Source organism: Macrobrachium rosenbergii, chromosome 37 (assembly GCF_040412425.1).
Source record: "Macrobrachium rosenbergii isolate ZJJX-2024 chromosome 37, ASM4041242v1, whole genome shotgun sequence".
Lineage (NCBI taxonomy): Eukaryota > Metazoa > Arthropoda > Malacostraca > Decapoda > Palaemonidae > Macrobrachium > Macrobrachium rosenbergii.
In genome coordinates this window covers 22,921,831-23,125,616 of record NC_089777.1, presented here as the reverse complement: position 1 = coordinate 23,125,616, position 203,786 = coordinate 22,921,831, and the positions used below count along the sequence as shown (strand labels likewise).

Sequence of the window (203,786 nt, the reverse complement as noted above, 5' to 3'; positions counted from 1 at the left end):
CATGTGTGAGGAATGTGTGGGCTATGAGTTCTTTCTTGAATTCAGGGAGGTCTACATCATTCCTCTTTGGAGCACTACCATATTTTTCTCCAAGGACAATGTCAACTTTGTCCAACAAAGCCTATTGGAAAGAGCAGGAGCGGAAGGTGTCATCCCTTAGCCATCAGTCAAGGCAGTAGAGGTTCTTGGGTCTGGAGCAGGGATAGCCATTGTATCACGAACTGTCAAGTCTGAATCACGTCCACGGCCGGCCAACTGAGTCACATCCCCTGTCGTCCAGATCACATCCCTGGCCGTCTGAATCATGCCTGTGGAATCATGTCCGCGGCTATGGAAATCACGGTCATGGCTCTCTGAGTCACGTCCATGGCTGTCTCATCCACAGGCTTTATGTGACGAAAACGAGTGGTGGTCTCGTTTTCTCCTAGGAGAATGCGAAACTGAATGATGGAGGGGCAAAGAATCCCTGTCATTACAGAAACGCTGATCCGAACTCGGTATGAATAAGTATCACGATCTCGGAACCTCTTTTGAAAGCGTGAATGAGAACGCTGAGGAGACAAGGGCTGACATTGGGTGCTTGAAGGAAGAAGGTCTGGATTTTCAGTGTGCATAGGACCAGAAGGGAGCACCGAGGAAGGCTTCTCTACTCAGGATTTCTTGATTGGAGCTTTATCATCTTTTCTTCGAACTTGCACTGGACGAACTGGAGATGAAGAACTATCGGGGAGGCTACCTCGTAACACAACTGGAACCCATCCATCGGCAGGCAAGTGACGGGTGTGGACGGAAGACTTTCTGTGTCTGTCGGCAGAGGAATGACGGCCATAGACATCAGGAAGTTTATGTTCATCTGCAGGAGAGCTATGTCTGTGGCCATGGACGGAAGGGCATTTACGTCCATCTGCAGGAGAATGATGTCTGCTATTGGAAGACAAAGAATCAGCAACGAAGTCCTTAATCCTCCAATGTTTAATGGGTGAGGGTCACACAGGAAAAAGAAGATGACAAGGACGGAACAGACGACGAGGATGAAGCAGAAAGTCAACTTTGTCCAGCAAAGTCTGAGCAATAGAGTCCGTGGAAAAAGTAGGAGTAGAAGGCATCATCTCATAGCCATCAGTTGGTGTAGCAGAGGTTCTTGGGTCGGAAGCAGGGAGAGCTGTTGTATAGCGAACTGTCAAGGAGGCTGAGATGGGAGTGCGAGAAGACAGCGTAACAGGGGTTGACCTGAGGTGATGTGTCAGAAGGTCTGATGAGAGGGGAGTTTCTTCTGGAACAGCAGCGCCCAACCCAGAAGATCAGTGGGCAGGCAGACTAATAACTGTCATGGCAGTCGACACTGGGATGTGAGAGAATACAAAATGGGATAGCAGACCGTCTAAGGTTGGTACCGCTGATAGGCCTAATAAGGCCCAAATGCCCAAAATCTGCGCATCTGATCCTGAAAGAGTAGAACAAGATGGCGCTGCCTCCACCCTCTCAGTGGGGAGAAACCTCCCCTCCCGAGAGAATGGGGCAGCATAAGGTGCAATAATTCCTGACCCCTCTCCCTAAAACTTCCAAGGGCGAAACCATGGAAGAATGAGAAGGGTAAAAACTTCAAATGAAGAAGCAGAGGGAGGATGAGTGTTCGAGGAAGACGAAGAACAGGGGGGATCTTGTGAAGCATCCATTGAAGGAAGAAAGAACCCTTCCCAAGATGGTGACAGCAACTTTCCCCTATTCCGCTTCTTGGCAAAGATCCTCCATTGCTCAGGAGACCAAGAACGATACTTGGAGCAAGGATTAGTAACATTACATACATTCGCTCTACATCTGTTGTAAGTAGAATGAGGATCGGTTTCATAGGAAGCAAGGAAATGATAACAAGGATAGTTGGCTACTCTGGGACATTTCCTCTGAGGCTTAAAGGTTTTGATGGGTTTTGGGTTTGCATCACGAAACCAAAGCACACACAATATTGTATATCACAAAACAGAAAATCAAATTAAAGGACACACGGGCAAACAAAGAACACCAACTTTGGAAGAGGGTGAAAGAGACGTCCTACCAGCAAGGCAGTAAGAAGAAAACTAAATACGTCATGGGGTTGAGATTAGGTCCTCCCTCATCCCTGTGACTGATACCAGATGCCACCAGTTCCTTGCATAAACAATTCCTATTGTTTTTCACTGGTTTCCAGGTGGCACTAGAAGATTTTATTAGTAATGTTAAGACCACAGGTTTGTTAGCTATGAAAAATACAATAAAAAAATATCTTTCTCATCTCTCTATCGAAGGGCTGGCACTTGGAACTTTCTTGGATATTTCCTTCTTATCTTCGCCCAGCAAAAAAACAATGGATTATTACAAAATGTTTCAGATGAACGCAAGGGCGGGTGATGATCACTCAACCAGAAATAGGCAGACTGGGTCACGAACGCTTGGGATGCTTTGTGAGGCACACGGTCTGGCAGACGGATCATTTTCAGCTGTATGATAACCGAGAGGATGTATGAAAACTGGGGCAAAATTTCAGCGAAAACCGAATCGTATGAAAACGAGGGCATACGAAAACCAAGGTTTGACTGCATTAAGATAAAGCTTCAGTGACAAATAGAGGGGAAATAGCTGTCCACTATCAATGGACAAGAAAAATGACAGCTAGGAACAGGCTAGAGGATCTACAGAGTTGTAATTGGTTGGGCACAGACTTTGATCTCCATTTCTAAATACATCTGTAGGCCTAGTAGTACCTCACTGAAGCAATAAAGTTGACCCCTTATGGAATTTATATAGATATCTTCAAACAATTTGAGAATTGCCCAGATACTCTTTGCAATTAACTTGTTGAGAGTCTCTGCCTCTTCCATGGAAAACTTGAGTGTTGAGGATTCTCAAAGTCTTGGGAATAGGTGGTGACATAATTGATGTGCACAACAAGCGCCTATGTTGAGATTTTAACCTAAATGTTACGCACAGCTTCCCAGTGCTTTAATCTTCAGTTGAATGCAATCCTTTTTATTGAGATTTCATGCTAATTAATGCAATCCTTTTTATCGAGTTTTCATACTAATTAATGCCCTGAAAGAATTTGGGTTACACTTCTCTTGAAGAATCTCAGTTAGTAGAAAAAGTTTGTAAACTTAGTTAATTCTTAGTTGTTTGTTTACAGAATTTTGTCAGCACTTTTAGGTAATGTTTTCAACTAAATTTTTTTTTTTCTTTTTTTACAAATTTTAGTTATGAAACAGTACAGTATAAAATTTAACAGAATACTTTGAGGTAATTTACTGAAAGGTAAATACAAGAAAGACTTGACTGGAGCAAGGATGAAGTGTAACGGTAAGTAGAGTCTTTTTTTTTTTTTTTTTTTTTTTTCATCTATAGCCTGGCCTACTGCCCAAATTTTTAAAGAAAAATATTAGCCACTTTAATTTGCACTTAATACCTATTGGGCAAAGGAATTTTTATTAATACATGCTTGATAAATTTCATTACTGTTTCAGGCATACTATTTGTTTGCTTTAATAACTTTTCCTGTTCTTTAGAGAGCAAGAAAAGTGACTTCTTGTTAGTATAGGTGCATTTGTATTGGGGTACAAATACTGTACCCTGATAGTAATGTTCTGAGTGACGGTTGTTTTTGGTGGGTACACGGTATGTTGCATTCAAGTATAACTTCTAGTGAATGAAGCTTGGTGATATTTTGTGGTGCTTTCATTTTTCTTCCCATTACAGATTGCTGCAGTAATAAGATATGTTTTTAATAATGGTTTTAAAAACAATAACAATGTTGTTACACTAGTGATACAATTGTTCACATAACAACAAGGCATAGTAAGGCATGGTCATAAAAATTGTAGGGGTTAGAGAAGTTACTGATGAGACCAGACTGAGATGACAGAATTTTTAAGGAGTTGTAGATGAATTTTCATTCCCATTGTTCAAACTTTACATGTAGTGTGTATAATAATCTTTTTGCTATCCTGTATTTTATAAAAGTTCCTTCCAGTGTACAGTCTTGCTTACAGTAAATTACAGTATTTTTTCTCAAAACAGTTACAGTATAATTTACAAATAAAAAAATTAAAGTTATAAGATTCTTATTTCTGTATATAATTTCTACAAAAACCTAGGCTCATACTTGATACTGACATTATGTACACTTCTTTTTACTTGTCTGCACCGAGTACACCAACAGCAAGGTAATAACTGATAACTTTTTTTTATTAATACATGCACAATAATAAACACTGCCTATCATGTCTGTTTTTATTGGTTTTTAATCCACAGGCTGTGAATACATAGTTATTAATGTTATCAGATATTGAATAAAGTCTTTTTAAGTACTTAAGAGAGTTTTTTCATTCTACCCTCATTTACTTTTTAAGAGGAGGCTACTTTAGAAATAAACTTGAAGGAATGATGAATTAAAGTAATTAGGTTTCAAGTCAAACAATCTTAGAAAAACATCATGTGAACCGTTCGACATTACAGTATTCTACAGTTTCTTGGGTAGAAGAGGACAGTCTATAACTATAATTATATACAAAAAATAGGATCGTTACATGTGTATTTTCCCTCTCCAAGTTACAGGTTTTTCTTTACTATTTACATACTTTTTAGAGCTGAAAAAATTATTTTGTTGTAGTCAAAGCATCCATCAACTTTATGCAGTTTCAATAAAGGCATTTGTTATAAGAAAGTGCTTCCATCAAAAAGGGAGAGTTTTCTTGGAAACTAATGTATTTTAATTAAAATGTGGACAACTTACCAAATTTCAGATGTTGAAAAACTGTAGAAGCAAATTTTGTCAAATGTTTTACTTGAAAATTAGTACACTTTAAGCATAAAGAAGGTGAAATGAAAGGCTGATAAGTACCGCGTACCAGACAACCTGGCTTGGTGTATGAGGGAAAATGACATTGAGAGGAGAATAATTTAAGTTCCTCTCATCTGCTGTATCAGGGTGTCTGCAATCTGTTCATATCAAACTAAGTTTTTAAGGTCGATATCCTATACTGTTGTTAAACTATTAAAAAAACAAAATTACTGGTTAGCAAAATATAAAAGAAAATATTATGGTTACCATTTCTACCACTGTTGAAACTGTTCTGACGTGCTGTATGCAATGAAGGTTGCCATGTGGATGTGCTACTTAGTGCCGAAAACTGCCTGCCACATAGGGCTAGCTTCCAACCCCTCTGACAACGGAAAGGTACATCATGACATGCAAGAACAATATTGCTGTAATACAACAAAGCCCATTCCTTCTCTACTCCAGTCAGCCATAACAATGGTTGGTCTTGTCTTATAATAATGCAGACCCTCAGATATTAATCTACACAAATAATTTTTAGCATATTCAAATTTAAACATCGAAAATTTCATCCCAGTACACTTGTTTACTGGCCCCCTTTTTCAATAATTCCCGAAATGGTGCCATAACAAAATTCATGACCCTAATAAAACTGGAATTTATGTCGGTTAACAGTTACACCATTCCTCTCACATGCTAACAATAAATCAGAAGTATGCCAGAAAGCTTCTCCTATGCTAAAATCATACAACAATATATCATCATTACATTTAAACTTCCTTGGGATATTAATATCACAATTACATCATCAAATCTTTTGGTGTGTGTCCGGGGCAGCGCGGTGCCCCATTGGTGTGCGACAATACTTTCTTCGTCCAACACTACCTGATGGAATGCCCAGTGTGCTTCAACCTTAGTTTTAAAAGTATGCACCGGGACACTTTACACCATATCAAACGGTGCAAACGTATGATGCGTTCCCCTTTTACAGCATGCATTGAGTTTTTTAAAATCTACGGTCCTCCTCGGATGCCTCGCACTTTGCCATGATTGCATTAACAGAATTGTACTTCTCAAAGTTTTCTAAAATATCCTGTTTTAACTTTTGATTCTGTATGCCGCTCACAATTTTACTTGCCAGCAAATATTCACATAAATCCTCTTTGCACTGAGGGCACGCAAACGCGCACTCAAGGGCCCCTCGCTGGCACCTGTAGATGTATTCCTTTGCCGTTTCTCCTCTCTGTCTTCCTGTGAAGAACTTATCCCACACAACCGCTCTGTTCGCAGTCTTCGTGGTTATTTTTCTCAGGGCATCAAAGGCGTCCTCTACCCCTAGGGCATTCCAAGTGGCTGAAGAGAATTGGGCGTCTATTGCACTTTGCAATTTGTCGTCGCATTGTAACCTGATATTCATTACTGCCTCATCACGGGAAAACCTGTTGATTTTTATCCAATCTTCCGTAGATCGCTTCCAGAGCCTAAAATCCTCCGCTGTCATGACATACATGCAATTTTTGGGGGAAATATGCGTGCTGTTCCCCCTGCCTAGTGCTGAATTATTCCCATCTGTTCGTATAGCCGTACGTAGTGCCTGAACTAATGTGTTTAGATCCACTGTTGCGCCATCGCCGATGCAGCTTCTGGCGTCCCTAGGGGTGCTTTTCAACGATCTTCTACGAAATCTCGACATTCTGCGCAGGTAATACTCCGTCACTGCGCCATATAGGATACTCTATGGGCAGGGTTAGTAAGAGGCACTATTCCCTTGGGTACAGGGCAACTGACGTTCGCGCCAAAATCTTGGCTGACCATAGACATAACAACATTCGATTCAGTAGTATTATTGAAATCAGTAACATGATACATACTTATCCTACACATATTAACCAAGATAATGTGCAGCTAAAATTGCATGTAACAACACTTAATATTTATAAATTCTACAAAATCGTAAGCTCACAGTGAAAGGTAACAACACGCGTGAAGTACTATGAGTGCTATTTAAACGTTAATACTTTTTATAAACGCATCATGAAAGGTGAGGTACATTTATAGTATGAGAGTATTTTCAGGTTTAAATGTCACTAATAAGCGGCAGAGGCAAGGGACAACCTTTTTTTCTGGGTTTTGTTAAGGACCTAAAATTAAATGAGGTTACAAAATAAATGAAAGTAAAGACAAGAAGAAGAAGACCACTGTGCCGAAGACTATGCAAGCCAGACAGTAGAGTGAGGTCAATTTATGTAACGGGAATTTGAAGTAGCGTTAATTGAATAGACTGTTAATAGATGGCTCTGCTACTCGCTGTCTTTGCCAAGACCTGGGAAATTTAGTTAAGGTTTATTACAACTGGAGTAACTGAAACATTGGATTTGTTTCGTATTTCACTTGTATTAGACTAATCTTTTAATAAACGAAAATTTATGATTTTATTCTATCTGCGTTTTTGTAAAAATATAGTTAGGTTAAATTATTTTACATAGTATGTAACCATAATAGATTATAACATGATTCTAAACAATCAATAGTTGGTAATATGACAGACGCTTTTTTTCTGGTTCCATGAGAGTAAGTACAACTAATATCACACTTTATAGTAGATTTTGTAACTGAATACACGTAAAAGAACTGAATACCAAAAGTAATTATTTTCAGTACTTCGTGTGAACTATTGTTCATTCATGTTTATTATAACTTCATCCGTTAGCGAAATCTCTAAATATCGGTGTCGGTGCTGCCCTGAACTACTAATATTTTTGCTGAGCAGTGTACTCTGCAAGTTGCGTATTTTAATTTTATTAGTTTATTTCTCAGACTTTAGTATTTTAATTTCTCTATTTCGAAAATTACTCTGTAGTCTTAAATGAGCATATCAAATGAATTTCCTGCGCTTGGAGATTTGGCGTGCTTGGTCGTATACTTTACAATGGATTCCGTGAAAGAAATATTCATATAATTTGAACAGGTTGGGGAAAGGGGAAATATATATTAAAGCAGTGAAGATGAAACAATAAAGTGTACATAGTATATGGAGATAAGTTCTATGGATGTATGAACCACAAAAAAGATACGATATTAGGAGGCGATATCATAGTTTTCTCGTTCTAGTTTCTCTTATCGGCCATAGATGGCGATACTGACTGATTACATTTTTAAGGCCCTAGAATAATAGTCTTTCCAATCTTGGATCTTCTATTGTTATTTGTAGTTCGCTGGTCATTCGTGAGAAGCGATTGCAAGAACAATTATAAAGTAACTGTATTAATGACGTGCTAATGCGACGTAACGTAACCCCAGTTGGAAAAGGAATTGTCACGTTTAACCAGTGATTGTGTCACACTAGTGTTTATGTACATATTGGAATCTTTTTAGCGTGAATTTGACGAGGCAAAATGGCGGCGCAGGTGTGCTCTTCTCATCTCAAGATGAATGCGAGAGGTCGGTGAATGTTGTCGTTGTATGTGATGTGTTTTAAACGAGTCTCTGTAATACATTCGAAGATAGAATTACTTTGTATTTTCGTTCTTGTCTAAATGGGCTACGGTAATGGCCACCAAACGTTCCTCCGCGACAGGCATCTACCTAGGTTTTTGTAAGCATAAAATATAGTGATATGACAAATTTATAATTCCTGTTATCTCGTGTTTTAACCGGTTTCGGTTATTTTTTAAAATTTTTTCCAGCATCATGCAATTAGGTGTAATATACAGGCCTAGACCCAGGCCTGCTTGGCTAGCTTAGGCATTATTATTGCAGTAAGAGGCAACACGCCATAATGACAAAGAAATATGTATTTCTGACTGATTTTGATGAGTTTCGCACGAGTTTCACCTTCGATTCCGTCGGAAATTAACGGTTTAGGAGCTAAGTCCATGTACATAAGTGAAATTCGTGCTTAACACATCAAAATCAATCAGAACAACATATTTCCTTATTAGTGAAACTCACACAACCTAACCTAACCTCTCACAGAAGTACCCAGGTCACAGCCCCTAACTTATGCATGACAAAAGGACGAAAAATTAGGGGTAGAACTATACAGTAGCTCCGCGGTGGCGACTGCCTTCTGACTTCACTCTTTCTACACTTTTTTGGCTGATAATTATGAATTTACCTTGAAGTTTTGGCGCTCGAGTGTAATTAACCTGTAATTAACCCTTGAAGTCCATCCAACAAGGGGTTTCCATACGCGATCTTCACAAGATAGAGCACGCGTATATATATCCCGTCCGGCAAGTGCAATAACTAGTTAATGTATGGGTACCCAACACCCCCAGGCCAGTACTAAACACGGCGAAGGGACATTCCATTTGGCCGACAACAAACACATGCTGACACCTCCGCCACAGTAGCCATGGCGAAACTAAAAACGGCGGCAGAATTCAAATGATTTCCTCAGGGTACACTGTCAAGTGTAATTGGTTATTTTTTTTTTGAAAACAGCTAATGGATTTGTAATAAATTGTCATGTGTTTACTTAAACTATCATTGTGTCATGAAAACTAGCATGTGGGAGGAGATACATTTGTAAACAAACACACGAACACACACAATCTCGGTGACAGCATACTGTGAGGATCTCAAGAGTACTGTGTTAAATGGGAGAAAATAATCCAGGTATTTCTAAGAAACTATCAATTTCCGATGAATTTTAATGTGAAATTTGTGCGAAACATCAAAATGACCTAGAAAAGTGTGTTTTCTTGCCATTTGGCTGTGTTGCCTTTTACTGCAATTTTACCGCTTCGGCCTAATATTTAGCCTGATCAGGGCGACCACCATAGTAAACCTGGGTTTTCATCTGGGGAGGGGGTGAATGTGATCAGCGTTTAGAGTAATGGTGGTAGGCTATAGGCTATTTACAGGGAAAATTGTATTTTCCTTTCGTTTAAGACTATGTTTAGGCCTATGTTGGTAAAACGGAAGACTACTACTGTGGTCTGGTTCCCAACAGTTGCCAAGTAGAATATATACCGCCCATTGTTTAGCCTATGCTTATGTTTTTGTTTGTCTTTTGGGGTTGTTTGCAGAGTAGGGAGATGGGGTAGCCTATATGTTGGCAATTTCACCCCCTAGCAAAAACTTCCATTGAGTAATAGTTACTTTGTGTTCTCTAAACCACCTGAAAAGTATCTTAACTGGTTAGGCTACTTTCCGTTTAAGCATATTTGCTGATCGACAAAAAGTAATTTTTTCAAAGTGAGGGTAAAGCGATGGGGCAGGAGACACGTGGGCGGCAGAATTTTCACTTTTCACTCGCTATTGAATTGGAGAAATAAAAGAATTAAACCTTTAAGAAAACCTTTCCGAAGATTGAAGCTTCATTAACAAAATGAGCTATAGAATACTGCCATACAAACTAAACTAAGCATGTGAAGTCTTCGCAAAATAGGCGTTGAAGGCAGTTTTGATTCCAATATGGTTTCCCCCAAATATTGAGACAGAATGAATGGCGGTTGGAAACTTCCTTTCCAGCACTCATTTAACTGTGTACTGAACACTAATTGCCTATATATGTAATCTTTATAGATATTACTCGAGATTTTAGTTGTAATCGGCTTGATAAAACAACATTTTGTTGCCTATACTAGTGAAAATGTGAGACATGGAATTCCCATCTGTCACGTGGTTGAACTGAAATGGATTTTTACCTTTAATCCGCAGTTTTATCCGTACTGACATCACAACTGAAGCTCCACAGTGCTTATTTGATTGTAATTATGCATATTTTGTCCTTAATTCACTCAAAATGCCACTTGAAATACGTGAGAATGTTTGTTTACAGTACTTTACTCCATGAAATTAGCAAATCTGTGGCGGGAATAATTTTCCAGCCTTACTGTACATCTGGCTGCCACAAACATCCGAGAGCCGACGATGCATTAGTGAACTGTAGTATTTTGTTGGTAGGACTGTTAATTTATTCAAGTCCATATTACCATGTATACTTCTGAGACATTCAATGTGTACATATGAGTGTTACCACTTTGGCAAAAATGCAAGAAAGTTGAGTATGACAATTTATCTAGAACTGGTACGAGAGTGAAGATGTCATGACGTTGAAATACAGGACTGAAATAAAGGTTTTAAATCCAAAATTATTACTTAAAACACCATAGGAAAATGCGAAAAATAGCTACATCGTAATATTCACAGCAAAAGCGTTGAAATTTGTCACAGGAATCTGGTTTGCCCCAACAACAAATATTTTCAAATGAATTATAATGAACACATAATACATGTACTCCATTTATAACCTTATTCTGGTGTTAAGCTACCTAGTTATTTAAATGTTATCTAGCGCTCTGGCGTCCTGAAAATTCGCTAGAGTTCCCTGTCCAAGCCCCACAGGCGCCAGCGTTTAGCACTGATGTCAAGGAAACAGTGTCAGCATATATGGGTATAAATATGTTTGTTTACACAAGTGACTCGGCAGATATCGAGATGGCGTCACTCGTCCACTTTTAAAAGAGTTTTAAGTAAAAGTTTCAAGAGTGTCATGGCTGGTAAGTTAGCAACGTGCACGGTTAAATCGTAATGAAACTGTTTGATTGGAAATATGTCATTTCGTAATTTAGGAGAAAACTGTTACTTTGATAGGAACGTAGAGGTCTCGGTGTGTTGTGTAGAGAGGGGGCGCAAGCCTCACTGATGCTGATGGGGGCACATTCAATGCTGGCAAATTTTTCTATTTCAAAGTCATTACCATGCTTTAATGTTTAGGAGTAGAATACTGTATGTCCATGTATCCTACCTCCATTGAGTGTGGGATTCAGGTATGTAATTACTTGGTAAGTTACTCATATGGAAATGACATTTTCATAATAAAATTAAGTTTTATATATGTAACTTACCAAGTAATCACATAGCTTATGTTTTTAACTCGTGCGGCAGCTAAATACTTGAAATTCTTGATAGCATTCGATTGTTTTAGTGTAGGTGACTAGGTCCCACCCACTATCGGGGCAGGAAAGGTACCACTGAAGTAGCATCAGCGTGTTTCTGCCGGTTAATGACGATAGTTTAGTTGTCACAGCAGCTGTTGTTTCGAGACTGGTCACTGGATGGTTGCTCTTTGTCTCTGTTTGGTGATGTATTCTAAACTTTTGGTAGCATTTAAGCTATTTTCAAATAGCTTCGGATTCACTAGACTCGGTATTAGTGAATTATTTCCCAAATCTGGCTTTTCTCGATGCTGCAAAACTAGACTTACGGAAGCGTCTTACGACTCCCACACAACTTTTACTAATTGTAGGGGACAAACTTGCTCTATTGACTTGACATGAATCAAGTATAGGGACTGGGATCAAGGTAGATGGAAAACTTTAAAATCTCACTTAGATAAGTTAGAGTGAGACAAGAAGAGGAAAGTGGCTCTTAGAGCCGAGGCTAGGAATGTAGCTAATGTAGGATGTTCTCCTAAATTGGCAGTTACCGATTTAACCTGTTCTGTCTCCCTCTACTACTCCTATTTCCCCTTTAACCAGTCCTCTACCTATCAAACCTATTCTTTCACCTGGCCCCCATGCTTCCGAGCCTAACACCATTGCTAGCCTAGAAGCCCTTGTTGATATGAAGTTTGGGCTCATTGTTTCGACTATGGAACAGTTGAATGTGTCGGTTGAAGTGCTTATGGATCAAGCCAGTGGTAAAAGTGCAAGTGTTAGTGGAGGAGGTGTCTACTCGTCCCACCGCTACCCCTAGACCAAGGTCATTGCTAGGCTCCCATGCACCAGGGAGAAGGTATACTGGTAGTCCAAGGGAGGTCTCTGGGGTTTGCCCATGGGTAGGCGCCCCTCAACTGAGCCTGTTGAATGGTCCCAGAACTCGGTGGACAGTTGCTGGAAAGGCGTCCGTAAGGAAGTGCACAACCTTTCTCCTAGTTCTTTGGACTCTGATTCGGACAAGAGGTGCTGAGGGCACTTTTACGAGATCTCTCGTTCTCTCAAGAGGCACGTAGTGGTTACCGACCGCGCTTCCCTGCCTCCTTGGAAGCGTGCAAAGGATATTGAGCTAAGCCCTCGGCCTTCGTGTAGTTTTTGGACCAGCCCTGAATGATCTTCAACCCTTCAGCAGTATTTGCCGCCCAAGCATCCGTCCTTCTCACGGGAGCACCCATCCTCATCTGATAAGCGCCCGACGGATTCAGAGTATTTAGCTGCTCTTGAGCGCCCAGCGCCCGTTGACTGTCCAGCACCAACCAACTGCTCAGAGCCCATGGAACACCTGGCACCAACTCCTGTCATCTGGTGCCAAACTCAAATCTTCCAGCATTGCTACCCCAGGCGCCCAACCAAGCGCCCGGCGTCCTCTCTACCATTGATTCCTTTGTCCACTATTGGTCCCATACAGTATACTTTGCCAATGAATCCTATTCAGTGCTTTTTGGGCGAAGTTATGAACCTCCAGCAGAAAAATCAAGCAGTAACAAAGGATCCTCCTGACTTGGCACCTTCACCGATTTCTTCAGAGGAAGAGGTATTATACCATCCTCCTCCTCCCACGCCCTTCTCCATCCTCCTTAGGTGGTTTTTGGTTGCCTTTCCATCCTTCTTCTCACCTGCAACTGCAGCTTCCCCTGCCTCCACCTTTTATATGAGGAACTAGCCTGTTGACCTCTCCAGGCTTCCCAAGATGGTCTTGTCTTCCTCATCCAGGAAAGCCTTGAGGGAAATGGACATTTGGCTCTTGGACAAGAGAGAGCAGGGCAAAGCGGCCTTCTCCACTCCACCTGCCTGTCTCGCTTCTAAGAGATACCAAGCGTACACTACAAGAGAAGCTCCCTCCTCGGGAGTCGCTGCCTCCTCCCAGGGGAACTTCACCTGTCTGATTGACTCTAATAGGTCAGCCTTAGCTTCGGCTAAAGTTATGTTTTCGACAACTGAGTTTGATCACATCATCAGGAGCATGTTTAAGGTTTTTGTGGTTCTAAGCTTTTGGACTGGACTGTGGGAGCACTGGCAAAGAAAATTGAAGACTGCGAGAGTATGTCGGAGGACTTGTCTACAGACTGGCTGGGGATGTATGCTGCGCAGATAAAGCTATCAGGGGACGTCTCGATGGAATTAGCTACTTTATTCACGACGGGTATCCTGAAGAAACGTGAAGTTTGGTGCTCTTTTACCACCAAAGGTGTGACTACATCTCAGAAGTCGGCACTTCTCTTGTCTCCTTTGAACGGCATGCACCTCTTCCCTCAAGCCACGGTCCAAGAAATAGCGTTGGAGCTACAGAAAAGGTCAACGCAGGATTTGTTAGCCAGTCAGCCAAACTCTCCAAGGACCTTCCTTCTTTCACTACGAAGTCTACCCCTCCTTTGCAGCAACAGCCCTTTCGGGGCAACAAGACAAGATTCTACACTAGACCGTGCTCCAATCTGTGTGCAGCACGCCCGGCCAAAAAGGCTCCCTCAAAGCCTTCCTCTCATAAAAGAGAATCCAGTCCTCCTTGTGCCAGTAGGCGCAAGACTCCTACACTTTTGGGAGAAATGGGAAGCCCAAGGAGTAGACCAGTGGGTCTCGATAGTACTTAAAGAGGGGTACTCTGACCCATTCAGGGAGAATCTTCCCTTAGTGTCAATGCCCATTGCATTGACAACCTACTTGGTAGGTTTCGAGAGGTTTTTCGGCGCTTGCAGAAGAGATGTCTGCTCTTTTCATGAAAAGAGCTGTAGAGCTGGTCGAAGCTGTCAACTCTCCAAGGTTCTACAACCGTCTTTTTGTGGTCCCAAGTCATCCGGAGGATGGAGGCCTGTCCTGGAAGTCAGCACCCTGAATGTCTTCATTCAGAAGATAAAATTCAAGTTGGAAACAAATCAGTCGGTTTTCTCGTCCATCCAACAGTGGGGTTGGATGGTGACCAATGACATGTAGGATGCCTACTTTCATATCCCAGTATAGCAGGAAATACCTCAGATTTGTGTTCCAGAACAGTCTTCCAATTTCGAGCTCTGTGTTTCGGCCTCTCTACAGCTCTCCAAGTATTCACTCGTTCTCGCCCCTCTTGCGAAGTGGCTTCACCTCATGGGGATTAGTACATCCCTCTGTCTAGACGACTGGCTCCTATGTTCTCCATTGAAGAAACAGTGCATGGAAGACCTTCAGAATACCCTTCTTCTGGCTCAAGATCTGGGATTACTCATCAACGAGAAGAAATTGCAATTGTCTCTGTCTCGTGTGATTCTTTATTTGGGGATGATGATAGACTCTGAATTTTCAGGTTTTTCCATCCCCCAAAAGAGTACAATTGTGTCTTCAAACAGTCAGTGACTTCCTCGCTCTCAAGTCCTGCTCGGCCAAGAGTTAGATGAGCCTTTTGGGAACCCTCGCATCCATTGAGAAGTTCGTAAGCCTGAGGAGGCTTCATATGAGGGTACTGCAGTTCTTTCTAAAGGCCACCAGGAACAGGACTCGTTTGTTTTTCTGATCACTCTGGAAATCAAAGAAGTCTTGAGATGGTGGCTTGCAGAAGTATGTCTCTTGGAAGGGAAGTCTCTCCATCCACTAAGCCCCAACCTTTCATTGTACTCAGACACTTTAGATCTGGGTTGGGGAGCTCTTTTGGGAGACATGGAAGTCTTGGGAGTCTGGTCTCCGAAAGAGGAGCTCCCACACATCATGAGAGAATTGAAGGCAGTACACCTGTGACCTGGCTCTTCAATCATTTGCAGAAGTGACCTTTGGCAAGACAGTAGCAGTGATGTCGGACAACACCTCAGCCTTGGCATACATGTAGAACCAAGGAGGCACCCACCCATTCTCCCTTTCTGAGGCCACCAAAGACCTTCTTTTGTGGGCGAAGAAGAACTTCACCGTTCTGGTGACAAGATTCATTCAAGGGAAGCTAAACGTAATAGTGGATGGACTGAGTCGGCGCAGACAGGTCCTTCCCATGGAATGGGCACTAGATCCACAGGTGTGGACTGGCCTTTGGAAGTTGTGGGGACAGCCGTCGATAGACCTGTTCGTAACATCAAAGAACTATCACCTCCCGCTGTTCTGCTCTCTGGCCCTGGACCCTCTGGCATGGGCGACAGATACCATGCTCCAGAGTTGGTCCTTCCTAGACCTGTACGCCTTTCCGCCATTCAACATGGTGAGGGAAGTCAAGAAATTCATATTCCATCAAATCACAGAGGTGACTGTGGTAGTCCCCTTTTGGCCTCGAAGAGAATGGTTCCCAGATCTCCTCAAGCCGCTAGGCGACTACCCCAGGCTCCTTCCACAGAAGCCAAAGCTTCTCAAACAACCACACTTCCACTGGTTTCATCGCAACCTATCAGCTCTTGCTCTGACAGGGTTCAGACTGTCAGGAGACTCTTCAGAGGGAAGGGATTTTCAAAACCAGCTGCAGAAGCAATGCTTAGTGTAGACGGCAGTCTTCCAGTCTACCAAACGAAGCAGGCAGTATTCTGCAGCTGGTGCAGAAGAAATAACATTTCTACAATGAACGTCTCAGACTTCCCTCTTTTCCTGAGCACTAACAAAGGTTTGTCTTCCTCGACGATGAAGGGGTACCAAGCAATGTTAGGCCCTGTGTTTCGGCACGAACCTCGATCTGGGATCCAATCATGACATCATTGACTTGATCAAGTCTTTCAACACTACCAAGGAGACCAAGACTAATGCAGTATCATGGAATTTGGACATCATCCTCAAATGTTTTCAGGCCCTCCTTTTGAACCTCTTTTGCACTATTTCCTTACGAGACATAACAAGGAAAACTCTTTTTCTGGTTGCCTTTGCCATGGCTAAGAGAGTCTGCAAGTTGCAAGTCATTGACAGAAGAGTAGGCTTTTCACAAGGAGATGCGGTCTGCTCTTTTATGCTAGACTTTTTGGCGAAGAATGAGACCCCCCTCTAAGCCAGGCCTTGTTCTTTCACCATCAAGAATTTGATGGAATTTCTTGGACCAGAAGAGGAAGAGAGACTCTTGTCCCATCAGGGCACTAAAGTACTACCTTAATACAACAGCGAAGATCAGAGGTCCCTTGAGTAAGCTCTGGTGCTCCGTGAAGGACCCTTCTAGACCCCTTTCCAAGAACGCAGTATCGTTCTTTTTGAGAGACGTCATCCTGGAATCGCATTCAAGAATTTGTGAGGACCTTCTACCAATCTTGAAAGTTAAAGCCCATGAGATTAAAGCTGTCACCACCTCGTTGGCTTTTAAACAACGTGTCCATGTCGGCGGTTCTCCAATCAGCATTCTGGAAATGCAAATCTGTTTGCAACACATTACAGTACTTATGTGAAATAGAGACTATTTTCGAAAACTGCAGTACCCTGGGTCTGTTGTCTGTGGCTGGCATGGTGTTAGGGGAGGAAGCATAGGAGTCTTCTCCTATCCTACCTCTTTTCGCCTTGATTAGGCTGTTCTTGCGGGCCTGGGGTACCCACCAGTCCTTGTTTACAGTTGGGTAATGGTTTTAATGAATACAGTGTGTAGGTGACAGAGTTTTCTGGTTGTATGTCTTTATGGTACTGTGCCCAAGGCAAGGGCACTCTTGTATGGTTATGTTAGCCATCGGACTACTGCATGAGCTGCTTAACCTCCATTGATGCTTTGTGGTATTCGGAATACTCCTTTGCTGCTGTGCTTCCCACTAACATAGAGGCGCTCCACAGCTTCACTGCTGCACCACAAGTTCAGTTAAGATAAGCGCCAACCAGAGACAGTATCAGTCTGCAGCAGCTCTCTTAACTGACAAGGGTACAACAACTTTTTTAAGCAATGCTTATAGAATTTTTGTCTCATATTCATTCTTCTACTGAAAGTTTTTGAAATTACATGTGTCCAAGCATCCCACCTCCTGTCAATATGGTAAGTTACATCTATAAAAATGACATTTTTATAATAAAATAAAGTTTCATATATACTTACCAGGTAATTACTAAATCAGAGCCCTCCCTCCCTCTTCTCCTCTCCTCTCTCAGACTTTGAGGGCGAAAATGGACTGACGCTATTGAGCGCTGTACCCTTCCTCCCCCGATGGTGGGCGGGACCTAATCACCTACACTAAAGCAGTCGAATGCTACTGTGAATTTCAAATTTTTGGCTGCTGCGCAAATTAGAAATATAGGGTGTGTAATTACTAGGTGAGTTTATATAAAACTTTTATTATAAATATGTCATTTGTATAAAATTGTCATTTTATGAACTTTAAGAGTACCTCATCTGGTGGTTAGACCTTTGTGATGGGATCTAACCTAGTTATATGGAGCCTTTGAAAGGGAACCTTGTTAACTTTGACTTACTCCTTAGTGAAAGATCTTTTTTAGTTTTCATGTTCATGATTCAGTCCACCAGGAAGACGGTGGATTACATGGGTTGTTGGCTAAAGAAATCATGTAAAGGGCCACCATTCATCACTGATTATATGGTAAGAAACAAAGTTGGCTGTGCACAAAGGAGGTTCAAGTAATTTTTGTACATAGTATGTTACTAATTTCATGAGTATGATCAGTAACGAATAAAAACTGAAGAGCTGTGGAGTTAATCACTTTGTTCCTCCTTTAACAGAAGTAAGCTGAAATTTTAAGTGGATAGGAAATTTGAAGTGATCGTTGTATACAAACCTCTTATGTTTGGCACAATACCTTGTAGCAGGAAAAGGTCTTACCTATGGTAAAGCTTGGGCAAATTGTATTTTATAAATAATTTTGTATTTTTGTGTAATTCATGAAGGTCTACAATTAAATATACAGTATATATTTACTCATAATTTGTTTTATGACCCTTACTATTTTAGTTACTTACCCAAGGTACTGCTAAGTAATCTTGTGGCGAGTGCAACACTTTTCCAGGGTGCTAAAGTTCCCAGCATCTCAAAGAATGATGTTACTTCATGGACTCGACTTGAAGAAGAAGGGAGTGTTTTCAGTTTTCTTTTTGTCTCTCTCTCTCTCTCTCCCCTTCTCCATCAACCTCTCTCATAAACGTGCATTATGTACAGCAGAGGTTCTAAACTCGGGAACTGCACATTCTGCATAGAGAATGGCCTCTAATTATTCTTTCTCTCATTTACAGATGCTGACAAGTGCCATCTCAAGTGACTACAGTTGTTTAGAAATTGGAGACCCTGTTTCAAGCTGCATCCTATCTTTAACCTTAAATGAACTTATGTATGGACAGATTTATGTGAACAGTAAATCTGGGACAGCCTTATATGAACATTGTGAATCTAGACAGACTTATGTGAAAATAGTGAATCAGGGACACTTTTGTTAACTTAGTGAACTTGCAGTCGGACTATTTATTTGTGCCTTTCCTGACAACTGTGATCATTTTGGATCACATGATCGTGAATCAAATGTATTTTTTTTTTTTTTTTTTTTAACATTAGTTTAACCAGACCACTGAGTTAATATTAACTCTCCTAGGGCTGGCCGTGAATCAAATGTAGCTGGTTTATGATGACAGTTATAACTAGTATTGTGCAACATTTTGTATTTTATTCATGTATGGAAAATAAAAGGTTATGAAAACTCTTTTAGTTTGTGGCATTGTAATTTTGAATGTAGCTAACCCAGCGGAATAATTCATCATGAGAGAAACAAGATCTAGCATGGGCAGAGGTGGCACAGCAAGAGGAGTGACGAAGACTGCGGCATTGGAGAAAAAAGCCAACAAAGAAGTTTTTGAAACTAACGATGAGAATTCATTAGGAGGAGATGAGAGAAATGCTTTTGATCTTCCAAACAAAAAATTGAATGATAAGAATTTAGATGGTGGTGATGAATGTTTTCCTTTAGGTGAAGACAGTGGACATTCACCTGTCATCTCAGGCAAGGCAGATGGGCAAAATAAACAACATGCAACATCTTCAAGAAGAGGTTTGGTGAAAAATCTGAAAGAGCATGAGGCCAAGAAGGACAATGCTGATGATATTGAAGATGAGGAGGTTTTGAGAATTATTGGAGAATTGGAGAAGGAAGTTGATGATGCTTTCCCTGAGCTGAATGAGGCTAATGAGACAAAACAGTCAGATGTTGAGAAACCTTGTGTCGTTGAGCCAAAGTGTAATGGTGAGCCTAGCAAGGACAAAAAGAAGATTGTGGTAACCTCAGGCAAGGCAGATGGGCAGAATAAACAGCATGTAACATCTTCAAGAAGAGGTTTGGTAAAAAATCAGAAAGAGCATGAGGCCAAGAAAGACAATGCTGATATTATTGAAGATGAGGAGGTTTTGAGAATTATTGGAGAATTGGAGAAGGAAGTTGTTGACGCTTTCCCAGAGCTGAATGAAGCCAGTGAGGCAAAGCAGTCAGTTGTTGAGAAACTGTCTGTCATTGAGCCAAAATGTAATGGTGACCCTAGCAAGGACAAAAAGAAGATTGTGATAAGCTTAGAAAATGACAAAGAAGAAAAGAAACCTTTGCAAGCTAAAGAGGTAAGAGTTATGTGTAATCTTCTATGCTTGTGTTAATGTATGTAGCCTACATGAATACAACTGAAATGAAGTGTTTGAAACATGTATTGCTGTACAGTAGTAAGAAGTGAGTGCACCTTTATCGTTATGAGGCCATGTCTCATTCTAAAAGCTTTTACCAACTTGTTGCCAGACCATTTCTATTTGTTTCATCCTCATCTAGATTCTCATTACTGTATTTTAAGCAGTTGGTCAGTATTTGATATTGGCTTTTTTTATGGCCCACAGTTCTCACCCTGAAGGTTCCAAAACCATATCCACTTTTTTAAGTAAGACAGGTTTATTATGCTTTCAGACAGTTTAGGGACCTTTGTTTCATTGTGTGGATTATTGTATAGTATAGCATATTTGTTAGCATATATGTCTTCAAATAGATCACACTCGTTTGACTTGTTGATATTTGATAAATATGCCTTAGGACCCAGTCCCAGAATGCAGATCAACATTTGCATTAACAGGTTATGTGAGTGTCTAGTTTTCATCCAACAGTGCATAAAGTCCTCGAAAGAAATTTTTTGAGAATATATTACTGTATTCAAAATTTTCAGTTTATCCAATTGTAATATGTATGTAGTTGCTGTTTATTGAAGAATAAACTCTTTTGGCCAACCCAGTGAGAGTTGAGAATGTTAACCAACTTTCTTGTCAGCAGTAGTATGTGCATCTCCGCGAAATTCTCCAGATTTTTAGTTTTCGAGATGCATTTAAAAATGTTTATTTCAAATTCCACTTCACATTCAGTATTTTGTTTTTCTTTTGGCTGGTCTCCATTTTCACTAAAGTGACATTGAAGTAGCTAGAACTCTGCCAGGTAGATATCTTCACTGGCTATGGGATTTGTTGTGCCATTTTTTGGTGAATGTTGATAGGAACTATTGTGAGTACGTACTTGTTATAAATTTTTTGGGATATTGGTACCATGCTTCTGCTATTGATAGTTGCAAGTGTTTTTTTCATTGTGTTCTGATTTATACTCCTTTTATTTTGTATGCTAGCAGAGCTGTCTCCTGAATTGCAGTCTTACTCTGTTTTACCAAGTGGGGCAAGGACATTCCACAAGTCACACCAGGGATGGACCATTGCAGAACCACGTCATTAGGACAATAGGATCTCATTCAGTGCTGCTTCCCTTTATCTTCTGGAAGTGTTTCTGGTTCACTGAGCAATTGCAGTGGAACAGAGAGGACCGAAAGGCATTTGTTCTTGTTTTCTGCCATTGTCAGCACTTGTCCTTTACTGAACAGTACTGAATAGTAGGGCAGCATTATGTCCCAAAACATCTGAAGATCTGTGGGGGGCATCTTGGGATTTTGGATGACCAAGACGAAAGTTATCAACCATCTTAAACTCTGAATAATTTTCCTGGGTCTTCAAGCTTTTGCCAGTCACCTGAAATGAAGTGGGACAAAGCCCTTCCCACAAAATGGTCTTTTTTGGGTCTCTTTTGGACCTATTTGCAATCTATGTGAGTGCTCATCAGTGTGGCTTGTTAGACAGATAGTCTTAACTTAATAAGTACTGTACTTGTGATTTTGTTTTAACATTGGAGTTCTGAATGTACAAGTAAATAGTATTTGTTCCTGCACAAATACAAACCTTCCGTCTTTACTTAGGATTATGCTTGTGAACGCGAGCTGAAACAGCCATTAACTTTCAAACAAGGTACAATTGTTGATTACTGATGGTAAGGGGAAGCCCTGCCCACTCGTTGGTCTGCACTCGATTTTGCTTTCAGCTGCCGTCGAGTCATGACGCCTGTTACGATCTCTGCTCAGTTGCCGTTTGACTGTCTTTTTGTTATTTGTTTTTGTGATATGTGAGTGTGTTTATTTGTTTGCCTTATATCTATATGTAATGCAAACCCGTAACTTACACAACGGCACAACCCTTACCTAAACAATGAGAGAGAGAGAGAGAGAGAGAGAGAGAGAGAGAGAGAGAGAGAGAGAGAGAGAGTTCGCCTAGCTCCCTAACAAGAATATATCAAGATGATTGACAGTTCGGAGGCTTACATCCCTCTCCCACTTATCGTACCAGAAAAAGACTGGGAACGCCACAGAACTATGCTAAAATTTCACCTAATTTACTTTGTTTTACTATATTTTCCAAGTTACTGAAATGCAAAATGCAGTAATTGTAGCATGGAAAATATGAAAAAATGAATGACAGAGTAACGTCACATTTATCTTTAAAACTTTACAAAACAAAAAAACATACATGTTACATATATATAAAATCCTCTCTCTCTCTCCCTGTGAGAGAAAAAGAGAGAGTTATGTTAGCCTGGGGAAAGAAACGGGTTTTTAAGTGTTGCCCTGGTAATAAACTGCTTTTCTCGCCTCCTTATAGTGAACCCTCCTGTTGGCTATAGCTGCTTAAACTGATTTTCTCACCATTATAGTTCCTACAGCTATGCCACTCAGAAAGTAGTTCCAGCCTTTTGTCACTTACGGCGCCGTAAGACTGAAATGACAGAACTTTGGAATAACTGCCATGAATATGTGTGAAAAGTGCAGTAAGATCGGAATGACGTCAGTCGTGTCTGACGAAAGTCATGTCTGGCTTAACCTGGGGACTGCCTACTTTGTGTGCGTCATGCAGGAAGTATGATTGTAACCAATAATAGTCCGTGTAGTGAGTGTTGTTTCTGGCCTTGAGAATGGTGGGTGAAGTTTACCCGAGAGAAGAGAGAGAAGGAGGTTTCTCTGGTGTCATCAGGATGCAATACAGCACTCTGTTGATGACACCGAAGATTCTCTCTGATTCCTTCTCGCCCCCAGCAGACTTCCATCAGCTGTTGCTACTCCTAAGGTAGATGTTTCCTACTGCTTGTCAGTAGAGAGCCAACATAGGGGAATGGTTGACTGGTTCGACTAAGGCGCCAATGACCTTCAGTGCTACTGCCACCATAACTGTGACTACAGTACCTACAGTACACTGTAATGCAGTGTAAGGTTGCAGTGTCTACCGTTCGAGGGTCATCACTATGTCGGTGATATATTCAATCATGCCTCCAGTAGTGTGCCCACTAGTGTTACCCTCTACATCGTCTTCCCTTAGTGACGTCTGTCTGCACATCTTGCTGTCCAAAGGCCTGCCGTGGCCGGCAGAAGAAGATGAAGAGGAATTGAGAATCATCGTCGTCTTCATCTTCGTCATGTGCTGTCACCTCCTCCCCTTCTTCTTCCAAAGCTAGCAAGCAGAGGAAGAAGGCAGCTGCCTTTCTCAGCTGTAAGAAGTCCCGTAGGGCTTGTGATGGCTAACCTTCTTCCACAGAAAAGGCTACAGGATCTCTCACTTGTGGTACACCAGTACTGCAATTCCAGATCTGTCTACAGTACTGACACGGGAGCAACCACTGCCTGGGGTTCCACGGACCCCCAATGCACTGGTACAGGTCCCCAGTCTGTGGACCTGGGCCAGCCCAGCTAGAGAGTAAGTGAGTGGCGCAGTGTAATAAGGTGCCAAGCGCCGTTTTTTAAAAAATGATAAAAACACATTTAAAGTTTGCCAACTATGAAAACGCTTATAAAAGAAAAACCAGCCAAACGATTTCTATGAATCATACCTCATTTTAAAGGAAATTTATTCGCCTATTACATATGCAAAAATCATTATAGTATGTTTTGTCATTTACATCCACCCACGCACCTCCACTGGTTGCCGCTTGCCTCCTTTTTATGACGAGTCTTATGATGTAGCAGTGAGAACTCGCTAAGGGCGAAATTTCCCTTTGTTTTGCATGGATTTTCGAACCTTTTGCCAGTAACATAAGGGGACAAAAGTGTGTGTACAGGATAGTGCTGTACTTTAGCTGCTCGCTCACAATAAAAAAACCAGTTCGGCCGCGGTGGCGCTTGCCACCTTGTTACGCCGCGCCCCTCAAGTGAGTTCAGAGTGTGCAAACGCTCACTCACCCCCTGCCTGTTCCCGTTAAGGGAACAGTGCCAAAGTCCCGGAACAGTGACACCGGCCTACCAGTCTGGTCACCTGGGAAAGCCAAGAGGAGGTCCCCCTCCCAGCTTCTTCAGCTGTAGAGGCCCTCACTCGCCGCGGGAAATACATCATTGCCTTGGAGAGTCCTTTGCTGACCAAACAGGTTGACTCGGACCTGGTTCACCTGTGTGTGGGTCCTTCGCTGGACTGCCTCCGTGCAGAGGAGTTTCCCTTTTGCAGCAGGAGATAGCTGCAATGGAATCTACTGCCATGGCAGCATTTCAGATGGTCTCCTGGATAGATCTTTGGTCCCTTGCAGTGGTCAAGATCATTTCTTCCTCTTTGGGTTCTCGTAATTCTGAGGAGGAAGCCACATTCAGGAGGCTGATGTTGTTTGGAGGTAGAGCCATCTCCTTATGTAGCCCACCAGACAACTAACCGGTGGGTGAACGTGGTTCTCAAGGAAAGACGCTGTTTTGACGCAGGCCACCAGGTTTGTCGGTTCCAAGTTGGCATTGGCACTCAGGAACAGACTGGTACTGGGTTCCTCTTCCCTCTTCCGTAGAGGGAAAGTGGATGCTGCAGTGGACAAGTGAAGGATCGAAAATAACGATCTGCTTGTCCACCAGGCTATGGCCAAGACCTCTGGATCTGCTCGTGACATTGCAGCCCAACCTTCTGGTGTGGCTGGCCCTTCCTATTCGGATCTTAGGAAGTCCCAGGTTTCCAAAGGCCCCCACAAGAACACCCAGTCTTCTTTTGCCCTCTGCTAGGAAGGGTGCGCACCAGCGCTCCATTCAGCCCCTGCCCGGCCTGGGAAAGGGGGCAATGGTAAGAAGAAGGGCGCTAGGGGTGGCGTGCCTCCCCACCGTCTCGACGTTTTTGGGGCTACAGAGGGCATTCGAATATCCCATACGTTCAACTGTACTTGGCCAAGTCCTTCACTTGAAGGACATGAATCTCTCTTCCTTGTGGGAGATCTACATCGTGTTAAGAAGCTTTGAACAGTCTTGCCTTACGAGAGTCATTGGACAGAGAGCTGACCCTCAAGACTGTGTTCCTGCTTGACCTGGCATTAGCAGAGAGAGTTGGTGAGCTACATGACCTTCGGTGCTAGCACTCGAGGCGATGAGGACCTGCCACGCTCAAGTTTGTCCCAGAGTTTGTAGCGAAGACTGAATCTGGCAGTCCCTGATATTGTAGTACAGGCAGTCCCCGGTTATTGGGGGGTTCCTTTCTGACGGCGTGACGATAAGCGAAAATTGCCGATAACCGAAAATCGGTGACACCTCTGTTAGGTATATGTTGGCACCGATAAGCTGAAATCGGCAATTTTTGCCGCCGAAATTGCCGATTTTCATCGCTTGACAAGCCCAGTAAAACCAGATCGGTGATAACCAGGGACTGCTTGCACCAGACTCAAGTCCTTTTCGATCACCTCCATAGAGGACTGTTGGTAGTGATTGGAGGCCAGAGTGTCGACGAGACTTTGTTAGTACTATCTCTACCAAGAAAGAAGCGTGCAAGGGCACAATTTCTTTCTGGCTTCATGAGACAATCTGAGTAGGTCATGAAGTTGGGAACATTGTTCCGTCCCCCGCATTCCAGATGAACCTATGGGTTCTACAGGTATTAAGGGTGGAAGTGTGGTCTTTACAAACCACACATGTCCTTCTACCTTCGAGACATTACCCACAGGTCCTTAGACATGTTTTTCCTTGGGTCCTGTGGTGGTTGCTCACCAAGTTGTGTGGCTCACTTGGCTCCCCTAGAGGGACAGATCTATAGCATCTCGCCTAAAATGTACAGTAGCAAAAGAGAGAATGTGAGTGAGGGACTAGCCTCCTTTTTCTTTTCTACCATTCCTCTCATAAAAGAGAGACAAGTGGCGAACCATCACATGCTGGTCGGGCATGTCATGCAGGTCAGCCTGCAAAACTGAGCACCCTGTCTATGATATAGAGTAGATTATTAGATGCAAGTCCTCCCCCTTTCTCTAGCAAGGGGAGAGAGAGGCTGACAATAAAACAAACCTATTGCTTTTACTAGCCTTTTATTGTCTTGGACAGTAAGGGTTTGTCCAAGCCCTTTTTGAAAATAATGAAACACTCATTAATTCAAAAGGCCCAGAAGTCTGGCAGTTGAACATCCCTAGTTTTCAACAGATCAGAGGCATGGGACTCCTTCCTCAGCTCTTTGAGACCAGGAAGAGAGGCCCAGGTGAGCAGAAGTACCAGTTGGTTCAGAGATTTACCCAGAATCTGGTTACCAAAGGGAAATTCTCCTATGTAAAGACTGAAGGTTTGTATTTGTTTAGGAACAAACTACAAATTTTTAAAGTAATTTGTATTTTTCGTAACATACAAACCTGAAGATCTTTACATTTATGGCCCACCTCAGCCACCCCTCATTCTGATACCTGGGCCAAAAGGCAGAGTGGAATGCAGACTGACGAGTGGGTGGGGCTTCCCCCTACCTTCGATAACTAACTAGTACCTTGTTTGAAAGTTAATGGCCATTTCAGCTTGCGTTTGCAAGCATCATCCTATGTAAAGACCTTCGGGTTTGTATGTTAGGAAAAATACAAATTACTCTAAAAATTTGTAGTTTTACTCCCAGGTTCCCTACTCTCTCATGTCCCTCTCGTGGTAACTATTTTTTTCTGGAAGCTCCTTGTATGATCTCTGATAGCAGCAACAACGGGGATTCTTCCATCATAAATTGCTGTTCAGGCTGAGTTCAAGTAATGGATTTGAAGGTGAAACATTTAATTTTTATGAAAGTTTATCTTTTCTGTACAGTCTCATTAGTTTTATCCACACAGGTGCTATTGCTGTGTATTACTGTATTCTGTAGGTATCACTTAAAAGGGGGGGGGGGTTTACAGTATCCCATCGGGCTCTAGCTATGCTTATTTTTTGCTTTTTTGTTTACCTTCATTCCCACTTCTTTTCTTCAGTCTTGCTGTCCAACCACTCCAACTCCCTTTTTATCACTGTCTTAAGTGCTGAATGGCCAAAAATATCCTTGTGCTTGGCTTGACAGCCTAAATTTTATAAATTATTAGTTTTACCATCTCCTGCCCCTTGTTTCATCGCAGCTAGTTTAGGTCAGACAACAAGAGATTCTGGTCACTTTGAGACCTTAAGGAGACTGACTTGAGTGCCACGTATGTGCCACTTAGCATTAGCAGCAAGTCGTCTGTTTCACTTTTAAGTTTTTGTGGGTTTGAAATGTCTGGGTTTTGCAAAGGTGCATGCTGGGATGAGTAAAAGTAAGAGGTTTGTATCAAAATAAACAATTTAGTTTTAATAAAGAATTATACATTTTTAGTTTGCCTGAAACCTTCTGTTATTGAGCAATCACCTACCCATTCTTAAATGGAAGCTGATTTCACCCTCAGTGTTTTGGAGTATGTAATATAACAAGCTGGGAGATTGTTAAAAAGGTTTGTGACAGTACAAATCCTTTCTGCTTGTTAAAGTTGTAGCAAATTTTTCTGAATCTTTGCCATCATATGATATTTTGGTCCTTATACACTTATTCCTGGGATGACTTATTTATTGGAAATAGACATAAATTTTTATTTCCCTAACATTTTTTAGTTAATAATTTTGCATTGTCCGTTTAAAGTGTGGCGTAAAGTAACTTGGGAAATACAATATTTACTTAGCATGAGATAAAATTAAGAAGACTTAACCACCCGTGTAATTTTTCATATCATAACAGATGGACTGAGAAGTGATGTTATGAAAACATTTGTCTTTCAGTTATAACCCTCACAATCTCATTAGTAATACCCTTTGGTAATGTTTTGGAGTACTTTTCATTTCATGTTCCTAAGCTAAAAGATTCTAGGATGCTTGTTATGATATACCATGTGGAGGGTGGCATTTTATAGATATCTTCAAATTGACAGGATGAAAATATGGATGTGTTAGAGAACAGTGGATTACTGTAACCTTTTAAAATGAGATTGTAATTTAATGATAGATATACATTCATGTTTCCTGTAAAATTTTTTAAACATTCAAGTTGAGGCACTCAGATAGTTAGCTTTAGCACAAAGCTTTGGAGTGTACAGTATGCTTAAAAGTGGATGATAACTTAAACTCTTGTAACATCTGAACTTTGTGTTTTTAAGGTGACACTTTTGTGGTTTTAAGGTCACAGTATATTCAAGTATGAGGATCTTGATAAAAAACTTTTTATTTGATTTATTTGATGTATAAATATGTTTGATAATTTAAACAAACCAGCATGTTTTCTTTTGCTGCAAACCACCTGTGCAACATTTTGCATAAACCATCCAAGGTTTGGTTAATTGTTGAAGAGGCCTATGGCAATAACAGCAGATGTATTTAAACCTCCAGTTTCAAAATAGATTGTATTGCATTAAAATGTTTTCAAATGTATTGTTTAGACATGAGTTAAGATTGATTATATGATTATTCATTTTGACAAATTTTGTATATAAAAGTGGAATTTCCCCCCTTATAATCTTTTGCTTTCTATGTTTCCACTTTTTCAGGTTGGAGGGCTAATAAATCATGGACCTTACAGTCGTATTTTGTTTGTGGGAGATTCCCGCATGCAGTCACTTGAAGATTCTTGGCCGGAATATCCATTCATTAAACCCCAGTTTCTCATTGAGCCCCATTTAAAACTTGAAGAGCTTAAAGATTTCATCCTGTCACGTACTGAGCTTCCACACCTGGAAAATGGAACATTGTTGATATGTAGTGTGGGTCTTCATGATATCATCGAGTTGGTAGATTATAGTGAATGTGCTTCAGTCAAGAATCATCAACCTCTGAAGATCATGACTCTTTCAGTAAAAGCAGTCGAAGATATAATCAAGCTAGTATTACTTCGTCTCAATAAAATTTATAAGATACTAGAAGACATTTTAGATAGACGTTCAGTCATTTGCTTTTCAGCTATTATTCCCTGTGACCCTATAATGCATTTTGTTGTGCAGTCAGTAAATCATCTTCCAACAGGACATGTCAGCATGGGCTCTCGGCTTCAAGTAAGCTTAAATGAGTTGAAATCTAAGGTCAAGATTATTTGCACCAGGGTTAATAAGCATTTAGAAGGACTTAGCCCCATGCCATCTATATGGGATATTATGAAGTCGTACCACCTAGATCGTAACATTGTTGGTGAGGCTTTTGTTGATGGTATTAACATATCTTCAGAGACATCTCGTTTATTAACATCCAGACTGAACAGATTTCTTATAGAGTTGTTTTATGGAGTAGAGATAAATGCCAAATTTGTTGAGTACAACAGAGGTAAAAAAGTTATTGTGGTAGGGGATTCACGATTGATGCTGCTGCAAGAGATGTGGCTTGGCGATAAACCACAATTTTATTGTGAACCAAACCTGGGGTTTCACAATTTTAGTAAGTTTATAAATAGAAAACTAGTGGATCTAAAAGACAAGATTGTGATTGTATGTCTTGGACTAAATGACCTGATCCAGTTTGTTGACAATGAGTCTTGCCTAGAAAAACACCATGAACCATGCCAAGTTGCTTTGTCCGAATGTGATAAATACAGTAGTACAGAGGAGTACTTTAAAAAAATCCAAGAGAATTTCAAAAGCTCCTTCACTCTGTTTTGCACAAAGAATCCTGTCATGATGTTTTTTGCAACCATATATCCCATTCATATAGATAATTATATGAGTTCACAGGTGAGAATTCACAAGGAAAAGACAGGTCATGTCATCACCCCACCTCAAAAGAAACCCGAAATTAATGCAAAGTTGAATGAATTGGTGTACAAGTTAAATTCACTCATGAAAGAAGTGTGCCGTGAACATGGTTTGCCAATATGGGATATGTTTAATGTTGTATGTAGAGGATATGAAGCCTCAACTCTGAGCCCAGATGTTTTAAAAGATGGTATTTATCCAAGTGAAAGAACAGCCGAGGAACTTATTCGTTCCTTCTTTTCCTTTGCCAGAGGCAAGTTATTACAAGAATTTGCTGAAAATGTAGATGGGTACAAGTTTCCATATAGACCATTGCCAGCATGCAGTGATTACCCCACAAATCATTTATGGGCGAAAAAATTTGATACCAGGCTTTCCACTGAGAAAACACAAAGAGGAGTTGATCAATCTACCGTTAAGAAAATCGAAGCCTCCAAACCTACCATTAAGAAAATTAAAATGGGATATGCTTCTGAGAATAAAGAAACCCCCAAAATTGCAAGTCCCAGCCAATCTTCAGGAGCATATAAGTAAGTACATCGAGTTTTTGTAATATTTGTAATACATTTCTTTTGAGAATTAAATAGCACATACAGATAAGTAGGCAGTATGTCAAGTATTTTACAGTAATGTAGTGTATTGTATTTTTTTAGAATGTTAAATGTTGAGAGGATGTAGTGTGTATCACAAGTCATATCTGTGGTTTTTAAATAACCATTAATGAATGGGCATTGACCCTTAAATGTTGTCCCGTAGCGGGTTGCAGCTTGCAGTGTATCTTGGGTTATACACTCTCTTCCTTCCTTTAAATCTTGAGCTGAAAACCCTTACAAAATGAATCTTCAAAACTATAAACCCAAGAGGGCCCCAAAGGGAAATCAGCCTGATGGGGAGACACATGTTATGGGTAACGGTAATAGATAAATATGAGGGAATAGAAAATCAGACTGATACTCCTGAATTCAAGGACATCAGCAGAATGCAGGAATGGATTTGCTCCTTGCTTAAACATTGGGAGATCAGAAAATTCCACAACTGCTAGGACACTCACTAGTATTAAATCTATCAGCTCTATAAGGTCTTTTGAGCATGACATTGGTCTCCAGGTACATAGCCTTCTCTTATTCATTTGTTTCCTTGGTCACACTGTACATAACTGTCTGGCTGCTTGCATTCTACCTTGATCCAATTTACATGGTATGAGTGGAAGAGTTAAAGAATTGTGATATAAATGGTGAGAGAAAGAAGGAAGATGGTGATATATACTGATAAATTGTAAACAAAATTTTCATTTGAGAACATAAGAGAAAAATGTTCTGTCATTTGAGGTCAGTATATGTACTGGTAAAAGGTGCATTTAAATTGTTACCATCATCATTCTTGGACTGTAGAAATATAGTCAACTGAATTGAGTTTTCTTTCAGTCATGAAAAAAACATAACTTTGGAGGAAAAGAGAGGGCCAACCAAGGGAGACACAAATTTTGGCATATCTAAACATCCAGAGGGCCAGAAGCATGATGTTCACAGGCAAAGACAAATCCCTGAAACATCTTACCCACAAGAAAGGTAAGTCATAGTCTTATGAAAAGTGTTATTCGAAGCATAATAGTGTTTGGTAATACAGTGTTGATTTTTAGGAATCTCAGGAATATTAAAATGATGAAGTTGAACAATGGCTGAAATATAAGGTGACTTTCAACAACCAGCAATGTTCTTCTGTGAACTTTTGTACCTGAGGTATGTATAACTGCAAAAAGTTTTCTCTAAGAATGTTTGTTCTTTATGTAGCTTAGAGCTAGATTTAAATTTACATGCTCCATCGAGAAGAGATATGATTATATGGAGTCGCATAGCTAGAGGTGCCGTTGGAGTCAATACCATTAAAAAAATCTTGCAAAAGTTTTGGTCATTATCAAATCTGTTTCTGGTGCTTGGTCTTGAAGACCAAAATTTCATAATCAGTCAGTCAGTTATCAAATCTGTTCACAATAAGGCTGCTTGTGTAAATAAGTTCCCACCGTGGTTTGTGTTGAATCATTTTAGTTCATTTTCCATTTGCTTGATCTAAATTTTTTTTTTTTTTTTTTTTTTTTTAAGGTATAAGGTAAATAGATACATATGAGGCACCCAGCGAAGCAAGGGCGCTAGCGCAGTTTTTTACAAACAGAAAAACGCATTCACAGCTTTCAAATATAAGATGTCCTTGAAACCAGTATACGATTTTAATCTAGTTTTCACCATTTTAAATTAAATTTATCTATGTACCATATACTAAAAAATTATGGTATTTTTATGTTATACTTAAGCTATAGCATAAAATGTAAGGTAAAGTAGAGTGTGCCGGCTTGTTATTTTGCTTGATTATAATTATTTTTGTGGCTGAATATACTTTCTTTTGGCCATATCTTAATTGTAGATATTTTACAACACACAATAAATGTTATAAATAGTAAAAAAAGTAATGTTAAACACCAAAAACCAAGCAAGCTCAATGTAAAAAAAAAAGGTAAAAAAGCATTTAAAGTTTTCAGACATCAATATCTTTGAAACCAAGCGTATGATTTTAATCTAGTTTTCACCATTTTAAAGGAAATTTATCCTTGTACCGTATATCAAAAAATGATGGCATTATTATGTTATTCTTAAGCTATAGCATAAAATGTAAGGTGAAGTAGTGTGTGCTGGTTTGTTATTTTGCTTGACTATAATGATTTTTGCTGTTGAATTGACTTTCTTTGGCCATCTCTTAATTTTGACATTACAGTACACGGTAAACACAAAAAAAGCAAGCTCGGTATATACAGCAACAAAAGGTAAATAGCAATAAAAAACTGTGATTGTAATGTCTTATTTTTAATCAATAATTTGGGTGTTATAAAATTTTTTAGATTAATGGCAAATAAAAAAATGCTTTTCTTTACTATTAATTGAAAGTGATAACAAAAACATGTAGCAGACTCATCAATAACTTCACCTGTATTGATATTAACAGGTTCACCTTCACTAATAACAATCTCTTGGTGATCACTATTATCAACACTATCAGCCATAGTTACTATGAGTTAATATGAAAATACTCATAAAAACTAAAAGAATGATAGCATCCACAAGTGAGACAGCAGCGCGTTAGTGGGCATCACTGTGTCCATCATACAAGATGAGAGCTGCGTCAAACCAATAGAAATGCGAGCCCAGTCTGTGCGTGTTTTCATTGGCCACTGGGACCGAGCAGGAGATGGGTGGAGAGAGATGGCAATGCTTACTCTCCCATACACCCTGTGCATACTGAAACTTTCCCTAGCCTAACCCGTCCAAAAATGCTTCAGTTATGCGATCCACCCTCCTGTTCACCTTGTTCTTCTTTTATTATACAGTCCAGCTTACGACGACAAAAACCACCAAACAGACTTACAAACCAAAATGACCCATTTAACCATCAGACAGCTCTCTCTACCACACTACAATCTGTTCAACACTCCTGCCCCCGTTTGTTTACATTTTGCTCTCTCCTGCCATTTCTGTCCTATGACGTCACAACAAGAACAGATACTTTTTAAACATAAAGAATGCAACATAAAGAATGCTTTGCTATAAAAACATTTTATAAAATTAAACCTGTGCATTTTATACATTTTGTAACGCCCATGCCATTTCACAAACGCAGAAAATAAAAATAAAATAATGATGACTAACTTATAAAACTAACATATAATCACATACCACCCCGGGTTTAAAGGGACAGTGGAGAGGTGCCCTTGAGCAATGTTGGCCCATGTTTCTACATCCTATAAGGGTGAAAAAGTACTTGTGTTCAGTCGCGTACTAGACCATAATGTTTCAAGCCTAAGGTCACATAAGGAAGTACTAATGCATAGAGGAAAGCCAGGGGAAAAATGTATTGCTAACTCTATTTTGGCTGCGGTGGTGCTTACGTCCTTGCTCCACTGCGCACCTCATGTTCTGTTATTTTTACCCTTGAGTATCTTAATTTGTCTTATCAACCTACCTCTAATCTCTCTAAGGTAGGCAGATTTTGGTGCCAGACAGCACAGCTAGACCATGCTCCAGTAAATATAGTAGAAACAGACAAGTGAAACTGTGTGGCAAATTATTAAGTGTATGACATGTACAGTATTTGCAAATGATAGTTAACAATAGAAAGATTTAGTTTTTTAAACATTGAAAATTGTTTAGGGTAAGAGAGAGAAACTTTTGAACATTACCTGGCATGAGAAGGAAACTGCTCTATTAAAGGAATGGTTATGGTAGTATGTCAACACATACACAATTTAAAAATGTGAAGTGGTGTTCTGTACATTATTATGAAAAGATAGTATTCTTTCAGTGGAAAGAATGGTATAGTAACATAATGTACAAAAAGTTTCTGTCAAGTAGCTTCTGTCAAGTATTGTAGAAAGATTGGGTAACTTCTAATGCTGCTTAACATATAAAACAGGGTACTGTAAGCATATGTAACTACTGTATATATAATTTTACAGGAGGATCTACAGTTCACTACAGTAATATTATATGATTTTGTACCATGTTTTTGTACGTACTGATTGACATATGGCAATATAAATGATTGAAATGGTGTTGTTGGTGGGGTATGAGGCTGAACTCCAGTAAAACGAAAACACTATTTGTTATCACATCTCATACAAATTTCCCACCCCATCCTTCCCTTCAGGTGGATGGAACTTTGCTGAGTGAGTCTGAAGCTTTAACTATTCTAGGTGTAACTTTGTCTCAAATATAACTTTTAAGAAACATATAATGGAAGTTTCAGCAGATGCCACATGAAAGTTAGGTATTGTTCGTAAGGCCTCATATATTTATAACTGTGATAAAATCAGTGCAACCTGTTTCAAGTCTTTTTGTACTTCCTTTGCTGGAATATTATTTTCCTGTGTGGATGTCTGCTTCTGCCAGAGATTTATCTCTTTTAGATAGAGTGGTTTGTGGTGGTAGGTTTCTGTTTCCTAAAATAGTAGTAGCAGTTATGACTTGGACCATTGACAGATGGTCTTTTGTTTGTCACTTTTTCATGAGTGAGTTTCAACAGAGATCTTTAACATTCACAATTGATCCCTGATCCCCTCTATCTGCTGAGAGCAACCAGATTTGCTGAACAACAGCACCAGTGTGCAGTAAATGTGCTTCTCTGTCAAACTTTTCAGTTCCAAAGGTCCTCTATTCCTTTCACCGTTGGACTGTGGAACAGCCTCCCAGAGGATGTTGTGCAATTAGAACTTCAGAAGTTCAAGTGAAAATGTAATGCATTAGTACCCTAGTACTGTTTTCTTGCATTTTGATACATTGTTATCTAATCTATTATTTGTTTTTTTAATAAGTGGGATCTCTTCTTTCTGTATTTCCCTTTACCTCCTCTTACTTCTCTGTAATGAACACTCAAAAATAATATACAGTTGACATCCAGTATTCGCGTAGCTAAAATCCGCGAATGCTTGACAGCCTCTAAAAACGTTTATAACTGCATATTTTATATAAGTTACTTACCAAGCAATTACATAGCTATTGGTTCCCTGACTTACGGCAGCTTAAAAATTCAAAATTCGCCCGGTGGTGCTACTGTTGTTAGTGTGTAGGTGACAAGGTCCCACCCACCATCCGGGACTCAAGGAAACAACCTAGTGGAGAGCTCAGTTCGTTTTCTGCCGGCTTCCGGTTAACATTGGAAGTTTTCACGCAGCTGCTGCTTCGCTTGTCTACTTCTTCTTTGCGCGAACTTGGTGAAGTATTTAGAATTTGTTGCTTTGCGGCTTGCTACCATTGTTGAATTGTTCGGGTTAACTTTAGGTACTATTTAGTTAATGTCGGATTCCAGTTCTTCTAGTATTTGCTCTTGTTCTGAGGGTTGTAGAACTAGGCTAACTAAGCTTTCATACGATTCTCATACAAAATGCACTAAATGTAGGGGGCAAGAATGTAGTAAGGATAATACTTGCATAGAGTGCCAGGATTGGGAGGATAAGCAATGGAAAGCCTTGAAATCTTATCTAGAGAAATTATAAAGATATAAGAAGAGGAAAGCAGCCAATAGGGCTGAAAGTAGGGCCAATGCAGATTCCATTCCTTTGGATAATGTAGGGGATGACAGAACTACCACTCCTCCAATTTCTCCTCCTCCTATCCTAAGTTCTCCTGCTTTACCATCTACTCCAGTTCCAGGTTTCCATGATTCCACTCCTAGTGCCATTGCCTGCGTTTCCTCTCGGATAATTTCCCTGATTACTTCGTACCTGCTTCACCTACTTCTCCAGCTTCTACCTTCCTCGTGAAAAAGTATTCGTCAGAAGGGACCAGGTTACCCAAGCTAGTTCTTTCCTCCTCGAAGAAGGCTCTCGAAGTTCATGTCTGGCTGGCCGGTAAGAGAGAACAGGGCAAAGCGACATTCACTTTTCTGCCCAGCAAATTGTTGAAGATGAGGTACTCTTACTATGCCACCGCAGAAGCTCCTTCCTTGGGAGTTTCTGCCTCCTCCCAAGGGGACTTCTCTGGTCTGGTTGATTCAGCTTGTAGAACAGCCTTTTCGTCAGGCAAGATAATGTTTTCCTTAGCTGAACTGGATCACCTTATCAAGAATATTGTTAAGGTGTTGGAGATACAGGCAGTCCCTGGTTAACAGTGGTTCGGTTATACGCACTTTTCTAGCAACAAAAATCATCAATTTTGGCGTGCCAAAAACCGCTGATTTCTGCTTATCGGCGCTGATAATTAGGTATTGGCACCAATACATGCCTAATAGAGGCGCCGATAACTGGACAATGGTGCTGAAAAGCACAAAAAATTGCTGAAAAAGCACTAAAAATCACTGATTTTTGGTTAGCGGCGATATTTGGTTATCATCACACCCCCAGAACAGAACCCGCCTCCAATAGTCAGGGACTGTCTGTATTCATTTTCCTCGATTGGGCCATCAGGGTGCTAGCAGGGAAGATTGATGACTTCCCTGATCTAGCTGCAGATTTTGCTTCCGATTGGCTTGGAGTTTTTTCGTGCTCAGACAGAGCAATTACAGATTGCTCTTTAGAACTCGCCTCCCTATTTTCTATGGGCGTCCTCAAGAAGAGGGAACTATGATGTTCGTTCACCTCGAAAGGAGTCTTGCCGACTCAGAAGTCGGTTCTACTTTTCGCTCCTTTAGATAGGTCTCACATCTTTTCTCAAAACACAGTGAAGGAGAATCTTTCGGGCTTGCAGAGTAAGTCCACCACTGACTTGTTGGCACAGTCCACTAGACGTCTGAAGGAGCCTATGCCTTTCACATCAAGATCATTCTCCCCTCTTCAGTCTCAGCCCTTTCATGGAGGGAAAGCTAAGGCCCAGCCTCGACCTAGATCAAACTTGCGACCTCCTACGCAGTCCATTAAGGGGTCTTCCTTCAAATCCAACCCCAAGAAGTGAGAAGTTAGTCCTCCATGCCAAGGTAGGAGACAGACTTCTGCTTTATTGGAAAGAATGGGAGAGTAGAGGAGCAGATCCCTGGGTGATCAAGGTTCTCAAGGAGGGCTACTACATTCCTTTCGTAAAGACTCCTCCTTTAGTTACATCTCCAATCACCTTGACAGCATATTCAAAAGGTTCCATGAAGGTTTTGGCCCTCTCTCAAGAAGTCAAATCCCTTCTTTCCAAAGGAGCAGTGGAAGAAGTGCTAGATCCCCATTCAGAGGGTTTCTACAATTGCCTTTTCATGGTTCCAAAGGCCTCGGCGAGCTGGAGGCCTATTCTGGATGTCAGCGCCTTAAATATACTTGTAATGAAGATGAAATTTCATATGGAAACCATTCGCTCAGTCATGTCCTCAGTACAATAAGGGGACTGGATGGTCACCCTGGATATGCAGGATGCGTATTTTCACGTCCCTGTTCATCCAGACTCAAGAAAATTTCTACGCTTCGTTTTTCAAGACAGAATACTACAGTTCCGGGCCTTATGCTGACATTTACAAACAGGGGTCACTCATTCCTTCGCTCTGTATGAGATGGCGAGATCTTCTTCTGTGGGCGGAGGAGAACCAAGTCTCTCTTGTCACCCGGTTCATTCAAGGGAGAATCACATGATTGCGGACGAATTAAGTCGCCTCAGATAGGCCCTTCCAACCGAATGGACCTTAGACCTGATAGTCTGCGACAACCTGTGGAAACTACGGGGCAAAGCCACAGTGGATCTTTTAGCAACTTCGAGAAACCACCGTCTTCCCCTCTTTTACGCTCCGGTCCCGGATCCCCAAGCATGGAGCTTTTAGACTGGACAGACTTAGATGTGTATGCCTTCCCTCCCTTCGGAATGATCAGGGAAGTAATCAACAAGCTTTCGACGCATCAGAACACCTCCATAACCCTAGTAGCCCCATTTTGACTGAACAAGGAATGGTTTCCAGACTTAATTTGACTCTTGGTAGACTACCCAAGACTCCTTCCACAAAAATGGTTTCTGCTCAGACAACCCCACTTTCTCAGATTCCACCAAGGGTTATCCGCTCTGGCCCTGACAGGCTTCAGACTGTCAAGCGCCTTGTCAGAGCAAAAGGGTTTTTGAGACAGGCTGCAGAGGCAGTTGCAAGATGCAGACAAGCTTCTTCCACAAAGCTCTACCAATCAAAATGGGCAGTCTTCAGAAGGTGGTGCAGCTGCCATAACATCTCTTTTTTTGAGACATCTATAAGCCAGATAGCTGACTTTTTGATATTCCTAAAGTCCATCAGGAAGCTATTGACTTCTACCATCAAAGGGTATAGGTCGATGCTCAGCTAAGTCTTTAAGTACAGAGGAATGGATGTCTTCTAATCAAGATATCACCGCTATGTCCAAGAAAGAAAGTTCTTCCAATGTCTCTTGGAACTTAGACGTTGTACTGAAGTGGCTTTCAGGTCCTCAATTCGAACCCCTTCATTCTGTTTCCCTCAGGAATCTCACAAAAAAGACTCATTTTAGTGGCTCTTGCTACTGCAGAGCATATTGCGAGTTACAGGCAGTAGACAAGAGAATGGGTTTTGCACAAGAGGACGCAGTCTGGTCTCTCTCTCTTGGTTTCCTTGCAAAGAATGAAGACCCTTCTAAACCCTGGCCTAGATCCTTAGTCATCAAGAACCTTATGGATATCTTGGGACCTGAGGAAGAAGAAAGACTCCTCTGTCCAGTGAGGTGTCTCAGGTACTATCTTCAGAGGATGGAAAAGATTAGAGGACCTTAGAGCAACCTCAGGTGCTCTGTGTTAAACCCAGTTCACCCACTCTCCAAAAATGCTATATCTTTTTTTCTGAGAGAGTTAATATTAGAAGCCCACTCTCAGATCCAGGAAGAAGCCTTTCCATTACTTAAGGTTAAGGTTCACAAAATTAAGGCAGTCACAACTTCCCTTGCTTTTAAATACAACTTATCTCTTTCCACGATCCTACAGTTGATGTTCTGGAGATGCTAGTCCATATTTACCTCACACTACCTCAAGGACATAGAAACCTTTATCTGTGGCTGGCATGGTGCTGGGAGAGGAAGCATGGGGAATCTCTCTCTTCCTTTGCTATCCACTCGCCTTGACTTAAGGTTTTGAGTCGATTGGAAGCCTGGGGGTGCATTGTACCTGGAGTACCCACCAGTTTGTGTTTTATTAATGATAATGGTTAGCAACCTTTCTATTTCAAATTCATTACTTACTCAATGCTTTGGAATAGGATATGTCCATGCTGTTTCCCACCTCCTAACAATGTGGAATCAGCTATGTAATTACTTGGTAAGTTACTTATATAGAAGTGACATTTTTATGATAGTTTTATTTACACTTACCAAGTAATTACATGATTGGAGCCCGCCCTCCTCCCCTTGCATGGACTTTAGAGCATAAAATGAATTGAGTTCTCTGCTGGGTTGTTTCCTCGAGTCCTGGATGGTGGGCAGGACCTTGTCACCTACACACTAATGATAGTAGTGCTATCACACGAATTTTTAATTTTTAAGCTGCCAGAAGTTAGGGAACCAATAACTATGTAATTGCCTGGTAAGTATATATGGGCAGTTCCCAGTTTATGATGGGGGTTCCGTTCCTATGCCGCGTTGTAAGCCAAAAAATTGTCAAAAATCCTAAGAAAACCTTACTTTTAATGCCTTGGGCATTTTGAAAATGATGTAAACTGCATTTTTATTGAGTTTTTCATCAAAAAACCTCCAAATTTTTATTATTCTGCCATTTTGTAGCCATATTTCTTCTGTCGTAAGCGTTGTAACCCCAGAACGTGCGTCGTAAACTGGGAAATAATTTTTGATGAATATATTTGAAAAGCGTCGTAATCTCTGAATGTCGTAAGCCGGGGACTGCTTGTATAAAACTTTATTTTATCTAAAAAATGTTATTTTTGAACTGCGTATATTGATAGTTCAGAACACTGGAAAACCCTCTCAGAATGCTCATACTTGAATATTTTAATAGTTTTATCACAAAAGGTGCATTTAGTCACAAAAGTGGTATGAAAATACAGTAATTTGTGAATAATTCTCTCTGAAAAATACAGGCAGTCCCCGGTTATTGGTGGTCCGGTTTTACGGCCCTTGTCTAGTGACAACGATAACTGGATTTTCGGCACTGATATGTGCTGATCCCCGGTTATGGGCGCCGATAACCGGACATCAGCGCCGATAACCAGGGATCAGTGCTATTATCACCGATTTACGGTTATCGTCACGCTGTCGGGGAAGGAACCCCCGCTGATAACCAGGGACTGCCTGTACCGCGAAAAGGCGAATTTTCCTCGGATGTGTATATGTGTTCCACAGAGAAATCTGCAAATAGGTGAAGCTGTGGATTCGGAACTGTGAATAGGTTGGGGTCCACTGTATAATGTTAAAATCTTGCTCTTGGGCAACACTAGCCATAGGCAACACTACCTCTTATGGCGCACTAGCTGTTTTGGAGCTAGCTATTTTGGAGCCAGCTCTTTTGTCTTAGCTCTTTTGGGCTTCACCCAGATAAAGATAAGTACAGTCATGCCCTGAACTTTTGCGAGGTTAGGTTCCAGAACCCCTCGTGCAAGGCAAATTCTTGCGTAAGTTTGGTAAGGTCTCTAAAAATGCTAATAAATGCTTATTTCTCAAGTTTAAACACTAAATATGACCCTAATCATGCTCCAAAGTATAAGCTAACTTTTAAATTAAATCAAAGCTACTGTAATTTCATTTAAGAGTTAGCTTAATACATTACCCTTAAAAAAAGAAATAAATAGTTGACATAAAAATAGAGACTTGGAAGAGAATTTCTCTTTCTCCCCTTCTGACCGACCCTTAAAAAAAGAAATAAATAGTTGACATAAAAATAGAGACTTGGAAGAGAATTTCTCTTTCTCCCCTTCTGACCGATTTATTTTTAGAAGTCTTATAAACCTCATTTTTAAGAACTTTATTCTTCGTTTTTATTTGGACTAATACAACTCTTTATTTATTATGTCTTTATGGTTTAGAATGTGTTTGCCACACTAGATTATTTACAGTTCGCAGATGGTACAGGTAAATTTAGACATACACAGAAATAATAAGTTGTAAAAATGTGTGAGTGCTAACTAAGAGAGAGAGAGAGAGAGAGAGAGAGAGAGAGAGAGAGAGAGAGAGAGAGAGAGAGAGAATGTGTGAGTAACTAGAGAGAGAGAGAGAGAGAGAGAGAGAGAGAGAGAGAGAGAGAGAGAGAGAGAGAGAGAGAGAGAGAGAGAGAGTTGTCCTTACATGAGAGAGTGAAATTATTTATCAGTTATTACGGAGACAGAGAGAATAACACGAGAGAGAGAGTTGTCCCTACTTAAAATATCCAGTTAAATTATATATGAATTATTACGGAGACAGAGAGAATAACATGAGAGAGATAAGTTGTTCTTATGTTAAATATCAAAAGATGGAAATTCATGATTCATGAGGGGAAAAAGGAAAAAGAAAGAGAGGGAGAGATAGTATGTAGAAATTCTTTGACGTGCTGTGGGCAACAATTAATATATTTGACAGCTTTGCCCTCACCCTTTAATTTACTATAGAAATGTATATACAGTAAATATCACATACTGTAATTTACTATAGAAATGTATATACTGTAAATATCACATAATTTACTCTAGAAATGTACACATTTTGTAATTACAGTTATATGTATTATTATTATTATTATTATTATTATTATTAGTGTTATTATTATTTAAACATTATTATTATTATTATTATTATTATTATTATTATTATTATTATTGTTGTTATTATTATTATTTAATCTTCTTAATCTCATTAATGTTTGAAAATTAGTGCTTACTATTAGGTAAATCATTTATTTATCATACTAACAAATAAGCCTATACGTACATATAACTAAACATTCTCTCATCTCAGTAAGAGAGAGAGAGAGGGAGGGAAATTATTATTTTTATTATTTAATGTTATTTAATTTACACTTACAAGCTTGAAAACTTATAAATTACATAAAATGTAAACAATGAAAAGTTCTCGTCTGAATTCGCGCAACTCGAATCGTGTGAGATCGAGGTATTACTGTATAGTACACACAATTTTAGAAGCGCTTAATTTTGCAGCTATATCTCAGAAATTAATTAAATAAGTCAATATTTCAAGTGGAATGATAATTACAAAATTCCAATCATGATAGGATAATGATACTTTAGAGTATATGGAATTGTGCTTAATTACAAAATTCCAATCAGGATAGGATAATGATACAGCACTTTACAGTATATGGAATTGTGCTTATCGTATGCAAGGACAGATGCCCGTAGCTGTCCATTAAGTTGAGGTGCCACTATTCACAAAGATTCATTCTGGTATCAGGAGGTTCTAGAAATCTCCAAGGATTAGACATCTGGTAACAATTGTTACTATCCAGATTATGATTGGCTTTGCATTTGTTATTATCCAGATTATGATTTGCTTTGCATTGGAGTATGCATCTGTTTGCCCAGTATAATGTTAAAATACTTCGTTTAGAAATATTTAAATAATTATTGCTCCTTCCTTTGTCTGCTACAGTATTATCAAAAAGCATTTCTTTACTGGGTGCATAGTTAGTGTGTCAGCAAATTCTCAGTAGTTCATCCATCTCACTCTCTGATTATCTTCTGAGATTCTCTTGTCCAGTTATTTTCTTTTAAATCTTGGTGGGCATATAAGAAACACAAAGGACATATGAGTTTTCTTTACTGGTAAGAGTTTTATGCAAATTAATGCACATATGGTAATGCTTGTAGTGCTGAGTGTTAACTTAAATGTTTCCTGTTCGATCCTGTTTTCTGTTCAAATTTCACAGTGATATTTAACTAGCCATTTGTTGGTTGAATGCTTATGTAGTCTCTAATATGCATTCTTGCATTATTTCACCTTGCATAGTTTTTTGTGTTTGCAAATGATTTTGACATTACAGTACATCCGTATCGCTTAGCATTGTGTGTATTTTATAGCAGGTGTTAGATTCCCTTGCAGAGCATTCACTATTGTATTGCTACTACTATCCAGTTGCATCTGAACTTTTGATATTTGCATATGTGCACTATCCTATGTATGGCACTGCCTTTTGTGGAGTATTATGGCCAATCCAAGTGGCAGATATGTCATCCCTAGGCCACACACAGAGCAAGAGGTTATAGGAGTCATTGCATACCTCATTCTCTTTTGCAGTGGACTGTAGCATTTCCTGATGGGTTTTCAACTAAGAGTTAGGTGACAGAGACAGTATCCCATGTAAGGAGTGAGTCTCATATATAGAAGGCAGCAGATACACGCTAAGGTAGTTTTATTGCACATCTTAATAGTCTAAGGTTGTGTCAGGATATCGGCATGCTGAGTTCCAGTACCCAAACTTTTCAATATTCCCATAAACAGATGGACTGCAGAACAAGGTGGACAAATTATACTGTGTCATTTCTACAAGGCATTATGGTCCAGAATACTCATTGGTAATAATTGCTCGCTCTTGAGTGTTCCAAGCAGCAATAGAGCCTGTAAGGAAGCTTTCATAATTGTTGAGTCTTCTTAGGCAACTTAACTTCCGGAGGTTGCATAACAGCTTAAGAGCCCTGAACCTTAATACATGGCTGATGCAGCAGTTCATCAAAAGTTTCAGTGCTGTGATGTGAAGTGTTGCGAAACCTTTATACATTTTTAAAGCAATCTAAAGTAGATAAATCCAGTGACACAAGATGCTGTGTCAGAAATTAGTCATGTATGGCTTTTTAGAGGATTGATTCAGCAGAACAGAGTTGTGATTTCTACAGGCGTTTTGAAGAAGATACCCAGATCATCAGTTGAAAATTGAAAGGAAGTTTTACTTCATAAGAATTCTGTAAGGGAACTAGTCAAACTAGGTGTTAGGCATCATTTGATAATCTTGACCTTAGTAAACCTTGTATCTTAGCCTCTGTTTCAGGGCCTGTGAGTTGCAATGACTAGAAGCTGAGGGCTTGCATACAAAGGACTTTTTTTCTGACTTTCATTGATATTATGACTGTCATGGTGTCAATAGATATTTGTTCATATGCAGAACAAGCCTAGGTCTTAATGTTAGGATAAATCTTCTAGCGTCAACTGGAAATGTGACAATAGGCCACCAAAGGTTGGCACTCCTGGAGGGCCTAGAGAAGCCCAGATGCCAGCCAACTTCTGAGCCTCCGATCCTGAGATAGAACAAGATGGAACTGCCTGTTCCCTCATAGGGGGAGAACCTTCTCCCACAGAGAGAGAGTAGGGGCAGCCAGAGAGATAATACTCTCCTGACCCCTCTCCTGAAGTTTCGAAAGTTGAAGCTATGGAAGAATGGGAAGGAGCAAAATCTTCCAAGGAATAAGAAGCAACTGGAGGAAGCTTGGGCATAGAAGAGGAACCAGAAGGAGACTGAGAAGTGGCCATCGAATGAGGAGAAAACCCCTTCCAAGATGGTGCCGCCTCCCTCCTCCGATGCTTCTTGGCAAAAAATCCTCCACTGTTCAGGAGGCCAAGAATGACGTTCAGAACATGGATTAGTAACATTACATACATTAGCTCTGCATCTGCAGCAAGTAGAATGGGGCCCAGTCTTAAATGAAGCCAAAAAACCAGAACAAGGAAGCCAACAATGCCAGGACATTCCTTTGAGGCTTAGACATGGAAGGCTGAGATGAGTTATGGGTTTGCATGTTCAGATGCAACACAAAAACACACAATAAAAGCACTAAAGCACAGTCACACAGAATAGCACTATTTCATAACAAAAGGCAAACCAAAGAAGAAAATTGGGCAGGAAAACACCGACTTCTGCTAGTAAGGCAGTAAGCAAGAAACTGAGACGTCACAACATTCTTGGGTGAAGGTAGGTCAGTTGTTTCCTCCTATCTCACCCGAGTATCCAAACCCCTTTGCTACCAGTACCTTGTTCTATAATTTTATATGTTTTTTACCAGCTTCCATCTGGCGCTAGAAGGTTTATCCTAATGTTAAGACCGTAGGTTCGTTAGTAATGAAAAATATAAATTAATAAAAAATTTGTCATTTTGTATAATTTGTGAATGCATAAAAAATCATGATTGAAAATAATATACAGTAATCATCTTATTTTTTGGTTTCTGTTACCTGTGCTATGTATTTACAGTATTTTCAGAAGGAGACTTTCAAACATTGTATTCCGTTGAGTTTATATTGAAATTTCTCAATGTCCCAAAGAAGGTTCTTTGCAGAGGCAGATAAATTATGTAAAAGCTGTCAAAAGTTTATTTGCCTCTTGTCAGTGGTAGAGTACCATTGAAATGTTAAGGAAAATAAACTTTGGATGGAAACTAAATGAAATTTGGACATCTTTTATATAATTTACGTGCTGCTATGAAGAAACTCTTTGAGTAAGGTTAGCCGTGTATATTTGCTTACCTGTGTTTGGTAACTGGATTTGATTATCACTGTAATAGAGTGCTCCATAATTCATGAAATGGTAAAAAAAAATGTCAGTTCCTCTCCTGCTTTACTGTTTGGCATTGATTTCTGTAGACTACTGTAGTCTTCCCACAAAGACATCGACAAGTTTAAGTTGAAAGAAATGCAGGCAGTCCCTGGTTGTTGGCGATCTGGTTTTTACGGCGCTTGTCTACTGACAACGATAACTGGATTTTTTGCCCCGATATGCGCTGATATCTGGTTATCGGCACTGATAACCAAAGATTGGCACCGATACCCACCTAGCACAGGCGCCGGGGATGCGCCGATATTCGTCAGTTTCCGGTTATCAGCAATTTTCGGTTATCTCGCCGTCGGAAACAGAACCCCCACTGATAACCAGAGACTGCCTGTATATTGTTTTACATTGTATAGTTCTTATTGCTTTATACATGATAATCACCTTTTAATTTATTTTATATTTTAGTTGTAGGATATTCAAATTTGATGCTTCTCCAAGTGACAAGGTATAACCAGTCATGAGCTGTTCCCCTCCAAATGTGCACCATCTAGTGAATATCAAAGGAACTATCTTGTGTATTCGTTCAGACAGCTTTAAACTCTGGAGAAATTTGATCTCGCCAAAAATAAAATGATCCAAGCTAAACTATTCACTCACAGTAAAATGTAATGTTTTGTATGCAAGGAATTTCATGAACTGTTTTACTTTGTTATTCTTTAGTCTTATTTCTTCATAGTTTAATGTGTAGACATGGTTTTGGCCAGGTAAACTTCAAGGTAGGCTAAGTTGTTGGAGGTAACTTAGTATATGCTGAGATTTTTCCATTATTTGCATTTTACAATTGTCCACACCCTCCTTGGACTTCAGATTGGTTTTTTCCATTATAAGTTTGCATTGGTAGTAATTGTTTTTGTGACATTTGTCTATTGAACAAGACACTTGGCCAAAAGCACTTTACTGGACAATACAGCATACTGTATATAGAATAAGAGGTTTGTACTTATGGAAAAAAAAAATAATGAATATTTGTCATTGTAAAGTGCCAAATGGTATTTTATTGAAATGCAGTAGAAGGAAGTACTGTAGTCATGAAAGCTTTAACTTTTTATGCTAAGGAGTCTACAAAACTAATATGTAAAATAGAAAGTTAGTGATCATTAACCGTATTACTACTTACAGTGGAGTATGAAGCTTTTTATCTTCATTTGGGTCGATGATTATGTGTATTATTTAGAGCTGTGGATTAGCTTTATTTCTGTGTGTATTGTATACAATATAGTATATGGTATATAAGAAAATAAGCTCTTAAGTAGATCAACTGATGTGGCATCTAATATGATAGTATACATTTAAACACTGTTTTGTGTTTAAATTTGTTTTCTCATCTTATTGCTTTCCCTGGCAATTTTTATGACAGCATATTACACAATTTATGCATGAGTAAGATATGTTTGTAAAATTTAAATAATTATGAATGAGCAGAGTCAGGGTTGTCTCCTCAGGGAAGCTTTTAAGTGAGGTTAGTAAATACAGTTTCATATCTTGACAGGTCCCATCAACCAAACACTGATACAAGTATATCATCAAACTCAGTACACAGGAGACTTTCACCTATATGTAATCGTCCATCTGTGTTTACCCGTATAAAAGATAGATGTCCACACTCGGAAGAAAGAAGATATCCTTTGCCCTCACCAGAGAGGCACCCACGTTCAGAAGAAAGAAGATATCCTTTGCCTTCACCAGAGAGGCACCCACGTTCAGAAGAAAGAAGATATCCTTTACCTTCACCAGAGAGGCATCCACGTTCAGAAGAAAGAAGATATCCTTTGCCTTCACCAGAGAGGCATCGACGTTCAGAAGAAAGAAGATATCCTTTGCCTTCACCAGAGAGGCATCGACGTTCAGAAGAAAGAAGATATCCTTTGCCTTCACCAGAGAGGCATCGACGCTTAGAAGAAAGAAGATATCCTCTGCCTTCACCAGAGAGAATACCTCGTTCAAGGACATCTAGGTCTCCATTACATGGGAGAAGATCAAGATCTCCATTACATGGGAGAAGATCAAGATCTCCATTACATAGGAGAAGATCTAGGTCTTCTTTGTGCAGAGACAGGTCTTGGTCTCCTCATTACAGAGGAAGATCAAGGTATAGTAGGTCACCAGAAAACTATCGTAGAACACAGAGATCTCCTGAAAGAGGTCGTGAAAATAAGGAATCACATTACAATTTAGATGAGGTACCTTGGTCAAAAACAGGTAGTGCTTTGGAACCATTCACAGAGTCTGTTAGAAGAATTCGAAAGGAGTGTCAGAAGGAGAAAGATCCAATTTTCCGAGATGCTCTTCTTGACTTGTTTAATACTCATGTTCATGAATGTGAATTGTATTTGCATAAGCCAGATGCACATCCAGATTATTCTAAAGAATATAGGCTGTTTTTGGTTAAGAAAAGAGATTCCATAATGAGTTTGGGTGGTGATCCAGAATCTTTTGATTACATAAAAGAATGGGAACAGTTTTGGCCTCCACGTATGTTTGAACTCTTCCAAGAAAGTTGGAAATCTAAGAAAACACAATGTCTATCTATGATGACTTTGAAGAGAAAAAGATCATCTTCATCTTCGTCATCTTCACGATCCCCGACTCCAGAGAGGAAAAGAAAACACTCAAAGAAAAGTTTACCCAAACCTGAGAAAAAGAAAGTTTTTGATGGGAACAACATACGGAAACCAATGGGCTCCCTTGAAGATACTTCAGACGGTGGTTGTATGCAAGACTTGATGCTCACAAGACTAGAATCAGAGAAGTTTAGAGAAACTAGTTTGCAATCCCAGAGTTTACCATATGGTGAAAAAGTATCTTCACAAAATGTAGTAAAGAAGAAAGTGTTGAAGGTTGTTGAAGTTCTTGGTATATTAACATATATGAAAGAAAAATTGGGTGTATATGGATTACCAGTCAGCATATTGTATGAAAAAGCAGTTGAAATGGAAAAGAAAGGTTTAAATCCAAACACTTTGCTAGCAGATGAAGAAACGGCAACTCTATTTGCTATGTTGAGTGATAAACTCTCTTCTCAAATTGAAGAAGGTGGTGGATCAACCATTCAGAAAGCTATTATTCTTGAAGCACACGCACTTTTGCTTGACTTAATAACTGAAATAAATGAAATTAAGAAGAAAAATAAGAAAAATTTGCCTGTCAACATTGCCCAGATAGCTCGTTTAACATTGGGAAAGACAATATCAGAAACTGTCATGATTATAAAAAATTTCTTGTTTTATGAGGGCTGTTCTAATGTAACCAAGGATGATCTAGAAAATATATATATGTCTGTTAAAGATGAGCAGTTGAAGCTCACAGAGTCTGCATCCTCAAGCCAAAATTATAGGTCCATAGGCTCTCCATCAGGATTTAACAGAACAGAACAGAAGACAGTTGAAAGTAAAAGACCTGATCAAGGTCTCACAAATTTTGTTCTACCTCAAGATAAGCTGAATGAGGAATTCTTCATAGGAAAGAATTCATTTTCAAGTAGAGATGTAGGTTTATCCAAGCTAGCAACAGTAAAAGCTTCCACATCAAAGTTTGACACCCCAGAGGAACTTGATGAAGAGTTCTTTACAGGCAAGAAATTTTTGAAGCCTAGTGATTCTGTAGATAATGAGAGAAATGAAACGACTTTGAAACCTTCTTATGTCCCTCACAGGCATAAACTACCTCCGCCTGCCCCTATAATATCAGAAATATGTAGTTCAATGCTTTTAAAGAATTCTAGTTTACAGCCATTACAGAATCCAGGCTTACAGCTTTTCCAGAATCCTACTTCACAGTTTTTACGGAATCCCAGTTCACAGCTTTTACAGAATTCTAATTCACCTCTTTTACAGAATTCTGCAAGTAAACCATCATCAGCTACTAGTATCCCTAAAGGGCTACCACAAGCAGTAGACTATGATTTATTACGAAAATGTTTAGCAGCTCTACCAAATTTCACCAAATAATTACTCAAGAATGATGGCATTTGCTTGGTAACTAACAAAAGGGGAACAAATGATGCAGTTGATTTGGGCTTAAAAATGTAGAGTACAGTATGTGATACAAATCTTGGGAGAGTTGAACACTGAGTGTAGTTGCTGCATCCTACGAAATGACATTGATATAAAGGAATAAATTTTTCCTTAGTGCACATATTCTGAAGTCCAGTGCTTGCCATTTTTTTTAGAAACAGGAGACTTAGAGAGAAAAAATGAGGCCTAACCCTCAGGAAAACACAAGCATTTTAAAGAAAATGTTGAGAACTCTGTGGTGAACAAAATGGCAGAGAATTCAAATTGTGATGAAGGCAGTGAAATGGCCCACAAATAGAACAGAATAGTGAACACTGCTTTCCACATGATAATTAATGAAGGTAGTGGCCATGGATATTGTGTGGCAATGAAAGTGGTTCCCTTTGGATATTGCGTGGCTTCCAAGATGAGGAGAGATAGTCTGTTCTTAATTCATTGGAATATAATTAAAAGAAATTAAGTTACATACGAGAGAGACAAAATGTAGAGAGCAGGGTTATTATTCCAATGAAATGCCTTTGATTCCATATTATGAAGAAGAACTAGCATACTACATAAGAGAATAATGATCCAGTATGAAAGTGGTACAGTTTGTAGCACTGAAATAAGTACATGACTGTCAGGCTGAATTAAATGGCCTTTCTTGTGCACTTATTGTAAGACAGATTTTTTACAGCATGTGGAAACTATGATAATCATGAACAGAGAAAGTCAGAGTAAGATCTCAGAACTGAGGTAGTTTTGTCACAAGAGTATGAGGTGACCACTCTGTCAGAGATTAGTAGATATGAGGGCCAGCAATGTGAAGGTCAGATGGAGAGGCCTGGAATAGATAGCATTTGAAGAAGAAAATGCACAAGACAGGTGAGAGAAGAAACCCATTAACAATGATGTTTGAAGCTTGAAGATTCAGCAATTAATTTGTATGTTAATTGTACAGAACCCAAAACACTATTGAAAGATGTAAAAGGAGCTTTGAACTACGATTGGCACCTTACTAATAAAGAGGTTCATTTTAGAAGGGCAGAAGACAAAGGATTATAGGTAGAACCAAAGCTTCTACAATTCGATTTATCCATCCATGAACAATAGCCAATTTTGCCATGGTCTGTATAGTTGATTTCTCAACATTTAAAGAGGTTCATGAATGGAAACATGAATGTGCAAGATATTGAGATATGGTCAGATTTATAATAATCTGTTTTGTGTACCATACTGTTCAAGATAGGTGTTGTTACTGAACAGGGCTCATGTATATCAGCTTTTCTGGCCAACTAGTACGGCAGTGGGTGATAATCCGTTAATGGTGGTATCAGCTGTCTTTGGCTCTTGTGCCCAACTATTCACTAATAGAATGGTAATACATTGTATGTATGTCATTCAGTTGTATTGAGGTAATTTCGTTAGAAAAAGGTGTATTTGTGTGAGTGTGTGTGTGTATGTGTATGTATATATTCTTTGCCTTTTCCTTTGTCCCCTAGCTGCTACACCTAGCATTCTTTTTATTGTGCCTCTGTTCATGTTCTTTCATCCATCTTACTTTCCACCCTCTAACAATGTTTCATAGTGCAACTGCAAGGTTTTCCTCCTGTTACACCTTTTAAACTTCTTACTCTGTTTTCCTTTCAGTGCTGAATGACCTCTTGGGGTCCCAGCACTTGGCCTTTGGCCTAAATTGTATATTCTATCTATCGATCTAAATTTGTATCTTTATGGAGCCATTCCAGAGGGCTGTCTTAATTTGTAATAATGGTAGGTGAACATATTGTAAAACTCGGATGTAAAAATTAATAAATGTCTATTGTTTTAGCTCTATTTTTAACCTGTTAAATGTCTGAACTACCACATATTGTGGTAACTATCATATTTATGACTGAGCGTTAAACCATACGAATTGAATTAAATACTGTTTAAGTATTGCGTATTCATGCTTTTATAATTTGATACAGGTTAGCATTGCCATCCGCACTCTGAGGAACGTATGCAGTTTTTATTCCATTTCCATTCACATGGACAGTTGTAGGATGAATTAAGTACTTCCCAGATTTGAGTGTTATGACTATAATTGCTTCTTTGTAGATTAAAAGTGGAAATCAGATGAAATGCAAATGTAACTTGTTCTCTTGAAAAGCAAGCATAGTGTTACCACGACTCCTAAATCATTTAGAGACAAAAGTGAATAATTTTGAGATATAAGAAATATAATTATATATATATATATATATATATATATATATATATATATATATATATATATATATATATATATATATATATATATATATATATATATATATATATATATATATATATATATATATATATATATATATATATATATATATATATATATATATATATATATATATATATATATATATATATATATATATATATATATATATATATATATATATATATATATATATATATATATATATATATATATATATATATATATATATATATTATATATATATATATTTATACATTGTTATTTTTAAAATTACATTGTTATTTTTAAAATTTTACCAAAGTTTTTATAACATTTTGAAGATTACTGAACTAACGAGTCTGTTACTACTATACGTATGTGTGTGGTGTAGGGCTTTGTATTTTATAAATTTCACTGTTTCGCTGTCATCACATGTAAGTGGATCTTGGATGTTCTAAAAGATTTGAGTATTGCTTTTAAGATATTGTACCTGTTGGTTTGTATATTAAAAATTGTCTGCTGCTCCATATTGCCGTGGTTTCTCCCTTAGAGAACATTTTACTCCTTAACCCCGGTGCTAAAATTAGAAATAGTTTTTGCAGTTATCCTTTTTATTTACGTGTCTGCATGAAACGTGTATTTAATTTACTCAGCATTATCACAGTTCATCACTATATTTTCATATTAGCTTTTCCCTTCATCTGGTTACACTTGAAATGTAATCTCTCCTCAGGCCTGTGTCTTGTGCGCTCATTACCAGAATTCCCATCTGGCTTAGGTCTTCATCTGTGTTCTTTTTCCATGGAATCTGGGCCTCCCTTCATATGTTCTTGTTACTTCCTTATCTGCAACTGTTTTTTCCAAATGTTTCTCATCTGGTCACTGGTCCTCCTGTTACACCTTTCAAACCATTTCACTGTCAATTTCTGTTTCAGTGTTGAATGGCCTTAGTTGCTCCAGTGCTTGGCATATATGCCTAAAATCTATAAATCTTTGTGTCTGTCTATCATCTGTGTTTATTTTTCTGTTGCTATGCACGACATCTTTGTAATCTCCTAATTTGTATTTTGTTCTTCCTGTGCACTCCTGGCTTGGAAACTTAGCACTCTAAATGAGTAACTTTTCAAAATCTCCCTTTTGTTTGTCAGTGTCCATCTGTGCTGAATAGAATGAGGCCATATGGATGCTGTATAAGTTTTTTGTGTTCATTATTGGGATATTTACCAGTACTTGAATAGTCTCTCATCCAAGCTATTGCTGATGGTTTTCATATTGCTCTCCAAATAGCTGCTTGACTGTCTAGTACGCCTTTCCCAGTTCCCTCTCTTTTGCATTTGCTTTTCTTGTGTATTAAAGCCATCATAAAACTTACATAATGTACATTTAAATTTATTTTATTCTCTTACACTAATTATTCTTCTATTTCAGGTTATTTGACTGCCAGCAGTTATCAGTAAAGCTCTCCTGCTAATTCACTGTCCTGCTAACACTATAATAAGCTGTCCTTTTCCCATTTTTACTGTAATCTTTTCCTCATTCACTCCCCATGTAAAAAGCTGGCAAATTATGGTTGGTACAGGTGGGGAAGATTGATTGCTTGGCACAAGTGTAACCCACTTCTTGTACGTTGTAGACATTACTAAAGGTTGTTTGCAGTATCCCTTTGGCCCCTAGTAGAATCCACTAACCCACTTTTAACCTTTTATTCTACTTCCATTCCTGCATCTTTACTTCCTGCTTATTGACCAACCACTCCGACTCTATCTTTTCACTGTCTCAAGTGTACTTCATGTAACTGCTGTTATTGTACTGTATTCTCTCTCCTTTCCTGGTATTTCTCCTATGTACTTCACAACACTATATTTTACATTTAATATACTCTAATAATCTCACCCTCTCACCATCCACATGGCCACCTTTCTGATTGTATGGCCAATTTGCTTCCTTTCCAGTTGCTTTAAGCTTTGTTTTTCATGTGTTGATTTTCAGTCCTTTCCATTACCTGTATATTCTTGCATTTTTTTTAAACATTTCTATGAACCCTTTCACTGAATCTGCTGTTGATGCTGTCATCTGCATATAGCAGTTTGGAGGGACCTCTTTTATACTTTATACTTCCTCCATTACTATGATAAACAGCAAGTGGCTGAGGCCCAATTCGTGATGGACGTGAAAAGTTGTATTTCATTCTTCCAGTACTCCTGCCACTGTCTTTACCCTAGATCCTATGTTGTGGAACAGTATATCATCACTACCTCAGCAGATGTTTTTGGTATTTTCTGCCATAGCAGTTCCCACCTCATTTGTTGTCTCAGTACTTTGTGGGTGGTTGATGGCTACCATGGAGAAAAGCCAGCCTGAATTTAGGTGTTGAGTGGGTAAAGGAAAACCATATGGCAAACACATGTCCCCAATAGCAGTAGATACGCACTCTGTGTTCACCTCCTGCGGGGGGAGAGAATTTTTGAGATAGGCCATGTGTGAAGAATGTGTAGGGTAGAAAACCCCTCAGTGGGCCTTGTATGAGAAAAGGCATCGCAAGAATGGCAGTAACTCATCAAGAACCAACTCTCAGCTTTTCTCCCTTGCCACTTATAATTCTTCCTTCACCAAGGCCTCCCCCTCCATTGACAGCCCCAGCAGTTTTGAACGTACCCCTTGCGGGGGCTACTGAGGAACCAGTTTCAGAAGAGACGGTGCTGGACTTTATGGTGAAGAAGGGCCAGACAAGTCAAGTAAAAGCTTTAGGTAAATCACTCCTTCTTGCAGGTTGGGATAGTATTAAGTGTAAGTTAGTGACCTGAGACAGTGAGGGTACCTTCTGGGCAACTTGGGTACCACCAGGGCAGGCCCTCGTTTCATTTATGAATGCACAAGTTTGTTTTCCCATAGGAACAAATACCGAATTATAAAAAAAATTTGGTATTTTTATCAGGATAAAAACTAACTTTCATAAAGGAATTTACCATCCTCTACAGCCCCTTGCAACTCTGATGTTTTCCATCATGAGGGTTTGAGTGATAGCAAATGGGATGATTTACAATATGGATGCAGTAGGCCGTCTCAGGTTGGGTGACTCATAGGAATACCCGATAGTGTTTTGTTTTTCTAGTTAGTGACAGATGAAGAATCAAACCTTCCTAGGAAAAATGCAATTATTTTAAAACTGGTTATTAATTACTCTTGTTCATGTTTTCAAGATGCTGCGTAAATTTTTCCAAGATCTCTTTCTTTTCACATTTTAATTTTTCCACTTTCATCTTAAAAGGAGAAATTTTCATCATACCTTCACGTTTTTTCAGATCTTTGTCATCCTAAATGTTTTCCCTTTTCCCATTGTTCTTCCCAACTCCTCCTCTTTGTCACTGACACCTGCCTTTGAGATTCAGTCTTCTTCCTTGCTTACCCTCTGCAAAGTTTGAAGGCTCTCTCCTTCAGTTTAATTGCATTTGTCACATCTCATTTATTCCACTATGTCCTTTTTTCAGCAGTTTAGATAGAGTATCTTTGGTGTATTTGCTGACAATTTTTCTTAATAGTCCTTTTTGGGCCCGTACACTTTTCAGTGCCTATATTTATATTGATTTCTCTTATTTTTCTATTATTCACGTTTATTTGTTGTATTTCTGTCAGGCCTACCATTTCATCTTTGACCAGTATGCCCATTCTATTCTGTCTGGTTTCACTCTGGTTGACCAGATTTTATACTTCTCTGTGGTTTTGGCGCCAGCTCTTTTTATTATCTTTGTATAATAACTGCAAAAACAAAATTACCCTCCTAAGCTTAATGTTGTGCTTTTTAAACAAAACATCTTAGGGGATATGTTTACAGCTTAGCAACTTACCTACATGTCACATTATGTTTGACAATGGTATTAAAGGATAAATTAAATTTAAAATGACTTTGATAAATGTTAAAATTCTTGAGAGCTTTGAATTAAGATGGCTTCAGTAAGTTCTTGTCTATATGTATTTGGTGATAGGAAAATTTATGGTGTTTTCTTGCGGTGTTTAAAAACGCGCTGTTTTCTTCTATCATAATGGCATCTATGTGTTCCTGTTTTCTCCATTCAAAGTCTACAGATTCACAGGAATACAGAGATGCTATTAGAGGAGAAGATGGAAACAGCAGTATTTTTAAACACATGTCGTGGAAAAAACATCCCTTAGAATTACAAATTATTGACAGATTGGTAACAATACCAGACACACATAGACATAAACTTCTTGAACCTAATTTAATTCAGAACTCAGAATTTTAACGTTTATGAAAACAGTTTTAAGTTTACTTAGTTTTTGAATAACATTGCCAAAAATAATTTAATAATGGTATGTTTTTAAAAGATGTAAACAAATCCCATTGAGTGTTTTGTTTTTTTTGCTGTTCAGACTATGATGGTAATTATGATGTTTTATCAGTTTTTGTACTAACCATTTCTTGTACCTCATTTTAAAATTCTAATCCGTTGTATTCTGAAGAGGAAGGAAGGATGATGGTCCCTTCGAGAGATAAATAAACTCTTTAATGCTTTGTGAGTTTTACGTAATATATGCTTATATATTATGATATGCTATCATGACCAGTCGTAAAGGGAAATATTGAATGTCAAAGATATTTTCTTATTTATGAAATAGAATTGTGGTCTGTTTTTGTAACACACCCCACTAACCCAAAGGCAGTTGTGTGCACAGTATTTCACAAGAATATCGAATATTGTAAAAGTGTGTTTTCATAAAACAATTTTTCATTTTGCATATGTAACAGAATAATCCCACAGTTGTCATACCAGTAGGGTTGGTAGACATGATTGAGTGGTCTCTCTCTCGATCGATCAATCGATCGAAACCCTACCTCTAGCTTTGGAAATTAAACCGTGTTTACAAAAACAGTTTATTTTGCACATCTAACATATGACAGGTTAAAAATGGTAAATAATCATAATACTAAAATGGAAAGAAATAGGTAAATGAATGTCTTCTCAAACATTTTATGTCACAAGAACTATAAGTGGGATTCTTCCCTTCTTGATCCCCAATCACTGTTCAGTCTCCATTCTAATTTTATGTTTTTATGTCACCAGTTCACTTGAGTGGATACATCCCATAGTGGCCATGTTCACTTGTAGGTGTGTCTACACATGACTGTGCATGGGCGTGCATGAGCATGACTATCCATGACGATGTGTGACTATCCATGAAACACCTGTAGAGAGAAATCATCTCCCATTAGTATTGAAATCGACTTAGTTCACATTAACACCATTACACCAAAGAGAAAGAAATGTTGAAAGAAACGATAGCAAAACGATAAGCCACCAAAATGTGAATTTACTGTTTTATCTTTAACACTCACCAGTACAGCAGGGAACCTGGGCCCCAGAGTTCTCACACTTTCTCTCCTCCCAAACAAATGTATGGCTTTCTGCAGAAGCTCCAAGCACTTACCCTAAAAGCCCCTCTTCATTTCACACAAATGCACAAACCCCTTTCTTCACGACACACCCATATTCGGGTTCTAACCGGACAAAGCTTCCAGAACATTTGAGAAAAAATGCTGACGAGTGCTTCTGCTAACGAACCGCTGACACGGGTGACATTTCATTCAGTCACCCTGGTGCTGAGCCTGCAGATCATTGGGCATTCGCCTATGCGCCGAAATGCACTGAATGCCACAAAACACTGTACTTCCAGAAACACACAGGAATAAAGATATCCCCACTGCACATGCTCAGTTCCTCATTTGTTGTTTTGCGTTATCCATATTCATTTTTGGCAAAAAGAATCCAAATATGATGATTGTGGTGATGGGAGAAGAGGTATTACATTAGAATTAGTGGGCTTGTATTGAAAAACACATTTTGTCATAAAAACATAAACCCATTAACCATAAGATGCCTGTATCACAATTTGGATAGATAGGGGAAGGCATACCCACTCCAAAGTGTGCTAGATAGAATGAGGAAAGAAGATGCAATTTGTTGGAATTCTGTCTTCAAAAAGCAGGAGGGTCAAGTGAGGATTGAAGGTTTGGATTCCATAGTACCAAGTCCAGATGTCCATGGTGCTAAAACAATGGTTAGTGCTTCGTAGAGAAATGGATCAGAAAGCCTGAGTACTCAACAACCCCAAGAGGTGTGAGGTGCTATTCCAGTAGCACCATGCCTCAGGTTGTGCAAAATTAGGTCAAAGGCAGGAAGGAGATTTTTCACTGCCCTACTGTGACAGTTGTCATCACAGAAGACATTAGTAGAATTTTGTAAGTTATGTCTCATATAATATCAGAAGGAAGTGTTGTGTTGTACTTGCAGGTTCCTGCCTATAGGATAACTAGCTCCAAATCATGTTTGAAGGCTACTGAAGTTCAAGATGGTATTCCTGGAGACTGGAGTTCTTGTAATGCCTGTACAGTGTAACCTCAGTTTTCATAAGTAATCCATTCCAGAAAATCTGACGAAAACTGAATTATATGAAAGCTGAAGCAATAATTGGCATAAGAAATAATGTACAGTACATCCCATTAATCTGTTCCAGCCAAAAATACTAAAAAAAAATACATTATATAGAGAGCAACTATAGTTTTACATACCGAAAACAATGAGAAATAAATATAAATGAATAATGAACATTTAACATCACTTTCACCTTTATTGAAGACTTGTTGGCATATGGAAGACAGCGAGGAGGGGAGAGGGGGGGAGGAGGAGAGGTTGTTTGGAAGGGGAATCCCCTTTATAAGGACTTCTGGGGTTACTTCCCTTCTTTGTTTTTTACTGGTACTAGGACCAGCTTGAGAGTCTCTTGGACCCCTGTTGCACAAAATAGATTTGTCTAAAATGGATCCAGGCATTGTCACTGAACATGTTGCAGACATGGCTTGCAGCAGCTTTGTTAGGGTGATATTTCTCCAGAAAACTTTGCAACTCATTCCACTTGGCACACATGTCCTTCATCACTGAAGAAGGCACATTATCCCCCATCTCTCCCTTCTCCTCCTCCTCTGATTCCTCATCTGCTGTCTGTTGCTGTTCCAGTTGAAGGTGTTGCGGCTCTTCACTGGTTAGCTCTTCCCTGTACTCATCCAACAACTCTTCCACATCAGCCACAAGTACGCCACTTTCGAGCTTTGCTACGAGTTTTTTCTTGAATTCAGTCGTGTTTCTTGTCTTCGTTATTGAAGGGCTGCCACTCAGAACTTTCTTTGGCCCCATGGTGGCTTATCTAGCAGTTGGACTCAATCAAAAAGCACAAAAAACAATGGATTATTACAAAATGTTTTGGATGAATGCGCAGGGTGATGCTCACTCAACAAGAAACACAGGCAGACTGGGTCACGAACACTTCAGATGCTTTGTGATGCACGTGGTCAGGCGGATGAGTTTGGGACGGAGCATTTTCAATTGTACGATAACCGAGCGGATGTACGAAAACTAGGGCATACGAAAGCCGAGGTTTGACTGTATCAAGAAAAAGCTTCAGTGACAAATAGGGGGGAAACAGCTGTCCACTGTCAATCAACAAGAAAAATGACAGTTAGGAACAGGCTGGAGGATCTATAGAATTGTAATTGGTTGGGCACAGAATTTTATCTCATTCATTTCTAAATATATCTGTAGGCCTAGTAGTACCTCTCATTGAAGCACTAAAGTTGACATTTTATGGAATTTATATGGATATCTTCAAACAATTTGAGAATTGCCCAAATACACTTTGTAACTAACTTGTTGAGAGCTTCTGCCTCTTCCCTGGAAACCTTGAGTATTTAGGATTCTCAAAGACTCGTGAATAGGCAGTGACATAATTGATGGGTTTGTACAACAAAATATGTTTAGTAGATATGAACCTAGACTTTATGCATAATTGAATGCAGTCCTTTTTATTGAATTTCCTTACTAATTAATGCAATCCTCTTTACTGAATTTTCACACCAATGCCCTGAAAGGATTTGGGTTATACTTCTCTTGAAGAATCTCAGTTTGCAGAAAAAGCTGGTAAACTTTGTAAATTCTTAGTTGTTTGTTTATGAAATTTGTTAGCACAATTAGGTAATGTTTTCAATAATTTTTTTTTTTTTACAAATTTTAGTTATAAAACAGTACAATAAAATTTAACAGAATACATTGAAGTAATTTACTTAAAGGGAAATTCAAGAAAGACTTGACCAGAGCAAGGATGGAGTGTAAAGGTAAGTACTGTATTTTTTTTGTCTTTATTTATAACCTTGTCTACTGCCCAAATTTTGTTGTTAAGAAAAATATTAGTCACTCTAATTTACACTTAATACCATAAATATATGTTGATACTCTATTGGGCAAAGGAATTTTGATTAATTCATGTTTGATAAATTTTTTGCTGCAATAATTTTTCTTGATTTTAGAGAGCAAGGAAAGTGATTTCTTGTAAATGTAGGTGCATTTGTGCTGGGGTACATATACTGTACCCTGATAGTAATGTTCTGAGTGACTTTTTTTTTTTTACTGGGTACATGGTAGTATGTTGCATTCAAATATAACTTCCTTAGTCATTTACTGTTGCCACTAGTGAATGAATCTTGTGATATTTTGGGGTGCTTTAATTTTTCTAACTTACAGATTACTGCAGTAATGAGATACGTTTTTAATAATGGTTTAAAAAACAATGGCAGTTTTGTTACTTCAGTGATACATATGTTCACATACAACAAGGTATTGTAAGGCAGATCATAAAAATTGTAGAGGTCAGATAGGTTACTGATGAGGCCAGATTGAGATGACAGAATTTTTAAGGAATTGTAGATGACTTTTCATTCCCATTATTCAAACATTATTCAACTTGTATTTTATAAAAATTTCTTCTAGTGTACAAACTTGCTTACAGTAAATTACAGTATGTACTATTTTTCTCAAAACAGTAATAATTTATAAATAGAAAAATAAAAGTTATAAGATTCATATATAATTTCTTTAAAAAACTAGGCTCATACATGATATTGACATTACACTTATTTTTACGCGTCTGCACGGAGTACACCTACAGTAACTTAATAACTAATGATAACTTTTTTATTAATATATGTACAATAATAAACACTGCCAATCATTTCGTTTTTATTGGTATTTAATCCACCGGCTGTGAATAGTTACTAATGTTATCAGATACTGAATAAAATCCGTGTAAGTTCTAAGAGTTTTTTCATTCTACCCTCATTTTCTTTTTTAGGGGGAGGCTACTAAATGAATGTCTAGTTGATAATATACTAAGATTATACATTGTAAATAACACTCACAACTGCTAACAGTTTTCAAACTTTAGAAATAAACTTGAAGGAATGATAGAATAAAGTAATAATCATCATCGCAGAGACCATTCAAGCCACTTTATGTTTCAATTCAAATAATCTTGGAAAAACATTATATGAGTCTTTAGACATTTCAATACTCTACAGTTTCAAGGATAGAAGTAAGGAGACAGTGTGTACCTTTATAATTATATATAAAAAGTAGGATCTAATCGTGTATTTTCTCCCCTGAAGGTACAGGTATTTCTTTACTATTTACATGATTTTCAGAGCTGAAAAGATGATTTTGTTGTAGTCAAAGTATCCATCAAGTTAATGTAATTTCAACAAGGTATTTGTTACGAGAAAGTACTTTTATCTAAAAGAGAGACTTTTAGGAAGCTAATGTACTTTAATTAAAATTTAGACAACTTTACCAAATTTCAAATGTTGAAAAACTGTAGAAGCAGATTTTGTCAAATATTTCAATTGAAAGTTAATACAGTACACTAAAACCAAAATGAAGGTGAAATGATGATAAGTTTCAGACAACCTGGCTTGGTGTTTGAGGTAAATTGATATTGAGAGGAGAATAATTCAAGTTCCTCTCATTTGCTGTATCTGGGTATCTGCAGTCTATTTATATCACCCTTAGGTTTTTAAGGTTTATGCCCTGTACTGTTGCTAAACTGTATTGAAAAAAAATTACTGGACAGCAAAAATATCAAAGATGATTATGGTTACCATTTCTACCACTGATGAAACTTAGTTACAATGAACATGGCTGTTGCTGTTTTGACATGCTGTATGTAGTGAAAGGTTGCCATGCGGATGTGCTACCCAGTGCCAAAAACTGATTTTGTAGTCTTTAAAACTAATGGACTGTTAAATGTATATTTATATAAAGATTTCTGTACAAAAATACATAGTCAGCAGTTTATGCTAAGGATCACTGGAAGCGTTCTTCCTGTAGGACCACAATTCACCAATTATTTTTGGTCTTCCACCAGTAGCACTACTAATATTATTCATGTATCCTTGTTATTATAAAAAAAAAAAGGAAGATGTTTACTTGACTTGAAACTTTTCTACAGATCAGAAACTCATGAGAACTAAGGATAATTGGAAGAAAATGTTTTAGGAAGTGAATTATGTGGTAACTATGTGGTGGCCAATGCTATATGAGATGTGACTTCCTTGGCCCATTGCAAGTGATTCAGATACTGTATTCTCATAGATTTTATAGTATTCAATTTAAAAAAGGATGCTGCACATCCCCAAATATCTAAAAGTAAAAAAAAACGTTATCCTTTATTACAGCACTAACAAAGCCTTCTATGTATTATTATTAGTTTCACAAAGGGGTTTTTGCATATTGCTGCACTTGTATTTATGTAGCAAGTCAGTCAGTTGCAGGAGGTCAGTATGTACCTGGGATCCAAGAAAGATGAGTTGGCCCAGGTCAGTAGGTCCCTTATAAGTATGTCAAGTGGTCCACTTAACATCCTTCATTTTGTAACTGTCAGTATTAAGGAGACAAAGAACAAGTAACAAAAAATTCAATACTGCATTGAGATTGGCATTATAGAAACAAAAAAACTGGCAGATAACACTAAATACGCTGGTAATTTAGCGAAAAATATGGCATTAAAGTAAAAAAAAATACTGGTAGACAAAGCACTTGATGCTCTAGTAATACAGTATACCGAAAAATATAAACAACTCGATTTGTTTGCATCTAAAATGACTTGAGGTAATTTTATGCCACTTGAAATGTTTATCTTCTCTCGGGTAATTTTTCCTTTAATGATAATATCGCCTTCTGCAGTGGAAGGTAAATTGGATTGTCAGGTCACTTATGCCAATATCACCACAGAGTCCAAAGAATAGCAGAGGCTCTGACAAGCAAATATAATGATACATAGAAAAACAGAGTGCAAAATGTTTTCTCAATAGCAAAATCAGTTTAGTGACTGGAGAAAATAGTATCTTCCAAGGGTTTATAGTAATGTCTATTGAATTATTATTACGGGAAAATTATAAAGTGCTGTAAGCATCAACGTAAGAGCCAACGGCCATACCACGTTGAAAGCACCGCTTCTCATCAGATCAATGCAAGAGTTAAATGGAAAAGTATTCAAACAGAGAAGATGAAATTAGAGAATGAATAAACTTTTACATATGCAGAAAGTCATACATAAGGAAACTATCCTCTTTAATCTACATGATAGATCAATTAATGTGTGCAGTTGAGGCTCGGTATACTGAAGTGGTTCTTTATGTCATATAAGTATGCATACTTTTCAGTTACCTTATTACCCATTTGTTTCCTGTTTAGTTGAACCATATGAGGGTCATATTTCAAGATTCGGGCATGAAGTTAAAAATATCTGATGAAAAGTAGAAGGAATGCAACTGGGGGCAGTGGGTATTCCTCCATGAACCTATATTAATGCCCACAAGACATTGCTCAATGGACACTGGTTGGTCGGTTCGGATTAAACTTGCCATTCTCAAGCATTGGTTCTTACCAATAAGAAGCCTGGTGTGATCCTATAATATATGTTCCACCAACCAAGATGCAATATTCACTGTCGGTAATTCATCTTAGTATATCCAGTATCCAGTTCGTTGCAGTGACTAAATATAGTGTTAGTTTCTTTTTATCATATTGGTACTGTAACTGAAAATGACATAAACTTATAAGATGCAGTATTTGTAATATGCCTGTTAGGGTCTTGCTGACATGTCAAATGAGTTCTAATGTGACAGATTTTAAACAATAAGGCTCATATAATTCTGAGACCATAATTTCCTTGAATATATGAAAATCATTGACTTTTCCCCCAAAAAAATAGATTTCACAATGTGATTATATATAGTCGTTTCTTGAGGAGGCTTGTCTGTACATGTGGTCAGAAACCAGCAAGACATGGCAGAATGTGTACCTTTAATTAAAACCAATACTGTACTGAATTTGTGGTTATGACAGGTAACAGGGAACTTAACTTAATGAAGAAATATGGTAGTTTTGCAGTTGTTGTTGTTATTGATGCTGTGATGTTGTGGGTTTGTTCTGTGTTGGAACACAAATTAAAACAAATTTGTATTTTTCCTAACATGCAAACCCACATCATCATATGAATAGAGTTCCCCCTCTTTGCCTGTCTCTTTCGCCTTCTGCGAACGTGTTGCAGTGACACTTGGGCTAATTCTAAACTGGAGGAGCACGGGGTCAAGACAGACCATAGCTTGTTAGTGTAGTTCTTCAAAGTAAGTCTACTCATAACCATGATGAGCGTGCACTCCTAAGGATCTCCTGTCATATGATGTGGGTTTGTGTAGGAAAAATACAAATTTATGTTTTAATTTGTTATTTTTATTTTGTAATGCACTGTACAGTATGTTTATGAACACAACCGATATAAAGTGTTTACTCATGTTGAATATGGAAGCTTTATCTTAACAAAAAGAAAATAACTACAGGTTATTATATACATTTTTAAAATGTTTGTAAGTCAAATATTGTTCTGGCTCCACTGTATTACAATCATTCATTATTTTGACCAATGATTTTTGTGAGTACTGTACTAATGTATTGGAGCTTTATCATTTTTATGGGAATGTAGACTTTTGTATTTCTTATAAGTGTGTTTTTGTTGCAAGCTGGTGTCGTTGAATTCTGTTAACAAGGTACTTCTATGGTGGCAGGTGAGAGAGCATGTGGTTTGCCTGCCCAGTCGCCAGTCAGTATACCCTCGCTTGGATGCATGAAACTTAATTCTAGAAATTCTGTATTACATGCTTTTGGTTTTGTGTGCTTGGTATTATATTTTAGTTTGTTCTATGGAAGGGAATGTGGAACAGTTTAGATGTGCTGGGTGAGTGTGTGTACAGGGCCACTTTGTTTCCAAAGTGTCGATCCTTATACTTTTTGTGTTCTTTGCAGATACTGGTTTTTTTAAGGTATTTCTCCCCACAGGTTTGTGGATTTATTGCCCTTCCACAAGCAGAAGTATAACTTGAAGTGAAAAAGGCCAAGAATACTATGTCATTGTTGTTAAGAGTAACAGTCATCACCTTTGTGCCTTTTGTTGTCATTGCTTTGACTTCAACTTCTGCTGGGACCACTTCTTGCTCTTTGAGCCAGGATTTTGACTGTGGATGACCAACTCTTTCCGTGTAATGTGACATGTTTTGCTTTGTAGAGGTGAACTTTCCCTATATGTTCGTTGACCAGCCAGTGTTACTTGCCATTCGTGCTCCTGTAGACCTATTTTGGAAGTTTCTGTCTGCATTCTTAGAGTTCCTTAAGTTTGCGGGTGACCCTGGACCAGGCAAAACTTATTGGTGGCTTACCTATTGATGGCATTAGTCTGGTATTGCCAGAATACTTTTACCCCATTCTACTTAAGAAACATTGCTCACATGTCCTTGGACACCTAAAGATAAGTGGTGGCTGCTCAGTGAATTATGTTACTGCACAAGTTCCATTGAACATGAAAAGCAGTGTGTCTAAGGTTCATGGGTTTGTATAAAATGGGGAGGGGAAAAGTTTGGATGGCCATATTCTTCCCCTCTCTTCTCTCAGGACCACAGCAGCAAAAGGCCACTGTGCACTGACTATGGCAAAATGTAGGTGATTCATAACAGAACACCTATGTAATCTAAAAGTTTTAGTCTGAAGATATGGCTCCTTTTGCTCTCATTATAACCAGTTTGGGGGATAGCTGTAGAGCATTAGTATCTTCTTGTGTTTAATTGTGACAATGATGACTATCTGCTGACTTTTACCTCCTGTACGCAAGGTGGAGGGACAGGTGCCCCCTGATAAATTCCCAAATTAAGTATTTTCAATTTTGCTAAAGGGTATGGAATTTTTTTGTTGTTTTATCTGAAATGGTGCAGTCCTCATGAGAAACTATTGTGCTTCTCTGAAATCAACACAAAACTACTGTATTTTATCAGAAACTTTGACATTTACTAGATCTCTGACATATTTAAATGCTTATGAAAATTAATTGATAATTACCTCCGTAGTCCTTTGTACTAATAGTGCAGTATTTTGTTTTATGTGTTAGTCACCTGTTTAGCATTAATGTCACACAAAATCTGTGTTGGTGACGTGTCTTTTATGTGTCATTTATGTTTCCATTTATTTGTTTATTAAGATGGGCCTGGTGATTATCTTGGTTACATGGTGTTGGTTAGTTAATTAGTTATAAATGATTTGTTTAACCAGGCCTCTGAACTCTTTTAGGGTTCTTCTCGGGCTGGAAAAAGAAGGGGGGGAAAGAGTACAAAAAAATTGAGTAATTAAATAAATAATAATAAAAAAGGGGGAAAAAATTAAAATAAAATAAAAAATCAAGAGGGAAAAAAAAGGAAGGCCTAAGATAATGCTAGGTCAGATTTTTCCTATCAGAAATCTCTCTCAGATTTGTAATTCAGTTAATTCACTGAAATACAGTGCATACAGACTTAAATGTCGCTCGTAAGTGGTAGAGGCAAGGGGCTGTATCTGTAGTTTAAGTGCAGTTCTTAGTTCACATCCATATTAGTTTACAGCACGTCTTCAGGAACACACACTGGCTTTAATGTGGATTAGAGTATATTTAAGAACATCTGTTTTTTTTTCTCAAAACTCTGTAGTTTATCTTCCCAGAGAAATAATTTTTTCACAAGGGAAATATTTTAATTGAAAAAAATAGAGACCGCATTCAGCAAGTTTCTTTCAGACTACTTATATCTTCTTTTAGGTTTAATGTATTCTTTTAATGAATTGTTATTTCTTCCAAATATGTTACAAGCATCTGTATTGGTAAGTGACAAATTGTTCCCTATTAAGTGTATTGTATACAGTATATTTATTTGTAATTAAAGTAATTCTTAATTTGTCCCACACCTTATTTGTGTAGACTGCAATAGCTGAGATTTTTTACTAAGTAGTCTGGCTAAACTTCTGAACTGTGCTTAATAATTGTTAGATACTACTTTGGATGTTACAAAGGCATGGAAAGTAGAATGGTATTTCAAGAATGATAGTAAAACTGTTATGGCACCTTTAGCATTGAAGCTAACATTTCTTTAGGTATAGGAATCTATGTGAATAATATAATGTTCAACTAAAGTTACCTATTACAGTACTTAATACTTATGAATGCTGCAAAAACCTTAGCTTAGAGTCAAAAGTATTGGGAAGTGCTGTGAAATACAATGAATAGTTTTATGAATGCACAATGAAAGGTGGGGTAGTTCAAGAGTATGAGATTATTGACCTGGTTCAAGGTCACTAATAAGCAGCGAAGGCAAGGTACCGTCCACTACATGTTTACATAAAGTGTCAAAGATGTTTGCTTGGTGATGAAAGCAGCCAAGCCCCTCTCCATTTTTGTGGTACTTGGTAAAGCAATTCAGTGGTTAATGATGACTGGGTGGACCTACACACTTGCAAATCTCTCATCCCTGGTTCACAAGGATGGTGAGGTATTAAACGTGCCAGTGAGCAGGCTTTCAAGACCTGAGTGGGAAGTGAACTCTGGACCAACACAGAGGGAAGCTGTTGACGTGCCACTGAGTTACCGAGACTTTATGAATGTAGTTTTGGTTTCACTACAGGTGAGGTTTATATTATCTGAACAACCCTTAAGATTATTATCATAAAAAAGTGAAATAAGAATCGTAGGAATTGTCTGGAGGATTTGTACACTGGTAAAAATTAGAGCAATGAAGGAAATGATAAAGAAATTAACAGCTAGGAAGAAAGAGGCCAAAGCCAGGGAATGAAAAGTAAATGACTGAAAGTAATATAGCAGATTATCTAAGGGATGCTGAATAGAACCCAAATTGTACCTCATGCTGTACTTTATGGATGGTACTACACAGCTCTCAAGACAGGTATTTCATAGTACACCAGGAAAGTTTAGTCTTTTTAATGTGATGTGTTGGATGAATTGCTGAGCTGTTGTAATTAGTGTGGACAAGTAAGATTCAGCAATGAAGAAAATTTTATTTGAGAATTTTGGTCCAACCTTCTTTGACAAACCATGAGTTTTATTATGCTTTTACTGGAGTTAATTATTTATTTTAAGGTTTTACAGCCATAGTTTTATTGTTCAGCTTTTTCTAGTAGAAATACCTTTATTTTTGAACCATCATTTTTCTCCAGGCAGTCTGTGTAAGATCCATTAAACAATCTATCACTAATTATTATAATTAAAAGTAGCAGCAGTAGCCACAAGTTCGTTTTTAACAGGAAAAGTTTTGCGAAATTGAAAGGAAATGCACTGTTGAAAATTTCCCTGCCAGGGATCCTGTAGTTTTAATAAGAAACCACTGAAGTTTAAATAAAAAAGAAGGTACTGTAATAAATTTTCATAATATAAGATTTTTATGGTCAAATTTTGCCTTTAAATGTTAGAGAAAATCCACTTGCTTTTCTCTTGTTTGTGTTAAGAGCAAAGAATTGATAAGGGACAAAATAAATGAACGCGAAGGCAGAAGAAGAAGACCACCTTGTCAGAGACTATACAAGCAAGACAGGAGAAAAAGCGACGAAATGTGAACCTGAAGTAGCGTTTGTCAACATTGTCAATAGATGGCTCTGCAGTTCGGAATGTATGCGCCAAGACCCTCTGGGAAATTTAGTTGAGGTTTATTACAAACTAGAGGAACTGAAGCGTTGCATTTGATTCGCATTTAATCAGATATGATTGTAATTAGCGATTTCTGTTAAATATGCAGGGCATATGAATATGGCTGGTTTGTGCCTGTTATTGTTTAGACGTGTGTGTAACTATTTATGGTGTATGCTGGTCTGAAACAAACGTGCATGTTTGTGAGAGAAAGAGAGAGAGGCAGGCGAGAATTTACTCTGATACCTTCAGTATAATTTTATGAATGCACGTAAAAGATCACTCCTAGATAGTGACCCCTCTGCGGCGTGTTCAGTACAAGCCCGCTGGGGATGACCGTAAAAAACAAAACACTTTAAACGTCATCAAGATAATGACCCCTAAGAACTATTAATCCTAGATAACGACCCCAGAAAACCCTCAGGGTCAGTATCTAGGAAAGATTCGAAATGAATACCGAAAATAATTATTTTCAGTACTTCGTTTGCATTAGGGTTCATTCAGGTTTCCGGGAGTGAAACATCTAAATACCGGTAACGGTGCTGTCCTGAACTACTAATATTTATTTTTCAGACTTTTGTATTTTAATTTCTCTATTTCGAGAAATACTCTGTAGTGTTAAATGAGCATATCAAATGAATTTCCTGTGACCGACGCTTGCTTTTATCATTATGCTTTAGAGAACAGATTCCATAAAAATCGTCATTGATATCAGAAACAATGTTCATAATGAATGAAGACAAGTTTTATAGATGTATGAACTGTAAAAAAAAGGATACAGTATTAAGAGAAGAAATCACAGTTTTCTCGTTATAGTTATTCATACCGGCAATAGATGGCGATACTGAATGATTACATTTTTAAGGCGATAGAATAAAGTTCTTTCCAAATGTAGTCTATTGATATGAAGCCTAAGTTATCGTAGTCTGTGGTTGCGCAAAGATCTAAAGTGACTATTTTAATGACATGCTAATGTGACATTACGTGATCTCAGCTGGAAAAGGAATTGTCACATTCAACCAGTGATTGTGCCACACTCGAGGTTGATTTGCATATTGAAATATTTAGTGCGAATTTGACGAGGGAAAATGGCGACGCAGGTGTTCTCTTCTCATCTCAAGATGAATATGAGAGGTCGGTGAATGCTGCCATTGTATGTGATGTGTTTTAAATGAGTCCCTGTAATATATTCGAAGACAAGATATATTTTGTACTGTCGTTCTTGTCTAAATAGGCTACGGTAATGGCCACCAAACATTCCCCCTTGATAGGCCCTAATGTACGGTAGGCGTGAACCCTAGGTTTTGCAATCTTAAAGTATTATATTGATATGACAGATTGGTATTTCCTATACTTATAGTGTTGTTGATGAAGGAGGTGATGGTTGTGTTTAATGTCGGTCAATTATCCTATATTAACCTCATATCTACCCAACCAGTGGTTCCGCGCATTCGCAAGTCGTTGGGGAGCCATATGTTCAAGAAGGGATTGGCTAAGGAAGCCTATTATAAAAGGAACTGTTACTTACCTAATGAACCCTAACCTAACCTACCAGGCTGTGTTACTTGGGGGCTTCGGTCCCTGGATCCCCTGGTGAAGGAAACTCCACTTTTTACCAAAAGCTCCCCTATGACACCGCGCATGCGTGATAGCATTCCAGGATGGCCAGCGTATAGCTTCTGAGGTTAATTATAGTTGACGGACAAAAAATAGCAGCAAATTCTTGATAAGCAACTGGAATACTATAGGAAAAATCAATTTCCAAAGCAATACCCCATGCACAGTTGTACTGCAGTTTCGCCCGGAAGACTACCGCAGTGGCCTGATTCCCGAAAGTTGCTGATTGGAACATAGGCTATCCCGCCCTTTGTTTCTTTGTTTCGCTGGGATGGTGGTTAGGGTCTGCAGTGGGAGTTTGAAACCAACATATTCTTTGGAAGCTTGAATTTCTAGTCAATGGCCCTGTGGGCTTTGTCCCCTACGACTAGGTTTTGTCTACTGAATAAGATGAAAATAAATTTATTTTTGTCGGTAGGGGTTGTTTGCGGAGCAGGAAGACGGGTAGTAGCCTTTACATTGGTAATTTCTCCTCGTAGCAAAATTCCATTGAATAAGATTACTTTACGTGCTCTAAACCACCCAAAAAGTAACTTGAATTGGTTACTTTCTGTCAATATGCCGATCGACAGTATCTGATTAACGTAAACTGTGTCACCCAGCACCGTTCTGTAGTTGTTGATGTTACTATCTTAGAATTCAGGTAATTTAAACCTAGCCAATCATGTGCCCAGTTGACCTAGGTCATGCCATGATTATTTTAAAACCAACCAATCAGAACAAATCACAGTGATATGATTCATATACTTGTGCTCTGATCCAGATGCAGCCGTTCTTCCCTGTTCCACTTCCCAAGTGGAAGCACGTGGCGTGAATGTTTGTTTCCTATTGCAGCGCATTAAGAATTTGATGTCGTAGAAACTGTTTTTTTTCAGACAGGATATGAAATATGTTTTGTGTAAATTCTGCCATGCCTTCAAATAATTATATGTGTTCACTGCCTCCCGAATGCATTTTATTGTCCTGACCGAATACAATATAACTTGGTTGCAGCACTTCCATGATCAAATGATTTTGAGTATGGTAATCAGTTTATTTGATGTTTTAGACAAATTAGTTCACCGAAACTGAAGGATTTGAACCTCCTGTCGCAAAGGGATATCCTTGGCCAGTCCTTGCTCTTAATTTGAAGTCTTAGTTTGGGGGTTTCCAGGTAGGGGGCGACGAAAATCCCCCACCCAGGTCAGGGCACGCCACCCTTTGTCAGTTTAGGAAGGTAAGTTCTGGTTAGGTCAGGGTTAGGTTAAGGTTGTTTTGTTTAGGTTGTAGTTAGTGTGAAACCGTATGTCCGAATGGAAATTTAGTCCTGCTGATGTTTCCGATATTCAGTGTTACTTGGGGTGGGAGAGTTGGTGTTGAGGGGGGGTGAAGTTTACCAAAAGGTTTATAAGTCTAAAAATCATTAAAAGATTAGTTGAGTTGCATATCACAAGAGCTGATAAAACAAATGTAATCTAGTCTATAGGAGTTGTAATGGACAAAACCTCTGTAGTACTTTGGAAAAGTTAATATCTGATGCTTCTGGTTATTTACATTCTACTGATAATCCTACGATAGACTATCAAGTATTTCAAGGTTTGTTTCACAATTGAGCTAAATTCATGTATTTGAAAACCTTGATGACAGCCCTTACAGGACGGGCTAAATATGTATTAAGCACCCCTTTGACTGGGCTAAAATTAGGTTGGCCAATTAAAAAAAAAATCAATGGTAAGAGGAATTTGTGGATATGCACATGTATAAGAAAATAAATAAATTTTTTTTTTTTTTTTTTTTTTTTTGTACCTTCCACGGAAGTTGAAAGTGAATATTTCCAACCATGTACAGGGCCTCTTTACCTGGACAGTCATAAAAATATGTGAATTTTACCAAGTTAAAAGTATTTTCTCCTAGTATTTTTTTTTTTTTTTTTTTTTGTAAAATTATAATTACAGCTCACAGAGTATCATAACAGGTAAGAACTAAAATCTCTCTCTCCTGTACTGACTTGCTATTAGAGTTGCTGTAAGAGTTACCACGAGTCATTTATGACCCAATGAAGTGATTTGAACATTTTTCCTGCAAAATTCGTTCAAACTGTAAGGCGCGAAATATTGTTCACCAGGTGACATAACCTGGAAATAACGACAAAGCTGTGAATAGACGTCACTTGACGTAGACTACTCACAAAGGGTCACAAGAGTGCTGCCTTATTATTTGTGGACAGATTCTACCACATGAAATGCCAACCAGTCAAAGCATTAGCTTTAGTTTGGGGTTGAAAAACATTGTCCCATGGATGGGTTCACAAAGGGAGCACACAATGCCACTGTACTTTGTATAATTTTGTTTTATGCTGAAAATATGAATATGTGTTTCTCAGCATTCAGCTGCTTTTGTTGATTGGGTTTGAAGCCCAGATATGATAGTAGATCAAACTAAATATAATGCAGGAATCCTTCTGTCATTTGCTTTTGAATCATATCAAAAGTTCAGAAATGGGAACAGTGACCAATATAGCTTAGGGTGAACTATATCTAGGCTACCTGAAAATCTTAGCATAGGGTAACCCCGGCTAGCCTATTAAAGTATGCACGAAGTGGAAAAGTTGTATAGAATACAAAAGAATAAGAGCTATTCATGTCTGTTTATAATGTACAGGTATATGAAACCCAAAACACCCCAAAAATATGGCTTATTAACGTAGCCGACCAAAACCAAGTTCAGGTCGAGTAACTTTTATCAGCTAATACCAAGCTTTCAAAGGTATTGCATATATGTAACTGTTTAATAAATGCTGTTTATGTACAGTTATGACAAGAAGAAGAATGCATGTTGACCCTAATATCATGATGAAAGATAGTGCACTTCCTGTCTGCTAGACTCCCTTGTTATTGACATTTTGTATGGTTCTCATTTTCTGTGTACAGGATAGTACGTTATGTATTATGTATGCAGCTACAGTATATCATTAGGCTGTTGTATGTATTTATATTGTATAGTACAGTGTACAACTCTCTCTCTCTCTCATGCAATTGCAATTTTGCTACGTAAGATTTGAAATACTGTGCTATGATAGTCTGTATTCTGTTGCACTGAGAAAGGTGTGGTAAAGGGAACTTGAATTTGCAACATTGAGGAACTGAGCACGTTCCTTCATGCTGTATTGATGTATATATGTATATGTATATATACATATACACATATATATATATATATATATATATATATATATATATATATATATATATATATATATATATATATATATATATATATATATATATATATATATATACAGTAAACCCGTATTTGCGGTCTCACGATTCGCAGATTTCTGTATGGAACATAATTATATGTGCATTATTCACTAAAAATTCACCCATTCACTGTATTTTTCATTGAGAAGTCTTCAGTAATTACTGTTTTTATCTCATTTTCATGACAAAATGCACTTTTTGTGATAAAATGATTAAGATACTCAGGTACCCAGGTAGTGCTCGAGTTATGATAATTCGATTTTGTAATGGGGTAAGCAATTAATACCGATTTGACAATATTTATAAAATATTTTAAAATTTCACGCTGGCGCAGGCAGCAGCGTACAATCAGGCAGCGAGAGAGACCAAATTACAATAGACCAACTTCTTTTCCTCCATCTCTTTATCCCATCTTCTAGTTAAAAATAAAAGAGAATGATAAAAGTAATGTTAGTAACGTTATACTCTTGCGTAAATGCGTACAGCCTTAAACAACTGAATGAGAAATTGTTGTTTTGCTATCACCGAATTGGATAACAACAGCCGTTTTTGCTTGCATTTCAACCATTGTACGGTAATAAACCATTATCATAGTTATAGTACAAATGATGTTAACTAGAATAGGACTGATACATTTTTACATCATACCGTTATTCGATATGGATAAAAGATCGGCAAGGAAATATACTGCTAAATTTAAGCTGCAAGTTGTAGCTGAAGCTGAGAAAACAATGTTCAAGCTGCTAATGACCATAAATTATCGTGCGTCGGCAACATGGATGAAACTCGACTGTAATTAAAATTGGAGAGAAAGTATTGTAATCAAGACCACTGGGCATGAAAGAACAAATTAATGCTATTTTTATGCCAGTAAACGATAAATATGTAAAGCTCGTATTTTTAAAAGATCCATGGAAAAGATGCATATTCGTTATACCGTATTATACAAACACGGTATGTGAATATAGAGTACAGTATAATGTAGGCTAGGCTACTTTATATGTACAGTATACGATATACCATAGTGTTGGCTAAGCTAATTCTTGTTTTTTATTCAATTTCTCTTTGTATTGAAGTATCATAAGTCATTCTGCATGAACTTCCAGAATTAGCTCATATTAATAATTACTATACCATGTATGTACAGAGTATACTTTATAGTGTAGGCTAGGCTACCATATATGTATACATGGTACTGAATACCCTAGTGTAGGTTAGGCTGTATTCGAGATATGCTTTTTCAAACAAACGATGGTTTTTTTTTTTTAACCTAACCCCAACGCAACTAGGATAATACCTGTATAAGCATTTTTAGTTTTTTTTTGTGTATTTGAACTATCAAAATAGGCAGTTCTAAGTGTTTTTAGATGGGTGCTAAGTATTTGCGGAATTTAGCTATTCTGGCGGGTAGGTGGTACGCATCCCCGTAAATACGGGGGTTTACTGTATATGTATATATATATACACATATACACGTACATATATATTGTGTATATATACATATATATATACACTATATATATATTTTATATATATATATATATATATATATATATATATATATATATATATATATATTTATATATTTATATATATATATATATATATATATATATATATATATATATATATATATATATATATATATATATATATATATATATATACATATATATATATATATATATATATATATATATATATATATATATATATATATATATATATATATATATATATATATTATATATATATATTTATATATATATATATATATAAAATCACTGATGCTATGGTTTTTAAAGTATTAAAGATACTTTGCAATGTTGATATAAGTACTGTAAAGTAAATTATAAAATACAGTAATGGGGTATGTGTACTTAATGCACAGTAAAGAAAGAGGGAAAATTGGTGAAAGCTAATGAAATGCTAAATCCATAAGTAATAGGAAAAATGCATTAATTAGGCACTTGGGTGAAGAAAACTGCTGTTTATGGTCACTGTAGATGATAATTTCTTAATTTTGACATAGTGAAAGCAATGATCAGTTAAATCATAATGGTTCAAACCAACTACTGTATGTTGTTACATATTACCTAGATAATATATGAAAATCCCTGTGCTTAAACTTTTATATGGAGAAAAGACAGCTGATAAGTTTTGTTACTTTAGACGATGGTTGACATTTATCAGATGGTAGTTCTTAATTATAACTGATTAAATAATTTCCTCGAGAGACAGAAGTTTTTGTTCAATTTTATTTTGTATTTGGTTGTAATTTGTTTATATTATCAAAGTAGTGGGAAATAGGAAGTTTCAAGTTTCAAATTACTGTACTGGGTTGTATATTCTGAGACACGGCATAGTTTGTGCTTACATCTGAGTGTGGTGGTGGGATTTGTTAATTATTGCCAAACCAGCTTGTAGGCTAGAGATGTATGGATGACCTTTGCCTTCTATTTAAAAAAGTGATGCATATGCGAAAAAATATGGTACAGTATATTAGAAAGCTCAAAGCTCTGACTTTCTAATGATTTTGCATATAGTAGTGCTTTTAAACCTCCAGTCAATAATATATATTGTGCCCGATTTTATTTACCCATTTCCTTGCTACTATTAAATTTTATGCACCAACCATGAGTGGTGGATCAGGAGATAGTTGATCAGCAGGTACAGGACAACTTTTGAGAAGTTCCTTTTTATTTTTATAGCTCTTCTTAATGGTTCTAATATCTCATGCATAGACATATCTCTGGAAACTTGTAGATTTAACAGAAACTAATTTGTTGGATTTTGCGCAGGCCTCTGTAAACTCCTTGGTTATATATAACATGTTGCATGCACCTTAAAGTTTGTGCAATCTGATGCCTTAGTCCTATAGCAAGTGTTGGGTAACCAAAAAGTATGGCTAACTGAAGATAACTATTTGGTATACAAGGTGTGATCATAAAGTATCAGAACTGGTGCTATGAAAAGAAAACTACAATATGTACCATTTTAGCATTTAATTTCCTTCGAAGTACGGGCAGTCCCCGGTTAACGGTGGGGGTGCTGTTCCCAGCGAGCGCCTAACCGAAAATTGCCGATAATCATGGTAATAAATGGTGTTTGCGAGGTTGTAAGCTCCAGTAAACCTCTTATTGGTCCCGTTAACCACTTATTGGCACTGATAAATTGATTACTGACGCCAGTAAACTACTGTACTTACCGACGCCAATAAACTGTTTACCAATGCCAATAAACCACTTACTAATGCTGATAAATTGCTGACCGATGCCGAAAATTGTTTACCTTCGCTGAAAATCTGGTTAACGACGTAGTTAGCCAAGAAACCATTTAACTGGAATGCCATTAACCAATGCCGCCGATAAGCGAGGGCTGCATGTAGAACCCTTGGGAAGACACACTTTATCCATTGCTGTTTCCATTGATGGCAGTATTCCAGGAACTCGTTTTTAGGATAATCAGCAGCTGCCTTGTCACATTCACTTGGATCTCCTTGACGTCCTGAAATTTCCTTCCGTTCAAGTGGGATTTGATTTTTGGAAAGAGGAAAAAGTAGCAAGGGGTGAGATCTGGGGATTATGGTGGCTGTCGGACCTGGGGGATGTTGTGCTTGGCCAAAAGTGGTGCACAAGCTGCGCTGAATGGGTAGGTGCATTGTCATCATGCAATTGCCACTCTCCAGGCGCATGCAATTCTGGCCTTTTCCGATGAATAGCATCTGCAAATGCCACAACACGTCACAGTAGTACTCCTCATGATGAACAGTTCCCTTGTAGTCAAAGAAAATGATGTTTTTCTCAGTTTTGCTGGTTGCGGGTCTCCCAGAACGTTCGTCATTATCAACATTTTGTCAGCCCTCATGAAAACGCCTGGAGCACTTGTACACTCGTGTCCAGCTCATACGCTCCTCTCCAAACACTTTTTGCAACTTTGCGTAGGTCTGTGCGTAGGTATTGCTGAGCTTTTGGCAAAATTTTATGCAGATTCTCTGCTCAGCTTTCTTTGTCTTAGTTATTGTGACGACCACACACTACACACATTCCTTCCAAGCATTGCTGTAAAGAGCGGAAGTGAGCTAGGATGCTAAAAACTTAGTGTGCATGCACAGTGGGCATCAAGGTCAATCTGTGCAAGTGGCCTCATTCTGCATATTTTAGGTACTTTACTATCGCAACAGTCCCGACACTTTATGATCACACCTCATACTGTTAGGATTGAACTATACAGCTCATGTAATTTTATCTAAGCAACAAATTTTTATATAAGTAACTTACCCAGTAATTACATAGCTGTTAGTTGCTTTTAACCAGCAGCTCAAAATTTTGAAATTGTGGGTCACGCTAGTTTGTTTTGGTTATGGCAACATGCCCCGCCCACTTTCAGGTGTAAGAGAAGGTACAACATAGCAGAGAGCTTCAGTTTATTCCTGCTGGCTATGGTTGAAGGACTGTGGTTTGCAGCAGCTTGAATTTTGGAATTTATACTTTGCTGGCTGTTTGCCTTATCTTCAATTGGTAAAGTATTTATTTTCGTAGCCTTTTGGCATAATTAAGATAGTGTTAGGTGAGTTTTGATCATTGGTTGATGACTCTATGCCCATTTTTTGGACTTATATTAAAATTTTCTAGGATGTCTGATACTAGTAGTTCTAGTATTAGGTATTGCAGCAAAGGCTGCAATACTAGACTAACTAAAGAGTCTTAAGACTCACACACTGTTTGTATTCTATGTAGGGGACAAACATGTTCAGTAGATTTATGTTGTAAGGAGTGTAATGACTGGGATATTAAGAAGTGGAAGACTTTAGATGCACATCTCAAGAAACTAGCTAGAGATAGGAAGAGGAAAGCTATGGCTAGGGAATCTAGTAAAGCTTTAGCTAGTCAGGATTCATCTGCTAAGTCAGATGCAATTGCTCTTGTAATTTCTTCCATTCCCATTCCATCTCCTCCACCTGTGCAACCCTCTCCTTCACCTGGCTCTCACGTTTCCAACCCCAGCACCATCATCAGTCTGGAGTCGAAAATCGACACGTTTCAAGTTGATTGTTCAGTTGATCTCTAAATTAGCATCGTCGGTGAAAGTGCTAATGGACAAAAGTGAGTCAGAGCGTCCCGTGGCGCCCAGTGCAAGTGCAGTGATAGTGGAGGAGGTGGCTGTTCGGCCCACCAATTCTCCTAGGCCAAGGTCCCTGACATACTCCCCAGCATCTGGGAGGAGTCAAACTGGCAGCCTAAGGGAGGTTGGTGGGGTCTGCCCCCGAGCAGTAGCCCCCTCGGTTCGGTCTGTTGATGAATCCCAGACTGCAACCAAAGGCCGTTGGAAAGGCCTTCAAGTGAGCGCTCATGGTATGTCCTCCATCTCCGAAGATTTTAGTCCCAGGCGTGCATGGCCCTATGCGGACAAGTCATGCCCACTGAAAAGGGTATTGGCTCCCCTAGCGAAATGGCTTCATTTGATTGGGATAAAGATTTCCCTATATCTAGACGACAGGCTAGTACGTTCCCGCTCGAAAGCTCAATGTACGGAGGACATTCGCACGACTCACTCTTCTCTTGGCTCAAGAATTGGGCTTTCTCATCAATCGGGACAAGTCTTTTCTGGCGCCTTCTCAGGAGACTCCTTACCTAGGAATGATGACCAACTCTTGTGATTTTCGGGTTTTTCCAGTCCCGAAGAGAATAGAAAAGTGTCTCCAGACAGTGGAAGAATTTCTGAATCTAAACTTTTGCTCAGCCAATCAGTGGCTGAGTCTAGGTACCCTCTCATCTATGGAACAATTCGTCACTCTGGGAAGACTTCACCTGAGAGCTCTCCAGTTCTTCCTCAGAGCCAGCTGGAACAGGAAAAGGTTTCCGGACTCGTTCGTGTTTTGATAACGATGGAAATCAAGGAGGATCTTCGTGGGTGGAATTCCGGGAAGAGACTATCAGAAGGGAAATCTCTTCATCCTCTGAACCCCAGCCTAGAGTTCTTTTCAGATGCGTTGAACCTAGGTTGAGGAGCTCTTTTGGGATTAAAAGACGTGTCAGGGACCTGGTCTCAGGAACGGCAAAACTGGTACATCAACGTAAAAGAATTACAGGTGATATTTCTGGGCCTACAGTGCTTTGCTTCAGAAATTCGGGGGAGGACAGTAGCAGTGCATTCAGACAACACGATGGCACTGGCGTGCATCAAGAAACAAGGTGAAACCCACTCTTTCTCCCTGTATGAAGCGGCAAGGGACCTTCTTTGGTTACAGCAGAACAACACTCAAGTGACAACGCATTTTATCCAGGGGAGACTCAACGTTCCTGTGGACGAATTGAGCCATCAGAGACAGATCCTTCCCACAGAATGGACATTAGACCCGTTGGTTTGTCTGGATCTTTGGAAGCTCTGGGGGAAACCCGTGATAGATTGTTCGGGTCCTCCAGAAATCACTGACTTCCTCTCTTCTGCTCACCAGTTCCAGATCCCTTGGCATGGGCGACCGATGCAATGTTGCAGGATTGGTCCAACAAAGATATGTATGCCTTTCCCCCATTCAGTTTAGTGAGGCAAGTCATCAACAAATTCTGGTCTCATCAAAACCTATCCATGATCTTGATAGCACCCTTCTGGCCAGCAAAAGAGTGGTTCCCGGATCTACTAGAACTTCTTGCGGACTTCCCAAGACGTCAGTTCCACCAAAACCTGTCTTCTCTGGCCCTAAGCGACTGCTCCGAAAGAAGGGCTTTTCAAGAGCAGCTGCAGATGCAATTGCAAAGTGTAGAAGACAGTCTTCAGATAATGTCTACCAGGAAAAATGGTCCATCTTCAGGTCCTGGTGCAGACAAAATAATGTGTCCTCTTCTGAGACCTCCGTAGCAGAAGTAGTGGACTTTCTTCTGTTCCTACGCTCTGCTAAAGGACTTTCCACCTCTACCATCAAAGGATACAGAGCTATGCTTAGCTCAGTTTTCCACCGTAAAGGAATGGACTTATCGTCGAACCAGGGTTTGTCCAACCTTAAATCCTTTGACACCGCAAAGCTTAAAGAAAAACCTTTTGCTGTTCTGGAACTGAAACGTGGTCCTTAAGTGGCTTTCCAGTTCACGTTTTGAGCCCATGCAATCTATCTCTTTAAGGGATCTAGCCAGGAAAACTCTTTTTCTGGTCGCCTTGGCCACTGCTAAGAGGTCCAGTGAAATCCATGCTTTAGACAGAAACATAGGATTTTCTCAGGGGAATGCAGTTTGCTCCTTTTCCCTAGACTTTCTGGCTAAGAATGAATTGCCATCGAATCCATGGCCTCTCTCTTTTACGATCAAGAACTTGTCCGAGATAGTGGGGTTGTCTGAAGAAGAAAGAACTCTCTGTCCAGCAAGGGCCCTTAAGTTTTATCTTCACAGAATGAAGGACATTCGTGGTACATCAAGAAACCTTTGGTGTTTTGTGAAATATCCCTCTAGACCCTTCTCTAAGAATGCCCTGGCATTTTTTCTGAGGAATCTGATTTCCGAAGCACATTCCATGGTGAACAAAGACTCGCTCTTCTCTTTCGAGGTTAAAACCCCATGAGATAAGAGCAGTCGCTACATCTTTGGCGTTTAAGCGCAGTTTATCCCTCATGTCAGTTGTGCAAGCGATGTTTTGGAAGTGCAAGTCGGTGTTTGCATCGCATTATTTAAGGGATATCGAGACTACTTACCATCAGTGATGTACCTTGGGTCCGTTTTACGTGGCAGGCGTGGTTTTGGGGAAGGAAACATAGAAAGCAATGTCCTTTCTATAATCTCGTCGCCTTGCTTAGGGTGTTGAGTTATGAGAAGCCTGGGAGTACTATGTAGTTGAGTACCCTTCCAGTCTTTTGGTTTTACGGTTGGATATTGGTGTTTTTAATTTGATTTTTTAGTGGTTATGGTGACTATTTACTCTGGTTATTTTGTGTGGTACTGCACCCTGGGCAGGGGCATCTTGTTGTACTTTGCTACCCCTTGGAAATTAGTTCATTGCTACAAAGCACCCACTGTAGTAGTAGGCCCTCAAGGCTTTACTGCCTTGCCTCTACTGGATAAGATGAGCGCCAACCAGAGGCAGTATCTACCTGTAGCAGCTCTCTTATCAGGTAAGGTTCAACAACATTCATTCAGTGTTAGCAAATTTCTATTCTCAAACTCGTTACTATTAATAATGTTTTGGGGTAGATATGTCCAATATTCCCACCTCCATTCAATGTGGGAATCAGCTCTGTAATTACTGGGTTAGTTACTTTTATATAAAAATGACATTTTTATAATAAAATAAAGTTTTATATATACTTACCCAGTAATTACATAATCGGAGCCAACCCTCCTCCCCCCACTTGGACGTAAGGGCATAAACAAATTGAAGCTCTTTGCTGTTTTGCACCTTCTCTTACACCCAAAAGTGGGCGGGGCATGTTGCCATAACCAAAACAAACTAGCGTGACCCGCAGTTTCAAAATTTTGAGCTGCCGGTTAAAAGAAACTAATAGCTATGTAATTACTGGGTATGTATATATAAAACTATTTTATTATAAAAATGTCATTTTAATTTCTACTTTATCCAGTAGGTAGCTCCTTAGTCATTCATTTCTAAGTGATAACTCGTGTAGACAAGAGTGTGGAAATTTACTCATAACCTACAAGGAAATTCATAAGTATTTTAGGTTAGATAAACTAATGTACATTTACTCACTGACTTTATACTTAATTGGATGACCTTTATGCAGTATGGTGTGCTGAACCTTTTTTTTTTCTTGTCTGAAACATCAGCAGCTGTTATTCTGTGATATAAAGGTTGTAAATGCAGTTTCTAAGCTTGAAACTACTTGGCTTATGATTCTGGGGCATTGCATGACTTTTTTTTTTATCAAATTCATATTGCAGCTTCAAGTTTGATATATTTGGAGTTTTCTGTAGCCGGCTGTTATACTCTTCTCTTAATTACCTTAGACCAAAAGGTTGTTTGTGGTTTGATATTTGTCTGTTAACAGGAATGGAATATGTGGAAAGTTGAATGCCCACCAAATTGGTGGACCGTGCTCCTGTCCCTACCAACGTTAGCTACTACTGTACCATCATCACCCTGCAAAAGTTTAACGGCCAGTTTTCCTGCCCGCTGAAAGTTAATCCTTTGTGTAAAGACAGGTTTTTATGTTATGAAAAATACAAAATACTTTTAAAAATTTGTCATAAAACAAAAATTTTAATCAAAAGGGCTTTGTGACAAACAAGAACATTAAATTTTAGGAGAGGGAGAGAGAAATAACTTGATTTTGCATGGAGGAATGATCCACAGCGGTTAAAGCAGTTGCAGAGATCCATCTGGCTATATTCCAGTGTATATTTGTGTGGGCCATGAAGTAGGTTGAGGCATAAGAGGAACAGTTCCATTTCTTATGGAAGAAATTTTTATCATCCTGCTTTATTTGGAGCAAGCAGGATGTGGGCAGCTTGCTTTCTTAGGCACTTCACTGTAATAGGTAATGGATCTGAACATGAGGGTTGGTCAACAGTGTGAGTAACTCCGTGGAGATTGGTGATAGAAGAGTACTGTAGCCCACAACAAGGCAGATCTGGTTCTGGGAACTTCCGTTAAGACTGGCATTCATCATAGGTTCCATCAGGAAGTAGAAGGATTTTTTTATAGTTAAGATGGCATAATCACTGATCTGGTCAAGGAGACTGTCGTCAACTATTAGTGAAATGATCAGGCCAAGGTGGCTGGTTGTAGCTCCAGTCAGGAGAGTGTAAGTCACTAGTTCTTTCAAGATGAAGTAAGTCGGACCAAGTCCTGGGCCAGTTAAGAGGCGTGGGAGGCCCATATTGACATGGAGTCTGACAGATGGTTGCGGTAGGAGCTGAAGTTACCCCTCCTTCCCCCTCCCCCCAAAAGTAAAAGATACATTATGAAAAACATCGCTGGACCGGAAAAACATTCAGTCTGAAGTAAGGCAGCTCATCTGTGTTGCGTATGCCAGTATGCGCTGGTTTCTGCTTTTCGGCACCGATACATACCTAAAAGAGGCGCCGAAAATTGACGATTTTTGTTTATTGGCGATTTTCGCTCATCGCCCTGCTGTCGGAACGGAACCCCTGCTGATAGCCAGGGACTGCCTGTATGTTTGATACAATACCTTGTAGCAAGGAAAGGTCTTACGTATGGTAAAGCTTGGGTAAATTGTATTCACAACTAAAAATAATTTTGTATTGTGTAATTCATGAAGGTCTGAAATTAAATAGTATACAGTATATATTTGCTTATAATTTGTTTTATGACCCTTACTATTTAGTTACTTACCCAGGGTACTGCTGAGTAATCTTGTGGCAAGTATAACTCTTTTTCCAGGGTGCTGAAGTTCCCAGCATCTCGAAGAAGGATGTTACTTCATGGACTCGACTTGAAGAAGAAGGGAGTGTTTTCAGTTTTCTTCTTGTCTCTCTCACTCCCCTTCTCCACCAACCTCTCCCTCATAAATGTGCATTATGTACAGCAGAGGTTCTAAACTCAGGAACTGTGCATTCTACATAAAGAATGGCCCCTAATTATTCTTTCTCTCATTTACAGATGCTGACAAGTGCCATCTCAAGTGACTACAGTTGTGAAGAAGTTGGAGACCCTGTTTCAAGTTGTATCCTATCTTCGACCTTGAGTGAACATTTGTATGGACAGACTTATGTGAGCATAGTAAATCCGGGACAGCCTTATATGAACATGGTGAAGCTGGCACAAACTTATGTTAAAATAGTGACTCGGGGACAAAAGTTTTTAACTTGTGAACTTGCAGTTTGACTATTTATTTGTACCTTTCCTGACTACTGTGATCATTGTGGATCACATGATCGTGAATCAAATGTAGCTGGTTTATAAAGACAGTAATAGCTAGTATTGTGCAACATTTTGTATTTTGTTCATGTAATATTTTATATGAAAAATAAAAGGTTATGAAAAATTTATAGTTTGTGGCATTGTAATTTTGAAATTAGCTAATTCAGCGGAGTAATTCATCATGAGAGAAACAAGATCTAGTGGAGGCAGGGATGGAGCACCAAGAGGAGTGACGAAGACTGCAGCATTGGAGAAAAAAGCCAACAAAGAAGAAGAAGATTTTGGAACTAATGATGAGAATTCATTAGAAGGAGATGAGGAAATCGCTGTTGATCTTCCAAACAAAAATTTAGAGTTGCAGGAATTTGATAAGAAATTGGATAGCGGTGATGAATGTTTTCCTTTTCTAGGTGAAGAAAGTGCGAGTTCACCTGTCATCTCGGGCAAGGCAGATGGGGACCGTAAACAAGATGCAACATCTTCAAGAAGAGTTTTGGGGAAAAATCAGAAAGAGGATAAAGCCAAGAAAGACAATGCTGGTATTATTGAAGATGAAGAGGTTTTGAGAATTATTGGAGAATTGGAGAAGGAAGTTGATGATGCTTTCCCAGAGCTGAATGAGGCCCCTGAGACAAAGCAGTCAGACGTTGAGGATTCCTGTGTCGCTGAGCCAGAATGTAATAGTGAGCCCAGCAAGGACACAGAGAAGATTGTGATAAGCTTAGAAAGTGACAAAGAAGTAAAGAAACCTTTGCAACCTAAAGAGGTAAGATTTATGTGTTAATCTTCTGTGCTTGTTGTAATGTATGTATCCTACATGAATACAACTTGAATGAAGTGTTTACTCAAATATGTAAGCTTTCTTTTAATAAAAAAAAAAAAATGGAAGTTCTAGGAACTTTCATAAAATGTTTGTAAGGTAAATGACATTCTTATTCAATTGTATTATAGCTTTTTATGTAAGTAACTTACCAAGTAGCCTAATTGCATAGCTATGAGTTCCACTCACATGGCAGCTTAAATTCAAAATTTGCGCATAGTGCTTCAATTGTTTAGTGTAGTTGACTAGTACTGTCCACTAATGGGAACGGTAGGAACAACTCAGCAGACAGAGTCATTCTGTCCCTGCCACCGCTTGAGTAAACACCAAGTGGCTGTGGCAGCTTTGTTCATTATATAACTGGATTTTGGTGAAGTGTTATCGCTGATTTCATGTAGCCTTCAAGCTTATAACTTTCAGGACAGTTTTGTTATTGTTTTGTTATTAAGATCTGATTCATCTTTTTTCTGCTACTGTAGCGAATTTGTGATTAGCCTCTTTACACCGACCAGCATAACAAAGAACAAACATGGTGTTCACTTCTGAACCAGATATCTCGGTGGTGAAATACATTTCCTTTCCAGAGATTGATAAGTGTAAGGGTAGAACGTAGTCAGGAGAGACATGGTACCTTAATTTTGGTTGAGAGGGATTTTTTAAGAAGAATTTGCAGCTGAGTTTCAGCTCTTGAGCACCCAGTAGCGCTCGCCATTTATCGAGTTCTTAGCTCCTGAACTACTAGATTGCCTGGCACTAACTCATTATTCAAGAACTCACCTCCTCCCGCCACCTCCTGAGCTGCTAGCACACTTGGCTGCATCTACAGCCTGCTGCCAGCTCAGAGCACCTGCCACTGACTCCCTCAACCATTTTTCTCTCCTGCTACTAGCCTGCCTATTTTTTACCCACTTCATCCTGCGCCTGGCTCCCTATCTTCCTTACTGTGCCATTGCCAGTCTGTGTCTGGGTTTATAGAAATTACAGTAATCTTGTAACAGTGAAGTGTTGTGCAGTGGAGGGGGTGGCTAGCTGGCCCGTCGGCACTCATAGACCTAAGTCACTGTCCTGCTCCCCTAAACCAGGGAGAAGACATACTGAAAGTCTAATGGAGGCTGATGGGAGTTCCCGGCAGGTAGTTGCCCCCTCAGTCAAGCCTGTTGCTGGTCCCAGGTATTGACAGACAGCCATTGAAAGGTGTCTCTCTGGATTTTGGTGGAGGAGATAGCTATCTGGCCCCTCGGGTGTCCTAGACCAAAGGTCACTATCCTGCTCACCTTAACCTGGGAGAAGACGTACTGTACTTGGGGTCCAAGGAAGTCTGAGGGGGTTTGCCCCCGCGGTAGTTGCCCCCTCTGTCGAACCTGTAGTTCATTCCCAGGTTTCAGTAGACAGTCACTGGAAAGGTGTCTTAATGGATGTGTAAGCCATCATTCTTCAACTTGGTCTTCATGAGCACCCAGCGCTGGTTCCTGTTCACCCGGTGCCTTTCCCGAACGCTGACACCAATTCCAGAGTGCTTGGCACTCTCCTTAGTACTTGGTGCCTGCTTTTGCTTAGAACATACTACTGTTCTTTGAGGCTCTGGTTTTCAAGTAGCCAGCACCAGTCCCCGAGCACCAGGCACCGTCTCCTCAGTATAAGATGCCCGCTCACAAGCTTTTAGTCTCTTCAGTCTGTTCCACCCTCGTCTAGAGTTCAAGACGAGCTTATGTCACTCCCTCTTAAGAGACAGTTAGTGTATCGGAAGTCCTGCCCTTTGCGAGGGGTGCTTAGACAAGGACATCAGTTTTCCTCGTTTAGGAGCTTGTTGAAGAAAGCTCCCTCCTCTGGTGTTTTCTTTTTTCTTCTCACTCCAGAAGTCTGTCTAGGTGTTGGGAGTTGACTTATGTTGGAAAGGGAACAAGACAAGTGTCTTTTCTGTCCTCCCTATGATGTTTCCACAAATTAGACCTCCTTGTTGAAGAATTTTGTTAAGTGAAGGACAAGGACAATTTGATATTTGTTTTAGAGATTTCCGCTCTTTTCTTTGGAATCTCTAGAAGAGAGTGCTTTAATGCTCCTTTACTACTAGAGAGCCGCAGACCTCTTCCATAGTAGTACACAGTCTCTGCCATCTGCCAAGAGAATCACAGCTTTTTCAGACGGTCTGCTAAATTTTTCTCTTAACTTGGAACATTGTAGGATGAGTCTCCTGGGGACTCTGTCGTTCACTGAGACATAGTCAGTTAGACAGACTTCCTAGGAGTGTTTTGCATTTTTCCTCTAGTACTTACAGTTCCAAGGTTTCCGGCGTAGACAGTAAGCACCGTAATGTTTTTTGGTTCTACACGGTCGCTGAAGTTCTCGCAGATGTTGGTTGCTGTTCTCCCCCTTACTTCCATGAGTAAGGAGACTGGCTTTATCTCACAGCCATCCTGCAGTTTTGATGTGGTTCCTTCTGCCTCTTCCTCAGCCTTACCCCCTTTGGAATGGTGATATTGTCTTCTCTCTGGAGTGTTCCTTTGTTGAAAGATGAGCTCCAAGCAAGTGAGAAATGCCATGAACCCTCTTGGACCAGTGCTTCCTAGCGGTATCCATCCACGAATGCCTGGATCATTTCCGAGCTCCTGGCGCCGATTCCTGTACACCCTATACCTGTTCCAGAGAACTCAGCACTATCTAACCAGTACTAGTCTCCCACCACTGAAAGTCTAGCTCCCAATCATGGACTATTTTCTCTGTTTAACAATGGTGTCTGCCAGCAATAGAATTCGTCACATTTGTTTTTGGACAAGACCACTGGTTTTTCCATGGCCCAGGCTTTTGTGTCTCCTAGGGACTTTTCTAGCTTTTTATTTGCGTTCCAGATGTTCTTTTCTTCCAAGTACAGTTCTGCATATGCTTTTGGTCTGTATGAGGCGTTATTGAGTTCACACAAGGCCAATAAGAAGTAGGTCCTGCACATATGTCCTCATACACCACTGTCAGAAGCAGCAAGGTCAACAGTTAGTCTACCCAGTTTTCTGCAAGTTTGCACGATGTTCTGCAAGTTTGCTCAGTTGCCTTGCGAGTCCATAGAGTCGTCAGTGAGTCTGTATGGCCCACAGCTCTCTTCTTTCTTTTTGAGTCCTATTGTTCATTCTCCAGGGTGATTGGATGGAGACTTTGTATTTGCAGTTCATGGTTATGAGATAGGATCCTCCAGTTTGGGGATCTAGGCTCTGGCATCTAAGGCACAAGAGCGAGTAGACTCTCTCACTCCTTTTCTCTCCTCCAAACAATTAGAGAACTTATGCTGTGGTGGATCAAATCGAGTTTTCTGGTCACTTGATTTTTTCAGGTAATCTGAGGTTCTGGCGGACGAATTGAGCTGTCAGAAACTTGCTCTTTCTTCTAAGTGTACCTTGAATACCCTGGTATGTTGGGGTCTTGGTATCTATGGGACAGGCCGACTTTGGGCCTGTTTGCCGATTTTGGGCCTGTTTGCCACATTAAGGAACCTTCATATTCTGCTCTTGCATTCTCCAGTCCCAGCCCTCTAGCATGGGTAGCAGACACCATGCTGTAGGTTCGGTCCTGCTTGGACCACTGTCTCTCTGCCCTTCTACTTGGTTGGTCAAGGAAGTGCTGAACATTTTCAGGATCATTGCAGCATTACGATGACCCTCATAGCCCTGTTCTGACCCGTGATTTAATGATTTCCAAGCCAACCACAGTTGTTGGTGAACTCTCCAAGAATCCTTCCCCAATCCGTGTCTACTCGGTCAACCACACTTAAAAGATACCACCAAGGGTGGGTTGCTCTTCCCCAGGCAGACTGCTTACCGCCAGGAAGCTTGTCAGAACAAAGGAATTTTAAGATGTACTCCAGAGGCTATTGCTAATGCAGAAGTCAATCTTCTAGCTCATCTACCTGACTAAGTGAGCGAACTTTCATAGCAGATGTCTCAGACTCCTTGGCTCTTCCTCCTAGACATTGGTGACCCAATTGCGGATTGTTTCCTTCTCTGAACAGATCTAGAATCTCTCATTTTCCTTCTTTAAGGAGTACGGTATCGAGTTACATTTAACTCGGTAACACGGTTGCTCGTTTTTTTCCCTTGTACTCTAGCCAAGAATGAGGAACCTTCCAAGACCTGGATCCGTTCTTTCTTCTTTAAGAACTTAATGGAAGAGAAGACATTCTTGACAGATTCAGAAGAGCATTTTGTCCTACTTTTAGTTGAAAGCTAAGGATGTCAGAGCAGCTTCTACCTCATTAGCTTTCAGGCACAAGATGCCCCTTTTCACTCTACATTCGATCTACTGGAAGTGTAATCGATCTTCGCTTCTCACTACTTTTAAGGGAAGTTAAAACAATGTTAAGAATTTTGCAGTACCTCAAGATCATTATGAGTAATTGGCATGGTATTGTGGAAAGAAGCATAGGATTTCCCCCATCTTATCACCTTGTAGTAAGGTGTCGAGGTTTTGCGGAGCCGGGGGTTACAGTGTACCTGGAGCACCCACCACTCTCAGTGGATGGGTTGTGGCCTTTTTTCAGTGTACTGTAGGTGACAACGTTATCTGGTTGTTTTTTATTTATGGTACTGCACCCAGGGCAAGGGCACTTCTTTATGCTTTGCTAGCCATTGGTCATATCCTTTGCTGCAAAGCTCCCGCTTATGTAGAGGCAACCGGTGGCTATACTGCCACACCACTGCAAGTTAAGTTGAGCACCAACCAGAGGCAGTGTCTACCTGCAGTAGCTCTTGTGACTGATAAGGAACAACAAGCATTGTTTTCAATGCTAGCAACTTTTCTATTTCAGTTCATTACGTCTTAATGTTTTGGAGTAGAACATATCCACAATGTTTTGGAGTAGAACATATCCACATATCCCACAGCCTTTCAATGTGGATTCAGCTATGAAATTACTTGGTAAGTTACTTATATAAAAAAGACATTTTTACGGTAAAATAGTTTTATATATACTTACCAAGTAATTACATAATCGGAGCCCACCCTCCTCTCCTCTGATGGACATAAGGCATGAACAGAATGACATTGTCTGCCGAGTCGTTCCTCGCATTCCCGTTAGTGGCCGGTACTAGTCACCTGCACTAAACAATCGAAGTGCTGTGCACAAATTTTGAATTTAAGCTGCCGTGTGAATGGAACTCATAGCTATGTAATTACTTGGTAAGTATATATAAAACTATATCATAAAAATGTCATAATCTAGAGGCGACCCATGGCTATACCGCTGCACCACTACCTGCAGGAGCTTTCGTAGCTGGTAAGGAACAACATGCATTGTTTACAATGCTAGTAACTTTTCTATTTCAATTCATTACTTGTCTTAATGTTTTGGACTAGAACATATCCACGTATCCCACATCCTTTCAATGTGGATTCAGCTATGTAATTACTTGGTAAGTTACTTATATAAAAATGACATTTTTATGATAAAATAAAGTTTTCTGTATACTTACCAAGTAATTACATAATCGTAGCCCACCCTCCTCCCTCTGTTGCACACGAGGCATGAACAGAATGACATTGTCTGCCGAGTCATTTTTGGTGTTCCCGTTAGTGGCCAGTACGAGTCACCTACACTAAACAATCGAAGCGCTGTGCAATAATTTTGAATTTAAACTGCCATGTGAATGGAACTCATAGCTATGTAATTACTTGGTAAGTATATATAAAACTTTATCATAAAAATGACATAATCATTATTTTGACTAATGATTATTGTCAATTACTAATGTATTAATGCTTTATCATTTGTTTGAGAATGCAGACCGTTGTATTTTTTATAAGAATGTCTTCGTTGCAAGCTGGTGTCATTGTTTGAGTTGCTAAAGGTGCTGTGGGTGATGTTGGGCCTTTCAGGGGAGTTTTTTTAGCTACTTTTTTTTTAAGCATTTAGCTTCAGCCAGACAATCTTCTGCTGCTGCTCTTATTGTAGAAGTGGTCCCTGCTTTGGTGGTGGACCCCTCTGCTGCTGCTGCTTCTCTTGCTGTTCCTATTGCTGTTACTTGCTAACTGAACACTGGTTATACAGTGCAGTCGACCTCTGCACATTTGCTGTTCCGAATTCTCGGACTCACCTATTCGCGGATATCTCTGTGGAACATATACCTATACTGTACGCATTATTCACAGAAAATTCTCCTATTCGCAGTATTTTTCATAGAGAAATATTCACAAATTACTGTTTCATATAATTTTCTTGACTAAATGCACTTTTTGTGATAAAACTACAGGCAGTCCCCGATTATCGGTGGGGTTCCGTTCTTAGGATGTGATGATAACTGAAAATCGCCGCTAACCGAAAATCAGCGATTTTCTGTGCTTTTTCGGCGAGTTTCGGAGGTTATCGGCACCAATTTTCAGTTATCAGCGCCCCTGTTAGGTATGCATTGGCGTCAGTACCCAATTATCGGCGCCAATAAGCAGAAATCGGCGATTTTTGGCACCGAAAATTGCTGATTTTCGTTGCTAAACAAGTGCCGTAAAACTGGATCGCCATTAGCCAAGCCCCCTGCTAACCGGGGACTGCCTGTATCAAAATATTTGGGTATAAGTGTTTTTAGAAGGTTTTTTAGTGTTATGAACTATCAAAATAGGCAGTTGTAAGCATTTTTAGAGGGGTTTTTAAGTATTTGCAGAGTTAAGCTATTTGCTGGGAATAGTGGTACGCGTCCCCTGCGAATACCGGGGGTCGACTGTATACCTGTTAACTAGACAGCTAAACAGGAAGCCCTTGTTCTGGTCCCCAGCCCCAGACCCATGAGCTGTACTGGAGAATGTATTTCTCACGTTCAGCCTGATTCCTTGGGTTATCAGCCAAGTTTGACACACCCTAGGGCTTACTGATCTTGGGGGCTCCTTGTTGGGAGTTAAAAGCCAAGCAGTATTCTGATCTGCTGCCTTTTCTTATCAAGGCACTGAGAGGTTTTCTTTTGGCATGCAATCAGCCTACTTGGTGAAGTTCCACCAGTGAGTGGAGGCACTTTCTGTTCCCAGATGGATACCTTATAGCATCTCATCCAAGAGAGGCTTTTCTTTATGAGTTAAGGTAAAAATGTCAGGTTAGGGGTTTCTTTCCAGTTGGAGCCACTATTGAACAGATGTTTAACTTCATCATCCACCTTTGTTGAAACAAGCTCCTCCGTGTCCATGGGGTGAAGAGGTCTTGTCCACCCTGCGAAGTCAGACCATGTGGGAGGTTATTTTTGTCCTCCATAGATTAACTGGGTGCAGGACGACTCACCACTGCCGACTCAGCGTCAGGATAACTCAACACCAGGGCAACTCATCACCGGCCAACTCAACTACAGGACAACTCAATGCCAGGACAAATAAAATCAACTTGTTAATGTTTATTTTAAAACATATCTTTTTAAAATCAAATATAAGTAGTTTATTTTGGATCAATTTTTAATACATACTCAAATTTTAATTTACATATTTATTAAAAATTGTATGCAGTTCCTTTCAAATATTCAGTGGAAGATCATTGTGAAAAAGAATTAACAATCTGCAAAATTCTATCATCTGCCTCCACATACCCCTTCAATTAACCACTCACTACAAGCTAAGTCAGCACTATGAGTTTTGGAACAACAGTTTGCTTGTCAGATTGTCAAAAGCTTTTGTTGAAAGTATTCAGATCATTTCAAATGATTCGTAGGTAGAATTCATAGCTTCATACTGATGTTGACTGTCATAGTGTGCACCCATGCGCAGGTAGCGCGGGGATTTGTCAGTGGTGAGTGAAATGAGTGATGTCATCTCCGCCGCTTGGGCTCTGATTTTGCCAAGCGATTCAATATTATTTGAGGTTTATTTCTATTTTGCTGTTAAAATATTTTGCAGTAATAAATAATTTTATTTATTGACTTAAATTATATCAAGTGAATAAATTAAGTATATGTCAGCCAACAACAACAAAAAAGCTATAAATCATTTACTTTTTTGTAATGGCCAAGGAGAAAATTGTTGTCAGCCAACAAATAAAATAATATATACAAGCAAAAGAAGATTCATCTATGTCATTTTATACAAAGAACTACTGTACATTAATTTACTCGTTAAATTGTATAAAAAGTAAAGAGGAGAAATAAAACTCTCATTATAAACGTTTGTGATTAATATTCATAAAATGATAATCCTGTATGCATTTCTATATAAACAGTGCATTCATTTATTTAATGGTAAAAGTCGGTAAATATGATGAATATCTATAACGAGAATAACAATCACAATAATACAGTACTGTCGAAAATCGTCAAAATATAAGAAAACCTTACTTTTAATGCTCTGGGTCATAGTTTTACATCAAAAAAACCTTCAAATTATGATTTTTCATTTGGGGCTTTGTTTAATGGCGTCGTAACCGGAACATGCGTCGTAAGCCAGGAAATAATTTCTTGAATATATTTGAAAAGCGTCGTAGTAGTAGAACCGTCGTAAACGGGGGACTGCCTGTACTGTACTGTATATCACCTCATAGTTTTTCCTTTGTTTAATTTTGTAGTAGAAGTAATGGTCCTGTAGAGATTTCGCATCCTAAAAAACATCCTACAACGAACAAAATATGAAATTATAACATTAGGAATTGAAACCAACATTGCAAATGTTGGAAGATAATAATCCTATAGCCCCTTTGCCTGGTTTTAAAGACTTGTCCCGTAGTGACATTTGAAAAGTTTTCCATCACTTTCAATTTCCCTAGAAAATCGTCATTAGGTTTCATTAATTTTCCTTCTTCTCTGCTTATACCATCAGTCCAAGAATTATCACCAGCTGGCACTTTTGATGCAAGAAAGTTGTACTGTGGAAACTTATGGGCAATCAAGTTACCAAAATAAAGTAAACCTTCTTCTGTAACTTTTTCCATTTCACTAATTTCCACAGCCAGGCCATTTTCAGTAATTTCTTTTGATGATTCACATTCATCATCTGGCAAACAAAAAGCATTGCAGAGAGGGTTAGTTCCTGCTGCAGAGAGTTACCATCTTTTTCTGGAAATGGACCATCATTATCATGGATACGTGAAAGTGAACTCAATGACATATTATCCCGAGTGCAATTTTCTTCTACATTGTGCTTTGACCCCATCAGTAAACTGTCTTTTCCTAATAGATGAGGCATTACTGTACACGATGTTTGGCGGCAACTATTGATGGGTGCTGATAACATCCTCCCATTTGCCGTAAACATGCAGAAAAATGCTCTAGTCCTTCTTGATTTAATCTGTGAGTCAGTATGTATAAGATATATTTTCACTTCGCCATGTCAATATCTTATACATACTGTGAGTCAGTATGTGTAAGATATTATATTTTCACTTCGCCATGTCAAACAACTGAGGCAAAGACTTAAAGGATACATTATTATCAATCCCCTTTGAAAAGGATAAAGCCCTTTGCTCCCAGACACTTTCATTGATGAAAATACATCAGGTGCTTCATCTATTATTTTATTTTGAGATATTAAATAAAGTTCATAAGCATTTCTGGAGGGTTTTCTCTCAAACAATTTGTCAACTAGGGAAATGAATTTGCTGTACCCTCAGGAAATAGGAACTACAGGTAATCGTCGACTTACGACCGACCGACTTTACGACGGCTACGACAATATAATAATATATAATAATATTTAATTTTATATTTTGCTAAAAAATCGTTGAGCGTCAGATGATACTTTCCCGCTACTGGCGGCGCGCTCATATCCGAGAGATGCTCAGCTTTCGACAGCGTTCGGTGTGTGTGTCGTTCGAAAATGGTAAAAGATTCATATTTTTGTAATGTATTTTGTATTTTTATTTTTTGCAAATAAATCAAATGTAATAACAAATTACCGTATTTGATGGCTTATAAGACGCATGTCTGCATAGGACGCACCCCAATTTCAGGAGGACATTGAGGGAAAAAAAATAAGGTTTCCTAGCCTATGCTCATATGATTTTGCTAAGTAAAAACTGTAGTACAGTATTAGGTTATCATATGCATATTGTTTCTTACCAACGGAATCAACAAAAACATTAATAAAGAAGTTATTTACCATATTTATATTTATCAAAATATGTATTATACAATCAGCCATTTACTACGATCGAATGTTTCGTCTGCTGCTGAAAGCTACCTCATAGGTTTACCAATAGATTGCAACACATTCATTTGTAAACATTGTTTCTTACCGGCAGAATCAACAAAAACATTAATAAAGATGTTACCTACAGTAATATATGTTATATATATCCATTATATATTATAAAAGTATGCAATCAAGGGGTAAAATCCAATAAATAAAAATGTTTCCTATGTAACGGCTTGAGTCTCGTGAGCAACTGAACAAAGCCATGTTATTATTCTTAAAAGAGAATGCTAGCACGAGTTATGAAGTATCAACTCAATGAAGCCTTGTTATTATGCCTAAAGAGAATGGTAGCAGGATTGTCAACCACCAATTGATCGAAGCCATGTTGTTATGCGTAAAGAGAATGTTAGCAGGAATTGCCAACTACCAACTGAACGAAGCCTTGTTATCCGTAAAGCTCTCGAGATAATCACCAATAGGTGGCAGCACACGTACTGTAAGTCTGTAAATGTGGAATGCGGTGATCCGCTGTAGACGACGATAATGATATTAACACATTTTAATGAAAATATCGATAATAACAACGTAGATATTGATTATAATACTAGCAGTAGTAATTGCGGTGATGGTAAGTGTGATAATGATAAATAAATATAATAAACTTTGTTTTTTAATAGGTTATTAGGATAACACCGAATGTTAGGCTAGGCTACAACATCTATGTGACGTTTCATGTATAATTTTGGCCAAAATTCTTAAATTTTGAGCTTACATTATGTACATAGGACGCAGGGGGATTTTTTAAGCCATTTTTTGTTTGTTAAAAAAGTGCGTCTTATACGCCGTCAAATACGGTATGTATTTAATTCAAACCTATAAATAAATAAAAGTAAATAATACGTCATACGTGTAGCCGATTGGCAATGCAAATGGCGGATAAGAAAATGTAAACAGACCAGACAGATGGTTTGAATACCTACAATAAAATGTTAAATACAGTAATAAAAGTAAGTATTAATCAAGGAGTTCAAGCATGATAAGATTTCATATGCTAAACGTAATAATAGGTACAGTACTATACATGCACATTTTTGGGATAATATAAACTGTATATGTAGGCTAGTCATACTTAGGATGTAATATATGATGGATAATATACGTTAGGTACAGAATACATGTACATATATGGTTGGTCGACTTACGACAAGATCGACATACGACAGCTCTGTCAGAACCTAATGCTGTCGTAAGTCGACGACTACCTGTAATATTTTTAAATCCACGATGATAGCTATGTAAAATAGAAAAATAATGTGGAAGTATTTCTTGCTGATCTCTACACTGCATGTGTTTGTAAACAAATGGTCCGCTTGTTTACTCTTGTTGCTTAAGGTCATGCCCATGGTCCGGTTTTGGGAGCGGCCTAAGACAGGAGGAGCTGATGTCACACCTAAGCTGCGTGGAAAAGGTCTTATTTTGGGTTGCGGAGGGGTGTACCTCTAGACCTAGGTGTGCATATCTCTTAGATTGGATTGAACCCCCCCATGCCCACCCCTCTGGAGTCTTCCAGGCAGACCACAAGGGCTGACCTCCGACCATGGTCACCAGAAGCACAGACCAAAGACAAGCTGTAGAGACGACGTTTCTTACGTATTTTTGCCAGAAACAGTCGCCAACACATGAAAAATATGCAGCTATGTACAAATGTAAAAACACTTCAGCTGTCAAGCCATATGTATCATATTGTCTTCCTTGGTCTGTACAAAGAAGTGCTCATTTTTTTCATGTGTGAGAAAACACACTCAGATTGTCACTTTTTCACAACGATCTCCCACTGAATATTTGAGAGGAATTGCATACAATTTTCAATAAAATCATAAATTAAAATTTTATTCATATATTAAAAAGTGATCCTTAATTAATTACTTTTATTTGGTTTTAAAAAGCTAAGCTTTAAAATGGCCTTTAATAAGTTAAATTTTATTTGTCCAGGCACTGAGTTGGCGAGTTGGCGGTGGTGAGTCAGCGGAGTTGAGTGGTCCCTTCCCCAGTTTAACTTGAGTGCCCTTGAATCCCCCAGTGAGGCTTTGGATAGAAAATTCATATTCAAGATTCTTTTTGCTAGCCTTAGCATTGGCAAAGAGGATAGCTGAACTTCATGGTCTTGCACGAAGTCTGGCAAAAGCTCAGAACTTGTCGGTCCTTGATGAGGGATTTGGTAGTTTTTGTATCCTATTGCAGTTTTGTAGATGACCGAGATCAAATGTTTTTGTCCATAGAGCAAGTTTTGCGGTACTATTTGAATATGGCCTGACAAACTATGCTTGAGTTTTGACATTTGTTTATTAGCAGGCACCTGAAGGTACACAAGAACTTGGTGTCATGTCTTTCTGGCTTCCTGAGGGGATGAAGTTAGGCATGAAGTCCAGGATATTACCCGTTGCACATGTCCAGGCTCAGCTTGGTGGATACTGCACAGCATCTCATCCAAGAGAGGCTTTTCTCTATGAGTTAAGGTAACAATGTCAGGTTAAGGGGTTTCTTTCCAGTTTGAGCCATTATGTAACAGATGTTTAACTTCATCATTTACCTTTGTGGAAACAAGCTCCTCTGTGTCCATGGGGTGAAGGGGTTTTGTCCACTCTGCAAAGTCAGACCATGTGGGAGGTTATTTTTGTCCTCCATTGTTTAATTAGGCTTTATTGAAACTAAGGGTAATAGTCAAATCTGTAGTAAATGAGGAAGAAATAGGATTTCAGGGTAGTTGATGGTAGTGCAATAATATAGTTTCCATTAACTTGAAAATCTTCATATTTGATGTACAAATATGGATTATTAATTGTTCCTTGGCAGAAATTTGGTTTGAAATTTTTTTTTTAATTTGGTTATGTGATTTTATCAAGCTATATGTTTGGTTGGGTGAGTGTACAGCCAAGTCAGGAATGAAACTTGTATTGTGGAAGTCAGAAGTTGAGCACACCTTTATCATTCTGAGCTCATGTCTCATTCTAAAAACTTTTCCCAGCTCGTTGCCAGACCTTTTCTTTGTATTTCATCCTCATCTAGATTCTCATTATTTTAAACAGTTGGTCAGTATTTTATTTTGACTATTTTACGGTCCACAGTTCTCACCCTGAAGGTTCCAAAACCATTTCCACTTTTCTAAGTTAGGCAAGTTTATTACTGCAGTCAGACAGTTTAGGGACGTTTGTTGCATTGTGTGGATTGTTTTGTATTGCATATTTGTTAGCATATGTGTCTTCAAATTGATTGCACTTGTTTGACCTGTTGGTATTGTAGGGGCTTTTCGTTTAGTACACAATAGGTGCAGTATGATGGGAACAGATTTGGAGGCTATTGAATGGAACTCTGACTGTCCCTTAACCTATTTAGTATTACTTTAACCTACTGAACGGAAACTTAACCTAACCGTAACACTATACTGTACTGCAATTCATCACAACTTATCCTACTTCGATCTTGATACTGCAGAAAAAAAAATACTCCAACTACATACAGTATCAACCAAGGTATTAGATTACTAGTCAGGTGCAAATTATTAACCTAAATACTACAGCTTATCAACTATCCTTAGCAATATACAGTACTTAGCCTGATTTATCAACCTTAATACTGTATTATAGTTTCCCCTGATTTATCAACCTTAATATTATAGTTTCCCCCCCAGCCATAATCTAATTCCTAAATCTTAATCTACAACGACCACCATAAAGAACCCCAGTCTAACTCATCAGCCTTAATCTACAATCCTCCCACAACTATCAAAAGAACCCCAGTACTACAGTCTTCCCCCAACTGTGGTCTTTGCGACTTCTTCAGATTGGAGGTCAGCGTGCTCGTTATCAACCAGTATTATTTCGTCGATTGGCAGTTAGCTTCCTATTGGAGAGATCAACACCTAGTATTGTTCCTTTCCAACTGCTGCTGTTGAACTTACTTTGCTGCGTGTCGAGAACAGCACCTTTTAGGATTTAGCGTTGTAGTACATGGAGGAATGGGAAGAAGGGTGGCCAGACCAGGTGCTTTTGTTTCTGCAATCTGGCAGCTTTTGTGTTCTCTCTCTCTCTATGTTCCATATCACTTCTCTGCCTTATCCTTTCCTGTTTTCAACTGCTCTTCTAATTGTCTCTTCTTTGATTTCTGTCTTTTTATCAGGTAGGTGAAGGGGAGCTCCTCACTCAATGCTAACCCACTCAGGCAAACTGCAGGTAGAAAAAGAAAAAATAAGCACACGCAACAGAAAAACATAACAGCAAAAATAAAAAATTAAATCACACAAACCCATTTTCCATACTACCACCACAAATCAACATTTGCAGTTAACAGGTTAGGTGATTGTCTAGTTTTCATCCAACAGTGAATAAAGTCCTTAAAAGAAATTTTTCCAGAATGCATTATTCAAAATTTTCAGTTTATCCAGTTGTAATTTGTAAGAAGTTGCTCTTTATTCAAGAGTAAACTCTTTTGGCCAACCCAGTGGGAGTTCAAAATGTTAACCAACTTTCTTGTCTGCAGTATTATGTGCCACTCAGTGGAATTCTCCAGATTTTTAGTTTTCAAGTTTGCCAATATACATTTAAAAACATTAATTTAATTCCACTTCACGCACAGTACTATTTTGTTTTTCTTTTGAATTGTCTTCCTTTTTACTAAGATGACTTTGAAGTAGCTAGAACTCTGCCAGGTAGATATCTTCATAGGATTTGTTGTGCCATTTTTTGGTGAATGTTAAAAAGAGGAACTATTGTGAGTGCTTGTTATTAATTTTTTTTGGATGGTTGCCCCCATGCTTCTGCTAGTGATAGTTGCAAGTGTATTTCTTTTTCAGTGTTTTCTGATTCATGCCACTTTTATTTTGTATGCTAGCAGAGCCATCTCCTGAGTTGCAGTCTTACTCTGTTTTACTAAGTAGGGCAGTGACATGCCACAAAGTTGCACCAGGGATGGACCATTGCAGAAACCATGTTATTAGGACAATAGGTTCTCGTTCAGTGCTGCTTCCCTTTGTCTTCTTGAAGTGTTTCTGGTTCACTGAGCAATTGCAGTGGAACAGAGACGACCAAAAGGCATTCGTTGTTTACTGAACGGTACTGAATAGTAGGGCAGCATTACATCTCAAAACATCTGAAGATTTGTTGGGGAGGGGGCATCTTGGGATGTTGGATGACCAAGTCAAAAGTCATCAACTATCTTAAACTGTGAGTAGTTTTCCTAGGTCTTCAAACTTTTGCCAGTCACCTGAAATGAAGCAGGACAAAGCCCTTCCCACAGAATGATCTTTTTTCAATCTCTTTTGGACCTATTTGTGTCCTTACGAATGTCAAGGTGCTGAAGTGCTGCTGTGCTCATCAATGTGGCTTGGTAGACAGATGGTTTTTTTTTTTTTACTTACTAAATACTTGTGACTGTCTTTTAGTATTGGAGTTCTGAATGTACAACTAAATAGTATTTGTTCCTACACGAATACAAACGTTCAGTCTTTATATAGGATTATGCTTGCGAACCCGAGCTGAAATGGCCGTTAACTTCAAACAAGGTAGTTGGTTACTGATGGCGTGGGGAAGCCCCGCCCACTCATCGGTCTGCACTCCACTTTGCTTTTGGCTGCCGTCAAGTCAAGACATCTGCTACAATCTCTACCCGAGTGCCGTTCGACTTTCTTTGTTTTTTTGTTTTTGTCATATATGAGTGTGTTTATTTGTTTGCCTTATATCTATATGTAATGCAAATCCCTAACTTGCAGTAGCCTGGGGAGAGGAGAGAGAGAGAGACTTGTTATAGCACCTACAGCTAGCTTACGCCACTCAGAAACCAGTTTCAGTTTCAGTCTTTAGCACCTACAGCTAGCTTACGCCACTCAGAAACCAGTTTCAGTTTCAGTCTTTCGTCACTTACGGTGCCATAAGACTGAAACGATGTCACTTCGGAACATCCGCTGTAACCCGGAACTAGTTTTTTGATGAATGTATTTGAGAAGTTCCATAAGATCGGAACGACACAAGTCGAGTCCAATTTAACCTGGGGACTGCCTACTTTGTGTGCGTCACGCAGGAAGTATGATTGTAACCAGTAATAGTCCATGTAGTGAGTGTCGTGTTTGGCCTTCAGAATGGTGGGTGAAGTTTGCCCTGGAGGAGAAGAGAGAGAAATAGGTTCTTCAGTGTCATCGGGATGCAGTACAGTACTCCGCCAATGGCACCAAGGGTTCTTTGATTCCTTCTTGCCCCTGGCAGACTTCCACCAGCTGTTACTACTCTTAGGGAGTGGTTTTCTCCTTCGATGTCTCCTGCTTCATCAGTAGAAAGGTAACATAGGGGAATGGTTGACTGGTTTGACTTCTCTCTGGTGATCTCAGTTCACTTGGAGGGGAATTATCCTTCTCAGGGCAAAGGGAGCTTGCCTCCCTTAACCCGACTTGTTTTTTCAGGTGTTGTAGAGCCCGAGGGGCTTAGGGCATCCATAGGCCTTCTGGGGGTGTCGAGTGTTGAGGGTTTGAGCTACCACTTGAAAGCCTCAAAGGACCTTCAAGTACTGCCAGTACTGCTGCCACCTTAACTGTGACTACAGTACTTACAGTACTGTACTGCAGTCTATGGTTGCAGTGTCTACCATTTCGAGGGCCATCACTGTGTAGGTGGTACATTTGATATGCTTGCTTACCAGGCTGTGGCTAAGATCTCTGGGTCTTTGCGTGACACTGCAGCCCAACTTTTGGGTCTGGCTGGCCCTTCCTGTTCGGGTCTTAGGAAGTCCCAGGTTTCCAAGAGCCTCCTGTAATAACACCCATTCTTCTGCCCCTGCTAGGAAGGGTGCGCATCAGCGCTGTGTTCAACCCCCTGCCCGGCCTGAGAAAGGGGGCAAGGGTAAGAAGATGTGGGGAGGGCGCTAGGGATGGCATCCCTGGCGGGGGAGGGTTACCTTTTGAGCCATTGGGCAACATGGCAGTGATATAGAGCAGAAACCTTTGAGTTTCTGCCACCCCTCACCAACATTCCGGTTCACTTATACATTTCTTGGTGCCAGTGAACTGTGACCTATGGGAAGAGGTGAAGGCGATGCTGAAGAAGACACTATAGAAGTCGTGACAGATGGGTCTCTGGGGGTTTTACAGCTGTCTTTTTCTAGTAGAGAAGATCACAGGGTGCAGGAAACCTTGTCATAGATCTTTCTCCCCTGAACCGATTCATTCTCCAGACTTGGTTCAAGATAGAAACAGTACTGTCAGTACTCAGTGCCATCAGGGAGTCCGATTTCATGCTTTAGGTGGACTTAGGATGCATATATTTTAGTACTGTACCCATCTACCAGTCCTCTTGCAAGTACCTCCGATTTATCCCTGGGTGGACAGTGTTCCAGTTCAGAGCTCTTTGTTTAAGGCTCACAACTACTTTCCAGTTGTTCACCCGAGTGTTCACTCTTGTGTCAGCTTGGACCCATCCACAGGGGATGTCTTCTGAGGTATCTTGACAATTGGCTAGTCCTGGCAAGCTCTCAGTTGCAGTTGCTCTGGAACAGAGACCGACTTCTCAAATTTTGTTGCGACCTGCGAGTCCTGATCAATTTCGAGAAGTATGATCTCACTCCAAAGCAGAGTGTAAAGTATCTGGGCATGCTGATGGATATGGCAGCAGCAAGAGTCTATCTCTCAGACTCTTGTATCTGCAAGTTCAGAGAGGCAGCACAGTTGTTCTTGTCTCGACAGGAACAACCAGCTCGGCAGTGGCAAGTTGTTCTTGGTCACCTGTCGTCCTTGGAGAACCTGGTCCCTCATGGGCAGCATCACCTTCATTCCCTTTAATGGAGAATGAAGGGGTTTTGGTCTCTGACAAGGGACCCAGTTCTTCCCGATTCATCTCGTGGAGGAAGGACTTAGCCTGGTTGGTAGATGACAGGAACCTAGCAGTAGTAGTGCTTTTAGGCACTCCTCCCTCCCGATATGCATCTTGTTTTCGGACGCATTGACCGAGGGACAGGGCGCACACCTGGAAGAGTTGCTGGCTGTAGGCGTGTAGAACTGGAACAACAGGCACTTCCAAATGAATATTCTGAAACTCAGGCAGCATTATAGCCCTACAAGAGTTTCAGGATTAGGTGATGGGGCACTCCATGGTGTTGATGAGCAACAGTACCAATGTAGTGGCATATGTCAATGAGCAAGGGGTTGGGGGGACTGGTTTCCTTTCAGCTCCATATGTTGGCTGTGCAAGCGCACGACTCAATAGAGCTTTCAGTCGGGTACATTCTGGGGAACCGGAACTCAGTGGTAGAGAGCTCAGTTGCCAGGGCCAGGTGATAGAGACATGGCCCCTACACCCAGGCATGCAGAAAGATTATCCAATCTTTGGGACCTCCCAACAATAGATCTCTTTTGCAACCTGGCACAACAGAAGCTGCCAGTGTTCCAGTGTTCCATGGGACAATCTCGAGGTCTACGCTTTTCCTCCTCGTTTGTCTGACTCCTCTGGTGATCAATAGGGTCATGATCACCCCAAATCTCAGGTTGACCCTGGTGGCTCCCAAGTGGCCACATGCTGAGTGGTATCCAGACCTCCTTGCTCTAATTTCTGAGGTACTGAGAGAGATTCCCCCTTGACATAACCTGCTTTGCCAGCTGCACAAAGAGAAGTATCACCAGGCTGTGGAAGGTCTGTCACTTCATGCCTGGAGACTATCCAGCGTCTCCTGTGAACGAGAGGTTTTTCTCGCTGCACAACGACAGAGGTATCTGGATACCTTTGTCCTCTGCGGCTGGGTATCAGGGGAAATGGACCATCTCCTGTGGTTGGTGTCATTGAGTTGGTCTCCCTCCAGTAGGAGCTACTCTTCAGCAGGTAGCGGACTTCCTCATCCTTTGCCAAGAGAAGTCTCTCGCTATCTTAGCTTGTTTGGGGCTACAGAGGGCAGTTGAACTGTCCTTGGCCAAGTCCTTCACTTGAAGGACATCAGTCTCCCTTCCTCGTGGAAGATCTACATGCTGTTGAGAAGCTTCAAACAGTCTTGCCTCCTTTATGAGAGTCGTTGGACAGAGAGCTGACCCTCAAGACTGTGCTCCTGCTTGGCCTGGCATTGGCAGAGAGAGTTGGCGAGCTACTTGACCTTTGATGCCAGCACTCAAGGGGATAAGGACCGGTCATACTCAAGTTTGTCCCAGAATTCATAGCAAAGACTGAATCCATCAGTCCATGATACTGTAGTACCAGATTCGAGTCCTTTTCAGTCTCCTCCATAGAGGACTTTGGTGGTAGTGATTGGAACGGGATACTACTGTGTCCAGTTAGAATACTACAGTACTATCTTAATAGGACTCGATGTCTTAGGCCTGAGTGTCAGCGAGTCTCCTTAGTACTGTCTCTACTAAGAAGAAGCATCCAAGGGCACGATTTCTTTTTGGCTTCGTTAGACAATCTGAGTAGGAGCTCACAGGGTTAGGGACATTGTTCCGTCCCTTGTATTCCAGATGAACCTGTCTGTTCTACAGGTATCAAGGTTGGAAGTGTGGTCTTTACAAACCACGCTCATCCCCTTCTATCTTTGGGACATTGCTCACAGGTTTTTGGACACGTTTTTCCTTGGGTCCTATGATGGCTGCTCAAGTGTGGCTCACCTGGCACCCCTAGAGGGACAGATAGCATCTCGCCTAAGGTGTACGGTAGCAAAAGAGAGAATGTGAGAGAGAGAGACTGGCCTCCCTTTTTTTTTTTTTTTACCTTTCCTCTCTCGTAGAAGAGAGGTAAGTGGTGAACCATCACATGCACGTTGGGCGTGTCATGCAGGTGAGCCTACATAACACAGTACCCTGTCTATCATCAAGAAAGTTGGTTATTACATGCAAGTCCTTCCCCTCTCTCAAGCAAGGGGAGAGAGAGGCTGACAATAAAACAAGCCTATTGGTTTTAATAGCCTTTTATTGTCTCCGACACTAAGGGTTCATCCAAGCCCTTTGTGAAATATGAAACAAACTCATTAATTCAAAAGGCCCAGAAGTCTGGCAGTTGAACATCCCTAATGTTCAACAGATCAGAGGCACAGGACTCATTCCTCAGTTCTTCGAGACCAGGAAGAGAGGCCCAGGTTAGCAGAACTACGAGTCGGTTCAGAGATTTACCCAGAATCTGCCTACCAAAGGATAAGTCTCCTATGTAAAGACTGAAGGTTTTTTTTGTGTAGGAACAAACTACAAATTTTTAAAGTAATTTGTATTTTTCCTAACATACAAACCTGAAGGTCTTCACATTTATGGCCCACCTCAGCCACCTCTCATTCTGATACCTGGGCCAAAAGGCAAAGTGGAGGATTGCAGACCAACGAGTGGGTGGGGCTTCCTTCCTACCGTCGGTGTCTAACTACCTTGTTTGAAAGTTAACGGCTGTTCCAGCTCGCGTTCGTAAGCATAATCCTATGTAAAGACCTTCAGTTTTGTATGTTAGGAAAAATACAAATTACTTTAAAAAATTGTAGTTTTACTACCAGGTTTCCTACCCTCTCATGTCCCTTTGTTAAAACCTTCAGTCTTTTTGGACATGTTAACTACTTTTTCTGGAAGCTCCTTGTATGTTCTCTGACAGCAGGAATAACAGATTCTTCCATCATAAATTGCTACTGTATTCAGGCTGAGTTCAAGTATTGGATTTATAGGTGAAACAGATGTAATTTTTATGGAAAAGTTTATTTTTTCTGTACAGGTTGCCTTTTGTTTACTTTCATTCCCTCTTCCTTTCTTCAGGCTTCCTGTCCAGCCACTCCAACTTCTTCACTGTCTTAAGTGCTGAATGGCCAAAAATATCCTTGTGCATGGCTTGACAGCCTAAATTTCATAAAATAAATCATTGCTTTTACCTTACAAAACCATCTCCTGCCCCCTGTTTTATCGCACCTGGTTCAGGCAAGACAACAAGAGATTCTGGTCACTTGAGACCTAAAGGAGACTTATTTGAGTGCCACCTGTGTGCCACATAGCAGTAGCAGCAAATCATCTTTCTCATTTTAAACTGTTTGAAATGTCTGGGACTCTGCAAAGGTTTATGCTGGGATAAGTAAAAGTAAGAGGTTTTTATCAGAATAATATATTAGTTTTAATAAAGAATTACACATTTTTAGTTTTCCTGAAACCTTCTGTTATTGAGCAATCACCTACCCGTTCTTAAATGGAAGCCGAATTCCCCCTCAATTTTTTTTAGAGTATAACAAGGTGGAAGATTGTTAAAGAGGGTTGTGCTATTGCAAATCCTTGCTGCTTGTTAAAATTGTAGTAACTTTGAATCTTTACCATCATATAATATTTTGGCCCCTATGCACTTATTCCTGGGATGACTTATTTATTTGAAATAGACAAAAATTTAGATTTCCTCAACGTTATTAGTTTATAACTTTGCATTGTCAGTTTAAAGTGTGGCGTAAAGTAACTTGGGAAATGCAATATTCACTTAGCATGAGATAAATTTAAGAAGACTTACCCGCCTGCTGTAATTTTTCATATCATAACTGATGGACTGAGAAGTGATGTTATAAAAATATTTGTCATTCAGTTATAACCCTCACAATCCCATTAATATCCTTTTGCTAATGTTTTGGAGTACTTTTCATTTCATGTTCCTAAGATGAAAGGTTCTAGGAAGCTTGTTTTGACATACCATGTGGAGGATGGCATTTTATAGATATTGTCTTCAAATTGAGAGGATGAAAATGTGGATGTGTTAAGAGAACAGTGGATTACTGTACCCTTTTAAAATGAGATTGTAATTTGGTGATAGATATACATAGATATACATTTATGATTCCTGTAAAATTTTTGAAACATTTAAGTTGAGGCACTCACATAGTTAGCTTTAGTACAAAGCTTTGGAGTGTACAGTATGCTAAAAAGTGAATGATAACTTAAACTTATGTAACATCGGAAATGTTGTGTGTTTGAGGTTATATTCAAGTTTTAGGATATTGATCAAAACTTTTGTAACATCTGAAATGTTGTGTGTTTGAGGTTATATTCAAGTGTTAGGATATTGATCAAAACCTTTTAATTATGTGATGTATAGATACACTACTTAATGTGTTAGACAGTTTCAACAAACCTGCATATTATCTTTTGCTGCAAATCTGTGCAACATTTTGTGTAAACCATCCAAAGTTTGGTTAATTGTTGAAGAGGCCTCTGGCAATGACAGCGGAGGTATTGAAACCTCCAGTTTCAAAACCGATTGTATTGCATTAAAATGTTTTCAAATGTATTGTGTAGACATGTTAAGATTGATTATATGATTATTCATTTTGACCAATTTTGTATATGAAAGTGGAATTTCCCCCTTGTAATCTTTTGCTTTCTATGTTTCCACTTTTTCAGGTTGGAGGGCTAACAAATCATGGACCTTACAGCCGTGTTTTGATTGTGGGAGATTCTCGCATGCAGTCACTTGAAGATTTTTGGCCAGAATATCCATTCATTAAACCCCAGTTTCTCTTTGAGCCCCATTTAAAACTTGAAGAGCTTAAAGATTTCATCCTGTCGCGTACTGAGCTTCCACACCTGGAAAATGGAACATTGTTGATATGTAGTTTGGGTCTTCATGATATCATCGAGTTGGTAGATTATAGTGAATGTGCTTCAGTCAAGAATCATCAACCTCTGAAGATCTTGACTCTTTCGGCAAAAGCAGTTGAAGATGTAACCAAGATATTATTAGCTCGTCTTGGTAAAGTTCATAAGATACTAGAAGACATTTTAGATAGCAGTTCAGTCATTTGTTTTTCAGCCATTATTCCATGTGACCCTATAATGCATTTTGTTGTGCAGTCAATAAATCACCTTCCAAGAGGACATGCCAGCATGAGCTTTCGGCTTCGAAGAAGCTTAAATGCATTGAAAGCTAAGATCAAGATTATTTGCACAAGGGTTAATAAGCATTTGGAAAAACTTAGCCCCATGCCATCTATATGGGATATTATGAAGTCATACCACCCAGATCGTAACATTTTTGAGTCTTTTATTGATGGTATTAACTTATCTTCAGAGACATCTCGTTTGTTAGCATCCAGACTGACCAAATTTCTTATAGAGTTGTTTTATGGAGTAGAGATAAATACCAAATTTGTTGAGTATAACAGAGATCAAAAAGTTATTGTGGTAGGGGATTCACGTCTGATACTGCTGCAAGATATGTGGCTTGGTGATAAACCACAATTTTATTGTGAACCAAACCTTGGGTTTTATAATTTTAGTAATTTTATAAATGAAAAACTAGTGGATTTAAAAGACAAGATTGTGATTGTATGTCTTGGACTAAATGACCTGATCCAGTTTGTTGACAGTGAGTCTTGCCTAGAAAAACACCATGAACCATGCCAAGTTGCTTTGTCCGTATGTGATAAATACAGTAGTACAGAGGAGTACTTTAAAAAAATCCAAGAGAATTTCAAAAGCTCCTTCACTTTGTTTTGTAGAAAGAATCCTGTCATGATGTATTTTGCAACTATATATCCCATTCATATAAATAATTATGTGAATTCACAGGGGAAAATTCACAAGGAAAAGACAGGTCATGTCATCACCCCACCCCAAAAGAAACCAGAACTTATTGCAAAGTTGAATGAAATGGTGTACAGGTTAAATTCACTCATGAAAGAAGTGTGCCATGGACATAGTTTACCAGTATGGGATATGTTTCATGTTGTTTGTAGAGGATATGAAGCCTCAACTCTGAGCCCGGATGTTTTGAAAGATGGTATTTATCCAAGTGAAAGAACAGCTGAGGAACTTATTCGTTCCTTCTTTTCCTTTGCCAAAGACAAGTTAGTACAAGAATTTGCTGAAAATGTAGAAGGGTACAAGTTTCCATATAGACCATTGCCAGCATGCAGTGATTACCCCACAAATCATTTATGGGCAAAAAAAGTGGATACCAAACTTTCCACTGAGCAAACACAAAGAGGAGTTGATCAGTCTACCATTAAGAAAACTGAAGCCAAAATTGAAAGTTCCAGCCAATCTTCAGGAGCATTGAAGTAAGTACATTGAGTTTTTGTAATACCTTTGTTGTGAGAATTCAATAGCACCTACAAATAGTATGCAGTGTATCAAGTATTTTACAGTAATGTAGTATATTGTATTTTTTTTTAGAATGTTTGAATGTTGAGAGGATGTAGTGTGTATCACTAGTCATATCTGTGGGTTTTTAGTTAACTCCATCAATGAATGGTCATTGACCTTAAATGTTGTCCCGTAGTGGGTTACAGCTTGCTATGTATTTTGGGTTATACACTCTCTTTTCTTTCTTCCTTCCTTTAAATCTTGAGCTGAAAATCCTTATGGAATGAATCTTCAAAACTATAAACCCAAGATAAATTAGCCTGTAGAGAGAGACATGTTATAAGAAAAGGTGATAAACGTAAATATGAGGGAATAGAAAATAAGACTGATACTCATGAATTCTGGGACTGCAGCAGGAATGGACTTGCTCCTTGCTTAAAGATTAGGAGGTCAGAAGATTCAACAGGTGCACTAGACAAACTATTGCCTATTTTAGTTGTAGTCCGAAAAACTCCTAGGAAACAGTAGTACAGTATAAAATCTATCACCTGAACAAGCTCTTATGAGCATGACCTTGGCCTCCAGGTACACAGCCTTTTCTTATTCATTTGTTTTCTTGGCCACTTTACTGTATACGTAACTGTCTAGCTTCTTGCAATTTACCTTGACCCAATTTTCACAAGTTATGTATACGGTATGAGTGGAAGAGTTTAAAAATTGTGACATAAATGGTGAGAGAAAGAAGGGAGAAGGTGATATGTACTGATAGAATGTAAGCAAAATTTTCTTTAAGAACATGATACAGTAGAAAAATGTTGTGTCATTGGTGGTCAGTTTATGTACTGTAAAAGGTGCATTCAAGTTGTTACCCTCATCATTCTTGGACTGTAGAAATGCGGCCAACTGAGTTGAATTTTCTTTCAGTCATGAAAAAAACAAAACTTTGAAGGAGGAAAAGAGAGGGCCAACCAAGGGAGACACAAAATTTGGCATATCTAAACGTCCAGAGGGCCAGAAGCATGGTGATAACAGGCAAAGACAAAGCCCTGAAACATCTTATCCACAAGAAAGGTAAGTTCTGCTCTTATGAAAAGTGTTATTCGAAGCATAATAGTGTTTGGTAATACAGTATTGCTTTTTAGGAATCTCAGGAATATTGAAATGGTGAAGTTGAACCATGGCTGAAATATTAAGTGACTTTCAACAACCAGCACTGTTCTTCCGTGAACTTCTCATACCGGAGGTATGTATAAATACAAAATAGTGTGTTTTCTCTAAGAATGTTTTTTCTTTATGTAGCGTAGAGCTAGATTTAAATTTACATGCTTCATCGAGAGGAGATATGGTTATATGGAGTCGCATAGCTAGAGGTGCCATTGGAGTAAATACCTTGAAAAATAAATCTTGCAGAAGGTTTGGTCATTATCAAATCTGTTCACAATAAGGCTGCTTGTGTGCAAATAAGTTCCCACTGTGGTTTGTGTTGCATCATTTTAGTTCATTTACCATTTGTTTGATTTATTTATTTATTTATTTATTTTTTGCTGCTTAAGGTAAATAGATACATATGTCCCGTTATTTTTACCCTTGATATCTTAATATCTCTTATCAACTGACCTTTAATCTCTGTAAGGTAGACAGATTTTGGTACCAGACAGCACAGCTAGACCATGCTCCAGTAAATAAAGTAGAAACAGACAAGTGAAACTGCAGGGCAAATTATTAAATGTATGAGATGTACAGTATTTGGAAATGATAGTGTGCAATAGAGAGATTTAGTTTTTTAAACGTCGAAAATGGTTTAGGATAAAAGACAAACTTTTGAACATTAACTGTCATGAGAAGGACACTGTTCTATTAAAGGAATGGTTATGGTAGTATGATAACACATACACAATTTAAAAATATGAAGTGATATTCTGTACATTATTATGAAAAGATAGTATTCTTGCAGTGGAAAAAATGGTATCGTAACAATGTACAAAAGGCTTATATCCTTTAGCTTCTGTCAAGTGTTATAGAAAAATTGGGTAATTTCTAATGCTGCTTAATGGTGGCTGTGTGGTCTCCGCCGTCTTGTGGACCATGTGCACTTCGGCAACCAACTTCAGGAATTCTTCAATTGGTATGGTGGAGGCAGTGGACATGGGCGTCATAGTATGGCACTGTATGGGGAGTGTGATGAGCCGCCGCAACTGTTTGAAGACATGTGATGGCTGCTTGTCTCCTATGGTTGCCCCCATGTAGTTGAGGAATATCTTGGCTCTAAGGGCGGGTGGCATGCTGAAGGATGACTTCAGCTGGTCCTTCAGCAATTTGTAGGCGACTGATTTGAAGTTCTGTGAGCCATCCTGCGACTTGCTCGGCGTGTGCGCTGTGTGTCGAGGAGGTGATTTTCTTCGATTGGAAGATTGTTTCCTCCCTGAAGAACCAAGCTTCTGGGTTGTGGGATCTGAATGGAGGTAGACGTATGGAGGCGGCAGCGATGGTCTTGCTGGAGAGGCTGGCATCGTTGGGGTTGGCTGGGTCGGTCATCGCCGTGGTCACCAGTGTAGCGAAGGGATGAGTAAGAGTCAGCATCTACAAACTTGGTAGTTTATTCAGACAACAAACAGACAGGTCGATAACTCTTGAGAGCGGAAATGTAGCGCCTGACACACCAGGCGAACGAAAACTGAGGTCACCACACAATTAATTGTTTTGTTGACAGATGAATATACAGTATACATAAAAATTGATATACTAGGTATGACTGAAGCTATGGTACATTTGGCTGAAATGCTGACATTTTAATTTGTAGGGTGATAATAATACATTTGATCTGACAATAATATGATGGAAGATGTGGATAAAAGATGAGTGACGTATGCTGTGTTTCTTGTGTCTGCATGTTTTGCACGCAGAGGTGATGATGTAAGGAGATTAGCGAGCCAGGTGAGATGATGGTGTGTGGGGTCCATGTGGGACCCTACAAAATAAATAGAAGTATCATACAAATGAAAAATATATAAAAGTGACACCTCAACTTACTGGACCATATGCGAGTGGATTTTGTTACTTACCAGGTTTGTCTAAGTCTGATAAAAGTCATAAAAATAAGCTCTGATTATTGGACAATGCCTCTGAGGGTGAGTCCTCTGTTTCCCGCAAAATAACCTGGCATGCCTACGATTTACATGCTGTAAATGTCATTCAGCATTAGATTTGTGTCCCACAAAGAACTTTTCTCTGTTATCAATGTGATCTTTTGTGTGTTTGCTTATGTCAGTAAAGTATGTATAGGTGAAGATAAGTACTCACAATTTTAGAATCACTTAATTTTGCAGATATATTTCAGAAATTAAATAAGCTAGTCAATATTTCAAGTTGAATGATAATTACAAAATTCCAGTCAGGATAGGATATTACAGTGATACTTTATATAGAATTGTGCTTATCATGTGTAAGGACGACCCCATAGTTGTCCATTAAGTTGAGGTGCCACTATTCACAAAGATTCATTCTGGTATGAGGAGGCTTCAGAAATCTCAAAGGGTTAAACCTCTGGTACCAGTTGTTATTATCCAGATTATGATTGGCTTTGCATTGGAGTATGCATTTGTTTGCCCAGTATAATGTTGAAGTACTTCTTTTAGAGATATTTAAATAATTAATGCTCCCTCCTCTGTCTGCTACAGTATTATACCTGTTCTTTACAGGGTGCATAATTAGTGTGTCAGCACTTTCTCAGTAGTTCATCCATCTCACTCTCAGATTATCTTCTGAGATTCTCTTGTTTAGTTACTTTCTTTTGAATCATGGTGGGCATATAAGAAACACATAGATGTATGATTTCTTATAAATCATGGTGGGCATATAAGAAGCACAAAGGACATATGAGTTTTCTTTACGGGTAGAAGTTTAATGCAAATCAATGCACATATGGTAATGCTTGTAGTGCTGAGTGTTAACTTAAATGTTTCTTGTTTTATCCTGTTTTCTGTTTGAATTTCACTGTGATATTTAACTATTTGTTTCTTGACTGCTTATGTAGTCTCTAATAGGCATTCTTGCATTATGTCACCTTGCATAATTTTTTGTTTGTAAATGATTTTGACATTTACATCCATATTGCTTAGCATTATGTGTTTTATACAGCAGGTATTAGATTTCCTTTGTGTAAATCATTTTGACATTTACATCCATATTGCTTAGCATAATGTGTTTTATACAGCAGGCATTAGATTTCCTTTGCAGAGCATCCACTATCACTGCATTGGTACTTACTACTATCCAGTTGCATCTGAACTTTCGATGTTTGCGTATGTGTACTTTGCTACATATGGCCCTACCTTTTGCGGAGTATTATGGCCAATCCAAGTGGCAGATACTGCTCTGTCATCCCTAGGCCACACAGAGCAAGAGGTTATAGGAGTCACTGCATCCCTTACTCTCTCTTGCAACTAGGATTGTAGTATTTCCCCAATGGATTTGCAACAAACAGTTAGTTGACAGAGACAATATCCTATTTAAGGGGTGAGTCTCACATATAGAAGGCAATTGGCACACACCAAGATAGTTTTTATTGCACATTTTAATAGTCTAAGTGTATGTCAGGATTTCAGTGTGCTGAGTTCCAGTACCCAATTTTTTCAACATCCCCACAAAAAGATGGACTGCAAAACAAGGCGGACAAATTTCACTGGGTTATTTGTACAAGGTATTATGGTCCAGAATACTCACTGGTGATAATTGCTCGCTCTTGAGTGTTCCAAGCGGCAGTAGAGCCTGCAAGTAAACTTTCGTAATGGTTAAGTCGTCTGAGGCAACGTAACTTCGGGAGGTTGCGTAGCAGCTTACAAGCCCTGAACCTTATTACATGGCTGATCCAGCAGTTCATCCTAAGTCTCAATGCTGTGATGTGAAGTATTGCAACACCTTTATACTGTACATATAAACTGTAAAGCAATCAGAAGTAAACAAGTCTGATGACAGAAGATGCTGTGTCAGAAATTAGTCATGTATGGCTTTTTAAAGGATTGATGCAGTGGAACAGAGTTGTGACTTCTACAAGAGTTTTCAAGAAGATACCCAGATCATCAATGGAAAGGAAGTTATGTGTTACTCCATAAGAATTCTATAAGGGAATTAGTCAAACTAGAGGTTATGTATTGTTTGATAATCTTGACCTTAGTAAACCTTGTATCATAGCCTCTTGTTTCAGGGCCTGTGAGTTGCAATGACTAGAAGCTGAGAGCTTGTATACAAAAGACTTTTTTTCCTGGCTCTCCTTGATATTATGACTATCATGATTTCAACAGATATTTTGTATAATTTGTGAATGCATAAAAAATTATGAATGAAAATAATATACAGTAATTCTCTTATTTTTTGGTTTCTGTTACCTGTACTATGTATTTACAGAAGGAGACTTTCAAACAAACTTAATTCAAAAGAATGGCTCTTTCTATGCTGTTGAGTTTATACTGCAATTTCTGAATGTCCTGAAAAGTTCCTTTGCAGCAGCAGATAAATTATATAAAAGCTGCCAAAAGTTCATTTATTTGCCTCTTGTCTGTGGTAGAAAGTACTATTGAAATGTTAATGAAATTAAACTTTGGATGGAAGCTACAGTGAATGAACTTTGGATAGCTTTTATATGATTTACCTGCTGCTGTGAAGAAAATCTTTGAGTAAGTTTAGCTGTGTATATGTGCTTATTTTTGTTTGATAACTGGATTTGAGTATCACTGTAATAGAGCACTCCATGTTACATGAAATGGTAAAAAAAAGAATGTCAATTTCCCTCCAGAGTCACCGTTTGGAATTGATTTCCATAGACTACCCAAGTCTTCCCAGAGACATCTGCAGGTTTAAGTTGAAAGACATACTGCTCTGAATTGTTTTCCATTCTATAGTTCTTACTGCTTTATACATGATGATCACCTTTTACTTGAATTTATAATTTACTGTAGTTGAATGACACTTAAATTTGATACTTCTCCAAGTGACAAGGTATAACCAGTACAACCAGTTATGAGCTGTTCCCCCTGCTAAATGTGCACCATCTAGTGAATATCAAAAGAACTGTCTTGTGTATTCGTTCAGACAGCTTTAAAATTGGAAAAATTTGATCTCGCCAGAAAGAAAATTAAACCATTCATTTGCAGTAAAATGTAATGTTTTGTATGCGTGGAATTTGTTAAACTATTTCACTTTGTTCTTTATTCTTATGTCTTCATAGTTTGATGTGCGGACATGGTTTTGGCCAAGTAATCTTCAAGATTAGGCTAAGTTGTTGGAGGTAGCTTAGCATATGCTGAGATTTTTCTATTATTTGCATTTTATGGTTGTCCACACCCTCCGTGGACATCAAATTGGTTTCATCCATTATAAGCTTGCTTTGGCCTGACTGTTTTTGTGACATTTATCTATTGAACGAGTCACATGGCCAAAAGCACTGTACTGGACAATATAGCATACTATATATAGAATAAGAGGTTTGTATGTACTTATGAAAAAATAGTGAACATTTGTCATTGTAAAATGCCAAATGCTATTTTGTTGAAATGCAGTAGAAGGAGGCACTGTAGTCATGAAAGCTTTAACTTTTTATGCTAAGGAATCTACAAAACTAATATGTAAAAATGAAAGTTATTGATCATTAACCATATTACTACTTACTGTGGAGTATGAAGCTTTTTATCTTCATTTGGATCGGTGATTATGTGTGTTTTTAGAGCTGCTGATTGGCTATATTTCTGTTTGTATTGTATGCAATATAATATATGGTATATGAGAAAATAAGGTCTTAAGTAGATCAACTAATATGGCATCTATAATAACGATATACAGTTAAACACCGTTTCGTGTTTAAATTTATTTCCTCGTTCTGTTGCTTTCTCTGGCAATTTTTATGATAGCATGTTGCACATTTTGTGCGTGAGTCAGATATGTTTGTAAAATTTCAATAATCATGAATGAGCAGAGTCAGGGTTGTCTCCTTAGGGAAGCTTTTAAGTGAGGTTAGTAAATATAGTTTCATATCTTGACAGGTCCCACCAACCAAACACTGTTACAAGCATATCATCAAACCAAGTACACAGAAGACTTTCACCTGAAGGTAGTCGTCCGTCTGTGTTTACCCGTATAAAAGATAGACGTCCACGCCCAGAAGAAAAAAGGTATCCTGTACCTTCACCAGAGATGCGTTCACGTTTAGAGGAAAGACGACACCCTTTGCCTTCACCAGAGAGACATCGACACTCAGAAGAAAGAAGATATCCTTTGCCCTCACCAGAGAAAAAACGTCGTCCAAGGAAGTCTAGGTGGTCTCCATTACCTGGGAGAAGATCAAGATCTCCATTACATAGGAGAAGATCTAGGTCTCCTTTATCCAGAGGGAGATCAAGGTATAGTAGGTCCCCAGAACACCATCCTAGAACACAGAGATCTCCTGAAAGAGGTCGTGAAAATAGGGAATCACATTACAATTTAGATGAGGTACCTTGGTCAAAAACAAGTAGTGCTTTGGAACCATTCACAGAGTCTGTTAGAAGAATTCGAAAGGAGTGTCAGAAGGAGAAAGATCCAATTTTCCGAGATGCTCTTCTTGAGTTGTTTAATACTCATGTTCGTGAATGTGAATTGTATTTGCGTAAGCCAGATGCACATCCAGATTATGCTAAAGAATATAGGCTGTTTTTGGGTAAAAAAAGAGATTCCATAATGAGTTTGGGTGGTGATCCAGGATCATTTGATTACTTAAAAGAATGGGGACAGTTTTGGCCTTTACGTATGTTTGAACTCTTCCAAAAAAGTTGGGAAGCTAACAAAACACAATGTCTGTCTATGATGACTTCAAAGAGAAAAAGATCTTCTTCTTCTTCGTCATCTTCACGATCCCCGACTCCAGAGAGGAAAAGAAAACGATCAAAAAAGAAAGCTTCAAAGCCTGAAAAAAGTTTACCCAAACCTGAGAAAAAGAAACTTTCTGAAGGGAACAACAGATGGAAACCAATGGGCTCCCCTGAAGATACTTTGGACAGTGGTTTTATGCAAGACTTGATGCTCACAATACGAGAACCAGAGAAGTTGGGAGAAACCAGTTTGCAATCCCAGAGTTTACCATATGGTGAAAAAGTATCTTCACAAAATGTAGTAAAGAAGAAAGCATTGAAGATTGTTGAAGTTCTAGGTATATTAACATATATGAAAGAAAAATTGGGTGTATATGGATTACCAGTCAGCATATTGTATGGAAAAGCAGTTGAAATGGAAAAGAAAGGTTTAAATCCAAATGCTTTGCTAGAAGATGAAGAAACAGCAACTCTCTTTGCTATGTTGAGCAACAAACTCTCTTCTCAAATTGAAGAAGGTGGTGGATCAACCATCCAGAAAGCTATTACTCTTGAAGCACACACACTTTTGCTTGACTTAATAACTGAAATAAATGAAATTAAGAAGAAAAATAATAAAAATTTGCGTGTTAACGTTGCCCAGGTAGCTCGTTTAACATTGGGAAAGACAATATCGGACACTATCATGATTATAAAAAGTTTCTTGATGTATGAAGGCTATTCTGATGTAACTAAGGATGATCTAGAAAATATATATATGTCTGTTAAAGATGAGCAGTTGAAGCTCACAGAGTCTGCATCCTCAAGCCAAAATTATAGGTCCGTAGGCTCTCCATCAGGATTTAACAGAACAGAACAGAAGACTGTTGAAAGTAAAAGACCTGATCAAGGCCTCACAAATATTGTTCTACCTCAAGATAAGATGAATGAGGAGTTCTTCGCAGGAAAGAATTCATTTTCAAGTAGAGATGTAGGATTATCTAAGGCTTCTGCATTAAAGTTTGACACCCCAGAGGAACTTGATGAAGAGTTCTTTACAGGGAAGAAATTTTTTAAACTTGGTGATTCCGTAGATAATGAGAGGAATGAAATGATTTTGAAACCTTCTTATGTCCCTCACAAGCGTAAAATAGCTCCACCTGCCCCTATAATATCAGGAATACAGAGTTCAGTGCTTTTAAAGAATTCTAGTTCACAGCCATTACAAAATCCAGGTTTACAGCTTTTCCAGAATACTAGTTCACCACTTTTAGAGAGTCCCAGTTCACACCTTTTACAGAATTCAAATTCACCTCTTTTACTGAATTCAAATTCACCTCTATTACAGAATTCTACAAGTAAACCATCATCAGCTATTAGTGCCCCTAAAGGACTACCACAAGCAGTAGACTATGATTTATTACGAAAATGTCTAGCAGCTCTGCCAAATTTCCCTAAATAATTACTCGAGCATAATGGCATGAAGTTGGGAACTGACAAAAGGAGAACAATTGATGCAGTTTATTTGGGCTTAGAAATGTAAAGTACAGTACATTATATGTGATATAAATCTTGGGAGAGCTGAACACCCAGTGTAGTTGCTGCATCCTACAAAATGACACTGATGTATAGGAATAATTTTTCTGTAGTGTACACATTCTGAAGTGCAGTGCTTGTCATCTTTTAGAGATAAAGAAGACTGCGGAAGAAAAGGCCTATCACTAAGGGAAACACAAGCCTTTTAAAGAAAATGTTTCGAACTTTGGGAGGAACGAATGACAGAGAATTCAAATGGTGGCGAAGGCAGTGAAATGGCCCTCAAGTAGAACAGTATAGTGAACACTGATTTCCACAGGATAAATAATGAAAGTAGTGGTCTTGGATATTGTGTGACATTGAAAATGGTGGCCTTGGATAATGTGTGGCAGTGAAAGTGGTGGACTGTGGAAATTGCTTGGCCTCCAAAATGAGGAGAGATGGTCTGTTCATAATTCAAAGGAACATAATTGAAGGAAATTAAGTTACATAACAGAGAGAAAGAACGTAGAGAACGGGTGTCATTAGTCCAATGAAATGCCTTGATTCTGTATTATGAAGAAGAATGATCGTACCGTATAAGAGAATAATGATCCAGTATGAAAGTGGTACAGTTTGTAGCACTAAAATTAAACACACAGCTTTGTAGGTAATTTGGTAGGCTGAATTAAATGGTCTTTCATCTCCACTTATTGGAACACCAAAATTTTTTAGAGCATAAAGTAGTTATGATAAATCATGAACAGTGAAGATTCAAAGATCTCAAAATTGAGGTAGTGTTGTTACAAGAAGAGCAGATGAACACTCGGTCAGAGATTAGTAGATATGAGGGCCAGCAATGTAAAGGTCAGATGGAGAGGCCTGGAATTAGCATTTGAAACAGAAAATGCACCAGGCTGGTGAGAGGGGAAGGAACTCGGTAACAATGATGTTTGAAGCTTGAAGATCCAGCCATCAATTTGCATGTTAATTGTGCTGAAAACTAAACGTTATTGAAAAATGTAAAAGGAGCTTGGACATACGATTGGGCCCCTGATTAATAAAGAGATTTATTTTAGGAGGGCAGAAACCAAAGGATCATAGTTACAACCAAAACTTCTACAATTCAAGTTATTCATCCATGAGCAATAGAGTCAATTTTGCCAGAGACTCTGTGTCCCATGGCACCAAGTGCCAGGGTCTGTAGAAGATGCGTGAATGGAAGCATGAATGTGCAAAATATTGATATGTGGTCAGATTTAAAATAATCTCTTTTATGTACCAAACTATTCAAGCTAGGTGTAGTCACTGAAAAGCACTCATGCATATAATCTTTTCTGGCCATTACTAGTAATGGCTGATAATCCCTAATGATGGTATCAGTAGGCATTGGCTATTGTGCCCAACTATTCACTAATTGATACAATGGTAATACATTTTATGTATGTCACATTTTATGTGTGTCATATGTTTGAGCTATTGTCTTATAAAGAAAAAAAGTGTGTGTGTGTGTTCTTTGCCTTTAGATAGTTATTCTTGGGCAATTTGTTCAAACTTGTATCTTTATGGAGCCATTCGAGAGGGCTGTCCTTATTTGTAATAATGGTAGATGAACATATTGTAAAATTCAGATGTAAAAATGAATAAATGTCTATTGTTTTAGCTGTATTTTTAACCTTTTATATTTTTGAACTACCATATATCGTGGTAACATATTTGCTGTTGAGCATTAAACCATATGAATGGAATTAAATACTTTTTAAACATTGTGTATACATGCTTTTGTAGTTTGATACAGGTTAGCATCAGCATCCACATTTTGAGAAACCTATGCAGTTTTTGTTCCAGTTCCATTCACATAGACAGTTGTAGGATGAATTAAGAACCTACTTCCTAACTTGAGTGTGATGACTATAGTTGCTTCCTTGCGGATGAAAAGTGGAAACGAGATGAAATGGCAAATGTAACTTGTTCTCTTGAAAAGCACGCATAATGCTAGCATAAATCCTAAAGCGTTGAGAGACACAAAAGTAAATAATTTTGAGATACAAGAATTCATGTATGTTAGGGTTATAGAGGCCTTTTAGATTGTTTTATTTTTAAAATTTTACCAAAGTTTTAGTAACATTTTGAAGATGACTAATAAGTCTGTTACCTGTATTCATATGCGCAAGGTTTAGGGCTTCTTATTTTATAAATTTCACTGTTTCACTGTCTTCATATGTAGTAGGATCTTGGATGTTCTAAAAGGTTCAAGTATCTCCTCCGTGTACCTGTTGATTTGTATTTTAATAATTGTGTGCTGCTCCATATTGCCCTGGTTTCTTCCTTATAGCCAATCAGAACATTTTACTGCTTAACTCTGGTGCTAAGATTATAAAGAATTTCTGCGTAGTTATCCTTTTTATTTATGATGAAGTGTATATTTCATTTACTCAACATTATCACAATTCCTCACTATCATTTTTATATTAGCTTTTCCCTACATCTGGTTACACTTGAAATGAGATATCTCCTCAGGCCTGTATCTTGTGCACTCATTGCTGGAATTCCCATTTGGTTTAGGTCTTCATCTGTGTTCTTTTCCCACTGAATCTGGGCCTACCTACAAATGTCCCTGTTACTTCCATATCTGCAACTGTTTTCCCCAGCTGCTTCTCATCTCTTCTGGTCACTTGTCCCGACCATCTGTGTTTATTTTTCTGTTACTAGTCATGACATCTTTGTATTCTCCTAATTTGTATTCCTGGCTTTGAAACTAAATTAGTAAATTTTCAAAGTCTCCCCTTTGTTTGTCAGTGTCCACCTGTGCTGAATAGAATACGGAGGCCTTATGTATGCAGTATAAGGCTTTTTCTGTTTATTGTTGGGATAGTACTTATATACCAGTACTTCAGCAGATTCTTCTCTCATCCAAGCTATTGCTGCTGTTTTTTGTATTGCTCTCCAAATAGCTGCTTCACAGTCCAGTATGCCTTTCCCAGTTCCCTCTCTTTTGCATTTGCTTTTGATGTGTTTATGTCCCACAAATAAAATTGTACATTGTTATAAAATTTATAACTGTACAATTTTGTTTACTTATACTAATAATTCATCTGTTTCAGGTTATTTGAGTGCCATTAGTTATCATTAAAGCTTTCCTGATAATTCACTGTTTTATAATTTAATAATCTGTCCTTTTCCCATTTTTACTGTAATTCTTTTCCTCATTCACTCCCCATAAAAAAAGCAGGTAAATTTACTCTAGTCCTTTTCCTCATTCACTCCCCATAAAAAAAAGCAGGTAAATTATGGTGAGTTCAGGTGGGGAAGATTGATCACTTGGCAAAAGTGTAAACCCATTTCTTGTACAATGTAGGCATTACTAAAGGTTGTTTGTAGCATCCCTTTGGCCCCTACCAGCACCCATTTACCCACTTTTAACCTTTTACTCTACCTCCATTCCTGCTTCCTTTCTTCCTGCTTGCTGGCCAACCTCCCCAACTCCCTCTTTTCATTGTCTTAATTGCTGAATGGCCAAGACTACACCAGTGATCGGCTTCTTAGCCAAATGTTCATTAATGAAGCAAATAACTCATTACCTGTTTATGTCCTGCTATGCATATATCTACAGGCAGTCCCTGGTTATCGTTGGGGTTCTGTTCCCGATAGCGTGATGATGACCGAAAATCGCTGATAACCGAAAATTGGCGATAATAGCGCTGATCCCTGGTTATCAGCACCGATGAACAGGGATTGGTGCCAATAACTGGGAATCGGTGCTGATAACCGGAGAGCGGCACCGAAAATCCAGTTATCGTCGTTGCTAGATGAGCGCTGTAAAACCGGATAGCCAATAACCAAGGCTGCCGATAACCGGGGACTGCCTGTATTATTTCCCAACTGTCTTTCATCTTGTGTTTTGCTTCCTTTCCAGTTGCCCTAAGCTTTGTTTTGCTTATGTTGATTTTCAGTAATTTCCATTACATTTCCATTTTTTTAAAACATTTCTACGAACATTTTTATTGAATATGCCGTTGACACTGTCATCTGCGTATAGCAATTTGGAGGGGCATCTTTTGTGCTTTATGGCTTCCTCTATCACTATGATAAACAGCAAGTGGCTGAGGCCCAATTCATGATGGACATCAACAGTTATATTTAATTCTTCCAGTAAACCTGCCACTGTCTTTACTTTAGGTCCTGTGTTGTGGAACAGTATCATCACTACTTCAGTAAATCTTTTTGGTATCTTCTGGCATTGCAATTCCCATCTAATTGATTGTCTCATATGCATTCTTAAGCTCTGAAATATTTTTTAAAGTGTTGTTTTTTTTTGCATGGTATGTTACCTAGCTGCATCAGCTGATGGGCGGCCTCTCAGGTCCAGAACAAAATTAACAATTCTTGATTTTAACATTTTTTCTCTTAACACATTCTTTTATATTTTCATAGCAGGCTCAGACTGTCATATTCCTTTAGAACTTCCACATTGCAGTTCATCCCTTTGTCCTTTGCATATTAGGTCATGCCATCTTTTTCCACCCATTTGGTTTCATTTCTTTCTGTCAGATTTTCATACATTATGGTCAGCTCAACAGATTACTGACTCACCATCTGCTTTTAGTCAGTTGTTTGTTAGTCATGGTCTTAGGGCTTTTTCACTTTCATCTTCCAAAGGGGCCTTCAACTTCTTCAAGTGTTATACTTAACTATTATGTCTTCTGTCATCCAAATGCCCTCAAATGATTTGTTTTCCATTGAAATTTGAACCTATGTTTTCATAAGTGGATTTTCTCTTGCAAGGCCCACTTTGGCTATCCCTAACTAACTAGAAAAACAAAATCCTATCAGGTAGGCGTATGAGTCATGCAACATGAGATGGCCTACCTCGTCCACTGTGTTCTCGACTGCATTCGCAACTAAGTATCAATGTGTGTTCTCTTGTTATATGCTGAGGGTTTTCTTTGTGCTTACTACGTGTGCATGAATTTTTTGTGTTACTGCTGCAAGGTCACAGCCTTCCCTAACTAGTGTTCTTCACATAGCCCAGTGCTTGTAGAAATTGTGAGATTTCAAGGGGCAGAGGTCATAGTGAGGGTGTGCTCCCTTTGTTTCTGGGCCCCTGTGGGTGGTCGTTGGCTACCTTGGAGCCTGAATTTCGGTGTTGAGTGGGTAAGGGCAAACCATGTGGCAAACTTATGTCCCCAATAGCAGTAGATCCACACTGTGTGTGCATCTCCTGTTGAGGAAAGAATGTTTGAGAGAGGCCAAGTGTGAGGAATGTGTGGGGTGGCAAATCCCTCAGTGGGCCTTGTATGAGAAAAGGTGTCACAGGAAGTGCAGAAACTCATCAAGGAACCAACTCTCAGCCATTCTCCCTTGCTGCATGTGATTCTCCCTTCACCAAGGCCTCCTCCTCCATTGACGTCCCCTGCAGTTTTGACTGTTCCTCCTGCGGAAGCTACTGAGGAACAAGTTCCGGAAGAAATGGTAAAGAAGGTGCTGGACTTCTGGTGAAGAAGGGCCAGACAAGTCAGTTAAAAGCGTTAGGTAAATCACCCCCTCTCGTGTGGTGGGATAGTGTTAAGTGAAAGTTAGTGACGTGAGACTGAGTGTACCTTTCGGGCAACTCTGATACCACCAGGGCAGGCCCTGGCTTCATTTATGAATGCACAAGTTTGTATTCCCATAGCTCTCATAAAGCAATTTACCCTTTATAGCCCCTCGTAATTCTGATCTTTTCGATCGTAAGGGTTTGAGTGGTAGCAAATGGGCTGATTCACATTATGGATGAGGTAGGCTGTCTTAGGTTGAATCACTCATAGACCTAAACAGTAAGATTTTGTTTGTCTAGTTAGGAACAGATGAAATGCACCTTGTGTGAGAAACTCAGTTTATGAAAGCCAAAGTTTGTATCTTAGAAAAAATGCAAATTATTTCAAAATTTGGTATAATTACTCTTGTTCATGTTTTCAGAACGCTGCCTAAATTGTTCTAAGATCTCTCTCTCTCTTCAGCTTTGAATTTTTCCATTTTCATCTTAAAATATAATTTTTACCTTTTACACCTTTACCTTTTTTCAGATCTTTATCCTGAATATTTTCCCTTTTCCATGTGTTCTTTTGAACGCCTCCTCATTGTTACTGATACCTGCATTTTAGCTTCAATCTTGTTCCTTGCTTGCCCTCTGCAAAATTTGAAGGCTCTCTTCTTCAGTTTAATTGCTTTTTTTTAAGTCTTAATTACTCCACTGTCTTTTATTCAGCAGTTTAGATGGAGTACTTTTGGTGAATTTGCTGACACTTTTTTTTAATAGTCCTTTTGGACCTGTTCACTTTTCAATGTCTATACTATATTCATTTCTCTTATTTTTATATTCATATTTATTTGTTGTGCTTTTATCACTCCTACCATTTCATCTTTGACTAACATGCCTGTCCTATTGTGTCTCGTCTCACTCTGGTTGACCAGATTTTATATTTCTCTGCGGTTTTGAGCCAACTCCTTTTATTATCTTTTCTCATGTGCACAATGAATATGTCTCCACCACTACCTTACACTTTCCTGTCATAGTGCCACTGTTTATTGTGATTATTTTTTTACTGATCTTGAGTGTTGTATTTTCAGGTTGTGTAAATTAGATCATATAATTTTAAAAATTATTTTTGTTTTTTATTTATCCTACTTTGAAGGACTACAGAAGATCATGCATGAGTTTTTGCTTTGAGCCGTCATTTAGTTGTTTAATGCAACTAATAAAGAGTGACAGAGTGACAAGTTACGGTAATAGATCTTATGAAGGAATTTTGTCAGAATTTTTAACATTTTTGGTTTACCCAATTTTTTAGGAGCAGTAACTTGAAAATTAATGTAATTCTTATATATGTGAAAATACTGTACATAGGTATACTGTATAGTGGAAACGTAAATCCAAATAGATTACGGAAAATTCACTAATTTGTCGATTTTTTCGTAGAGCAATGTATTTGCTAGTTGCTGTATTTTCATGTTATTTTTGTGACTAAATAAGTTTTGTACGATAAAAAAAATGATGCACTAATTTTCAAATATTAATATTAATGCAAGTAGCAAAATATCAATAAAATTATTTTTCTTCCTTTAAATATTTAGGTAAAGTATTTGACTTTACTTGTGAATCCCCAGTGTTTCCCCTATCTACTGTAAAAAGAAGACGGGATGGCTTCAATATATGAGAGAAAATGGCTGTGCCTGAATATAGGGGGAACTTGATTAGTTTTCACACGTAGTTGTAAGCCATATATTTTTAAGGGTAATGCTGTAAGATGACTTTGAAATGATATTAAAGTGTTTTGGGATGATGGTTTAAGTTACATTTGGTGTAGGATGATAGTTTAAGGTATATTTGGTGTTTGAACTGTTAAAATAGGCAGTTATATGCATTTTAGTTTAAGGTATATTTGGTGTTTGAACTATTAAAATAGGCAGTTACGTGTTTTTAGAGGGGATAACAACTTAATGCGGATTTTCGCTTTGCACAGGTGTTTATGGTCCCTAACCCCCCCCCCCTGAATACTGGGGGTCAACTGTACATGTACAGTATGCATATGTACGTATGTGTTATACTATAAAATACACAAATTTTAACGAGGTACGAAAAAGGTTTATATGATAACTGAGAAAACAGAATTACCATCCTAGTCTTAGTGTTTTGGTTTGTAAACAAAACATCTGAAGCGATATGTTTACATGTTAGCAACTTACCTATGTGTTACATTGATTTTGACAGTGTTATTAAAGGACACAAATGTAAAAAATTCTTTAGAGCTTTTAATGAAGATGGCTTAAGTAAGTTTTTGTCTGTGTGTATTTGGTGATATGAAAATTTGTAGTATTTTCATGTGGTGTTTAAAAACAAGGCTATTTTCTTCTACTTTATGGCATCTATGCTTCCCCGCTTTCTCCTTTTCAAAGTCTCCAGGTTCACAGGTATACAGAGATGCTATTAGAAGAGAAGATGTGAACAGCACTTTTTAAACATATGTTGTGGAAAAAGCATCCTGTAGATTTGCAGATCATTGACAGATTGTTAACGATACCAGATACACATAGACGAAAACTTCTTGAACCTAATTTAATTCAGAACTCAGAATTTTAACTTTTATAAAAAGTTTTAAATTCAGTTACCGGTAGTTTTTGAATAACAATGCCAAAAATAATTTAATAGGAGTAGGTATGTTGTTAAAAGATGTAAACAAATGCTATTGAATTTTTTTTTTTTTTTTGCTACGCATAGACAAAAACTTCTTGAACCTAATTTAATCCAGAACTCAGAATTTTAACTTTTATGAAAACAGTTTTAAATGCAGTTAGTTTTTGAATAACAATGCCAAAAATAATTTAATAAGAGTAGGTATGCTGTTAAAAGATGTAAGCAAATGCTATTGAAATTTTTTTTTTTTTGCTCTTCATACTATTATGGTAATTCTGATGTTTTATCAATATTTTACTAATCTTATCTTGTACCTCTTTTTAAAATTCTGATCAGTTGTGTTCTGAAGAGGAAGGAAGGTTGTACCTTCGAGAGCTAAATAAGCTCCTTGATGTTTTGTGACTTTTACTTAATGTGTGCTTATATATTAAGATATGCCATCATGACCAGTCATAAAGGGAAATATTGACTGTCAAAGAAAATTTCTTATTTATGAAATAGAATCGTGGTCAGTTTTTGTAACACACCCCATCAACGCAAAGGCAGTTGTGCACACAGTATTTCACAAGAATATCGAATATTGTAAAACAGTGTTTTTATAAAACAAAAGTTTGCAGTACTTGTCAACTAATCTTAAGATGCCTTATTTCTGTTAGGATATCAGAGTCCTCCTAGTCTGTTGTAACAGGAATAAAGACATCCCCACCGCATATGCTCAGTTCCTCATTTGATGTTATATATTATCCCTATTCACTTTTGCCAAAAAGAATCTAAGAGGATGATTGTGGGGATGGGAGAAGAGCCATTACATTGTAGTTAATGGGCTTGCATTGAAAAATATAGTTTGTGCTAAAAAACATTACAAACTCATTAATCATAAGATGCCAGGATCACAAATTGGATAGGAGGAGGAAAGCATACCCACTCCAAAGTGTGCTAGATACTGTAGAATGAGGAAAGAAGGTGTAATTTGTCGGAATTCAGTCTTCTAAAGTAGGAGGGTCAGTTGTGGATTGAAGGTTTGGAATCCATAGTACCAAGTTCAGATGCCCATGGTGCTAAAACAATGGTTAGTGCTTCGTAGAGAAATGGATCAGAAAGCCTGAGTACTCGACAGTCCCAGGAGGTGTGAGATCCTATTCCAATAGCACCATGTCTCAGTTTAGTGCAAAATTAGATCAAAGGCAGGAAGGAGGTTTCTCACTGTGACAGTTGTCCCCACAGAAGACATTAGAAGTTTGTAAGTTATGTCTCATATAAAATAAGAAGAAAGTGTTGGGTTGTACTTACAGGTTCTTGCCTGAAGGAAAACTAGCTCCAAATTATGTTTGAAAGCTATTGAATATTGAAGTTAAGAGTGTAGTCCTGGAGACTGGAGTTCTTGTAATGCCTTTATTAAGAAAAAGCTTCAGTCACAAAAAGAGGGGAAGTAGCTGTCCACTGTCAGTGGACAAGAAAAATGACAATGAGGAACAGGCTGAAGGATCTGAAAAATTGTAATCGGTTGGGCACCGACTTTTATCTCATTCATTTCCAAATACAGTACATTTGTAGACCTAGTAGTACCTCTCATTGAAGCAATAAAGTTGACCTCTTATGGAATTTCTGTAGATATCTTCAAGCAGTCTGAGAATTGGCACTTTATAACTAACTTGTTGAGAGCTTCCCAGGAAGCCTATAGTATGCTTGAAGGCATGCTAAGAGGCAGTGACATAATTTATGGGTTTGTACAACAAACAACATTATGCATAGATTCCCAGTGCTTTCATCTTCAGTTGAAGTCAATTCTTTTTGTTGAATTTTCTTACTAATTAATGCCTGAAAGAATTTGGCTTATACTTATCATGAAGAATCTCATTTTGTGGAAAAAGCTCGTGAACTTAGTAAATTCTCAGTTGTGTGTTTACAAAATTTGCTAGTACTTTTAGGCAATGTTTCCAACTAAAATTTTTCCTACAAATTTTAATTATAAAGCAGAACAGTATGAAATTTTAACAGAATATACTCTGAAGTAATTTACTGAAAAGGAAGATGAAAGAAAGGCTTAACCAGAGCAAGGATTACATGTAAAGGTAAGTACAGTATATTTCTGCCTTCATCTGTAACTTGGCCTAATGCCCAAATTTTTTTGTTAAGAAAATATTAGTCACTAATTTACACAATACCATAAATATATGTTACTGTATTGGGCAAAGGGATTTTGATTAATATACGCTGGATAAAATCTGTTGCTGTTTATTGTAGTATTATAACAGTTTGCTGTAATAACTTTTCCTGTTCTTTATAGAGCAAGAAAAGTGACTTCATTTTAGTGTAGGTGCTTTTGTATTGGGGTACAAATACTCTACTGTACCCTGATAGTAATGTTCTGAGTGATAGTACATGATATGGTGCACTCAAATACAGTATAACTTCCTTAGTCATTTACTGTTGCCACTAGTGAATGAAGCTTGGTGATATTTTGTGGTACTTTCATTATTAATTATGGTTCTAAAAACTAGCAATTTTGTTACTTGAGTGATACCGGTACATTTATTCACATACAACAAGGTATAGTAAGGCAGGTAATAAAAATTGTAGATGTTGGAGAAGTTACTGATGAGGCCAGGCTGAGATGACTTAATTTATAAGGAACTATGTTAATTTTCATTCCCATTATTCAAACATTATTCACTTCACAGTATGTATATTTTTGCTACCTTGTATTTGGTAAAAATTCTTCCAGTGCACAAACTTGTTTACAGTAAATTACAATACTATTTTTTCTCAAAACAGGTATAATATAGAAACAGAAAAATAAAAGTGATAAAATTCTCATTATATAGTTTCTACAAAAAACTAGGCTTGTTCTTTATATTGATCATTTCACTTCTTTTTTACTTCTCTGCACTGAGTACACCCACAGTAAGTTAATAACTGTCTAATTAATAGTTATAAACAGTGCCAGTTATGTCTGTTTCTATTGGTTTTTAATCCACAGGCAGCGATTAGTTATTAATGTTACCAGATATTGAATAAAATCCTTTTAAGTTCTTAAGAGTGTTTTTTAATTCTAACCTCATTTTCTTTTTAGGAGGAGGGTACTGAATGAATGTCTAGTTGATAATGGATTGTTCTGTTAGAAATTAAAATGGGAGGAAGTCATCACAATCATTAAACTATAGTTTGCATACTGTATGTATGCACACTAAGATAATACATTACAGATAATATTCACAACTGCTAACAGTTTTCATACTCCAGAAATGTACTAAAAGGAAGGATAGATTAAAGTAATTATCATCATTGCAAATACCATTCAAGCCACCTTATGTTTCAAGTCAAACAACCCTAGGAAAACATCATTACAGTACTCTACAGTTTCATGGGTAGAAGTAAGAAGACAGTCTATAACTTAATGATTATATATATGAAAAATAGGATCTAATCGTGTGTATTTTCTCTCCAAGGTATTTCTTTACTATTTGCATAATTTTTAGAGCTGAAGAGATTTTGCTGTAGTCAAAGCATCCATCAACTCAATGCAGTTTCAACAAAAGCATTTGTTGTAAGAAAGTACTTTCATAAAAAATAGAGACTTTTCTTGGAAACTAATGTATTTTAATTGAAATTTAGACAAAATTACCAAATATCAAATGTTGAAAAACTGCAGAAGCAAATTTTGTCAAATATTGTAGTTGAAAATTAGTACACTTCAAGCAAATGAAGGTGACATGAAAGGCTGGTAAGTTTCAGACAACCTGGCTTGGTACTTGAGGTAAATTGATATTGAGAGGAGAATAATTCAGGTTCCACTCATTCGCTGTATTGAAAAAAAAAAAGATTATCGAACAGCAAAAAACATAAAAGAAAGGGTTACCGTTTCTACCACTGATGAAACTTTGTTACAGTGAACATGGCTTTTGCTGTTTTGACACGGTTTATGCAATGAAAGGTAGCCATGTGGATGTGCTACTTAGTGCAGAAAACTGATTTTGTAATGTTCAAAATTGTGAACTGATTGTCAAATGTACATTTATATAGAAATTTCTTTAATACGTAGTCAAGAGTTTATGCTAAGGATCACAGGAGGCGCTCTTCCTATGAGACTTCTATTTATTATTTTTGGTCTTCCACCAACAGCACTACTAATATTGTTCATGTGTCCTTTTTATTGTAAAAAAATTGAAGACGTTTACTTGGCTTGAAACTTTTGTACAGATCAGAAACAAATGAGAACTAAAGATAATTGGAAGAAATGGTTTTGGAAGTGAATTATTTAGTAACTAACCTGATATATGTGTGGCTAATGCTATGATGTAGCTTCGTTGCCCCAATACAAGTGATTCAGATATTCTCATATATTTTACAATATATTTTTCTGGCAAGTCAGTCAGCCGCTGGAGGTAAATAGAGATAAGAATAGAGAATGGATAAACTTTTACACAGAAGAAAGTCGTATATTAAAAACTAGCCTCTCTAGTCTACGTGATAATGGATTAACGGTGTGCAGTTGAAGCTCTACGCGCTCCAGTGGTTCCTTATGTCATGTTAATATTTGTCAGTTACCCAATCAACCATTTTTTTTCCTTGTTTATTTGATCCAGACAAGTGTCATATTTAAAGATCAGCCAGCCCAAGTAGTTTGCACCTGAATGAGGAGATAAATTAGAACAAGACAGCAATGAAGAACTTAAATTGGTAGGCGAGAATTTAAAAAGATAACGATGAAAAGTAGAAGGAATGAAGCAGCAGGTATTTTTCCATGAACCTGTATTATTGCCCACAAGACATTTATCAGTGGACATTGGTTGGTTTGCACTGTAAGCATTACTTAAGGTTCTCTGCAGCATCCCTTCAGCCTCTAACTGCAACCCCTCTCATTCCTTTTACTGTACCTCCTTTCATATTCTTTTCTTCCATCTTACTTTCCACCGTCTCCTAACAGTTGATTCTTAGTGCAACTGCAAGGTTTTCCTCCTGTTGCACTTTTCAAACCTTGTACTGTCAATTTCTGTTTCAGCGCTGAATGACCTCATAGGTCCCAGTGTTTGGTTTTTGGCCTAAATTCTATATGCAGTTCAGTTCAGTTCAACTGCTTGGTTAGTTCAGATTAAACTTGCCTTTCTCAAGCGTGGGCTCTTACCAATAGGGAGCCAACAATGACTGTAAAGTTTTAAAGGGAGTAAGAAGCCTGGTGTGCTCCTATGGACTATGACCCGCCAACCAAAATGCAGTATTCACTGTAGGTAATTCATCTTAATCAGGTAATGGTAATGATTCTAACATTTGAGATAGTGTGTCCAATGTCCAGTACATTGCAATGAATAAATATAGCGTTAGTTTCTTTTTATCATGTTAATACTTTAATTGACAATGGCAAACTTGTGAGATGCAGTTCAGTATTTGTAAGAAGCCTATTAGGGTCATGCTGACAAGTCAAATGAGTCTTGATGTGACATTTGAAACTATAAGGCTCATTTCATCCTGAGGTCATAATTTCTCAGTATATGAAAATCATTGACTTTTCCTCCCAAAAATAGATATCACAATGTGATTACAGTTAATCGTTTCTTGAGGCTTGTCCTGTACACGTGCTGAAAAATCAGCAAAACACGACAGAACTTGTACCTTTAATTAAAACCAAATGTTACATTTGTGGTTATGACAGGTAACAAGGAATTTAATTTAATGAATATGGTAGTTTTGCAGTTGTTATGGATGTTCAGTGAGAAAATATGTTCTGGCAGACTAAACAAAAAGGTCATTAAATTGTAAACTCAGGTTTTATAAAATGGAATACCTTTTGTAAAAGAAAAAATGTAAGTGGAAATTAGTATACATGTTATAAATGTCAGTTAATAGACAAGAAAATCCTTTATCAATAGGATGTCTTACTCGGTCGGGTAGCGCATATTAAGATGGAGGAAAACCTTTGGATGTTATTTGGAAGATTAATAGAAACTGGCCTCCACTTTCCTTAAATGTATGAAAATTTATCTTTAATGGTCTATCTATCACTTCCTGAGCTGTGCTTTGTAATTATCAGGCACCAAGCCTTTTAGAGGTGAAAGTTCTTGGATGTTACAGAGGCGCGGAAAGATATTTCAAGGATGATGAGACACGTGATTTTATGCTAATTATCCCAGTTAGATGAATCCATACGAACTATGATAATGTTCAGCTAAAATTACATGTTACAGCTCTTAATATTTATTAATGCTACAAAATCCCAAGCTCAGTCAAAAATAACGATGTTGTGCTTTTTAAACATTAGTGTTTTTATTAATGCAGCATGAAAGGTGGAGTAGATTCATGGTATGGGAATATTTTCGCTAATAAGCAGCAGAGGCAAGGGACAGGCTTTTTTCTGGATTGTTTTATGAACCTAAAATTAGACCAAATGAAAGCAAAGACAACAAGAAGAAGAAGACTACATTGGCCTTACCGAAGACCATGCAAGCAAGACACGAGAGTCAGATCAGACTATGAAACGAACTTGAAGTAGATTTGATTCAAAAGACTGTCAATAGATGGCTCTGTTGCTAGTGGTGTCAGGAATTTAGTTAAGGTTTATTACCAATTGAAGTGACTGAAACATTGCATTTGTTTCGTATTTCACTTGCATTAAATGAGAACTATCATGTGTAAATGAAAGTTTACAGTACATAGTGATTTATACAAAATAATTAGGCTTGCATGAATATGGAATGTCTCCATATACCAGAGCGCATATACTCGACAAATTGCGTGTTCGCCGTGTTGTAATTTTTTAAACTAGTTTACACTTACAGGAAATACTACGTAACCTCAAATTGGCATATCGAATTCATTTCCTTATGTTAATAGAACACATTTTAACAAACGGGAATTTATCATTTTATTCTATATGCGTTTTTGAATGCTATTTAAATATAGTTAGATTAAAGCATTCTGCAGTTCATGTGTAACAATGATAGAGTATAACAATTCTAAACAACCAATAGTTATGTGGTCACGTTTGCTTTTCTTTCTGGTTCTTTGAGAGTAGTTTCGCTCAATAACACGCTTTATTTATAATAGATTTTGTAAAACCATTATTGATGACAATTCATTTTGAAAAGATTTTGGTGAAAAGGAGAAATGTCTGTTACTGAAGAAAGATAGAAAAGTAGTAAAGTCTTCATTGTAAATGAAGGTAATGCGAATAGATCTATGGACCATGAAAGATAAAAAAAAAAAAATAAAAAAGGGACCGTAAGAGATGAAATCAAGGATTGCCCGACAAGTTTCCCATTTTAGTGAAATTTCTCAGCATTTTCTAGTTTTAGTTCATCATAATGCAAACAGATGGCGTAATTCAGTCCTTACGTTGTGTGACCGAAAATTCAATTCTTTGGTTTTCTTCTACTGTTTGTGTTCTGTTGATGTTTGGCCGCCCCTTGCAAACAGCCATTTGAACTATATTATCGACAATGTTAATGTGACATGACATAGTGTCAGCTTGAAAGGGAATATTCTCACGTTCCTCACGTGGAAGTGGAACTAGACAGTTTGGTTTTGTTGATAAACAGAATACTTTTTGAGTGAAGTTTTTGGCAGACCTGGTGTGGACGTCGGCAAAATGGCAGTGCAGGTGTGCTCTTCAAATCGCGTGAGGAATTTGAGAGGTTCGTAAAGGTTGCCACAGTTTATAATTGATACTCGTGTGTTTAAGTCATTCCATTTTGTACGTTGGAAGGCAAAAGCAAAACTATATTCTAAACCACCGTCGCGTTTTGGATTTGAAAATAGGCCTATATTTTTCCGAGACCTAGGCCTAGTCCTATTCTGGAAGGGAAATGTCAGTGGGATTGGCATGGATTTCATTCGTTGCCCCTTTCCCCTTACCCGAAAATCCCCCCCCCCTCTCACACTGTGGCCCCCCAGATTGTGGGTGAGCAGACGTCCCGTATTTGACAGATTGTCCCATATTTATGACATTTGTCCCTTGTCCCGTGTCGACCCTCCCCAGGGCACCTTTTGTCCCGTATTTTCAATATTTGAAAAAAAAAATACATTATAATATCCTTTAAAGCTGCAAAACATGTTTGATTGCAGTATTGTAATGCTTTGACACATGTAACGAACAGCTGTTTGTAACGAAACCTACAATGAACGCACTTTAAAACAAAAGTCAGTGAAGTAGGGGTAGATCTGGACCCGGCTGAGAAGGACTTCGCGCTGCGTCACTGCGTGCCTAACTTCACCTAAGTTGTGTCTCTGTGTTGTTCAACTATTACTACCTCTCCAATTTAGGTGTCCCTTATTTCAATTTTCAAAATCTGGTCACCCTGGCTCTGCCCTCCGGATCTCGAGGTAAAGGAAGCCACCTTTTACCAAGAGTTCTCTATAACGCTGCACATATGCAATAGCATTCTAGGGGTCCTGGTCGTTACGGCCGTGAGTCACTTACGGCCATAATATCCAAAACAATGTAAGACGTTATGTTTATGGTATTTACCGTTATTATTTTATGTTTTCGTACATCCCCAGGGGCTGGTACTAAACACGGCGTCCGTTTTGCATGTAAACGTGCTTACGGCCGAAACGACCTGAATGCCATTCTAGGATGGCCAGCCTACAAAAACAGAATCAGTTTTGAGGTTAATTACAGGTTAATTACAGTCGACCAACAAAAAATAACGGTAAATTATTGATAGACTAAGCAACCAAAATGTTCTAGGAAAAATAAATTTTAAAGGAAATATCCAATGCTGAGTTAATGCTTAGTTCTACCAATTTGTAGCCAAGTACATGACTCCATGTAGGCTATTTTACTATTAATGTTTTGTTTATTTTTATGTCTTTTGTTGATGTTTATATTTACCTTTTTTTTTTTTTTTTTATGTCAACCCCCCAAGGAACTAGTACTAAACACGGCACCCATTTGGCTTGTAAACTGGTAGTTACCGAAAGGGGGGCATGGTAGGCTAGTAGTCATTAATTGTACTGAAAACGGACATCATCTTATGTAAGGTTAAGCATAGGCAACTCTGGTAAGCTTGTGTTCCTTCTGAAATGCCTGCTACAGGAGGTAAACGGTAGCCTAGGTCAGTCCACTTGACTCCTTCCTTCTATGTTGTCTCCCTATGGGGTAAGTCCCAGTATAGGTTAGGCCTATGGAATAAGGTTCATGTGTGTAGCCTGGGCCATGACGGACCTCAGACTGGCAGTTAGTGTGTACTGTAAGGGAACTAGATAATATTGCAGAATACTGCTTTGCCTGATTCCTACCAGTCATCGACTGAAATTGCCTTCTTTTGTTTGTTTTTATATATGCCTTGTTTTAATAATACTGACTGTCTTTTGTTTTATGATTTTATGTTTATCCCTAAGGGGCTGATACCGAATATGGCCCCAGTTTTGCTTGCAAACTGGCAGTTACCCAGCTAGAGGGCTGCGGTAATACTGTAGTCTGCAATTTTTTTGGGAACTATGTAATACTGTTGTGGCGTAGCTGTTATAGCCTACTAGGATCGACGCTTTATACGTTGAGTAAGGATGTCAGTGGTAGTATTGACACCTTATTTTAAAAAACTGCGGTAAATTTAGTCCCGCTCTTAGTTTTGCTTGAGTGATGCCAACAGTCTCACCAACCATTCAGCTCATTGTTGAACGAAAAAGATGCCAGATATATCTTGAACATCGGTAAAAAAATGGCAAAATTGTAAACTTTCCTTCTGCTAGGGGTTGGGCCAGGGAAACTGCTTGTCTATCCTGAAGTTGTGCAAAGGTCGAAGATTTTTATAAATATTTGTTTTTATTGTTTGGAGATAATGGCTTCATTTGATGATGATGCTGATTCATTACTATCAAGTAGTGATTTTGAGAAAGACAACAGTGATAGTAATATTGGTGTTTAGTTTAGTGTGCATATGATGGTTATAATACATACAGTATACACTTGTATACCCAGTTCCATTTTTCAAATATTTTCACTAGCTTGCTCATCTTTCTGTCTCTTGCTATTAAATTAGCTGTCAGCAATTTATGTTGTTACCTTAGAAAAAGTCTCGTTAGTAAATGTTTTGATTATTAGACAACCCAAACAAATTTGAATTCCCCCAACTCAAGTCTATTAATAATGTATATAACCATTTCTGTACATGGTGTTATGAAAGTCATTTGTATTTTCTTCCAAGCACCTGAAGGCTCTAATTATGTCTATGTAGCCAGGTATCTATTGCATTTCCATTAAAAGTGTAACTGTGTCAGGTGAAAGTACCAAGTCCAGTAAAGCATTTCATGTGCCATTTCTTGGCTTGATGAAAGTATGTTCATCACATGTTAGCTCTTGTGATTTTTACACAAACACACACACACACACCTGACTTGTTTAATGAACTATATAAATATTGCATCGTATCTTATGTTATTGTGAATTTTTGTTAAACTACTTGTTTTATGTGATGCCTTTTGGGTAAATCTCTTTAATTTGAATGCTAAGTGTAAAGCACAGTTATGTTTAGGCATAGGAACAATATGGAATTCCTGTAAGCTGTGAGATCTCCAAAAGGTTAAAGTATACCTGTACTGTAGGGTCTTTGCTACTTGTCACTATTCCAGACCCCTATAACAAAGGCTAGTGTATGTCTGTATGTCTTGAGGGAGCACAAGAATGAACACAAGGCAGGTGTGAATGCTGCAGTATGTGAGGGTTCTGATACACTGCTGATGGGTCTGATACAAAGGCATGTGAAGTGGCTGATGGTATGGAATTTTTACAGCACAGGGTGTTGATGTATGATTCAGCAGTTAAATCATGAATGTTGCAGTTATTTTTGTGTTTTTTTTTATGTGAAGCCACCCTGTATGGGGAAATTACTTTCTTTTGAAAGGAATGTGTGTTTACGGCATATAGTATGTTGCTTCCTTCTGCTGTCATCCATGTATGCATCGTAACTTTAATCTAATGATAAATTTATAGATTGGTTTTTGTAAATATTCTGCTTTGTGTGGTAGGATTTGTGTGAAAACTACAAATGTGTGGAAGTACCCCTTTAAATACGTTAAGGCTTAATTTTCTTTCAGACCAGCTGCCATGATACAGTACTGTATATTTTATAATTGGTGTAATATAAGTTAGAAGGTACAGTTATTCCCTGTTATCCTTTGTAATAGATTCCAAGACCCACCAAGGATTCCTGAAACCGCGGATAATAGCGAATACCTTATATAACAAAGTACTGCATATTTGCGAATCATACAACCAGTTTATGTTCGTTTAAACCCCAGTGCCTCTTATAAGAATTATTGGTCATGATACAGAATAGAAAATATATGTACTGTATATAAAAATGGATGTATGTGTGTGTGCGCCACAATGACTCTGAAATGCACTGAGCAGTTTCAACCAAACTTGGTATACATATGACTTGCTATCTAGAAGTCAGCACTGTGGGGTAAGACATCACTACCACCAAAGGGCACGGGGGGAGGGAGGCTTCCATGAAACGAGGCTGGTTGTGCCTGTAGATTTAGTAACTTTACGAATTTATCATACCTAATTTCGGTATACATATGACTTACTATCTGAAATAGAATGCTGTGGGGGTAAGACATCAGTGGTACCGAAGGGGGTGGGTGTAGGGAAGGGGGTGACAGAGAGTGAGAGGGAAAGAAAGTGAGAGAGAGAGAGTAGAGGGGCTGTTAGGGAGAAGAAAGAGAGGGAGAGAGAGAGAGAGAGTAGATGGGGTGTTCTGGGAGAATAGAGAGTAGATGGGGTGTTCTGGGAGAATAGAGAGTAGATGGGGTGTTTTGGGAGAAGAGAGAGAGTAGATGGGGTGTTTGGGAGGAGAGAGAGAGTAGAGGGAGTGTTAGGGAGAAGAAAGAGGGGAAAGAGACAGGGAGGGATGGAGAGAGTGAGAGAAAGAATGATAATTAGTCATATTAGTTAGAAGGTACAGTTATTGCCTGTTATCATTTGTAATAGCTTCCAATACCTCCCCAAGGATTTCTGAAACTGCGGATAATAGCGAATACCTTATATAACAAAGTACTGTACATTTGCCAATCGTGCAACTTATTTATGTTCATCTAAATCCCAGTGCCTCTTATAAGAATTATTGGTCATGCAGGATACAGAATAGTAAATCTATATATATATATAAATGGATGTATGTGTGTGTGTGTGTGTATGTGCCACAGTGACTCTGAAATGCATTGAGCAATTTGAACCAAACTTAGTATACATATGACTTACTAACTAGAAATCAGCACTGTGGGGGCTAAGACATGACTAGCACCAAAGGGCACCAAGTGGGGGAGGGGCCTTCCCTGAAACGGGGCTGGTTATGCCCGTAGAGTAACTTCATAAGTTTATCATACCTAATTCTAGAATACATATGACTTACTGTCTAGAAAAGAATACTGTGGGGGTAAGACATCAGTGGCACCAAAGGGGGTGGAGGTTGGGAGGGGGGTGACAGAGTGAGAGCGAGAGAGAGAGTACAGGGGTGTTAGGAAGAAGAAAGAGAGAGAGACAAAGAGGTCTGGAGAGAGAGAGAGAGAGAGAGAGAGAGAGAGAGAGAGAGAGAGAGAGAGAGAGAGAGAGAGAGGGACTGAGAGAGAGAGAGAGAATTTATCGGTTGTCATTCAGAGTTATCTCAGGCAGCGCTGGGTTGGTCAGCTAGTTATGATTATTTTGTATGGAGAGAGAGAGAGAGAGAGAGAGAGAGAGAGAGAGAGAGAGAGAGAGAGAGAGAGAGAGAGAGAGAGAGTAGAGGGGGTGTTAGGGAGAAAGAGAGCGAGAGAGTAGAGGGGGTGGGGGTTGTTCAGACTTATCCCGGGCAGTGGCGGGGTGGTCAGTTAGTATATATATGTGCATATATATACAGTATACATATATTTTATATGTATGTACATACATATACATTTGTGCCACCTACAAATATTAGTTACTTATCCAAGGTACAGCTGAGAAATATTGTGGTGAGTGCAACATTCCTGCAGGGTATTAAAGTTCCCAGCACCTCAAAGAATGGTGTTACTTCATGACCTTGTCTTGAAGAAGAAGGGAATGCATTCAGTTTTCTTGTCTCTCACTCCCCTTTTCCACCTCCCTTTCCCACATAATGTGCACCAAGTACAGCAGAGGTTCTAACCTCGGGAAATACCGAGCTACATAGAAAATGGCCTCTAATTATTCTCTCTCTTATTTACAGATGCTGACAAGTTGTTAAGAAGTTGGAGACCCTGTGGATCGTGCATCAAGCTGAATTATGTCTTTGATCTTGAATGAACTTTTGTGTGGACAAACTTCTGTGTACAGTACATAGTGAATGTGGGATGACCTTGTGTGAACATAGTGAATCTGTGACAAACATATGTGGAAATAGTACATCAGGGACAAATGTATGTGAACATAGTGAATCTGCAATTGGACTTTATTTGTACCTTTGTTGACTACAGTGATTATTTTGGAACACATGATTGTGAATCAAATATATTGGGTTTATAAATGACTAGTTTTGTGCAACATTTTGCATTGTATTCATATAATATTATGTATGGAAAATAAGAGTATGAAAACTTTAGTGTCTGGCATTTTAATTTTGAAATAGCTAATTCAGTGGAGTAGTTCATCATGAGAGAAACAAGATCCAGCAGAGGCAGAGGTGGATCTGCAAGAGGCAGAGGTGGATCTGTGAGAGGCAGAGGCGGATCTGTGAGAGGCAGAGGTGGATCTGTGAGGGGCAGAGGTGGATCTGCGAGAGGAACGACGAAGACTCCAGCGTCGGAGAAAAAAGCCAACAAAAAAAAAGAAAAACTTGAAACTGCCAAAAAGAATTCGGTGGCCAGAGGTGGGAGAATTGCTGTTGATCTTCCAAACAAAAGAGCAGAGTTGAAAAAACTTGATGATAAGACTCCACCGTTGGAGAAAAAAGCCAGCAAAAAGAAAGAAAAGAGACTTGAAACTGCCAATAAGAATTTGGTAGAAAGAGATGGGAGAATTGCTGTTGATCTTCCAGACAAAAAAATAGAGTTGAAAAAACTGGATGATAAGAATATTGGTAGTGGTGACATAAAATTTCATTCAGGTGAAGAAAGTGCGCAGTCATCTGTCACCCTAGACAAGGCGAATGACCAAAATAAACATCAAGTGGGTAATCAACATGCAGTGTCTTCAAAAAGAGGTTTGGTGAAAAATGAGAAAGAGCATGAGGCCAAGAAAGACAATTCTGATGTTATTGAAGATGAGGAGGTTTTGAGAATTATTGCAGACTTGGAGGAAGTTGTTAATGATTTCCCAGAGCTAAATGAGCTAAATGAGGCCAGTGGGACAAAGCGGTCAGATGTTGAGAAACCCTCTGAAGTTGAGCCAGAGAAGCCCTCGAATGTTAAGCCAGAGAAACCCTCTGATGTTAAGCCAGAGAAACACTCTGATGTTCAGCCAAGGAAACCCTGTGATGTGAAGTCAGAGAAATCCTGTGGTGTTAAGGTAAGGAAACTCTCTAATGTGAAGTCAGAGAAATCCTCTGGTGTTGAGCCACAGAAACCCTCTGATATTGAGCCAGAGAAACATTCTGATGTTAAGCCAGAGAAACCCTCTGATGTGAAGTCAGAGAAATCCTCTGGCATTGAGCCAAGGAAACCCTCTAATGTGAAGTCAGAGAAATCCTCTGGTGTTGAGCCAGAGATACCCTCTGATGTTGAGCCAGAGAAACACTCTGGTGTTGAGCCAGAGAAACCCTGTGATGTTGAGCCAGAGAAACATTTTGATGTTAAGCCAGAGAAACACTCTGGTGTTGAGCCAGAGAAACCCTCTGATGTTGAGCCAGAGAAACATTCTGATGTTAAGCCAGAGAAACACTCTGGTGTTGAGCCAGAGAAACACTCTGGTGTTGAGCTAGAGAAACCCTCTGATGTTGAGCCAGAGAAACCCTCTGATTTTGAGCCAGAGAAATCCTCTGATTTTGAGCCAGAGAAATCCTCTGTTGTTGAGCCAGGGAAACCCTCTGATGTTGAGCCAGAGAAGCCTGATGTTGAGGCAGGGAAACCCTCTGATGGTAAGCCAGAGAAACCTTCTGATGTTGAGGCAGAGAAATCTGATGTTGAGCCAAGGAAACCCTCTGATGTTGAGCCAGAGAAATCCTCTGATGTTGAGCCAGGGAAACCCTCTGATGTTGAGCCAGAGAAACCTTATGTTGAGCCAGGGAAACCCTCTGATATTAAGCCAGATAAACCCTCTGATGTTGAGCCAGGGAAACCTTCTGATATTGAGCCAGATAAATCCTCTGATGTTGAGACAAAATGTAATAAAGATCGTGGCAAAGAGATAAAAAACATTGTGAAAAGCTTAGAAAATGCCAAAAAAGAGGGAAAACCTTTGCAAGGTAAAGAGGTAAGATTTATTTGTAATGCATTGTATGTTTATGAATATAACTGATATGAAATGTTTACTATATTGAGTGGCTCTACTGTATTACAATCATTATTTTAACCGATGATTATTGTCGGTACCATACTAATGTATTAAAGTATCATTTGTATGAGAATGCAGGCTTTTGTATATTTTATAAGTGCGTCTTTGTTGCAAGGTGGTGGTTTTGAATCCTGTTAACAAGGTACTTCTGTGGCAGCAGGTGAGAGAGCTTGTGGTTTACCTGCCCAGTCACCAGTCAGGATACCCTCACTTGACTGTATGAAACTTAATTCTAGAAATTCTGTATTACATGCTTTTTGTTTTGTATGCTTGGTATTATATTATAGTTTGTTCTGTTGGAGGGAATGTGGAACAGTTTAGATCAGCTGGGTTTGTGTGTGTACAGGGCCACTTTTTTCCAAACTGTTGATCCTTATACTTTTTGTGTTCTTTGCAGATAAAGGTTTTTTGAAGGTATTTTTCCCTACAAGTTTGTGGATTTGTTGCCCTTCCATAAGCAGAAGTATGACTTGAAGTGAAAAAGGCCAAGAAGACTGTGTCGTTGTTAGGAGTAACAGTCATCACTTCTGTGCCTTGCGTTGTCTTTGCTGTGACTTCAGCTTTTGTTGGGACCACCTCTTGCTTTCTGAGCCAGGATGTTGACTATGGATGACCAACTCTGTTTGTATAATGTGACATGCTTTGCCTTGTAGAGGTGAACTTTCCCCATATGTTCATTGACCAGCCAGTGTTGCTTGCCACTCCTGCTCCTGTAGACCTATTTTGGAAGTTTCTGCCAGCATTCTTAGAGTTGCTAAAGGGTCTGTGGGTGACCCTGGGCCAGGCAGAACTGATTACCTATTGATGGCATTATTCTGATATTGCCAGACTACCTTTACCCCCGTTCTACTTAAGAAACATCGCCCACAAGTCCTTGGACACCACCTAAAGGTCAGTGGTGGCCTCTCAGTGAATTGTGTAATTGCACAAGCTCCATTGAACATGAAAAGCAATGTGTCTAAGGTTCGTGGGTTTGTAGAAAATTGGGAGAGAAAAGTTTGGATGGCCATATACTCTTCCCCTATCTCCTCTCAGGACCACAACAACATAAGGCCACTGTTCAGCTCTCCCAGTCTTCTTATGTAATTAAGTTTGTTGAAAGCTGTGTGAAAGAGCATATGTATGCAGTTTATGCATCAGTGTATAAGTACATTGTTTACTTATGTTTGTGCACAGTTCATGTGATATGTTGGTTCAGGGAAACTGATATTAATGTAGTAACATAGCTGCCATTAATTTGAGTTACAAATATAAATGATTGATTGTTGCTCCTAGTTAGAGATATAAGTTGAACAAAATATTTAATGTAGCTATATATTTTAAAGTATTTTGTCAAGTTGTATGTTTGGTTGGATGAATGAACAGTGCCAAGTCAGGACTGAGACGTGTATTGTGGAAGTCTGAAGCTGAGTACTCCTTTATCATTGTGAGCCCATGTCTCACATTCTAAAAGCTTTTCCCTGCTCGTTGTCAGACCTTTTCTCAGTATTTCATCCTCATCTAGATTTTCATTATTTTAAAAAGTTAGTAGTCTTTGATATTGACTGTTTCTGTATAGACCACAGTTCACACTTTGAAGGTTCCAAAGCCATTTCCACTTTTATAGGTATGGCTCATGTTTATTATGTACTGTCAGGCTGCAAATACTCAGCCAAAGCTGTTTCCAGTTTTAAGGGCATTGAAGGATATCATGATATATTTAATTCGCTCTTGATCACTGCTGCTTCTTGTAGCTACTAAATGACAGGCGTGTGGAGGACAGTCACCTGGTTTGCTTTCTTGCAGCAAGTTATCGTTTCTCATATAGCAAATAGCAACAGTCCCGATTGCAGTTGTCCTCAAGAGTTACAACATTGCTTTTATTGAAGTAACTTTTAACAGTGTAGGGACATTTGTTTAGTTGTGTGGATTATTGTATATAGCGTATTTGTTAGCATATATGTCTTTAAATTGATCACACTTGTTTGACCTGTCAGTATTTGATGAATATGCCACATGACCTAATCCCAGAATGTAGATCAACATTTGCAATTATCACTGTATGTGGCTGTCCAGTTTTCATCCAACAGTGAATAAAGTCATTTCAATGAATTTTGTCAGAATACATTGCTCAGATTTTCAGTTCATCCAGTTAAGAAGTTGTCGATTTAAAAAAAAAACTCCTTGGGCCAGCCCAGTGGGACTTAAGAATGTTAATTCACTGTTACCAGTGACTGACAGGTGTCTTCTTTTCAACCAGTACCTAGCCATCTTGTCTTAACTGAAACGTCTTTAGTAGAAGGGGAGCACCACACCCTGTCTTTTGCCCTTTTCACCCGAGTCTCAAAGTTCCTCGTTGGTTGAGTTGGTAGAGTTCTCAGCTAGCACTCTACTAGGCCTGAATCGAGTCTCCGGCCAGCCAATGAAGAATTAGAGGAATTTATTTTTGGTGATAGAAATTCATTTCTCACTATAATGTGGTTTGGGTTCTACAATAAGCTGTAGGTCCCGTTGCTAAGTAACCAATTGGTTCTTAGCCACGTAAAATAAGTCTAATCCTTCAGGCCAGCCCTAGGAGAGTTGTTAATCAGCTCAGTGGTCTGGTTAAACTAAGGTATACTGTACTTAACCTGAGTCTCAACAATCTGCTTTCAGCTCCAGGGTGTAGGCATTTGCTTGATTACAATTGGCCCAATTGAGATCATAACACAGACAAGGTGCATATTGTAGAAGTATGCTCAGTCTCGCTTGAGATTCTGAAATTAGGATAAGTGAAGAGCATCATTCCAGTGACAGCTTTGACAGTCACTGATATCAAGACTATGTAGATGCCAGAAGTCAAGATAGCAAAGCAGCAGGAGCTGTGTCGGCACACTCACTCATAGGGGATCAGCCTGTGTCAAGACAATGACCATATGGATATCAGGATCCAAGGTCTTGTGGCAGTAGCAACCGGGCATCCATTTTACATTGGAACTGTGCCATAATCAAAGCCAGTTGCGGGTTAGGAGTTGCAACCACGGCAACAACTGCAACTCTTCTACAGGATCAGACTGTCATTATGACTATGGCAACATGAGGAGCAGTTTGCTCGGACACAGTACTAAGTGGGGAAGTGACATGGCCACAAAGCTGTACCTGGGAAGGACCATTGTGGAAACTACGTCACCAGGACAATAGGATCTCTTCCTATGCTGCTTCCCTTTGTCTTACTCGGCTGCAGTTGAAGAGAGGGGACCAAAAGGCATTCATTTCCTGTTTGCTGCCATCTATCAATATGTATCCTTTACTGGACAGCACTGAATAGTATAGCAGTATTACATCCCTAAACCTCCAAAGTATCCCAGTGCTTGATTTGACGGCCTAGATTTCATAAATTAGATAATTAGTTTTACCTAATTAAGCCATTTCCTGCTCCTGCTGTTTCATCACAGCTGGTTTAAACAAACATACTTGAGTGCCACCTATGCACCACTTGGCAGTAGCAGCAGATCTGCTTTTTTGTTTTAACTTTTTCTGAATTTGAAATGTCTGGGACTTCGCAAAGCTGTATGCTCGGATGAGAAGTAGGAGTTTTTATTAGAAAAAATAATTGTTTTAATAAAGAATCACAAGCTTTTAATTTGCTTGAAACCTGATGTTTAGCAGTCACCTATCTTCTTATATGAAAGGTAACTTTACTCATAGTGTTTGGAGTATATAATGTAACAAGTTGGGAAATGATTAAAAACAAAAGTTTTGTGCGAGCAAACTTACTTGCTGCTTGTTAAAATTTAAGCATACTTAATCTGAATTTTGACTTTCATCATGGCATTTATAAACTTGATTCCTAAGATGATTTTTCAATACTTTATTTGAAATATACACATTTTGATTTTCCAATATATGCTAGCTCATTACTTTGCAGTGATTGTTTGAAATATGCTGTAGAGCAACTTAGGAAATACATTATTCACTTGGCATCAGAAAGTTTCGATAAATTTAGTAAGAGATGGAATGAGAAAATGACCTCTTGATGGACTGAGAAAATTACCTTACAAAAAATTTGTCATCCAGTTATAACAATTGTAGTCTTATTAATACCCCCATAGGGGGTTAGGGCCATCAGTGTAGGCATTACTTAAGGTCCTTTGCAGCTCTCTTCGGCCGCTAGCTGCAACCCCTTTTATTCATTTTACTGTGCATCCATTTATATTCTCTCTCTTCCATCTTACCTCCACCCTCTTGCAACAATTAACTTTTGGTGCAACTGCGAGGTTTTCTTCCTGTTCCACCTTTTGAACCTTTTTACTGTCAGTTTCCATTTCAGTGCTGAATGACCTTATAGGTTCCAGGGCTTTGCCTTGTTGTAAATCCTAATTTATATTCTATAGGCTCCAGTGCTTTACCTATGTTATAAGTACTATATTCTATTCCATTCTTATTAATACCAGGTACCTCTTTTGCTAATGTTTTGGAGTACATTTCATTTTATGTCCAGAAGTTGATTTGATTTACCATTTTATAGATATTGTCTTCAGATAGGGAGGATAAAAATGTGGTCATGTTTGCAAACAGTGTGGATTAATGTAACCATTTTAATTTGTGATTTGATAATGGACAAACATGCATGTTTCTTGTACAATTTTTTGAAATGTTTGAAGCTGAAGGATTCATATAGTTAGCTTTAATACCAAACTTTTAAGTGTACAGTATGGTAAAAAGTGGATGATGACTTGTACTCCTATTACATCTGAACTGTTGTGTGTTTGAAGTTATATTTAAGTGTAAGGACCTTGATAATAAACTTGTATTTATTTGATACATTATACACTAGACAAAACCTTCAGGTGTTCTTTAGCTGCAAACCACCTGTGCAATTTTTTGCACAGACCATCCAAAGTTTGGCTGATTGATAAAGAGATCTCTGGTAATAACAGCAGATATTGTGAAACCTCCAGTTTCTTAGTAGATTGTAGTATTAAAATGTTTTTAGATAAATTGTGTAGACATGAGTCAAGGTTAATTTTATGATTATTCAATTTGACAACAGATTTTCTGTGTGAAAGTGAAATTTTCCCCTTGTAATCTTTTGCTTTCTATGTATCCACTTTTCAGGTTGGTGGGCTAACAAATCATGGACCTTACAGTCGTATTTTGTTTGTGGGAGACTCAAGAATGCAGTCACTTGAGGATTTTTGGCCAGAATATCCATATATTAAACCCCAGTTTCTCATTGAACCCCATTTAAAACTTGAAGGACTTAAAGATTTCATCCTGTCACGTACTGAACTTCCACGCCTGGAAAATGGAACATTGCTGATATGTAACGTTGGTCTTTATGATATCATCGAACTAGTAGATTTTGGTAATTGTGCTTCAGTCAGGAATCATAAGCCTCTTAAAATCATGACTCTTACAGAGAATGGAGTTGAAGATCTAGTCAGAATATTGTTTTTTCGTCTCGATAAAGCTTACAAGATGCTAGAAGACATTTTAGGTAGCGTTTCAGTCATTTGTTTTTCTGCCATAATTCCGTGTGACCCTATAATGCATTTTTTTGCACAGGCAAGAAATCACTTTCCAAGAGGACATACCAGCATGAGCTTTCAGATTCGAGAAAACTTAGATATGATTAGGTCCAAGATCCGAGTTATTTGCACAAAGGTCAATAAGCATTTGGAGACACGTAGCCGCATGCCATCTATATATAAAATTATGTCATCGTACCACCTAAATTATAATATTGTTGGTCAGGCTTTTGATGATGGTCTTAACGTGTCAGTAGAGACATCTCGTTTATTAGCAGCCAGACTGAACAAATTTCTTATAGAGTTGTTTTATGGGGTAGAGATAAGTACTAATTTTGTTAATTATAAAATAGATAAAAAAGTTGTTGTGGTAGGGGATTCACGAATGATGATGCTGCAAGAGATTTGGCATGGTGACAGACCACAATTTTATTGTGAACCAAACCTTGGGTTTTACAATTTTAGTAAGTTTATAAATAGAAAACTAGTGGATCTAAAAGACAAGATTGTGATTGTATGTCTTGGACTAAATGACCTGATCCAGTTTGTCAACAATGAATCTTGCATAGGAAAACATCATAAACCATGCCAGGTTGCTTTGTCCCTATGTGAAAATACGGTAGCACAGAGGAGTACTTTAAAAAAATCCACGAGGATTTCAAAAGCTCCTTCAGTCTGTTTTGTTCAAAGACTCCTGCCTTGATGTATTTTGCAACTGTGTATCCCATTCATATAAATAATTATATGAATTCACAGATGAAAATTCACAAGGAAAAGACAGGTCATGTCATTACCCCATCTCAAATGAAACCAGAGGTTAATGCAAAGTTGAATGAATTGGTGCACTGGCTAAATTCACTCATAAAAGATGTGTGCCGTGAACATGGTTTGCCATTATGGGATATGTTCCATGTTGTTTGTAGAGGATACGAAGCCTCGGCTACGAGACAGTATGTTTTAAAAGATGGTATTTATCCAAGTGAAAGAATAGCTGAGGAACTTAATCGTTCCTTCTTTCCCTTTGCTAGAGGCAAGTTAATACAAAAATTTTGTGAAAATGTAAAAGAGTACAATTTTCTATATAGACCATTGCCAACATGTAGTGATTACCCCACAAATAAAATCTGGCCAAAAAACGTGGATAGCAAGCTTTCTACTGAGAAAACACAAAGAGGAGTTCATCAGTCGCCCCTTAAGAAAACTGAAGCCTCCAAACCTACCAATGAGAAAATTAAAATGGGATATGCTTCTGAGAATAAAGAAGCTCCAAAAATTTTGAGTCCCAGTCAATCTTCAGGAGCATTGAAGTAAGTGCGGTGAACTTTTTTATACAGTTTTTTCATGAGAATTTCATTGTAGGCACCTATTGTTCGTATCCAGTGTGTCAAGTTTATACAGTAATGAAGTGTTATGGTCATTTTTTAAAATGTTCAAATATTGGAGGATATACTGTGAATTTAGAATGTTCAGATGTTAGAAGATGTATTCTGTAGCATTAGTCTTATCTGTAGATTTTTATTAATGTGCATTACCCATAAATGTTGTCTCATAGCGGGTTACAGCTTGTAGTGTAGCTTGGTCACCTCTTACATAACTGTCTAGCTTCTTACATTTTACCTTGCTCTAGCTTTCACAAGTTATGTATATGGTATGAGTGGAAGAGTTGGAAAATTGTGGTATAATTAATGAGGGAGAGAGAGAGAGAAGTATGATGAAAGAAGTATGATGAAAATAAAATTGAAAAATGTCATCATTTGAGGTAATTGATGCATTTTGAAGGTTGCATAAGATTGTTGCCCTCATGATTACTGGACAACAGAAATACAGGTAACTAATTTGAATTTGTTTTTCAGTTACGAAAAAAGCAAAATTTTGAAGGAGGAAAAGAAAGGCCCAATCAAGGAGGAGTCAAATCCTGTCGTTTCTAAACATCCAGAGAGTCAGAAACATGTTGATGACACGCAAAGACAAATCCCTGAAATTTCTTGCCCAAAAGGAAGGTAAGTTGTGGTCTTATGAAAAGTATTATTTGAAGCATTGTAGTGTTTGATAATACAGTATTGAGTTTCAGGAATCTCATGAATAAAGAAATAATGAAGTTGAACCTAGACTGAAATATTAGGTGACTAACAATGACCAACAATATTCTGCTGTAAACTTCTCATACTCTTGGTATTTATGATTGAAAGAAAGGTATTTTCTCTCAAGATTCCTTGTGTTTCCATTAATAATCATTAACACCTAGATGTTGTCCCTTAGTGAGTTACAGCTTACAATGGACTGTGTGGTATACTGTAAGCACTTTAGGCTCATGACAACATGACTTTGCCTTTTGCTTTGGTGTATTTCGACATACTGTCTGTGTTTAGTATTTTACCTTGTTCCACACAAGCTATGTATATGGTATAAGTGGGAGAGTGGGAAAATTGTGGTATAAGGAATGAGAGTAATAAAGGAAGATGATATGAACTGGTAGAATGCAAGAAAAATTGTTAATCAGAACAAAATAGAAAAAAATGTTACATCATTTCGGGTCATTTGATTCACAGTAAAGGTGCATTAAATTGTTACCCTTATCATTACTGTACTGTAGGAATACAGTTTACTGACCTCACTTTGTCTTTCAGTTATGAAAAAAGCAAAACTTTGGAGGAGGAAAAGAAAGGCCCAACCAAGGAAGGGACTAATTCTGACATATCTAAATATCCAGGGAGCCAGAAGCAAGTTGATGTCTGGCAGAGGCTAAGCCCTAAAATTTCTTTCCCAAAAGGAAGGTAAGTTTTGTTGATATGAAGTGGTCTTCAAAGCATAATAGTGTCAGGTGATACAGTGTTGAGTTTTAGAATCTCAGGAATATTTAAATAATGAAGTTGAACCAAGGCTGAAATATTAGGTGACTTTCAATGGCCTTCCAGTGTTCTGCTGTAAACTTCTCATACTCTAGGAATGTACAGTATAATTGGAAGAAAGTTTTTTTCTTAGGTTTTTTTGTTTTTCCATTGTGAATGATTATTAAATGTTGTCCCATAGTTGGTTACAGATTGCAGTGGACCTTGTGGTGTACAATGTCAGCATCTTTTATTATTCATTTCTGTTGGTCACTTTGGACATAACTGTCTGTGTTCATACATTTTATCTTATCCAGTTATCAGAAGCTATGTATGAATGGAATGGGGGAAAAATGTGGTACAAGTAATAAGAGTAATAAAGGAAGATGATATGAATTGATAGAATGCAAGGAAAATTGTTATTGAGAACAAAATAGAAAAATGTTACATCATTTCATGTCATTTGATTCACAGTAAAATGTGCATTAAATTTTTACCCTTATCATTACTGTACTGTAGGAATACAGCTTACTGACTTTATTTTTCTTTCAGTTATGAAAAAAGCAAAACTTTGGAGGAGGAAAAGAAAGGCCCAACCAAGGAAGGGACGAATTCTGACATACCTAAATATCCAGGGAGCCAGAAGCAAGTTGCTGTTTGGCAGAGACTAAGCCCTAAAATTTCTTTCCCAAAAGGAAGGTAAGTTTTGTTCATATGATGTGTTCTTCAAAGCATAACAGCTTTAGGTAATACATTGTTGAGTGTTAGAATCTCAGGAACATTTAAATAATGAAGTTGAACCAGGGCTGAAATATTAGGTGACTTTTAATGGCCTTCCAGTGTTCTGCTGTAAACTTCTCATACATAGGAATGTATAATTGGAAGATTTTTTCTCTTAGGTTTTTTTGTTTTTCCATTGTGAATGATTATTAAATGTTGTCCCGTAGTTGTCAGCATCTTTTATTATTCATTTGTTTACTTTAGTCACTTTTGACATAACTGTCTGTGTTTATACATTTTATGACATAACTGTCTGTGTTTATATATTTTACTTGACATAACTGTCTGTGTTTATACATTTTACTTGAGATAACTGTCTGTATTTATACATTTTACGACATAACTGTCTGTGTTTATACATTTTACAACATAACTGACTGTCTGTGTTTATACATTTTACAACATAACTGTCTGTGTTTATACGTTTTACGACATAACTGTCTGTGTTTATACATTTTACAACATAACTGTCTGTGTTTATACATTTTACGACATAACTGTCTGTGTTTATATATTTTACTTGACATAACTGTCTGTGTTTATACATTTTACGACATAATTGTCTGTGTTTATACATTTTACGACATAACTGTCTGTGTTTATACATTTTACGACATAACACTTTGTGTTTATATATTTTACTTGACATAACTCTGTGTTTATACATTTTACGACATAACTGTCTGTGTTTATACATTTTACTTGACATAACTGTCTGTGTTTATACAATTCACCTCACTCCAGTTTTCACAAGCTGTGCATATGGTATGAGTGGAACAGTGGGAAAATTGTGACATAAGTAATGAGAGTAATAAAGGAAGATGATATGAATTGATAGAATACAAGGAAAATTGTTATTGAGAACATTATAGAAAATTGTTACATCATTTCGGGTCATTTGATTCACAGTAAAAGGTGCATTAAATTGTTACCCTTATCATTACTGTACTGTAGGAATACAGCTTACTCCCTTCACTTTGTCTTTCAGTTATGAAAAAAGCAAAACTTTGGAGGAGGAAAAGAAAGGCCCAATCAAGGAAGGGACTAATTCTGACATATCTAAATATCCAGGGAGCCAGAAGCATGTTGATGTCAGGCAAAGATTAAGCCCTAAAATTTCTTTCCCAAAAGGAAGGTAAGTGTTGTTGTTATAGAAAGTATCCTTCAAAGCCATCCTTCAAAGCATAAGAGTGTTAGGTAACACAATGTTGAGTTTTAGAATCTCAGAAATATTTAAATAATGAAGTTGAACCAAGGCAGATAAATTAGGTCACTTTTAATGGCCAACAATGTTTTGCTATAACTTTTCATACTTTGTAATATATAATCGGAGCTTTTCATACCTTGTAATATATGATCGAAAGAAAGGCATTTTCCTTACGGTTTTTGTGCTTCCATCAATGAATGGTCAGTAACCCTTAACTGTTGCCCCATAATCAGTTTGAGCTTGAAGTGCTCCTTAGGATATACTGTACACTGTCAGCACTGGCTCTTTTCAGGGTGACTTTGCTGTCCAGGTACATTGCCATTTATTCTTGTGTTTCTTTTGGTCACTTCCTACGTAACTGTGTAGTTTCTTGTATTTTACCATGATCCAGTTTTCACAAGTCATGTTTATGGTATGAGTGAAAGAGTTAGAATATTGTGGTGTCAGAGGTGCGATTGAGAAAGGAAGATGGTGATGAAATGTAGTGGTAGAAGTAAGCAAAATTGTTTTTGAGAAAAAATCGAATACTTGTTATTAGAGGGCACTTGAAGCACTGTAAAAGTTGCTTTAACCCCTTCCCTGATTATCCTGAGCTCGTGATTAGCTACCATGTATTCTTCTCGTAATCACGAGAATACTCATTCGTACTCTTGAAATATTCCTACTTATTTCTATCTTCCCAATTTTACTCATTCTTTGGTGAATTCCCATTTTCTATATTTCATCTCCCGGTAGGAAGTGTTTAGCATGTATTTTTGTCGATAGATGGTGGTGTGCCATGTTTCCTTTATGAACTTCTGATGTCAGACACTGGTGCTGCTAAAATACAAATTTTTTTTTCCTTTCCCCATCATTGACCTTCACAATAAAAATGAGTGATAAAGAAACTAGCAGTGATAACTGTGGAGATCTTATGGAATACGATGATGGGAGCAACAGAGAATATTCATAATTCTCTATAATATTACGTGTTTGAATATACAGTCAACTAGTGTATTGGTTTTTAATTTTCCCTGTTTTTCTATGCATTACAAATTAACCCACGAACGCAAACTTGACAGATTTTCAAGTTTAATGTCTCTAAATGTTAATAATTTTTCAGCGAAAATTATGCTCTACATATTACCTTATACTGAATTGAAAGAATAAATTAAAAAACCTGCTTATTTTTTTTACATTTTTCTGCAAAAAACCTAAAAAGGAAAGGGTTAAGTATTTACCCTCATCATTATTGGACTATGAAAATAGAGCCAACTGATTCAAGTTCGTCTTTCAGTTACCAAAAAAGCAAAACTTTGAATGAGGAAAAGGAAGGCCCAACCAAGGAAGTGACAAAGTCCAACATATGTAAACATCCAGAGAGCCAGAAATACGTTGATGACAGGCAAAAACAAAGCCCTGAAACTTCTTGCCCACAAGGAAGGTAAGTCTTGGTCTTATGAAGAGTTCTTTGTAGCATAATAGTGTTTGGTAATACAGTATTGAGTTTTTTGAATCTCAGGAATACTGAAATAATCAAGTTGAACCCTAGCTGAATATTAGGTACTTTCAATGGCCAACAATTTTCTTTGGTAAACTTCTCATACCTTATTTATATATGATTGCGTGAAAGGTGTTTTTTCTAAATTTGCTTGTTCATCCATTTGTGAATGGCATAACTTAAATATTATCCCATAGTGAGTTACAGCTTGAAGTGCTCCTTTGGGTATACACTGGCAGCACTTAAGTCTCTTGTCAGCATGGCTTGTACTCCAGGTGCATTGCCTTTTATTATTCATTTGTTTCCTTTGGTCATTTCTGAAATAGTTATCTGTCTTACATTTTACCTTGGTTCAGTTTTCACAAGTTGTGTATGGTATGAGTGGAAGAGTTGGAAAATTGTGGTATGAGTAATGAGTGTGAGAAAGGAAGTTGATGATATGTATTAGTAAAACAAAGGAAAGTTGATATTGAGAACTAAATAGAAAATGTTATGTCATTTCAGGTCAGTTGGTTTGGCAGTAAAAGGTGCAATAAATTGTTGCCTTTATCATTGTGAACAAAGCAAAACTCTGAAGGAGGAAAAGAAAGGCCCAACCAAGGAAGAGACAAAATCTGACATATCTAAACATCCAGAGAGTCAGAAGCAAAGACCAAGTCCTGAAACTTCTTTCCCACAAAGAAGGTAAGTGTTGGTCTTATGAAAAGTATCCTTCAGAGCACAATATTATTTGTTAATGCCGTATTGAGTTTCAGGAATCTCATGAATAAAGAAGTTATGAAGTTGAACCGTGGCTGAAATATTAGGTGACATTCAATCGCTATCAATGCTGAACTTCTCGTAGCAATGTATGATTGGACGAAAGGCATTTCGTCCAAGGTTATTAACCCTTAAATAAGGTCTCGTAGTGTGATACATCTTGTAGTGGACGTGAATGACCTAATAGGTCCCAGTGCTTGGTCTTTGGCCTAAATTTTACATTCCATTCCATTCCATTTTGTCAGTACTATAGGCTCTTTTCAGCATCACTTTGGCCTCTGGAAACATTACCTTTTATTTATTCATGTGCTTCCGTTGGTCACATTCTACATAGCTGTTTAGTGTCTTACATGTTAACTTGCTCCATTTTTCACAAGTTATGTATATAGTATTGGTAGAGGAGTTGGAAAATTGCAGTTTAAGTGGTGAGAGAATGGAAGATGGTGAAATATATTGGTAGAATGGAAAGAAAATTGTTATTGAGAACAAAATAGAAAATGTTGTGTTATATGAGGCCAGTTGATGCACTGTAAAAGTTGCATTAAATTGTTACCTTCAATAATACTGGACTGCCATCTGATTTTAATTTGTTTTTCAGTTACAAAAAGATAAAAATTTCGAAGGAGGAAAATGAAGGCCCAACAAAGGAAGAGGAAAGTTCTGACAAATCTAAACATCCAGAGAGCCAGAGTCAGAGCCCTGGAATTTCTTTCCCAAAAGCCGGGTAGGTATTGTTCTTATGGAAAATATTATTGTTAGGTAATGCAGTATTGAGTTCCAGGAATCTCAGGGTTAAATAAATAATGAAGCTAAACCAAGGCTGGTATATTAGGTGTCTTTTATTGACCAACAATGTTTTGCTATAAACTTCTCATACCTTAAGAATGTATGATTGGAGGAAAGTTTTTTCTCTTTCTTGTTCCTCCATTAATGAACGGTCATTAATTAACACTTAAATATTATCTGTAAGTGAGTTACAGCTTACAGTGGACCTTGTGGTATACACTGTCAGCACTTTAGGCTCTTGACAACATGACTGCCTTTTGTTATTTACTTGTTTCCTTTGGTCATTTTTGACATAACCGTCTGTGTTCATACATTTTACCTTGCTCCAGTTTTCACAAGCTACACATATGGTATGTGTTGGAGAGTGGGAAAATTCTGGTATAAGTAATGAGAGTAATAAAGGAAGATCATATGAATTGGTAGAATGTAGGGAAAATTGTTATTGAGAAGAATATAGAAAAATTTTACATCATTTCAAGTCATTTGATTCACAGTATGAGGTGCATTAAATTGTTACCATTATCATTACTGGACTGTAGCAATACAGCCTACTGACTTTTATTTGTTTTTCAGTTACAAAAAAAGCAAAAATTTGGAGGAGGAAAAGAAAAGCCCAACAAAGGAAGAGACTAATTCTGACATATCTAAACATCCAGAGAAGCAGAAGCATGTTGATGACAAGCAAAAACAAAGACCTGAAACTTCTTTCCCAAAAGGAAGGTAAGTCCTGGTCTTATGAAAAGTGTTCGTTGAAGCATAACTGTTTAGTAGTACATGTTGTATTTCAGGAATCTCAGGAGTATGGAAATTATGAAGTTGAACCATTGCTGAAATTTTAGATGACTTTTAATTGGCAAAAATATTTTGCTATAATCTTTTCATACTTTGTAATATATGATTGGAAGAAAGGCATTTTCTTTAAGGTTTTTGTGCTTCCATTAATGAATGGTCAGTAACCCTTAAATGTTATCCCATAATCAGTTTCAGCTTGAAGTGTATCTTGGGATATACAGTACACTGTCAACACTGTGGCTCTTTTCAGGATGACTTTGCTGTCCAGGTTTAGAATATTGTGGTATCAGAGATGAGATTGAAAAAGGAAGATGGTGATGAAATGTACTGGTAGAATGTAAGCAAAATTGCTATTAAGGAAAAAATTGAATGCTTGTCATTTGAGGTCACTTGAAGCACTGTAAAAGTTGCATTATCCTCTTCCCTGATAATCCTGAGTTCGTGATTATTAACTACCATGTATTCATGTAATCACGAGAATACTCATTCATACTCGTAAAATATTCCTACTTATTTCAATCTTCCCAATTTACTTGTTCTTTGATGAATTCCCATTTTCTATATTTCGTCTCCCAATAGGAAGTGTTTAGTATGCATTTCTGGTGATAGATGGTGATAAGCCTTGTTTACTTTATGAACTTCCATTGTCAGACACTGGTACTGCTGAAACACATGTCCTTTTTTTTTTCTTCTTCTTTCCCTATCATTGACCTTTACAATAAAAATGAGCAATGAAGAAACTGGCAGTGATAACTGTGGAGATCTTATTAAATACGAAGATGAAAGTAACAGCAAATATTTGCAATTCTCCATAATATTGCATGATTTGAAAATATAGTCAACTAGTGTAATTGATTTTTAAATTTTCCCTGTTTTTCTATGCCAAGTTAGCCTGGAAATGTGAACATGACAAATTTTTAAGTTTGATATCTTCCTAAGTTTTAATAATTCTTCAGCGAAAATTATGCGCTACGTATTACCTTATACAGAACAACTAATAAATTTTAAAACCAGCTTAAATTTTTTTAACATATTTTTGCAAAAAACCTGAAGGGAAATGGTTAACTATTTACCCTCATCATTACTGGATTATGAACAGCCAACTGATTCAATTTTGTCTTTCAGTTACCAAAAAAGCAAAACTTGGAATGAGGAAAAAGAAGGCCCAAACAAGGAAATGACAAATTCCAACATATCTAAACATCCAGAGAGCCAGAAATACGTTGATGACAGGCAAAAACAAAGCCCTGAAACTTCTTGCTCACAGGGGAGGTAAGTGTTGGTCTTATGAAGAGTTCTTTGAAGCATAATAATGTTTTGTAATACAGTACAGTAATACTGAAATAATCGAGTTGAACCCTAGCTGAAATATTAGGTGACTTTCAGTCGCCAACAATTTTCTGCTGGAAACTTCTCGTACCTTAGGTTTACACGATTGCACGAAAGGTGTTTTCTTTACATTTGTTTGTTTGTCCATTTGTGAAAGGCATAACTTGAATGTTATCCTATAGTGAGTTACAGCTTGAAGTACTCCTTTGGGTATACACTGGCAGCATTTAAGTCTTTTGTCAGCATGGCTTGTACTCCAGGTACATTGCCTTTTATTATTTCTTTGTGTCCTTTGGTCATTTCTGACATAGTTGTCTGTCTTCTTACATTTTACCTTGCTCCAGTTTTCACAAGTTCTATATAGTATGAGTAGAAATTGTGGTATGAGTAATGAGAGTGAGGAAGGAAGATTATGGTATGTATTAATAAAAACTATAAGAAAAGTTGATATTGAGAACTAAATAGAAAATGTTACATCATTTCAGGTCAGTTGATTTGGCAGTAAAAAGTGCATTAAATTGTTGCCTTTATCATTGTAAAAAAAGCAAAACTTTAAAGGAGGAAACGAAAGGCCCAACCAAGGAAGAGACAAATTCTGACATATCTAAACATCCAGAGAGCCAGAAGCAAAGACAAAGTCCTGAAACATCGTACTCACAAAGAAGGTAAGTGTTGGTCTTATGAAAAGTATTCTTCAAAGCATAATATTGTTAGGTAATACAGTATTGATTTTCAGGAATCTCATGAATGAAGAAGTAATAAAGTTGAATCGTGGCTGAAATATTAGGTGCCATTCAATTGCTAACAGTATTCTGCTGAACTTCTCATACTGTAGCAAAGTGTGATTGGATGAAAGGTATTTCTTCCAAGTTTATTAACCCTTTAAAAAGATCCCATAGTATGATACAGCTTGTAGTGGACCTGAATGACCTAATAGGTCCCAGTGCTTGGCCTTTGGCCTAAATTTTACATTACATTCCATTCCATTCCATTTTGTCAGTACTATAGGCTCTTTTCAGCATCACTTTGGCCTCTTGGGTACATTCTGTTATTTATTCAATTGCTTCCGTTGGTATTAGTGGAAGAGTTGGAAAATTGCAGTTTAAGGGGTGAGAGAATGGAAGATGGTGAAATATATTGGTAGAATGGAAGGAAAATTGGTATTGAGAACAAAATAGAAAATGTGTTATTTAAGGCCAGTTGATGCACTGTAAAAGGCGCATTAAATTGTTACCCTCAACAATATTGAACTACAGAAATACTGCTATCTGATTTGAATTTGTCTTTCAGTTACAAAAAGATGAAAATTTCGAAGGAAAAAAATGAAGGCCCAACCAAGGAAGAGACAAATGCTGACAAATCTAAACATCCAGACAGCCAGAAGCATGTTCATGACCAGCAAAGACACAGACCTGAAACTTCGTACCCACAAGGAAGGTGAGTTTTGGTCTTATGAAAATTATTCTTCAAAGCATAATATTGTATGGTAATACTGTATTGCATTTCAGGAATCTCAGGAATAAAGAAATAATGAAGTTGAACCAAGGCTGAAATAATAGGTGACTTCTAAGGGCCAACAATATTTTGCTGTAAACTTCACATACTCTTGGTATTTATGATTGAAAGAGAAGAATTTTCTCTTATTTCTTGTGCTTCCATTAATGAATGGTCATTAACACTTAAATGTTGTCCCTTAGTGAGTTACAGCTAACACTGTGGTATACACTGTCAGCACTTGTAGACTCTTGACAACATGAATTTGCCTTTTACTATTCATTTGTTTCCTTTGGGCACTTTCAACATGATTGTCTGTATTCTGCTGAACTTCTCATACTGTAGCAATGTATGATGGGATGAAAGGTATTTTGTCCAAGGTTATTAACCCTTAAATAAGGTCCCATAGTGTTATACAGCTTGTAGTGGACCTTTGGCCTAAATTTTACATTCCATTCCATTCCATTTTGTCAGTACTCTAGGCTCTCTTCAGCATCACTTTGGCCTCTCGGGTGCATTGCCTTTTATTTATTCATTTGCTTCCGTTGGTCACATCCTACATAGCTGTTTAGTGCCTTACATTTTAACTTGCCCCAGTTTTCACAAGTTATTTATATAGTATTAGTGGAGGAGTTGGAAAATTGCAGTTTAAGTGGTGAGAGAATGGAAGATGGTGAAATATATTGGTAGAATGGAAGGAAAATTGTTATTGAGAACAAAATAGAAAATGTTGTGTTATTTGAGGCCAGTTGATGCACTGTAAAAGGTGCATTAAATTGTTACCCTCAACAATATTGAACTACAGAAATACTGCTATCTGATTTGAATTTGTCTTTCAGTTACAAAAAGTTGAAAATTTCAAAGGAAGAAAATGAAGGCCCAACCAAGGAAGAGACAAATTCTAACAAATCTAAACATCCAGAGAGCCAGAAGCATGTTCATGACCAGCAAAGACACAGACCTGAAACTTCATACCCACAAGGAAGGTAAGACTTGGTCTTATGAAAATTATTCTTCAAAGCATAATATTGTACGGTAATACTGTGTTGCACTTCAGGAATCTCAGGAATAAAGAAATAATGAAGTTGAACCAAGGCCGAAATAATAGGGGACTTCTAATGGCCAACAATATTTTGCTGTAAACTTCACATACTCTTGGTATTTATGATTGAAAGAGAAGAATTTTCTCTTATTATTTCTGGTGCTTCCATTAATGATGGTCATTAACACTTAAATGTTGTCCCTTAGTGAGTTACAGCTAACAATGTGGTATACAATGTCAGCACTTTAGGCTCTTGACAACATGAATTTGCCTCTTACTATTCATTTGTTTCCTTTGGTCACTTAACAACATAAATGTCTGTGTTCATACATTTTACCTTGTTCCAGTTTTCACAAGCTACATATATGGTATGAGTGGGAGAGTGGGAAAATTGTGGTACAGGCGGTCCCCGGTTTATGACGGGGGTTCCGTTCTTGCGCCGCGTCGTAACCCGAAAATCGTCGTAAGCCGGAAAATCGTCGAAAATCGTCAAAAATCATAAGAAAACCTTACTTTTAATGCACTGGGTGCATTGAAAACGATGTAAACTGCATTATTATTGAGTTTTACATAAAAAAACCTTCAAATTATGATTATTCTGCCATTTTGGGGCCATATTTCTTCCGTCGGATCGGCGACGACGCTGTCGTAACCCCGAACATGCGTCGTAAGCGGGAAATAATTTCTGATGAATATATTTGAAAAGCGCCGTAACCTCGAACGTCGTAAGCCGGAACCGTCGTAAACCGGGGACTGCCTGTATAAGGAATGAGGGTAATAAAGGAAGATGATATGAATTGGTAGAATGCAAGGAAAATTGTTATTGAGAACCAAATAGAAAAATTTTACATCATTTCATGTCATTTTATTCATAGTAAAAGGTGCATTAAGTTGTTACTTATTACTGTACTGCTGGAATACAGCTTACTGACCTCACTTTGTCTTTCAGTTATGAAAAAAACAAAACTTTGGAGGAGGAGAAGAAAGACCCAACCAAGGAAGGGACTAATTCTGACATATCTAAATATCCAGAGAGCAAGAAGCACGTTGATGTTAGGCAAAGACCAAGCCCTGAAATTTCTTTCCCAAAAGGAAGGTAAGTTTTGGTCATATGAAAACTATCATTCAAAGCGTTTTAGTGTTATGTAATACAGCGTTGAGTTTTAGAATCTCAGGAATATTTAAATATTGAAGTTGAACCAAGGCTGAAAAATTAGGGAACTTTTAAATGGCCTTCCATTGTTCTGCTGTAAACTTTTCATACCTTAGGAATGTATAATTGGAAGAAAGTTTTCTCTTTCAGGTTTTTTGTTTTTCCATTAGTGAATGATTATTAAATGTTGTCCCATAGTTGGTTACAGCTTGCAGTGGACCTTGTGGTATTCATTGCCAGCATCTTTTATTATTCATTTGTTTCCTTTGGTCAATTGCCATGACTGTGCTTATACATTTTACCTTAGTCCAGTTTTCACAAACTATGTATATGGTATGAATGGAACAGTGGAAAAATTGTGGTATAAGTAATGAGAGTAATAAAGGAAGATGATATGAATTGATAGAATCCAAGGAAAATTGTTGAGAACAAAATAGAAAAATGATACATCATTTCATGTCATTTGATTCACAGTAAAAGGTGCATTAAAATGTTACCCTTGTCATTACTGTACTGTAGGAATACAGCTTACTGACTTTTATTTTTCTTTCAGTTATGAAAAAAGCAAAACTTTGAAGGAGGAAAAGATAGGTTTGAAGGAGGAAAAGAAAGACCCCACCAAGGAAGGTACTAATTCTGACATATCTAAACACCCAGAGAGCCAGAGGCATGCTGATACCAGAGAAAGGCAGAGCCCTAGAATTTCTTTCCCAAAAGGAAGGTAAGTGTATTGAGTTCCAGGAATCTCAGGAATAAATAAATAATGAAGCTAAACCAAGGCTGGTATATTAGGTGTCTTTCAGTGGCCAACAGTGCTTTGCTAGAAACTTCTCATACCTTACGAATGTATGATTGGAAGAAAGTTTTTTCTCTTTTTTTTGTTCTTCCATTAATGAATGTTTATTAACTCTTTAGTTGAGGGGAAATAGACCAAAATACCCCCTAACCCAGACAAAAATAATATAAAGCTGAAAATTGGTATAAAGGTCACGCGTAGTGTCAGGAATATTAGAAAAAAAGCCCCATTGATTGGAACCTGGGAACTCTGGTTTTTGGGAGGAAGGGTTTATGGACGAGAGGTCAAAATTTTGAGATGGCCAAATCATTAAAGCTTACACATAATTGGATAAGAGATGTTATTCTAGAACTGCTCAGATATGAACGTTTTCTTGAAATTGATCAGGTAAAGGAGAATTAATATGAAATGAAAAGAAGAGTTTATATTTACTAATTTCTGTAGTATAGATTATTCATTCATCAAAAATATTTTCAGTTAGAATAGATCATCTATGGAATTTGGGATATCTATTCCATCATCTTCCCTTTCAATGGCACTGATTCTCCAACTGTCTACAAAAAGAAACAAAGTTTCATTTTTAAAACTTCTAAACTTTAAAATTAAGAAAGCAATGCAAATATTTCAAACAGGGAATATGACCTTTCCTTCAACTTTGAAATAAAGTGTTAATAATATTTGACTAACAGAATCTTAAAGAACTTAATGTACCTGTTTTTTATTACAGTATTCCCCATGACATTCATGACATGCTGACATGCATTTCAAGCCATGTCTTATGGGGGAACACAAATTTGTATCTCATTGATTTTTTTATGAAGATGTACATTTTTACCGAATGACTTTCAACATATTCGAAGGTGCAATATCTTTATCTGTTGGTATAGGAACTAAACAGTTGTCTACTTGTTTCCAACCCCAATTGGTAGGCTCTAAGTTAAGTTTATCATCAAGCATTTTCCATGTAATGGTCTGCAAATGAACGCCTTGCCCATGGTAGTATGCTGCTCGCTCTGTTGAGGAAACTTTCTGGACTCTGTTGAACCTTGCTGATACCACTGGCTTTCTGCCATAAGGGCTGGTCGAAAATTATACAGGGTGTAGGAATTTTATGTTTCTTGGCTTCCTCAATTACAAAGAGGAGGGTGAAGAATATTCTTGGCTCATTGATTGGGTTTAGATCAAGTATGGGTAAAAACTTACCCGAGTCTTCTTCATAAAGGGTGTTTTTTGCAATGTCACGTGCATCATGTAATCTGACCCGTTTGGACATGAATGATTCTTTGAAGTAAAAAACCATGATGCATGCCATACCAGATCTCAGTTCATTTCAGGGGAGTCAAATTTTCTGAGGAAAAGGTCCTTCATTGGCTTTAGATTTGGCTTCAATATCCCATTGTATGGAATAATTTAGACTAGAAGATAAATCTATTCTTGAGTTGTTTCAAATGTTTTACTGCTTGGTATTTGGGTTTTTTAAAGCTAACAAAAGTAATGCCCATTCCATGAAAGGTTCCTTTTCCAGTCAATGTCCATATATTGTGGCAGACATTATCTGCCACCCAGTGGGGGTAAAATGGAGTTCCTAATCTTCAAAGGTAGTGACTTGACTGGCTGCAGCAGATTGTTTGAATAATTTAACCTCATCATAGGTGACAGAAAATCCAAATTTTGCCAGGTGTTCCACAAGCCAGTTTGTACCAAATGATTTTTCAATATCAATGCCAATTCCAAAGGGTATTGGTACTATTAATGACCTTGGTCTTAATGCTTGTATGATGCATTGACCTTGCTTAGTTGGTTAAGATTGGAAGCTACAAGGCTGCTAAGAAATATTTTCAAACTCTTGGGCACCCATTTAGTTTGAAAATCTACATCACTCAGCTCTTCAGTGGAAGGATATTTTGATTTATCAGCAGTGATCTCTGATATCAGTTTTGATTAATTTGGCAGCAGTAGTTATGATGTCTTTGGTGTTTGTTCTCTCATATTCTTAAAGCTTTCATGTGACTGAAGCAAATGAGGTTTGGCTGACCAGGGACTTCTGAAAAATAGATGTGTTTTCCGTAATGCTCAGCTAGCTCCTCTGTCTCGGTGTGAACTTCTGATAATGTATATAGTTCACTGTCATCCTTTCTTCCAGCCATTGACAAATTCTATGAAAATTTGCCATCATTGTTTGTTTTCACTGTTGATCTGGAGTCTGAATCGATTCGTACATGAAATATGATAAATTGCCTCCTCAGCAACCAGATCATTGCAAGACATCAAGCAAAAATCTACTTCATCTCCCCATTTGTTGCCTCTACTTATAATACGCTTAGTCAACGTTTCAATCAGTGGAAGAGTTTCTACTCTAGCAACTGTTTAGTGCTTATGTTCTGCTGTTTTTGTGCAAAGAAAACAGGATGTCTTCCAATCAAAGGTGCTTTCGGTCAATGATCATAATTTTTTTCTTGGCACAACACTAGCAGGATTTGTGTTTTTTCAAAGATAAACAAATTTTCTTTGGCATGTATGTTGCACCAGAATATTTCCAGTTTCCGGATGCCTTTTTTGTGTCTAAGGTACCCAAGGAGAACAAGAATGTAAGATGTATAAGAGGTAATCGGGTACTGAATGAAAAATTTCACAAGCTAAAAATTATTAAATAGTACAGTATATAAAATGAATGTATGAATAAATAAACAATACCTGCATAGGTCGTGCAATTCTCATTCTTCGCTGATCTGAATCAATGTATTATTCCTTTTTTATGTACTTTGACCGAGGACTCTTGATCAAAACCTTCTTCACAAAAAACACAAAGTTCTGTAAAGTAAAAGAAATGAACTATTATTTGAAATATTGTATGTGTGCTGACAGGGGGATTTACATAATTTCAACAGAAAATCAGTTATTTTTCACCTGGACGTGAATGACTTGTCATTTTTGTTAAAATTTGTGATTTATTAAGGAGCATTTAATCTTCATAGATCAAGTTCAATTCAGTGTGATTAAATCACTTATTTCAAAGCTTTAGCACTTAGATATATTGACTTGTATGGTCAAAAGCAAACTGCACTCATTCCTGCCTGCCTACAGTTCCATCACTTTTCCTAGGCCATCTGTATTTTACTTGTCTCCCCTGCAAAAATGGAGTTCCCAACCCCCAATTGATTTTGGCTTTTTTTCTGTCATTCCTGACACTATCCCCGACCTCTGTGCCAGTTTTCAGCTTTATATGATTTTTGTCTAGGTGATTGTCTAATTCCCCTCTACTACTAAAATATTGTCCCTTAGTGAGTTGCAGCTTACATTGGACCTTGTGGTATACAGTCAGCACTTAAGCTCTTGACAAGATGACTTTGTGTGTTATTGTTTGTTTCCTTTTGTGTTCATACATTTTACTTTGCTCCAGTTTTCACAGGCTATGTATATGGTATGAGTAGGAGAGTGGGAAAATTGTGGTCTAAGCAATGAGATTAATAAAGGAAGATGATATGAATTGGTAGAAACTGTTTCCAGAGGGATGTGCAATTAGCATTCAAGAAAGGTTCCCTGCTGAGGAAGGGAGCGAGGAAGAAGCCGTTCAGGGCACCCTGGTGAATTTGTGGTATGCCCACCTTTTAAACATTATGTTGTGGAACTAACCCTCCTCTACCACCCTTCATAGCTTTAATCTCTCCTAACCTGCGAGTAGGTTGGTTCACACAATGGATGAGGTAGGCCACCTCAGGTCATGAGATACCTGGGTCTACCCAATAGGATTTTGTTTTTTTCTGTAGGATTTTGTTTAGTCAGTGACAGCTGAAGCAAGCCTTGCACAATAAACTCCAGTTGTGAAAGCTATGGTTTGTATACTTGGAAAAAATAAATTACTTTTAAAATCTGATATATTTGTTTGTATGAAATACATTATAAAAAAAACAAGTACCAAGTAGATCAACTGATATGGCATCATTACAGTAGTGCAAGAAATGATGTACTTAAACTCTGTTTTGGGTTTAAATTTGTTTCCCTAATCTATTGCTTTCTCTGGCGATCTTATTGATAGCATTTTGTGCATGAGTCTCATATGTTGGTAAAATATATAAAAAATTATGAATGAGCAGTGTCAAGGTTGTCTCCAGAGGGAAACTTTTAAGTTGAGTTAGTAAATGTAGTTTCATGTCTTGACAGGTCCCACCAACCAGACACTGATACAAGTGTATCATGTGTAGAAGCTAAGAAACATTCATCAAACCCTGTACACAGAAGACTTTCACCTAAAGATGATCGTTTATCTCCATTTACCCGATCAGAAGACAGAGGACCTGGGTTCATACGTCAGAGAAATGCCCAGGCTCAGAAGAAAGGAGATATCCTTTGCCTTCATCAGAAATGCATCCATGCTCAGAAGAAAGGAGATATCCTTTGCCTTCATCAGAAAGGCATCCACGCTTAGAAGAAAGAAGATATCCTGTGCCTTCACCAGAAGAAAGAAGATATCCTTTGCCGTCACCAGAGAGGCTTCCACACTCAGATGAAAGAAGATATCCCTTGCCTTCACCTGAGTGGCATTCACATTCAGAAGATAGAAGATATCCTTTGCCTTCATCAGAGGGCCATCCATACCCAGAAGAAAGAAGGTATCCTTTGCCTTCACCAGAGAGACATCCATACTCAGAAGAAAGAAGATATCCTTTGCCTTCATCAGAGAGGCATCTATACGCAGAGGAAAGAAGATATCCTTTGCCCTCATCAGAGAGACAGCCACACTCAGAAGAAAGAAGATATCCTTTGCCTTTATCAGAGAGATCTAGGTTGCCATTTCATGAGAGAAGATCATGGTCTCCTATGTACACAGGAAGGTCCAGGTCACCAGAGCACTATTCTGAAAGAGGTCGTGAAGATAGGGAATCATATTACAATTTAGATGAGGCACCTTGGTCAAAAATTGGAAGTGCTTTGGAAGCATTCACCGAGTCCAATCGAAGAATTCGAAAGCAGTGTCAGAAGGAGAAAGATCCAATTTTTCGAGATGCTCTTGTTGACTTGTTTAGTACTCATGCTCATGAATGCGAATTGTATTTGAATAAGCCAGATGCACATCCAGATTATTGTAAAGAATATAGGCTATTTTTGGATAAAAAAAGAGATTTCATAATGAGTTTGGGTGGTGATCCAGAAACATATGATTACATAAAAGAATGGGGAAAGATTTGGCCTTCACGTATGTATGATCTCTTCCAAGAAAGCTGGGAGGCTAGAAAAAAACAATGTCTATCCATGATATCTTCAAAGAGAAAAAGATCATCTTCATCCTCATCATCGTCACGATCTCCAACTCCTGAGAGGGTAAGAAAACGATCAAAAAAGAAAGCTTCAAAGCCTGAAAAAAGCTTACCCAAACCTGAGACAGAGGAAGTTGTGGAAGATACCAAGGATATGATGCTCTCAAGAAAAGAAACAGAGAAGTTGAGAGAACGTAATGAACAATCCCAGTGTATGCCTGATGGTGAAAAACTATCTTCATCACATAATGTAGGAAAGAAGAAAGTTGTGAAGATTGTTGAAGTTCTTGGTGTATTAACATATATGAAAGACAGATTGGGTGTATTTGGAGTACCAGTCAGCATTCTCTATGAAAAAGCTGTTGAAATGGAAAAGAGAGGTTTAAATCCAAATGCTTTGCTAGAAGATGAAGAAACAGCTGTCCTGTTTGCTACATTGAGCAATAAACTTTCTTCTTCAATCAAAGAAGGGGATGGATCAGCCATCCAGAAAGCTATTACTCTGGAAGCACACACACTTTTACTTGACTTAATAGCTGAAATAAATAAGATTAAGAAGAAACATGTTACAAACTTTCGTGTTAATGTTGCTAAGATAGCTTGTTTAACAATAGGAAAGACAATATCAGACACTATCATGACTATAAAATATTTCTTGGTGTATGAAGGTTATTCTAATGTATCCAAGGAAGATTTAGAAAATATATATATGTCTGTTAAAGATGAGCAGTTGAAGCTCACTGAATCTACAACCTCGAGCCAAAATTGCAGGTCCCCAAGCTCTCCATCAGGATTTGACAGAACAGAACAGAAGACAGTTGAAAGTAAAAGACCTGGTCAAGGCCTCACAAATTTTTTTCTACCTCAAAATGAGCTGAGTGAGGAATTCTTAAGAACAAAGTCTTCTCCAAGTAGAGATGTAGGATTATCTAAGCCAATGACAGTAAAAGCTTCCACATCAAAGTTTGACACCCCAGTGGAACTTGATGAAGAATTCTTTACAGGCAAAAAATTTTTGAGACCTAGTGATTCTGTAGATAGCAGTAGAACTGAAGTGACTTTGAAATATGTCCCTCACAAGCATAAACTACCTCCGCCTGCCCCTACAATATCAGTAATACATAGTTCAGTGCTTTTAAAGAATTCTAGTTCACAGCCTGTACAGAATCCCATTTGCAGAACCCCAGTTCACAGTTTACAGAATTCTAAGCAATAGGCTATGATTATTACAAAAGTGTCCATCAGCTATGCCAAATATTCCTAAATAATTACTCAAGAATGGTGGCATGAACTTGGGAACTGACAAAAGTAGGACCAATGCTGCATTTTATCGGGGCATTGAAAAGTAGAGTACAGTATGCGATAGTAAATAATGGGAAAGCTGAACATCCGGTGTAGTTGCAGCATCCTGCAAAATGACAAAATGACATTGATGAATTGAATTAATTTTGTCCATAGTGTACACATTTTGTAGATGTAATCTGAAACCCAACGGAACTTTGAATGCAATTAGTTTTTAAATCATAGGTGGTCATTGGGATGGGCCTACTGAGGTCCGGTGCTTTACATCTTTTAGTGATAAAAGAGAGTTGGGGGAAACAGTGAGGCCTAACCATCAGGAAATCTCAAGCATTGTAAAGAGAATGTTTAGAACTCTAGGGGGAACGAAGTGGCAGAGAGTTTATATGGCGGTGAAGGAAATGAAATGGTCCTCAAGTAGAACAGTATATTGAACACCGATTTCCACATGGTAAACAGTGAATGTAGTGACCTGTGGATATTGTGTGGCTGTCAAAAGGAGGAGAGATAGTCTGATTTTAGTTCAGTGGAACAAGCGCTAAAAATTAGCCATCAATGAAAAAAATAAAGTTGAGAGAGAGAGAGAGAGAGAGAGAGAGAGAGAGAGAGAGAGAGAGAGAGAGAGAGAGAGAGAGAGAGAGAGAGAGAGAGAGAGAGACCAGGTTATTAGACAGATGAAATGTCTCTGATTCAGTGTTATGAAGAAGAATGAGCATACCACCTACACAGATAATGATCCAGTATGAAAGGAGTACAGTTTGCAGCATTGACTTTTTTATGTTACTTGATAGGTTGAATTAAACGATATTTCTTGTAACACCAAAATTTTTTTTTAGGGCATAAATATGTTATGTTAATCATGAAGAGAGAAGATTCAAATGGGAAAGTAAGTAGAGGAATGGTTCAGAACCATATTAGGAAGATGTTAAAGTAACTCTCAAGAACTAGGGTTATCAGGTTAAGAAAAAGGTTACCAAGAGGGGCGAGTACATTACATAAAAAAAATAGTTTGAAAGATCAGAATTTTAGAGTAACGAATAATAGATGAGAGATTAGCATGAGATGTTAATATGGTAATAGAGTAATTTATGATCTAACAACAGCACCAGATATCATGCAGTTGGACAGAGAGCAAGAATTTTTTACAGTGGAAGGATTGAACCGTAATTCATAGAAATATCCAGTGCTGTGTCCTGATGGTACTGTACAGGAGTCGGTAAATCCATGAGATAATCAAATATCAGTAAGGTTGAAAAGATCCCCATTTGGTCTTGCTTGGCGGGTGCTATGCCGATGAATTAAGAAAATTGATAGTACAAGAGAACTTCAATCATGTCTGTGATAATAGGAGTTGCAGAGTATAGTCTTAAAAGATGATGCTTCATCTTTTGGACAGACTTACTAGTTGAAGAGCAAGGCCATGTGCAAGAATGAAGAATGAAGTTTTGTCATGATTAATATATGAGCAGATATTCAGAGAACAGTAGATATGAGGGCCAGCAATGTAAAGGTCAGATGGAGAGGCCTGGAATAGGTGGTATTTGAAGCAGGAAATGTGCAAGATGTGTGAATTGGGAGGGAACTCATTAGCGGTGATGTGTGGTACAGGAAGATTAAACCATCAGTTTACATGTTGATTTTGCTGAAACCAAAACACTGTTGAAAGACGAGAAAGGAGATTTTGAGTGATTGGACACCTGATTAATAGAGAATGGTTGGTTTTAGTAGGGGAGAAGCCTAAAGATCATAGTTACAACCAAAGCTTCTACAACGTGAAATATGCATCAATGAGTAGTTGAGTTAACCTTGCCAGATACTAAGTTTTCCATGTCAGCAGGTGCCAGGGTCTTTAGACAGTTTATTTCTCATCATTTAAGCAAGTTCATGAGTGGAATTATGAATGTGCAAGATATTGAGATGTGGTGAGTTCTGTTGTGTGAACCAAACTGTTGAGGGTGGGTGGTATCTGGGAAGTGCCAATGTACATGAGCTTTACTGGCTAATAATAGAAGTAGCTCAGACTCCTTTAATGGTGGTATCAGCAGTCATTGGCTTTTGTGACCAACTAGTAACTACTTCAGAGAATAGCAGTACATTTTGATATGAAAGTAATTTATTGCATATGAAGAGTATGTCATTCAGGTTTAAGCCGTTGTCTTATAAAGAAAAAGTTAAAAATATGGCAGGTTAGTGTGTATGTGTGTGTGATTTGTAAAAATTTGTATCTATTGAAATGGGTATTCCAGAGGGTAGATGAACATATTGTAAAACTCAGATGTAAAAATGAATAAATATCTATTGTTTTAGATATATTTTTCACCTCATATTTTTGAACCAGCATACATCTGGTAAGCAATGTAATTGTTGTTGAGGATTAAACCATATGAGTGAAAATTGAATACTGTATTGTGGATGCATACTTTTGTAATGTGATACAGGTTAGCAGGTTGTAAAGCTATGCATTATATCTGCATTTCTGTTTATGTGAACAGTTGTAGGTTGGATTAAGTGCTTACTACTCAAATTTGAGTGTGATAACTATATTACTTTACAGATTAAAAGTGGAAATGAGCAGAAATGCAAATGTAACTGGTTCCCTTGAAAAGCAAGAATAATGTTAACTTGGCCCCTAAAGTAGTGAGAGACTCAAGAAAAGTGTTGTTTTGAGATACAGGAAAAGAACCATGTATAAAAATGTTATAAAGACTTTTTTAGATTGTAATTTTGAAAACTTTACTAAAGCTTTAATAACAAACTAAAAAGTCTGTGACTTTTATAAATATAGACATGTTATAGAGGCTTTTTATTTTGTAATTTTCACTGTTTCACTTTCTTCATGTATAAGTGGACCTTGGATGTTCTACCTCGTGAGAGAGTGTACCTGTTGATCTGTAGTTTCGTCCTTTCAGGAATCAGAACATTTTACGTCCTTACCCTGGTACTAATATTAGAATATCTACTTAGTTATTCTTTTTATTCATCAGCATGAATGTATATTCCATTTACTCCTATCATTTTCACAATTTATCATTAACATTTTTATATCAGTTTTTCCCTTCTTCTGGTTACACTTGAAATGAGATCTTTTGTCAGTCATTGCCTAAATTCCCATGTGGGTTAGGTCTTCCTCTGTGTCCTTTTCCTATTTAATCCTGGGCCTCTCCACAGATTTTCCTGTTACTTTCAGATCTACAGCTAAGTTTTGTCTCAAATGCTTCTGCTCTCTTCTGGTGACTTGTCCAGTCTGGGTTTATTTTCCTGTTGCCAAGGATCACGTCTCTGTAACCTTCTAATTTGCAGTTTGTCCTGCCCACTGCACTCTTGACTTTGAAACTTAGCATTCTACATTAGTAACTTTTCAAAATCCCTGTTTTCTTTGTCACTGTCTGATTCTTTGTCAATGTCTGACACTCTGCTGCATAGAATATTGGAGGCCTTATATATGCAGTATAAGATTGTTGTTTATTATTTGGATACTTATTTACCAGAATAATCATTTGAAGGTTTTTGAGTAAAACTCAATAACAATGCAGTTTCATCGTTTTCAATTCAGAGCATTAAAAGTAAGGTTTTCTTATGATTTTTGACGATTTTCGACGATTTTCCGGCTTATGGGCGATTTTTTCTGGCAAGAAGAACGGAACCCATGTAAACCGGGACTGCCTGTATAAGATTGTTGTTTATTATTTGGATACTTATTTACCAGCACTTGTTCTTTGTATATCTTTTCAGCATTTTTCTGGCATGTTACATTAGTTTTGAAACTTACATACATGTTGTTACATTATTGATAGTGGCACTCAAAAATAAATGTATTTTGAAATTACTTGGATAAATGTGAAAATTCTTCAAGTTTTGAATTAATATAGCTTTAACAAGTTTTCGCCCATGTGTTCAAAGTCTACAGATCCACTGGAATACAGACATGCCATCAGAAGAGGAGATGAAAACAGCATTGAGTAGGAGTGGATGTTCATCTGAAACAAGCAAGGACAGTAATGGAGAAGGGATTTCAAGTGATGGAGTGAGAGATGCATAGGAGTATATTAGGTGAGGATTACATATCCAGTGAAAAAGGTATAACTGACTTCCATGGAGGGTATGAAAGATATGTAGAAAATCTGGTGACAGTGTATCAGTGGCTGCAAGGATTGGGAGAGCATTTGGATCAGATATAAATGATAATAAAATGCTAATGAAGATTGTTTCTTGCTACAGTTATAGATTGAGCTGCTGAATTTATGAACTCAAAGCTCAAAGATGAGATGTGTTGGAAGAATGAGAGGCTGAAATAGAATGGTGTGTTAGAGTTGATTGAAGAGTTTAAATTGGAAGATATGGTGGATGATACGAGCGAGAATGGAGCATATGTAGGAATAATGTAAAGATTGTAGGCATGATGCAGTGGTAGGAAATTTAGTAGATGTAGCTTTATGATAGGTTTATATGAATATGGAGCAAATAGCTTTGTAGGAATGCTAGAAATAGGAGGAGTAGTAGTAGTAAAACAAGGTGGGATAGTAGTGGAAGCATAACTGGAAACAGGAAAAATCATGAACGTAGCTGGTGGTGTGAAAAGTGAATTGCAGAAGGTAAAATATTGTAAGGTGTGGATGGGAAGACCGTCTGAAAAATTAATGTAGATGGGCATTAGGAGCTTGTCTTGCATGTGGTCAATTAAGGCACTGTGTGAAAGACTGTAGAGAAGTAAAGGCAGTAAAATATTTTGAGTGTAGAAGAATAGGGCGTATGGTGAGAGCGTGTGAATTGCGCAGAACTCTAGGTGTTTACTGAAATTGCAATCAGACTGGTTATTTTGCCTGGATGTGAGATATGCCTAGGGCCAAGTGTATGATGTGGGATAGTAGACCATGTGGTAGGAGTATGTAGGAAATTGAATCAGAACACGGATGTGAATGGGGTGAATGGACAGCAGAATCAGGGAAATTGAGTATGCAGAGGGATTGTCAGGTTGAATCCTCGGCCTCAGTGTGTGAAAGTGGAAATTTGAAGCATGTGAGAGAGATTTGCATGTATGGATATGAGCTTGATGAAGAATGTAAATGTGTTTAAGCGTTAAGAAATACATGCCTCATTGATGCGGGTTGCGGTGTAGATGTTATGAATAAGAAAGTGTATAAGTTGCCTAGTGTGAAGGAACCTTATAAACAGATATGGTATGTAAGAGGTATCTGAGTTATAGGTACAGGTAGTCGTAAAATCAAAGGTGTGTGGTATAGGTGGTGTGAGTGAGCGAAAAAGAGTTACATGTAATAGATAGTGAAAGTGAAAAATATGTGTTGTTATGCTGTCAAATTTTAAGAGAAAACTTACAGTTATGTACCCAAAGGAAGAGATAATATAAAAAGGAGGTGAAAGGAAGTGCTAATGTATCAAGCTACTTGAATGGAGATGGCAGCATGAAAGTGGAAAATGTAAAAGTTTATGCAGCTAAGGGCATGGATGTAACCAGAGAGGAATATTCCACCAAAGGGGTTGGTTGCTGTGAAAAAGAGTAAGGGAGGCTGTGATTTGATGTTTGATAGCATTTTGAATGGTTTGAGAGATCTGGAGAAAAACATTTTGAAGATAAAATTTCGTACAAATGTAAATGACTTGAGAATGGAAATGATGGCTAAAGTATGTGAGAATTGAAGGCTGTGTGTGAACCCAGTGTATTCCCCAACAGGAGGTAGTGTTAATAGTGAGTCAGTTGTATGGGTGTGTTTATTATGGGGTAGAGAAACCTGTGGTGTATCAGGCTGTGAATGTGCAAGGAGAATATGTATTGCATATGCAATTTCTGAGTGGAGTACATTACCACAGGTTTATGGAATAGAAATCGAAAAGAAAAGGTAGAAATTTGTAGATGACTCTGAAGGACAATGCTTGGTGAGTGAAAGCAGTGATGAGGAATATGAAGAAGTAGGTAAACCGAATGCAAAGGAAGTAATTTTCTGTGTGCATGGAAGGAATTGTGGTATGATGGTACTGTATTGGTTAACCTAACTGGAAACAAATAGTGGGTTGATGGATTCCAGAGCAAAGGTTTTGTTAGTAAATTGCAAATGTGTGAAAGTGATTTTACATGGATTAGGTAATGGCCAAGTTATAGCATGGGAAGAAGTGGTTTCAGCTGAAGGTGATGAACAAATGCCCTTTTATTTCCTTATTGGGGAAGAATTTGTGAGAATAAATGATTGATTTGTCAGTTGATGTAGGAGGTGAGTTGTTACTGAAAGATGGACAAATGATTTCACGTGCATACAAAATGAACGAGTGTGAGTCATGCACTTTGTAGGGATAATGGGTGTAAGAATGAATATTACTAAATGGTTGACACTTGAAGACATTGAGGACATGAAAGTGTTTTGTTTAATGCAAAAGCTGCGTGAGTGTGTGCAATTTAGGATTTTTGTGAGTAGGTGGAGTGTAATGTTATGCAAACTTCATAGGTTTGTTCAAGGTTCACATGGTGTCAGGGGATCATAGACATGAATGCAACAGATTTATGTGCCTCTCAGATGCTTTATAAGGCATTTAACTGCAAGGTCGAATTGAGGCTTCTTGGTACTGATGATGCAGATTCTTCTCCAAGAAAGAGGATTTTGTTGAGGCCCAAGGTGTACAGGTACACAGGTCTGGAAAAGACGAATGCAGATAGCAATCTTGCACTACTGAAACTCTCACTCGTCACTACTGGTTAAACAAATCATTTATAACTGACTAACTACTGAATCACAAGAGGATGAAGGGGATGATTATGTCAAGAATAATACTTTTAACACCATGGAGGATGAGTTATGTGACTTCACTAGACAGTAATTGTACTTACTGGATGACTTCATAAATGGGATATATTTTTATAAGTTCATTTTGGTAGAAAATGAATGGTTGAGAATATGTACTGGTATGTTAGGTTTTTGGAACGAAGTGCTAGTGTATCAAGGTACTTGAATGGAGATGGCAGCATGAAAGTGGAAAATGTAAAAGTTTATGCAGCTAAGGGCGTGGATGTAACCAGAGGGGAATATCTACCAAAGGGGTTGGTTGCTGTGAGAATGAGTAAGGGAGGCAGTGATTTGATGTTTGATAGTGTTTTGAATGGTTTGAGAGATCTGGAGAAAAACATTTTGAAGATAAAATTTCGTACAAATGTAAATGACTTGAGAATGGAAGTGAAGTATGTGAGAATTGAAGGCTGTGTGTGAACCCAGTGTATTTCTAGTACAGGAGGTAGTGTTAATAGTGAGTCAGCTGTGTGGGTGTGTTTATTATGGAGTAGAGAAACCTGTGGTGAATCAGGCTGTGAATGTGCAAGGAGAATATGTATTGCATATGTAATTTCTGAGTGGAATATATTACCACGGGTTTATGGAATAGAAATCAAAAAGAAAGGGTAGAAATTTGTAGATGACTCTGAAGGACAATGCTTGGTGAGTGAAAGCAGTGATGAGGAATATGAAGAAGTAGGTGAACCAAACCCAGAGGAAGTAATTTTCTGTGTGCATGGAAGGAATTGTGGTATGATGGTACTGTATTGGTTAACCTAACTGGAAACAAATAGTGGGTTGGTGGATTCTGGAACACAGGTTTTGTTAGTAAAGTACAAATGTGTAAAAGTGATTTTACATGGATTAGGTGTAGCATGGGAAGAAGTGGTTTCAACTGAAAGTGATGAACAAATGCCCTTTTATTTTCTTATTGGGGAAGAATTTGTGAGAATAAATGATTTTTCAGTTGATGTAGGAAGTGAATTGTTACTAAAAGATGGACAAATGATTTCATGTATGCAAAGTGAATGAGTGTGAGTCGTGCACTTTGTAGGGATAATGGGTGTAAGAATGAATATTACTGAATGGTTGACACTTGATGAGAATGAATATTACTGAATGGTTGACACTTGATGACATTGAGGACATGAAAGTGTTTTGTTCTGTAATACAAAAGCTGAGTGAGAGTGTGCAATTTAGGATTCTTGTGAGTAGGTGGAGTGTAATGTTATGCAAATTTCATAGGTTCGTTCTTAGGTTTGCATGGTGTCAGGGGATAAGTTTATTTTGATAGAAAATGAATGCATGACAAAATGTACTGGTATGTCACGTTTTTGGAACGATTGGCATTCGCAAGATTGTACATGACAGGTATGGACATATGGGGAAATGTAAGTTGACAGGATGTATGAAAGAGCATGTATATGTATATATAGAAAGAGAGAGAGATTACCAAAGTTATCCCATGCTCATTTTCTATGAAAAGATTTATTGAAGTTTTACCCTTTTTCATTTTCTGTAATAGAGACGTTGTTTACGTAGGAGTTCTATAGAGCGTGAATAACAGGAAGTGGTGACCTCCCTACTGAGTGTGTGTCCTCAGGTGACCATATTGGAACTCCCTGTCCAGCATAAAGACAAAATGCAAAGACAGCACATAGCTTTTTTTCTTCTTTTTTTTACTCGTTATTTTAAGGACATGTTTTATTACAGGTAAATTAATCATTACTTCACAGTATACTTCGAAATAATATAATTCTGAGGTAAAGTAAAGAAATTTGTATTCCAACCAGTATGTATCAAATCTTGTAAACAATGCAGAGACAGATAAGGCCAGAAAAGTAATTTATTTCAATTCTAAGGCTGGAAATGATTATGAGAGAATTTTAAAAAATAGACTCCCGTAAGAAAGTTATTTTTATTTTGAATAAAGCTGTTCTCATTAAAAGAGAAAACAATAAAAAAAAAATTACCCACTGAATCTATAGGCATAGGTCTAGTGTTTGCTTGGCAAAGATTATTTTCCTTTTGGTACCAGCCTTATAGACTGTATATATTTGATGATTCGATGTATTTTACCATTCAGAAATTATTTTTGTAAATATTCGAAATTAAGTAGTTTGAGGACATAGGTCTAGCCTAAGCTGACAAACTATTTTCCTGTTATGACAAATCAGTGAGATATTTGATGAAATAAATTAAACCAAGATTTATTAAACATAAAGAATACAAGTATTTTTCACTTTGAAACGAATAAAAAAAATTGTTTTCTATAGATCATTTACGTCGTCCTGAAATACTTTCATGAATCACAACCCTCTGTGCTTACTACTAAGCATTGGTAATAATGGGCAAGATCGATTTTACACTATATTATGTGGCGTATGTAAGATCGACGATATTCTGATTTCAAAACTGAAATCACCTTTGCATTACAGGCGCTGCAATAACATGCTGAAAATATAAGACATGACAAAGAGGCACGTATCTATCGCTAGCAAGACATTAACCTGACTATCCCAAAATTATGGGTAAATAAATATCAATATGCTTTGCTTACCTTGAAATATGAAAATATTTCTATGCAGCTTTTCATGTATCTAGTACGACAATGGAAGTTTGGTCTTCCTCAGAATTATCTCAGTAGGTAAACAACTAGTATCGTTAACCCCCTGCCGAACGTGTATTTTTTTTTTCTTTATCTGAATGTTATATTTGTAATTTAATTTTGTATAAAATAATTTTCCATGTTCAATACCGTGATGCTGTATTTTGTCGCCAGATATTTGAAGGTTTGAAAGGTGGAGGCTATTTTCCCAGATTCCTTAAACGAGTTTGTTTTTCTGGCTATTTGAGAGATTTAACCAAAATTAAATGAGTTGTGGTTCGTACCAAACCTTGCCCAGCAGCCTGTCAATCAAAAATACATTGTTAGTGGTAAAGGTGCAGTAAAGCCAATTTCCTGACATCCTATTCTAAACTAGTGGTTGCGCATGCTTCTGACCAAACACTATGAAACATATGATACCCTATGTGTGTAATATTTGATGATTGATGCAAATTAGTCCATCTTGTCACCGTAATATGTAATATCAGTTACGTCTATTGACATTCTGTACTTTTTAGTGAACATTGTCTTGAGAATTGGTCTCGACCAATAACTACTGTTTGATATTAGGCTATGCTGTTGCTTTTAAGTATTATTTTGAGCGGTAAATGAAGTCATAAGTACCCAATATCTTATCAGTACTAAGGCATACGTGACAAGAGATTACAATGTATAACATTTTTTTATGATCTAGAAGTGTCAAAGATGTATTGTTTATCATTAGGTTGAGATCAGTGACACATGCTTATAAGTTGCTTTGTATGAGTAAATCACATGTGATTTTAGTTTTCATCAGCAGGTGTCAGTAAAGTGTATATTATCAGCCATTTATCACTTGTCAAGACCAAGTTCATTTGAGAAATGATGGAATTGCTGGTTTCTTATATGTTAATAGACCAAAGCCATTCTTATTCAGTGACTGTTAAACTACAGAAACCAGGATTAGTGACAAAGAATAAACTTAGAAGAATGGTATTATTTGAGGTGTGACCCAGCAGAACATTGCCTTTCAATGAAGTGGGCTGAAAATAAAGCATGAAACAGTAAGCTAAGCAAATTGATCAATTAGTACCAATTATATATATAAAAATGCAAAATGTCATTGGTGTTTTGTTTGATCTACATGAAATTGGTGTTTTTGGAGTCTAGACATATTGTTCTTTGCCTAACCCAGGGTAGAGAGCCTAACTTGACTGTGGTTCAGACTGGTCGTAGTTTAGCCAGCAGCCAGCTGCCATAGGCTGTATGCATAATTAGGAAAATTCTTGTCTGTTGTAATTTCAAAAACAAGTTGACACTGATATAATTAGACTCTTAACATGTGTTAAGGTTTCCTGTATTATTTGAAGAGAGTGGCAAATATGGTAGTCTAAATAGTCTAAAGTAATTAATAGTTCATACACAATTGTACCATAACTATCATATTATTAGAGCCTAATTCAGGTTTTACCAATAGCAGTAACTGTAGCATAACTGAAGTGCACAATACTTAAAGCATTACTCCAGTAAGGAGACAATGTGCCAGCAGGTAGTTAGCATATCATAGGATATCAGGATGCATATTCATCACAGGCTACATTTACAGCAATCGCTGAGAGTGGTTTAGGATGTAATGTATAGGTCGGAGGGTACATCTGTGTCAGTCAGCTATTAGCCTACTGATTTTGGATTCCAACTTGTCAGCTAAAGGTTTACCTTTTAGCGAATTATAATAGCCTGATACAGATATTAATTTACTGATGATTTAAAATTCCTTTAAGCCTGACATTTCAATTTTTTTTCTTCCTCTAGGTGTTATGGAAATTTGGTCTTGAGAATAAAACTTTTTTTTTTTTTTTTTACTCAAGTATTTTTATATATCATACAGTAGTAAATTACATATACTGCTTATTCATAGCCATGTACAGTACAATGTACTGTATCTAACCCATATTTTATCTACATTAAAGTTATTGTACAGTTTTACTTATAATGTAAACTTTCATTCCTCAGGGAGGCTGTGAAACTTTCATCTTGGACACCGACCATTCCAAACATGACAGTGCTGAGAGACTGCATTGATCATATCATCAAACTACAGTCTGCTACTGCATTAGGAGTGTCACCTGGCACGATCCCAGCCAATTGCTATCATGTCACTTGAGAATCATATCATTCCTGTATTGTAACCATAGCCCAGCATTTCATGTGCCTTCATAGGTCTGATTTCGGACTCCTCAGCTTCTTTGGTGTTGAGAGCACTGGGCATTTCACCGCAGTCCCACCTTACCATTCATTCAACAACTCACCATGCTCTTAATGTTTAACAAAGAGGTGGGACCAGAAGAGATGGGAAAAACAGTATGGATATCCATTATACAAAAAGAAAAAGGTGATGCACCACAGTGTGAAAAGTTTAGTGGATTAAGACAGGTTGGTTGTGCTTTAAAAATAGTGGAGAAGGTGCTGAAGGAACAGCTGAAAAAAATGGTAAAGCCTACAACAGTCAATTATAGTTCCATGCCAGAGAATTAAAAACTTGAGTAGTTTTATGATGGGGCAACTAGAGAAGCACCATACCAAAGGAAGATATACTGTATATTTTTGGATCTTAAGAAGTCATTTGCAGAGTACTAAGACAAGAAATTAGATGGTAATTACAAGAGCAGAAGATAGCAGAAAGAATCATTAAATTAGTGATATGGCTATACTATGACACATGAGTTAGAATGCAGAAAGTGTCACTATATTGTAAGAATAAATTATAACAGCAGCTGCCCAATCAAAGATTGGAAATGGGAGGAGGAATGCCCAAAATTATGGAAAGGGGCATAAATGAAATTTGGAACAGTTGAGGATGCACCAAGTAGTTAAGAGAAGCTGCCATATATACAGTGTGAATTGCCCACATTGTAAGTAGGTATTTGCTTTGTCACTCCGCGTTTATATTGAGATATTTATTACTTATAATCACTTTGTATCGTGTATTTCAAATTTCATGGGCGAAGTTGGTTGCATCTTAAATTGGAGTGGAGTTAATTTGAGCTTTTGCTATATTCTGAGCTTCATGCATAATCAGTATAGATTTTTCAAACTATTTAATTAGGTATAATTCTTTGTATTTTCCTTCTACTATAATTGTGCTTTATTTACTTATGTGATTATAGCCTTCAATTTCTACAGGAACTGATGTACAGTATGTTGCTGGGAGGAGTAGCAGAAGTTTATGATATATATGGTGCTAGTATGTTCTGCAGCTTTGGTATATATCAAGAAACTTAGAGCTGTACTGCAAGAGATAAACCACTTCATCCATCATTTATTCAGATGGTTATATAACTGGGACCATGAACATTATGGTACGTATTTCAAGTGCTGTAGTACAACAGTGTCTGACCAGCCAAGATTACTGTAGAGTTGATTAGCATTACTTAGTATTATAAAAATGTATGGACACTGTCTACGACCTCATATGCTAAATATACCTGTCCATTGCAGTGATCATTCTCCCAGATACAGGTTATGCTTTAAGGAGATTTTGGTGCAGGTTATTTCCTATATCGAAGAGCCCACTTGTTACATTAATATATGTTTGTTGAAGACCTAAGTCCCCTCCATTTCTGTTGTCTGGTCTGTCACTGTTAGCAGATAACCATCGACATTTTTCTTGAAACAAAATTTGTAATGCCCTCTTTTTATGTACAATATATTTTACAATGTGGGGCAAGATCACATTACAGCATACAGCATTAGAGTCCTTAATGTAACACAAAAAGGGCAAGTTGTGATTTTGTAATTGTGCAGGGTGAATGCAAGAAGTAGTATCAAATCTTGATGGCTGTTTAGGTTTGGCTATGTAATAGTGGGTTTGTCAGTTCCTTCAGAAGTAGGCAGTCCCATGTTCATTATTTCCTGTGGTCCTGTATTCAGAAAAAGGAGGGTATCCCCAGCCATTGTCAGGTATGTAGAATTAATGGATGAGCAGCTCTAGATAATCTTTTGAGCATGTAAGACCTTCAGTACTTGTTAATTCAGTGTTAGGGAGGAAGAAAGGCCTGTTTGCCTAGGTGGTATTTTGCTTTAAGCTTAGCATTGCCATTTGTCTTCATTTTGTTATTGGGTTGATAATTAGGTTAAAGGGATTTCCATGCCATTTAATAAAGCCTTGGCAATGAACATTACTACTACATTATGCCTATCAGGTTTTTCTTGGTATGTGATTTGTAGAGTGCCAGTTAGAAAACAATTCTTCCCATCAGTTTTTAATACCCAGTATTTTATGTAGGGATCAACTAGAAAGTAGTATTTTTCCATGCATACAGTTTTAATGAGTACCATTGGTATTGTTAATTTTATGCTGCTGTAAATCCATACAGGGTTTCATACATAAATATTGGTGTTATGAGTATCCAAACAGGGATTCACAATAAGCAGGTTTGCTCACCATCAGTATATAAATTAGGGGCCTTTTGGTGTCCCAGCAAATTTCCGTGGTCAAAGGGATTATTATGTTCCATATGTACCAAATCTCTAATGTCATTCACAAATAAGTACTGTAAATGTTTTGGGAACCAATACAAACTATTGGTAAAACCTTACAAATTATTATTTTACAATTTAGTAAGTATGGGCTTGTTAGTTTTAGGTATCTAGCTGCCAGTGTATCAGTTTAAAGTTCTGATTATGTTTTCAGCCTACATAACAAACATCACAGATAATTGTTTACCAAGTATTTGTTTTTCCTCCTGTGTAAATACATCATTCAAGAAGAACTTTTGTTGGTAGTAAATGTTGATATGAAACAAAACTGCCGTTTCTCAGTGTTAGTTTTGTACCTGGTGTTTAAAGTTCTGATTAATGTCCCTACATAACAAAATGTGCAAGGTTAACAGCTCTCATTATATTTCAGGAGTTTGTGATAATGAAGCAGATGGGTTTGGGCAACACAGGAAAAGTGGACAAGGAAAGGATGGTGGTGCAAAAGTTCATCACCAAGGATCCCAGCTGACATTCACTTTTCCTTGTCCACTTCTGTGTTGCCCAACCCATCTGCTTCATTATCACAAATTCTTGAAATATAATGAGAGCTGTTAACTTGCACATTTAGGGACATTTCACCCACACCAGGTACAATACCACTGAGAAACAGCAGTTTTGTTTTGTATCAACTTTCTCCAACCTTGAAGTGGAAGGCAAAACAGTACGGTAGTTTGTTATGTAAGACACTTATTAAAATAGCATATAAAAACAGCCTTTATAGTGTCATGTAAGCAACATATAAACTCAGTGCTGCAAAATATTTTGGGAAGTGAACAGATTTTGTTGCTTTATTAAGGTTTGGTGTCTCATTATGATTCTGTAGTCATATTCAGAGTACTGTATTTGAATATTTGGAGGAAATATGAGGTGCCAGTATGCACTTTTATTTTATGTCCTTTACAAAGCACGTGTACATATAAGATGGTGAATAAAAGATATAAGCCCCAGGAAAATACTTTGTTGCTTTACAAATAAATGTTTTGTAACAATTTAAAACAAGATTTTAAGCTTCTTGATACAAATTACTTGAACCTTAATCATATTCATGTATTCTTTCAATTTTATCTATGAATAACACACATTACTTGAACCCTATTCTTCATATTGCCATTCATGTATTCTTGCAATTTTGCCATTCATGTATTCTTGCAATTTTGTCCAATTCATACAGCAAACACACATCTGCAGTACTGAAACTACAAGCCCTTTTCAGTTACACATCCCAGTCTCCTAAACTGTTCCTGTACAAAACCAACAGTATGGTGAACTCTTGTACAAGAATAACGAGTATATGTGAATCTTAGGGTGCAACCACACAGCAGTAAATCATGTGGAGAACTGACCTTTGGCCAATATACTGGATAATTTTATGAAGCACTGGTTAGCAATACCCCCAAGTCATTAACTTCTAATCAACCTTTTCGTGATGTCTGTGTGGTAAGTTATCAACATTGTGTTAAACTATTTTTTGTCTTAATGTAGTTTGAAAGCACCTTATGTTCCAAACATTAGCTGATCAACAAACAGAATACACAAAAGACAGTATGATTACATAACAGTCATTAATTCCTGTTTACTAAGAAACTTAACTGCATACAATAATGCACAAGTATCTAGAGCAAATTAGACTAACAGATAACTATCAAGAAATACACTTCACAGTTTCATTACTTTCTCTGTTTGACATTCAGACCTCATATAAAAGTGGTGGTTGATTCTGGGCAAATAATATTAGAGATTGTCACAAACATATTAAGAAAATGGTACAGGGAGTGATATGTTCATCATTTTCATGCCATTACCAAATTAACAAAAATGTGCAAGAGAAAGACTGCATCTAAAGAATTACACTATTGCAAAGTATACATATTGCTTCCTAGATTGCATGTTCTACCAAAAGAAACTTGGAAAACCAGCTCTTGGAAGGCAAGTTTATATTCCAAAGCAATCTGATGGAAGAATATGTAAAAATGGAATAGAAAAGGCTAGATTAGTTTACAAGAAACGATTAAATGGACATACATGAATAAAATAAACAAACAAGGCTGGCAGTTTGCATTAGCTGCGAATGTTACGTTGGTATGTGTTCTGAGCACAAGAACAAAATTCATCAGCAGGGCAAGATAAAGAGTTTGTGAACTGTTGTCAAGTATGAAGTGAGGCATACGAACTGCTCTGCAAAGAAAAAGCAGGAAAAAATGGCAAATATCAAGCATACAGAGGTGCAGAGTAATAATGTGAGAGAAGTTTGAAATAAAAGATCATAAATGAAACTAATACATGTGGTTACAGAAAATGGCCTTTCTGATGGCAAAATGTTTAGAATTATAAATAATTTACTTCCCAAAACATTCAAGTTCTAAACAAATTATTCCAATGCTGTCAAATGCATATATGTTGCTTTCCTAAAGCATTAATACAGTAACACTTTAAAGTCATCCAAAATCTTAAGATATCACTATACTATGCCAGTTTATTTTTCAAATATCCCAGTTATCATTTTAGCTTTGAAAAATTTACCCTGCATGAAATGGATTAAAGAAATCAAATAAAATTTAAAGCAGTCCCTTGAGAGTTTTATTTGACCACTTTAAAAAAAAAAACCCTAATACTAGGAATGTATTAACTGGTTATTTAGTAAATCCCTTATTTATACTTACCACAGGTTATTATGTGTTCTTTACTCTTTCCCCAGGATATAAGATCAAGTTCAGAAGCAACATCACCTAGACGTTGATGGTTAACATGAAAAGTGAAGCAGCTCCACTAAAGGGCGATTGTCTTTCATCAGCACTTAGGTCTCTGAAGATTATCTAGTTCCAGTATTCAACTGACAATTATCCTGCAGCCAAGCCAGATTACCAATAACCACCTGAAAGAAATATGGAAATATATACCAAATAATGTACAGTATTAGAATGTAAATTACAAAATACACACATTAATGAGGACAGAACTCCTACAATAAAAAGGGACCATTAATATCTAAGTAGATAACATCAGTGAATAAATATCACTAATCTTACTGAAAAAAAGTTTGTGAAACTTGGACATGTTTTATGAAACCATTTTGCTGCAATGTACATTTCACAAAGATCATGAGAATTAATTGCCTACTAAACCACGCCTACTAAACCACAGATAGTTTGCACTGGAGTAATGAAGGGTCAACAGTCACTGAAAACTTCAAACACCATGAGCTTTTGCAAATCCCAAGGGGGATGTGCTCAATTTCCCACAATTTCCTCTATGCATTTATTAAATCAACAGCTAACAGGTCAACAGAACCTGCCTCAAAACTAAACTACCTCTTGCAAACTTCAGAATGTACGTTGGTGTCAAATGGTTGGGAGTTCCATTCCTCAGTACAGCCATGCTCCAGTCTGAGGAGACACGATTCTTTTTGTATCGTACAAAATCTCAAGACTCATCGAATGCTGCCAAGTAGTGTTAGACATTCTGTTTCCAATATCACACATGTTGACAAGTTTGCGAATTCACAGCCGACACTACTTTCCCTATGGTTATATAAATATATGGTCCCTTTTAAGCATTGGTATAAATCATAATCTATGTGATTTGAACTATTTTTTTAAATTGATTACCTCAAGGCATGGTGTGATAAAGTTAGCTGTGCCGTCAATGACAGTGCGCATAACATGCTCCCAACTCTGCAGCACTATAACAGTAGACCTAATATGCTATACAGTCATAGCAACATTTCAAAATAGGAATATGAATTACAAGTTTTCTTTGAATGCTGAAATTTAAGGCTGTTCAAGCTGCTTGTATGTTGCAAAATGATTTATAGGCCGAAAAATAATCTAAGCCTTCTGAGATGTAATCTTTATTACTAAAGAATTTATTTGTAGGGATTACCTATTCTTTGAAGAATAAAAGATGATTTAAATTATATGGATAAGATGAATATAAATCAATGTTTATTTGTATTAATATCAAGGCCTCTGGAACACTTGTTTTTTAACTGGCTTAAAATATTCTCTTACAAGTCCCTCTGCTCGCTTTTGGTGTATAATTTATTCGTAAGGTATCGAAGTGCAAGAATGTTCAGATAACTTCATATGCTTTCTGGCCAAAAATTGTTAACAGAGATGTGAAACAAGTGAAACGTATTTATAGTAAGTAAATAAATCTAACAACCTAAAGGTCTAGGAAAAAAATCTTGGCTTTAACAAAAGAATAATTGCTTAGGCAAACAGTTGCTGATAAGCCATAATTTTTGAAGTTAACAAATATAACAGATTTTATTTTTATGAAAATCCAAATACAAGATTCTTCTAACAAATATAAAATAAATATTTTCAAGATAATTTCCGTCATTACTTATTGTAGACCTATGTTGCTGCCAATCTAATATAGTTATGTCATGCACGCTCCGCTCACCTGTTGATATTGCTGGATGCATTCTAGCTACATTAATATTTTTGTACTATTTATTTATTTTTTTCAGTGCTGAGTTGTAAACACAAACAAATAGGACTATTTCAAAATTTATGGTTGCATTGCAAGCAATATTGTTATAACAAGTTTTTTTGTTTTTATTATTTTAAACATTTGAACTGAGGTTTGATTATGACATTTTTTGTCAAACTCATTGGCAATGAGTGAACCAAAGTTTTGCAAATATTTTTCCACAATTTGGCTACATGTGATATTTTCTTAGTTTTGAAATACATGACAGATTTCACTCACATGAAGCATATTGCTTAAAAAATCACAACAGATGCACGTGACTACAGTATATAAGTGAATCCCATATTATAGCCTTATTGCATGAAATAAAGTTTTTGCATTGAAATAAGAGAAAAATATGGAGCATGTTAGGTTGCCAGTTCGTGAATTTTGAATGATATCCTATGTAATCACTTAAGAGCATAGCTGTACCTTATGTCCTTTTAGTGCTGCAGAACTTGTCAATGAAGCACAGCTATTGCATGCCTGTTTACTCAATGGCCAAACAATACACAACAGTGTATTCCAAACAAACTATTTCAGAAACAATATACATTAATACAAGAAACAATAGTATGAGTGTTTTACTGTCCCAAACATCAAAAACATAAAAGGTTCAGCAGCCTAGGTTCGTAAAATTAATAAAAAAAAAATTATTCTGGATTCTTTTTGGTCTACCCAAATATAATATCTATATTGAGGTGCAAGACACTTCAGTGCAAAGACTACTGGGTGAAAGAATATACAAAGCTGAATTATCGCTCCCTGTTTGCTCAGATCGGCATCCTTCCTAGGTGTTATATAATCACGAGTTACTCTAATCTAGAATTTCATCCTTACTTCAGTATCAGTGAGGTAACATTATTGTTCAACTCTCAAGACCAACATGATTGGGTGCTTTACCTCGGAATGCTCATATGTAGTCCAATTACAATTAGTATAAAGTCTTGTTCCTGGTTTTCACCTAGATCTACCTGACAGAGATTAGTCCAACCTCCACCTGACTGCTAATTCCATAAAAATAATATTTGTTTCTTACCGCGTTCAATCACAATGGCGACATAAGAGATGGACTCAGGTTGCTGAAGTTCAACTTTCACAACTTCATCTGATAATGTGCATGGCTAAGTGCGAAGTCTTTCCTTAATGTAGTGTTACATTTTTGGAGTGGGTATACACTGCAGTGGTACAGCTGGCTTCAAAATTCTCCCACTGGTTGCTTCTGCTTGGCACATTCGAAAAATATGACACACTCCTTTGTTCAGACCTGGAAACAAGATTTTTAATTTAGCAATGTACAATAAATTAGGTGGAATTAGTAACAAACATTTCATAAATATTTAGAAATTGTAGCCTATTAAAATGATAATATTCATAATATTCACATTCTTACTTTATGAGATGAAATGCCATGAACTTAACTAGCAAACCAACACGACTGCAAATTTCTTTTACAAGAAACATGAAAAATGTAAATTCTGTATTAACTGAAGAATCTAGGTACAGGGCACATATTAAAAGTGTGGACACTTATGATTTGAATAACAGTCACTAACAATAAATGAAAGCGAGTGTGCCTCAGTATGGAAAGGGGACTCAGCGACTGTACATACAAAGCCCTGATAATCTAATGTGGCTATGGCACAGTTCAAGGTTTGAAGATAAGATAGGCTATATATGGTCACCATCTGTTGTAAATCTGCTAACTGTGGCAGCTGGGATGATCAGTACCACCACAGATACTGCATTCTAATCAATCAATTTCAACAACTGAAGAAAAGTTAAAAAGTAAATTCCTCTTCTACTACAACTTACTATTCACTCTCTCGGCACAGTTTAGTCTCTTTGCCATTGTTGGTGCTCAACTTAAATATTTTGTTATCGATACAATTATTTGATAAATTTTAATTTTTAGACAGGCTTAAAAGATCCTCAAACTAATTTTCATAAGAGTAAGTTATTTGGGCGCCAATAAAACACAGGTGTTACTGCAGTTGCTGACGTCAAAAAACATAAGTGATCTTGCAGTTGTTGACATGCCAAAGAGTAAACAAGTTAAGGAAACTACACTGGGAGGCAAATTGTATGAATTAGCTCCTAATCTATTACTGTAACTGGAATTTCATTTTGGAGTTTCTCGTTACATTTAAAATTTGATAGGCCTATAATTTTTGCAGTTAAAACTAGACCCAAGACTGGCGCGTTTCAAGTAGTGTGGCCTAGGTTACGTTATTTGGTAATTTTGGTCTTAAAATAACTATTTAAAAAAAAAGTCACATTTTCGTGTTAGAAAAGCGCTTCCTAAGCTAGCCTTATTACCTTATGCTGAAATATCCGCGAGGATACGTCGCTTCTATGACGAAAATGGCATTAGAAATGTCAAAAGTTCATGTCCTGACAGGGAGTGAAAAATTGAAAGTGGCTCACATGGGTAGCTGGGAATGCCAAAGGTGACGATCTAATGGACCTCCCTCTCACTCTGTGTGTGTGTGTTATTTTCATTTTCCAGTTTCTAAGTTCCTGTGTTTTATCGGTACATCTCTGCTCTGATAATCTTTAAAGATTCACCTTTTTTCCCTCTGGAATCTCCGTATGACCTTGAATGAGTCATGAAATAATATTAGCAATCTCTAAACCATTTGTTTTTATTTTTTTTGCCTACTTTTCCCTAGTCATAATGTTTGCCTTCGTTCTTACAGCTTAAGACTCACACCCAAATTATAAGGTAACTATATGCTAATTTGGTATAGCTATGACTGAAACCATGGCATTAATTTTTTCTCCGCTGCCAACTGAACAGGTGTTGCGTGCTCGCGTGAACGGACGTGACATTACGGCCATTTATCATTAACTTCACTTAGGGTACCTGAATGCCGAGTCTGCCGTACTGTGTGCGTTTCAAGTTATGTGAAGCTCCACATTGATTTTAGCTGTCAATTCAAGATTTCCGGAGATACAAAATGTTACGTGCGTCTACATAAATCTACCAAGGTTTTTGGTTTGACACAGCTGGGCATATACCCCTTATCGTGCTGACAATAGTAAGTATATTTACGAAAATTTGGGGGGAATACACAAAAGACTAGTAATCTGAAAGCTGAGAGAGAGAGAGAGAGAGAGAGAGAGAGAGAGAGAGAGAGAGAGAGAGAGAGAGAGAGAGAGAGAGAGAGAGAAATGATAACCCGTCAACAAACACATTAATATATTAAATCTTAGTAACAATAAAGCTTGTCCCATGCCCTCTTCCACTCTCCCTTGGGAACAACGATCTCGGGTTTCTAATAGTGAGACAAGGTTAGAAATTTTTAAAAAACGATATACCAATAGCTAATAAGAACATGGGGAACAAGACAACAAAGAACATAACTATTCAGTTGCGTCTTCAGACGCCTGTGGAAAGTAGACTGTTGCTGTCCCTAGTTTGCTTATCTTATTGATTCGTCTCCTTAGATTCTTTGCAAAGGTGGTGGTTTTTAGACCACTGCGTTCCAGCGCTCACTGTACATGCAAACATGCAACAGCTACCTCCTGTTTGTTTGCGGTCTTATACAGTTACTCGAAGCTGTACCTGACAAAGACTGCGTAGCTTTGTGCATTGGTTGTTACGCTGCGTTGTCAGTTTCTGTGGCTCATGTACAGATGATCTCTTGGGCTTCTTTCTCGTGTCATTTATGCAAATTATCTCTTGGTTAAGTTCTAATCTCTCAAATGGATGCCATTTAAGCAGTTGAAATTAAATGAGAATGAAACTGAATTGATGTTGGCAGGAGGAAAAAATTATTTAAGAAACATTGGCGATTTTCAACTAAATATAAACTAGTCAAGTTCCGATCGCTGGACGAAGTACGTGACTTGGGTGTACTACTAGACTGCAATTTGTCTCTTAGTGCTCAAATCAATAATGTTGTCAGGGTTACTGGCCGTTATCTTAGAAATACTGCCTTTGCTAAAAAGTATCTTGAGTGCTCTATGAAAAAAACCTGTGATTAAATGTCATAAACAGAGTGGATTACTGAACTATCAAAATCTACCTAAGATGTAACTTAGGAAGTTGCAAAATATACTAAATAGACCGGCAAGATTAATAAAAGGTGTTGCACCGCATGACAAGATTACGCATGTATCGTTTGAGTAGCATTCGCTCCCTATTAAAGCTAGACTAATTTTTCAAATATGTGCAATGACTTACCAAGTTATCGAGAATGGGTGTCCGAATTATCTGAATGACTTGCTCCGTATAATACAGCCAACAGATGGAGTCAACACCTACAGCTAAAGATGGACTCAATTCATTCTAGCCAAAGTGCAATTCGAATGGAGGCTTTAGAGGCTTTAAAGTTGACGCACCAAAATTATATATTAAGCTCCCACTAGATATCAGGAGGACTGAAAATATAAAGTCGTTCAAGAAAAAAATAAAGAATTCTTTTCTCAGAGTGCTATGAGAGAGTAGATTTGACCATTGAAGTTTGGAGTACGCCTTATAAAAGAAAAAAATCTCAGAATGTATCTGCATTATTCCGTCTACGACTCTAGGAAAAAAAAATTACAGGTAAACAGTACAAAAATGCATTAACATGACTTCTACAATGACTCATAGTCGAATTACCTCTTGATCGAATGATTTCCTTTATAAATTCTAATGTCTCATACACATTACCTCTTGCCTACTTTCAATGTAAATCAAGCTGAACCGTAGAACAAAATTAGTTTTTTTTAATATAGTTTATCAGGAGGTCCCTCCCGGGAATTTTCTTTCTCACAGCTCAAGTTACCGATATGTTATACTCCTTAGTACTTCAACACCTTCAACCGTAATGGCTGCTCTCGTTGTAACTCTTCCGTTAGTCTGTAAAATTACACCACATATCTTCCCATCTGCCAATTAGTTTACGCATTAATGAACTTCACCAAAACGCCTTTCATTTTAGCGTCTAGCGATTGGAGAAAAGAGCAACAACAGACTTCCTTTGATGCGAAATTTAAAAAGAAAATTAGTGTGATTTTTATAACGTTAAATTTATTGCTAGGACAACCCTTCCAAAACAATTATGTCTGGCGCTTGTGAATCGTTCCTAGCTGTTTAAAATACGTTCGTCGCATAAGTAATTAAGTCAGTTAAGTAAACCCAGTTGCTTACAATCAAAAGACGTGTTACGACTCGGCTTCTCCGTTCCAAGGTAAAGAGAGGATCACCTTGCTCAGTTCAAGAAGGGATCGTCTTTGTTTTACCACCCAGTTTCGCAGTTCACTCAAGAGATGGCGCACGTGTAGGCCTATGATTTTCATATTTTTCTCCCCCCCCAAGTTCATTATTATTATTATTATTAACAACGACTCATAACTCCTAAACGCTGTATGCCGATTGCACCAAAGTTTTTCTGGCAGGAAAGTGAAAAAAACGTTAGGCGTATGCACTTTTTTTCACAGCAAGCACAAAGATTTGCAGATAATCTGGTATCAACGGCTTGTCTGTTGGAGTATTGAGTTACAGACACGTTTTGTCAGTTTAATTAGTCTCTTTACTCAACAAATAATCCCTTAATTTCCGCTGAATACAGTAGTTCTGCCGAGTAAATTGAGTTTGATTCTTTTGTCAGTAATATTTCTGTGTTGGTGATCAGGTGGCAAATTACCTTCCAGTAAATATATATAATATATATATATATATATATATATATATATATATATATATATATATATATATATATATATATATATATATATATATATATATATATATATTGTTACCTTATCAATGATCTGACTAAGAGAACAATGAATTCACTCATAACTATGCACAGGAGCTTGTCTTTTGTTTAATAAAATACTTTCTTTATAATGTATTCGAAAATAATTTGAATTTATTTTTTTATACGAAGGTCTACGTAAATGGAACGGTCTATTTACACAAGGTCTTTAAAAAAGGGCAAGAGGGTAGAAGGAAAATAAAAATGAGTAGCTCGAACGATTTCACAGCTTCGACATAAAAATAACAAATTGTTAAAATTAATTTCTATTTTTACAAGCCTGGGTGGATCTAGCACAGTGTCCTGATATTTTAAAACACCAGCTCAAATTTCTGGTACTGAATCACTCCCAAGCTTTAGTTTCGGCATCGATGACCTTTCTTAATGTAATGCCAGTTCATGATACCAAACCAAAGCAAACCAAAAGAAGGAGACGAAAGACACATAACCTTCTAGAATAGCCTGAAGTAGCCGCTATGAGTCATAGAAAACGCCTGACAAAGGTGTACGCTGGCCTCACGGTCTGTCTAGACCGTGGCTGGCCCTTTGCTAAATACGACCCGTCAGTATGATCAAGAGTAAGGCCTAACGTAGACCTCTGGGCTCACAAACCAACAGAAACTCTTTAAAATTACATTATATGATTCACTGAACTATAATCAGTCAATATGTCTACGATAAGGCAGGTTCGTCTCGCGCTTGGCGCCATATCCACCAACGTGCGCCGTTGTAAAGGCTTTCTGTTGTGCCGCTATATAAGGTGTTCGGGGGCCTCGCCCTCCTTTAACACGAACAAAGAAGCGTGGACTACGGAATCACGAATATCGGTTATATTTGCAAAGCTAAGCATATGTTACCACTCTTAACATATCAAAATATGGTTCTACAGTTTGAGTTTTGTGTTTCAAACTTTTCTTCAGAGGATTATGAGTGCAGTTTGTGGAACTGACGGCAGTTTGTTAATCAAAAGGAGTATATATTAGTACCATGATACCATAAAATGAGAATAACAAAAACTGACAATCTTTTAACACGGCTGCTAATGGCGTATTAAGGAAACAGAATATTACATCTATTACATCTGTTGAACTGAAGTTGTAAAAATGAATATTTTTTTATAGAACTATTAAAATATGCAATAATGGTTAAAAACTAACAAGAAAGCAGAACTGTTTAATATAAGCGTTCAATAATGTTTATGGATATTCAGTTTGGAAGGAATAGTTTTCATACTTTGTCTTTGGTTATTGGTTTACCTCAAGCTGGCCTTATGGCCAGCACGGACCCTTCTCTAACGGAGACGGCATTTATGGAATAAAGGACCTGACGTGGACCACTTGACACGGAATAACTACCCTAGGACGGGTATAATTTTCCTGAATATACAATGAACGTTTCATGTCGAGCAAGAAGTCGTAAAATAATATAGTTTCTGCGCTCAAATACGTAACTTACTGAGCTTAAGGATGTCGTCTATTGATTTTAAGTTAGCTTATACATATATATTTTTTTAACGAAAAGGAGCTTTATTTCAAGGAAGCTCGTTCTAAACCAACAACAATGGAAGCTTTCTTTACAAACTGATGGCCTCTCTTATAAGGCAACGTTCCTTACATTAAAACGTTCAACGTTTATCTAAGTTTGAAACGTTTTTGCGTCTTGAAAAATATCAAAATAAACGCAACGGTTCACACTGCTTGTTGCAATTACGAAGGGCGTCCAGCTTTCCAAGGTATTAAGGGGCAGGGGGAATTAAAAATAGTAATCCTCTTTACATGAATTGAGAGTCGAGCTGCCTGTGACCTGGTGTAATGAATAGCCTATGGGATCTCACAGAGTTGACTACTGTTTTCTTGGCCGGTGAGGGAATATGCTGTGACTGAATATGAAGTAATAATGGTAGGGAGTCTTTATGTGGAGTTGTATGCATGATACAACTTGGCGAATAACCATTATTACTGCATGAATGTTAACTCTACATGCACGCATGCACTAATATCTATATATAATATATATCTATCTATCTCTCTCTCTCTCTCTCTCTCTCTCTCTCTCTCTCTCTCTCTCTATATATATATATATATATATATATATATATATATATATATATATATATACAGTATATATAGTATATAGAATATATATTTACTGTATATATACATATATATACACAAATATATACATATATATACATATATATGTATACATATGTATATATATGTATATGTATTTATATGTACTGTATATATGTATATATATATATGTATATGTATTTATATGTACTGTATATGTATATAAATGTATATATGTATATATATTATATATGTATATATTATATATATGTGTATATTTGTATATGCATATTTTTGTATATGTATATAAATATGTATGTGTACATATATGTATATATATACATATATACATTTATATACATATACACACATAAATATATATATATATATATATAAACATATATAATATACTGTATATATACATATTTATATACACATACATATATCTATATACATACATATATATATATATATATATATATATATATATACTGTATATATATATATATATATATATATATATATATATATATATATATATATATACTATATATATATATATATATATATATATATATATATATATATATATATATATATATATATACTATATATATATATATATACTGTATATATATATATATATATATATATATATAATATATATATATATATATATATATATATATATATATATATATATATATATATATATATTATATATATATATATATAGTTTAGAATACGCCACCTAAACAGACAATTCATGAACTACCCACTATCCAAAAAGACATCACACAAATCATCGACGACGACACTAAAATAACTAAAAAGGGACCGTGTCATCTTCCACTGGATGTTCAATATTTCAACCCATTTTCATTTCAGCCGCTTATCCTCACCTGGCCTTGTAATCGACCCTGCTTCCACATGTTACAGATTTCAAATGAATTATGAGGAAATCTGAAGAATTCCTGAATCACGGGTACTAATTTAAAATTGTAATAAGCATTTACTGACTTACCAGCTGCTTGGGAAACGAATCCTGGTTCTTCTAGGGGGTGGTGGCTAACAGCTTAGCAATTAAGAAATGAATTAAATGAACGTGGCTATTATACTCCAGTGTAATGGAGATCGTGATGCAAATGGTCCACTACATTCCTTGCCAATCAGGACCAAGTTTCAAGCAACAGCAAAAGTTCAATATACTTTTTGCCAGTCGAGGCATTTCTAGCAACCTTCTTGCCAGTCAAGACATTTTCAAAATCTGCAAAGGTAAACTATACCCCTTGTCAATCAAGGCCACATTTTCGGCAATTGCAAAGGTTGACTATGCATCTTGCCGGTCAAGACGATGCTTCCAGCAACTGCAAAGGTTAACTACAATCCTTGGCAATCAAAAACAACACTATCACAAACTGTGGGGCGTTAACTATATTCCCAAGCAATCAAGACCACGTTATCACACACTGCAAAGGTTAACTACAACCCTTATCACATTATCAAAATCTGCAGAGTAATTGCCATTTTACTCAGCAATTAAGACCACACTATCACAAACTGCACAGCGTGAGCTACAATCCTTTTAGCAATAAAAACCACATTATCACAAAGTGCAAAGGTTAACGACCCTTAGCAATCATGACCACAATCACAAATTGCCAAGGACAGCTAAAATCCTTAGCAATGAAGACCAAATTATGATAAACTGCAGAGCATTAACTATTTCCCTTAACAATTAAGACCACACTATCAAAAATTGCAAAGGTTACCTACAATCCTTAGAAATATAGACCACATTATTGCAAACTATTTTCCTTAGCAATTAAGACCACACTATCACAAATTGCAAAGGTTACGTAAATCCTTAGCAATACAGACCACATTATTGCAAACTATTTTCCTTGGCAATTAAGACCACAGTATCACAAACTGCAAAGGTTACGTACAATCCTTAGCAATATAGACAACATTACTGCAAACTATTTTCCTTAGCAATTAAGACCACACTATCACAAACTGCGAAGGTTACCTACAATCCTTAGCAACATAGATCACATTACTGCAAACTATTTTCCTTAACAATTAAGACCACACTATCACAAATTGCGAAGGTTACGTAAATCCTCAGCAATATAGACCACATCATTGGAAACTATTTTCCTTGGCAATTAAGACCACACTATCACAAATTGCAAAGGTTACCTACAATCCTTAGCAATACAGACCACATTATTGCAAACTATTTTCCTTAGCAATTAAGACCACACTATCAAAAATTGCAAAGGTTACCTACAACCCTTAGCAATATAAACCACATTATTGCAAACTATTTTACTTAGCAATTAAGACCATACTATCACAAATTGCGAAGGTTACCTACAATCCTTAGCAACAGAGATCACGTTACTGCAAACTATTTTCCTTAGCAATTAAGACCACACAATCACAAACTGCACAGCGTTGGCTACAATCCTTAGCAAAAGACGGCAACCTGCGTAGAATCCAAGAGAGACCTTAACGCCACAGAATCTGGGAAGAGACTGAGACACCGGGAAACAAAACATTATATGACTAGCAAGTTACTTCCCAAACAGCCAGTTCCCAAACAGCTCTTGGGCAGTCGAAAGTGTTAAACCATCACGAATCTGGCAAGGGGCGAGAGAAGGTCAAATTTCATATCTAAAAAAATAACCAAATAAGGAAAACTAAAAGTTAAGTAAACACGGTCTTGCACGAAACGATTGAAACATGTGTCACAGGTAATAAATTAAAAAGAATTGTCGACAAAATTTCGGAAGTTGATGGGCGAGTAATTAGTAATTGGCGTTAAACAAGGGTTTGTTTCAATGCTCGTCGTAAGGGTATTGGAAGTTTATTTCTTATATATATATATATATATATATATATATATATATATATATATATATATATATATATATATATATATATATAAAATATTAAACAAGATAAAAGTTATTATTATTATTATTATTATTATTATTATTATTATTATTATTATTATTATTATTATTATTATTATTATTATTATTCACCTTCCCTTTCTGGCACCTATTCACTTCTTTCTGTAAGAATATATGCACAATAATAATAATAATAATAATAATAATAATAATAATAATAATAATAATAATAAACTGAAACATATAAAAACTGCATTTAAATATTCGCAAAGACAATGAATAAAATGACCTCTAGCAAACAAACACAAACACATACACAGCCACAAGCACATACAAACAGACGCGAATCCACGCACGCACAGGCTCGCACACTAACAAACAAACAAACAAAGACGAATGCACATACACGCACGCGCAAATAATAAATAATAAAGTTTGTACTAAAAGAATATAAATTTTACGTGAACATCCATTAGTCTCGCACCGGACAGTAATTCTGCAGCCATTTGGTAATTAAAACACATTTCACCCCGCCTTCAAGGCTAATTATTCGTAAAGAACAGTGAGAGAGAGAGAGAGAGAGAGAGAGAGAGAGAGAGAGAGAGAGAGAGAGAGAGAGAGAGAGAGAGAGAGAGAGAGTGTAGGGTATTCACTTCAGTTAAGCTGTACAAATAAAATAAAAACATTTTTATATATATTGTGTATACATATACATACATATATATATATATATATATATATATATATATATATATATATATATATATATATATATATATATATATATATATATATATATATATATATAGAAGTACTTCCTCCTGTCACTTTCCAATTAACTTCTGGTCTGGGCAAGAAAAGAACATCAAGCACTGCACTCCACCGATCCCTCATTTATAAAAATGAACCGTATTAAAATTTTGTTTATTTCTTCATTTCCTAGATCATGTGATTAATACCAAAGGATTTATTCTGTGATTAATTGCCGGAGGATTTATTCAGCCATAGAAAAATCTGTATCAAAATTGTTTTCGTTTGCTAAAGGTTTTATTTATTTACGAGTATTTATTATTAAAATGGTTTATTTATCTATTTGCATAAAGGCGTGTTTATTCTAGATAAAAATTTTAAATTGAAAAAAAGTGTTTCTGTTTGTACGTGATTTCATTTGGTTTACGAAAATGGTGTTACGTTTCCATAGGTCAGCGTGATTAAAACAGACCAAATAATGGGGAATTTACAATAAACAATATTAAAAAATTTAGTCTGCGATAAAACAAAAATATAATCTTCGTGTGTTTTACGTAATATCTACAGTAGTATTGATATTCGAATTACTAGTGACAGCTTCTTTGTCAATTACGTAATTTCATTCAGGGCTGTATCAGTAAGTCTGGATTTTACGATTAAAACTAAACATTCCATTCATAAACATTACTATTTACTATATTCATTCATGCAAGTCATGAATGAAACATTTCAAAAGAATGTTTCCGAGTAAACAATAACAGGCGCCGCCAAAAACTCTGCGGGAATTACCCACCACTTTTCAATACTACCGAAGGTTTTAAGCTCTGTATCATGCCATCGATCAACGTGTCTGCTAAGGCTTTTGCCCACACCAAAGCCTTTCGTCAGTATACGTCTATAAATTGACTTGAATTATTGACTTACGGCTAGGGTACGTCATCGTAGCATAAGAGTATCATAATGGAAAGGCTGTCGTAATGACGTAGGGAAGATTATGGTGCTTTTTTAAAGTTTATTTTCAATATTCACTCCATGTGAATGATTGTAGAAAATTGACAGCTCAATGCATGGCCCTCATATATAATATATTCACACACACACACACATATGTATATGTATATATACATAATATATATATATATATATATATATATATATATATATATATATATATATATATATATATATATATATATATATATATATATATATATATATATATATATATATATATATATGTTTGTGTGTGTGTGTGTGTCTGAGCACGCACGTTTCCTACAACATTATTATAATCTAAATTTGTACAATCACAAAACATAAATTTTATTTTATTAAGTACTTCTTTTTCTTATCATTGCTTATGACCTATTTGTAAACAACCCACATTGCCTGTCGGGAAGATGAAAGGTCCCCTCGAAATATAGCAGTTCAACGAATAACCCATTCGACATCAACGAAACACAGGTCAGTACCAGCTCCCGAAATAGGTCACGAGGTCATACGCCTTTGGGCTCGACTTCTCTAATCACTTCCGTGTTTTTGTATGTCTAGCGTTTAGACGGGAGTTGTTTATCTCGCCTGGTTTGCCGTCCCAAAGCATCATGCACGGATGCTGGTAGCGAGCCCCAGGCGCCGGAATCCTCACAAACTGGCATGATTCCAACTGAAGCCAAGGTTGCCAGGCGTATTGATTTGAAGAGTACCTCAAAAAACGGTCACTGCTCCAGTGAGCACAACGCAGTAAGAGGCGAAAAAAACGCGCCGTCCCGTGTACTCGGTCATCAGGACAAAGCACAGCATCACTACAAACGTCAATACGGAATGCAACAGCATCGGCATCGTCATCATCTTGGGGCATCTCGCAAACACACACCACCAACAGAATGCAACCGGCGATTGATCTGTCTGTAACTTTGCGACGGGAGGGGAAACCTCCAGCTGAAAATAAATGCTGAAATGGCAAGGATTTTGTATAATAACCCTCCCCCCAAAAAAAAAAACGGTCAACTTGAGCCTCTCTTCTCGCAGTATTTTGATAAGAGTAAAGAGAGTACACACACACACACTCTCTCTCACACTCATAAAAGCTCTCTTATTTGGTACTTGGCAACTCTCTACCGCGAGAGCGTAGGGTTCTTAGGGGGGTTGCAGGCGCGAACGGCTCTCAGTGTTGCGACATGTCTGATAGTGACGACTTGGACTGCATCCAGGCCTGCCAAGTGTGCCTATCTGGCTGCGATCTCATCTTCAGCTGTTGCGACTGTTGTTGTTGCCCGATTTCGGCCAATGGTAAGACGAGCCGAGTAAAACGTTTAACGACGTTTTTCTGTCGTTCTCGAGTTGTCGTCGCGTGTGCAGATAAGACAGAAAGAGACAGACAAACTGACAGACTGCGAGACAGAGGAGAGGAGGATCGCATGCAGTGTTTCTTCGTTTGTATGTTTTTGTAAAGTGTTCGAGTGTACCCAACCGTAAGCACCCTTTGTGTTCAGCTGTTTCGTGTGACTCGAATTTATATATAAAAAAAATAATAAAAAAAGTTTTGGAGGAATTATATTTCAACGTGACTTTTAACCGAGTTATTTTTATAACACAATTTGTTGCTGCTTCTGTTTACTGATGACGTAACCATTTTCTACTCTAATTAAAGGTGATGATGTGCTTGGGGATTTACGGGGCTCAGAAGGGGTCCCCTACAATAAGGGGATATTTAGAGATATATATATATATATATATATATATATATATATATATATATACTGTATAGATATATATATACAGTATATATATATACACACACACACACACACACATATATATATATATATATATATATATATATATATATATATATATATATATATATATATATTTATTATTAACCTCTCAACTCTCAGTCATTGTTCTGGGATGAGGCTGCTAGCCCCAAAGCTTCTATACCTTGGCTGCAACCAACCACAATCGATTGACGACCAAGTATTTAATTCAATGCTTAGGGTCAACAAAGAACGGATTTTTATGGTAACAAATACATCAACATAACCCCAACCCCCTCGTGGAATCGAACTCTAGTCTCCCGGTAGTGAGACGTGAATAATTTGCCCACAAAATATAAGAAACGTAGAAGATGAAATGTTAAATTACTTGAATGAAAATTGAATTTATTGTATTGAGTTTAATAATGGAGTTAATGACCACTGCTTTTGTGACGTAATTTACAGCATTTTTAAAGATATTCTCAGTATGAGAGAAACCTCAGTCAGTGGGAAAACCGGTCCACTCCTATTCTGGGAAATTTGTTCCCTGCACGTTCAGGCAATGGAACATAGAAAAAAATTCGTTTTAAAACTAACTAGAATAAAAGTAAATAAATGGTCACAATAAACACGACCTAATTCCTGTACATTTTGATATGTTAGCTATTTAATACATTACCTTTAGGTTACAATTAAAAATCAAGGTCATAGATTATTCACTCAAGGTCGCAGGTCATGTATAATTCGCATGAAATTCGTTCCGAATTAAGTCGTCAAAAGTACTAAATTATTTTTAGGAGAATGAATACTCTATGATAAGAGCTAAAAAATAAGGTTTATGTGTTTTTTTGTGTCAAAGGTCATATATTATTATTATTATTAATATTATAATTTTTAAGCTGAGTTATACGTGGGTATGTTAGCTGTCTGACCAAGTCTTAGGTCAAGACTGCAATGGGGAAACGCTTATAGAGACCTATCGTTTTGTTTTCTCTCTCTCTCTCCTCTCTCTTTTCTCCGAAAACACAGCCTTCTCTTACAATATGCATCAGCGTGATACAATTCAGCTTATCACTGTAACGTCTCTCTCTCTCTCTCTCTCTCTCTCTCAGTTTCGATATTTCATTTTAACGAAGCCATGTCTTAGAATGTATAACAGCATGACATAATTCAGCTTATCATGGCAATGGTACTCTCTCTCTCTCTCTCTCTCTCTCTCTCTCTCTCTCTCTCTCTCTCTCTCTCTCTCTCTCTCTCCGCATCATTTCGTACAAAGGCACTCGAACTTCAAATGTACAACAGCATAATAACCTATTTAATCGCTACAACATATCGTCCATTGGGATGTTAAATATCACAGAAGAAAAATCTCCGCGTTAACAAAAGAAAAACAAGTTATAAAAACAAAGTTCAAGGTTTTGCCCAGTTTTAAAGGAGAGAGAGAGAGAGAGAGAGAGAGAGAGAGAGAGAGAGAGAGAGAGAGAGAGAGAGAGAGAGAGAGAGAGAGAGAGAAAGTACGTTGTTGCAAGGCTCGCGACCCGAAACAGGCGTGATACAATCAATCTTTCTCTCCAGAGCAACAAAAAATGTCATGACTTCTCGCTAGAACTTTTCTTCAGCGTGTCAAACAGAATGACGATGTTATATTTCCCTACTTGCGTGGAAGTTATAGGTGCGCGTGCGCGCGCATGCACGCATACATACATACATACATACATACATACATGCATGCATATGTACATGCAAGGTACAAATGACTATATATAGAGTGAGTTATGTATATATGTATGTATATATATATATATATATATATATATATATATATATATATATATATATATATATATATATATATATATATATATATATATATATATATATATATATATATATATATATATATATATATATATATATATAACTTTAACAAATATCCTAAAGCTTTGTACATCTCCTCCACGATTAAATTAAGCCGAATCTGACTATTGCTACCTGTTGTTGTAAAAACGAGCACAACTCACGTTCTGCGGTTACCTGAATGAAAGAGTAAAGGCGTTTTATGCACTGATCGCATGTGTTTATCTTATTATCTGCACTTGTATCAACACATACTGTTTATACATACATACATACATGATAACACACACA

At 37.6% G+C, this 203,786-nt stretch overlaps 3 protein-coding genes and 1 long non-coding RNA gene across 11 annotated transcripts; 3 read left to right on the top strand and 1 right to left on the bottom strand.

Moving 5' to 3' along the window:
- The first annotated feature begins 7,977 nt into the window (after window positions 1-7,977).
- On the top strand, window positions 7,978-51,688 carry LOC136825412 (uncharacterized). 2 transcript variants are annotated; one of them, XM_067081785.1, is made up of 5 exons: window positions 7,978-8,245; window positions 18,833-20,195; window positions 28,702-30,422; window positions 31,317-31,460; window positions 47,359-51,688. In XM_067081785.1, exons 2-5 carry the CDS (start codon window positions 19,350-19,352, stop codon window positions 49,814-49,816), a joined length of 5,169 nt encoding a protein of 1,722 aa, XP_066937886.1. In that variant the 5' UTR covers window positions 7,978-8,245; window positions 18,833-19,349; the 3' UTR covers window positions 49,817-51,688. The 2 variants fall into 2 exon arrangements, with proteins under 2 accessions (XP_066937886.1, XP_066937888.1); XM_067081787.1 differs by lacking the exon at window positions 18,833-20,195 and having other exon boundaries at window positions 7,987-8,245.
- Window positions 51,689-69,852: 18,164 nt separating this feature from the next.
- On the top strand, window positions 69,853-120,403 carry LOC136825413 (uncharacterized). 2 transcript variants are annotated; one of them, XM_067081788.1, is made up of 5 exons: window positions 69,853-70,118; window positions 84,404-85,430; window positions 107,914-109,571; window positions 110,521-110,667; window positions 116,631-120,403. In XM_067081788.1, the coding sequence occupies exons 2-5, from the start codon at window positions 84,846-84,848 to the stop codon at window positions 118,873-118,875; spliced, it is 4,635 nt and encodes a 1,544-aa protein (XP_066937889.1). In that variant the 5' UTR covers window positions 69,853-70,118; window positions 84,404-84,845; the 3' UTR covers window positions 118,876-120,403. The 2 variants fall into 2 exon arrangements, with proteins under 2 accessions (XP_066937889.1, XP_066937890.1); XM_067081789.1 differs by lacking the exon at window positions 84,404-85,430 and having other exon boundaries at window positions 69,872-70,118.
- A 14,046-nt stretch (window positions 120,404-134,449) lies between these two features.
- LOC136825415 (micronuclear linker histone polyprotein-like) lies at window positions 134,450-185,746 on the top strand. 5 transcript variants are annotated; one of them, XR_010849329.1, is made up of 19 exons: window positions 134,467-134,729; window positions 147,602-149,321; window positions 149,868-150,014; window positions 150,642-150,788; window positions 151,395-151,541; window positions 152,611-152,757; window positions 154,106-154,252; window positions 154,814-154,993; window positions 155,667-155,792; window positions 156,428-156,574; window positions 157,772-157,918; window positions 158,461-158,640; window positions 159,266-159,412; window positions 160,309-160,455; window positions 161,461-161,607; window positions 162,218-162,385; window positions 180,388-181,286; window positions 181,558-181,733; window positions 185,609-185,746. XR_010849329.1 is itself a non-coding variant. In XM_067081795.1 (17 exons), exons 2-17 carry the CDS (start codon window positions 148,717-148,719, stop codon window positions 166,884-166,886), a joined length of 2,994 nt encoding a protein of 997 aa, XP_066937896.1. In that variant the 5' UTR covers window positions 134,467-134,729; window positions 147,602-148,716; the 3' UTR covers window positions 166,887-171,317. The 5 variants fall into 5 exon arrangements, 3 of the variants coding, with proteins under 3 accessions (XP_066937896.1, XP_066937898.1, XP_066937899.1); XM_067081795.1 differs by lacking the exons at window positions 180,388-181,286; window positions 181,558-181,733; window positions 185,609-185,746 and adding an exon at window positions 166,622-171,317; XM_067081797.1 differs by lacking the exons at window positions 159,266-159,412; window positions 180,388-181,286; window positions 181,558-181,733; window positions 185,609-185,746 and adding an exon at window positions 166,622-171,317.
- On the bottom strand, window positions 183,856-197,140 carry LOC136825418 (uncharacterized). 2 transcript variants are annotated; one of them, XR_010849335.1, is made up of 4 exons: window positions 189,706-189,838; window positions 188,426-188,653; window positions 185,574-185,785; window positions 183,856-185,088 (listed from the first exon to the last, which is right to left on the bottom strand). It is a non-coding gene; the product is annotated as an uncharacterized lncRNA (long non-coding RNA). The 2 variants fall into 2 exon arrangements; XR_010849334.1 differs by lacking the exons at window positions 183,856-185,088; window positions 189,706-189,838 and adding an exon at window positions 196,233-197,140 and having other exon boundaries at window positions 185,652-185,785.
- Window positions 197,141-203,786: the final 6,646 nt, after the last annotated feature.

Bases quoted from the DNA above. Each gene is read 5' to 3' on its own strand.
- LOC136825412 (XM_067081785.1), top strand. From the start codon at position 19,350: ATGAGAGAAACAAGATCTAGCATGGGCAGAGGTGGCACAGCAAGAGGA. The intron at 20,196-28,701 runs GTAAGAGTTATG...CCACTTTTTCAG, and splicing joins AACCTTTGCAAGCTAAAGAG to GTTGGAGGGCTAATAAATCA. The intron at 30,423-31,316 runs GTAAGTACATCG...GTTTTCTTTCAG, and splicing joins CAATCTTCAGGAGCATATAA to TCATGAAAAAAACATAACTT.
- LOC136825413 (XM_067081788.1), top strand. From the start codon at position 84,846: ATGAGAGAAACAAGATCTAGTGGAGGCAGGGATGGAGCACCAAGAGGA. The intron at 85,431-107,913 runs GTAAGATTTATG...CCACTTTTTCAG, and splicing joins AACCTTTGCAACCTAAAGAG to GTTGGAGGGCTAACAAATCA. The intron at 109,572-110,520 runs GTAAGTACATTG...ATTTTCTTTCAG, and splicing joins CAATCTTCAGGAGCATTGAA to TCATGAAAAAAACAAAACTT.
- LOC136825415 (XM_067081795.1), top strand. From the start codon at position 148,717: ATGTATTTTGCAACTGTGTATCCCATTCATATAAATAATTATATGAAT. The intron at 150,015-150,641 runs GTAAGTTGTGGT...TTTGTCTTTCAG, and splicing joins ATTTCTTGCCCAAAAGGAAG to TTATGAAAAAAGCAAAACTT. The intron at 158,641-159,265 runs GTAAGTGTTGGT...TTTGTCTTTCAG, and splicing joins ACATCGTACTCACAAAGAAG to TTACAAAAAGATGAAAATTT.